The 288,358-nt window shown below is 40.4% G+C and overlaps 5 protein-coding genes across 12 annotated transcripts; 2 read left to right on the top strand and 3 right to left on the bottom strand.

Annotated features, from left to right (window-relative positions):
- Positions 1-31,642: 31,642 nt before the first annotated feature.
- On the bottom strand, positions 31,643-82,560 carry ATP6V1H (ATPase H+ transporting V1 subunit H). Of its 3 annotated transcripts, none has more exons than XM_052787414.1 (14): positions 82,412-82,560; positions 80,854-80,980; positions 72,901-73,003; positions 71,334-71,423; positions 66,319-66,432; positions 63,145-63,249; positions 62,028-62,081; positions 59,075-59,172; positions 57,395-57,587; positions 53,937-54,115; positions 52,978-53,103; positions 50,115-50,216; positions 45,294-45,407; positions 31,643-32,625 (listed from the first exon to the last, which is right to left on the bottom strand). In XM_052787414.1, exons 2-14 carry the CDS (start codon positions 80,955-80,957, stop codon positions 32,565-32,567), a joined length of 1,443 nt encoding a protein of 480 aa, XP_052643374.1. In that variant the 5' UTR covers positions 80,958-80,980; positions 82,412-82,560; the 3' UTR covers positions 31,643-32,564. The 3 variants fall into 3 exon arrangements, with proteins under 3 accessions (XP_052643374.1, XP_052643375.1, XP_052643376.1); XM_052787415.1 differs by lacking the exon at positions 82,412-82,560 and adding an exon at positions 81,909-82,030; XM_052787416.1 differs by lacking the exon at positions 82,412-82,560 and adding an exon at positions 81,616-81,788.
- Positions 82,561-91,335: 8,775 nt separating this feature from the next.
- Positions 91,336-139,307, top strand: RGS20 (regulator of G protein signaling 20). Of its 3 annotated transcripts, XM_052786978.1 has the most exons (6): positions 91,349-91,458; positions 116,844-117,200; positions 131,643-131,791; positions 135,865-135,951; positions 136,768-137,002; positions 138,269-139,307. In XM_052786978.1, the coding sequence occupies exons 3-6, from the start codon at positions 131,646-131,648 to the stop codon at positions 138,455-138,457; spliced, it is 657 nt and encodes a 218-aa protein (XP_052642938.1). In that variant the 5' UTR covers positions 91,349-91,458; positions 116,844-117,200; positions 131,643-131,645; the 3' UTR covers positions 138,458-139,307. The 3 variants fall into 3 exon arrangements, with proteins under 3 accessions (XP_052642936.1, XP_052642938.1, XP_052642937.1); XM_052786976.1 differs by lacking the exon at positions 116,844-117,200 and having other exon boundaries at positions 91,336-91,458; XM_052786977.1 differs by lacking the exons at positions 91,349-91,458; positions 116,844-117,200 and adding an exon at positions 118,428-118,575.
- A 4,631-nt stretch (positions 139,308-143,938) lies between these two features.
- Positions 143,939-175,070, bottom strand: TCEA1 (transcription elongation factor A1). Of its 3 annotated transcripts, none has more exons than XM_052786975.1 (10): positions 174,835-175,068; positions 167,741-167,803; positions 161,804-161,909; positions 153,544-153,631; positions 152,322-152,467; positions 150,535-150,591; positions 149,393-149,547; positions 147,343-147,489; positions 146,208-146,279; positions 143,939-145,145 (listed from the first exon to the last, which is right to left on the bottom strand). In XM_052786975.1, exons 1-10 carry the CDS (start codon positions 174,901-174,903, stop codon positions 145,137-145,139), a joined length of 912 nt encoding a protein of 303 aa, XP_052642935.1. In that variant the 5' UTR covers positions 174,904-175,068; the 3' UTR covers positions 143,939-145,136. The 3 variants fall into 3 exon arrangements, with proteins under 3 accessions (XP_052642935.1, XP_052642934.1, XP_052642933.1); XM_052786974.1 differs by having other exon boundaries at positions 152,322-152,470; positions 174,835-175,065; XM_052786973.1 differs by lacking the exon at positions 143,939-145,145 and having other exon boundaries at positions 145,162-146,279; positions 152,322-152,470; positions 174,835-175,070.
- Positions 175,071-181,108: 6,038 nt separating this feature from the next.
- On the bottom strand, positions 181,109-194,775 carry LYPLA1 (lysophospholipase 1). 2 transcript variants are annotated; one of them, XM_052787419.1, is made up of 10 exons: positions 194,600-194,775; positions 193,989-194,020; positions 190,827-190,892; positions 189,259-189,306; positions 188,377-188,447; positions 187,698-187,771; positions 186,857-186,958; positions 186,071-186,247; positions 184,517-184,618; positions 181,109-181,870 (listed from the first exon to the last, which is right to left on the bottom strand). In XM_052787419.1, exons 1-9 carry the CDS (start codon positions 194,666-194,668, stop codon positions 184,565-184,567), a joined length of 693 nt encoding a protein of 230 aa, XP_052643379.1. In that variant the 5' UTR covers positions 194,669-194,775; the 3' UTR covers positions 181,109-181,870; positions 184,517-184,564. The 2 variants fall into 2 exon arrangements, with proteins under 2 accessions (XP_052643379.1, XP_052643378.1); XM_052787418.1 differs by having other exon boundaries at positions 181,109-184,618; positions 194,600-194,774.
- A 2,881-nt stretch (positions 194,776-197,656) lies between these two features.
- MRPL15 (mitochondrial ribosomal protein L15) lies at positions 197,657-208,811 on the top strand. Its single transcript, XM_052787732.1, has 6 exons — positions 197,657-197,812; positions 201,237-201,394; positions 204,065-204,230; positions 204,738-204,861; positions 206,075-206,455; positions 208,675-208,811. The coding sequence occupies exons 1-5, from the start codon at positions 197,714-197,716 to the stop codon at positions 206,410-206,412; spliced, it is 885 nt and encodes a 294-aa protein (XP_052643692.1). The 5' UTR covers positions 197,657-197,713; the 3' UTR covers positions 206,413-206,455; positions 208,675-208,811.
- The last annotated feature ends 79,547 nt before the right edge of the window (positions 208,812-288,358 follow it).

The following is a 288,358-nucleotide window of genomic DNA, read 5'->3' on the forward strand; positions in this document are numbered from 1 at the left end:
CTGGGCTTTAAACCACAACACTCACTAAAAACACACATGACATGTTTCTCTGTGGAATGGTTTCAGAAATTATCTCAGAAAAAAAACCCAAACCTTTATTTGACTAAAGCAAAGTACCATCTACATACAAAAATCCCATTTGATTTATGAGTTGATACAACTACATAGTGCAACTGACAATAAGTTAATTTTTGGTAGTTACCAGACCTATATCCAGTCAAAAGTCTGTTAAAAAGCATTTATTAAAAAGCATCCAATTTAATTACAGGGTAAAAAAAAAAAAAAAAAGAAGAAGAAAAAGAGGGAGGAGTGGGATTTTTCCATTACTTCTAAATTGCCCTGGAGAGAGGGCAAGTTCATTTTTCATGAAATTTTATTAGTTAAAATAAATAAATAAAGGCTAATTCCGGCTGCCTTTGAATGGGAAGGATAACACTGTTTTTGAAAAGCAGCATCTTGAAATAATTATTTTCATATGTAATTCCCCTGACTAACACCTAGAAATATCAGACTCCAAGCAGGGATTTTTTCCTGTGACCATCCTCACCAAATCCTTGTGCAGGCTATGGCTCCTGGTGGGCATCATCCACCAGCCTTAAGACCAGGCTGCCTATCAGCCAGTTGGAGCCCACAGAGCCCTACCATGAAGAGTCAGAGCCAGGGAGACCCACAAAGACACATTTAAGATCTTGACCTCCACTAAGCCTTTGCCAGCAGGGCACATCATTGTTGGGCACGATAGATCCTGAGTCCTGTGCATCAGAACAAGGCACAGACCCTTTGGGTAATAAGATGTGCAGTTAGCCTGATATACAAGCCAAAAGCCCATGAACTTCATTATGGAGCCTGACCTCACAATCTTGGAGTGACCACTTACAAGCGAACTTCCGCAAGTTTTTAAGTTAAATGAATCTAATGTTTTGAACAGCAAGGGTAGGATGTTGCAGGTACTACTGGCAGAGTCCTGAGTGAGCAGAAGCCTCTGAAGCTCATCTGATGACCTTATATATTTGGCCTGTTAGACTTGACTCAGTCATAGACTTTGTACACACCACCTTTTCAAAATCACAGTAGTTGAAAAGTTAAGTGGTTGCAGACAAGTAAACAACTTCTGCTAGAAAAACATCATCATGGTCTTCCCATAAAGGCTGAGGCTGCAGAAGATGGAAGTCATGCATTGACTAGGAGATATGAACTGAGCCATCAACTACCACCAGACTAAATCATTTGCCAGGATGAAGAGTTGCAAAACCTTGCAAAAGCACATGAGGTTTCATTCCACAGAAGCCCAGCTGAGAAAGGATAATGTGAGAAAAAAAACTTTACCTTTTGCAGGTTTGTCTAGGGGACTCGGCTCCAGCCCTGTAACAGTTTGACTTGAGAACCTGCTTGGATGGCTGTATTGTAGAAACCTCCTTGAATTCAAAGCAGCATGAGAATTAGAGGTGTTGTCTTTCATCATTTCATTGTTCTGCAGCTGTCATTGAATGAAGGAGCAGATTTCTTAAACTTTACACCCTACTCTTACCTTAAAGTTTGTCTGGAGTTGAGAATAGCTTGGGGTTGACAAATAGCTCTCAGGCATCCCACCCTCGGACGAGTCCCCAAAGCGCTAAATGCAAGGTCAGGAGTTGCTGAGGTACACCCAGAGCCCTTCACCACGTCCTAACAACATACTTACAATGGAGGGGACTCACACTAGTAAGTGCGAATCAAAGCTTCTTTGCCAAGCAGCAGGTTGCAGGGGAGAGGATCTGGTAATTATGCAATTCCCCTTGGAAATATGACTAAGACATTTTAAACATACATTTTGGAAATGATATTTAATTTTCTTTTTCTCTATTTTTAGGAAAGGTTATGCAATTTGTGTAATGGAGGCTATATGTGATAATAAAAACATCTTCTGTGAAATACATCACACTGTCTAACAGCCTGGAACAGAGTGAACAGAGAGCAAGAAGGGAAGGAATTTATCTTGTGCTCATCGATTAGTAGAGAAAGATTATTATAATTAATTATTATAACACAGCTATTTAACAAGGTACACTGTCATTTATTCATGTCCCAGAGCGCAGCTGAAAATTTCCCATCAGAAATCTTTTTGACTGAAGAAACCGAAAGGCGAAACAGGAACCGCTTGACTTGATGTCAGAAATCTACTAGCGCAGGAATGTATATTTGAATGAGCCACATTTATTTTAAGAATCCACACTTGTTGCTCATTCACCTCAGAATAAATATTACCAAAAGTGATCCAACTCATGCCAAAGATTGTCCTGGTGATAACAGCTGAAACACAGGTTTGCTCAGCAACATAGGGCTTAGCCGCCTGCATTGGGACCTTTGGGCTATAGTAGTTGCTCCAGAGCATCGGTTCTACCACAGCATGTAGGCAAATGGTGGTGACAGTTTTAGGGTGCAAGTTTTAGGATGCAAGTTTTAGGATGCAAGTCCAAGACTGATAGTAAAATTTAGTTAAGAACTACACTTTAAAACTGAAACATGTTCTCAGAAAAAACTGTACATACCAGGGAAACAAAAAAGGGAGACCTGAACAGATTTACTGCTAATGCATGAAACAGTGATTTGTGGAACACACCAAGCATCTGGCTGCTCTCATGCCTGCCCAGCAGTACAGCAAATACATGGCAGAAGCATCTTGCTATACCCTCACAGCAATCTCCCACTTTTCTTTGGGACCTCAGTAAATGTAGCAGATCTCTGGAAAAATCCTCATGATTTATCCATTATGTGGAAAATGTAAGTTTTAAACTGCCACAGACATTGAATATATAATTGCTTTATTCTTCAGTGTGTTAGCGATGCTTCTTTTCTCAGCAGTTACAAATGCTGACAGCAACTTACTCTGTATGTATAGCCAAATTGTTCCTGCCTTTTGGCTTTCCAAGCTTAAAATGGATCCTGTTGATCTACATTACCATATAAAAGAAACACAGCTGCATACTTCTTTAAAAAGTGCTTGGTTCAGGTTCATCATGTCACGGTCCAGTCCTTTCTTCATCTTTACTGAAAATCAGGTCTGAATAGGTGTCATCAATCTCTTTGGTAAAAAAACTGATGTGAAGAAACCATCTCACATGACTGATGGACCTTACTTTGTGGTGGTACCGTGTTCCAGCAGGCTTTTTGCAGGCCAGTCACTACAAAATGTACATCTGGTTATTTTTGCTCATCTCCAGCCTCACGCTCTTCAATTTTTTCCCCTTTGCTCTCCTTTTTGAATTCCAACATGGCACTATTAACACACCTTGATTTCAGTGGGTTGCTCTCACCATTTTTTGCAAGATACTTGCTGAGATCACATAACCTCCTCCCACTTGAGCAGGCTATTTAATCACAGTATTAAACATATTTGTTTCCCCTTCCTTTTTCTTCATTTTGGTCAGGGACTGACATAATGTGATACAGTAATCTCAAGCTCAAGCTTACATTTTCCTCAAGGACTCTTCTCTAACAGCATAGTTCAGAATCTGTATGTTTATTTTATTGTGTTCCCTCCCATAAAGTTGATCTGCATTTTTAAAATTATCATCTAACGGTTAGTTATACTGCAGTTTATAATCTGCAGTAAGTGCTTCAAAAGCTTCTGTACCTGTAACTAGCGGAGATTCTACTTCCTGACTTCTACCACAATAAAAGCACACACATGATTTATGACAAGGTCTTTTCTGTTGCACTTACCTTCCTTTATATCACAAATAGCATAAAAATTACTCATGAATACATAAGATATATCCCAGTTGTTGTACAGTAAAGCAGGACTCGATCACTCCAGTGTTCCCAGTTGCCAATCACTTTTAAAGCCATCCCTTACCCACTCTTCCCCCACACTTTAACGTCTATCCAGCAGTTTACACCCATTTTAAACTCTGTGCCAACAATTTTTTGAGAAACCTTCCTAAGACTGGCTGACATGCTGTCGAAAGAAAATGCTTGCAAGCCAGCGTTCTAGATAGGCAGCCAAAATGACAGCCAGACATCAAGCAGAACTGTCTGTTAATAAAGGGGAGAAACAAGCCCTAACGAGAATGGCTGGCTGGCTTCAGAGAGCTGGGTAGCTCTCTGATCATTTAATTCTGATTAACTAACCCTGTAGCAGAACAGAAAAATTAATTGTATTTCTAATTCCTCTCAGAATGCTAACACAAAACATGATAAAAGCCTACCAAAATATTAACTAATGTCAAATTTCCTCACAAAATATTCATGCAGATGTAAGAGATGGTCACAAGTGTAACTCCCCATGGTCATTGGACTTGCTGAACCCTGGATGTTTCATTTGGTGTGGAAAAGATTTAGAAACTTCTGCTCAATTTCAAAATAAAGATCTGGAAAGCCATTGAGTTTGGCTTCCTTTAACTTAGAACCCCACAATGTTATTCAGAATTGCATTTTAAATTATATTTCTTCATCTATAAAAGTATTATCTTTGCAATATTTCATGAAAGTTGATAATAATCCAGAACATACAGAGCTATTACTAGAATATTCAGACATGATATTGTTGTAATATTCATTATTCTCATTTCAATTTTAAACTGTTTAAAGGCAGACATATTTTGTATGAAATAGCACCTTGTCTTTTCTAAATTACAACATCTCTTTCCATATTGCCATGAAACATCTCTGGGATGAAAATGATCCTCTCAAAAGCCTGAAGCACTCACCTTGGAAGTGGCAGATTTATATTCACATACTTGTTACAGTGAGTAGGACAGTTGCAGAAGAAGAGACTGAGAGAGGCTCATTGCAGAGTATTCAGGAATTTTGTAGGTGACAAGTTTCCCTAGGATGCAGATCTGAAATCAGTTCCTTGCTCAAAATCAAGCAGAATGGAAAAACATTTCCCTCCAGCCCAAGAAGCACCTTATCCACTGGTTTGGGAGATCTAACGGACATGTGCATAGTTTTGCAGTCCCAGAAACTATGTTCTAGGATCACTTTTTGTAAGTGGAAAGGAATATTCACTTTTACATCAGATTGGGCTCTACAAGCAAGGTAGACCTGGTTTAACAATCATACTAGCTGCCACTTAGCTGTGGTCTGCTCAACAGGCATAACACAAATGCAACAGCAGTGTCTAAACGTTGGCCTTTGGCCCCTGCTACTATAGTTACATCTGTAAGACCCCTCTTGGACTCTGGCAATACTCACTAGAGGTGAAAGTATGGTGGGGGTGGGTGGGAAACGCATCAGTGCTGTAAAAGCAAGTACAAAACTTCTCAGTTCTGTGCAGAGAAGCTCTGTATGGCTCCCCAATAAATTTCTGCAGATAACAAAATAACATAACAAGTAGGGTCCAAGCCTGGCAAACCAGTGGTCTGAGCTGGTTAGCTGGGAGCTGCCACATAAATTGTGCTCCCATTGCCTTTTGACTGTTTCTCTATTCCCTGGAAAGACCCTCTGAGAAAAGGAGTCTCCCCTGCGCAATGTGTTTGAACACATTAGAAGTGATGTAGGGCTTGTAGACAACGCTGTGGTAACAGCAACTACTACAAACACTGGCTGGAGATACTTCAGTGCATTGCTTGAAAACTTCTATTCCAAAACTTTTCCTAGAAATACGTCAAGTTAAGTAACATTTGTCATTGAAAAAGAGTTTGCAGTTTCCCACTGGAATATCCAGCTGCAGAACAGGGGCCTCCTCGTCTCCTCCACACCAGAATAAACAAGATCCTGAGAAGGTCCCCATGGTTAGAGCATTAACCAGGGCTGTGAGAAACAGTTTTACATACCTGATCTAAAAGAAGGCCTTAACAGAAATCCTCACATCCCAAACAAACTCTGAATTACCAGCTTCATCCTGTTCCTAGGAAGGGGAAGGGCTCATTCCTGTGAAGAATAAGAACATATTTCATATCTAAAAAGTAAAGAAGCTTTTCACACAACATTAAAAGCAGTTAGTGAAGTGAAATGGTGTGTATGGGTGTGTGTGGTGGGGAGTAGTTCTGACAGTACATAGTTAGAACATATCAAGTATTTTTTATTAAGGACACTGGAAACAACATAAAATGGGTACTAAAAATGCATATTTATGTATATTAAGATAATCATGGGTGTAATGATAAATATCTATCTTACTAGATGTAGGGACACTTCAGAATAATTTTAAAATTAGCCTGAAGTCCCATTTAATTCAGAATTAATAGTTTATCCATAAATCACTTACCTTCCAAATCACTGAATATAATTTTAAAAACATATAAGTAGCTTTAGAGCCTAAGTACCACTGTTTTCCAAAGAAACTCACATTTCTAATACCTAAGCCGTTACAAAAGTAAATCTAGATCCATAAATCACTTAGGTTTTTTTGAGAACATAACCTATTTATTATAACTAACACATATGTGAGTAAATTATGCTCTTTTCTTATCCCAAAGTTGCTGCAATACACAGGGAAAATATAGTCATGTTTCTATACAATACATAGGCATCTGCTTGTTCTGTTGACAAAATAATGTTTATTTTGCCAGAAGCTGCTGGGAAACTTGTGAATACCCTAATCTTACTGCCTACCCATTCCTCTGCTAAAGATTTCAATAAGTCTGACAACACACGCAGCTCCAAAAGCACCGAGAAGTTCTTAAAGATCTGCAAAATCCTTTCCCCTCTGTTTATCCTCCTATATATTTATTCATCCTCCTCCATGAGAGGAGGTTTGAGGGGTGTGTTCCGTGTACCTGTGGGGTTTGGGTCCATGTCAGGTGAAGACTTCTCCATGTCACACCTGTGACTTTGGGGAGGGGTTCTTAAGGAGATGGACAGCAAGCTCTCCCACGAAGGGCTGACCTCTGCTTCTCTCCGCCTGTGCTCCGGGGTCTCTGGGCAGGAGGCAGTGACCAGGCTGAGGTCCCCAACCCGTGCCGACACCTCGACAGCCTGCTGGGGTGCAGAAACACGTGGAGCAGCACGCGTGAGCGGGCCCAGCACACCCAGACCCCGCTGTGCTGATGGGCATAGTGCGTGCCGTGCTCAAACAGTGGTGGGTCGAGAGGGACTAGGGTACGTCTTCAACCCCCTCCCAGTGTCTCAGCCCACCCAGGTGAGAGCCTCTGTTCCTTTTGAAGGCACGATGCCAAGGAGGCAAAATATCATCAAGGCTAATCAAGGTTGTGGCACATGTGTACATATCTTGTGAGAAGGCGGGGGGGACCACAGCCTTCATAAAGGTCTCTAAATTGCCAGCTAACGATTCTGCAATCACATTATTCCCCATTTCCCCGCCAGCACCACCCAATTTACTCTCCACTCCTTTCCAAGCTAGCTCTTAATCATGAATAAAACACTATGAGAAGCCCTCAGTTTTCTAAAACATCCTGTGCTTCCTGCCTAAATGAGCTGCTTTGGCTTCAGCCACAGCAGCTGTAGTTTGCACTATTCAGCCTTTCCGGATGGTTCGGCTCAGCAAAATCCACTCTGAAAAAAAAGGGCGAGAGATGTCTTCCTCATTTGACAAATACGTGTCATGGTAAAAGGAGAGCTGCCCCCCTGCCTCAGAGAAAAGTCATGTGCTCTCAGTAACTCTCTAATAATATACACAAATCTTAATCCACGGCTAACTGGAATTGAAATATTTTGCCTTCTGCATTACAACTCACCCAATACGTTTTTACAGTGAAGGTGTTTAAAATGTCTATTCGTTACCCTGGGATTTTGCTATATGGCCACCAGGCATATAAAGAGTCAAGGCCCTGTACTGCACAGCACCTGTGGTTCCAGTTCCTTTACAATACCCAGAGGAAAGCTGCTAATCCACAGTCACGCACCACAGAGTCTGGTCTTCTGTTGACCTCCCCTTTCACTGCCAGCAGACAGAAGCAGCACAAATTGTGCAGAACCCAGGGGAGGGAGGAAAGACATTTCACATGACTCATTTTGTTGCCCCATCAAGCACAAGAGGTGTCAGCAACAAGAGCCTCTGCATCTCCACTCAAATTTTGGTGTAGAATTGCAGCAGTTCGGGCACTCATTTTGATTTTATGTAACTTTAAATTACTGCATAATCACATTTGGGGGAGGGGGGGAGCTACAGTGGACATTCATAGGAGCTGGAGGGTCTCATCCAGCAGAAGAAATGAATAAAAATGCAGAGAAACAGGCAAAACACAGAGGCTCAGTTGCTCTTCAGTGCTTACATCATAGAAGTGCTAATGACAATAATTTGATGTTGCCCAGATTGTAGCACTCCATCAAGTTAAAGAATTTTAGCATGGTGACAAATTATTTTTGTTTCTAAGTAGGCTGTACAGTATTCTCCTTTCAGTGAAATGATTTTAAATCATTAAAATTTCAATTAAATTTCAGGAAAGAAATTTGCACGTGAAGCATATGAGTATTTTGAGAAAGCTTTTCCCATGTTTCAGCTGTCTATTTAAAAACACATGTAGTTAATTCCTGTTAGCCAGTCCTGCTGTTCACAATCACGCCTAAAACATGCAAATCACATCATTCTTTATACCATTATACATCATCCATAGCACCAGATTGTGCAAAACACTCTTTTAAGAGTCAAGGAGGTACTCAGATTTGAATACATCATTTCTGTGTTTTCAGAGAACGAAAACATGCTGATGAATGAACAACCTCACAGCTGCAGAAACAAATGGTGTTTTTCTTCTTGACTGCCTCCACCAGCATCCTCACAGATGACTTACACACCATTTTTTCTGAATTACTGAAACACCCTGCATGTACAGCTGTATGCATATCAGTGTTCTCCTGTTATCAGATGCTTACGCTGCAGAACTTCTAATTACAGAATTGGACACTGCCTAGATGATAGTCTGTCAAATTAATAAATTATAACTCAGCCATTTATGGCACCACAAAGCCCTGTTGTGGCATTGGGGTGGGGTTTTTTTATTATTTTGATTCAGAGCATAAGGACGTTAATGACTTCCTCATAGACACAAAAAGTAATACTACTTCAGAAAAAGACTTACGGGCAGATAGTTATAACGCATTCAGGGGCTAATACAAAGAACGCAGCTTCTTTTAGGCATAGGTCAAGCATTTGCTCTTTCATATTGAGTCTGCTTTAAGTAGAAATAACCGAAATAAAAGAATAGGAGGCAAATGACTAAATGACTTGGGGGACACAGACCCAAGTCCGTAATTACAAGCAGTTTGATCGAGGTCCATAAGGTGCTGAGCACTTCTTGCAATGGTAGTGAAGGAGAGCTGGAAGACACCCAGCACTTTGCAGGACTCAATTCTGCTGGATAGTTTCTGCTAAACTCACAGCAGCAACAGGAGTAACCTCTGCTGACAGTGAATGATTGTATACCACGGCAGGCTGAGTTTGTCCTTGTGAGACATAAAATGAACGCTTTTCACATCCTAACCTACAAGAAATACTGCAATTTTTGCCTTTTTTTTTTTAATGTAAACTTATGCAAATTATAAGAATACTCCCCCTCCTGAGTGCAGGAAAGATTAGATTTTTAATTTCATCAGCTACAGTGGAAAAGCCTAAGTACTTTTTATTAAAGTAAGCTTTAAATTAATCACCTTGGAGGAAATAATTGCACCATCACCTCTGTTTTATATTAGCAAATAAGGGAAAGGAAGAATTAAAAAAAAAAAATCTATGTGGTATAATGCACACAGGATGGATGGATGGATGGGTCTTAAAATTAATGAGATAGGAGCTAACAATCATTAAATAGAAGAACAAATAATAGCCCCCTGTTTCTTATGTGACAATGATGGACCTATGAACCAAAACTCTAAGGACAATTGAACTCCAGTAGGGAGATACAATGCCAGCCCTGCAGCCATCAGTGCCCCCATGCTGAAAGGCTAAACGCCTGTCTACGTGGCTAAGACCCGACCCTGAGCAAAAGTTTTTAAATTCTCTGATGCTCTCTCAGGCTTTGTATCTGTCACTTGAAGTAGCAATACTTAGGACAATTGCATCTCTGATGTTATTCCTGAATCAGTTTTCCCATTTGGATATGCAATTCTTTATCTTCAATGGACAGTAGGAACACAGTATACCCGGAAGCACCAGTGTCAAATTCCATGCAATTCTACTCGTTTACTGTTTTATAAATAGATGTGTACTTAGGACTACAGTAAATATTATAAACACTTATATCTACATATAGTTGGGAGCCCTAAGAGACAAATTAAAGTGGGATTTAACATATCAGAGGTAGCCAGATGACCAGATATAACTAAAACCAGAAGCATCCCAATATAGTAGTGTATATTTGCAAAGCATGCTTGCTTATCTAACATGCTATGTTTAATATGCTTTATTACTGTAGCAGCCAGAGCATTTCTTTAGGGCCTTGCAGAGCTGCAATCCCAGACCACCTTTCATTTAGGCCACTGATGCACTTGCCCCAGACACGCTCCTGGAGCCTCACAGTGATGGAGAAAACAATGCAAAGGTGAATAACTAACAGTCCTGGGCTTTTTCTAAAAAAAGACCATTAACATTTTTCTGATAGTTTTCTTCTTAATCACCTGTGAAAGGCAAATGAAAGATGCAAACATCATCACACTTTTTAATTCCTGTAAGACAAAATTAGATTTCACTCTACATATTTTAATTGCAGCATTGTCTATCTACTGCAGGGTTCCATGTTTAAAAAAAAAAAGAAATACGGTTCAAAAAGGTGTATGCAATGTGTGTTTTGCTTCAGTGACTATGACCTTTAAAAATATTCAAGCTGCTGTTTGATTTAACATTTCAACAGCAAATACATTTTAATGCACAGAGGACCATTCTCAAAGTTCACAAAACTGTTTGCATAGGTGAAAAAAGGACTAAAAGACTGTAACGGGGGGGCGGAGCTGTAGGTTCCTTCCAAGTGTAGAATAACCTGAAACCAGCAAGTTTGCTCATGGTGCTCACACACTTCTGATCACTCCCAGCCCCAGACCAGCATTTTATAAGCAGCTTGGTTCAAAGTTTACATAAATCACCAGGAAACCTTCCACTACTTCAATGGACTATTTAATTGGATTAAATCCTTCTCACTTGCATTAGGTATTTTCCTGCAGCTGTGTCACAGAGCAGAATCAGAGATTTTGTAGAAAGGACAGACCTGTCATGAGGAGAGTATGTGAAGGCACCAGAATACAGGAGAGGTTACACTATCACCATCTCCTGGCCCCTGCCCTGATTGGGGATCACGTTCCAGTTCGCTTGCTTTACTGACATGTTTAGACATAGCATGACCCCAAAGGCAGATCACTCTCACTTCAGCAGAAGCATCTGCTGTTCTTCTGCATGTGTCTTGCAGGTATTTTGGCTTTATTTACTTGCTTAGCAAGCATCTTTACTTTACTTGCTTGCTTAGCAAGCATCTCCCATGCACTGATCTATGGCTTGATTCAGTCACCAGAACATCAGCACCTGGTGCCACCCGAGATGCCTCAGGGAATCCTACCTGCCCACACTGACTAGTATGACTGATAAATTGCACTAGACACCCTCATTCAGGTAACTAAATTATGTCCATTTTGTTAGAGGCCTTACCACTCACCTCCCCAGTGCATTTGTGACTATATACCTTGACCTTGCGTTGTCTCCACAGCATCCGAGCCTCAGCCTTCACTCTCATGCCAGGGGACTGGCAGGGCTCTCAAGGAAAGCAGGGCCATGGAGAGAACGCTGTGAACAAGGGCAGCTCTTGGAGGCTCAATCTTCTCTCTGCTTATGTTGAGGATGGGAAGCCCACCCCCTTGCCCAGGAGCTCAGCACGGACCGTTGCCCCAGCAGAGCAGCCGCAGTGCTGAGCTCCTGCTGACAGTGCATGGTTCATGCACTGAGAAGCAGGAGGGGGATGTGCCAGGTCAGGCATTTCTGCCTCCCTGCAGGATACTGTGAATTTACACACTTGTTCTCTTTATGATGGTTCATGGCTCCTAGCAAGAGCTAGACAGAGGGGGTTTCCTTCCTTGCAGGCAGCAGTATTTTCAAGCCCATTACATCTAACTGTCATATACATATGCATTGTATGTGGACTCTACTGGGTATTTTTTACCTGTTTGTATTTAATTCCCAGCTATTATCCTTCTGTAGGGCCCATGGATGACTATTGTAATAGAGAGCACTTTAGAAAAGCACTCAGCAGATGAAATGCTTGTTTCCTCCTCCCTTCACCAACATCCCTCACCAGTCTGAGGGACTTTTACTGATACAAGCAATCATTTATGTCCACTGGTGCTGTACAGGAGGCAAAGCTCCCAGCTAAAGCCATCAACTTCATCTTTAGACCAAAAAAAAAAAAAAGACCCCCCCCCCCAAAAACCACAAACAAACTGTGCTTGAGGGATTATTTTTCTTAAGGTAGAATTTGCTTTTGCTTTTTTTTTTTTTCTGTCAAGTCTGTGAACACTCAGTCCTTTTACCCCATGTCTCCTGGTCAGTTCAAGCTCAGATAGGGCTTGAACTAAGCAGCATGAGGTATGCCAGCACCGGCCAAGTATTGATGGCTGCTTCTGCATCTTTGGTGCTGCCAGTGTTCTCACTAGCTTAGGCAGCTCAAGGTTTCTGATGGACCCAGAAGGCACAAATTCCTTTGGGATTTTGGTCTATCATTAGCAATACCTGAAATGAGGTGTCTTCAGTCAGAATAAAACAGCATGGAGTATGCCAAGACTGGACGCATCAGTGCCTTGGATGGCTGCTTCTGTATCTTTGGTGCTGCCAGTGTTGAGATGAGTTCAGACAGCTCAAGGTCTCAGGCAGACCCAGAGAAATAATTTCCTTTTCAACTTTTGGTCTGTCACGAACAGTATCTGAACTGAGGCCTCCTCAATTAGAAAAGCAGCACTATGAACAGAACAGTCTCTACAAAATATTATCAGGTTTGGGCTTTGTTTTTTTCCCTTTGCCTAAAATCATGCATATACATTATTGAAAGACCATGAGGCCCCTCCTGTTTATCTCAGCTTTTGAGATAAAAAGCTAGGTGGGTTGTTTCTTTTTCCTAGGTCTAGTGGCATAATGCTGCTTTAATCTCTCCAGCTGGGCAACTGCTGGTTTTATGGATGCTGTTTATCTTTTTCTGCAGTTGCATTATTTAAACATTGTCACAGACAGCGGCACTCAGGCTAAATATTTTTTTTAAAAAATCAATAAAACAAAACCCCATCAAAATATTGGGGGGGAAGTTTTATCATGACTGTACTGGATTTCACTTTTATAGTGGCCAACCTTACTGATGCTCTGTTTATGCTTGTAGATATTTACAGCTAAAAGTGAGCTTCAGAAAAAAATACTAATGAAATATTGGCAAGTATCCTGGAAATTATTCATCAAATTATTCAGCTCAATTCTGTTTTGAAAATATATTTTGGAAAATTCAGGAGCAACAACACAGCATATGAGGAAAATGAGACCAAGAATCCAACTTGTCCTTGGACTGGTGCTCCTTTATCCTGCTTTCTAAGAGGACAGACAGTTCAAGACCAGGTTTCACTGAAGGGTCTGAGAAAGCTTTCCTCGACTTCAATATATGAAACTCTGCCTTTATTGAGGATGGATTTGAATTACTGCTATCTCTCAAGACCTAAAAAGGAATGAACATATTTGTTTTTGAAGAACACGTTCATGGTTCTTCACAAGGATTGACTCAAAGACCAATGCAGCTACCAATGGTTTTACTTATTCCAGGAAGAAGCTTTCACAACTAGAAAGAAAGAAAACAAAAAAATCTTTGAGTTTCCACTTTTATTCTCACAAAAGGGCAGCAAGAGCAAGTGTCCAATTGCTTTCCAACTAAATGCTAACAGGTCAAAGGTAAAAGAGCAAAAATACTTCTTTGGAAAACTGTTTTGAATGCCTACAGTGTTTCTTGCTCTCAGGAATAATTTTGTCACCATGACATGCTTTAGTGGGTTGTGTGGAGGCTGCCTGCCAGTGTGTCTCCCAGATGCAGTAATACCAACATAGAGATGGCTCCAGGTGGTCTGAACATACAGAGCACTAACAATTCGGGGGTCAAGGTGGGAAACAGACAGTTTCTTCACCCGAGAGGTGGTTATACTGCAGGACTCTTTCATAGGATGTTGTAACTACAAAGAGTAGGCGCTAGACAAATTCATGCAAAACAAATTAAACCTGAAGATTATTAAAGATAGATTTTGGTGCAAACAGAAATAAACCCCCTCCAGAAGTCCCTGAAATTTGCTGGATGCTGGTAAAGCACTTCAGGACATGATGAAGGTTACCCTGCCCTTCCCCTGTTCCCTGGCTTTCTGGGGCTGCCTGCTCTTCCTGTGCTAAACAGACTCTAGGCCTCAGTGAGCGCAGCCTTCCTCACGGTCCCGTGCTCTTCCTCCCTGCGCTGCTCCTCCAGCCAGCTGGTATTGTGCTAGGAAGGCTGCTCTGATACAGTGACAGCACGATGGGAATAAAAAGAGTCACTAAGGGAGCCATAAAATCACATTTTAGTGATTACACCATAACTTCTCCAAGCAGGCCAGTCCTACAACAGATCAAACTTCACTGACAAAAAGCTTTGTTTCCCAGAAAACCCCAAAAGACAATTCTCACAACATATTTTTCCAAGTCCTACTGCCAGGAGCCACTAGATAAATAGTGTCGCAAGTCATTTGTGGCAGAGTCATCTTCCCACAGTTATTTGTCCAAAGAACGGGCTTGAAATATCCACAGAACTATTCAGCGCTTTGGCTGCAAGTTACGAATATTTATTGATTTAGCTTTCCAACAGACTCAAGTGTTCAGCCTGTTATCTAGCATGAAGGTACATATCCCCTTCTTAAGTCCTACCAGGAAAGTAAAGGATTTCTGCCAAACTAGTTTATTGCTATTCTCTTCCCCCCATGCCTATTAATACCACAGAGACCTGTATGTCAGCCCTCTGCACAGGGATTGATTTTACCCTCCAGTCTGCTATAAACGTGGTGAGATTGGCTGGCGCCTTCCTGATGGACCCGCTTTTCCCCCAGGGTAGCACTAAGAGCAGAATACCCTCTTCGCCCTAATCCTAAAACTAAGTATTTATAACCAATATTCTTCCTGCAAACTGCATACATACATATTTCTACGTGACAGAAGCAACCATTACAGGGAGAGTTACAATCCAGCAATGCCACCAGATGATTTCCCATACAATTTACCTTATTAACTCCAGCTGAGCACCTGCTTTGTTTGGTGCCAGGCATCCCAATAACAGGAGGCCATGAGAACTAACTTCATAAGCACCCACTGTACTTGATAAAAACCAGACTTAAAGAAGAGATCTCAATGGCAATATTTCTTTCTCTATTTAAAAACAGGCCCAAGATGAACAGATAGCCGGAAAACTTCCTTTGAAATGATGACATATTCACAGATTTAGTTTCACAAGCTCACTGTTCATTGCACCCTGGCAGACACTCTCTGCACAGTGCATGCTTATAAAGCTACTACTTAAATCTGATGATTTACAGGTTTTGTCCATGTACATTTAACATAATGCTTATCAGCTGTACATGCCATAGGAATAGGATTTTTAAATGGTTCCAAACAGCCCATAACTAAATTGACCAAATAAATTGCTATCATTTTAGCTTCAATTAATCACACACATGATTTTGGTGCTGTTACCCACAAAAAGGCCCTGAAGATGCTTTGTTTGCTGTCTACTTGTTAAGCAAAAGAATCGTGATCCAATTGTTACTGTATTTATTTCACCTTACATAGGATTACCAACCATTGATGCACTATTGAACAGAGAAAGCTGAAATCTCTTTAAATCTCAATTTCCCTGCTTTTTTTAAATTTCAGTTTTATTACTATGCCTTCTTTTCGTCTTTGAAATAATTGGTGGTCGCTCAATCATAAGCATACCTTTCATCGTTTAAAAAGCCCACAAGTCTCGTTATGCTAACTCTCTCCTACCACTTCTATGAAGAGCAGCCCAGCAGGCATTCATTGAGCCTCTCCTTTGAAGTACTATTGTTCTGATGTCATGGACGGTTCTTCTAACCTGACCTTATGAGAGAGGTGATACTCTTTTTCACTCTCTCATTTCCACATAATTTAGAATCCACATAAAGTAAGGAAATGAGAAACTATGTCTCTGTAAATCTCTGAAAAAACATGGGTTTAGATTGTCGTCCCACCTGTGACACCAGTTCCCTGCTGCTTCTGCATGCTCATAGAGCTCTGGGGACCCTGGAGCTTAGCCTCCACACAGAGAAAAGCCAATGTCTGCACACACTCTGAGGGAACCTTATTTTATCCACACAGAGACACTGACCCAGAGCAACAGGCAGACACAGACAGCACACAACTAACTCTGCTGCTGCTGCCTGGCCCCAGGAATCTGCTTTAATTAAGAGAAAACACTTCTCTACTCCCCTCCACCACTCCTTTGCCACAGCCTCCCTCTAAACAAACAGGTAACAAGCACATCTTCCAGGACTCACAGGGTTAGGTGCAGAAGCAAAGTGACATGAATAGTTGATGTGGCATGAAATGGTACATTGCAAACTCACGCACATTATGCATCTAATGTCAGACCTGTACACACACAACTGTGTCAGGTGCATCTCCTGGAGAGGTACCACATCTTCCTATTCCACTTTGAAGAGCTGTTGCTCAAGCAGGTGGGGATTCACTCTGCAAACATTTTTGGCACCTTCAGTCATCAGTTCAGTTGAGTCCATATCCACACGTTCCCAGCAGGCTCACCCTTGGCCACAACTCAAGGTCTAAAGCACTGCCACACCATCAGCCACTGCTTTCTATGCTTGCACAGAAAGAGCTCGTACTGTATAAAGAGCATCTCCTAGGCATTTCTGCCACAGCAACGTAGGATGGTTACAGCTTCCTAGAGTATCTCATCTCTCCTCTTTCAGAGTTCTTCTGTATTCCTGGATTTTTGCTACGGCTTCATATCGATGTCTCTTTTCATTGGTTTTACACCAACAAAATAATTTTGTTGACTTCAATCCAGTTCAGTGCAGTCTTAAATTGCGGCTGACTCTGCATATCAAGAACACATGAGCCTTTCATACACAGCAGTGATAGCTAGAAACTGAAGAATATCTCTCTCAGGTATTTGGGGTGGATAAACTATATTAAGGGAACATTAGAGAGCTATGTGTTGAGGAACTGCATTCTGAATGCGAGTTTGAGGACAGAATGAAAACATAGCAAAGGAGTGATAACCCTTGCTCTTGTGTTAAATAAGCTTTAAATCACATTGGCAAAGTACTGCACAAAACAGAGAGCAAATAAAGTTTTTTTGCCAAATAATGTTTACAGAGATAACATGATCCTTCTATGCAGTTTGAAGTCCATGGTGATCTTCACATACTAGCCTAATTCATTCTGAGATTCAGATTGTAAATTATCTCTCAAAATTTACATGGTGGATATATATTTAAATTTTCCATTAAACAGGTCTTTGTTTTCTTCTCTCTTCTGTTTCCACCTTTTAACAGGAAAAAAAAAAAAAAGTAACTTGTTTGGATAAACCTATTCTTCCAAATTCTCAGATAGTTTACTCATCATTGTTCCTGTATCTCCAGCAGGATTAAATTAAGAAAAAAAAAAATTACATTTTATTCGTATTCTCTCATTCCACTAAACAGAATACTTGGGAGCTGACCAGGTAAAAATCATGTGCCAGCACCCTTTTTCTGTCTGTATTTTAAAATGAGTAACAAAGTGGTAGTGTTTCAGCAAACCTCTGCCGCGCAGCATTTCCAGAGTATCCTTGAGATCTAAACACTTTATGCTGATTATCAATTACTAATTTTTACTTTAACTAATTCCATAGGAAAAAAGGCTTAAGAGGAACATAAAGTTTAATGCAAGAAAATTATAGTCTGTTACATTAGAATGGATTGCTGTTCTTACAAATAATTTATCTACTTTCTTCTCTTACTTCAGTCAGCCTTCAGAGAACAAAAGTTTAAGCTTTAGAATACTCATTTGTAATAAACAGTGATCTAAAAAAGTGCATAAATACACTTGTTCTAAAAGCACTGGAAACCCACCAAATAACAAATAGCTTGAAATAAATATTGCTCTGTAACACTGGGCTCCCCATAATATACAGCATAAGGAAAAACAATTCTGTGAAGAGCTACAGTGAATTTTGGTTTTTTTTATGATAAGCACCTAGGTTTTAATGGGCAAATGAGTAAACTGAAGAACCAGAACTTTCCTTTCCAGAACAGAAAACCAGGGATGGGTTTTGGAGACTAAATAAAAATTATGTTGCTCAGACACCATGGAGAGTCATTCATTTCACCTTTGTTATTAGTGATTTTCTATATCACTGAAGAGACATTTAGAGAGAATATGGCTTCAACCTTAAAAAAACCAAAACACACGATCACCCAGTAACAAGCAGATTATACAGCTCATTGTACAGATGCAAATGAAGCCACCACTAAAGATACGGGCAGAGGAGATTCAATTCTCCTTTTGACCTTAGCTCTTACATGCCAGTTGCCTGCCTCGTTTCAAATAGTTGTTCCTCAGGCAGTGAAAAACACCTGCTGTTTCCATAGATGTTAATCTTTCTGCAGCCAAACAGGAGCTCTGCTCCAACAGCTCTTTCAGAGAACATAAGGATTTAGGATGCTGCAGACACCCATTTTCTTGGGCAGCCAGAACTTACTCCCTTTCCAAAGCCAAGTGCAGATATACCCCCAGAAGGATGGGATAAACCAGGCACAGCAAAGCCTGCAGAACACTGGCAAACCCCTTATTCCCCTGTCTGTACAATTTGGGTCATAAAATATCATAGGAATTCTGGAATCAAAAATGCAAAAGGCTCCAGGGAGACCTTATTGTCAATGGACATTTTGTGGACATTTGTGGACATTTTAAAGGGGTGTTCCGTAGACTTAAGGGAATGATAGCTGTGTAGTATATCAAAGGATGGGAAGGGGAGTGGTGGTTAATGAGAATGTATTGGATAGTGTGGCACCTGAGCATGACGTTTCCCAGAGAGGTTGTGGATGCCCCATCCCTGGAAGGGTTCCAGGCCAGGTTGGATGGGGCTTTGAGCAGCCTGATCTAGTGGAAGGTGTCCCTGCCGATGGCAGGGGCTTGGAACAGATGATCTTCAGAGGTCCCTTCCAACCCAAACCATTCTACAATACCCTCTGTTGGCTTTGCTGAGCTCATGAAGATTCACAGCAAAAGTCAGGAGCTGAGCATCCAAGTCCATCTGTTAGGACTCGAATCACATTCAGTCAGAGACCACAGAATAAGGGAGAAGCTTCTGTTTCATAACCTAAAAGGTGAAACAGCTTGCAGATTTGCAAGAAAGCATATTAAGGATTTCTACTTACGGATTATTGTAATCTTGTAACCACAACGGCTGCAGAGCTGACAACACTTCCCACAAAGAGCCAGACAGCTACTCACGGGGAAAAGTGTGCAATAACCAAAAATTATCAGAACAGGTAACTTTCCCTCCTGATACTGAGATCTGACCCTCTACCTAACTAATTCAACAAATTCACATTTGTCACTGTCCATAACTTCTGGTAATTCATCCTATGCTGTATTTTATATACCTAAAGATGGAGGCTGAGTAGTAAATGACTGTCTTGAATGTGATCACATTTCTTTTATGCCTGCTTCCCAGAACAAGAAAACAACCCACTGCACATACTCAGGTTATAAGTAATAGTGCTCAACATTTAAACCACCAAGGCTCTGCAGCTAATACAGCACATATGGGATGATGGGCCCTATTTCAGGCAAACAAGCAAGATGCTGTTAGTGTGCACAATGCCTAGCAAAAAGGGCAACAGCCCCCACTGGGTCAGGGAGAAACTACTGTAATATAAGCGATTTGCAAAAGAAGATTTCATTTCACCTCTGAACTCAGAACACATATAAAAATAGGCTATTGTGTCTGGGATTGACATTTTAGATACCACTTAGGTCAAGAAAAGTTTCCTGATCCTCTTCATTTACTGTTGCTCCCCAAGAGTCAAATCCTTCTCCCCATCCCGTGGCCTCCACTTTTTCTCCTAATTACAAAGCTGTTTTCCTCCAGTCAAGACATAAGTGGTAGATTGTGACTTATGTAATTACAGCAGCTCGTCTAGCTCAAACTGATGGCATCAGTTAATCACATAACTGCTGCCAACAATAATAGAGAGGAACAAAACCCAGTTCTAAACAGAAAAGTAAGTCAAATAAATTAAAGAACAAATAACCCTGATGGAATCACAACCTGCTCATCGGCATTTTATGAGCAAACTTCATCTCAATAAATGCAATAAATTCTGTAGTTATCCACTCATTACTGCTTCTATCCAAGTGTGTGAAATCTTATGGTGAATTTTAGAGAGAAACAATAAACTATTACATTAAAAATCAAGACAATATTATATCAGCTCTTCTGTGTCCATGAGAGCCATCTCCTATCCAGGTGTTAAGTGGATTAACTTATATTGCCATATAAGATGAAATCAAGTTTGCCTGGCTGGATTTAATTTCCATTCTATCTATGGAGATTTCCCATTAACTCTGAAAAGCATTTAAGCTATTTAGGAACTTAAGCCTAAATAGAAAAATCTGCAAGCCTCAAAATAATGTTTGACTACTCATTCTGGTTGCGAATACTCATGTTCAAATACCTCATCTGCCTAATTTGAAATATCAATTTGAAACCAGGTATCTCTCTCCAGATGGGTGTTGTGACCACCAGCCTAGCATTCTTGGGAAGTTTCTCCATCTCCTTTGCTGGAGCAGCTCCATTTCCTACAGTTGATTCACTGAGATAGATAGAACCTCTGTCTTCTGTGTCTGTAACAAGTGCTCAGGCTACTTTGTCCCATTCTCTGCCCTAATATTTAACTTTTTATGTAAGGTAGAGAGTAATGCATCAAACGATGATGTTTCCAGCATCAGATCCACTGTCCACTTGGAGCTGTATGCAAACTAGAACCATCCAAAGACACTGACTACAACTTCAGAGTGGGAACCCTCCAGCTCCTAGTTCATTCTCTTGGAGAGCCTCACATTTGCATCATTAGTTCAACAGCTATTAATTACCTCCTTTTAAGGTAAGCGTACAGGAGAGTTGGTGTCATGCTCAGGGTAGTTACCAATACCATAATACCTAAGCAATTTAGTTAAGGTACACAAATCACTAACGGGTCATCACCTAAACAAGTTTTGTAAAAATACCAAAAAAACAAAAATCATGTTGCATTAACAACCAGCCCGCTAAACTTTGGAAATATTTCAGAGCAATTCAGTTCAGGAAGATGACTGCAAATCCTCTTAATTAGAGCTTGTTATGTAGCTGCACACAGCTATGCAAAAACAGTCCCGCATTTCAAGAAAACATGTTAGAAGAAATTTTAAGTCTTGCAAGCAGAAGCAGGAGTTAACCTCTTCTTAGCTCCAGAACTAGAGAAAGCAGAAAAGCTTTATCCTCTCTGCTAATAAAATTAGGAACACAAAAATTCTACCCTTACATTCAATAATCTTCCAAAGCTTTACAGGCTTTTATAGGATTATACTAGTTATCCACATCATGAACACAGATGGTGCCCATTGGCTGCAGTCAAGAACTAGGTTACATTGGCCCGTGTTTTGAGACACCAACCAGTGAAGGCCAAAGAGAACGAACGACTGAAATGGGGGAGGACGGGTAGAACAGAAATACTGTTGCACAGCTTTCATGCTGATGTGAAATGGGTCAGCATAGGAAAGGCAGTGACACTGCCATCAAGGACCATCTGATTAATAAGCAAGGTAGCACAGAAGTATCTCTGATTGAATACCTACTGACGTTACATGTCTTCCCCTCATATCTTCATCTTGCTCCACACCAAATAAATTATGAGGCCACTGCAAAGGCACTGATGAAACAAGAATATTTGTGTGATTTTAACAGAACATCATAGCACTTATATCAGAAACTATTCAAAGAAGGAAAACGGTTTGGGGGAAAAAGATTTTGAGACAACAGAAGTGACTTTCACTATTATCTTCAAGAGAACATTACCATGGGAATGGAGTAATGCAATAGTAAATAATACCTGATTGACTTTGGATGGTTATGAGGGAAGTGAAGATTGACATATTTGACCACATAGTTCTTTGGATGCAAGAGAAAAAACAAATTCAGGTAACAACACACAAGAAGCGTATTGCCATAGCGCAGGGCGGTTCATTCTGTGTGAAAAACAAGTCAAACCAGCAGACTCAGTCACAAGATAATTATGAAGTACCATGTTTACAAAAGCTGTTTTGCTCCCCTACAAAAGCAAACAAAAAATGGTTGTGTGCGTAAACAGCTTAATTAAGGCATTAAGGCCTTCCCCAGAAAGCCACAAGTCTGATCCGGCAAAGACAATAGAAACACAGCATATCAGTTTGGTAATCAAGGCTCCAATTATACTGCAGCTCATTAGTCCTGCCTGTGGTCCTCATGCTTAAGATTCTTCCTTGTGTGAGGAGGTATCAGCTCCATTACAGATAACACATATACAGTCTGTGTCTCATAAACTGGTTCCCTCTAACACAGATATGAGGTTCGTGTCAGGACTTTCTAACACCTCTAATACATCAAGCCTGTAGTGCTCTTCATTTTTGCATTCCGACTCCAGGAAGAAAGCAGACTTTGCAATACTATTAGGACCCACTAGAGACAGAGGTAACAGTATTTCTAAGTGATTTCTCTCTAAATGACTTTGGGAGGTGTCTGGGGGAGAGTTACTGCCACCAAAGGTTAAGTAGTTATGGGAAAATATCAGCACAAGAATAAGTTATCATATCCTTGCCATAGCTTCGGTGAATCTGGAAGCAAGAAGGTTTAAAGCCATCAGAGGAGTGGGTTTCTGGTCCAATCTCCCAACAGGAAGAGTAGGAGCAAGAAACACAACTGACGCTAAGACATAGGCAATTAATATTGCAGCCTCTGAGAGTGGGGACCCAGAACCAAGAATCCAAGCCTTTGCGGATCTTTCCTGAACCTGTCCTATAATCACGAGACAATGCTCCGCCTCCACAAATTCAAGGATTCACAGCCCTTTGGGGATACCGGTTAAGCCCCAGGAAAAATTTGTGGGGAAACGGGGGAGTGGCTTTGCTTCAGAGCCCTCCCCTCTCCCAGCCCAAACCGTCTCCATTCCCTGCTGTAGCATCACCTTGTGCACAGACACTTACGCTGGCCTGAATCTCCTCGGGAGATGTCTCTGCAAAGATCTGCCCAGGGAAACCAGATCACGAAATTAGCCTTTAGAAGGGATGAAATCAAGAATAACTTTTATGCTAGGGCAATCCACCAGGGCAGCTAAACACAGCAGGTCCCTCACTGATGCCCTGCTCAAGCTGCCGTAGTGGTCTGGGGAGCATGGGGTTACCAAGCAATGCCCTGCACTGTTCACGGCATCTGCTTCTAGAAGAGCTGGGCTCTTCTCATGAAAACCTTCTTGTTTAATACAAAACAGTTATCTCTTGATGCCATACCTCAGAAGGGAGGCTACATGGCAAGTTAGCTGTGGAGCCTGCTCTGTCCGCATGAAGTATAACCAATTATTTTCAAAACAAATTGCATCAGAACACAAATTGCTTTTGTTTAGCCTCTTTGGCTTATTACAAATCCTGGGCTGCAACAGTGGTGATTAAATAGCATTCCAAAGCACTGGTTTAATTAAGCAGTGTCACTAAGTTATTTATGCTAGACAGGAGCTCCTGATAATATTACAACCTTTATTTTTAATTCCTTTATTGCAAAGTTGTACTGAGAAAAAGCACCATCTGTCCTGCACTTTGGTCACCCCTTAGTATTTACCAGACACTTATTTTCAAAAATGCTAGGAGAAGGGCATGCATTTTTGCCAAAGTAATGTTTACTATAGGCAAATTCCCAAACATTTAGAGAAGATTTATGCAGACCCTATTGTAAAGGCCTTTCATGGCAATTACTGTATTCAAAATACAATAGCTAAAAGGTACTTTAAATGGACAGATGAGTTGCTACCTGGTCTGGCAGCAATGTTTCTAAAAGCTCAGAAAAGTCAATGAAAACATTAAGGGTTTAGCCTCCTCATCAGTGAGGAGCCCCTCTGACAGTAAACCAGAAATGACAATACATACATTTTCCCCTGTATTCAGCACCGGTGAGGCCACACCTCCAGTACTGTGTTCAGTTTTGGGCCCCTCACTGCAGGAAAGACATTGAGGTGCTGGAGCGTGTCCAGAGAAGGACAACCAAGTTGGTGAGGGGCCTTGAGCAGAAGACTTATGAGGAGCGGCTGAGGGATCTGGGGTTGTTTAGTCTGGAGAAAAGGAGGCTGAGGGGAGACCTTATCGCTCTCTACAACCACCTGAAAGGAGGTTGTAGCCAGGTCAGTGCTGGTCTCTTCTGTCAGGTGGCTGGAGATAGGACAAGAGAAAATGGCCTCAAGTTGCACCAGGGGAAGTTTAGGTTGGATATTAGGAAAAATTTCTTTACTGAGAGGGTTGTCAGACATTGGAACAGGCTGCCCAGGGAAGTGGTTGAGTCACCATCCCCGGAGGCATTCAAAAAGCACATAGATAAGGTACTCCAGAACATGGTTTAGTGGGCATGGATGATGGTTGGACTCGATGATCTTGAAGGTCTTTTCCAACCTAAATGATTCTATGATCCTATACTGCTTCAGGTATATAAAGCATATCAGTTTAACTCATCAAAGACCAATGCCAGGAATTCAACCAGGATGTTGGGGCTTAGCAAAGGTGAACTTACCAAAACAGGAATCCAAGTAGAAGCTAGAGGCAGCTGCAGGATTCCCCCCAGTACCACCTCCCAGTGCTCAAACCTCAGCCTCACAAGGATCTGTGTTATTCCCTAGACCCCTTCAGCCATGTGTCTCCCTGCTGCAACTCCCCGGCCAGGCTATGGAAACACCTCAGCACCCTTTAGTTGCACAGATTCTTTTCTGCCAGGTATTTTTACCTGCACAACCCAACCAGTTCCTCCTGCCCCCACGTAGGTGAATGATGTCCTCTCAGGCACAGCGCACACATCAGCCTAACGGCAGAAAGCCGCAAGACTATAATCAGCCCCATGAGTAAGTCTCAGAAGCATCATTTAATCAGATCTGGCTCTATTTCACTCGCTCCCCAGGCACTTCAGGTAGAAAATAGCTTGCCTTCCACTTCATAAAATGACAAGCTTTATCCGCAATTTCTAACAGCTTCACATAATAGAAAAAAATATAATCAAGATTTTAAAAAGTAGCTTTAAAGGAAGTAAAAATAAGCCTCACCCCTGGAAAAGCTGCACGGAGCTCTTTAGCCATAACTACACCAGGAGGAAATACTTCCTCTCCTGGCTTGCCTGGTGTTTGTGCCTCGGGGGGAGCAGGTCTTCCTGACATTTTGGTGAAAGAGAGAAAAACAAAGCTGTAGGTCTGCTTACAGAAAGAAACAAGCTGACAGCAAGGAAATATATTCAGCCCAAGCCATGCAACCCCCTCTGCTGCTTTGCCGGCCTCCCAGAAAGCCAACAGGTGGTGGGAACAGCAAGCAGTTTTTCACTGCCCTAGGAGTCAGCATTTGTATCAAGACACAGCACAGAAGTAGGGTTAGCTGCATTCAGGAGAATAGCAAATCTGCTACACATGCACTATGCTGAAGCCTCAGCACATATTCTCAAGGGGTTTGGCTTGTTGGGTTTTTCTAAGGTAAGCAAGGTGGTTGCCGTCTGTCTGTAGAGAGGGAAAAAAGCTATCAATATAAATTATTTTACGACTCTTGCAAGGCCATACAAGCTGTTGACAGCTGAAATGTGGCTTGAGAAATCCTCCTCCATTTGCTGATCTCTTTTGGAATCCATTTACCTGATGAACGTCCCCGATTCAATTACTTTTGTGGGATCCAGATTGGGCACAAAGGAGAAGCAAATGGCTAGAGATGTTGCACCACAGGCATTTAAAATTAAATACCACTTGAGACACTGAGCAAAGGGAGGAGTAGATGGCACAGAGCAGCCTATTTTGACAAAGACTAAGATTTAAGTTGCTTTTGCAGAAGTTATTAGCATCACCTAAACAAGCTGCAGTAGAGTTCATGTCAGAGTGTTTCTCTGGAAGTGGCTTATACTTCACTGTTACTGATTTATGGTAAAAGGGAACTGACGAGAAAGGTAACCTTTGTGGGGTTTTTTTATTATTACTTTATTTCAGAATTTTATTTTAAATTGAGAATACATTACCTAATTCTATCAGGCTATGGAGTCCAAGGCACACAGATTAAATTTCAAGTATCATGCTGCTGATACTGCAGAGCCCGGATCTTGTGAGATATGACCAGAGTGAATACAAAATAATGCTATTACAAGCACTGCATGAAAAAGGTCTTCAAGACTATGCTTTTCAGAATCACCATTTTCCAACATCTGTTTCTCAAGTTATCTTGGGGCAGGAGGTGGAGAGGAACATTTTAAAAATATTCATTTCAAGTATTGTACTTATTGTGTTCAGTGATCGAGGATTACTCCATAGTATGAATTGGCTTTTTTAACCCAAATTGTGATTTGCTGTATCTGCCTACAACAAAAATTTAAACTATGCTAACGTGAAGCTGTAGTTTCACAGCTTGTAGGAGAGGTGTTTGCATCCCCGTTGCTGTAGAAAAAACATCTCCATGTCTTCAAAATACAAACTTAGAACCCCAAATTTACATAAGCAACATAAAAATCCTCAAGTGACTTTACAAAACAAGGAATGAATGGTCCTTACTCCTCAAAAATAAAAAAAAAAAAAAAAGGAAAAGAATGGATAGTGATGCCAACTGTGGCAGCACTGAAAAAGACACAATAAAGATGACACTATAGAGAGAAGTTCCGCTTAATAGTTTCAAACAGGCATGCAAAAGATTTTTTTTTTCCCTGCATAAAGCATTGAGTAGCTGGAGACTAAAGTTGGATCTGGAAATGCAGTTCATATGCAATTTTAAGGAAATGGAGAACAGTTAACTTAGTATCTACAGGTTAAATAAAAACACCTGGAAAAATGGTCTTTAATTATGTGACCAAAGAGGCATCATGTGAAGGAGAAAAGAACAGCCTTGGAAGAACTTCAGAATAAGGAAGAAAGAGGCAGAAAGAAAAGAAGGGATTGGGGCGGGGGGGGAAGCACCAAACAAAGATTATGTAAAAGGAAAGGAAAGCCAGAGAAGACCAGAGGTTCATTCCAGTGCAAGAGATGCAACTGTACATGACAGAGGACTTCTTTCTCATGCCATGAACCAGCTAAGAAGAAATTGAGACTGTGCATTGAGAGCAGGGACACAGGATGGAGAACAGGAATGAAAGAGATCTTGGTGGTTTGATGGAATAATCCACACCTATCCTCCACATGGAGTTGCAACATCACAATATTCTCATCGAAGTTATCAATTACTATATTGGATTAGGAAATAAAGACAAAAAAAGGAAGATTCCAGCAATCTTCAACAGAATGTCTTTCATCTCCAGAAAGGGCACAGAGGCATGACAGGATAAACAGGCTGCTACAAAGAACTTATAGTGCCTCGTCCCTGCAGGGCAGTCAACTATGGAAAAAAAACTTAGAAAAAAAAAAAAATCAGCACTATGCATATTAAGTCAGGGATGATAAAATTTAATGTCTGTAAGTGGAAAAAAAAAAAAAAAAAAAGGAAGTGATCTGGACTTATACAGACTTAGTAGATTAAGAACAATAGGATAAAAATCTTGACTCTTCCTTTAGAAATAATATTTGACAGAATTTGAACTGGAATGTATAAGGAAAACAGGTAAAATACAACAAGAGAGAAGAGGCATAAATAGCCTTTTCTTACCAGAGGAAGATAACTAATTTTTTCTAAAGCATTTCCTTTATTCTAGGTCTCGTCCATCATCTGCTTGACATAGTACCACAATGTATTTAAATTGGGAAATACTACCAGTTCTAAGAGAAGTTAGAATATAATATAGAAAGAACTAGATGGCACTAAGAACTGAAATACCAAGAGAGGAGTGACATTCAGAAATACAACAGAAGGTACAATTTGTGCACTTTGCACTAAGAATTTCTCCTGTAAAAGGACTTTACCAATTGAAGACATTGCAGATGGATTTCAGTATCTCACCAGTGGTCTCATGCCCATACATTTGGATAGGAAAGGACCAGCTCAGTTCAAGTGCGCTAGCTGGGGAAGCCAGATATGAAGTGATTATTTGTAAATGCCTTGAGATTAAAATATCCTGTGATCTCCTAGAAAAAAAAAAAAAAAAAAGGTTGCAACACTGAAAAATGAAAGGAAAAAAAAAGAACATTTCTAAAGGTTATTTATTTCATCTTTTTCATTGATGACCAAAGTATCTGGTTTTTGCAGATGTGTTTGCATGCATCCACAACCAAACTATTAGCTGTGATCCCCACACTGGCAGACTCATAAGCTGAAGCTGTATTTTAGCCACCCGAAACTGACAGAATAGGCTTGTTTTGCACACTTCCTTTTCATGGAAGTTATCTAGAGAATGATGACCTTTAAGTCTGCAATTTATCATGTTTTCTTTCTACAAAATAATCTGATACTGTAGCAGTTCTGTGATTTCCAAATCAATAGGTTTTAACTGTCATCGCCACAATCAGCTACCCAATTTCTTTGCCCATTTTTTGTCAGAGCTGGATGTGTGCCTTTTTAAAATAGTTTATGATGACAATGAAAGAGTTATTTAAATTTTCAGCTTGACAGTTTTGTCTCTACAGAGAATCCAGACAAGGCAAACTAACTGAAGAGCCTTGAAAAAATTATATCATGAATATGCACATAACAGCACCAAAGATGACGCATAAAAAACTTAATTGTTCCCTTCTGCAGATTTAGTTTTCACACAGAGGGACAAATTGTGCACTTCTGGGAAAATCCGAGATTATCAGGTTAAAGAAAAAAGAAATATTGTCCCACTGCCCACTTTCATATGAAGACGGATTTTTTTTTTTTTTTCCTTTTTAAGTTTCCCCCGAGAAAAATTACATTCCCATAGCACAGAAATGATCTTGGATACAACCAAGTAACAGAAGCAAGACACTCTGCATAACTATCAGCCATTATTCCATTTCTGGTTTTTATTAGGCTCCTTACTGTACAGTAACTTAGCTTACAAGCAGCAGTAAGGCCAAGGGGCAGGTCATGAAAAATATTCTTAAACAAAGGATATTGAGAGTTTTTAGCACATCATTTGTGTTCAGCAGTCTGACGCATCTCAGAACCAGCTGTACCAATGAAATATGCATACCCCAAGGTAAGAAGAGTTCCCAGGTAATTCTCTAAACACTGCAGCTAACATTTGCAAGCAAGGTTGCTGCTTTCTGTGGTATTTGAATGATTATACCCTTAGGCCTTTGAAAATTTCAACAGCAGTTCAGATTTTTTGAATAATCATTTTGGAGTCTAAGAGGAAGTAGATATAATTAGGTTAATAACATACGTGATCATCGTGAGAGCACTAGCTCTGTTCTCAACTCTGACACAGCATGTGGTTCTAAAAAGACAACTCGCAACTACTCTGCCGAAGCTGCCAAAGAGAAAAGCAAAAGCTTTTGGATAGAGATGAGTCAACAGGATTCCATCTGACCCCTTGCCACTTACTGGCCTAAAACTAGCACGTCATAGCCATGAAAGAAGAGGGGGAAAAAAAAAAAAATATATATATATATTGACCCAGCAGGTCCGAGTATTAGAAATTGTTGACAATCTTCACTTGTTCATGCAGGTGCACAAAGACATTTTTGCAGTTCTGATGAGCTACTGAAGAGAGGTTTGAGGCAGTGTGGTACATCCAGGGCCCAGGCAGCCCATCTCCTGCTCAGCCCTGTTTTGCTTCTAGCAGAGTAGCGCATGCTGGCCAAGACGAAGATCTGGCCGCCTCTTCATCTGGCTGCAGGCCTAAAGATCTCAAATGGCTTGTGGGGCTAATAAAACATGCACTAAGCATATGATTAAAGCATTTTCCTGCCTTAGTTCCAGATGTCAGTACTGTTCTTCATCATGCTTCCCCTCCATCTCTCCTGCATTGAATTGTGACAGGTTTAAATTCTTTTCACAGTTGCTGCATCTTGCAAACTTACTCAAGTTTATATTCCATTTAGCTTTCAGACCGAGACCAAAGTTTAAAGAAAATCATTTAAGCAGCTGTATCATGAAAAGCAAAAGAAACCTCAAATGCAAAACTTTCAAGTCAGCTTATACAGATTTCAAAGACTCAGTTACTTTTATTATAAGGAAATTAAACTCCATTTATTCTTGGATGCAACATAAGAGTCAAAACAAAAATAAGGAAAATGGAGAAAAATTTCATAAAGAGAACATTGATTACCCCAATTTGGAGAGAGGTAACTGTATCTCCTTGCTTTAGAAGCGAGTTAGTCATCTGGTCCATGGCAGCTAATCTCAAGTCATCTCTAAATCTTTATGTCACCAGAGGGAAGGAAGAAAGCTGCTGGCACATGCTTCTCTTCCTAACACCGAGCTCTACCCACAGTGTCATCACAGGTCCCAGAAGCATTCAATCTGCCACCATGGCATATGCCTACTTGCCCCATGCCAGATTTTGGGAGAACGAGGCTGAGCAAGTTAAGTGAGCTAACGCAAACAGGTGAATAGTAAAAACAGCGCACAGTAGCAAAAGCTAAAGCTAATCGTAACTTGTCAGACAAAAACCAGATGCAGTAGAAAGTTTTATGAATTAGTTGAAATTCAACAAAAGCTTTTGGTTGAGTTTCCTGATTTCCAAGGTTAAAAGCTCCAGGACACCTCTGCCGTTTTCTCTCTTGGGACCATGGATCCAATGCCTTCCAGCCTTGTGTGACACAAGAATCTGAGTTGCAGAGCAAGACATTTGGCGCTAAGAATCCAGTTTTCACTCTGCATGCATTTCAAAGGCCATACCTCAAACAGAATCTTACCTGGTCCGGTGTACTGAACACTTGCCAAGTAGCCAAGACACACAGGATGCATGTCCTGCAGTTTAGCTTTATCAGAGAAGAACCCCATTCATGCACGGACACCATCATGTGATGCAAATTGAAGTGTGAAAAGTAGGGAAGACTCAGAGATTTATTTCAAGAGCATTCAACTAACCCAAGATAAACATGGCAGTGTAGGTGCACCCTTGTTCTCCCAACAGCTTTCCACACCACCAGTATCCCTCATCACTGTGGCAACATGCAACACTGAGATAGGATCCATTCAGATAACCCCCACTCCAACTAAGATCAGTTTAATTCTTTTCAGGCTTCAGCACCTGTCCTCATGATACTAACTTCAATGTCAAAGCCTATGCCTCCTATATGCAGAAGTAAGCAGTAGTCATTAATCTACACAATCCAATTTTAATTAAGCAGGCCAAGAAATCACCACAAACTGTCATCCCCTAAAAGTCTTCTCTCTCCATTGCAACAGTGGTCAAATTTTAGTTACAAATGATGAAAACCCAGACTGCATAAGAAAAATTTTCCCAATTTGGTTTTTCACTTGATGGCAAAGTACCCTAAGCTTCCTCAGAGACTTGCACCACACAAGACTACCGCTGAGATTAAGTCAAGTTCTCTCATCTTTTTTTTCAGTTCTAGAAATGAACCACAAGAATATTAACTGCTTAATGTTGCAAGTGCCTGGAGCCAAGCTCCTATCTATACAAGACTGTTTTCACATGCCAATCCAACATCATCTTTGATTTATTGATGCTTACATCTTTTTTACTATCAGGAGCTCCAAAACACAGAAAAGATTGATAGCCAAATTATTTTGCTAGTATAAAGGAAATACAATAGATTTTAGAATGACACCAGAACTCTAACATTTACAAGTGTTTTCAATAACAAAAACACTCCATGAAATTCCAAGTTCATCAGTTACTGCACGTTATTAAAAAAACCCAACTTGTTCTCTGATCTACAGCCTTAACACTGATGTTATACAGCTTGACTAATAATCTTAAGTGCATCAATTTCCATTATCAGGAGTGTTTGTTTTCTTTTCCTCTTCTCATGTCCAGATTTTTTAGTGTAGTCTCTAACAACAGAAGTACTCCCCCCCCGCAAAAAAAACCACCATGCATTTGCTTTATATAGAATTTTAACACTATTTTGAGACTTGGTATATATTTTAGTACGGATAATCAACATTTCTCAAGTTATTGCATTTCCTACAGAACACCAAGTCAAAGCTTTATTAATTTGTCTGGAGACATATAGGGACTACTTGCTCTTCCTGGGAAGTGACAACACTCATAACCCGCTAAAAGAAGCTAACAATTTTCCTAGGCTAATTATAACATGGAATGAATGTCCTTTAATAACATTCTTTATTATGAGAATAAATACATAAAACAAATGCAATATATTAGCCACATTTCCTCATATACATTCAGAATATAACAGGAAGCTAATAGGCATAATCATCAGAACTAGTTGAACAAACAATTTTTACTAAGCCAACAACACTGGAGGAAAGCTGGAAAGTTTACGCACTAGTAGCAGGCAAAGAACATGTGATTTCAGTGTTTCCTTGACATTAATTTAAAGACAAACATACTGTAGTTATAAGCATGAACTGACAGAAATGTTTAGCTCCGTGCGGTGGCCGTTTGAGGTTGTTCTGACTGCAACTGCTTTCCAAGGTATTCCCTGAAATACAAAAAAAAATTAGATTGAGAAACATTCTGGAGAGCGGGGAGTAGGATAGTGGTGGGGAGTATGAAGTAGAGAAAGAGGAAAAAGCCTTAAGTTTAGAATTATTCATTCAAATAATGCCTACTGTTGCTAGTCAACAGGAGCTACTATAAGAGTACCTAAGCTGTAGGTATCCATCATCTATCCCTCTGAAAATAAGGTACAAACCATTCATCAACAAAGTTGTCTGGAAAAAGAAAAAGCCCAGTGATAATATTTAGAAGTCCTGGGAACTGTTAAAGAACACCCACAAAGCCCACAGAATTTGCTTGCTGAATATACATATGAGAAGTTGTGGCAAAGTATGTAAAAGGATGTCTTCCCATAACCCAGCTGCATGAACACAAGTAATACCGACAGACATACTGGCAACTTAACCCATAGGCTAGCAAAATAGACACTGACTGAAGAAGTGTATGTTCAAGTTGGAAGAAAGAAAAGATATCCAAGCCAGGCCCACTGTATACCAACACTTCCTTTAAAGTGTTTTCCTCACTGTGTTTTGAAGTGCACTAAGTCACTTATAAGCATCCTCAACACTAGAACAAACACCCCCCAAATTCTTAGCATTTGCCTTAAGCAACAATATCTAAATTCTATGGAAAAATACTGCACATTTCTTCTGAATGTTCCCATCTTTCACTGTCTCCTGTGGAAACAGTTCAACACTTCAAAGAACCACAAAGCTGAAAGAGGTCTTTAGTAATATCTGGGTTGTTCCTTGTTAAAGAAAATAAGCTTCAATAATTGTACCACTGTATCAGCTGAAAGAGAGGTTTCAGGATCTGTGAAACATAGGTGTTCTTTTTCCATTGCTGATCATACACTTAGCACCACGGTTTTTCTCACTACACAGGTGTTTCAACCTACACAAGTTAAACATTAGTAGCAGTTCAAAGATGTTCAGAATGAACCAACCTAACTCAAGAGGATGCACTTTTGCTCTATTAAAAAAAAAAAAAAGAAAGATCAGTTCTTATTGCACATTCCAAAGACTAGTTTTCAGTTTAGTGTCCTGTTGAACAGCTATTCCCTATACATTACAACTCCTATCGCACAATGAAGTTTAGCATCACAACTGTAACACCCAATAGTACTTTTCTCAGTTTTAAAGTTAAGTATCTAGAAAAGCAAAATTCCTATAAAGTATGTTAACCTCAAATTCCACTAGCAAAGAAAATAACACATAATTTGTATGCTGAGCTGTACGTTATGATTTAGCACCTTCCTTCACAGCTTTCTCAGGTGTGACTGCAGGATCACAGTATTTTAAAGCTTGGGCTGCACCCAATAGGTATGACTCTTGATCATAATAGGTAAGTTACCACCCTCAAAGTAGAGACTCCCGATGGCAAAGGAGGAAATGAACTGCTCTTGCGGTTTTGCAGGACCCAAAATTGTACCATCAAAATAAACAAAATTTGACAGCCATCCAAAAAGATACATCTAGCAACTATGGAAGGGCTTCCAAACTCACCAAACCTCCTTCTGCTCCCTCAGTGGTTTTTTTTCTTTGTTTCATGCCTATATGCATGTGCTGATTCTAGTATTTCTTGTCTTGACATCCAGCCTTGAAAGCAACTGACACTTGCTGCATACATGGCTCTGCTCACAGCATCACAACCCTGCAAAGTTATTTATTCTTAAAGCACACATGAACCATTTTGAATGTGAAATTCCTATGCAATTACTTAGAAGTAGGAAAAATCAATCAAGCTAACAATCTGTAAGAGTACAACTATTGCATATTTTACACTGGTTCAGATGCATGCTCAAGGCTTACTAAAATCCAACCATAGTGCAGTGTATTCAGCAAAAATCTCTGAGAAGGCAGAGCAGTAGCATATCTTGTAGGTACTTAGTGCTTTAACAGACATATATAACTTCTAAGGACATATGGTAGATAGAACAGCACCTTCCCTACAAAACCTTTTATTTTGGTCATTCATTTGCAACATTTGTGAGGTTTAAGCCCAGGGACAAGGAAAAGCTCTTATCCCCTTTCCCCATACAGAATGAGTACCTGCAGTTACTGCTTTACACTGCCATGCTGCAAACCCAGGTGAAAATCCCATACTGTCCCTACCACATCACTTCTTTAGCCACCACCAAGGGCCACCGAAATGGCAAAAGCCTTGTCTCACCGGCTGTTACAAGTACCAGTTAATTTTCTATTTGGTTATCTTTTCCAATTGAGTTCATTGGTTAACCTAGGACAAGTTCTTGCATCGTCTATGCCAGATGATGATAGGGATTGGTAATAGACCAATAGGAGGAATTTAAACAGCTTCTCAACATGAAGCTTTCATGTGCAGCCTTAGGAGAGCAGACTGATGAAGTTATTCTGCCAGGCCTTTGGTCACTTCTCCCTCCCACCTTCCACTAAAATTCAAGCTACTGAGAGTAGCTTCAGTAAGCCCCTGTTCTCTGTCTGTTAAAATACATACTAAAAGGACAAGAAGATTCAAGATGGGTTTTGTTTTTGTTTTTTTTACATACCGGCATTTCATCACAACAGGAGGTTAAGTAGCACTGTAAGCTTCAATCTTCACACATAAGTTGGACATAGGTGTCCATCACCATGCTATTACAAATTAAGTGTCTAAGATTTTTTTATTTATCCTGCACTGTTATTTAGTTAAATCTTAAAATAAACTGGGATTTTTCAATTACTGTTTACACCACAAAATTAAAATTACCTTTAAGAATGCAAGCATTCAACACATTGCACTATAACAGCATGTACAGTGAAAGAAGGATAGATCTTGTTACCAAGATAACAAATGACTTCACAAAATATTCAAAACAGCATCTGACAGATTAGAGATGCACACTACAATGGAAAGTAATGAGGTATTAGACTTGATTTTTAAAATTACAAGCTATGAACCCATGAATTGGACCACTCCAGCCTATTTTAATCTGATTTTGTTAGTCCTTCCTTCATAACTTCAGAAAAAGACCACCTTTACCATAACAAAAGTCTTTTGCAAGCACATCAAGTTTCTAGATGGTTAAACTCAGAAGCAAAAGTATATGACATATGAGTGTGGCCACTACTGGCAGACATTTACATGTGCCTAATTAGCTCACACTATACACCAAGACAAAACATATCCTGCTAACATTTGACATACGTGAGCTTTGGGGCCTACATACCCATTGTCTTTCAATACACAATCTTACCTGTAATACCATCTTTCCCTTTTAACCAGGCCAAGCAGACCTGCAGAGTGTTGCTCAATATGCATTCTACAAGATGTACAAAATTCAAGTACAAAGTTGTGGAAAAGAGCAAAATACTGTCCTGGCCACCAACAAATTCAGTCACCAATTCATTCCACTGGAAAGCTGCCTTTTACCTTGAGTAGGCATTGTGTTATTGTATACAATACTTCAAAAGCCAGTCAGAAGTAATAAACATTTTCTCAATACAAATATACCAGCTGTCCAGCCATTACATAAGTCTCATTTTTCTTTTAAATCATTTAAGAGGATGAAGAGAAATGAAATTCTATGTATCAGTAGTCCAATAATATTGAGTATGTTTACATATAATGCTTTACTCCTTAACAAGAAGGCAATTTGGTCTCCAGCATTAATCATCAAGATGTAAAGTTCATTGAGCAAAGGCCCAAGTGCCTTGGAAGTTCACATTTGCAAGTTTAGCTCTTCGGAACAAAAAGTTCCACTTTGACCGTTTTCCTCACACTGGGACAGAAAGGCCTTCAAAACCATCCTTATTACAAAGCAGATGAAGCTGATTCAGACAAGCTTGCATTTACAGTTAACTGCATTCAAACATGAAACAATTGATTCAGTATAAATTTACAAGAGCACAAAATTATTACCTCTGTACTGCAGAACAGCATCAAAACATGCAAGTGTAGTACATCACTTTTGAGAGTAACTACAAAATCCTCCATTTCTCAACTAAAGCTCAGATCAACAAAACTTGAAACACCACATTATCTCACTTCCTTGGTCATTCAAAAGTCTGACAGTGAGGCATAAGTAATTTCCATTTGCAAATTAATCTTCATTCATATTAGAATAACCAAGTGAGATCCCTTCCACATTGGCAATTTCCCCTTCTTCAGGCCTATCTTCAAACACGTTTTCTGCAGTACCCAAAGTGCTTTTTCCAAAAAGAAAAGGAAACTTATGCAACTTAAACATGAATTTGTTGCATCTCAAATCCTTATTCCAATTTGTTGCTTCATTCCATTTAATTTAATTGGTTTTGTTGGCATATGAGAGACACTGACACCCTCAACCTGAGATATACTGAAGTGTCATGGTAATTGCAACAAATGCTTAAAGGTCATTTAGGAAGAGGCACAAGGAACTGATCCAACCCGTAAGCCACCAAATTCAGTGAGTAAGGAATAAGGAGATAATTGCAAAATGGCACAAGACTCTAACCTGAAAATTTTATACTGATATTCAGATTGAGCAAAGGACCATTGTCAACAACAATCAACCTATGATAAATGGGGAAGTTTCAATGTACATACAACAGATTTCCAGAGGCCATATGCTAAAAGGAACAAGCCTTGCAATTTAAGTAGTACTACCTTTAGTGTTATAGTCCAAATTCCAGTGCAGTTAGATTTACCTGTCCTTTAAAGAAAACTGAAAATTCTTTTTAGCAGTCAAGGGAAGAAAGGTAGATAAAGCACAGAAGAAAGGAAGGGTGAAATTTTCACATTCTCTCTTTTCTAACAACATTTAAAGTCTTGCTTCCAATTTGTTAAAGAACCAGGTTATCCAAAAAATATTTGACGATCTTGAACATCTGTAATGTCTAGCTTGTTTTAGCAGACTGAGGTTCCTAAGAGGCAGAATGCTTTCCTTTGACAAAGAACAATATAAAAATATTGATTTTATTTTTCTCTATCTAAACATAAACCTAAAGTCCCATGCTTTTGAAAGTGAAATTGAAAAGCTAGTTCTAAAGAAATTCTTCCCCTTATGAAAGAGTACAGATGTGTAATAAAGCTACAATAAATAAAGTCTGCCACATGACTCAAGCCACTCAAAAGACATTGCCAACATACACTGTTACAGACAAATCATAAAAATATGACAAATAGTTAAACAAGTTCACACGACAGGCAGGAGATGGATTAGTTTGAACAGACAGAACAGTTTTGCCATTTTTATGTTGCATTTCCACTATGGTTCTAATAACCTGGATTTGTTGAAAGAGACAGACCAGTTCTAGTAATTTACTGTGGCTTCACAAATAAGTATTCAAGTTACACAACCAATGTATTCCCAGCTCTAAGCAGGCTAAACTGTCCCTTGAAAGCATTGGTCTTGTTACACTACAAAAACAACTCCACAGATGTGACAATCCCTGGAACCTGCTGAGCAGTAGACATGAAGTGGCAATACCAGGACAAGGCTGTAACCACCTCTCAAGTCCCCATCTAATCCAGTGGGGGACAAAGCTGGCACAGCCACCCTTGAACCCATTCCAGCCATGTATGCCTGCCTTGCTCACAGGGAACACATCCAGGCATTCTGGTAAGATGGTATTTTTTGTTCATTTAACTCAAGTGAATTGTTTTCTGCTAATAAGGTCCCTTGAACCTGGTTATTGCAGTGTCACATTAACACCAGTGGTGGCCAGGAGAAAGGCAGGTGGAGCTGGAGAGGGGCCACCACAGATGCATTTGCCTTGCCACAGAGCCACAGCCATGGAAGTCAGCAAAGAAAATAAAGAAACCAGGCTCAAATCAAACCTGGAGCTATGTTAATATTTGGTTCCTGAAATACAATATTAACATGTCATACTGCTGGATCAGAAATTATGCCACTGCATATTTTTATATATTATTTTATATGTAAAATCTATACTAGATATATTTTTAAATATACAATATATACTTTATACATTACATGCACTGCTCTTCACAGAAGTAAATAGAAATAGTACATCTATGAAAGTAGTAAACTAAAAAACAAAGAGACATCTCCCTAAAGAGCTTCGTTGGGAAGACTGCCCAAGCTGGAGTGCCACCACACAGGAAAATTGCAGTTCTCTTCTGTCACTTGTTTGCTGAATAAAATTTTCTTCCTTGACTCAGTGGATTAATGCAATACAAAATATTTTGAGAAAAAAAAAAAGTGTTAAAGATGATAAAACATTTGTCTATTATACCAATGCAGACTATAAGTAGTGCTGAAAGTAAGCCAGCACAAACAAGCAACAAAAACAAAGAAGAAACAAATGTACGCAACAGAATCAAAGCTACTTTGACCAGTTTGGGCCCCATCATCAAATTGAAGTTTTTATAAATTATCTTATTTCCAGTGGAACCATGGTGATTTTCACTATGTATAGGTCAAGGACATACATGTGGCCTTGGATATTGAGAGAGAGGAGATATTGCAAAAATCTCTGCAGTGCTTAATACTTCGTATAACAAATTCCACTTAATGCAAACAAGTAGAACAAAAGCAAACTGTTAAGACGAACAGCACCTAAGACATTTTTTCACCTTAGTTATTCACAATAAAGAGATGTTCAACATGCTGATGTGCACACTAAAACTAAACAGCCTGAATGGTTGAACAGAGGGATTATAAACATTACGTGAAAGTTCTTTTTTTTCAAATGGAGCCTGTCTTTGGCTGAATGCAATAATTATCTGTAGACTGTCTCTTAATATCTCCTGATAACTGAAAACATTATTCATAGCATGGTTTATAGCCCTCCCTACAATGTGAAATGCAAAATTAATGTATGTCTTCAGACCGAGACACTGCAAGACCCTCCTTTTCACTCAGCAGCTTCCCTTCAGAAAGGTTTTGTCCATTTTTTGGAAGAGTAATTCTAGACTTTCAGTTCATAACTTTACATACAAGCTATAAAAAACCAGCAGATCAATGAGCTCCTATTACAAGGCTATTACTCAAACATTTTATTAGATTTTAAAAGAAAAAAAACTATGAAATTCAATTCAATATATGCCTTTCTATTTTCAGGTATAAGCCATTTTTTACTTATAAGATGTGCTAAGAGCTAACACATAGAGCCATTCTGTGAATTAAGAAGGACCAACTTGACTAAACCACACAACTTTATGTGGCAGTGGTTTTATATTTAATCAGAGTATTTCGTTGCCACAATGAACCATAAGCAAAATGCCTTCAACAGTTAGGAGCTTTAAGTTGGCACAGAATATTTCAAAATGACTGACACTGATCATGTTTAACTGAATTTTCCTATCAGAAAATCAAATCCTCAAAGTAACACTAATCAGAAGTGAACTATCAAAAAGTTACTTCTTTGGTGACATGTTTGTCACCATAGCACATGAAAATGAACAATTTCTTTGAAAAAAGAAAATGCAAACTGAGCAGGATGTTGGATATTTGCAAAATATTTGCTCCACATTAACAGAAGCTCTAGAAATATTAAAGTGTGTTTTACAAAGAGTGCAGATCTCATAAGGGAAAACATGATCACAGTGTGAAATCCTGGAAAGCATATGCACAATACAAACCACAGTCCCTACCTGTATGGAATGAACCTTTACAAGAATACGTATTTATGTTCAAATAAAAAGATGGAGCACTCATACTAGATATCAAGTGTGCCTATAACTAATTGGATTTTCACCTAACTTGTCTCATTCTAGCTAGGAATGGTCCTCTTAAAAAAAAAAAAAAACTAATTTTTATCAGGGACACAATCTCTCTCCTCAAACTTTTCAGCTAACTTCTGTTAACTACTAAAAAGGAATTGTATTGATGAGGAAGGCTAAGAAACAGGATAAATACAGTGGTTGCATTATCATGTAGGCATTGTTTCCTAGATTTAAGCCTACTCTATTAAGCATTACATGTCTGAGTGTTGGGATGGGAAACAAAAAAGCGGGGCGGGGGCTACAACAAACTTCATGGCTGCCAGTTAACTATCATTACACCTTGCACTTCTTGCTACCAAAAGCGAGCATGGTACAGAAGGTATCTTAGGAGATACATGGACTTTACAGAACAAAGTTTATACCAAATAATAGTGTCAAATGCTGAATATTCAGTGCTAACTCTATAGAACAACAGCTTCTAAATATAGCATACTGCAAATCCTAGGCAGTTTCAGATTTTAACGTCTCTCTGCATAACTAGTCATTTTAAAAGATGGTAAACAAGTAATTTTGTCTGGGATGTGCACTCTGAAAATCATATATGAATCTGTTGTATATTCAAAGCTTATCTGAACTTGTTGCTTCATTGAGTATGCCATTTATTAATTTTACTTCCAATACCATACTTGAACGTGCATCAACGATGCATCCTAACTCCCACCGTTTAGCATCCACCAACATACTCATACTCTCCATGTCAGTATCAATTCATTGACTAGCAGTTTATTCTAAAAGTCTGGCTGTTTAAAGGAAGTTTATAGCTCAGAGCCTGCACAGGTGAAAGGACCCTGGGGAGATGAGGCATGACACCTGAGCCCAGAGGTAAGAGATGCAATCCCTCCCTAACAGCAGCTCACTAATACAGCATAAGCAGAAAGGTGGGGCAACACAGTCCAGTAGTTTAGTCAATGGGAGCAACTGCCAAAAGATGCTATGAGTTCTGCCATTACCCTGATTCAGCCAAAGGAAAATAAACAAGCTTGCAATCAGATCCACTATGGTTTCAGTAGCACTTGGATGAATGCTGAAGAACATTTGAGCTACAGAAGTTAAGCCACTGCATTTTACTTTATGTTTGCATGAACAAAGAGCACACATGATCCATCTCTGCACATGTCTGCTAAACTGGATATTGTAACAATTCTCTTTTATCTCTGACCTCTGGCCCCCAACTCCCAACAGCGCTGCTACTGACGGAGCAAGAAAAAAAGTAATGTGCTGCACTTACTACATGAGTCATGAGCAAACTTTCCTGGGCCTAACCTGGCTAGAAGAAAAGCAAGTGGTAGAAACTAATGCACTATGTTCTAGATGACCAGTAAGATCATAAATAAATTACACATTAAATGGAGAACATCTAGAAATCACCTAGCTCTTCATCTAGCTCTTGCTTTAGTAAAGTAATAGAAGGCTGGAATTAACACCTTTAGAATGAAGCCAGGAGACTATACGTTCACAAATCTTCAAGATAGAAGATTACTCCCACTGCTCAACTTCAGGCACTGAAGCTGCTCTGCACTGCCCTGAAAAACAGCCTGCTTCTCTCTGTTGTTCACAGAAGGAACTTGGGCTTCTAACTGTGGGTGCTTTGAGTCACAACATTCCATCCCAGAAGTTCAGTAAAATGCTGTGCTGTGAAGCACATGAAAGGCACGTACTTCATCTGTACAGATTAGCATATTGGGTTTCTTTAAAGTGATATATGTAAGTGCTGTCCGTTTAGAACTTAATGATTTGATTCTTTTAAAGTCTGCATCATTAAAAACTTTGCTCCAACCAGCACTCGGTTCCCAAAATCAGTTTCTAATACTAAAATGGTCAAGTTGGGCATTGCCTCTGAACACCAGCAAAGCCAAGGAATAAGGAGATGATGTTTCTTGTACATAGTTAAAGCACAAATTGAACAGGACATACAAAAAATCTGCATCATCATTGCCATGCCGAACTCCCCCATCTGCCAATAATAGGTTTTGACCATCAGCATGGGGTGCCACAACTAACACAGTTAGTTCACATGAGATTAAAACACCGGATTAATCACCATTTAAAGACATTAACTGATGCTAAAAAGGTACCTTTGCTCCCTGCTTCATCAAGTGCATAACTTAACATGCAAATGTAACTGGAATATTTCACCTGAACTTACCTCATCTGAAAAGCTGACAGCAGTTACTGCTTTTGCCAATGTAGCTTCACCATTTAACAGAATGCCTGACAGTCTGATTTCCCCCCATTTATCCCTGACTTAAGAAAACCCCTAAGGAAAAGCCAGTTGAGCAGCCTGTAATGAACTATTCAAATTACTTCGGAGTTAATTGTCTCCAAGTCGAGTTATTAGCAGTCTAATGATACAGTTGCAGAATGCCACTTCAGCTGCCCCATGACACTCCCTTGATTCAGGTATCAGAAGTTTTCCTTATTCTGCTGCTCCGGGCATAGCACTTGCACCAAGCCTCAGCCTGGCAGAGCAAGCCTTTATTTTCTAATCCTTCTCTCAGTTAGCCTCCAGATCTAGGAAGAGCCTGACTACCTCTGTCTTGATGTGTCACAGATAGTAATGCAGAGTTGTTCCATGCCAATTAAATTCAAGGAAAAAAACAATTGCTTTGAGTGAAATAACTGGAATTCCAAAACACATGAAAGCAAGGGGAAAAAATGCTTATTTCTTCCCCAACTCTGAAGAGCAAGGTAAGCAAAACCTTGAAGTTGCTGAGTAATCCATCTTATAACAAAGCAAAGCTAAGTAAGCACTTGAACTGCACCGTGCAGCAGTCAGGGGACTCTGCTCTCTTCTCCCCACACAAGCTATGAAACAGAAGAGCTCCTGACACACATCAAAAGCCAGATCTATACAAAGACAGATCTAGCTTCCCACACACAAATGATGTGTCATCTCCTTAGCTTAAGCTATCTGATGTCCATTCCAGGGGGAACACTGCTTTGGCAAATACGAGCCAAGGACAATGTGTCCCCGAGGGTTGTTCCAAGAGATGACAATATGAATCTGAAAATGGCACTAACTTAAACAGACCCTTTTCATTCACACCTCTGAAGATCTGAAACTAGATATAATTGCAATCTCAGTCTCAAGTCTAAAGGTTCACAAACTGTGAAAAACAGGTACAGAAATGTTAATGACATTAAAAAATAAAACAAAGCTGGAACACCAGAGGTGATGTTTTTGAAATTAGTATCCTTAGCTTGAAAATGAGAAAAAGCCAGATTAGGCATCCAGGAAAGCTTTTACCAGCAGTGAGGTTTGTGCTGGAGAAAGACCAGAGTTTTATATTTTTATTACCAGATTTTCAAGACATCAGAACACACATGAAATAAGAGCTGTCCCCCCTGCAGAAGGTAAATTGAGTAACTAAGCCTTCCACATGGTAATCTCTATTTAGCTATAGCCAGATGCTTCAAATATATCAGAACAGCATAGTGAGAAAAGAAGGCTATCACCAAGCTGAGAAGCAGGGTGGAGTGTAATATACAATAATGACCCAAAATTAGGTTGCACATGACCACACATTTGGTCTCCATCTCCACACACTCAGAAATTCAATGTTATTTACCAAAGTCCTCCTTACAGGTGGAAAATATTAACTCTGGATTTGTCATAGTAGGTTTTTAAATGTGTGTTTCTCTGCTATAGAAGGTTCCCACAGTATGAGAGAGGGAGGAAGCAGGATAAAATTAATATAACATGCACGAGAGTTAAAACCCACATTCTTCAGAAGAAAAGGGGGAAAACTAGCTTTGTTTTACAGAAGATACACTGCAGAGAAGGGACAGGAGCTTTTTGTCAGCCTTGCTAGCCTGTCTTCTACAGCAAGTAGGTGACTTAACCTGTCAGAATGTGCTTGATAAACCTTGTTCCTCTACCACTTTCACATCATCACTACTCAGCCTTCTAAAAAGATCACATTGTGTTAGAAGCAAGAAAACTAACAGAAGTTATAGGTACTTCCAAGCACCAAGCTTTTGAGAAATAAAAGGTTGTTTAAGTTCAAAATTAAATTAGTTGTTTGTATCTCAACATCTATGTTTTAATGTACTCAGATGTACTGTTGCATTGTATCTTTCTCTAAGGCAATGCTAAATTGCAAATACGAGCTTTGGTGAAATCTTAATTAATAATCAGATTAAGAATTCCTAATTAGTATTTTTAACTCCCCATGCTTTATGCTTAGCATACCTAATTAGTTTGGCAAGTTATACAAAGTTGTTATATGAACACTGAAGTTTTTCAAAACTTCAGCCCTTCAATGCTTCACTGTAAAGGTCCTATGCTCTGTTGGAAAGGCAGCATCAGCCACCAGCAAGTTCTGTGGCAGAACATGCCAAGACTTCAGGGTTTTTGGAGCTTTGTTGGAGAACTAGTCACCAAACAATGAAAGAAAAATCTCATTTCAAATGCTGTTCTCAGCAATTAATGAAAGAGATACCAGCGAGTGATTTTCAACTTCATCTAACCAACCAGCCCATAAGCTTCTGCTACTCCAGGAGCTCAAGAAAAGTTGTACTTGCCATTTTAAGGGGCGCAACAGAATAATAACAGTGTAGAGTAGGGGAAAGGACTACAGCAAAGAACAGCAATGCAAAAGAATGGTCAGGCATGCATTCTGCAAAGCAACTGCCAATTAAGTACATGAACGAGTGCAAGCCTAAATTACAGCTCATATTGAATATTAAGCAGTTCAAATAAGTTAAAATAGTGTTCAAGTGAATTACTCATGTGACATTCAGTCATGTAAGGTGAAGCTACTGAATTCAACTGCAACCAAAATACACAGAAAAACTAGCTAAGATCATACACATTAGCATCATATTGCTCTATCATTTAACAACTGCAGTCTTACCACATAAAAATGTTATTCCCCCCTTAAAGAAATCTACTGTCTTGAGTCCTCTCTCCACACACAATATTTCTTACTGTTAGTAGTATGTTAAATAATCTTCACATACCAGTTGTGAACCATCAGCTTCTGCACAGCCAGTAGTGCATTATAACGAACTTGTTGGTCTTCATGATGCATGTGGTTCATTACCAGCTGTTTACCACCAAGTTGTTCAATCACTCTGAAAGAGAGGAAGAGAGTAGGTTTTTTGACATTACTTCAGCTTCTGGGTATCTATCCTATCCAACTACTTCATGTTCAAGGCATTAAGAGGTTAAGTTTAAGTCACATAGTATTTATTTTATTAAAAGTATTTATTTCTTAACATATACATCTTATTTGACATGTTACAAATGCAGATCTCATACTATCTCCTTTTTTTTTCCCCAAAGAATTCACAATATCAGGAAGTATTCATACTGGACTCCTGTTTGCTACCTACTACCCTCTTCCATAAATTTTGAAATAAACAACAACCAAGGAAGGTGCCCTCTTCAGAGGGGGTTATTTACTTTACCCAGCTTGCTAAAGAAAGAACTCAATATTGGCTTGAGCGGGTTGGCAGTGTGCAGCACTATCAACTATTATTTAGGAAGAGGTAGCGCTCTCCCCTGCATAAATTGATGATAACCAGGTCACTCCATATTTTTTTTTTTCTTTCTCCAAGATTAAAGCCTCAATCCAGTCCAGCACCGCCTAATCCAGAAAAAATGCTTGTAATCACACCAATACCTATTAAACCACCCACCTGGTACTCTTCATAGTGCTTTTTGCCATTCAAACTGTACTACAGCCACAGCTATTCTTGCACAAGATGCAGAACTGGCTGCTCAGTTACCATTTCCAGAAAATCAATGTGCTTGAGCTGCATCTTTCACTACAAACTTCACCACAGTAGTCAGCCATAGCTTTTTAATAGCTATACCAAATCCCACATGAAATACTGACGAAACCTTGCATCATGTCATGAATATATCATTTCTTTAAAAAAAAAAAAAAAAAAAAAAGGCGGCAACAGCAACACACTTAAAACCTGAAAAAGTATCACCATCCAGATGACACTCTACATGCAGCATTTTGGTCTGTCATAACAAAGAAAGTTTGGAAAGAATTTGCAAGGAATAGGAATATATAAACTGATTACTCACCAACTTGCATATGTGGGGGGTTTTTTTGTTTTTTTTTTTTTTTTTGTTTTGTTTTGTTTTTTTTTTTTACATCGGTTCACTCACAGGTCACTGAGTAGTTAAACAATACGCTGTGAAGAGACTATCATTTGTATTACTCAACCTGATGCTATCCTGCCATTCTAAGCTTGCATTAGCTATCTGCTTTTATTACTGTTCTTTTCATGGCCAAATTAATACATTACTGCTGCACAACACAACATGTTTTTGTAAACTGCAGAACAGGTATAAAGACATAGCGTGGAGATGAAAAAGAATTTCCCATTTAATTTTACAACTCAGTCAAAACCATCCGGGAGACCACAGGGAATATCATTTCCCAACAATATTAAAACATATAAGGATGTTTCACACAACAGGAATGCAATCACAAGAGTGCAATTGTTTTAAGCGGGAAAATCCTCGCCAAGAATTTAAGAAGTTATTAGTAATGTAACAGATTAAAAAAAAACTTTATACCTGCCGTAGGCTGCCTCACACTTTTAATCATGAGTTAAATATAAAACCACTGCGCACAGAGACAAGACTATGAAACACAAACAAGAATTTTCTCCTTATTACAGGACTGACTTAAAACACTGAAATTTCAGGAATTGAAAGGAGGTAGAAAAGGCATTAAACTCAAAAGCTTCCTTACGCTAGGAACGCACAAGAATCAAAATGGAAAGTTAAAATCCTATAATCACAAATGGTAAGAATATTTCAGATGACAGTACATCACTGAAATTATGGCTGTGAATATGAAGAGTCAAAGAACAGCATTACCATTCTTGCATAACGCTGCCTACTGGTACAAATCACTTCCCAGACAAGTGTTTTAGACCAAAAGGTAAGCAACTGTGAGGAACATTCACAGTGAATCTTGTTCCTTCAAGTTCCAAACCTGCTCAAAACACTACTTTTAGTTCTGTTTTCCCTCTCCTCAACTTCTGCTTACTTTACAGCAGTAATAGAGCCCAGTGGGCCAGTTATGGTATGTGCACATCTTCTGCAGGGATTGTTCCCCATAATAACAGTGCACTAAGCCAAAACAATGGCAATTCAAGCAAGTTTCTAGATGCTCAAAAGCCAGACTTTACCATGACACATTTAAAGAGAGAAAGAGGAAACAGAAGATGAATATAAATGAGAACAGTTTAGACTGTTATAGCAGAAAATATTAATATAAAATCCACGCTACATATCTAAAAGCAGACCAAGGTGAAAAAGGGAATGCATTTAAGCTGCTCCTGAATCATGAGCTAAAGAAGGGAATGGCTCTAGGTGTCAATCTCTTGCACATGCAAAACATAAAACCCATGTTCACGGCATTCAAGTGATTGAAAGTGTTGATCTTACATAGCAGTAACCCTTGGGGCCACATGGAAGTTGTACTGGAGGCTGACATTTAGCCTGCTTTTATTTTCAGTGACAGGAAACACCAATGCCATACTTTATTTCTGCTGTTACATTGTCAGAAAATGCATGTTGCTGAGCCTCATTAGAAGCCCGCGGTGCTATTGCCTTGAGAACTTGGTCCACAATGTGCAATTTTAAAAGGCAAGTTAAAATTATTTAAGCTGACAGCATTAGAGAACAGCCAAGCAAAGATGTACTATTCAGTTTAACAAACTTTTTTTTTTGTCAGACAAAGGGAAAGGTTAGCCAGAACTGTAACCCTAGGTCTCCGTTGTGTGCAGCAGGTAAACTCAAGAAGTTTTAGGTTCTAATTTGCCTGTGCAGCCTTCAAAGGCTGAAGAACGATCCAGTTAAGAGTTGAGGATAAACACTTAAACAAAAGTATTTAAGACATTTGAATTCTCTTATTCTTCTAAACCAATGAATAGCATCCACTCTCAAAGTGAGTCATGCAATGAGAGTGTGAAATGCCAACCAAGCGTGGGAGCAGTAAACGACTATATACCAAAAAACATCATGGTAAGAAATAGACTATTACGTGGCAACCAACACACAGTCCTTAGGTATTTTAAGCTTTTAGTCCTAAAATTGCTGAAGTCATACTTCGTAACAATACACTGGATTGCAAACTAAATTCTTTAAAAGAAAGATTGAGGCATTTTAGTTTGTCCATCAGAACAGAAAGCTAAATAAACCAAGTCTGTAACCAGAAAGCAGCTAAAGTATTAGAATTTGATATAAGAAATGTGGGTTAGAATAGTATCTAGGACACTTCTTATTTGCTGATGACCACTGCTTTTGAAGGTTGATGCACTTCTGAATAGGTTTAACAGCCTGGGAGCTGTGCAGAGCTGTGGTCCTGCCAGCAGTACATTTTCCCAACTACACAGAGAAATACAGGTCCTGTTTATCCACTCATCCGACTTCATAGCTTTGGTCCAGCAACTGCATGGCCATACTAGCCCAAGCATTATGCTACATTTGGGCAGATGTGTGCAAGCTGTTTAAAAATCATGGCAAACACCTAATAAAATGGTTTCAGACAAAGGGCAGGTCAAAGCAGGAGCAACCAGTATTAGTCCTTCAGCTTTGCCATTTGTAGGCAGCAGTATGAGTTTCCACCTTATTGGAGGATATCTTGCCTCCCTCCAAATACCAGTTGTCTGAAATCTCTTCTGGAAGACACCAGCTAATTAGCAAATACACAGCACTGCTTAGTACAAATGGTACACACTTGAACACCTCTGACCTTTCTTAATGGACCTAGAAAACTGTTAATTTGTTCCAATAATCTAAAAATATCTTCAGTTCAAGTTGCTTACAAGACTACAAGGGCTGTCCTTCTAGAGCGAACAAATGTTTCTAGCATATATACGGCATGAAGTTTCAGTCTGTTGTTCATGATTCTACTACTGTCAAGACAGCAGTCTGCACAAGAAGTGTTCATGAAATTCCCAACAAGCCTAAAAGACCATTTTCGTCTTACCCATTAAACCCTATGCAGAAACCAGAAACAGACCACTTCTTTGCTACAAAAATTAAGTCACATGTCCCTTTAGGTGACTGATGAGCATGATTCCTGCAAAAACCAAAGGCCCTTTTCTGCTTCAGTGGTGGTCTTACCTTAGAGATACAATTATTCAGCAAATATCTTTGCTCACAGGTTTTTAAAACAAAACAAAGCAAGAAAATATAGCAATATCTGTCTGTATATTTTGACAGGAATTCAGGTTTACAATAAAAATTAACACTTTCATCAAAATGTGTAGTTGTGTAGCTAAAAGAAAACACGCTAAAATAGAAGAATGATAACTGAATCTGTGCTAACATCACTGAAATTACAATAGCAATTGTGACAAAAATCTTGTCTCAGCAGTCTTAAGTCACAGAATAGACTTAATCATTGTTGAAATAGTCCATCCCTACTGTAAGTCCAATTATAGTCCAATAGTCATAATAGAGGGTAAAAATGGTAAGTTGATTAAATTCTTGATAGCTCTTCCAACTTCTTCTGGTGCGTATCTTCTGCTTTAGTCTAAACAACTTATTCAGGACTTCTTTTGACATAGGTTCCCTTCACTGTTAAGAGACACTGAAATATATTAAGTCAAAGATCTAGTGTGTTTTTTCTCATCTGATCTAGTTAGTGTTTTCTCACCTTCCCAGTGAATTAAACTTAAGCATAACCTGCAATCCCTATGTAGCATATTTTAATATAAATAAGCAGAAAATCCACAGGCAAAGTATATACTCTAGTATATTAGCTAGTCTCTTGAGTAACAACATACTGGCATTTTCCTTACCGTTTCCCACGGGGATAGTGTCGTACATATTCTCCCACATCATGAGCAGCTACAGCCAGCACTTGTGGGTCATCAGAAACCTCCAGAAGTTTTGTCAGGATTCTAGGAAAGGATTTGAGACAATCAAGTCCTAGATTTTGGTTTGGGGTTCTTTGGTTGTTTTGGGTTTTCTTCATCGTTGTTTAAATCACTGATAACTTAAAATAACAAAGCCTGTAACCATAGAAATGCTTTACAAGTCACCCAAACAGCAAAGCTAAAATAGAACTTTTTTCGAATGCACAGTTGCACTTAAACCAATGGAGATCCCACCTTAATTAACAGAATTATTAAAAGCATTCACTAGAGTGAGTTTAGTGAACCACATCTACAAATACCTATAAACAAGATTTACAAAATATCTCCTTTTTTTACACATTGGCTTCAACATCAACAAGTTTTGAGTTCAAGATAACTGTACTAACCAAACGTATAAATATTTATAGATTGGGACAGGGGTGGGACACAAACACAAAGCCTACACAAGGCCAACAGATGCTGCTGCTTCTGTTACACAATAGACCCCAGTCATGCTTGCACGCTGTTCCCAGCTCCTGCACTCAGGATCCTGCACTATGGATTCAGAAAGCGGTAAGGCCACATTGCTCGTGACAAAGCAAGGGGGATACGACAAGCCTGCTATCTATCAGCCTTTCCCCAACTCCATTCCTCCCCTCACCTTACAACGGTAGCCTGGCTCAATGCAGGACAGAAGGACAAAAAGGGCAGAATTTTATGCAGAACACTGTTATACAGAGTCATTTAAAAATTAAAAGGCATCCTAGCAGTTGAGAACAAAGCAGCACACTGAGTTCTTTGGTCTGTGCAACTGTGAACTTCTCTTGGTTCAAGACCATCAACTTTATCTCAAAAACATCACTTGTTCAGTCAGCTGCTGTGGTCTAAAAAGCAGTTCTGTCCTAACTCAAAGACTGAGATGATGAAAGCTATACCTTGTAATTGACTCCAATCTTATATATTAGTTATTTTATTAGCATGAACAGACATACAGAGCTGTAAGAATTAGAAAACAGTTCCTCAACTCTTAATATTGTCTGCATTTTTTAATGAAGTAGTTTAATCAGTTTTAGTGGAAAACAGCTACCAGTAACACTTTTCTAGCCAGTAATGAGAAGGGGGGGGGAAATTACACAGATATGAAGGTTAGGCACTAATAGTAAGTTTAAAAGGTCAAACATACAGATCACTGGAAAATTAGATTCATCTACATTTAGTGAGATGACAAACGTGTTCTAATAACAGAAAGTTAGTAACAAGTTGAAATAGGTAGGTAGGTTAAAAATTCAACTGGAATTAAAAAAAGAACATTCTGTAAAATTAAATTATCACAGCCACTACCTCTCTAGAGGCCAGAAGGTGATAGATGAAGCACTTTTCATTTTAAAAGAACTCCTAATTTGAACAAGAAGTAGGAGCAGAAACTTGAACCATAACACTAATCAGAATTCACTAAATATCCGTACAATATTGTTGAACAAAATACAAGTCCAGCATCACTTGCTTAAGAAGTCGATAATGGCGGAAGGCAGGAAAAAAAAGTAAGCTTAACAGTAAGCTTAGGTATATTAGAGCTAGAAAACAAGTAAGCTGGCAGATAAGGGGAAATAAAATGATATGGCTTGAAGCAAAGAAAGGATTGTCTGTCACACGTCTTACAACGCAGAAGAGAAGTTCTGAGGTACAAGAATCTCCCCACCACACTGTGGGAGAGGTGGTTGGTTTTGGGGATGGTGGGGGTATTTGTTTTGGGGTTGTTTTTTTTTAAAGGAACTATTGTAGATCACTGTCTTTGTGGCAGCACAAGCACAATAAATTTACCTAACAGTCCCAGAACCAAGAGAGATGAGTACAGTAAAACAGTGCAATTGCTACAGGAAGTACTAAGCTTCAACATCAACTTCATGTTGCAGTTGGCAGCATCTCAAATTTTTAAGTCTATAATCCTACGTATTTAGGAATATGCCCTCAGGGAGGAATTTATCAGACTTGTTTGGTGAGGTTTCAGGGCAGACTGAAATGCACATAGAGCTCAGGATCAGCTTGCTCTTGCCACGCCTTCTAACATCTCACATGCTCCACTCGACCTCCTCATTTCTGTTAGGTCTGGCACTTATTAGCCAATACTGAACAGGAAGGACACCATGTATTATCAGTTAATGACAATGCAGTTAAACAACTAAGAGCTCCTACAAGCTATTTAAGACCTAGACATCTTTTGAGTACATACTTTCATAAGCCAGCAAATAAGTCCTTGACTCCAAAAGGAAAGATAAGCTTCAGCTTCACTTCATCTAACAATTTACATGCACCAAACACAGTCCCAAGACAAAATAGACAGACTGCAACATAATGCTGCAAGTCAGATTTTCCATGGAACAGTGCCACAACTTTCAACTCCCAAGGATTCAAGACAGGAGTTCATTACTCAGATCAACAACAACACACAACACAAAACTAAGACTAAGGTATAGTAAAAACATTTTAATTACCTCAGTATAGCTGTTTTTCAAGTGAAAGCATGAAAGGAGTCAATGGCACAAATTTGCATGCAAGTTAAGCTACAGGTATTCCCTCTATCATCATCAATATATTTTGACGAGTAAAAGCAAATAAACAATTCTGCTTTTGAACAAAATGAACCATAGATGAGTAAGGCCATACATTCTAAAAATAGCAAGATGTTCTGACTTGCTTTCATTCTAGACATTACTTCATGTTGAAATGTAAAACCTGTATTAGATATGGGTTCAGTTAAACACAGAAAGTATTAAAGAATTGTGTGACTAAAGACTTGAAAACTTACTTGAGTAGTTCATAATTCTTCTCATTTAGTCGTACAGCATTCTCCCGCCAAAATTTCTCAGACTTGTGTACAGGACTCCACTCCAGTCTTCCTGACTTGAGCTCAGAACTGTACTCATCAAAGGAGCTGCAACACAAAAGACCTAAATGAAATATTGGCTAAGCTTCTATGAACAGAGTTTGAATCGCATGCCCAAGCCTGTCCCTAGCCACACAAAGCTGGAGCACAACTTGCTGTGACACATTTGGAAGTCAGCTCTCTGCAGAGCATAAGAACTGTTCCCTGTCTTGGAGTTCAACACTTTAAAAATAAGGCATGAAAGGCAAGAGAAAAATTTGTTTTCAAACATACCCCTCCATCCACCCCAAAACTCAATTCCTGAAGGGAAAAAAACCAAACAAAAAAACCAACCAAAAAACCCCAACCAAAACCCAAACAAAACACAGAGAAAAAACCCAAGCCACACCACCACAGCATTTGGGAATTTAACTGGCTGTTTTGCCTGTTTTCTAGGTTTTAACTTCGCCAACCAAGGAACCCAGTACTTGCCTCTCATCCAATTCAAACTTTGACATGAGCTACAACGTGCAGTTCAATTTATGCACACGAGCAAGAACTAGGTAAACACTAGAAAAAACTTGAGTTAATCTGGACAGCAAAATGTATTCTAATTCGGTAGTCTTCAGCATAGACTGGAACTCCTATGAGAGCCATCTGAAATCCTTTAACAATTTATCAGTTACAAAGATCACACACCCAAAAAGTGAAGGTTTTCTATTCAGCCTGTAAACACTTAGAATAGGAAACTTATATATACAACCAGCATCTCTGTACGCTCCACATTATCAACTAGCATTTACGTATCATAATCCTGTACATTATTTAGACTTAAAAAAGAAAAGAAAATTTTCAATGCTCATATAATTGCATTTTTTTAAAGTTCACACTGCAAAGCATACCTAAGGTCCTGCACACTCTCACCAAGCTTGTCCAATAGAAATTTGATATCTTCACTTATGTCTTCATCATCATATTTCTGCTGATCCAAATTCTCTAGCTGCTTTAAAACTTTACACTGAATCATGGCAAGAGCATATTCTTGGCGAGTTTCTCTCTCAGTAGATTTCTCTAACAAATTCTAGGAAAGTAAAAATTTATTTATTGTTTGTTTGAAGAACAGACTACTTCTGGTATTTTTAAGAAATTCTTATTGGCACTTTTTAATTTAGTAAGTGACAGAATTGACCACTTCCCAAAACAATCTCTTCAAAGAAGCAAAGCATGAGTCTACCACACAGTGGCTGCTTTACCCTACATTTAGTAGCATAAATTGCATAGAACTAACATTACTACACAGGAGGAGTATTAATATCTGCCACTACAGCAGATAAAGAGGAACTTTAAAAAAAAAAAAAAAAAGGCTCTGTCTTGCAAGGTAGAAGTAATGCAACCATAGGTGCTGAAAAGGACAACCACCACTGCATTCAAGTTTAGGTCACTTAGACCTTTTTCCTCCTAGATTGTATGCTACCTTCAATACCAGAAAGCATTAATTCACCTGCTTTGATAATTTTCCATATCAAATTGGACTGACTACAAAGACTATTCAAAGAAAAAGGGCAGGCTTATATCCCAAATTCCAGAGTCTCTGCCATAAACAACTGTTTTTATCTGGGATTATCATTTTGACTTTCTGTGCAGCAATAGTATAAAGCAGAAAAGCCTTAAAAAAAAAGAAAAAGGTCTGGATTAGATCAGTTTCTCTTGAATTTGGGAATATTCCATCTAGACATTTTTTATTCAAACAGAAGCTTGTTGGTAAGACTGGAATTACAAGCACAGAATGTAATAGTCAAGTTCCAATGTCATTTATTCATTACATTTCTACTCAATTTAATCAGCTTCAAATTACGTTGTTCAATCAGAGCTAGCCACCTGCACTTTTTGATAAAGCTGAAAACACGAATTCCATATAAAAGACAAAGTCCTTAACAAACAGAACATGTGTTCATATAAATAAGCCCTAACATCTACCAGAAATAAGCAGTGAAACCATATAGAAGGAATTTGACTGCATCACTCATTTCACAGAACCATTACACTTAAGGTTTCTAAGATATAAGACATCATATTAGTTATTAAGGCAGAACACTGCAAATGAACCTTAAAACTTGCATACTGAAAGTAAGTCATATTACTGCTTTTAATGGCTACGTACAATCAACTTTAATGAGGAAAAGAAAGTTTCTATTTCAGTAAAAGAACTGAGAAGTAGAAGGCAATTTACAGAAAGTAATGCTAAATCACTTAGAAGCACTAATGAGAGCGAAAGAACAAATAATGAATTTTAAAAGACAAAATTCAACCAGTTCAAGGAGTAGGTATATAAACAGGTAGATAAAGTTTCCAAAGAAATCCCAGTGAAGAGAATTATAGGCAGATATGGAAGCTACTCCAAATTATTACCTATCTCATACCATAGTAGAGATATTCAAGCTTTTTATAGTGAAATCGAAAGGATATGTTAAGAAAGTACAAACAGGAACACATGACTAAATAGAATGGATCAGTAAACTACTCTGTGATTAAAAAAAAAAATTAACATACAAAATGAGTTACAGGTAGGAAACAGACAAAAAAGACAATAAAAATATGAAAAATGAGGAAAAAACATTTTAATAGGTAAAGAGAGAAAGTAATTGATTCAAAGTAGACAGAAGTACCCAATACCTGTTGCTTTATAGACAAAAATTACATTACAATTACATACTTCAGGCCATTAACTTGCCAAAGAGGTGAAACAGGTCAAATTTGGAGAAATCGAGTAGTAGAAAAGACATATGCAACCTGTCAAGACTTATGGCATACCTTCAGTAATGCACAGGCAGTAGGGATGATCGGAGAAATCATTAAGCCCTGTCCTTTATGCAATTCACCTTTTTTTTTTTTTTCCATAAACTGATACTGTGGCCTCTCACACAGGAAGAGGGTTATTTTGCCTCTGCTACCTATTTTAATTTTGCTTCAGAACTCACAGCTCTGATGTCTAATTTCTAATGTATTATTTCCTGCCTGCCAGTTTATAACCTCATTTTCATGGCATGCTGGAGAAAGAAAACAGCTAAATTAATTTCCCCGAAGCCTGTAACAGAACCATCTTATTCTTTCTTAGCCTTTATTTATTAAAAGAACTTGGCTTCGTTTTTGTCTCCTCTTGCAAAACACACTAAATCTAAGAACTAACAATTATTTCTCCTACTTTTATGATCTCAGAATTGGAAGAAGTTGGATATGAACTGCTGAGCCCCTCGACTTTTTTTTTTTTTTCCAAGCTGTCTTGCTATATGTCCCTGCTTAATCCTAACATTAAGATCCTAAAGAACACTAGAACATCTAGAGGTCTACATAGTAAGAATACCCCCTACTGAATACCTCACACCACTGACCTCCTTCGACACGATAAATAGCATATTCTTATGATCTACCTTATTCAGAAATTTTTCAAAGTGGCAGATGCTTTTGGCTAGAGAGACCATTTAAGTCACAGAGTAAGCACCTTCACACAGCTCATTATTGCTGATCAGCGAGTCAGTAAGCAACAATTCCCCTCTCCCACCCTAATTTGCTTGCAACATCTACTACTGGAACACAATCAACACCCAGGAAAATAGTTTCCAAGATCTACATCTCCTACTCAGGATCCAAGTCCTGTTTTTAAAAACAGGATTACAAGTGTTTACAGCATTCCTGTATTACATACAAGACACTTGACAAGCACGCGTAAAACTACGTGCACATGCGCAATCAGCATCCATGAACACAAATTGGTACTCTCACAATGAAAGCATCAAGCCTCGGTGCTCAGTTATTCCAAATTATCTTAAATAGGACCAGTGATTTTTCAGGTAACATGGACACAGTAAGTCAACTAATCACTCTTACATGGATATTCTCATTCATCTTGACAGTGCCACCAAGAAAAGATTTTTGGACTAGTAGATAAAAATAATTTCTAAGTCAGTCAGTTGGACAAACATATGCATATTTCTAACTAAAGCTTTGCAAGGCAAAATTTATCAGGTATTAGTAACTACAGTGTTTTACACTAGTACCAGTAGAAAAAAGAATCTTGAACTAAAGAACAGAAATCACTAGTGCCTGTGTTAACATAGGTTTTTTTAGTCAACCTTATTTTAAGAAGACATTGAATAGCAGACATCTATTACTTGTAATAGCATGTCTATTACCTGTAACAAAACTCAGTTCACAAAAAAAAAAAAGAAAAAAAAAAAGGAGAATTAAGCTTTCAATACAGTTTACTGAAACAGTCTAGCAGAAACAGCTGTGCATCAGCAACATTGGAGACCTACGCATTTGAGAGAGAAGCACAGTGTGATTGCAGTCAACAGACACTTACCCGAAATGCTGCAAGGATGATTCTAGTTACTTTCTCTTTGACAGATTCCTGAAGAATATCTGACAGCACTGGAACAATATTATACCGACGGAGATATTCACACATTTGAGGACTAAATGCCAGCAGCCACACACAAAAGATCATCTGATACTGGAGCTGGAAACCACATTTGTTGCTCAAGACCCCCATGATACTGAAAAATAGTATACATTTAATTTTTAAATAATGACTGCATGGATTGCATTGCTCCACCCAAAACATTAAAAGAAATGGTTAACAGGAACTTATTGGAAAGAGCTGCTGAGAATGAGTATACAACACACGCTTCACAGTATCCTGCGCCAGTATTTATCATTGTACAAGCAGCTTGTTCAGAAAGCCATCTTTTAAAGACATAGTTATTTCCTCCTTAGCATTACAGCCATAAAGCAGCTTTTCCCATGTGAACTGATGTGGTACTGTATCCATCTTCAGGTTCACCAAGACTCTTTTTCTACTGGCATGTTTAGAGCATTATTTGTCATTCTAGGAGAAACAGAAACGCATAGTTACTCCTTCAGAGTTATGAAAGAGAAGGAGTAAACAGACAGGACAAATCTACACAAACTGAACTTGTTTCATTAATTGTATCTCTCCACAGGAGTGTCTGAAATGAGCTGAAGTAGTCATTATTTAACAAATGAGTTCTCAGAAAACAGCTTATAGATATAACACATCACAGATACACAAAGCACTGCTAGAGAAGAAATAATATCACACTATCTCCAAGAAGAAATCATGCAGAAGCTTTGTTCAGCTGAAGTTTTGAAAATTTAATATGCAATTTACAGGTCCATTCCAAAAAAAGCTAACCCAGTTTAAAAAAAAAAAAAAAAAAAAAACAACTTACTTTCAAGATCATTGCTATCAAAATTAAGACAAATTCAAACCTGTTGAAATGCTGGCTTATTGTTATGCTTTAACAGTTTATTAAAAAGCTTCCTTGGTGAAAAAGTTTGTTTCAACAGTGTCATCTTGACACACATGAACATCTTTTGAACTTTCACTTCACTGGCAAGTTTGACTTTTCTCCATTTCAGGGTACAGGGATATTTTTTCTTAAAGTGCAAGTCATATAGCCACCATCCCCAATAGAGGCACACATGGCAGAAAAATTATTTATAGACAAGCAATTCTTTAAATCAGATGAGTGACAACATCCTAGCCTCATACAGAGCTATTTATGAAGAGAATCTGGATAAAAGAATAGTTGAAGCCATAGGTGGAAAACAAAAAATTTGAGCTTAGCTCTAGAACGTGTTTCTCTTTTCACTAATATTTTCAGACTGAACAACTCCAAACTGAAAGACAAAGAAGATTAGCAGAAACTCATTTTGTTAGTCCTTGTTCTATTAAATAAAAACCAGAGCATCTTCAGCTGAAGACAAATGGCTGTATTCCCCTTCAGATATTTATTTAAGCAGTTCTTCCTGAAGAGTAAAGTAGCATTAAAGCCTCAACGTTGGTACCTGTATCTGCAAGTTTCATTTGTCTATTTGACTATATTAGCATTTGAAAAAAAATAGGTTTTGTACTCAGAGCAGCTGTCTTTTGCAAGAGAGTTCTACTCCAAAAGAGATCGCTGGGGAACATGCTATTGTAAGTGCAAGTATATCCATATAAATTGAAATAAATGCTCACCAATTTACTCCATCTGCTTCTACCCATGCAAAGCGATATTCATTGACCCGGAGCATCAGCTGCAGACATCCAGCAACACACTGTACATACTGGGAACTCTGGGTGAAAAGAAGAACACATCACTTCTTACAGGAAGAGTTAGGTAGTAAGTGCTGAAGTTCAGTTTTTCCAAACTAGGCTTTACTGGCACACTTCACCACACACCTCTTCAGTGACACTTCCCAAGTTAAAACAGGCTCACTCTTACAATGCCTTACATTTCCCTATTTAAAAAAAAAAAAAAAAAAATCTTACAAGAAAAGGTGGGAAGCAAAATATAAATGGAGAAGAATTTTGAATACGAAAGAATTGTTATACAAGTGATGCCATTTTACATTACCATAACAGATTTTTATAGCCCATTTGAACACGCCTTCTTTCAGTATCTATGAATGAAGGCTGTCTCCTGTTTGATTATACTGCCAGAGCCCTTTCATTCACAGAATCAATTGTTATTCCATTGAGCAAACTTTGGGAAATAAATCAGCAAACTGGTTACCAAGCTTGAAGAAGTTTGCTAGAGGTCATTGTAGAAAAAGGAATCTTGAAGTCAGGTTCTACCCACTCCCATTCTCCAACTCAAAACAGCAGTGTTGTCATTACAATTATATATTTTCCTATGCATGTGCCACACAGTAAGTACCATGCTTATCATAATGAGATGTATATTTATACAAAAAAATACCATTAGAAAAATGAGTATGCAAAATCATCCTCAAAGTTTAGCTTTGCATTTTAATTTTTTCTTCTTTTCATTAAAAGCTTAGCACAGTATACTCTGCTAAGAAACGAATAATAAGACTAAAACTTTCCTATCAGGAAGACACTGAGAGATGCACCACTGAATCCTATTTTCATTCAGACTACTATATGAACAGTCACAAAGACAGAATCATTAAACAGCTTTTCATCTCTAAAAGCATGTGTTTTCTGTGCAGTAACACATAAGATGCACTGCAGTTCAAAAATAGGTTTTGGCCAAAACATTGTCCCTCCCACTACCACGACAGAAAGATCTCATGATACAACAGAAGGGGCATTTTCTTCTCTCTTCTTGCTCAACTTCTGGCATTATTATCTTCACTAATACTGAGATATGCTGCTGATAAAATGTTGGAGTTTTTTTATTTTCTATAAGCCTTTTTCTTTACTAAGTGTCTTGAAAGTCTTATGGTAGATCACTCACATAATATAAGGTCAAACCTTTCAAACATTTAATGGAGTAAAGAAGTTAAGCAATCCCACATGAAAAGAAAAGACAATAAACAGAATTTAAAATAAAGATGAATTAATTCTGTCCTTCTCATCAGAGATTAAGACCTTTATGTAAAAACTGAGTCTGAACATCTAGGCCCAAATCATCATACAGAACATTCATTTCCCTGAGTAGGTATTCACTCTCGCACACCATGCGAATAAAACAGGTATAAACACACCGACAGCCCTCCAGCCCCAAATAATGTATTAATTTATCTGCATCACCAACCTGTGTACTACTGAACTTGGAGTTTTCTTTTTAAAGGGTCTGTCATAAAAGCATTCTCTTCCAACACTATTATAATTGAAATATGATAATAGATCCCAGCCCTCATTTCCTGTGTAAAATACTACAAATGCATCTCTAATTTACTGTGAAATAAATTAGTCAGGACCTGCTTGGAAATCCTGCACAAGCTAGATCTGAAATCAGAACACTAACAAAGTCAAGACAGTACCTGCCCAACTTCATTATCCTAGAACATATTTGCACTATCAGTTCTGCTGCTTTGGGACCCTGCAGTGGTATGATAAATCCCTGCAGTGCTACAGTACAATGAACACAGATTTCTAAGCAAGTTAGAAGAGCTCACAGCTCCATAATGAGTGGTGATGCATGCTGTAGAACTATTTACTCTTTTAAGGCTATATGACCAAGGGCTGTCAGCCTAACAAAACCTACCGGTATGGCACACGGAACTGCACACAAAATACTGAAATACTTCAACTTCTATGCTCAGGCCATAATTTTACCCCCTCTCTATGGTCATGCCGAACAGTCTTTCATCTTTTCTACTTTAAACCCCAGTCAGGTGGTAATTTAAGAGGCTTTCCTCTACAGGAAGCTAACACTAAAGCGATGACTAGATTTAGAAGAAAAACAAATTCCAGCTTCATATTTAAGTCTTCTGAAAAACTGTGAACACTTTCAGGTTGCAAAAGGAACAAAAGACCAAACTGAATTCTACTCCACATTCAGAAGCTATGATAAATGGCCTTGTTATGCCACAACAAAACAGAAAATCCAGTTATGATGATCACTTGCATTTGCTATACTGCCGCAGTTCATCTCCAAGCTCAACAGCCATTATAGCTACATGAAATTTGGTATAAATAAATACTGATGCGAAAAGGACAATCCATTTTCCCCTGAATTCAAGCTATTCAAATATGAAAAGTTTACAGCTTTGAAAGCACTCTTGTAATTTCATGCTACAGAGGTTGAGGGGCAATGTTAGCTTTAATATCTGATGTGCCCTTTCTAAGTTCTGCACATCGCAAGAGCCAAAAGCTTCTTAGTCTCAGGTTTCTTCTACAACTCTGACAGTTCAGTGCTAAACAGACAGTATTTTTCAAATACTAAATTAATTGCATATAATTTTTTCAAGTTTTAACAAAGAGAATGCTAGGTACATCTACAGTTTTAACAACCCAAACCAACTTGCAAAATACATACTTCCACTGCCAGCATTTTCTGTGAAATCAGTTTTAAAAATACTTTTGTTTCTTGGCGCCATCACCTGGCACTCTGTTGTCGTACAGTTCTGATTCCAAGTTCTTTCTATTACTGATACCAGAACAGCTCGGCACATTAATCCAAGGAGTGGGTATCACCTGCCCCAAATAGCAAATTGACAGATTTCAAAGATATACTCACATCACTTGTGGAGACTGCTCCTGGTTCCACAGAACCCCCTGTACCACGTAGTTTCTAGCAAAAAAATATAAGTTTAAAATCAGAGCTGTCCTTCACCCTTACAGAACAGTTGTTAGTTACCAAGTTTCTTACAATTCTTTGATCCCTCTAGTCATAAAAAGATTAAGAATCTATAGACACTTTTCCTGCTCAATATATTATGATAATATATTGTATTTATTTCCCACACACACCATCATGTCTGCAAGAATATGCTTGGAGCTGAACCTGGTATATCAGGATTTAATTTTTTTTTATTTAAGTGTGGATTTACTCAAGACTTTTATCCATCATCATCTTAGAATTTGAAAACTGTTCTCTTGAATCTTTCTGAAGGAAATCCCAACTTTAAGATTCTTCTTCCAGAGAAAAAAACCAAAACTCCTTTTTAATAAACCCAGTTTGGAAAACTATGAAAAATGTACCATTACTAAACCTACTGAATGTTTCTCTGCTCTCCAGAATCTACTTCTGCTACAACACTACCTTAAAGAATCACATATCACTGGGTTTTGATAAGGATTGAAGGGAAAATCTCCAAAAATTAATACAAAGGAGAATGATTCATCTCTGAAGGACAAGCCAGCAGTAAGCAGTTCATACTGAGCTAATGCCATAAAAATACTGTCCAAATAAGTCAAGATTTATTTAGTTTCAAGAGACAGGACTAAAACCAAAAGCTTTGTACTACAGTAAACTGGAAGAAAGTTTTGATATTCACTTCCTGCTGCCACGTGATTTTCTTACCAGTAAAAAGCTCTGAGAAACAAAACAATACAGGGAGACAAAAAACCTTCATCCCATGTTTTCTCAGTGTCCAGAAGAAAAATCAATGTTAACCAACAGAAAAGGCAAAATGCCTTATATTTTATTTTTAATTTATTTCAAGCACTAGAGTAGATAATATAAAATATTAAGTTAAAAACTATGTGTTTGAATAAAGGATATTTAGCTTTAAAAGTGACAGAGTAAAATTTCATTTTAAAAAATATACCTTTTGTTTCCGCATCTATATATTCATATTCTTGAAAAAAGTTTCCAAAGTCACTGTAACATTTAAACAGAAGTAGCTTTTTACCTGTGAACTGAGCTGAGTTTTAATCCAGTTGAAATAGTAATTCAAGTCACTGCCTTCCATAAGTTCCCTCCCCCAAGCAGCCAGTTTGGCAATAATTCTTGCTGCCTGAAAAAGAATGCAATAAACAGATTTTTCAAATGCAGCACTTTCAGGATTCAGTGAGAAGTCCTATAAGCTCTGGAAACCAAGTTTAGGTAAAAGATGGCCACTTACAGAAATCTACAGGGTTTCTATATAGGGGACTCTTCATGCCTAGTAATTTTGTTTCTTCAGCTTTCTGCTGCTTCTACTTCCTAATAACCGGTATATTTTCACAATGTTACCAGATACCTGCAGCTGATGAAGTTCACAAGGCACCAACTAAGAACTCGGAAAGGGGTGGAGGGGAGCTATCAATGGGCTACTGCTGTAGGACACTATTACAGTCAGAAATTCATCAACAGTAAGACACTTAATGGCCTAACACATAGATGAGCAGACTTACTTTGAGCAACCATGGCATATGCCAACACAAATGATTGCAAAGTATTAAAGTTTTTTGTACTTAAACTGAAGCAAGTCATCTTCAAGAAGGGAGAAGTTTCAATCCCAGAAAAAGAAGAGCAGAAAACCAAAGGAAAGGCAGAATTTAAGAATGAAGTTGAGGAGTAAAAATGTAGTCAGGTTAAGAATTTTCATGATGCTTATGGCACAAGAATACATATAACAAGAGCATATTTCTATGCCAGCCTTTCCAAATTATGCTTGAAGTAACTCTACATTGCAGCCTGCAGCTTATTTGCAGAAACATTTGAGCCAGCTTATATATAAAGAGGCAGTCTAACTGAGAAACTACTGAAGTAAGGGTTTGTTTGCCTGCATACAGCTCCATGATGCACTGAGGAGACTATTCCAGGCACCTTTCCACTATACTGCATTCAGATGTGCAGCACCACCACCACTGATTTCTAGTGGGATTATGAATGAGAGTCTGGAACAATTATTTTTATACTGAAATATGTCAAATCCACTTCTGAATGTAGCCAAGTAACCCTCTAAAATCCCTTCAGCTTTAAAATATGAGATATTAGATCTCCAGCTTACCGTGATCCTGAGTTAAAGCTGCTACCTGGCCCCTAAATGAGAGACCATTCATGCCTAGCAGAATTTGAGCCTGGACACAGAGGACAAGTATTTTTATCTGTCTATGCAGATGCAATGATGTGGCATCAAAAGTATTCTAGTGTGCATAGTAAGGAGGGGAAAAATAAAAACAAAAACAACACAAAACTAAAACTGTTTTAAAAAAAAAAATGCACAAACAGTACTGAAAGGCATAATAATAAGGGAGCAAACTTAGTGTCTTAAAGCGGATTCACATCACATGAGGTTCTCTGTGGCTTGTAAAGTTATTTGTATATTTTTGCAGTACCTAAAGAAAACAGTATCTGAATAACACATCTGTGAGCAGAGAAATACTGGACATAGAAATTTCTGTACTACACATTTGAAAGCCACCATTCCAGGGAGACTAATTATTTTGCACTGCAGAGGTCTAAAAATTACACTTTAGCTGCATACTTGAGAAGTTAATATTGTCTGAGCTTGCTCCGACTGCAGTTTTGCAAAATGGGTCTTCAGCAGCAATACTGCCAAAAAAGCCAAAAACCAAAAAACACCACCAACCAAAAAAACCCCAACAGCCTTCTCCTTCAGCAGCACCAAGTAACCTGATTCCACAGCATGCAGTGAATCAGTCAGATTTAAAAAAAAAAAAAAAAAAAAAAAAATCAAGCCTGACATTTTTCTTGAAAACATGCCAGCTCACTGTTCAAGTCGCAGCACAGCCCCAAACACAGTTGCACTGGCCACACCTAAGGGCAAACAGCATGACTTGCCTGGAATTCCTTGCGCCAGTACTGCCACCACAGCATAATGCAGGCCAGGTATGTGGTTTTGTAGTTTGAGCCACTGATTTGATTCTACCATACCATGCCAGCACAAACATATGCAGTGAAGAACAATTCATAGCCATGCAGTTTTCTCCCTCTTCAAGCCATAATACAAATTTTATTGGTGGAAACTATGGTGTCCATTAGGAATTTACAGTAATGCAACCATATTTTTCCCCAAAAAGGAAAAAACCCTGCTGAGATGAAATGGGCAGTTCTTACCACAGACGACAGAAGAATATTAAGAATTCCAGAAAAGTTACTCCATATACACCAGCAGCACCCAGTTGCTCAAAGCACAGCAGATACCATACAACGCACGTGGTTGTACTGGCTTTGGCTGGGAAGGACTTAATTTTCTGCACAGCAGCTCATATGATACTGTGGTTTAGACTGGTGACCAAAACAGTGCTGATAACATACCAATGTTTTAGCTGCTGCTGAGCAGTGCTTGCACAACATCAGGGACTTCTCTGTTTCTTACTCTACACTTCCAGTGAGTAGGCTGGGTGGGAGGTCAAGAGGCTGGGAGGGGACACAGCCAGGACAGCTGACCAGAGATACACTAGCTGGGCATCAGTTTGCTGGTGTTGTGCAATTGCTTTTGCATCACCTCTTTTTGTTGGATTTGTTTAGGGTTCCACCCCCCACACACCTTTTTTTCCCCTTCACTTACTAAACCGTCTTTATCCTGACCCATGAGTTCTCTCACTTCTGCCCTCCCAATTCTCTCCCCAGCCCCGCTGTGGGGGACTGTGCAAGCAACTGGGTTGGAGCTTTCCTGTCAGCCAGGGTCAACCCACCACAACAGCAGACATTATTTCTTCCCCAGTATGCTTACAAACCGTTTTAAGCAGATTTCAAGCGGCACTGTACTAATTTGAGCATATGAGAGAATAAGTTCATCGAGGTAAAGATATTTTCCCTTTCACAGGATGAGAACTTAAATTCTAATATTTGTACAGCATGAGCAGCATTGACTGGCAGTTGTGACAAAAGTTATTTTTCTAGTCATGTAACCTGCTCTAATCTCCCAGAAAAAACAGTGTCAATAAACAATGTAACTTTTCTTTCTAAAATGTGGTCAAGTGAAGCTTAGCTAAAGAATGACTCATCTAGACTACAAGAGGAAACCTTTCCAGTCCAGGCAGTAGTTTACCTTCAAACTCCAAAAACTCCTGAAGAAAAATAAAACCAGCATTTTTCTCTACCATCTTTAGAGACAGGTTCATTTAAAACTTACCATATGCACAGTGAAAAGATCTTGTCGATTCAACATTGGCAGAAAATAGGACCATGCAGTGTTTTTACCACGTTTTGCATAATCAAAGAAGATACAAACACGCTGATGATTTTCCTGTAAAAATTGGGAGAGAGGAAAAGATGACAGACTTGTAAAAGCATTCAACATAAGGCAGTTATTCGCTCCTCATTATGTTGGCATACATTATCAGAGTCTATCCTGGCTTGTAACAGCCCATGGAAACTTTTCAGTTCAACAGTTACTTGTGGATACAGTTCATTTCAGCAGTCCAACATTAAGGTTAGAGATTTGGGGTGGGGGGAAACAAACTTTGAAACCCTAGTCATATCTCAGTACTCCAACACCTGCTTGAGTAAAAATGGATATATCCTTTTGATCAAGCAAGCAGAATGAGAGAAATGAGAGACAAGCTAAATACTGTCTTTTCCCAGAAGAACACTACGCAATCAATTACACTTGAATAAAGTCCATACAAAGTCTTCCACATATTGCTACTTCCACACAAAAGCCTGTTGTTCAGCTTGGCTGCGTGTGCTACAAGTGGAACTTCAGAGACGTAAGCTAGCCCTGCCTCTCCATTCCTCTCAACGGGAATCATAGAATCATAGCATGGTTTGGGTTGGAAGGGACCTTAAAGACCATCTAGTTCCAACCCCCCTGCCATGGGCAGGAACACCTTCCACTAGACCACGTTGCTCAAAGCCCCATCCAACCTGGCCTGGAACACTTCCAGGGATGGGGCATCCACAGCCTCTCTGGGCAACCTGTTCCAGTGCCTCACCACGCTCACAGTGAAGAACTTCTTCCTTACATCTAATCTAAATCTACCCTCTTTCAGTTTAAAGCCATTGCTCCTTGTCCTGTCAGAGCTCTTCTCTCCCACATGAGGCTGCAACTGATTCAGCTGTTATCTCAGGCAACCTGCATACCTAGGAGAGGACATAGCCACCAGAAGTCTGTTCTCCAGGGCTTCTAGGCTGAACCATAGGAGACCACAAGTACCTGAACCTGGGCCCTGTGCAGTTTCTTCAAGCATTTCACCTAATAACCACTGTGAAAAGCAGCTATTATGGTTCTCCTTAAAGCAGACCAGAGAAGAGGCCATGCAAACCTGAAGGAGAAAGAGGAGCTCTGCTATCTCCTAGTAGCCTAGAACATAGACAGTCATCCAGAAAATCAAATACCTGGATTCTTGCTTTTCCTCAGCATTTCCATATACTTTCTAGCCTGGTGGATAGTAAGTTTCATTCTAAAGAGACGTCTCCCCATTGAAGTCACACTACTATAACCAAGTATACAACTCCTATGAAGGAAGGCAAAACTGTTTGAAATACTGTAACTGGGAAACTGGCATGAGAACAGTACCTCAGTCTCCACTATCCAATGAATTTAATTTTCAAACTTCCCTAGCTGAAGGGCTTTCTTCCATCAATTCAGCACCCTATTATTAACTCTATGGACCAAGAATCAGCTAGGCAAGCCTGCTTGTTGGAATACAATTCATTAAGCACAAGAGGACCTGAATGTATCCATGATCCAAACACTGGCTTCTTACTAAGCATCAGAGTTGCAACCAACTCTTCATTGAAAGTATCAAAGTTACTGTACCACATGGGCTGCAAATTGCTGTCCTGATCACTGACTGGGGAAGGTGAGGTGTCACTAGTTATCTGGCAGTCATAACCCTTACAGTGATTAATGCTCTATATGGCATGTGTCAAAAAGCACTCAAAAACCCTCTCAAAATTTATTGTTCAAACTATGAAATAAAAAAAAAGTAAGATCTCAGGAACACAGTGCCTTGGTGGAGAGCCTCCGCTCTGTGAGCACTAGTTTGATGAAAAACGGCAGTTCGATGAAATAAATTGCTGTTAGCATCTACACCTGGGCTACACAGAGTCTAGCTAAAAAGATCAAAAATACTAGATCAATGAGTTCAGTTTACAACATAACTAAGGAGATGACAGACATGCCTGGAAGCAGGAAAGCTGAAATAATTTCAACATGCTATCAATCAGAAGACTAGTCTGGTTTGCTGTTAAGGTGCGGGGTAAAGATGGGAGAGAAGGAGTGGAGAACTGCCTACGGCCCTGAAATATGTGATGCTGCACCTTCCCAGGCAGCTACTGACTATACCGATAAAAAGGAAATCCTGAAGCTCTCACATCAACAGTTGAATAATTTAGCATCTGTCATTTTTGAAGAAGCATAATGAAGCTCACTTGGGTGGTACTGCTACCTTCAGCAACTATGGTGCAGGTTCTTAAAGATTTTATAAGTAACAGACTGTGCAGTGTGATGAGGTCACTAATCCAGAAAAATTGTTCCAAGTATTTATCATATGAATAGAATAATAAATGTTTCCTCAGAGACTCCAGTATGCTAACAGTCTCCACCTTCAGAAATAAACAGAATGGTGGTATTCTTATAAGGCAATCACCACATTAATCTGCCAGCCTCCAAAAGAAATCTTTCTTAGAACGATGATCAAATCCGTAAGTAGAACTGCAGGAACAATCCTAGACACCCAGGTAGGCTTTTGGTGTGCTCAAAACACAGTTAATACGATTTTTACAACCTTACAAGAAAAGCACAGAAAGATAATAGAACCACAGACAGTCATTACCAACACAGACAAAAGCTGGATACTGCTATGTATGATAGTTTCTAGAAGTTTCAGCTATCAAAAGTAGCTTTCAAATATTATTTGTTCGTTTCATGAAACTGCAGTGAACATCTTTGCTCAAAACAATTTTAGTGAAAGAGCCAGTGGCACCATGACAGGCCATATCCTTGAACAATTTCTCGCTTAAAATCTTTGCATGTACTGAATTTAGACTACTTGGGCAAAGACAGGAGACTTCATATCCACTACTGTGTATCCTTCTGTCCATGCAGTCTGCAGAGACCCTGCACTAAACTCAGTCACAGAGTCAATGGCCAATATGCTGCTTTCTGACAAGAAACTTACACCTTGAAAGTGTGCAACTGAGGGTCCATAAGGCATCACTGACAGCATGTTCTACCACCTGAACATGACCAAAAGAAAAGAGAAGTCCTGTTTCAGCCTTGCCTAGTGGAGACATGGAGGGTTAGGAAGCCCTGGGATGATGCCATGCAGATGCCCGCACACAAGCCCTCTATGCCAGCAGCAAGATATCCCTGAAGAACGAAATCACACAGAGCATTGCAAAAGCCAATGCAGCCTTTCAGACACTGAAACAGAATTTCTAAAGTGAAGGTGGCATCCAATTTCAAACAAAAGCAAATATATACTGTGCACCAACATCTGTATTCTCCTGTATCACTATAAGGCCTGGACAATTTAAAGTCATTATGTTTAACATTAAGAATTCCACACATGCCACTTCTGTGGCAGGGTAAGGCCCCAAATACAGAAATGTCAGTGCATCACCATAAAGTCAAGAAAACTCATTCATCTAGACAGAACCAATATGGCAAATATGAGATTACTCAAAACTACCTTCTGTGACCACCTAGAACTAATGCAATTGTTCAAGAGTGGACCAGTGAAAGCCTTTACCTGTGGGGTATTAATTCCACAGCACTGGAAATTATATCAGTTATGGCATACTGTAGCTATAGGCTATGTGCTAAAGTCAAAGCACATAAGCAAAACAAGACCTACTAATGCTCACAAAAAGGTCCAAAGAAGGGCAAGTGAAACAATTACTTCTGTGGCCACCGATATGTCTCACACAGAAAACGAGACCCATTCGTCACAAAAGTAGCCATAATAAACAGAATTCTCACACACTAAGACAATCTTTATCATCAAACATGTAAACCAAACAAGGTACTCCCAACTCAGCATCCTAATCAAGGAATAACACTGAGGCTCCCTTTTGTCTTCTCTGCTTCTTCAGGTTTGTGTCACACTTGAGAAAAAGTAAACCTAAAGAGGAGAGGAAGAGGGTTAAGTAACAAAGCTGCAGATGGGCGTGAATAAACTGCCACCACCACCACTAGCTATTATTCTAGCAGTCAGGGCATTCACTCAGGGCTCTAATGTGCAGACAGGCACCTGGAAGAACACCATTATCCCCATGTTATACGTACCATGGAGAGGTTCACACTTTTCAACTTGCCTATTGACAATACTTAACACTCAGAGCTGGAATTAGAACTCGCATGGTTCACCTCCTAGGGCAACGCCCTAAACTATTATCACTAGACACATTTCATTGTAACCTTGTATTAAATATAACATAAAACAGCAGAAGATAAACTGTCAAACAGCCAAATATTCTACATGAATACCAGGAGAAAACCTCGCTCAACTGAACCCATCTTGTTACATCATCACTCCAACCACTTTCTCTTAGTCTACTAGAGAGCGAAGAAATGCAAAAGCAGGATTATCTGATTAAGTAAAGTCTCCTCCTGACTTGTCCCAGTCAGCACAGCATTTGTGACACTAAATTTAATAGCCTACTCTTAAAAGCCACTGTATCACATAGCTACAAAGAGATATATATTTCATTGAATCAAGAGTTCCTGGTTTATATTTAAACCATGCAGGATTTCAGAACATGTTGTCCTAAACAGTCTAACTTATGTTGGAAACCTGAAGCTGCAGAAACTACACCTTCTTGCTGAGGGTGGCCAAATTAACACTTTCATAGGAAAAGCTTCAAGAACTTTAAGTTAGAAGTCATATCCTATCTACATAACAGGAAAGGTCTGAGGTCACAAATCATCCCTTAACATCCAAGTTTTGCATCAAACATGGTTGAGAGCTGACAGACAAGCATACAGGTATGTTTTATTTTGAGAATATGAACATACATATACAAGACTAAGTTACCCATACAACTTTAGGTCTAACATTTAATTTCTGAAGACAAGATCTGAAAATTTAAAACAGTATTTTTAATATAGTATGAGAAACACCTGAAGAGACCTGAATTAGGCTAAGGAAACATTCAAGCATGCATTTAAAGACTTAAAATTAAGACAGGTTATTGACCTACTTGTAGCATATCATCAACCATAGTCAGAATGTACTGAACCGTCTGTTCCTTGGAGATATGAGTCATCAAGTTTATAAATGTTTTAGCACACTAGAAAAATAAGAGACATTAAAATTAATACTAGCAATTGTCTTCATTCCTTTTGATAATATAAAATAGGACCTCATTAATTCACAGTTAAGTCTTACATAATCATTGAGCATCCCAACATCTTCTTCAATCGCAATAAGAGATGAATACATTTGACATTATATTACAGAGAAAATTTTCTGGCACACTGATCGTTACCCTTTACAAATTGTTATTTCATTTGAAAGCCATAAAACAAGTACTCACTAGTGAAAGTCAGCAAGGTGCTTTTTTGAAAGACTGATTAGAAAAATCTCCATCAGCGTCCTTTTTTATGGCAGTGAGGAGATGAACCAAGTAAATTGACAAAACGGCTACAACTTGGACATGGTATAAGAAAGTTTCAGCAACTTGAATGGGACGGAGGGAACACAGGTCACTCTTACCTGTTCACCTCCTATACCTTGTAGGCAAATCTTTGTTCCTATTTGAGCTGTTTTCTGCCCCTGAACAACTCTACTCTACAATTTCAGCAACAGATATAATAAGCTGCAACAGTCACAACACTACTTTTTACACTTCCTCCTTCCCCTTCACCACATTCAACTAAAACTGAAAGAAAAATGGAACTCTGAACTGCTACACCATAATTATATAGTGGCATATAATGTTCACCATATATGCTTTTGTCACTATGCAAATTATGGTCCATTACATAGCAGTCACACAATACAATTTGGGAGGGAAAAAAACCAAACCAAAACAAAACACAGAACAGCCTAAAATTAAAGTAGAAAAAAAGGGCTGGAAAGTTGTGTGTCTTGAGTGTATGTCCTACTCTTCACCTTCCCTGCTGCCTCCCCCAATCCTCTTGATGTCTGACATGGTCTGCTAGAACCTCAGGCTTCAAGGCTGAGATTCTACTGTTTCAAATGTCATTAAAGTGTCTTTGGGCATCCTTCCTGGACTCCATAAGCCAAAGAGCATGGGTCACCTATCAATCTTATATCGGCTCCGTCCAATGCAGATGTCTCGTATCTTACTGTGCATAAAATGACACTAGACACCTGCGTCTAACTGAATTCACCTTAGCAGTCAGTGGACTCTGTTGCTGGAACTACCTTGTAATTGTTCAAGTAGCTAAGCAGAAATCTTACTGGTAGTAGCTTTCATCAATAAACTAAGGAAAATAGCTCAAAAAAAAAAAAAAAGTGACTCAAGTACCAGTGTGCATGATTAAGTAAACTGAGATGAGGAAAGACGTGAGTTAGCTTGTCCCACAACAGAGTCAAAGTCAGATGACATTTAATAAATATTAAATAGCTTTTAAAAGAATGTCCAACCTGTATCTAGGAAAAAAAAAAATCATAATAGCAAGTTTTATACTTCTTCCATAACATCTTAATTGCATACAGCCAACAATAAAATAGAGTTGGTATGAAAATTTCTTTCCATCCTCCTCCCCAAAAGACAGATTATTAAAAGAAAGGAAAGTTACTTGATTGCCTTCTGTTTGCAACAACTCCTGTTTTTCTTCTGGATTCCTTTTCTGTTCAAATCTTTGAATAAATTCACAGTCTTCACCTGAAATCATCTGCCCTCTGAAAAGCAAAATATAAAAACATAAGTAACATGAACAATAAGTTATTTCAAACTGTATTGGGTTTATGTGGCAAGGTTTTGGTAGCAGAGGGGCTGCAGGGGCAGCTTGTATGAGAAGACACCAGAAGCAGTCAGACAGAGCCAATGCCAGCCAGCTTCAGGATTGACCCGCTGCTGGCCAAAGCAGACCCACTTGGTGATGATGGTAGCACCTCTGTGATAACATATTTAAGAAGGGGGGAAAAAAAGCTGCGCAATTGCAGCCGATGAAAGGAGTGAGAATATGTGAGAGAAACAATCCTGCAGACACTGAGGTCAGTGAAGAAGGAGGGGGAGGAGGTGCTCCAGGTGCCGGAGCAGAGATTCCCCTGCAGCCTGTGGGGAAGACCATGGTGAGGCAGGCTGTCCCCCTGCAGCCCATGGAGGTCCACGGTGGAGCAGATATCCACCTGCAGCCCGGGGAGGAGCCCACACCCGAGCAGGCAGATATGCCCTAAATGAAGCTGCAGCCCATGGAAAGCCCACACTAGAGCAGGCTCCCGGCCAGAGCTGTGGCCCTGCAGAGAGAAGCCCATGCTGGAGCAGGTTTTCTTGCAGGAACTGTGACCCCATGGGGGACCTATGCTGGAGCAGTTCATGAAGGACCATATCCCATGGGTGAGACCTCAGGCTGGAGCAGGAGAAGAGTGTGAGAAGGAAGGAGCAGCAGAGACGGAGCATTATGAACTGACCACAACCCCCATTCACCATCCCCCTATACCCCTTGGGGCAAGGAGGTAGAGAAGTCAGGAGTGAAGTTGAACCGGGGAAGAAGGGAGGGGTAGGAAGAAGGTGTTTTTTAGATTTGTTCCTATTTCTTATTATCCTACTCTGTTTAATCAGCAACAAATTAATTTAATTTCTCCAAGTAGAGTCTGTTTTGCCTGTGCTGGTAATCGGTGAGTGATCTCCCTGTACTTATCTCAACCCACAAGCTTTTTGTCATGTTTTTTCCCCTGTCCTTTTGATGGAGGGAGAATAACACAGTGGCCTGGTGGGCACCTCATGGGCAGCCAAGGTCAACCCACCAAACAAACCTTATTTTCTTTGACTTGAGGTATCAACAGTATCACTTTACCAATCCTGTATCTGACAGTAGAACGTAAAGAGCTCCTTCAGGAAAAGGTCTCATGTAGAAAGAATTTAACACTAATGACAGAATAATCTCTCTAAAGCCTTCCCTATGCATCACGCCTGCTCAATAATATTCTCCAAATGGTCAGTGGAAATAGTTGTAAGAACTGAAATACACACAGCTAGCATATTACGCCAAAATTATAATATGTAACATGAATAATAGTCTAATCCAACCTGAAGTGTTGAAAAATAAAATTAATTGTTATTTCAAGCTTGCAATAAGCACTGAAGAGAATTTTAAGGAGTACAGAGAACTTGGTTCCTAATGTATTTTCAGCTTTCACCAATTACGACATTTCAGCTTTTCCTGGTAGTTTAAAAACTGGTACGCATGCAAGCTCATCCAAACACATAGCAAGGGGCTTGATATAGTAAACTGCTGTAGATACCTATAAGCTAACAGATCTCTACTTGATCTTCAACTTAATATGCACTTATTACTGCCATTATCAGTGCCATTTCAGAAAGTTGTTGACTCAGCTGAAGACCTGGCAGAATATTGTTGGGGATTTTTATAATACAAAACTTACAATCACAACAAATAACGAACTTGTCAAAATAGTACAGTCAGGTACTCTTCAGGTAAGAAAACTAATTTTAAATCAAGTAGTCCTGAAAATATCCAAGACTTTAATAGGTGACTAGCTTTACCAGTGATACCAGGAGTGCTTCAGGAAATAAGAAAATTGTACACATCATCATCAATACAAAAAATCACAGAGGGTGAAAATATTACACATTGCTCTGTTTCAGTTATTTCCAAGACTCATCTTATCTTACATTTTTGTTCAGTGAAACGCGTTTTCCACTTTGCAAAGCTATGCAGCACGGACTCTTTTAATCAATCTTTTCCATGTTCCGGGTCAGTTTCCAGATGTTCCGTGATTACAGGTTCCATTAAAATCCTTGTAAACTTACAGCAAATGTTCACTTTTTTTTTTTTTTTTTTAACTGGCTTATCTGGATTCTTGAAACACAGAAACAGAAATAAGACCTACAATGTGTTCTTATCCTTCCTCTTACTTAAATGGTTATGTCTTGAGGATGGCCTCATCACAGGGCCATCTTTTACCTATTTACTTTTCAAGCAAAGAACATAAGTAGTCCAGTACCACGTGCACTATTCCTGTATTCTAGCTGCTTTGTAAGAAATATCCTCATATGCACTGAGGAAAGGCAATTATGACTTACTAGATGGAAGATTCATAAAGCCAGTGGTAGTTCTTGACTAGTTTCTACTAAAACTTAACTAATTATAGATGAAAAAGTAATTAGCCAATGATGACCACGCTGCTACCACATGCCTTTTAGATTGACTTGTGTTCTTTCTTGCCTTTTAAGGATGAATTTGAGCAGTTGTTGAAAGATGAGGACAATTCATATGCCACAAATACTAGACTTAACAACCCATAACTAGAAGCCTCTCATGTTTCAATCAATGCTGGCCAAGCTAGGGACTCCTGGATGATATTGATATAATAGTAACCAGATGAGCTGCTTGTTTATAAGAATATTGCCATTTAGGAAGCACTTCAAAGATGACATAAGGTGAAACCTTAATTTTCAGCTTTAATGCTTGAAAAAGCCTCAGCCCAGGAAGAGAGATGCTTCTTTATAGCCAGGCTATTAGAAGAGGTCTGCCAACTGCCAAGGAAAAAAGCTTTCAAACTTTAGTTTTCATCCTACATTAGACCACAGGGAAAAAAAAAAAAAAGAAAAAAGACAGACAAAAAAACAGTGTGAGGATTGATGTTGTCTTGAGAGGAAAAGACATTAGGGTTTACTCTTTATTGCTTTGTAAGTGCCATTCAGAAAGACACTTTCCAGCCCATACAAAACAGTACAAGAGATTTGACAGCTTTGTAAACAAGTTGTTAATATTTTATCAGGGATCTCATACATCTGATTAATAGTTTTAGTAATATCAAATGCATCCATTTCCATTCATTTCATTTTAAAACTGAAATAACTGATTAGGTAATAAACCTTAGCAACCAGTGAAGAAAAAAAAAAAACAACAGCAAACCCACACCATGAAAAGATGCAGAGCAGCTTCAGACAGCTGGTACCAGCTACCATGATGCTATTACCACATTTTCCTCATCCCCTCTTCAAAGAGACAGGAATTTCCCAGCACCTTCAAGCAAACAATGCAAGCAACCAAAGTTTCCCTCCATCCCTGTTCCTAACAGCCATTTCATTTCTTATTTTCCAGGATCTGTCTACATAGTCTTTTGTCAACAGATTAAAGTCACTTTGACTGAGCTTCAGCTGTCTGGGTATAACAAGTTTAGACCAGGAGTCCTGTAACCACATTTTAAAGCTCTGTGCTTGAGACACTAAGGCCTGCCTTTGAGAGCACTAGTTACAGGAGAGTAAACAGAAGCTGTGTAAGATTTAGAAAACAGGAATTTGTAAGACCACCATTTTTAAAACCTCTTGGTCTCTCAAGATGATTCAGAAACTTGTGATTTTTTTTTTTTTTATTATGCATTTCCTCCAGCAGCTCTTGTTCCTTTTTTTGTTTGAATGATTTAACAAAAACCATTCTGGAGGTTAGGGGGTTTTTGTTTGGTTTTTAATTTGGGGCTTTTTTTGTTAGGGTTTTTTTTTATATTAAAAAAAATTGACTACATCTGCAGCAAACATGAAGCTCATATGAAGCCATCATGTCAAAGCATAATTTCTTTTATCCAGGTATCTACAGTACTTTGCACGTACCTGAAGGACATTTATTTTATCCAATTGCTCAACAGTTTTAACATTACAAAATTAAAAAATTAAAACAGGCTGAATGTACTCTACAAGACTGGACCAAATTTAAAAAAAACACAGACCCAAAAGAGTCCCCAACACCAAAACACAACCACACACACTACAAGTTAGGAAACTTCTATCTTTCTTCTAAGACAAGATTGGCTTTTGAAGTCCAAGATATTTAACCCGCTTTAGAAGGTTCCCCCACCCCCAGGAAAATAAAATAGATATTTTAACATCAGAATTCACAAACATGTATGTAAAGTACTTGAAGACACGGAGGAAGCTAAGTACAAATTAGCCGTCAGGTATCTCACCTGATTAAATATGAAGTATTGTCAAATGCTGTATACCTAGAAAACCTACAGTGTATTAAGATGTAAGTTAAACTCTGAAACAAGTTCATTTCTCCGCAAAACCTTGGAAAGCAAAACCAAACTTGCTTCAAGTAAGCTAACACACCCTCCAAAGGCATTCTGACACTCTGTGGCAAATGCTGAAAGCAACCACACAGTATAGAACAGCGACCCACCATATTTTCAACTAGCAGAGGGCATCAACACCTCTAAACTGCTATAAGTCTCAAGATCCTAAGGCAGGAAAGTCTGTAGAGAACTAATGGCCTCAACTACATTTAGTTTCCAGAAGGTAGGTAGACCTACACATCACCTTCCACTGTTCCAAGTTTTGCCACTTTCTTTTCCCTCAGACACAGACCCTAGCTGGAATTCAACACAAAGAAAGTGTAAATTTTAGCATTTAAAAAAAAACCCCAAACACCTTTTTCCACAGCCTAATCTTGAAGTGAGCAGTGAACACCATGGCAAACCGGTAATATGTACAGTTGTCACACCTAAATATTTCACTTTTGTGCCGACAGTATACACAGGAAACATCAAAAGTCAGCAGTTGTGTGTTAGCATAGTCTGACATTTAGTTTACAGTTATAACCTTCAGAGATGGAATAAACAATATGCCAGTTAATCTTTAGCTTGAACTGACTCTGCAAGGGAAGTCAGGCTACTAGAGTCTGACCAAATATTAGTAAGCCATTTTACTTTTGCACTGAAGAACAAAGAGAGCAGAAAAGAACTTCAGAATGCCTTCCTGTGTGACCCAGACTCCAATGCTGTTGCAACTGATGCAATCTTTAAAGCATCTTTATACACATACAACTGTCACAGACAGATTTAAAGAAAAAAAAAAAACTTCATCAGAATTTCTTGTGAAGTTCTTTGACTCCAACTACATAAATACTATCTATAGTTTAAGGAACACAAATTATGTCATGCCTGAGTTGATGCATTGTTAGGGAAAACAAACATAAAAATCTTTCCTCTAATGCAAAAACATCTGAAGACTTGAAGTATGCCTCCATATACCTATATGCAAGCTTATCACACCAAATGCACAGACTGCCAGAACAGGAGCTCAAAAGAAAGCAAGAGAAGTGTTCTTCAGAATCACCAGCACCCCATCTTCCTTCTACTCTATAGACTAGAACAAACTGCTCTGATCTGCCTCTAACAGGTGCATCAAAAGCAAGCAGTTTCCACTCATTTACTAATGTGCTTCATTCCAGAAATGAGTCAATATAACTGCACTGACTTTTCAACAAATCCCTTAAAGCACCAGCCTCAAAGACACCATTACATCCAAACCTGCCCATTGTAAAAAGGACATGTCCAAAATAGGTATAATTTTATTTCTTCCTTAGAAGTACCAAAAGTGCTGCTGATGTTTTCCAGTAATTAATGATAAGGAAACTCCTCAGCCAAGGAACTACTTATCTTCACAATGCTCCACAATCCCTCTGGCACCATTTAAGTTCATCCTTGAAGCTACCTTAGCCAGACAACCAGGCTGTTATCAGTAAATACAAGACACAAAGATTACATTTATTTCAGAGCAATAATAAACAGGATACACTGTCATTGACATAGAGAGGGCACCAAGCATTGAACAGTCTTACCATAGGATCACAAACACTAGCGAGATGCACTACAGTAGTCTCCAAAACCTGGCTAACCCATCAAAGAGAGGAAATAACTAGTACATTCTTCTTTCATAGATTCCAGAACAAAAAGTCAAATTCTACATCTAGAATCTGAAAAACAACCATCAACCCTGCCTCCTGGTCAAAGGAAGTTACACAGAAGTTTGCTGACAGACAAACAAAACTCTCCCATTCCTATTCAGCACCAGAGAGAACCCCAAGAATAAAGGAAAATTAGAAGTGGTAGACCACATAAAGCACAGTCAAGTAATTAATACTACATATGTATTCAAAACACAACTCCTTGCCAAACAGAACCATCCCCTATACTAACAAAAGCAACAGATGAATCTCACCAGCCCTAGAGTCTGAACCACTAGAGAATCAGTGAAAAAGACTACCTGATATGCACTTACATTGACAGTGAACAACTGTATTCCCACTTTCATCCTGAATAACTAGCTGTTCACTTGCCACTAGGAACAGCTGCTCAGGCTTCCTCAGGACAGTTCCTATCAGATGGATAACAGGGCTCACAGTAACAGCAAAAGCCACTCAGACTGTTTGAAAAGTGCTCGGCAGCTGCCACTGTCAAGTTGCCACACCAGCCTTCCTCTTCCGCCTGCAAAGCCACTGTAATGTCACACTATAAACTGAATGAGGAACTGATCCATCTGAAAAATAGCCTAGAAAAAAGGATGTTTCCTCAGCAGATCAGTTCCTTTATCCAGATTTATCATGCATATAATCCCAAAGAGAAAAAAATAACACAACTGAATGAGCGGAGTAAGCAAGACTGAGCTACATAGCATATGGCAAAGCAGGTAGTCATTAATAAGCTTCTACTGGGTTAGCATTTCTCAGCTTGCATGTGTACAGTTTTGCAACAGTATTTTAATAGATAGCATATATTTATGTATGCATCACAGCAATCTGAAAAAAACTACTTTTTGTGGTGTAATGCTGATGATCACAAAGCATCATCAGTATGGTCTGTACCTCTAGAATCATCAAAATTTCTGCCACTTCAGTTACAAAGCATCAAACACTTAAGTAATTTGTTATTATACATGGACCCTCAAGAGATAATAGTAATTTACACTTTACCAATATTCTTCATAGGTACGCGTCATGAGGAATGCAGGTCTACAAGAATCTTGCATTTCACTTCAGAGTAGAGAGGACTAGTAAAAGCCTGTTTCTTCTCCCTGTTCCCTACCTCACACACAAATCTATTTTTCTCAGCATGTCCCTATATCCTCTTTGGACAGTATTTCTCTCATTACTCCCAGTGCCATTATATATGTTCCAAAGTAAACTCTGAGCTTATCTAAAACAGCAGCACAGCTCTCCCCAGACTGAAGTATTTGTTTCAGCCTACTCCCCGATTTACTTGCTTCAATTGCTCTCCAGCACTATTCTTCCATTAGTTAAGGTACAGCTTATTTCCGGGACTACCAGTCCAGTTTTTCTAGTACAATTTCTATTCACACAAAAGCACTTCAGCAATAGAGATAACATACCTACATATAAGACAACTCTTACTATAAACTCTTCTTACTTCAGTACCGATCCAATAAGGCTAAAATTGAGAATGGTGTTTGAATGACGAGGGGAAAAAAAATAGACAGTTTTATCACACATTTGTGCAAAATTACATTATTTGCTATTACAGCGTTCAGTTCACAAAAGTAGCGTTCCCTTTCTGGTAGTAAGTCATAAGAAAATTTTTCCTAACTACTTCCATTTAATATCAATTTTTTCCAACTACTACCATGGGACCAAGATAGAGTGTTCCTCACTGTAACCTAATGTTCCAATGTAACCCAAAATCTCAAAAAATCTAATACTTACCAGGGAAGGGGGGGGGGGGGGGGGGGGCGGAGAAAAAGAAAAAAATTGTGGAAAGTTTTTACTTACTGGAGATACGACTGCCAGTTTACTTTGTTTGCCCGAACTTCAGCAGCTTTGGCAGCAATGATGTTTGTTGGGACAGCAGCATCTACAGCACCTCGGATATCCATCTTGATTGATAATTAGAATGTATCTAGAAACGCAAGTCAGATTTGAGACCTCTTATTAAAGTATTAAAGAGCAGAGTATCTGCCAAATATTTTAAAGAAATAAAAAGGAAAATCTGTTTTCAGGTGTCCCATTCCCTAAAACTGTACTCGGTACTTTCTGAGAAATCAAAGTTTTATAAAGCATCTAAAATATGACTTCCCCAAAACAAACAAAAATAAGTCATACCTACACACTAAACTGTAGCCAATCACAAGTTTGCTAAAATAAAAGATATATACCATTACTAAATAACTTCCAGTCTTGTAAATTGTTAAACAATCAAATTAAGTTATTTGAATAAAGACTACTCTTCTGCAGTGCCCAAGTAGCCCTACGAATAACAGAAGCTGTTTTCCTTCCAAATCAGGGTTAAAATTCAGTGCATATCCTCCCCACCCACACACATTAGGACTGATTTAGTTCAGGTATTTGTCTAAGAGTATTTAGACATTAGAGACACATGAACTGCAACTTCAGGAAAAAAAAAACCCCCACAAGTTATATAAATTAAAACCCACATTACATAGACTAACAAGAAAATTCGTATCATCACCGTACAGAAAGCAAACTGAAAAATAAACACAAAGAGAAGCTCTTCATCAGGACATATTACATTACCATAGACAGTGACCTTCACCACTTCTTTCTCCTTCCTTTACAGTTTAACCTCCACCTGACTTTGTTGCCAAAACAAGAAGTGTGTTTGCAGAGGCTTGAGACCCAGCTGGAGCAGGAATTCCTTACAACGTAAACAGCATCAAGCCTCTCCACGCAGCCTGTTTCTGGACTTTTCTGGCTCCCTTTACGGAAGCAAGAGCAAACTGGCACATCCTGCTCCATCCCTAACAAGCGTACCTCGTTTGTATGACTGAACGAAAATATGATTCTAACAAAAGCAAAAAAGGAACTACCCTGAACAAATGGAGCAGCAGAACCGTCCTCCCTTTGAAACGACTTCCGTGAGCAGACGCCCACAGAGACGGCACCATTTACTCTGTCCTTCAACGACCACTGAACCTTTCCTAGCTCTTACACGACCCAACCAGAGCCATTCGAACACCCCTCGAGCCGCAGGGGAGGGCAGGGTGGGTGACAGCGGTTTCAGCACTACTCAGGCTCGGCAGGTACGTGAAAGAAGCCGAGAGGCGCCTGGAGCAGAGGGGGTGGGGGGGTGGAAGACACTTGGCCCCGTCCTGCCACTCCCTGCACAGGCTCACAGACACGGCCGCCTCCTGAGGGGCCCCGGGGAGCCCAAACCCTCGGGGAAGCCGCGGCGCCAAGGCGGAGCCCTTCGCGCCGCCCCCGGGCCCGCCGGAGCCCCCGGGAGAGGCCGTAAGGGGGCAAGCCCCCGCCCCGGGACGCCCCCACCCGCCCGTCCCTGTGGCGGGCAGGGCCCGGGGCAGCACTCACTCACCCCACGGGCACGCCGGCGGGTGAGGGCCGTGGGAGGAAGAAGGCTGCGGCCGCCCCTCGGCAGGCCCGGGCAGCCCCGCGCACCCAAAGGCCGCCGCCGCACTCCGCCGCCCTCCGCAGCAGCCCCACGGCGACCGCCGTCACGTGACGCCGCTCACCTGACCGCGACGGCGGCCTCCGAAGGACAACTCACCCCGAGAGCGCGCCGCCGCCGGCGCCTCCGAGCGCCGCGCGGTGGGCGGGGCTCGCGCACGGCCCCACCCGGCGGCAGTTATGGCGGGAGCGCACGCAGCCCCGTAGGGCTGTGGTACGCGCTATTAGTCGCCTGTACGCGTGGCCGTACATATACAATTGTGTATACGTATTTAGAGTACATATTTATACGTACGCGCATGTGTACGTATATGTTTTTCTATGCGGCTCTGACCCCGTGCCGAGAAGACGGATGGCGGCAGGGTACCGTGTGCTATTTGCTGACAAGAAAGGGCTCGGCGCTTCCACGGAGAGAACACGAGGCTGGCTGGGAAGGGCTGAGAGGCTCCCCTCGGTGCTGCCCCTCGGGGCGAGCTCCTCCCGGCCCCCTGGGGAGGGCCCCGGCCGCCAAGCTGGGGAGGGAGCCCCGGGGAGGGGAAAGGGCTGGGGAGATGGCGGGCAATGACCCTGGCGCTGAAACGCCTCTTTGGGTTCTGTGGTTTTTTCCCAGTACCCAGCGTTTTCTTGCCTTCCACCTCTCCTGCTGCAGTGGGGCAAGTTTGCTTGTCCCTACGGCTGAAGAGCGGGCAGGTGTTGCTGGGCCCCCCGCTTCTGGTAGAGGGGTCTGACTGCCTGCGCCATGTTGCGTCGGGCCGGGCCTCACAGCCCACTGCATCTCGCCTCTCCTTCACCTCGTGAGATGCACCGGGGGCACACGGTTTTGTTCTTCTCAAGTCGTATCTCAGTGGGAGGTACATCCTGCACATCTTCTTCCTTTTTTAAAAAATGGCCTGTGTACATTGGGCTTTGTCTCTATGAGCGAAAGGAGCAGGAAACTTTTCAGACTAAAAGCCCAAGTGTTTCAGAAACCACAAGCTTAAACTTCCATGTTTCCGAGAAAACACTTCTGTCTTCAGTTGCTGAGTGAAGTTTTCCAGTCATACCGTGATGAAGTGCATAGACGTACCACCCCTAGTCAGAAATGATCCTGAAGGGTAATTCTGCTAACATGCAAGTAGGAAAGGCAAAGAGAAACAGGTCAGAGAGTTTCGTGTGTGAGCAGATCAAGACAGCCAATGTAGAGCTGGCCCAGAGATGTCTACAGTTAACTTTTCACTTTGCTAGAGTCTCTGTATTTTCCATTTAGAGGATACACTGTTCTCTAAATTACACCTGGCCAGTACCTCTATTAGTGTTTTTTTAACTCAAGGAGGGTTTTCATTACTGTGCCACTGATTAATTATAATTCCTCCAAAAGAATTTTTCCTTTAAAATGGATCTTTCTTCATACCACAATAAAACTGTTGATTTCTTAATAACATGACCACTGAGGTTAAATCCCAGGAACAGTCCAAGTAACCGCATTTGCATTTCTTTATGCTTTAGCAGAAGAAAGCTCTCTAAGCCATGTGCATGCTCTGTGTCATCTAGTCTGTAACAAACACATCCATTAGCGTGATTCTGTGGATTACCCAGCACATGGGGCTTTGAGCTTTAATCAAACACATTTGTGTTCTTGCAGGTCGCTTACATACAGTGATAAGAAACTCTTGCACAACTCCTGATCTGTAGCATAGAAATCTCCACACAGTCTTGAATAAAAATCTGTTACTTTGAAAGTTTATTTGAATCTGGTTTGTATTTTTTCAAGGCTGAGAGACAGAATTTGGCCCTATTTTAACCGGTTTCTCTTTTATGAGTGTTTGTAACTTCTGTCCCATGGCATTCTGCATTTCCTGCTTCTGCTCTGCCTTTTTCCGGCATGTCTCAGTCACTGCTCTTGTTTTGAGTCCAGCATCAGGCACCTGGAATAAACATATTCACCTTTTCCACAGTCATTTCAAACCACATTACCAATGACGATACGTATGACCCTACCCATTTTATAAACAAACCAAAGCACAAAGGGCTCACAAGATAGTCTGAACAAGGGTTGAAGCTTTTTAAATGGGATTTGCAGAATGAAGGCATCAAAGGCCTGTACAGTGATCCTACAAGCTACCATTCAGCCCTTGTCTAAGCTGGAGGCATGTCAGGCTTTCCGTGCATGAAACTTCCTCAGTTGTCCACAATGATATTTCTGCCCAAACCCCAAACTGTCCCAGCACTGAAAACACTGGCAACTTAGTGCCCTCTCTTACATAAGCCAGGTATGGTATTCTTCCACCTTCACCCTTCCAAGCTCAGTCCAATAGTTGTTCTCAGAGTTTAAGTACACCCATGGAAACTGGATCAGCACCTCTGAACGTGCAGTTCCAGCTGCAAATTTTAAGACACAAGTAGCGTTGCTCCCCATCATGTGCCCCTGTGTCTGGCAGGGTTATGTCCTGAATACTTGCTTAGGTGTGCAAAGCCATTTCTTCTGCTGGGGATCATCTATTTCAAGGAAATCATCCAAAACACTGGACTGTAGTCTACCTTGCACAGCGTGTTTCTCCAACCCCTTTAGCACACTTCTGGCTTAACCTGAGTACCAGTAGCCAAGTACTCTGGCTTGGCTTGAACCCGAGTACAAGAATGCACAGGATCGTGGTTCTCTCACTTCCAGTCCCTGCTTCCAGTATTGTTTCAGTACTTTATAGTAAGCAGAGAAAAGTAAAGTCATGGTTTCAATTTGGTGCCCAATGTGATCTCTTAATCTGGAGCACACATTAGGTCATCAGTGGTCCTTTTTTTTTCATAGCAGACTATTTTTTTGCCTAATTGCACCACCTGCAAGAGTCTAGCACCATCCATTCAGTCTGGCTAAAGGAAGAGAGATTGCTATTTGCAGTTGAAATTTTGATACTATGGCAACATGGTCATTTTTCTGTAGAAAAGAACTTTGAAAAGGTGTGATTTAGCATGTTGACTTCATCATAAATGGCAGACTCTGGCTTTACTATTCATTTCACGGGCAGTTGAGAGGCTACAGTAAAAAATATTTTCCTGTAACTTTTCTGTAACCTTGGAGTGAGGCATAATGGCTGAATGTATGCATTTGCTGAATTAGCAGAAAAGAGAAAGGCAAAGAGAGGAGAAATAATTGTAATAGAAATTACATTATTTTTTTAACAGGAGTTCCGGGGGGACTGCCAAACAGTAACCATGACATCTATGCCAGGCAAGTTAATAGGGTCTCTAGCAGAGGAATCAAATGAGTGAACACAATGTACCATATTAGAGAATGCAAACAATATATTGATCTTGAATATGCCTGTATAATAATACACTTAATTTACATATTATTCTATGCCATGTAGGGGAATAAATGCAAAACATTAACAAAAAGTCACTACAGATCTGTAAGGGACAGTCATGTCTCACACCTCTGCAGGAGTTCTTCGTGTGTGTGGACAAGGTTGATACAGGTGGACTCCATCCGCTTGGATTTATTTCCAAGAGGCATTCAGTGCGATGCATCTGCAGGTGCTCTTAAAAAAAAAAAAACTCCTCTCTTGGGTTAAAAGGAAAGGTCTGTGCATTGATTCATAACTCTTGAACGATATGTATACAACAGAGGGTAGGAAGAAATGATAAGCTTTCACAGTGCAGAAGGGTCTTCAACAGAGTGCAAAATGCATCTGGCTGGAGTCTGTGCTGTTCAGCACACTCAGAAATGTTTGAGAAAGGAGGTAAATAGTGTGGTGAAAACTTTGCCGATGGTAGTGCTACTCCTTTGACAAGTGCACAGTTAAACTGTGAACCCCCTTGCCAGAGGATGGTGGGTATGCTATTTACATGTGCTCTTATCCCCCGTCTGTCAAACACTTGGGCACTTCTGAAAATTCTCACTCGCTGTGAGTCCCATGAGGCGCACTCTCTGTTGAGGAACTTCATTGCATTGCAAGGGTAGGCTTTGAGAAAGTAAAACACTATATAATCATTGCAGGGACCTGTCTCATGTGCCTGTCATCACTATGGCAGCAAGAGGCGATCCTCAGCAACCAGGACAAACCCATCCTGTGTCATCAGCTTCAGAGAGCACCTCATGGTGCCTTATTCATGCTGGTTGATTCTCTGAACTCCATCTTGCTAAAGGTTATGATTGGAAAAGTGCTATGCTCCTATTTTTTGGTAAGCATCTATCCTTTAGCATTCGGGTGCTTGCAGAACAATTCTTATTTAGCTAATTTTGGTCACATCAGTGCTTGTCCATTAACTCCTGGCAGCACGGCTTCACTTGAAGTTGCTATATTTAGATGACTGTGAAACAGAGAGAAAAATGAAAAGCATATCAGCATGCAGGAATAAAAGTCATCAATTGCCTGATCACAAAGAATAAAAATGTTCAATAGTTTAACACTAGAAAAATGAATGCAGATGAGTCATCCTCACAGTAAGACTACAGACAGCTGGATCATGAGAGTATTTTTCTGTTCTCCTTTACTTCTTGTAATAAGAACAATGTATCATTGTCTCTCATATATTCTGCAAATTACAGAATTGCTTTGCACACCGGCCATTTAACCTTTCAGCATTCTGTACATCACCTGGCTGTCTCCTGCATATCTGTACAAGTTTTTGACATGTATAGAAGAAATGGTTTGGAAAGTTCATCCAATCAAAACACACTTAGAAGGTCAGGAAAAGTGAACACACTTCTCTAATTCACAAAATATTATTGACATATAAAAAATCAAAAATGGCAAAATTTGTAAGGGGGGACATTTTCAAAGTGGTACCTGTACACTAGAAAAGCACAGACACTAGCCTTGCCTTTAAGAGCTACCATTCCTAAAACAAGTACTTTGTTTTACACTCAGGTTATTCATTCAAGGATTCAGATCAGACCTTCTGAGTGCTCAAGCTTTTACTTTTTCAGGGCTTAAAACCCATCCTCCCAGGGCAACGTGGAAAGGAGCAGCACATACATTACATGACAAGGGATGGATGCGAGCCGTAGGCATGGGCTTCTTAGCATGGCTTCTGTCAGCATGAAGCCCCCATGGGTGCACTACAAGAGTAGGACATGTTTCTTCTATCACAGAACTAAGTGCCAGGTGCACTTGGTCAACAGACCCTAAATTAAACCTGTTATTTTTTGGCAAAGGGGATTCTATAGCAGGAGAGAGGCAACAGCAGAGAAGAAATAACTACGATTCAGGTCTGCTTGTGGGTTGCAAGAGGGAAACATTAGAGGGAATCTATCTGGTTTTGTAATGTATGAAACTTGAAGCCTTTTTGAGCATCAGTGGCTAAGTCCATACAACACTAATGTAAAGTAGGAGGGTCTTTGTTTTCTAGATAAATCAAGGCAGAGAAGTACGAAAAAACTAGCTCAAAGTCACACGAATGGGAAAAATGAAAGAACATGTTGTAAATCTAAAACACTCCTTTCCCCAAACCAATGCTCCACAGTATGGAAGAAGACAATAGTGCAAAAAAGAAATGAACCTACAATAATCTGTCTCTAATGCAAGGTGAGAAGAAATATATCAGAATATATCATCTTTGCGTCTTCCAGCACCTTATCTCATACACTATGCCTTAAGGCCTGTAGAGGAAGACTGCTAGTTGTCTCCCAGAAGATATGATCTGCTGTTCTTTTCCACTGGTGGAAATTGTATGTTATCTCTAAATTTCAGAATAAAATAAATAGAGCTAATTATTCAAATACCTTGATGTTTTTTATTTTATGTGGGTTTTTATTTATTTATAATTTTAAATATATTTTTCAACTACAGATAAGAAGAAGACAGTCACTGACTTTCTTAGTCCTTTTGATGCATTTTTGCTAAAAAGCTCCACATCTGAGGTGCTCCTTTGGGCTTTTTAGTGGTATGGAACAAATGAGCACAATGGCTTTTGAAAAATCTCATTGGACATCTGGATATGTCTTTAGGTGCCCAAATTATCTGAAAAAAATCTAGCATGATTTGATATTGCAAGGAAGTGTAAAAATTACTCACATACTGGAGCAAATCCCAGTGATTTCTGATGACCCACTGATGATACACAACTAACTTCTTATCCTGGAGAGAAAATGCTGTGACATTTATAACTTTTGAATGGACTTGACTTATTTTACCATTCTGGTTTCTCCTTATTTTCATCTCATGGGTTTCCCATTTAATCCATCTCTCCCAGATTTCATGTTTGCCTTACAGGCATCAGAGAGGACCTGTGGGACAGAGGAATGGGGGACTCGAGATTCTATTCTCTCCTGTCTAGGAGTGGAGAGTTGTCACAGAAGAGGCTTCCTCTCATAGAAACAGAAGTGGCTTTTCAATGTGAGGAGATGTGGTGTGCTTCACTGGACATTTTTGCTGATTAATTATGGCAAGATTGGACCACTGTGAACAAGATTTTTACTGCTTCCTCTGTCTTTGTTTTCTCCTCTTATTGTATTTTAGTGTCTGTGTCATGATGGGAGAACGTTATTCTGTGAGTATTTTTTTAAACTAGTAAATCCTGCTTCCTGCAACCAATATAGACTTATCTGACTTCTAGGTCATAGAACTTGGATCATTTTTCTTTTAAATCAATCAGATCCTGGCCTAAAGGATCTGGTAAAGCTAATACACCACAATTTTGCAAATGTTGTACCAGGTAATCTTGTGATTGCTCCACCACCTCTTTGAAATTAAGTTTTGCATGCTCAGTTAAAGAACCACACATACCTTATCCTCAATAGAAGCAGTGTTTTTGAAAGAAAAATAAACATTTTATTGTAATAAATACATCATCTTTTTTTTTCTCCTGGTAGAATGGAATAATGATATATTGTCAGAAAATTGGAAGTGAATTACTGTGCAGAAACAGGAAGAGAAAGGCCAGCGCAAAACTAACTACTTATAGCCTTGAGAAATAAATGCAGCTGGAGTCAAAATAGTAGAGTACATTATTTTAGGGAGTAGCGACAAGTGTCTCTGTCTCGTGACCATTCACTTCTGTATTGAAAGCTGGAGGGTCTCAGAGTCTCCAGCCCCTCTTTGCAGCCTACAGCATCTCTCCTCCTCTCACCGTCAGTCTATGCTGCTTTGTGCCAACAGCTCTTCTCTGGACAAAGGGGTCCACACCTGAATGTGTAGAAGGAGCACTCTTCTCTGGGAAATTGCTGCAGTACCAGGTAAAATAAAGCCCACCTCTGGGTTAAAATTAAAAAAAAAAAAAAGGCAATAGATCCTCTAACTTCATCCTCTCTTACAAGAAAAGGCAAGGTCAGAGCAGTAGCTTCTTAGACGAAAAAGGAAATGCTGAGCTACCCAGTGCTGCTGACAGTAAGCCTGGCTAAAGGGCAGAAAAGAAGGTGGTTACCTAAACCTCAGCAGTAACTCTGCCAAAGACAGACTTATTACTAGAGCTTATGCAACAGCGTTCTTACTATATGATGATTTCTGGTGCAATTCAGCTTGTCAAGCCAAATGCTGAAAAAGTCTTCTCTTCATTTTTCTCCTCAGCACTTACTGGATTTCTCTGAAAAAAGACAGAGATGTGACCAAGGCACTTCTTCTCACAAGAGATGCTATGGGGGCAGATGGCATTGTATCTACCTTATATCTACAATGCTGAATTGTCAAAACTTTTGACTCTTGGCAAAAAAAAATGTTCGTTTAGACATATTTTTCAACTTGGAAAAAGATGTTGTAAACTTTCAAAATAGATAGAATATCCCATCAGACACTTTAAAAATGGAAGCTGGTTTGGCTCCCCATTTATAGTAACTTCTCATTTGGAAGTTTCAGCTAACTAACAAAAACAGTAACTTAAAATATAAAATTATTAAAACTGGAAGTATTTTGAAATTATGAATAAATTAACAGATTGATTCTTTTCACTGCACACTAACATGTGTATGTCTCTGACTTTCTGCTGTCTCCAGGATAAGATGTTTTAAAAGGCTCCCAAATGCTTTCCCACACAAGGAACACTATTATTTGCTTAGCTCTCATTACAACAGCGTTGCTAATGACCAGAACTATAAACTATGTTTACATAATTATTTGAATGAAAATGTCACAATAATTTAATATTTCTCCTAATTTTTCTGTGTTTCCCCCATCTGTATTTCAAAAAGCACAAAAAATAAATAGTGAGAGAATGTTGACAAACAGAAGGCAAAAGCCTGGAAGCCCATCTATAAAGCTAAGAGAAATAATCTATTAATAATCTACCTGGAGTCTTTGTCTTTATGTTTAGTTTGTCTCTATCTGCAGACATGGCTGCTGCTTGTATGGTGTTTTCATTGGAGCTGGAAGGATTACCAGTAGACCATCTGTTCAGTCGGTGAGAAAAAACGTGATTGACAGGTGCCACTGACCTAAGACAGACATCTCCATTCGGTGCTTCCTGCAGAGTATAACTACGCCCTGAGTTGCTTTTTCCTTCAAGTTGTAAATGAAATACATTCACTCTGAGGTGATAAAATATGTTTCATGATTGTTACAGCCTGTTTCTCTGACATGCATCCAACCACTATGTACCTGTCTTCCTCCTTTTCAACTTACTAAAACCTATGAAGTCATAAATCTAATCTCTAAGCTGGCATGATGCTGAGGGGATGAGGGACTACAGATATCTGAGGGCAGATAATCCTGTTTGTCTCCAGAACTGTGGAGGCTGCAGGAAGAACTGGCAGGCTGCAAGAGGCCCTGACATTTGCCTGTCAGTGTAAGGACAAGCCATCTCTATGTTGTTGTCATTTAGCCCTATGTCTGGGATTTGGTTTTGTTTCATCGTTAAATAAAAGTGGTGCTTTTCCAAGAAAGGTCACTGTAAAATTGGATTCAGGAACAGCCTTTTTATTTCTCGATGTGGAGGCAAGTTTTGCTCTACTTCAGGACTCACAGCTACCATGCAGACAACTGTCAAGCAAAGGAGACCCTCCAAAATGAGGATGAAGAGGATATTAAAGCAGCACAGTGGATTTTCAAGGTAAGACAAAATCCAGGGTTATCCAAATGTCCTGGAGGAGGGGGAAAATGGTGTATCTGGAAGGAAGGCAGAAAGAAAGTGTTAATGTCATGTCTAACAGCCCTAGACTATTTGTCACCAAGACATCAGTACTCATGTAGTTTTCCTTTATTCCTGAGCCTCATCCTCTGCCCTCTATTCCTCGGTGTGTTGCAACCACAGTGGCAAAGGAGGTGGTGATCCGCCTTCCTGTTAAGTGTCTGCTTTCAAACAACATATTAAGCACATCCATCTAACTCATAAAAATGATTCATACTTTGTGAAGCTAATCTGTGGTTAAAAGGGTGAGGAAAAACATGTTGCTTCATGGTATTTAGACACTGAGGCGGTCTGCATTTTTTACTGATGCTACTACCTCAGATGATTTTTATTGGTAGCTAACAAAAGAAGGTATCACAAAGAAATCAAACACAGCATAATACTAAAATCTCTTAGGGTGTTACAGTAAATCCCTTTTAGTGAGCCTGCAGAGCTGAACCATTTTCCTTAATTAAAAACAACAGTCGTGTATCCTCTAGATTTTGTCAAAAGCCTGAAAGCTGCCTGAGGGGTGAACCAATGTTATTTATGGTGAGCAGCACACTCCTGTGCAGCTCAACAGAGCAAGAGAGACAGGTGCAAGAAACCATATCTTATTAAAACTTTGGTGCAGAAGTGGTGCACCCTGGTGCATGGTAGCGAAGAGAACGTGATAGCAAAGTCACACACTCTTGGAACAACAAAGTTTGGGGTTTTTTTCAGACTAATGTAGCGCCAGAGTAGAGAGGGACTAAGGCAGCCAGTCAAGGTTGTTGGCAGGGCTGGTAAAAGGCAAGACGGAGGAAGAAGCCAGTCCCCATTCCTGCCGTACAGCCATTCACGTTAAAGCAAGAATTGGCTTCTCCATCCCACCTCCTTCGCCAATGCATTTCTGTTTCCAGGAGGCCATTTCATTTGAATTACAGGAATACACTCATCAGAAATCCTAAGTGACTTTCACTGCTTTTGCTGAGAGGAAATACTCAGCCTGCTTTGCTGCTATCAGGAAACTGTTTCTGATAATGAACCAAGTACACTCCTTTCAGAATTTCATGTCATTCTATCTCATTATCTGTCCATTTAGCACATGAGCCTGGAGACTTCTTGGCCCTCTTGAAGGCAGAGGGGGTTTTGTCACAGGCACAATGACTCCTGAATTTAACTCTTGGTAGTCATAGCTTCTGAAACCCATATACTGAGTTCTTTACAGCTCATGTCCCCAGTCATTTCTCATTTAGCCATCCTTTTATTCATCCCAGGTGAATAGTTCCTTTCAACTTGGTGATCACTTTTATGGCTCTCACCTGAAATTGTAGTTTGTTGCCAAGCCTCTGAGAACATGGTGCACAGGACTGAGTCAGGGACCTTACAGAGGACAACTTATTATTTCTCTGCTCTGCAAAGGGATTTATCTACAGAGGGACCTAAATGACACTGCAAGGCTCAGGCCCACTTACCGTCCACAGTTCCTTAAACACCAGCGCTGCCAGCTTCCCTTCTCCCACTGGCTATCTGTCCCATTTACTTTGTTCTGTGCTTATGTTTCTAAATGCTGCAGCTCTGCTGGTGTAGCTCTCATCTCTCATAGCAGGGACAGCCTGCAGGGACAGCCCAGGAGATGCTCTGTAACCACTTCATGAGCTCAGGCTGAGGTGAAATTGCTGTCATGTGGAAGCTCTTGTATGAGGCTACATGCTCTGGGGGCACGTCTCCAGAACTTCATAAAGCATATCAGCAAATGATCCTTCCACATATGTAATGTAAGCAATGTTACTAGTAGTTAATGAGTCCACAAGGACTGTGTTAGTGATAGGAAGTTAGAAAACTTACCCGTCTAGAAATATGTACAGCCCTAAGGCTGGGGAACTAAAATAAATTGCAAGCTTTATTTCACATAGGAAAGAAATACTTTTCTTTTTTACTGATAGGGAGCCAAGGCACAGAGGGTTTACATTATTTCGTAGTACTTAGGAAATCAGCTTGAAGTTTGTCACTTATACTCCCGGAATAGACAAGGTCACATTAATTTTTTTTTTTTTTTTTTTTTTTCCTGGTGGCATTGAAGCCTGCAGAAAGTTCAGATTCTTTCTGGTAAAATGTTTCTGTATGTGACACTGGTTGCTATAGACAAACTACGTTCTTAGACCCATAATCTGTGTGACTGACCGGGTCTTTGATCAGACTGATTCCCCAGCCCTCATTAATTCCTGTGTTCCCTGCCACCTTAAGTGAGGTTTTGAATTTGATGCTTCTGAATGTGAGCGGTGGCTGCTTATGAGAGCAAGTTGCCACATCTAATTCAACATGCCAAATAGTAAAAAAGTTGAAATAGTAAATAAATTGGGATTTAAAAAAAAAACAAACCCACATCTTTTAACAGAAGACTTGAATTAGGTTTATTTAGTCTTGAACATGCTTTCAAAGAGAAACTGAATCACAAGAGAAATGTTTTTGAGAAGTGGTAGGTAGAGTTTAAAGGCCTTTTAAATTCTCTTCATGACATTTAAATTAACTCAGTGAGTTATTTCTAATCTCCATTTGCATTGCTTAAAAAGCCTTTCCCTCTGACATGTTTGCATCTTGATTTATGAAAGTGTTAAAAAGCAGAAGTGAATAAACTGCTTTTTACCAGTCTCAACACAAAGATGCAAGGACTTAACCCAGAGCTAACAGAGACACATTCTTGTGTGCTCCCAATGAGCTTTTTGCAAGTTAACAAAATAAACAGCCCAGAAACATTACACTGCACAGGAAGATAGTGAGAGGCTGCAAATATATCACGGTTTTTTCCAAATGACAGAATTTGGCCAAAGTCCTGCTACACAGAGCTCATTGCCATTACTTCCTCAGAAGAGGATGAGAGAGTTCTTCACAGAGATACCACATTGTAATTCATATCCAGGTTACATCTGGGTAGGACCTGTTTCACTTCTAGAACATAATTATGATTTCTAAGCATACAGGCTCCAGATTTGGTTGGGTTTACAGACAATAGGTGACTGGGCAAGTGCAGGTAGGACAGCAGTGTCAGGGCTCTGAGGGCACTAATAAGTGTTAATGGCCCTGAGCAGCCTCACCTGGGACCTCCACGCTCACCGGTGGACCCAGCAGCCCTATTTAAGCTCAGCCCTGAGGGCCTGTTCCTCACCTGCTTGAGCTGTGCTGAGGGAGTGCTGGTCTCCAGCTGAGTGACAGCCATGCCCCACTTGGTGATGGAGCCACCTGGTTGAGACCTTAACCCCCACCCTGGGTGGACTTCCTGGCTGTCCCTTGTCAGCATGGGCTTGCCTGCTGGTTGGGGGACCTGATCTGAGGGGTTGACTTCCCCCTTGCTGTGATACTGCCTTATGATCTGGACCTTGCTTGGACCATCTCTATGTCTGTCCTGTTTGCCTTGCTCGAATGCTGCGGGATGGGCTGTGGGATCCCCTTGGTTTCCAGCTCACCTTCCCTGAGGGAGAAGCCATGTTGTTGCTGCTCTCTGGCAAGAAGAATCCTTTCCAGCTCCTGTTGAGATTTGCCTTACCTGTAAGGGTGTCCTTTCCTCTTTTTCCCAAGGCGTGGAGCAGAGAGGTGAAGAAAAACATAGTGTTAAGTGAGAAGGCGTGTGCCAAGGAAAGGCAGAGAGCAAGTATTATTGCCTCCTTAAATGTCAGTCTGTAGGCTGAGGCCTAAAGATACCCTGCTTATACCAGCATTGCCTTTCTGCTTGCCAAGTCCTACCTGTCTGTGTCCTGTGTGGGAGACCAGGCAGAAACTGAAATGGCCACAAGCATGCTGTCTGGAGGAGCAGCCCAGGGGAAGTATGGCATCCTTTTTCCTTTATCTAGCTAATCTCAGCTCTGCAGAAATCCTTTGGGTTTGGAGATGTCAAACATTATTCCATGAACTGCATGTAACGTGGAAGTTGCTCGTGACCATGCATAGCTCATCTAAATTATTCAGCAACTGCTATGAATCATGATTTGTTTGATAAAATAGGGATCCATTCACAAACAATTCCAGAAAGGTCAAAAATCAAAGCTGTTATTTGCAAAGGGCAACATGCAAGTTGAATGATTGCACTGCTTTGCCAAGTACTCTAGTGTCTTCAGGTGATGAGTGCTGTCAGTCATTAATTACTATTACTGTCAACAGTCCCTCTGAAGTCTCATATCGTCTTTATCCTTTGTAAGAGTAGGAAAAGTCCTCATATTAGTAAATATACTTACCCTCTTCAGTCAGTATAATCTCTCCCAAGTACATTTTCATGTCAGGAGTGTTTATTTGGGGAAGTCTGTTTTTCATACTTACGGTAGCATTTGTATGTCTTAAAGCTTGTGATTGTTTCATAGGGTGTTAGGAACAAACCAAGCAGTAACTTATACCAAGAACACATTCCTTCTGTTCTTTTGAACAGGTGTTAGTTAAATAGGCTGAAATATAGTTTAATAGTCACGTTATCTAATTCTTGCATTTGAAATGGGCAGCTAACATTCTTCATCTTTGCCAAAATAGTTATCCTTACACAGTAGATGTAAAATTTGAGACATGTTTGATGCTCTGTTTTATTCAGGAGCAAGGTTTCAAAGGAAGACAGAATTCTGGGAGAGAAACAGGAGTATTACAGGGTATTTAGGACCACCAAATTAGGAGCATCTATTCTTTTTGACAACTTCTTTGATAATACAGTATACTTTTAGGTAGAGAAAAGAGTGGGTATTTTGCTGAATAGTTATAGATTAAGATAATGAGGTAAAAGCATATGCAGGTTTTAAAGGTAAGCACATTTCTAGGACAAGCTGGAGAACATTATCTCTCTGTGGTCTTCTGTGCTGTTTTCTTGATATGTATCCTTTAAAACAAGGGTTTATCTTGTCCCTGAAGTGTTTTTAATAGTTAAGAAAGGGCTACTCCTGCATATTTTTACAGACTGTACCAATCCTTTTGAGACCTGCAGTGTCCAGCAAAATATTGGTGCATGTCTCGTCAGCAGACCTATTAGGAGGGTTAAGGCCTGTCAGCCCCCAACCCTGCAAGAGGGGTCAGGCAGAAACTTGAAAGCGGTTTCTCTTGTTTGCCAGATAATTCCTCCAAGGAAAAACTTGTTTCATTAATTGCTGCTTTCAGAAGTCACAAAGTACTCCTGGGGCACGGGAGGCAGTATTTCAGGGTTACTCCATACCCAGGTCTTCAGCACTTCTCAGGGTCAGGTCATCCATGCTGTGAAAAAGACTGTACTAGTCATTTGGGGGGGTTAGAGTCCTCCCTTTCAGCTGGTCATCTGAAGTGGGAGATCTGTTAGCTTAACTATAATACTTATAACTATGGTAAAGACATTTCATATTCAAACGATTTACGTTTGTTAGGGTACGAATCTGCTGGTCAGGTAAAGCTCCTACAGTTTTCTGTATTGGGTGAGGGAAGCAAAACAAACCAATAAGATGAAAGTAAGAAGTATAGGACCGGAATCAAAAAGAAACATTAATAGCTATTACATAATTAGTCTCATAGCTAAAACAGCCTGATCCACAACAGGCCATGGTCACCCCAGTGACCAGCATCATCACTGCATGCTGCATTTAAGTGTGCTGGTGTCCCCTAGAACCCACGTATCTGCATATGTATGAGCATAATTGAGTACATAAGGGTAGGATTCAGCAAGCCACCGTTCTGGAAAGGTGGCCACCAGCAGAAACACCAAATGACATTAGAGGTAGGCCTGTCATTTCATTTGTGGATCACAGACCCAGACGCACTCATGAAATTAGGCCTCCCTGTCCTGACACAGGACAGAGGAGTGCTTTCTCATTTGACAGCCCAGCACTTACTGCTGTTGCCCAAATTATGGGAAGTCCAGGTTCAAAACCTTCCCTTGAGGTGACTTGAAACCACACGCACCAGAAGAATAACCTAACTACTTACTGCAATGTGTCTGTGAGAAGGATAGCAGGGGTCCCTTCCTTCCCTTGTGTTGAAATCATTCTTTGTGGTATAATGATTTAATATTCCTTGTAGAGAGGGGGTGGTGATGCTTTACTGTGTTTAAGGCACTTACCATACAAGGGTCTGAGATTCAATAAGAAATACTTCCATTTTCCTTTTTAACAGGTATTCAGTGAGGCCCAGACCAAAATCCACAGGGAGGCCCCTTGCAGCTAGGCGGGAAAGTCGTCCTCCTTCCCCTCGATCTGGTTAGCCAGGTCCAAGCCAGGGATGGCACTTCTGAAAGCTGAGGCTGACAGACCGCCTCCAGTGGCTAGGCCACCAGTCTGGGACATCAACCCATGCAAATCCAGAGTGGAAGAAGGATCTGAGCCTGTATCTCCAGCAAACATGCCAATAGCAACTTTCGGACATGTAGGTCTGGGGGTGGGAGCTGGGTGGTACCTGGGGCTGTGGCTCCCAGATGAAGGGTGATGCACATACAGTGCCAAATCAGTCCCATAACTTCCTTTGAAAGATGCAGTATAAATGCTCTTTCCTGCGATTGGGAGTTTCCTCTGTCCCCATGAAGCAGCTTCCCATGCAGTATGTCAGCAGTTTTCAGATGGCATGTTTACATACCAGCTCTGTCCATGCAGGATGAGGGAGCAGGCACTGGGTGCCCAATTCAGCCCTGTGGGTCCTGCTGGGAGCTGTGGAGGAGCACAGTGTGCTGTGAATGGGGCACCCTTTAGCACGCCTAGCCCTGAAAGACATGCAGCAAGCCACTGGCTTAGCTAGTATCAGTGGATAGGACTCATTTTCACCACTTGCTTGCTACAACTGGGCAGCCTTGCAGAGACCTTTCTTGTTTGGTTTGGGGTTTTCTTCTCCTCATGTCTCCTCTGAATGTCCGTAGTATACTAGACTGCTCCAGGCAGCTCAAACCATTAAATATAGCTCCTTTAAAAAATAGTATGTTTTAATCTTTAGCATCATACATGAATGTAAGAACAGATGAATGTGGCTTATGCAGGAATTATTCCATCAGGCAGAAAAAGTTGCTTGTTTTTTCACTGTGCGGGTGGTTGAAGAGTGGGATAGGTTGCCCAGAGAGGTTGTGAAGTCTCCTTCCTCGAACATATTCAAACCCTGCTCAGCACAGTCCTAGGAAGCCTGAGAGCAGGAGGTTGGACTAGATGATCTGCAGAGGCCCTTTCCAACCCGTTCTGTGAAACAAAGAGCTCTTCACAGTGTCTTTCTTTTTAAGCTGTTCTGTAATTACATGGCATAATATTTTTTTAATTCATAAAAGATTTTTCTTTTGCATCCAGAAACACTCTTCTGAGAATAGCTAGCTGTATTGCTCAGCGTTGTCTATGAGCCAATAATAGCTGCACAGACAGCAATCAGAGGGCATTCTTTCGTAAAAGTTGTCAAAATAATAATGTACTACACATTAATGGGTGGATTACTTGCATATTAATGGTGTGCAAATGTTCTAGTCCTCAAAGATAATTTGTACTAATTTGCAATAATGTTTTTGCAATTTAGTGATTTACATATTTTACCTTTGAAATAGCCCTAAAACTTCCTTTTTAGCTGTGCACCTTTGAAATGGAAAAATGCAAAATCCTGGGCTGATTAGGATATTACTGTCAGACAGAATTTAATGAATACAAAAACCAGAAGATAAACTGTTTTTACACTACTTCTGAAAATTTTTCAGTAAAACGATCCTAGACTGACCTGAGTTACAGAGACCGTTGTTGTTAGTATAAGATGACCATCTTTAAGTGGAACAAAATGCTATGCTGGTTAATAAGTAACCCACTCAGCCTAAATCTAAATCAACTAATTTGAGATATGGGTAACTTCAGATTTACAAATATATTAATTTACGATATCCTTCCACCAGCAAGAATCAACAGTTTAGATAAAGGATACTGGGGAAAAGCAACATTTCTTTGGAAAACCATGGAGGCCTTCTTAAAAAGGCATCTAGTTTGTGTGTCTGTGAGTCAGGAGGAATTGACCTTTACTCCATGATATGTCACTCACACCCAGACTGATGAAAGTAAATGATTTCCAGTAAAATACAAAACTAAAAGGAAGTACCTTTGTGCATCGCCAGCCCCAGAGTGACAAGACATAATGCAGTTGGTGTTGCTCTGATTTATGGTTTCTCCTAGAGGCCATCAAGTGGTAAAGATCACCTGAGCACAGTGTTCCCACCACACCCTGCTTTATTTCCAATACACCTCATGTCCAATTGAAAGAGGAATTGTGGTGTGGGGTTTTTTTCAGCTCAGATTTCTCAGGGTTTTCTGAATGCCAGAGGAATCCCTAAGTGCCAGAATTAAGTGGTGCCCGGGTTGCACATATTGGCCAGTCCACACTAATTAGCAAATCCTTCCAGTGATGTGAGGTGCAGTATCATTGAAGGCGGTTCTGGGTAGAAGCTTGAAAGTGTCATCTGACCTTGGCTGCTAGGATCAACCATCCTCAAGCCCTTCCTGGCATGGGTTTACCTTGCCTGCTCTTTAAAAGCTCACTAACACAGACTCCACAGTCTAGGCACCCTGCTCCAGTGCTTCACCATCCTACCACTAAAAACCCGTATTTAACATAAATACACCTGCCGGCTGTTTAAATCCATTACTCCTTGCTGTATATGTAGCGAGCAGGAAGAGTAATTTACTACTTCCCCTTGCCTGTTTCTATACAATGCATGCTACCTGATATGCGTTTCTTGTGAGTGGTGCAAAGACACAAAAGTCATGAATCACACGCATGCTTTTTCACAGCAATTTCTTTCCACAAAAAAATTCAAAGACTCTTGGGGAAAATAAATGTTTCTTTCAAGCCATTTAGAGGTTACTCAGTCCTACATTTTGCTAGCCCCTTCCGTGCAATAATAGGACAGCTTTTTACTCCCATTTATTTGCATCTCTTTATAAATCAGCTTCATCCAGTCAAAAGAAAGATGCAAAAAGAGATCAGAATATCCTACCACAGACATCTTGATTTCAAAGCCCAGCTCCAGGTTGCTAGGTGACAGCTAGGCACATCTTCCTGAGAGCAGGTCAAAGCCAAAGCCCCACCAAGCCAGGAAATGCAGGGAGAGACCAGCACTCTTCTCCCAGAGGCCACACAGGGGACGAAAGCACCTTGTTTATGTACAATGTAAGCAATTGTATGTTTCATCACAAGCATTAAAACTGTCCTGGTTTCAGCTGGGATAGAGTTAACTGTCTTCCTAGTAGCTGGTACAGTGCTATGTTTTGAGTTCAGAGCGAAGAATGTTGATAACACTGATGTTTTCAGTTGTTGCTCAGTAGTGTTTAGACTAATGTCAAGGATTTTTCAGCTTCTCATGCCCAGCCAGTGAGAAAGCTGGAGGGGCACAAGAAGTTGGCACAGGACACAGCCAGGGCACCTGACCCAAACTGGCCAACGGTGTATTCCATACCATGTGACGTCCCATCCAGTACAGAAACGGGGAAGTGGGGGGCAGGGATTCGCCGCTCGGGGGACTGGCTGGGTGTCGGTCGGCGGGTGGTGAGCAATTGCACTGCGTATCATTTGTACATTCCAATCCTTTCATTATTGCTGTTGTCATTTTATTAGTGTTATCATTATCATTATTAGTTTCTTCTTTTCTGTTCTATTAAACCGTTCTTATCTCAACCCACGGGTTTTGCTTCTTCTCCCGATTTTCTCCCCCATCCCACTGGGTGGGGGGGAGTGAGTGAGCGGCTGCGTGGTGTTTAGTTGCTGGCTGGGGTTAAACCACGACAGTCCTTTTTGGCGCCCAACGTGGGGCACGAAGGGTTGAGATAACGACAAACCTGACCAGAGCTTGTTAAAACAAATTTGTTATAAGCATTCATTATATCGGTCTAATAGTCGCTGGTCATTATGTTGATTTATGTGTTCTTAGAGTTGTTGCTCTGGTTTTTAAAGTTCTGTTATGTATCACCTCGCTTGCTGTATGTAGTCCCTCTTCTGCTGCTTATCATCCGTGGGAGGTGGATTAAGGTTTTCGCTTTGATGTATTGTATAACACTGGTTTATGGTATGATAAAGTCGTCGGCTGTGGGATTAATCCGGTACTTGCACCCAGCATTGTCACCTTTATACTGTGGAAGCCATCTGTGGGAAACTATTAATAATTATACCATTTACCTTTCCTCCTTGGAAAACCAGTCTATGGGTGGGATACCTTTCTTCCCCTCTCCTTTCTCCTTCAGTCCAGTTACAATGGTGTTTGAGAATTTTGAAAAATTTGAATACTCTTGGGATGTTGGGACCAGCACGGTCCTAGCCCTACTGCTAGGAATTAGCATGCTTCTGAATGTGGTTCAGCTCTCATTTAAGGTTAAACAACTATTTAAGAAAATCACCCAGAGATCTGCCCCAAGGCTGGATAATTATGAGTGGCAGGGTGTGTGGGGTAGTATGGGCAAGTACCTAGAAAAGTGGGCACCTCCAGTGTTTTGGAAATTCACCCCTGAACAAGTGCAGAATCCAGAAGAACTAGTAAAATATTTGGAAAAGGTATGCTGTCACCCCGGCAGCTCCAGAGAGATACAAATTACTGCAACGTGCTGGGGCCTGGCCCATGCCTATCGAGCCCTGTTCGACACCACTCAGTACCCTCAAGGGGAAGAGAAGGTCTCTGGACCTAACAACAAAACGATGAGCACTGTGGCTATCCAAACCTCAGCGACAGGCACTGCAGCCCCTCCAGCCTCGGCAATGAGCACGGCAGCTACCCAAACCTCGGCAACGGGCACTGAGGTCCCTCCAGCCCCAGCAACGAGCACAGCAGCTACCCAAACCTTGGCAACAGACACTGTGGTTATCCAAGACCCGGCGAGCGGTACTGCAACTGAACCAGTGGACCAACCTGCACCAGTATCAGTTGCCCCCGTACAGAAAAAGAAATATACAAAAAAATCAGTTCGCTTAGCGAAGGATGAAGGCGAACCAGGGTCATCACGGGAACAGGAGGAAGAGGCAGAACCAGAGGTAATAACCCGGTCCCTATCCTTGAGTGAGCTGCGGGATATGCGAAAAGATTTTGGCCGCCGTATAGGTGAGCATATTATCACCTGGCTCCTCCGATGCTGGGACAATGGGGCTAATAGCTTGGAATTAGAAGGTAGGGAAGCCAAGCAGCTGGGATCGCTTGCCAGGGAAGGTGGCATTGACAAGGCAATTGGAAAAGGGACACAAGCCATCAGCCTCTGGAGGCGACTCCTGTCAAGTGTGAAGGAAAGGTACCCCTTTAAGGAAGATGTTATATGTCAATCAAGCAAGTGGACAACCATGGAAAAAGGTATCCAATATCTGAGGGAATTAGCTGTGCTAGAGACAATTCATCATGATCCGGACAACCCACAATTACCCAAAGATCCAGACGAAGTCCAATGCACACGACCCATGTGGCGGAAGTTTGTACGGAGCGCACCATCGTCCTATGCCAACTCACTGGCAATAATGACCTGGAAAGACGAAGAGGCACCGACAGTGGATGAAGTGGCTCGCCAACTCCGTCAATACGAAGAGAATCTCTCCTCCTCCCTACAAGCCTGCATTTCGGCTGTGGAGAAGCTGTCCGAGGATTTCCAGCAATTCAAAGAGGAGATGTCCTGTTGCCCACCTGTAAGGACCAATGTCTCAGCTATTAGGAGTGAGCGCTCCTCTGCCCAAGAGAAAGAATATAGAAGGTACACACCGCGAGGTGCCCTGTGGTTTTACTTATGTGATCATGGAGAGGACATGAGGAAATGGGATGGAAAACCTACCTCGGTCCTAAATGCACGGGTACGTGAGCTGCGAGGAAAAAACACCACAAAAGAGGATTCTACCAGGAAAAATGCCGCTCCGGTTTCCAAACAGAGTAGAAGGGCTGATCTTATTTCTGATCCTCTTGAAGGGACTTCTGAGCCAATTTTACGAGAAGTGAATACTGGATACTCTGACCAGAATTAGAGGGGCCCTGCCTCCAGCCAGGTGGAGGAAAGGGATAACCGGGTCTATTGGACTGTGTGGATTCGATGGCCTGGCACGTTAGACCCACAGGAGTATAAGGCTCTAGTAGACACCGGCGCACAGTGTACTTTAATGCCATCAAGTTATGAAGGGGCAGAACCCATTTCTATTTCTGGTGTGACAGGGGGATCCCAAGAGTTAACTGTATTGGAAGCTGAAGTAAGCCTAACTGGGAATGAATGGCAGAAACACCCCATTGTGACTGGTCCAGAGGCTCCGTGCATCCTTGGCATAGACTATCTCAGGAGAGGGTATTTTAAGGACCCAAAGGGGTATCGATGGGCTTTTGGTATAGCTGCCTTGGAGACGGAGGGCACGGAACAGCTGTCTACCCTGCCTGGTCTCTCTCAAGACCCTTCGATTGTGGGGTTGCTGAGGGTTGAAGAACAACAAGTACCAATTGCTACCACGACGGTGCACCGGCGGCAATATCGCACCAACCGAGACTCTCTGATTCCCATCCACAAGTTGATTCGCCAACTGGAGAGCCAAGGAGTGATCAGCAAAACTCGCTCACCTTTTAATAGTCCCATATGGCCCGTGCGAAAGTCTAATGGGGAGTGGAGACTAACAGTTGACTATCGCGGCCTGAATGAAGTTACGCCACCGCTGAGTGCTGCCGTTCCAGATATGCTAGAACTTCAATACGAACTAGAGTCAAAGGCAGCCAAGTGGTATGCTACAATTGACATTGCTAATGCGTTTTTCTCAATCCCTCTGGCAGCAGAGTGTCGTCCACAATTTGCCTTTACTTGGAGGGGTGTCCAGTACACTTGGAATCGACTGCCCCAGGGGTGGAAACACAGCCCCACCATTTGCCATGGACTAATCCAGACTGCACTGGAAAAAGGTGAAGCTCCGGAACACCTGCAATACATTGATGACATCATCGTATGGGGCAACACGGCAGAAGAAGTCTTTGAGAAAGGGAAGAAAATAATCCAAATCCTTCTGAAAGCCGGTTTTTCCATAAAAGAAGGTAAGGTCAAGGGACCTGCACGGGAGATCCAGTTTTTAGGAATAAAATGGCAAGATGGGCGTCGTCAGATCCCAATGGATGTGATTAACAAAATAGCAGCTATGTCTCCACCAACTAATAAAAAGGAAACACAGGCCTTCTTAGGTGTCGTGGGGTTTTGGAGAATGCATATTCCAAATTACAGTCTGATTGTAAGCCCTCTCTATCAAGTGACCCGAAAGAAGAATGATTTTCAATGGGGCCCTGAGCAACAACAAGCCTTTGAACAAATTAAACGGGAGATTGTTCACGCAGTAGCCCTTGGACCAGTCCGGACAGGACAAGATGTTAAAAATGTGCTCTATACTGCAGCTGGGGAGAATGGCCCTACCTGGAGCCTCTGGCAGAAAGCACCTGGGGAGACCCGAGGCCGACCCCTGGGCTTTTGGAGTCGGGGATACAGAGGATCCGAGGCTCGCTATACTCCAACTGAAAAGGAGATATTGGCAGCATATGAAGGAGTTCAAGCTGCCTCAGAAGTTGTTGGTACTGAAACACAGCTCCTCTTAGCACCCCGACTGCCAGTGCTGGGCTGGATGTTCAAAGGGAGGGTCTCCTCTACACATCACGCGACTGATGCCACGTGGAGTAAGTGGATTGCACTGATCACACAACGGGCTCGCATAGGAAACCCCAGTCGCCCAGGAATTTTGGAAGTGATCACGGACTGGCCAGAAGGCAAAGATTTTGGAATGTCGCCAGAGGAGGAGGTGGCACGTGCTGAAGAGGCCCCGCTGTATAATAAACTGCCAGAAAATGAGAGGCAATATGCCCTGTTCACTGACGGATCCTGTCGCATCGTGGGAAAGCATCGGAGGTGGAAAGCTGCCGTATGGAGTCCTACACGACAAGTTGCAGAAACTGCTGAAGGAGAAGGTGAATCGAGTCAGTTTGCAGAGGTGAAAGCCATCCAGCTAGCATTAGATATTGCTGAAAGAGAAAAGTGGCCAGTGCTCTATCTCTATACTGACTCATGGATGGTGGCAAATGCCCTGTGGGGCTGGCTACAGCAATGGAAGCAGAGCAACTGGCAGCGCAGAGGTAAACCCATCTGGGCTGCCGCACTGTGGCAAGATATTGCATCCCGGCTAGAGAATCTGGTTGTAAAAGTACGTCACGTAGATGCTCACATACCCAAGAGTCGGGCCACTGAAGAACATCAAAACAACCAACAGGTGGATCAGGCTGCCAAGATTGAAGTGGCTCAGGTGGACCTGGACTGGCAACATAAGGGTGAGCTATTTATGGCTCGGTGGGCCCATGATGCTTCAGGCCATCAGGGAAGAGATGCAACATATAGATGGGCTCGTGACCGAGGGGTGGACTTGACCATGGACACTATTGCACAGGTTATCCATGAATGTGAAACATGTGCTGCAATTAAGCAAGCCAAGCGGTTAAAGCCCCTGTGGTATGGAGGGCGATGGCTGAAATATAAATATGGAGAAGCCTGGCAGATTGACTATATCACACTCCCACAAACTCGCCAAGGCAAGCGCTATGTGCTCACGATGGTGGAAGCAACCACTGGATGGCTGGAAACATATTCTGTGCCCCATGCCACCGCCCGGAACACTATCCTGGGCCTAGAAAAGCAAGTCTTGTGGCGACATGGCACCCCAGAACGAATTGAGTCAGACAACGGGACTCATTTCCGAAACAACCTCATAGACACCTGGGCCAAAGAGCATGGCATTGAGTGGGTGTATCATATCCCCTATCATGCACCAGCCTCTGGGAAAATTGAGCGATACAATGGACTGTTAAAGACTACATTGAGAGCAATGGGGGGTGGAACTTTCAAACATTGGGATACACATTTAGCAAAAGCCACCTGGTTAGTCAACACCAGAGGATCTGCCAATCGGGGTGGCCCTGCCCAGTCGGAATTTTTACATACTGTAGAAGGGGATAAAGTCCCTGTAGTGCACATAAAAAATATGTTAGGGAAGACAGTCTGGGTTACTCCTGCCTCAGGCAAAGGTAAACCCATTCGTGGGATTGCTTTTGCTCAAGGGCCTGGGTGCACTTGGTGGGTGATGCGAAAAGATGGGGAAGTCCGATGTGTGCCTCAAGGGGATTTAATTTTAGGTGAGAACAGCCAGAATTAAACTGTATATTAGTTGCTATATAACCCTGCTACTGTATATTATCCTTACTATAATTATGTGCTATATCCATAGTACTATAGTAAGAATCACTTAGATCAAGCAAGAAAAGAACTGTGATAAAACTGAGCAAAGCGCAGTAGTGATGGAACCAGAACTGACTCCAGCATGCAACAATCCAACGGTGCACACCATCCTCCTGCTGCGCCAAATGTCACCTGCTTGTCACACTGCACTGAAGCCCAATTCTGCTCTACCGACTGAGAGGACTTTGCACCATCCCTCCTGCCCAGAAAGACTGGTATGACAGATGGAGCCCAGAGTCGGAAACTAAATGAACTCAATGAACATTTTATGAACATGACCCATGAACTAAAGGAATGATATCTCTGTGTGTGTATACATATATATATATATCATTGCTCATATGTCTTAAAGGGATGGAAAAGTGATGATTGATCAGGATGTAACTAAAGGTATGGGAACTGTGCATGACGTCAATGGTATAGAATAAGGGGTGGATACTGTCCTGGTTTCAGCTGGGATAGAGTTAACTGTCTTCCTAGTAGCTGGTACAGTGCTATGTTTTGAGTTCAGAGCGAAGAATGTTGATAACACTGATGTTTTCAGTTGTTGCTCAGTAGTGTTTAGACTAATGTCAAGGATTTTTCAGCTTCTCATGCCCAGCCAGTGAGAAAGCTGGAGGGGCACAAGAAGTTGGCACAGGACACAGCCAGGGCACCTGACCCAAACTGGCCAACGGTGTATTCCATACCATGTGACGTCCCATCCAGTACAGAAACGGGGAAGTGGGGGGCAGGGATTCGCCGCTCGGGGGACTGGCTGGGTGTCGGTCGGCGGGTGGTGAGCAATTGCACTGCGTATCATTTGTACATTCCAATCCTTTCATTATTGCTGTTGTCATTTTATTAGTGTTATCATTATCATTATTAGTTTCTTCTTTTCTGTTCTATTAAACCGTTCTTATCTCAACCCACGGGTTTTGCTTCTTCTCCCGATTTTCTCCCCCATCCCACTGGGTGGGGGGGAGTGAGTGAGCGGCTGCGTGGTGTTTAGTTGCTGGCTGGGGTTAAACCACGACAAAAACTTAACACTGAGGCAGGCAGAATGTTATTTTTTCCATCAGCCTCATCCAAAAGGTGTGCTGAAAGGTAACGCTTGGGAAATGGCAAGGATCTGTGAGCAGGTGAACTGGTGAAGCCTGGCTCGCAGTGGGTCTGTGCCTACTCACTGACCGATTTTGATGTCTGAGAAGGATTTCCCACAGCCCGTCCCTGTGCTGGGCGCTGATTCCAATGAAGCTTTCAGGACTTAGATGTTGAGATCTTTAACTTAACAGATCTTCAGTCTACCACTAGATGTGGTTGGAAACAGCTCAGGAGGCTAATTGTCCTCAATATTATACTTGTAGTGTTATTCTCAAAATAAAGCTAATCTAAAATACCATATCAACTGTAAAAAAACGTAAGAACAGACTGCAACAAACCAGGAGCTGCCCAGTGATGCCATCCAAGCAGCAGCTGATGATCTTACAAAATGTCACATCTCTTTTCCTGGTTCACTGTTGCAAGCGCTTAATTACGCTCACAAGAAGGATGAAAATTATTCTCAAGAGTCTAGAGATTTCAGGTGTAGGCTGAGGAATTCATACAGAAGAAGGGGAAGGGCTCAACTTTGTTCCATTATTCATTTGTTTCCATTTGTGAACACAGCCTAATTTCAGGAAGTAGCTATGATTTTTTCCTGTGACATCTGGTGTGATTTACTTCAGGACTCGATAAAGAAGAGAACAGTTCTTACAGTTCTGTCGACTTCACTGTTTCCTTTGAGGGTAATCAAGTTAAGAGCAAAACCAGTGGATCAGACTTAGACCAAGAGAGGATAAAGTATTTGTTCTTGAACTGCATAACGACTGGCATTTATTATGAGAGGTAGGAGGATTACAATATTTTAAAGCATTCATTTTCTTGCATTGCAGCGCTGGATTTTCTAAAATCCGTGGTTTTCTCTTTTTATTACCAAACTGATTTGTTTAAACACAAGCATTCTTCTGGGAGAGATGTCTTTGGGGAAGAGAATCTCCTTTTAGGGATTCCTTGCCAATACTGGAGTTTAGTATCCCAAATAAGCTTTGGCACTCACGCCCTTTGTGCCTTTTAGTACTTGGAATTTGTGCTCAGATTTGCGCAGGTGCTCAGACTGTGCCAGGGAAGTGGCTGAGTTGCTCCTCTCTGGCCCTTTGTCCTGTTTTTTAATTTGCAAATTCTTGCTCCATTTACTCATCCCCATTACCCAGAATTCTGCATGTCAATAAATGGGACATCTATAACATCTCTATATAATATGGGCTTTAAATAAGAGGATTAAAGGGTGTTTTTGGTTTACATCCAGATTTCTGGACTATTTGGCATGGAGTAGCTGGATAGTTCTCCAGTCAGAAGACTGATGAAGCGAGTCACAGCCTTAAATGCCAGCAATATTTCTTCAAACTAGCATTTCTTTATGTTCACTGAAATTTTTTGTTCTGAATGATAGTTCCTATTTTTATGACAGACTAGCCTTCCTCACTGCACTGTGTTTATTCTGTTCATACAGACTCTGTGCAGATAAATGCATGCGCTTCATTTAAGTACAAGAATAGCATCTGCTTGAATGGTTTACCTGGCCAACAGTGGCATGCTCAGACTATAAAATTGTTTCAGACTCATAAAAAAGCTGTGCTCTCTCAAGTATCATACTGGGTTGTAAGCAGACACACTTTAAACAGAAAGAAAAGCCAAACTCTACTTGTTTCTTACCAGCCTTTCCAAATCATCAAGAGAAGTAAGTTAAAGGTGTTAAATCAGATCAAAGAAAGTATAGGCTATTGCAGGCAGGACACTTTCAGTCCCACTTTGTCTTTTCTGTGTTCGGTCAGGAGGTAGGTTTGAAATGAACTGCAGAAAGGAGATTGGGAGGAATGTTTCATCTGCCCAGGAGGAGGAGATGTTCTTTCAAAACAGTAGTGTAACGGAGGGAAACCCCCACAAGTGTGGTCTGTTAATGAGTTGGTTTGAACAACGATGCTGTCCTGGTTTCAGCTGGGATAGAGTTAACTGTCTTCCTAGTAGCTGGTATGGTGCTATGTTTTGAGTTCAGAGCGAAGAATGTTGATAACACTGATGTTTTCAGTTGTTGCTCAGTAGTGTTTAGACTAAAGTCAAGGATTTTTCAGCTTCTCATGCCCAGCCAGTGAGAAAGCTGGAGGGGCACAAGAAGTTGGCACAGGACACAGCCAGGGCACCTGACCCAAACTGGCCAACGGTGTATTCCATACCATGTGACGTCCCATCCAGTACAGAAACGGGGAAGTGGGGGGGGCAGGGTTTTCGCCGCTCGGGGGACTGGCTGGGTGTCGGTCGGCGGGTGGTGAGCAATTGCACTGCGTATCATTTGTACATTCCAATCCTTTCATTATTACTGTTGTCATTTTATTAGTGTTATCATTATCATTATTAGTTTCTTTTTTCCTGTTCTATTAAACCGTTCTTATCTCAACCCACGGGTTTTGCTTCTTTTCCCGATTTTCTCCCCCATCCCACTGGGTGGGGGGGAGTGAGTGAGCGGCTGCGTGGTGTTTAGTTGCTGGCTGGGGTTAAACCACGACAGATGCATAAAGGTGGGATATAAAAACAGGTTTGTCCAAATTTCTACCCATCTGGACTGATGTTCTCCCTCTCCCAGGACACTTCTAGAACTGCAGCAAAGTGCAGTTCCTTTCCAGTTGCAGAGAAACATGCCAGACAGCTCTGGAGTGGCCAGAGGAAAAGGTCCAGCCTGCAGAAAGGAGTGTCAGGCTCTGTAAGCACCAGACAGGAGAAATGTGGTTTCACAGGAACACATCCAGTGCCTTCCCCAAAAGCTCAGTAGCTCTGAGCATTTTTTTTTCTTTTTCTTGAGGTCCTCTGTATCTATAACCTGTAACTTGGTATCTGTGGTGTCAAGGGAGACCTGGGAACTGATACCATTTGTAAGTCTGCTCCTAAGACTAAAGCAAGCATGACATTTAGCCAGTAATTTGTGCTGTCTGCAATCACAGTCCCTCTAATCCAGGCATGCACTCCTATATGGGTAAGATCACATAAGGCATCTCTGAAAGAAAGATTAGTAAGAGATTCTGCAAGGAAGCCCCAGGCCTTTCTGCTCACTTCCATGGGATCATCTACATAACAGGGATAACCTGACCTCTCTAAATCAGTATTTGTACAGTTCCATTGATAACTTAGTACGCTGGGGTAGATATCACCTGAAGTTTTCCCGTTTCCCAAATACGTTCACACCTTCTCCTCACTGTCTTTCTTATGAGATCAGCTCTTCTTCCTTCCATCATTATTCAAAGATCTTTTAAACATGCTGGAGAAATACTGCTGGTCATCACCTCAAACTAGTCTGCAATGAGACAAATACAGAATTTGCTCTTCATGCCAGCATCTATCAGTCTAAAACATTCTCGTTTCTGATACTATTCTTTTTAACCTTATACTCTTCAGCTGTCTTTCCTTGCCTGCTCTTTATTCTTTTATTCTTATTTTTCAAAGGAATTATAGTGCATTTTAGCTCTGATGTCTTTTCATGTTCTCTGCCACAGCCTGTGAGTGAGTTATATTTTCTCCCATCAGCCTTTTAACATGGCTGCATAATTCCCCCAATTCCTCCACATTTTTTAAGGTCCAAAAGAATCTGATCAAAAGTCAATCACAGAAGTCACAGTGGCTTCCTCGGGAGTCTTGTCAAGATGGAATATTACTGTGCAGCCACATTGTGCAACCAGGTTTTCAGATACACTTTGAATGACACTGAAACCTTGAGCTGTTTGGGAACATTGGTTCCAAATTGCCCCATTAAGCTTCCTTTCTGTATCAGCTCAGGAATATAACTACAGACTACTTTCTATACCTGAAAATTGCGGTCTTGTCAGTTTTGGATTCTTCTTTAGTTTATCTATATTTTTTAGTTTCCAAGCACCTGTGTGGTAAGGATCCTGTGTAATAATTAGGTTATGTGTGACCCAGAATATCAAGAATATTCCTGCAGGTCATGGTTGGATAGGTACCTCTTGAGTGACATTGATACTATGAAGATATTTCTCCTTTGCTAATAATGAAAAGAGGAAAGTATTTGTGCCTCCAGTTTTAGTTCATTTAATTTCCATTGTGGGCAGAGAATCCCTAATAGCACAAGGAGGAATATCGCTTTGGCACTAATCCTCAACTCTTGCGGTTCCCCATTCAAACTGTAGGTGCACAGTGACACCTTCTGGAAGGTTGTAATGAGAGTTACTGAGTAGCTTCCTTCCATCATCTTGAAACTCACGATTTTTATGCGTAGAAGCTAGTCTTTTTCTGGTCAACAGTTTGCCCAGATCTTTGGTACATGTTCTCTGATGTCGTTGGGACATACACTAACAAAACATTGTTGTGATGGGAGAATTTTTTTTTTTTTAAATCAACCCAAACCTGTAGGTTTTTTTAATGATTCCAAATAATTCAAAGGTTTATGGGGAAAAAAAAAAAAGGTTAGAGGATAGAATTAGAGATGTATGTTAACCTCATGATTTAAAAAAAATGTAGATGGCATTACATTTTTAACTATTTATTGACATACAGAAGGTGAGAGGGTCAGACAGAATATAGTGAGTCTTCAATTTGCCAAACTTAGCAAATGAAAGACACAGTTTCTTAATGCAGTCGCACTTCAGCAGAGGGTTCATTTTTTAAATGTGTCATATTGCAATTTCTAATTAGACCTTCTTTGCCCAAGCTGCCGGCTTCCTGGGTAGTCTGTCAATCTGCCAGAAACTCTGAGTCACCAAGGATTTTAAGCACACGAGTTGTGGCACAGAACTCCATCCGAGGGCTCACGAACCCCATGGTGCCTGCATGCATCAGCTGGACTGGGGCCAGAATGGGGAGCAGAGCCCTCGCTGAGATGACGCTGGTGCTCTAAAACCCAGCATTCAGTCCTGTTACTGGAAAACATCTCCTTATTTCTAATACTTAATTCCATCTCAAAGATTATTTCTCTTTAAGCTTCCTCTTCCTTGGAAGTAACAAAGGTGTGATATGTAGGAGTGGAAAAGAAACAGAGTTGCGAGTGGAGACAGCAGAGGCTAATTTCCAGACTTCCTGAGACTTTGGAGTAGAGGCTGACTGACATAAATACTGAGGCTGAGAGTTTTGGCAGAACATACATCTGAGATTGGCCAACGCTCAGAAAGTACATCACCCTAGAAAATAACCTTACGGTGCTGAAATAATTAGCAAAGTACTAAGCAGAGCCATCAATAGCAAACAATTCTGGCTACACTGAGATCTAAGCCAAGTCTAACCATTATGATAACATTTCAAGCATTAGTCCTAACATAATGCAATCACAGGTTTTAGCATGGGACTTTGAGGAAACTTTATCCTCCAGCAAAAGACTAAGAGAAACCCTATGCTCTACCTATATGCTACTGAACAGTTACATTTTGGCAGTACAAATGACATGGCATTGGGAGGAAATTCTCACTGTGACTTTCACGCTTGGGCTTACACAAAATAAATTCTACTGGCAAATTAATGCATTGCTATTAACGTTGATGAAAAATCAAATACTAACAGGCATACCTGCATGTGGGATAAGTTTGTTAGTGCTCTGTGGACCCATGCAGATCTATGGTTAGTTTTATATGTTTGAAGATTCCGGTTTATTCTGCCTCCCATCAACACTGAACCTACATCTTCTATTTGAAATTAATTGCTAACAGATCCATTAAGTTAAGTTACTTACACCTGTAAGGAACTGATGTTGAAAGAATATACATATTTAAAAGTTCAACAAAGCTGTTTCCCATAATATCACTGGCATTATGTTCACTTCAAAATATGGTTACTTAAAATGCATCTTTTTAAAGTGTATATATATATATTTTACATTTTAAATTTTTATTAAGGAATAAGATAAAGCAAATACTAGAATACTGCTGATATATAAAGAAAATCTAAGTTCAACTAAAGACCCTGGAGACTCATTTTACTTCAGAAAATATCTCCTCTCCCAGAAAAGCCTATCAGTCTTCAAAGTGATTTGTAACAAGTGCACTTTCCTGCCAATGAAAATAGTTGAAAATGGATTCTTACTTTCTGTTTGAATTGCTCCCTAATTCACTATGAATCAGCTCCATTCAATGGTCTAGAAACTCTCTATTTAACAACTGAAGTGAGCAGGAAACACTAAAATAGACTAGTACCCATAAGCCACCATACAAATGTGTATGACCTCTCCTTGGGCAAGGAGCAGGAGTTCAGATGTGAGGCCCAGCAATCTGTCCTAACACCTTAAAGCAAAACAGGCCCCAAAAGAACTAGTATGAGCATTATGTCACCCATTGAAGTGTGACTGCAAGAATGTTGGAATACAGTGTTATTAAAATACAGATACATGTTCTATATTGCCTTTCTTATAACCTGTTCTTAACATTTTAAATGAGAACAAATTAAAAAAAAAGCTGCCATACAAGTTCTCAGTAGTAATAAAATAATAATAGTAGTAGTAATAACAACAACAATAACAGGTTTCTTCATTTCCACAAAGGCAAAATTAGGAAAATATATTAACTGGCACAAGTCTGCGGAAAGAGAGAGGCTGGACTCGAAACATACAAAGGGACAATATTAAATAGCAAGGGCACCCTCAGATAAAGCCATTCCTTTCTGATGTAGAATAAAAGAAAACTACTGCATGCTGGATAGACTTCCCTCCTAAAAGTTTATCAATAACTTATGTAGACTTAATGTGAAATGTTCAGGAAAGTCTAGTAAAGAGATCTTTTTTTATTTTCTAATGCCTTACATTCTAGCAGCTAATATCAATATTGAAATTGAATCCTGATTTAATATTTACCTTGTATGTTACAAACAAAGGTGCCACTACATGGGATAATTTTATTAAATACACAGTTCATGTGTAAACACTCCATTTTCCATAAGGTATTTTTTTGGAATAGAACCAAGGCCCAGGCCCAATACTCCCATGCCTAACTAGATTGTGAAGTTGTTCACATGTTGGTTTCTCTCTGTCCTAGTGAACTTGAATGAACCTGTACAAAGTAGGGCAGCAGTGGGGACTAAGAGTACAGTCACAGACATGCATGTGCAGAGCAAGCTACTCTGATGACTGAGGGAATTTTCCTTCACACATGAGAAATGCATGCTCAAATTCCTTTTAGGCAGAGGAAGGGGTTCAGTCTGTGTCTCTCAGCTCTTAAAGTCCCTCAGCTTTAAACCCCGTTTCAACAAAGTCCAAGCATTCGTTTATGCAGTTCTGCATATTATTCAGACATCAGCCTGCATCCATTATTCAGTGAGGAAGGAGAAGAAGATGCCTATTTTACCAATTTTGAGAGGACTTTAAGTCTCCAAGCCACTCAGTGGTTTCAGGATTTAGGTGGCTGTGCACCTATGCAATGATGCAGATGTACCTGTCTACAGAGCTAGGTAGAGTTGTCTACAAACACCAAGCACTGGAAGAGGCTCAGCTCGGGTGGCTTTTTTTGTCTAACACCATTCATGCTAGGGAGCATGACTACCATCTTTTTATACAATACTACGCACTATAATTATGCACCATTAATGTAGCCTAGAGAGGGCTTAGGGGAGTCACATCCACTCACCGCTCTGAGAAATGACTGCCCTTCCTGGCAGAGTGACTAGGAGCTGGATTCAAAGGCCAGTGGTGTTACCAGGTGTTTTGCTCTTGGTCTCAGGACACGTGAAGAACCACCTTGGTACACTTACTGAGACTTTCTTCCTTTTTCCCTGCTGAGGAGTGTGGCAGTATCATTTAATCCTAATTGTCAAGCCTATAATACCTCCACAGGTCCTGTCTGGGCCTTGACAATTGTAATTCAGCACCGAAGTGTATTTAACATCCCAGTCGTGTGCTTTGTGCCATGACCAAAAGGGCAGAGATTTGCAGAAGGACTCCTTGCCACCAGGCAGGAGAAATACTAAGTGGGGGTGTGGGGCAGGAATCAACCTTTCTATTTTTTCCACTCTCCTGGGAACATTGTCCAGCTTCCACCCTAGTTCACCTCTCCGAACAGACCTAGGGGAACTCTCTGCTGCTAAGCAACAGCAAGCTCTCCTTATGTGCAGGAATGGCAGCTTTCCCTGCAGGTCTCAGCTCTAACGAGCACCTTCCCCTGGCACCATCGGCACCACAGCCCTGTTCTCCCCTTGCAGCAGCAGCGGTGGCTTTGGCCTTCCAAGGGCAGCGCCATCACTGTGGGAAGGGCTTTCTTCACACTGTGCAGACTTCAGTTCCTCTCTGTCTCTTTAACGTCAAGAGAATGGTCGTAGGCCAGAAATGGGGAAGATGCTTCGGGAAGGGCTGGGCCTTGTTGAAAAAACGGAGCCCTGAACAGGAACGGGCAGAAATCATTGCTGGAGACAAGGGAGGCAGAGCCCGAATGGCAGTGATTTCTGTCCGTTCCTGTTCCGGCCTCATGCTGTTACCTGGCAGCTTCCTCTCTCCAGGGCACTGACACTCACAGGGAAGGGGAAGATCGTGCTGCCCAGCCGCTTGCAGACCGGAGCGGGCTCGCCGAGCTGCCCGGCCCCTCCCGAGCCACGGGAGGGGCGGGAGGCGGGGGGGGCAGATTCAGGACCCTGGACAGGGCCGGGCGGCGGCGGCGCGGGGGGGGCAGCTGCGTCCCGCTCCGCTCCGCTCCGCTCCGAGGTGCCGGCCCGCCGCCGCAGCTCCTCCCGCCGACTGTGGTTGGCTTTTTGGGTGGGGGGGTTTGGGGGGGTGCTCTTGGCGCGTAGGTTGTTAAGTGGCCAACCTCGTCCTCGTGCTGCTCTGGCACTGTGGCCAGCCCCGAACCCCAAGGGGCGCTCGCTCGGCAGGAGAAGTCTCCTCCAGTCCCCACCTAAAGGGCCGGCTTAGGAAAGTTAAAAACACAGAGCGTGCCTGCGAGGTGGTGAGGGGCAGCCCCGAGCACCCGGGGACCGACCGGTGGGCATTCAAGTCTGCCACCCTTCGGATTAGCACCGCGGTGGAGGGGCTCCGCTCGGGGCTGGGCTGTGCAGGGCGCCCGCCTGCCCCCCCCGGTAATGCTTATTTTGTGTTTCTCTCTCTCTCTCTCCCCCCCCCCCCGCCCCGTTCCCCCGCTCCCACACCTCCCCCGCACGCCGCAGCCTCCGAGGCCTGCCGGGCCCCTCGCCCCGCTGTCAGCTCTGCTCTCCAGCCCCTTCCTGCGGCCGCAGCTCCCCGCCCGCCGGCCCTGCCCGCGCTTCGTCTCGGCGCCCCGTCGAGACGCCCCGGGGCCTCCCCGCTTCGGCCCTGCGGGCTTGGCGGCGCTGCTGGCCGGGAGTGGGGCGGCCGCCCGCTGCCCGCTCGCCGCCCTGCTGCGGGGCCGCTGGGCTGAGCCGCCGCCGGCCCCCGCCCCGGCCCCGCCGCCGCCCAGCCGCCTCCCGCCGGAGCGCCAGAGATGCCCGGCGTGCCACGGAGCCGCGCCGCCGCAGCCCCGCGCTGCCCCCGAGCCGCCCGGCGCTGTGAGTACCGCTCCTGGGGCCGCGTCCGCCCCTTCCTCCTCCTCCTCCTCCTCCTCCCCGCGCCGGGGAAGCCGCTGTCCGCCCACGTGCCCCCAGCCGGCACCGGCGTGGGAGTCTCGGGGGCGCTGGGTGAGCCCCCCCCGGCTGAGAGCCCCGGGCTCCGCAGGCAAAGCCCACCGCTCCCCGTCTGCCGTCCCCGTCGCTCCCCGGGTCCGCTGGCTCCAGCAAGGCGGGTCCTGCGGCCGCTGTGCTCCGCACCCGGTGCGCGGGCGGGAAGGGAGCAGCCCCGACGGCAGGGCTGCCCGCCGGGTCTCCCGGTAACCGGAGGCAGGGACGCGTTCATGCACCGCATCGGCCTCGTTTTCACGGGGAGACCGTGTCGCCCTGCCCGGGGTCCCGTTAACCCTCGTCCCGCCGACGGCCGCGTTGCGCCCTCCCGGCAGGCGGCGTTGGGGACTGCCCGGGGTGCTGCGGTGGCGGGACGTTATCGGGGAGACAGACCCCAAAACGTGGCGGTGGTGGCAAGGGCGCTGCCGAGAGAGCCGCCCCGGAGAAGCGGGCGGAGCGCCAAGCCCGGCGGCCCCTGCCCGCCGTCCCGCGCGGGGCCGGGCACACACGCCTTCCCGGCGCCGCGCTGCGCGGCTGCCGCAGCCGGGCAACGCCGTGCCCCGCTAAAGCGGGAGGACTAGACCGAGGGAGCCCGGCGGCGGCGAGCTGCGCGCCTCCGGAGGACAGGAGGCGGCTGGGGGGGGGGGGGGGAGGGGAGAGGTATCCCTGCGGTTACTTAAAATGCGAGCGTGCTCCAGTCCCGGGTTTATAAGCGCGGCTCTCATCTAAGGCATCCATGATCCTTAAGGCACCGGGACCGAGCCCCACGGCGGCTCCGCCGCCTCTTCAAGCCCTTCCCACTCCCTCCCCTGGGCGCACACACACTCGCTCGCACACGCACACCCTCAAGCCGGCGTCTCCGGCGCTTCTCCCCCCGGCGCCGACCCCATGGCTCCCCCCGCGCCCTCCCCAGCCCCCCGCCACCGTGCGGCCGCTGCTCCCGCTGCAAACCGCCCCTGAGCCGCAGCGGGCCCCGGTGCTCGCCTCGCCGCGGGCGGCCCGGCGGCGGCCCGCCCCGTCTTGCCGGGGCCGGGGCGAGGAGCGCGGGCTGCCGGCCTCGGTGTCCGTCCCGCCTCCCCCCCCCCCGGCCCCGGCTCCGGCCACGGCGAGCGAAGCCCACCCGCAACTGCGGCCGGCAGCGTGAGAGGAGCCCGCGAGGGCCGGGCGCATGCGCGGGGCTGGCGAGCCGCCGTCCCCGGGCGCGCAGCCCGCCGCTACCGGAGGGGAAGCGGGCGAGGTCTCCCGGCGGGGCGCCGCCGCCGACACCGTAAGTACCGCTCGGTCCCGCCCGACGGCCGCCGGGCACCGCGCGCGGCCCGGGCAGGCGCGGGCTCCTCGCCGGCAGCCGCGACCCCCCGCGCCGCAGCCGGCTGCAGCGGGACGGGACGGGACGGGACGGGCGGCGCTGCCGGCGGCGGCCCCCGCGGCCGGGGCGGGCGAGCGGCCGCGGCCGCCCTCCGCGGGAGGAACCCGGCGCCAAAGGCCCTTCCCCCGGTCTCCCGGAGGGTCGGGAGCCGCCAGCCGGGACGCTGAGGCTCGCACCGCCCCGACCCTCCCCGCCGGCTCCCCAGCGCAGGGCCCCGGTAGCACCCGGCTGCCGCCGGCCCCGGGAGCGAGGGCACGACCCCGCCCCACGGGCTCGGCCCCGCCGCCGCTCCCCGGGGCGGGATCGCGCCCCGCTCCATGCCGCCTCCCTCGCCCCAGCGCGGGTAACGCCTCGGCCGGGCTCCCGCCCTGCGCCCGGGGACCCTTCCTCCTCTTTTCGGGAGTGCGGATGAAACTAGGGCAGCGTCCGTCACCCCCCCGGCCCTTGGTGAAGGGAGTCCTGCGGCACCGCCGGGCTCGGGGCCCTCGGCTCCCCTGCGAACTCGGAGACGAGTAGCAACAGGCAAGTGTTTCCATAGGGACTCTTCCAGTCTCAGCCCGCCGCTTAGTGCATCCGCGGGCGAGAGAAAGAGCCCTTCCTGAGCTCTGTTGTTAGTTAGCGGCAGTCGGTCAGAAAAAGCAGGTAATGAAAATTGGACGCAACTGCAGAAGGTGAAATAAGATTATCCTTGTACGTGCCAGTAAGAGTTAAAGTGATTTGATACCGATGTAATTTACTTGATGCAACCGTTGCATTATTTCATTTTTGCTGTTGAAAATGTAAGATCAAAACTTTTCGTACAGTGCCGTTGGTATGACATAACGGTGCGGAGTCTCTCCTTGTACCTCTGCGCCCACTGCACAAACAGAGCATCGGCATCAGATCCAGCGCGGAGCTGTGTATTGTGGTGCCGGTAACGCCGTTGCTGTACTACAGGACCAAAAACCAGCCACCACTAGTTCAACTAAAAGGAGCACCGAAATCACTATCAGCTAGGCAAGGCAGAGCTGTGGTCAGGTTAAAATTAGGAGTGTCTTTGTAAACTAAGAGCAGGTTCAAGCCAACTGAATGTAAATCCAGCACTATGTTTTATAAAATGCTCTAAGATGGGAGAACAGTTACTTTATTTCCCCTTTAATTTCTTATCTAGCCCCCCCCATCAATATTTATTTTGATATCTTTACCCTGGGTCCCAAATAGTTAATGATGGAAGCAACGCCTCAGCTGTCACACACCTCTGCTCCTTGGAAAGAACAGTGCACGTTTTTCAAAGTGAGTAGGGATGTTTGAGGGCTCAGCTTGAAGTACCAGGAAGGAGTTTTCAGAGTACAAGGCTTCTGTGTCTCTTGGAGCCCAGGTCGCACAAGCTGATGAACCCGAAGCGTAGGCAACTACCAGCACTCAGTCACTTATAAAAATTCATCCCATCTTTTTGTCACTAAGAAAAGTCATCCCAAGGAGGCAGCAGGTCTTGCAAATACTGCAGAGAGCTCCTAGCATTCAGAAGCTAGAATATTCTTAGCTTGAGGTTCATGACTCTTAACTTTCTGTTTATAGGCATGTTTCAAAATTTGTCATAGCCAGGTGAAGCAAAGATGTCCAGAAAGTGTCATGACCAAAATGACGGTGCGCTAAGTCAAATTCTGACCTTACTTCAGCTCTAAATTGACTTTGGTAACACTCCTCCTGGCTGACACTGCTCTGTCTGGCATTAGAGCTGAGCAACCACGGTGCCCACCCTGCCAGAGCAAGCAGATGCCAGCGTAGTACAATCCGAAGTGAATCGCGACAATCGGAATCAAAAGGAAACGGTACGTGAATCACTATTTAATGCACTCCAGGGTGAGTCATCCCGATTCAAACCAGCTTTCAGACCAGTACAATGTCAGTCAGCTTCTCGCACAGTTCGATATGAGTCAGATCTCAGCACGGAGTACAATATGAAATGAGTCACCGACTAATACAGCGCCATGTGACTCCAGTACCCAGCGCGAGTTGTCAGAGCTTCTGTGTGATATGAGTCACTTCATAGTACAGTAAAATGGGCTTTTTGGAGACCATTCATAATTAAGCACAATGCAACCAAGCGCTCAGTAGGAGATGATGGGAGTGAGCAGAGCAATCTGTTACGTGCACCGGTTTCGCTGTTTGCATGGTAAAGAGGTTTGTAAAATATTAGGCTGAATGAATTTTTTTTAATTTTTTTTTTTTTTAAAGCGAGCTGCATAAAAATAACTAAAAGCAAATACTTCCGCTGACATTAAAGCCAGCCAAAGCAGGGCTGAAGCAGCAGTAAAACTCGCAACATTGGGGAAGCCTGGGGTTTTTTCATGTTTCTTTTTGCTTCTGAGAGCTGATGAGCCAGTGAAGGCTGACTCCGGCTGCCACAGAAGACAAAGCAAGGGATGCTGACAGTCTGTGCTGTGCAGAGAAGGACCTGACACCGATTTAACTTAATTGCAGTTGCAGTGACCTGGTTTGTGAAGGGACTCAGCCTGGGACAAAGTTATATCCATACTCGCATTCTTACTGCTCCACTGTCATAGCACCCACATAAACGGCTGGACCGGAGCCACAGGTTGCTTTTGTTGCTTTTTCTATGCAACTGGTAAAAAATTCTCTCATGTCTTTCCCATATTACAGGAGAAATAACGACAGAGTGACCCTCCTAATTGCATGTTAGAGTAACATTTTCAGTGAAGTCCCTTGTGATAAAATCCAAAGTAAAGAAATACTTTACAACACTACTAGAGGAGATACAAGGTGTCCTCTAAAAAAAAAAAAAACCACCACACAAAAATCCCACTGAATCCCCAAGTAACTACGTTTCTTAACAAGGAAGTCAGAAAATACTTTAGTGCAGGAAGTTTTTTGCAGACAGTGGGCTGATCTGGTGGCCAAATGTGCAGCACTGAATACCAAAGAAAAAGGAGCAGAAGACATCTAAGCCCTTGGTAGAAAGAGACCTCGGTTACAGGTGACATGATCAAGGCACCATTACCTGTTATTATGTGGGTGTGATACACTTTCAGACATTCCTTTTGAAATGTAAAGCAATGCTTTAATCTGGATAGATGAACCCAGCTCCTCTGAGCTGCTGCTCCTCTGGAAAAATAAAATGGGTAAAGGCACTCAATTTCTGGACATTTTACATAAAAGCATCTCAGAATTGTTATTTAAACTCATAGAAGGATACTACTTTCTCTTGCAATTTTATCCACTTAAGCCTTTGACAGACTTGGCCTCAGCAGTGACGTAAGAAGCTGGTTTATTCTGTGTGGCTGCCAGTCTCGTCTCTGCTAACCTCTGTCTTGCATTTGTAAACTCTCAACCTTTCAGTCACCCCACTACAAGATGCCAAATCTCCAGTAATAAAAAAAAAAAAAAATTTCAAAGAGCTCTTCCTCTTAACTCACTAAGTGGGCAGTCTGATAACTATGCCTACAGCATGTGCATATGTGTGGGTGAGTTCATTAACATATATTGTAATTCTTCTCTACCTAAAATAGTACGCTGCTTGGTGCGGAAAGCCTGCGTGCCACATTTGTCAATGAAGAGAAAGAAGCATAAGCACCAAGCTTCCTGTTCATATTTCAGTTGACAAACTGCCACACACTTCAGTGGGAGTATGTTGCAGCCCCAAATATTTCTAAATTAATAAAATATAGATTCAGAGATTTACTTGGAGCTTGACCCCAGTTGCAAGCCTCTTGTGACATTAGTAGATAAGGACAGAATCTCTTTCTTCCAACTCACTGGTTATCGTTACTGGGGGGATCTGAAGAGAGAACAGCAATTGCAAGAGTTACATAACCTTACGTAAAGCTTACTGAAACCAATAGGTGGTTTTCATTGCTCTAATGGTGTTTGGATGAGGCCCGAAGTATTTACTGAAAAATAACTGGACTATGATGATCCACATCTGTGCACTCACTCCAACTGGCTGTCAGCTAGCATTACAGCGCAGGGTTTCACAGGCTGTGTAGTTACTGTGAAAGCTTCATGCTGTGGCCATGCAACTCAGCCCGGAGGACAAGTTAAGGCTTGCACACCTGCCTGATTGTAATGTGTGCAAGGAGGAAGCATTATGTCTAAGTAATTACATTTAAGTAATAGAATCTTTGCACTTTGAGCTGAGAAAATGTCATTGTGCTTTAGCATAAAATGAGGATAAAAGTATAAAATCATTGTCTACAATCTTCTTTTCTGTGTATTCTTGTGTTTGGTTTTTTTTCTTTTTTTAATTTGGTTGGGGTTTTGCTTTGTTTTTAAATTTGACATTCGTGGCTTAGATTTTAAATATTCCTCCTATGGGAAGGCTATTTTCTTGGTAGCCCACCTTTCTACTGAGAGATCAGCAAATACTGTAAATGTTACAACTAAGCCAAATATCATCTGAGGTGCTTTTAACCAGAGAAATAATGTTCATTCCTGACCTTCACACTCCTTTGCATTTATAAGGTTACATACAGAAATGCCTCATAATCTGAATGTCAGATAGGCATGCCTTGGAGTGGAAAAGGTATGATAGACGTACTTATTCCAGTACCTCAACATTACTCTTAAGGCATACAGTAGCTTTTCCACTATTGTGAAAAGTAGCTTTCCAGATGCTTGCTTAAATCCCTGGACTTTTTTTTTTTTAAAAATTACTTATTAGCATTCAGTAATATGAGCATGTACTTTTATATGAATCATAGATACTATCTAGCTGGATAAGAAGCAAGAACATGTGCCATTATTTTTCCTCTGGTTTTGATTCATTGCTTTTTAGGGACATTTTTATAATGGACTAAATTTGTTTTTATCAATATATAGAGAAGGACCTCTCTCTCCCCAGGAGATCCAGAAACTCCACACCTAGGCATCTGCATAGATGCTACATTAGACTGACTTGAAACAGTGAACCAACAAAAGACAAACTGTTCAACTCAACTCCTACTCCCCTTTCTCAATTAAGTATTTGACTAATCGATGCTCTCCAGGCGGGATTTGGACAGTTCTGTGGATTCCTCCAGGCAGGATGTGCTGTGCCTAGACAAGTTTATGTTTCAATGTGCTCATTAACATACAGAGTGAAGAATATGGCCCTTCCAGAGACTCCAAGGCTGCAAAATTGATCCAACTCTACATAGATTGCAGGTGGTCAGAGGAGACCTGTAAGTAGCCAGTCACTTGTAAGCAGTCAGAAGAAACTTCCTGCAGATGCAGAAACGATCATGTAGGACAGTCTTTTGTACTCAATTTAGGTAGTTAGGAGATGGTTTGTATGTAGCTCAAGATAATCACTAGGGATGGATCATGTGTGTGCTGGAGTGGTCCCAAGGAGCAAGGATGCAAGAACTATGCAGTAAAGCACAATTCAGAGAGTCTCATCTGGTCTAGCCAACACCACCACTGTGAGAACCTTTGCAACGGAAACTCCTGTTGCCATCTGGACACTGACCGACTGTCCTGTTCAAGGATTTGATTCCCCACAGTAACTTGATATTAGCAAAATCAGATCCCATTGACTACCCAAGAACAGCAGAATAGCACCTTTCAGTCCTTATGAACCTTATCCATATGAACCAGAAAGTCATATTTTTTGTATTAAATTATGGCTACCCAAGCTCTTACCAAGCAGCCATAGGTGTCTTTGATAGTGCTGTGATTACTTTGGGCAGTCAAACTGATATAATTGAACACAGAGATACATTTCATGATATATCCAACAGTTGGCTAAAACAGTACCCAGGCTAGGGTTAAACAACGCTGGAGATGGTAGAGGTTAAAGTCCTTCGGTTAAAGGTATCTCACCTCATTCCATCAGTAGACTAAAATTACTTTTGGATTCCTTAGAAAACATGTACAAGATAACAGTCCATCTCCAGTTTTAAATCCCCCGTGTTTTCTTCCCCAACCCATTCTCAAACAAGGCACACAGCTGCTCCAGATGGTGGGGACAGAGAAGGCAGACCCCAATTCTCAAAGGGCAGAGAGCATCCAGCACAGAGGATTCTCTCACAATTCGTTCGTTCTCATAGCACCTTCTGAGAGGTCTGGAAATCTGAGAACACAAAGGAGGCGCTGGGAGTTTAGAGCAGTGAGATTTCCATTTTGGTGTGAGGGAGATAACCTAGAGAAAGAAAAGCAATTTTTGATTGGCTTATTCTTCCTCAGCAATGCAAATTTTAGGGTATGGACCTCTCTTCTAGTACAGCAGCCTAGTAAGGGAGTTTAAGGTAATAGGGAATTAAACAAGAACAAGAGACCAGGGAGCATCCAAAGTTTTTGAAATCAAGGTGTATTAAGGGATAAACCTGTCACAAACTAGGTTGATGAATCCCTCCATTGGGGCTCAGAGGTAAGTTCTCCTCCTGCACCTTCCTCTCTTACCTTGAAGCAGCAATATAACCTTGCCTTAATCTTAAAGAGGGAAAGCACTAGAGCTCAGTGTGACTACCCAAGTAAGTTAAAAAAAAAAAAAAAACAACCAAAAAAACCCAAACCACACCCCAACACCCCCCCCCCCAAAAACACAGCAGTAATTTGAGCTTGAACCTGTGAGATGTTGGTCTTCCTGAACTTGCAAGGACCTCAGTGAGAATTGGAGGAGAACAGCATCTCATAGGTCTGAGTCTTTAACTATTTAAAGAAATATAACTAAAAATCTAAACATATGTAAACTACCTTGGAAAAAATAAAAATATCCATCTCTCAATTTACTTTATAGTCAAAACAGTAAGAGTTCTCTCAAAGAATAAATACAAAACTATTCAATCAGAGCAGAAATAGAGAACAATGGTTTATGTGCACTGATACGCACCCTCTGCATTCTCTTAGTAAAATGGAAAAAGTCCCTTTCAGTAATAAGATAAAACTCTCAGTTTGTAACCATCTGTGTAAATGCATTCAAAAAGCAGAAGGAGAAATTTTTTTTTTTTACACAAAACATTTATACAAATTTTCAAGAAAGGCATTTCAGACAATTCATAACACCTCTGCTTAGCACCACCTATTAAGTCCAACCCAAGACATGAAGTCACTTTTCTCTGCAGCATAAATACAAGTACCAGATCAGACCCTTGGCTGGTATAAATCCCCTTGTCTTCAGTGGCCATAGTGAAGTGATGTAGTTTTTCAGCAGTTGAAAATTTGACACACACTACATGTAATCAGCATTAATACTTCAAAACTGAAGGTATAAAAACCAGGATGGAATTTTCTCTCATCACAATGAGACCTTGATGTTCCAAAGAAAACATCCTCTTTGTTGACGGACATACTTGTATTTGATTGTCCAGGGAAATGAAACAGAAAATACTTGACACTGGCCAGTAGAAAATCCATTTAAAACCAGATACTAATTGCTTGCCATGCAAACGGAACACTTAGAAAGAACACTTCCATCTTGTTTTTATTTCAGAGTGTCAGCTGACCAAATAAGCAACTGTCCTGGGAGGCTGGTGTGACAACAAGCTGTATTTACAGATTGCCATTTTCAAAGTGCACACCTGGTAATAAGGAACAGAATATTTTGGCTGATGGAAGAATGTTTGCACTGATATTTACAGAAAATGCACCTAGTTTATTCCTTTTTTCTAACTGCATTATAAGATTTCTCTACGAGGAGAAACCTGTCCAGTTCAATCGCAGGTTCTTTCCCACTTCAATGCCATATTGACTAAAAAACAGTCTCCGTCACATTTGAGTGATCTACCTGACAGCACCAGGTGTAGGAGGATGGCTGTACACCTTGTTTTCCTCAGGAATGCACCCTTTTGTTCTATAGCCAAATAATAGCTCTGAACTATCCCTCGCCCTTGAAAGCACTTTTATACACTCTACAGCTCTTAGGGCTCCTCAAGCTCCAAAGTCTTCCAACTGATTGCTACAACTAATGTTTTCCCTGCCCAGCTGTGTACATGCATTTCTCTGCAACAGCATACTACTGGTTTAAGAAAACAGAGATCATTATTTAAGCATCACAGGTTGTGGGGACAAGTTTAGGCCATCTCTTACTCTTCTCAGGAAATGCAGCAGCTGGCAGGGGAGCAATACCCATGTGCCTCTTATCCCAATTCCCCACTCCACCACTTGTGGGTCTGTTGAATGTATCTCAACTAGGATAGAGAAAGAAAAATATTTAGCTAAACGTAAGTATCAACATATGTCATTCCCTTTAACAACTTTAAGGTAAGCTATTAGATCAAAATGCTGTTGATGATCCAGAGTTTTCATTATTAAAACAACCTCAATATCACCCACAATATCAGTCTAGAAAATAAGGAAAGCCCTCTTGGCAAAATTAGCAGTCACACTTCCACTGGTTTTGATTACAGTTGGTTGGGGCTCTTTGGCCTAATACTGTGGGATAATAAAATTCCAAGAGGTTACTAATCACTGGTACTATGTACTAGAGCACCAGGAGCCACAAGTGAGTAATTCTTCAACTTACACATACTGTTAGTTTCATCACTGATGCAAAGAACACAGGCAATAAACTTTCTAATTGGTTTACACCTACTACATGACCCAGTCAGACCATCTGATGTCCCAAATTAACAACCATAACATTGTATGAACAGAAGACCTTTTTACTGGGGGTCTAAAAAAACCCTCTCCTTTTTGCCCTGACCACCTGAAGTCTACTGAAGGCAAAAAACTAGCTGCCTCCATTCCCACAGATGCACAAGTCAGTCAAGTAGCTGTTTAAATTGTTGCTAACGTGGGTTGTACTATAAAGAAGCAAGGAATTTTGTAAATTCCTACAAATAATATTCATTGGAGTTGTTGATAAATCTACTGTCTATTCCTGCATACAGCACAAATCAAAACAGTAATTTGAGCAGTTGTCTGGAAAGGCTTGTTACACAGCTATAGTGGCTGCAGCAAAAAGCAGCAAAGTGTGATGGAGAACTTTGATGACCCATAGTGAAATTCTGGATACAATAAAGGTAGCAGAAAAACAACTACATACATCAAATGAGGCTTTTCTGTTTGTGTCCCATTAGTGGCTCTGTCATTAGCTCACTGCATGATCTCAGACAACTTGCTTATCTCTATGACTTTTTTTTCCATCCACCTTCCAAGATTATTATACTTACCTGTGTGCAGTCATACTGGGATAGCCTTAATACTTTTTAAGGTACTTTTCTTTGAAAACGAATCCTTAGATGACTAGCACAAACTCGGTGCCTGTGCCTTTGCCTCTGTTCCAGCCAAGGAGCAGTTTACAGGAGAGCAAAAGCACCAAACTATCACTATGCACAGCTGCAAGATTGCAGGGTTTGTTTTCCTGGTTTACTTTTTTTTTTAATTACGTCTTTTTTAAAAAAACAAATAAATCTAGAAAGCCAGTGTATATCCATGAATATACATATGAAATTATGACATAGCCTTTAGGCAGAGCCTATGTCTTATGGTGCATTCAGGCCTCATGTCTGGCATTGCATGATCTCAGTACAATCACGACCAGGATATACATTTGCAAAAAATTGTGCTGCAAACATGAACATTTTAACTTTATTTTGCAATTCTGGTTAGAGGATGAACCACAAAAACCTAGACTTTTAATGCAAGACATCCATTTCTCCTGCAGATTAATCATTCTTATGTGGCCACCAGGTAGAAAGGTATATAGAACAATGTTTGGTTTAGAGCCAGAGCTGCATTAAAAAAAAAAAAAAAAAAAAAGGGCAGGGAAAAGTGAAAGTAGAAAAACAATGCTGGGATGGATCACTTACTCATTGCCTGTTCTGTGAACCTGGACCAGCCTGATATGTTTTTGTCTTATGGGTCTTGATACTATGCGTGCCAAAGGAGTTTCTACAACTTGGTGATAACCTGCACCACTGCTCAGCTCTCTACCTTGCTATCCTATAAAATCGAGCCTAGATTTTATTTAGCCCAACCTAACACATTATTTATCTCTGAAAGAAACAGAGAACAATAGAACATCATAACCTTTTACTGATCAGATCAATATGCTTCTCTGTTCCCCTTTCTAGATTAACAACCCAAATGCCTACAATTTTTCTGCATAAGTCATGCTTTCTAAACATCTTGTTAGATGTTTAGATAAATGCTCTATCTTTCTTGGAATGCGATACCCATAGTACTTGCACAGAGTAAATTACTTTCTATGTCTTACCACAGCATTCCTGCTAATATACCACAGAAAGTCACATCCTAATTAGTATGTGATCCATTCCAAACCTCTATTGAATGTACAATATGACTGTCAACTGCCACAGGAAATACATGTGTGATAATCACTAAACAGCTCTGTAATTCAAAAGCTTGGGCTGTCTTTAAGCCAACAGATATATTCCAGTCCTTTTATCTCCCATTACTCTAATACAGCCCTGCTATCAGGAAAGCATGCTTTATCTGCTAAAAATATCTTTCAAAAAAATCTTCATCACATAAATGACCAAAACCTACTTGTTTATTCAATGAGAAAGTTGGTATACATCTGCCAAATAAAAATGAAAATGCATAATTTAATCTGAAAAAATGTCTTGAATTTTTGTGTTGCTCAATCCTTCATTTTCCATAAACTGTGTGACAAATCATGCAATGATGAACATTCATAAAAACCTATAGTACCAGAAAACTTCTAAGTAAGGTATATGATTCCAAAGTGAAACAAAGACAAAATGCTGCTGGGCAGTTTTTGCCATACAACTATTTACATACTCTTCCCTTTCATTAAAGATGTCAAAGAACAGTTCTGAAGAACCTGACATGGTAACAATGGCTGCAGGAAGATCTCTTGAATTAAGCCACAGTGGGATGAGGTGGGAAGGAAGAGTGTATTCTTCCTACTTCTGCCATCCTTTACCTTCCTCCTTGGAAAAACGCAAACAACAGGAACCAGCTTTTCTACTCAGACCACCATCAGTTCAGTTGTAATATGGATTAGAGAGATAAGTATGTGAACTATCCACATAGAACATCTCAAAAGGGTGGATGGATTAGGCTCTATAAACCACACATATCTGAACCCAGGTTACACTCTTCTAATCAGTAATAGTTGTTTACTGTCCAAAGCAGCGTGAAATAGTTAGATATATTATTCCGATTATGTTTTACATGCTATCACTTTCTAATGGAAATATGAAGATGCTCTATTTTAAAAAAGTATAGGTATCTGGAAGGAAATTAATACTTAGGGCTTCGTTCTATTCCTGTGAATCTCAACTCTGAAGGAAAGAAATCAATCAACGAATGTATTCTACATTTCACATTTATTCTTCCACATTTTGAAACAAGAAACGTTAAGGGGTTTTTGGAAGCTATGTTCTTTTTGTGATTTTTCTATTTCTGTGCATTTAGGCATTACTTGTCAGATTAGGTCTACAGAGTTGCAGAATGGGTTATCATTTCTATCTGTATTGTTCTTATATTTTATTCTTCCTGCAAAACAGGTGCATCTTCTGCTCAGCATGTCATGCATTTTTTTCTTGGGAGAGTGGGTGGTTCTCACAAAAACAAAAACTAGTAAGCTCTAGAAGAGAGAAACAAATTCAGCATAAAAAAAATAATCCAGCAAAAAGTAATGCTGCACTCTGCTAAAACAATCTTTCTTCCCCTGACACTTCTGTCGAGTCCATGACAATCTCTGTGCATTCTCCCTCAAGTTACGACAAATTATTTCCTAAACCTGGCTGAACATTTTAGAAAAGAAGGCAATTTTTAACCCTCCAGTATTCAGCTCATCAGATTATGTTTCAAGTCTGGTATTCAATTATCAATTAAAAAACCAACAAACCTCAAAATTGGTAGCTGCTAATTTTAATTCCCCTAGAATTGTCATGGCTTCAAAAGAAGGTTTAGCAACCTGAAAAAACCTACACACAAAGGGAGTAGGACTACACACAAGGAGGATGACTAGTTATGTATCCAAAATTCAAATACAATGAAAATGAAGTAAGACATACTCATCTTTGTACAAGCTGGTATTTCATCTATAAAAGACATCTGTCACTTAGATATGGCACAACCCTCAGCATAATAAGGAGAGCATTATTAAGTGCTGTAGAGCAAGTTTGAAGCTTACAGAGAGAGAGGTCAGAAAGGGACAACGACTTCAAGGGGACTCGTCATTTCATTAACACCAATTCTCTGCACAATCTGCAGAATTCAGGCTCCAAAAAGGTTTCCTAGAACAGTGCAAAAGCCACAAACAGTGCTTCCACCAAAAATTGTTTCATGCTGTCTTCAGTTGGGACAGGTGACCAAAAAGCTGCATGTTTAATATTAATGTGTCCAGTTATGTGTTTTTTACATTAGTAATTCCTCATCTTCACAGAAGCTTTATTCCTTCTTGGAAGAAAAACATTTTTAAAAACTGTGGCAGTAAGACCTAAAATGGACAGATAAGCATTGGCCCTTCCCCTTTGCTACAGGGCAGCCAGCAGGTCTGAGACATTCTCAGTACTCACCGAAGGCCAGATTTTCAGGAGAGCTCAGGTGTCTCGGTCAAGCATCACTAAGCCTCTGCATTGGCTAATCAAGAGGCAGAGAGAAAGAAAAGAAAAAAGGAGAAAAAAAAAAAAGAGGCTCTAACTATCTCTATTCTGTACCGTTTTCTTTAGGACTGGCCTTGAAGTCAAAACCTCAGGAAACCCTTTTCAACTCCTGGGCTTATACACCCTGTGCTGAGAGCTGCAGCTCTCCAAGACCCCTCACTTCCACCTTTTGCTCCCTGCATCACCGCTCTCTTCTCTTTGTATTCCCACCCATAAGCAAAATTCGTTAGCCCTTTGCCTTCCATCACAGCACTTAAATAAATGAGTAAATCTTCCAAAGGATTCAACACCCAAGACCTTCCGTGGGGAAGAAAAAAAATCAAGCGTTTAGCTTTCCAGTTCCTTCAGAGCTGTGGCCTTCAGCACTTCTTGGTAAGACTTTTAAAGCAATCAAAAGGGAAAAAAAGAGAGAGGTGTTTCTTACTTCCCCCTTCTCTTGCTGTCTTGCAGCCCATGGGATCAGAGCGGACGGAGATGCGCAAACGGCAGATGTCCACAACCCAGGAGACCCCAGGCGCTGCACCAGCTCAGCACAGCACAGGAAATCGAGGGTCCAACGCCTGCTGCTTTTGCTGGTGCTGTTGCTGCAGCTGCTCATGGTAACCCCTCTCATTCAAGCCTCTGGGGAACAGAACAGCAGGGGAGGGAGGCAATAGCCAGTGTATAGGACAACGTAAGCCAAACAACCCACCTGGGTAATTCTGCAAATCCGGGACTGAGAGAGATGACTGTGCTCTAGTACTGGACACAACCTTCTACTCCAGTTTACTTTTTTTTTTTCCTGCCACTGAAATAAGAGATTTTGTACAAAAATCTCTGTACAGCATCTCTGTGCTAAGTTTGTTGTCAATACGGTGTAATGGAAGGTCTGTTCCGTGCAGGACTGGTTCTCCTCAGCATTGAGCTTCACCAGGGCTTCCACTAAAAACTGAAAGCAATACCAGAATAAGTCACAGCTTTAGATTTAGGACTGGGACTTAACAAGCAGCATAGACTGTGTTAAATGGAGTTCGGAGAAGGTGGAAGAATTTGTAGGTCAGAAAATTAATAACTAGGTGCCCAGCACTGTTCTTTTGTTTCAAAGGCAACTGGATCTGTTGTCATTAATTAGTGTTGCCAACTCATGGCACCTGCAACTCATAGGAAGTTAATCCTTAGGATCAGAGACTTTAGACATTGCGGGTATTTGCTGAAGATGAGGAGTTAAGGAAGAACGTAATTCAGAAGAACTCCCATTACAAGGTGTTAAGGAGGAAAATTTATCAGGGAAGCAAAGCAAAAGAGGAAAAGGAGTCACTTGATTCCTTAAATTAATGATGTGTTCACCTTCTCTCTCTTACCGGCTCCTCCAGATCCAAGTGATTTCATTCAAAACTGAAGTAAAGCTTCCCATACTCAAAAGTCCTGTATCTGTTTGGGGCCCAAGTGTTAATTAATGGGTGAGACCAACTTGCATTGAAATAAAGAAAAAAGTCTTTAATAGCCATAGGAGTTCAACCAAAACACTGACAGCAAGCCGAGTGCTTCTTGTAAATGCACTATCCACCACATAAGCACTTCAGAGCAAGCAAACTTGGCACTAAGGTGAAGGGAAGAAGTCATAAATAACTTTATGGCCCGGGCTAGGAATCTATTCCACCATTATTTTTTTCCAACAGCAGCTGGTAGCAAATGCTTTGGGGAACACGACTAGAAGGCAAGGGAAGAGCAGGCTGATCGTTCCTTTGCTATTGGTACTCACCTCATCAGAAGCCGAGATACCCCATTGCACCCCACTGTGCAAACAGTGAATATTTTGTAAGGACAAAAGGCTGCTTGGAGTTTTTTTGCAAGATGCCAAATACTCTGGCTCTGATCCTACCAAGCTTTTCAGCAGGTGCTTAGAGGTCGACTAAGGCAGAGTTTCAAGAGATATTAAGTACTGTGCCTGTACAGGATCGGAGTTTGCTACCTTGCAGAATGGCGTCTATATTAAAGCATCCCGTACAAATTCCAGTGTCATTTGAACAGCTGTCCAGTGCAATCACAAGTGGCTCAGTCTAGAGCTGTATTACACACAGTCTTTCCATACAAGGAAAAAATAAGGTACATTTATCTACCAAGTCAGAGTACATAAAATTTGCATTTTATCTTTTAAATTGTTGATAAAGTGCTTTTTTGCCATTTTACTTGATATTTTCCAGGATGCTCATTTTCTGTGCACCTCACTATTCAAACAATTCAAAGAAAGCAATTTACTCAATAGGGTGTGTGAAAGTACCCAAATTTCATGATGCTTAAAATTCCTATTTGCATTTCAGAATCATCTGGGAAACCAGCATGGGCTCCAAAACAGAGCAGCTTGTTTTAGCTTTAAAATAATTTCTGATTTTTTTGAGAATAATTGTTTTCTAGTAGCAAGACATGCAAAACAAACTCTAATTAACCTATTTATGTTCCCTATTCATAGAGCCTTTCCTCAAAATAGCTCAAGTACTTTGAACAGAAAAATTATGAATAGGAATAAAAATAAGTCTACATGAGTCATGCTGCTGAACTGCTGAACATCCAATACTCAGCATACTCTTAATAGTAGATTTAGAATGAAGAAGTGGTGAAATGAGTCTCTCAGCTGGATGCTTAGAGCCTGTGTTCATTCCTACAGCCAAACCTCAAGCCTCCAGCCTGCTACTCTTCCAGATCCTGAGAAGATGCAATATTGCACTAGCCTTTTGTTGTTGTTGTTTACCTGTACATTTCTAGAGAAAAAGCCTGCCTGCAAGTCATTTTCTGAGGCATGGCATGTTCTCTTAAGGAAGCTTTTGTTATTTCTTTTGTCTTCTTCCACTTTCGTGCATTATCATATGAAGACTGTAATCCTTTCTGTTGGATCTGTTAGTTCCCCACAATCCAAAAATAACTCTGACAAGCATATCGCTTCTTGTCTGTGTGTGAAGAATACATAATATATCACTTTTCATAATTAAAAAAAGGCCAGAATCACTGGTAAAAAGGGTAGTGAAGGATTGAGAACTATACACCCTGAAAGAATAGAGAACTAACATTAACTACTTACTTTTTTCTGAAAATGTGAACTGAAATAGTTCATTGGTTTGAATGTATGGTTCAGATGTTACAGGAAAAAACCCCACATGTGTTTGCAGTATCTGCTCTCCATCTTAGCAATAGGAAAGTTTCCCTACCTCTTCAGTGCATCGACTGCCTTGGCAAAGAGAAAAAGCAGGTCTTTGCAGATTATGGACTAACACTAGAGGAAGCAAGAGAAGGAGATAACCAGTAAATAGTAAGGCTGCAAATAAGACAAAGGCATGAGTTTAGAAGGCAGAAAGGACAGCAAAATCAACTGGTTTAACAAAAAGCCTTACTAGAGATAAATGAGATTCTTAAGGATTAAGGCAACAAAACTGTTACAACATTACCATTAAAGAAAGCTAAGATACAAATGAAGAAATTAAGTTTGATATTTTCCTAGAAGTTATAACAACTATATTGCTTCTTGACAAATTTTAAGCAGCTTTACAGATTATATGAATGTATGTGTGTGTATACACATGCACTTCTCACTAAACCATGATAGCCTATGAATTGGAATGTAGTCCCCCTTCCCTAAAAAGAAATATGTATATTCTCAAATCCAGTCTCAAATGAAAAAGAATCATCTGCAACTACAAAAGGAATTCTTAAAAACTAGAGTTATTTAAACTAACATTTGATGAAAGCAGCAGGAGTTGACAGCTACCCTTCCGTGGGACATGAAAAACTCTGTGATCACTAGTGATTGCAAACAACTTTTTTTTTTTTTTCTGTAATGCTACAAACAAGCTAATACTCCTTTCCAGTCAGACATACTCATAATGATATTCAGCAATGATATGCTCTTTGTGCTCCAGGCCTCACATTTTGAAGGATATGCTGGCACTTTCTTAAAGTTGCAACCAATTACCACACAATCTGGCTACATCTACATCTGAACTCTGAAAGATGCTTACATTTCCAACATCACGTATAGAAGTGTCTAGCTTGCTTAAAACTCATGCTCCAGCTTCTGAACTCTGACTGTCTTGTAATATGGTATCACCATTCTAGACCAGAGTCTTGGCCCTCATCATGCCCTATGGATATAAAAAATAGCCAAGGACAAAAAAAAAAAACCCAAAAAACAAACAAACCAAAAAACCCCCAAAACAACCAACCTTGAAATCCAACTCGCATCAAACCAGTGCATCAAGTCTAACAAGTAAAAACATTGCATTGAGCATAATCAGTATTAAGTGTCAATGGAGAATAGATTTGGTATGTGATAAAGGGTACTCACGTATACATCTATGTATACACATAATATCTCATATATATATATACATATATATAGGGAATTGGACTCGATGATCCTTATGGGTCCCTTCCAATTCAAGATATGCTATGAATCTATGATCCCTGTATAGAAAGTCTGTGATACAGTATCAAACAGCGTTCAGCTATGTTAAAGTTTGCCAGGTTTATACAACTGTAAATTTAATGTCAGAGTATAACTATGGGTAATGTGGCTACTGTTAGCTTCTGTCCTTTTAGCTGATTTTTTTTTTTTTTTCTAAATATCGGAGGAAAAGCATCTGGTGTATGTTCAGCCTTTTCCTTTATAACGCTGACTAAAATTTTGTTTGCCACCTTGAAGTCTTACTGTTAGAAATCAAGACGAAGAGAGAGCAAGGAGAACATCTCATGAACTCCAAGCAGAGGGTATTCCAAACTGCGAGGAAAGGTATGGTCTTTACTAAGTGTTCTGTCAAGCTAAAATGAAACAAACCCAGCAAACTATACTAAATTAAAGTGAATTACCTGAAATATGCAAATAACTATTATTACCTATTTGTCATTTATGCTGAATTTGCAGTCATCTGTCTCTTAACCTCCTAAGGAACCAAAGGTCTGATTTATAATCTTTTACCTTATTTATATGCAGCATGTAACCACATCCCCACTTTCGTAACATAGCAAATCAAAACCAGCATTGTAAACACAGTCTCCCTTTTTTCTGAAATAATTTTTAAATACATCCTGTTCCCACCCAGCAACTATGCGATGAAGGTAACTGGCAGTGCTCAGCCTTACCAAAATAATAAATGTAAAGAGGAGCTCAGAACTGGTCAAACAAGTAGGAGCTCCTGTAAAACTAACAGACAGGAGGGTACCTTTTATGGGGTTTGAATCATTGCTTCTTTCAATATATTTTCATTCAATTTTTAACAATGATTCAACAAGAACTATTAGGTATAGAAAAAACGCTTAGCTGTTGCACAGGGACTTCTTTGTTGCAATTACTTTGAGCAGTAAACTGCAATTTCTGCATCAAAGCGCTTGCAATCATCTGCATCTGAGCTTTTGATAAGCACACTTTCAAAAAGCATCTTATAAATGTTTACTAGAGTTTGCACTTGGCTAGTTCCGGTGAGGAATTAGAGCCTCATGAACCTTGTGATTTTGTGCCATCGTGATGGCAGATGCCTCCTGCCAGATGCAAACAGCTTGAGTAACAATCATTCATTTCTCTCTTCTTGCCCTCTCCTTCCTCCTCAAGCCCTGCTCCTACTCTTGAAGAAGTAAATGCCTGGGCTCAATCATTTGACAAGTTGATGCTTACTCCAGCTGGCAGAAATGCTTTTCGTGAATTTCTACGAACAGAATTCAGTGAGGAAAACATGCTTTTCTGGATGGCCTGTGAGGAATTAAAACAAGAATCCAACAAAAGTGTCATTGAAGAAAAAGCAAGACTAATTTATGAAGATTATATTTCTATCCTTTCTCCAAAAGAGGTATATTACTTTCCTCAATACATTCTTCGATGCTGCTTTGCACAGTTAGTTCTAACGTGTTTAAAGCTACCAACAGTACTCAGGGAGAACTCCCCCCCCCCCGCCCCATTCCATTGCCATCAAGTAGAGATTTAGGGGAAAAAGGCAGACCCATCGTTGAGGTAAGATGGTTAAAACTACTTTCACTGGCTGTCAGAAAGCTCTTCCTGTGCTACCCTAGCATGCCGATATGAAATCTTTAGTTTGAGGCACAAATATACAGACAATCACTTTATCCTTGCTCAACTTAAATTTTATTTGTTGGACAAATCAGTTTCTTTTTTTCTTTGCACTAGGAAAGGGGTGTATGCATCTCTCCAAAAGCACAGTAACCACAAATAAAGTGTTATTTGCAAATCACAAATTGCTCAAAGAACAGCTGACAAAATATGGCATAGAACAAACACACTGACTTCCTCAAAATTTTCAATACTTGTCAACTTTGCTGTTAGCAAGTATGTCAAATTCCAAAGACACCTCAGTTCAGTTTGAATATAATCCTGCCAAGTAGGCTGGAATTTTAAACCTTCTAATATCCTTGCAAAACTCAAACTTAATTGTTTGCTGTGCAAGCTATACTTACATACTTACAGAAATACTGTTTAAATCTAGGTAGCCTATTCCAGTAATACTAGTATCTTTCTACAGAGACTAGACCCTTGGAGAAAAAAAATGACACTACTTGTATGGAATCATTATATAGCCACACCTGTGGTTCACATCAATTCACCCTGCTTTTTAACACAGGAATTTGATTAAGCAACAGCGTCCCAGGTTACAGTTTCTGTCTGCGTCATACTGCTTACTCCAAATTCAGACTCTTTACAACAGCACTGACTCCCAAGGAAACGAACTGTCAAAAAATTACAAATCCTCGCTCCTACAGAGCAGGAAGTTGGTCTGGAAATAGTCCACCAGTCTCTCAGGTTTCAGTAGTAACAGGATTGCAGGCACCCTTGTTCAAAGTAAGGCTGCCTCAGCGACAACGCTATCCATAGAGTTCCATTCTCTATCCATACTCAAGGTATTACTACTTCCAAATTACTAATTCCAAATTTCAACATAGTAATTTTTTGCCCAATATATTTAGCAGTTTTTACACTCTTGAAGGACACCAGCTGAAATGGTTAAAAAAGACTGCTTTTTCAAGCCAATACAACAAACCTAAAAACCCCACGTGTCCTATTCACCACTATTAATTATGTGACTTTTTATTTTAATATGCAGGTCAGTCTGGACTCCAGAGTAAGAGAAGTTATTAACCGAAATATGCTGGAACCCTCACAACACACCTTCGATGACGCACAGCTGCAAATTTATACCTTAATGCACAGAGACTCCTACCCCCGGTTTATGAACTCTGCTATTTATAAGGACTTGCTTCGGTCCTTATCTGAAAAATCCATTGAAGCATAGCATTTTTTCTTAAATGTATTTATTTTAAAACAAATGGAACTCTGGGCTACACCAATCCACAGGGAATTTAGAATTAATCAGATATTTACCTGAAAATAACTCAGGCAAGTTTTACTACAGACTGAAAGATTTAAACCCACACAAGGTTCCGACACAATCAGCTAACTACAGTTTCTGATCAAATTCAGTGTTCCTTTGCAGAAGAGAATGAAGAGAAAATGCTGTTGTTCAAAAAATGCAGTATTTTTTCAAATGCAGCATGCAACTCAGATGCAAATCTGTTACAATGTATGTCTGAGGTACAAATGCCAACTGAGCATGAAAACCAAATTTTAAGTGGAGTCTTAGAATTTTCTTGAAAACCAAACCAGTTGCCCATCCACACTGTGATCAAAGTAAAAACACTACTGTCAATATCTGGGTTACACTAGACAAAGTTTCACATATTGTACCAATTGTACCTGGCACAGGTACACTCCACTTGTCTTGGTATATTTAATGCGTATACGGTGCACTAATGGAAATCAGTATGGCAATCTCAAGTTTATGAAAGCTAATGATTGAAATAATGCTGCCTATAAAAATCTTTTGCTGAAGAATTGTTATTTTACTACTAGAGTCTGCTGAATGCATTTTTAAGTTCATATTGTTGATGTTTATAAAGTTAAATTATTTACTTAAGAGGAAGAAGAATCTGGGCATTTAAATTCCAAAATAAAGCACAAGAATTCTCACATATTGTTCTCTTCCCTCCATAGGTAGATGTAAAAACCCTTCATTATTCACTCCTGAGAGGATGGCAGTATCAGCTGTCTTGGTTTTGTACATATTAAATTCTCCCATTACCTGGCAGATCTTGTAAGGTTTCTATTACAGATACGCAAACATTTAATTGACAAAAGGAGGAAGCTGGAACTATTCTGGTCTGATACAGCACTATTTCAGACTGTCCAAAAGAAAAGCAACAGCTCTATCCGCTAATAAACCACATTCATTTACAGTATTCCCAAAGCATTACACTTGATTTCTGGTCACATCTCAAAATCAGTAATCACAGGAAGCACTAGGAAGAAAGTAAGTTGAATACACATAATCTATCTGTAGATCTGTTCTTCTAGTAACTTCTTTATTTTAAATTACAAGATTCACTACAATTCCACTATATTAAACTTTGAAGTTTATAGTGGACTTCCATTGAATTGTATTTTTTCCTGCACATGTATTTAAATGAACAAAATGACACATATAGGTAGGAAAAGGACATATGGTGGAACAGAAAGAAAAAAAATACCCCTAGAAGGGAAGAACCAGACAGGCATAGTTCAGTGACATTTACTGTAGCCTTTCTAAAACCTACTCTTTGCATAATTCCAGCACTATGAAAAGCACAAAATGGGGACTTTCTCTGAAAAAAGGAAATGGGAATAACAAGGCAGAATTTAGGAGATCAATTTAATTGTTTCCTCAATGCACTTGGCAGGAGACAAGTTCTCCCCTTACTGCATTGGCATTATTGAACAAATAACAATGAGATTTTTTGTTACACAGCACCACAGGAGAAGAGCCAATACACGGTAAGTTAACAATAACTGTGGACCAGTTTTGATCGCCTTCCAAAACCAAAATACTATTCAACGTGTCAGCACAAAAAAGTAAACCAAAAAACTTGAGAGAGACAGCAAAACAAAGTGCTTTTGCCCTCTGTAGCAGAACACTGGATGACTAAGTTCAGAGGAAGCCCTTCTATATACCACTACTTAATACACGGTCCAGTTAGCGGTCGCCACTACTTAACGTACCAACGTTGGTTATCTCAGCTGAATTTCTAGTAAACATACCCAAAGCACTATCAATACAATTTCAGTTTACGTGAAGTATTACTTGATAGGTAGTAACTTCAACAAAACAAACTAGATATATTGGTAAGGCAGCATTCATAGGGAGCTTGCAGTCAAACTAACAATGCTGTACTTGTTTTAATCAGGGCGGGTAAGAGGGCTCTAAAACTTTCAATTGACAAAGTAAGTTTAACTAGGTCAAATTCAGGTTGCTGGAAAGATCAGACACACACATCAAAAAAAATTTCAAAGTGTGTCATTTCATGAAATGGAGGATTTCATTTCTTTTAAGTTATCTCTTTTCCTTACAAAGATACCTCATTAAGAGCTGGAAGACAGACCAAACACTCGTACTTTACATCAAACAATATATTATTCCATTATTCTGCAAGAAAGAAAAAGATGCAATGAAATTAGAGGGGAGAGAAAACTATATTGGTTTGGGCAGTTCTACAGTTAACATCAGATTTTTAGAAGAAGAAAATAATAATTTCTAAGCTTATTTTCCATGTGCCACAACTTCTAAGCAATTAAAATTCTGTAGGCAATTTTCATTTTACTTCTGCATCACAATATGCTGCCATTTGCAATGCACATCTTCCCTGAAAAAAATTTTAATGCTGTGGTTTAGGTTTAAGCTTACACTTAACACCAGCGGCAGAATGCTGGCCCCTAGATCCCCTGAGAGTGTCTCTTAAAAAACCCAAACAATCCACTCCCCTAAATATCTTGTTATTCTAAGGCTGTTTAATGCTGGATTTAATTAAAGGGGGGGGGGAAGAAAACAAAAGCCCACCCGCACAGAAGACAGGTTTTTAACTACACTTCATTACTATATACTTGGTCATTATACACAAACTTTTCTCAGGGCAAAAGTGAGTTGCACTGAAAAGGAAAAGTTACTATAGACAAGGTGTTGCATGAATAGCAGGAGAAAATAATCATATTGACACAAGGTATTATTTATAATTCATCAAGTAAAATTACCACAAAATCAATTCATTCTAGCTTGGAAATAGGCACAGTTGGCTTGTCTTGGCATTTATCTAACTGCAGGACATCATTAAGCTCTAACAACTTTTCAGTCCACTAGTATTCTTTCTTCAATGTCTGCACTGCACAAACCAGTAACTCCCACAGTACATGCATACTGTTAAAGACTGCTCTTTTACTGGCTTGCTAAGCAGCATTAAAATTGCATGGGCTCCTTCAGCCAACATATTGTGCTTTACACTGCCCTTTAAATTCCAAAGTCATTAGCACAATACAAACGAAGCAAAAGAAAATTATATATATATATATATCTTGAAGGGCTCTACTATATAAAGATAGATTAAAATTTATCACACAAACATCATGTACTTATGCACCTTTTGATTACAAAGGATATCTGAAAAAGAGAAAGTGATAAGACAACGCGAAGTAATTTTTAAACAAGTTTGCTCTAAACAGTACTTAAGAATACGTCTTCTGCCATGAAAGGTATCAGTATCATTTCAATGACATTAATGAAACATTTTCTACATTAATGCTGCAACTAATTAATCCCAAACCTTTTAAAATGGTAAACCAATTCAAGATTAGTGATGATCTAGTGAAACAAAAGCTAATATACAGCTGTATGAAACTGTACTTAAAGAGGTAAAAGTCCTCAGGTTTATTCATATGAATGACTACTAATGATCTATTTCAAAAGGCATGCGTTTGAAAGGTAATACAACCACTTTTTGCAGAATGACGACTTTGTGTTGATGAATTTAAGTTCTACCTAAGCTAGTATGGGTTGTAAGTTTCAATTTTAAATTCACATATGTGACCACAAGTGTAATCCTTAACTCTGGATAAAAACCAGGCACCCTTTCACAATGCTTAGAAAGTGCAATAGGGCTTCTAAAGTCAGATTCACAAAAGCCAAGATCATTGAGCAGATATTTACCTTCTGCTTAGTGCTATTAAAAAAATCTTTCAGTACAAGATATTTTAAAAACACTTTCTCCTGAGCAGGATTACTTATGAGGAAATGCGCTCTAACGAAGAATCCAGAACAGCAGAAACCTCTAGCCTTCCTTACAGAAGAAAGATGGCATCCTTAAAGATCTACACTCACACTTTAAAAGGAACATGGCCCCCTCTTTTTCTCTACTAGATTAGTGTAAAAACTAGCTTAAGTTGTAGGGCAACTATGTTCCAGTCTCTCATCTGAGAGGATTCAAACGTCCATAAAGATAATAAACAAACCTGCTAGTCTTGAATGGGACAGATTCATCACCGGTTCTGCCAGCACATTTAACTGCATAAAATACCCAAATGTATTGGGTCAGTCATAGCACAACTGCAGCTCAGTAGATAAGACAGCCAGCTGGGGAAATGAGATACGGTCCCAGTCCCAGCCCCACCTCTATGTCCTTCTCCTATAAATCCTTCAGACTTTGCATCCTCTCCAATAGAGGATGGCAATTTCAGACAACTGGGAAAACTGAAGCACCTGTTGAACAGAGGTGCATCCAAAGCTCACTGCTGGGCAGTTTTATTTTTGGATTTGGGTAACCAAAATGAAATACAAGTAGAGTTTAGGCACCTATGATCTTTTCTGGATCTCGTTCTTGGACTTCATCTTTCACTGCAAGAAAGAAACTGTTCTTTTTTCCTCGGGGACAGAAGACCAAAAGAGTGAAGGCTGTTGCCCAACCATAAGGTAACATCAGGGGAAACGACGTCTTATTCAAACTCCTACTTGGATACACCAACATCACAAAAACCACTATCACAGTTCTACTTCTTTTAATAAAGTCCAGATATAATTCGGTAAGTACAGAAAGACAATTACTGTATTCTCTCAAAAGGTAATTCTCCTAAGTGTCACAATCAGGCATAGAGGACATGTAGCATGAGTAAGATTACACAAACCAACCTGTGCCTGCCCTGTATATACGCTGTGAACAGCAGTGGAAATTTAGGTCTACTTGGCATCTAATTTGCAATCATTTTTAACACAATTTTTCAGACTTGTTCCTTTAGAAGGGACAAAGCACTGTCATTGATATTAAATGTCTGTAATTAGTTTGTTGCTGTCTTAAACAACTTAAAGTCAATTATGCATCTTTAAGTAACTCTTAAGAGGCAATCTGTGCCAAAGGACCTACACACAGGCTAAAAATAAACCCTATCTGTTCGCAGAAAAAAAGAACGTTTCCTGAATTAGGGCATTAGTATCAAATAAATTGAGTTAAAAACATTTTTTATATAAAGTTATGCAAAAAACTTTAAATGCTGAACAATTTTCTGCCTAAAAAATGTTTGTAACTAAACTTCTACTCTAATCATTTTTCCTTTCAGCAGAAAAGCCACTTCTCCTTCCTTGCACAAGTTAACTGGAAAAGCTTGCTCTACAAAGTATTTACCAAACACTTCTTGTCTTGCAAAGCTCAAGTGTCATCATACTATTTCCAACTCATTTGTTACAATTGCCAACATCATGCAAAAAATATTCAACATAGAAAATGTTGTTTTTCCTTTACATTCAAGGAATTTATTCTCCAGGAACTGCACATACTCTGCCCAGCCCCCCATGAATCCTTTATACATTGCCAGGTTAGACCTCCTCAGCTCCAGGCTTCGGTAAATAAAATAATATAAACTTAGATATAATGAAAGAATTTAATCTCTTCTAAAAACGTTGACATGTTCTTCCTTGAAAGCACAGTTGAAAATACTTCTAAACATGTGTGCTGTTAGAAAGCAGGCTGTAACAAAGCAGTGTTTATATCATTCCACATATGGAAAAGACTGTAACTTTAATAATTTATTCTCACCTGCAGGTCTATGATTGACACCAGATACTCTACATCTCAAAATTCAGTTCATGAACAAAATAAATGTCACTTATATGAAGCGAACTCAATATTACCTCCCCAGCCAGTTTATATTGTGATGAATTGGTTAGCTGGTGTTATTAGGACAGCCTACAACACAATGCCTTTGCTTATTTACAAAGTCTAAACCAAATTTGGTTGTCAAGGACATTAAGCAAAACTGAACACTCAAATCAGATTTAACCAACTATTTTAAGACATTCCTAGAAATAATACCTACTGATAGAATGTAAAATACATGCTTTGGGCAATAAAATATACTGCATTGATCAAAGCTGGTTACATAAACAAGCTTAACCAACCACTGCAAAAGAGGTCATCATAGCCACTAATAAATTTCCAAACTCCATGACCACAAATCTAGTCCTAATTCAGAAACTGTACATACAAACTAGAGAGTTAACTAAATTGTGACTTAGTTAACAACTGAGTTTAATGTAATTAGATGAAGTTAGATACCTTTTCTCTTTGCAAAAACTAGTGAACACAGCAGCAATAAACAAATTCCATTCTTACAACTGAACAAACGTGGAGAGGCAAAATACATATGGGAGGAGTGTGTATGTTTCAGATCGCAAAAAATACAGTACATTATTCACATAGTTAGAAAAAACCAAGCCAATTACCAAAATGTTTAATTGGTAAAAGTTTAATGTCAACTTACTTATAAAAATGAAAAAATATTTTAACATTCACCATACAATTCACCTGGCCCTACTGACTATCAGCTATAGGAAGGCATTTAAGGAAATGATGGTTGTGTCAAAACAAAGGCTAACTTCAAGCATGTATGCTGCTTTAAAAAAAAACAAAAAAAAACAAAAAAAAAAACCAAAAACCAAACCAAAACAGAAAACCAAAACTCAAAAAACCTCTCATTTGCAGGAAGCTAGATGTTTAGCCTAGTTTTTAAAGCTAATTACAAAATCCTCTTTCATACTGGTCCAGATGTCTTGACAATTTCTTCTTCTAACAGAACTGTCAAAAGAAAAGAATTTTTATGAGATCTTCATACAGCTTATTTCTAAGTCTTTGCAAGAAGAAACAGAAATATGACACCATACTTAGGCTATGGAAATTACTAGTTAAAGCATTTGCTTATATCAGAACTATTCCTTCACTCAAGCATCTTTATATGGACACTTTTGTAACCATCACCTTACAGAAGGTTTTAAGTACAAATGAACTTTTCCAGGTACTGCATCAAAGAATTTCTAAGCTTTATAAATTATTTGGGTATCTTGGAGTACAGATTTGAACAATATTCGGTAATAAGATATGCAAAACAAGATGCATAAAATAGGTTTTTTTAATGCAGTAATCTTAATGTATGCTATGCAACATGCTTCTACAGAGCTGCAGCATTCTTAACACAGAAAAATAACAGAATGACGGTACCATGCTTCATCTTGCATGCTATCACGTCTTAAGTTGTAAATTTTACAGGCCTTCATTTCAGCATTTGTCCACTTTATTGGCCTACCAGTGATCCTCAGAAGCTTTTTTAATTTCCATTTCCTGAACTTAAAAAAAAAAAAATTTAAATCAAGTTATCACTGCCCTACACTTATCCTGACACAGGAATGTGGCAGCAGTCATCTCTTTTTTTATCCCCTCTTCTTTTCAGAGTAGCAAAAAAAACCTCAGAAAAAACAACAAAAGGTCTAAAAAGGCCTATTCCACTCATCAAAGCAGAGATTTAAAATTGTTAGACTATCTCTGATGAGGAAAGAGAAAACACAGTGACTAACTTGCCACTATTTTGTATGGCAAAGCAGTACTGTAACTAAATGTCACAAGGAGTAAGGCAATGTCCTGACTTCTCCTTTGCTACCACCCTACTTGTGTGATCTCACACCTTCAGCCAAAACTACTTTTCTGACCTAAAGCTATTTTGCAATACCAACATGTAATATCATTAATGGCCTGAGAAATACCCGAAAGTCAACAGAAACTCATTTGTCATTTACTGTAAACCAAAATTAAGCACACAGCCTGGCTCTCTGCTATCAAATATGCAGAGCAGTCTAACAGTCTTACCTTCCATCTGTTTCCACATTCATTACAGACAACAAATGTTGTCATGGGTTCATCAGCACTGCGAGTTTGAACCTTTGGCAAAGGCAAGGGCCAGAGCGGAAAAGGAAAATTAGTGTCTTCAACTTTTGTTAGTATGCGTTCAATGTAAATGTTTAAAATCAAAGTTTAACATTAAGGAAACACATTTAGATAAAAATACAAGTTAACTTTCCACAGCAATTGAAGCTGGTTTTTTGTCTAGACTATAAAACAATCATAAACTTATGTTTTGACATATTTAATAGCACTAAAATATCAACTTCAGCATAGAAACTGTGTACATACTTCTAGGAAAAGATTCTGCAGTAAAACTACATGTTCATCATTTAGGTTGGAAAAGACCTTTAAGTTCATAAAGTCCAACCATTAAGCTAGCACTGCCAAGTCCACCATTAAACCATGTCCCTGTTCAGTATAGCTTTACATGCATTTACTGATGCAACAGCTTAAAAGTCTCATGATCGAAAAACAGCTTTCTACTTAAAGCACCTGATATAAAATATTAAATTATAAATGCACCTGTCCTATGATCAAAATTACATGCTTTGAAGCACTGCTAAACAAATTAAAGCCCTTTTTGCACATAGTTCCTAATTAAAATAGAAAAAGGTTGTAGGAATGATTGTAAATCAGGGTCTACTGTTAGTCAAATTGTAGATTATATATACATAAAAAAATATATATGGCTATATATGTATATATACTTTATAAGTATGTATCATTATTTTCTGCTCTTTATTCCCTCTGTAAAGAAAAGTTTACACACATTAAAAACAGTAAACTAGCTCTCCTCCACATAAAACCATACTAATAAGATGTAATAAGAATTAGCAAAAACTCAGCATTGAAAAGAAACTTGGCGTTTCAGGCTATATAGGTACTCAGCTTGGACTTACATAATATCTTTGGTAAATTATTACAACAAACATTCTTTATGTAAGCACACCTAAGTAGATCCAACTGTCTTCACATACTTTGTAATTTGTTAGCATTGTGTTAGAAGTTCATTTTGTAATTAAAACTTTTTTCTCTGACAATCTTTATATAGGACTTAAGCTTTGAAAAAGGAAAACGAAGAGTCTGAATAACCATGTACCTGTGTGTATGTACAGTTCTTCTTTTTGCACTTGCCACATGTAAACAGATCAGTTTGGGTACCTCCTGTTTTCGCCATCTGATGCTCTCTGATAGCTTCTTTGGTCAGATTTTTGCGCATTTCTTTCAGCTCATCACTTGCCATTTCCTGTTATGGACAAAGAACAGAGAATTTACTACAAAGTTTTAGTTTTAAACAAGTCGTTACCACTGTGCGAGCCCATCTTTTATTTAAAATCCATGAACAAGAACTCTATTGGAGGGCAAAGTAATTCTACACATTTTTAATTTTACAAGACTTAAGTTGGGATATTTCACAGCACAGAAGCTACAAAGTTAAAAATGTTTTGTTTTGTTTTTTTAAACACAGCTGAAAAAAAATAACAGTAAAAGTTACAATATCAAACACCTAGAAACTTTGATGCAAATGCATTGCTGAAGTTCAGAAATGTAATACAGAGACAAGGTAGAAGAGGACTTAAAAGTTCTCCAGAGAGGAGGAAAAAGATCTTCTCCCTAGGTTAGATCCTTGCATAATTATCTCATTGACCTACAGAAGATTACTATAGGAAAAATTTATACTATTTTGACTGTTTCCATGTTTGTACTGAGAAATACAAATACTGAGTATAGCAATAATTTACCATATGTTACCAGAAGTCATATACACTTAGTTTCAAAACACTAACTGAAGAGCTCAGGTTGACCAATTTTCTTTTTCCTTTAAAACAGTTCAGTGTGCAGGATCTCCACAATGTATAGTAATCAAGTGTGCACAGCAAAAATAAGTTGTTCCATTTGTCTTCAATAAAGTTTTACTTCAGATCCCATATAGATGTGGAATGCTAATCTTGTATTACTGCTGTTTCACTTTAGAAGTAATCTTGACACTAAGAGGTTTTTTAGCCATTAAAATTTTAATCCAAGGCATTAACTGCAACAAAGAACGGGCACTGGACTACAAAACACATATGTTTGTGCATACACACGTGTAGAACAAAAAAACCCCCACTCTCAAAGGATGTACTGAAGATACAATCTATTTTTCTTTACACATTCCTTTATCGGCCTGTTTGCCCTAACCTCTACATAAACCTATAGAAAGAAAAAACACAAAACCCAAAAAACTTTCTTTTAGAATAAAGCTAATCATGATTTTCATTAATTGATCATAAATTTAATTTCTTTCAGTCTCCAAGATACTCCTTTATACCTGATTTGGGGGGCAGAATCCAACACATACAAGCAGAACTACAAAACTGAAACCAGATGTTAAGCATGCTTTTGTTTTTCTCTCCCATAAAATCTTATTTTTCATTTGACTTCCCAGATTTATTTTGATTTGTAAAGACAATGGGCATCTGAACGGTAATTTCTATTCAAGTGTCCAAAATGTTCTTTCAGTAACATAAATTTAATTTGATTTAAAGGGCAATTCTCCTAGCTTCTTTCCCCTATCATTTATGGCTCTTTCTGTCTATTGTTAAGAGTTTCTTTCAAAATCACTTTAAGTATTCAAGAGAGAGATTCAAGAGATAAGCTTTAAATAAACACTGAAAATGCCAACAGGAGAGGGACTGATCTTTAAAACCACAGTGCTATACCTTGCATAGAAGTATAACAGCAGAGGTTAGCATTTGGAAAACAAATGGGAAGACAGGCTAACTTACATATCCAGAAAGGTGAATGGGTAAGCAGCTTGGAGTCACTACACAGTCATATTTACATCTTCCTAAACTTAAAAAACTATCACTGATATATCATGTGGCCTTTTAAAAACAGCACAACATACAGTATTTCAGGAAATTTACATGCAACAGCTTACCTGCCTTCTGACTTACAGACAAAATCAGATATTTAGGAACCATTAACAGGCACCACTTTGATTCCCTCTGCCCCAACACAGCCTTGTAATTCAGACTGCAAGCCACAAACATGCCACAGTCTTTCAAAAGTGCGGGCAGCTTACATAAATTATTTTTACGGCTAATAAATACAGGCCAGGATGTAAGTCCAACAGGGAAATAGTTCAAGACCTATGCTTTACTTACCTCTGCTGTCATTTTGGCAAACTTGTCAGGAGGAATGTTCCCACATAACACATTTTTCCTTAGGTTAGGATTCTTTGCATCCTTGAGATTCGCTATTCTACTTCGTACCCTATTTTTGTATTTCATATCAGTGTTTTTTAATTCTTGAAAGATAGGTGCATTGGATTTAAGGAACAAAACATTAACAAGTAAAACAGAAAGGATTCATTTTGGGGGGCAAGTTTTCTAAAGCAATGTACTTCTCCATTGTTGATCAAGTCCTTCCCCCCACCACAACCAACAGTTACTTTCCTGTTCAACACAGCAGACTTCATGTCTTCTGAAGTCTAATCATAGTCTAGCACATGGTCAGTGAAACATGAATTTTTGGGTAGTAGGATCTCAATTGAAATTGTGAAAAGTCACCCATAAATTTCTGTCCAGTTCCTTGACCTCATCCTGAGTATTAATTGATTTCTAAACCAAATATTCAAACACTGGCAGCTCACTAACAGAATCTTAAAACAGGGTTTACAACAGAAACAGGAAATTCCTTAACAGGAACGGTGGCTGACTGTAATTACCGAAGGACATTGGCAAGTTAGAATCATGAAGCTTAGACTATTTCTATGCTTAAGAATATCGCCGCCCCCCCCCCCCGCAAACAAAACCCCTAAAATAAAAAGCAGCTCAGACCTCTGCTCTGTAACTATTCAAACACTGCTACCAGAAAAACCCTGTTGAAAATTCCAAATTCATTTAGAAATAGAAACTTGTAGAAAATGAAATAAAGACATTAGAAAAAGATTAAAACTGTTAACAAGAAAAGACTTAAAAATAACATAGAAGAGCCCAGCATTTTATGTCAGAATGCTTCAGTAAGATATAATGTTGTTGCTGCAAGGAAAACATACTGAACTGAAAAAAAACCCCCACACACTCACCTACACCCATTCGTACATGTTTTAAAGCAAATCATTTAGGTTGTGCTGTTTTTTTTAAACACTACATTTCTGCACTGATGTGTTGAACTGTTTGCTATTTTGTTTGAAATGAAATTTAAAAATATTCAATATATAAATCAAGGTAATTCATTTTAACATTATCAATGCTTTTAAAAAATACTCTTGTTCTAGAGCACATAGATGTACAACAAAGGATATCTTCTTCAATCTGAGAACCCAGCTCTTCCTCATCAGCACCAATAGCAATGTAATCATCTGAGGAAAACAAATATTAAAGTATTAGCAACCTGACAATCTCATCAGTGTTCTATATCCAAGAGCCCATTCAAAACTCCGAAACTCAGCAAGTTATGAAACGACTGCAGTGAATTTTCCTTTTGTATAGGAAAGTTTAATTTACTGTATACTTATCCTTTCAAAACTTTTAAATATTCTAATAGGCTTGGCAAATACCCATCTCCACAGCATATTTGTGTGTAGAATAGACTATTATAAAAAGAAAACATATTGTATTGTGTTTCATCAATTCTTCCAGTCCTCGCAATACAGGCATAAGCAATTAATGTTTTGCATGCATGCAAGAGAAAGATTTCATTAGAAACATAGTAATTAAATAACAGAAAACGTATTATTAGATATTTAAAAAAAACCTCAAAGCAGAGATGTGTCATAAGACATGTAAATTAGAAGAAATAAACCATAGCAATCTTGAAGACAATGCAACACTTGACCTAAAATGTCTCAAGATAATTGTTTACTGTTTCTGACCAAAACCCTTACTCAAAGACAGCTACCTTTCCAAGATAGCTTACGACAAATTAGATAGAGTATGTGTTTTCCTCCTTCTCATTTTAACATGGGTGTACTTCAACGAGTAATCCAAACACCATTTCTCCTTCGATCTCATGCAGAAAGCCATAAAACCAGAAAATAACCTTAATTTTTGAGTTTGGCATTCAACCCATGAACGATCAGTTTATATGTGCTGTAGAAAGTAACATAGCAAAAAGAGTTCTTGGAAAACTAGCTAAAATTAAGAATGCATAGAATTATGAATACTAAGATGCTATATGCAACTTTCTGGTCACAAATTATTTTAGAAGTCTATGAACTACATATCCAGAGGACCACAAATTCATGGTCTTTAGTCAGCTTTGATTACTGTCTGTATCTGAATTTATGTGAATTAAAAGAAAGAATAAAAGAGTGAAGGGGGTAAAAACAGATGATTCAGAAATCTGCTTACACTGAGTCAGGTTACACTAAGCTAAGAACAGAGGAACAGGAGCTGGGTCATAAGTTCAGATAGAAGAGAAGGAGCCACAAGAAAAATTCAGGTCATTCTGAGGAGTCCAACTTTTAGTTTGCTCCTTATCTATCATATCATTCAATTTGTCAGTTTAAAGACACCCAAGTGTACATGAAGGGGAAAGAGAAAAAAAAAAACAAACCAGTCAAGGAATTTACAGATGCCCAAAAGGCATGAAGATAGAGCAATGCAAGACTCTCTTACTGTGAGTATCTCAATGAAACTTCAAGATTAAATCAAAACAGAAAGGCAGCCTTCGAAAACCAAAATCTGAAGGCCCACAGGATCTCTGTGTAAAAAAGGCAGGTATGTATATAATGGCACTCTCAGTCAGAGATAAGACAAAAATAGCAGCTTCCACAAAAAGATTTAAACGAGGCATTAAGGAGGTAATAACCTCCTGAAAAGCAGTTCCACTGTAGGCAAGATATCAGATGAACAGAAGCCACAAAACATCCCACATCATCAGCAACAAAAATGTATTTCAGTACATTCCCATGCTGTCAAGGTTACTCATTACTTGCAACTCGGGTGAACTGGCCTATGGGTATATACGCACAAATGGACATAAACAAGGTTTATTCCACCCTACAGGGCAGGAGAAAAATAGAGGGGAAGGACTGAAATACAGAAGAAGGAAATAGTTAAACTTCAAAATATAGTCTACAAAGCTCACCTCCTGTTCTGAGAGCTGCAGAGAGCATTTCTCTACATTTCACTCGTACAGAATCCGAAGTGCTTGGAGCCCGGGGAAAAGAAGGGATGAAAGAATTTGAGGGAGCACTACCCTCCTCCTTCCTGCTGCTGGAATTGCTACTTGAACTGCTAAAAAAAGGCAAAAAGAAAACTAATATTAATGTTTTTCCCCCTCTTCAAATAACTTTGTTCCAGGGCAAAACACAGGTCTTTTGCTATATCTATTTGATGGTATTCCAAAAAAAGAACACAGGCCACCTTTGTAAAGCTACTTATAGCTCTAGAGTCAATACAATTTTAAAAGTGTCTTTAGAATATTCACCAGGGTATTCCACACAACAGAGACACAGCAAGTATTTCATTCCATTATGTGGCATATAAGTTTTAATTCTCAGTTCTCTACATTAACATAAAATTTTTTTTTTTTCTCCCATGGAACTTTACTTTAAAAAACAGTGAAGATGCATCACACTAACATTCAGTCTGCAGTGAATGCATTGCTTTCAGTCTGCTTACTGTACTGGCATGGTACCATGATCACAAACAAACAATTAACATAGCTTTGCAAACCGTAAACCAAGAAGTTTTCAGCCTGCATCAGGACAAATGGTTAGAGGTTAAATTTCAATTTGAAAATGGCCGCTGGAAACAGATTCACTAGAACCAGAAATGTATAGAAGAAACGGGCTTGCAGATACCATTTTGCAAATGTTCTTCAGCTCCTATAGCGTCATTAACATGGGCTCATTTTTCTGATAACATATATTTTGTGTTTACCAAAAAAAGTGCAGAATGAGATAGCTTATTAAACATGAAAGCTAACAGACAAAAGAAGTATTCTAAACCTCTAACATATACAATAACCATAAAGCTGTGACTGAAAGTTGTTTTACAGTTCTCAAAGCTCAGTGCTAGTATTGAGAGAAGAAGAAATATTTGACAGATGAGACAGACAAAATAAACAGTAACTAGTCTGGCCATATCGTGACCTGTGGCTTTCATCTTTTTTTAATGTCAGCAGCAGCACGACTTACTTCCCTAACAACACACCATTTCTTGTACAACTCCGTGTATTTCAGAAGAGAATGTGGAAGCTGTCTCAAATATGACAAATTTGGACCAAATAGTTTAATGTTAATTTACCTAATTTACCTAATTTACACTGAGTGAGATTATTTGTATACTTATGAAGAATTAAGCACCTTTCTTCTCTTGCTTCAGGGCTGTTTTGTGAGGAAGATGCAGACTCCTTTTTCTTTTCTTCAGAATCTTTATCAGTTGAAGGTCCATCTGGAAATACAAAACACGAGAAACTCTTTTACCCAGAAATAGCAACCAATTCAAAGCAGCGGTAAAATATCTTTGATGATTTCTCCTGAACCAGTTGGAAATGCTATCAGCTCCCACTCTCTGCTTTGACCTTCTCTTGCAGTACAGCCTTCCACTCCCCAACACCCTCCCCAACCCAGCAAATGGAAAATATGACAACACTTCAGATCCTTCGAGTCAAGTCCAGCATCTGTTTAAACTGGCAGTGAAGACATGATGAAAATGTAGACTTCTATGATTTATTTTTGCCAACTCTGCTGCATGAGGGAGACAATAACTTCTTAAACTACTGCATCAAGTCTCTAGAGTTTGTCTTCCATGTTTTAAATACAAGTTCCTACTAAATGCATGTCATTCTTTTTTATTATATTAATAGAATTTCTACCAAAGGACTGAACCAAACGAAACTGTGGTATGAAAGCTACCATGGTTGCCAAAAAATATAAAGAACATTTTCATATGCTTTTGAAGTTTTCCAGACGTGCACATAGTATTTTCTGTGATGGCTCATAAATTATTTGCCTTAGCGTTTAAAAATATTTGAATTTGCCTTCCTCATACAGGCTACATTTAATGATGATTTTGTAAAGAATAAAGATGAAAGCCTTTATTAAAAGGGGCAATCACAACATTTAGTTTTAGCCTAGCGAGAACACATACACCTTTCTATTGTAAAGAGGAATTCAGAATGGCTAAATGGAACTTCTGCTTTGATTTGCTCTCTAGAAAGGCTGACTCTCTCCACTGCCTACAGAGAAAGCCTAGAGAGACTGGTATCACTCACTGACAGATTTTGTGAATTCCTCTCTCTAAGCCCTCATAAAGCTGCCATTACACTTCTAAATCCATAGACTATATTATTGGGATAAGCATCTATTACAAACTTTAAAAAGAACTAAAAACAGACCAAGAAAGGGAGGGAAATCTGATAAGGCTCAGTCTTTCCCATGAAGATGTCCTGAACTAGGTATCCAAATCCTTGTTTAAGTATGTAAAAGTATCCTTATTTCTACAAGACCCCCATCCCCACATTTCCCAGGGGAACTTGGTGGTATGAAACACACAAATTCAGGTCTCATTCTAGCACTGAGCTTTTTTTTTTTTCCCTAGAGAGTAGAAAACTACTGTACTGGCTTATTTTTAATAGGAACAATTTCATTTAAAGCTACACAGAAAAGATATTAAACTGGGCAGGATTTTGATCCTTTCCTTAATTTTTGAGTTAAGGAATTTATCAAATCGAATATCACTTCATTAAAAAATCATCATCATTATAAGAGGAGACCAGAGACAGCCATACTGGATCAGATGAAGCACCCATCTACTATTCTGCCTGCAGCTGTACCTAAAAATAGATGCCTACAAAACAGTATAGGAACCAGGCAAGTACACAAAGATACTACTCCAGAATATCTTCCCAGCCTTCAAGAGCTTAAAACTTTAGTGATTTCCTCAGCCATTGTTTTTAACTTTGTATTCAATCCTTGATAAATTTCTCCATTAAAAAAAAAAAAAAAGGATAATTAAACACAGTAGATGATACGCTTGGAGTGATTGTCTTTAATAAGCTAAAGGTGTAATTCAAAAAAATCCTAATAAAGGTATCAACACATCAACTATTATTTATAAAAAAGTAATATCACTAAGAAAGCAAACAAGGCTGGATCACAGAAGTTCTTTGCTATGACACCTAAAGTACACAATACTAAGAGAAGGAAAACAAATCCCATTTTTAACATGCATATTCACATGACTACTCTCTATGGCAACAAATGCTTACATGATATATAATTTTTTAAAATATTCTAAATATGCACGTAATCTCATTTACCTCATCATTTTTTAACTACATAATCATTTTTGTCAGAGAGTTTAAGACAAACTGATGGATCAAACAGGTATCTTGGGGTACAGCTCAGGTTCTGCAAAGCAGCACAGCTGCCTTAGAGCTGAGCTCTGCTTCAGCCCATTTACATCCGTATTTTTTTCTGGAACACAAGTTGTCAAATTCAGAGCTGACCTAGGTAACTCCCACTTATTTTGCATCAAATACACTGTCATGTGTATTTGGCACCTAGTTTTAGTTTATCAAACACTTCCATTTAGAGCAGCACCACTTCATCAGAGATGGCAGGCACCTGAGAACATCTGCCAATACCCCGACTGCTTCTTTCACTTATGGAGGGCAGGGGATAGGTGAGGCACAGGGACAAAGCAAGAGATAAAAGCACAGTTCTTCCTACACCTGCAGACCAGTCTGTGCAAGCATGTGTCAAACCAAGGTCAAACTTCAGCAGCTGAGACAACTGGACCATCTTCAGCAAATATGTCTTCAAAACTACAACTTCTTTCATCACTTAAGAGTTTATAGACACTTTTGTTTAATCCAGTTTCAGAAATCTGAAAATAAAGTTAACAATATTCTCTGTTTGCTTTAAATACTCTCCTAAGTGTTTAAGGTCATTCACTCTTATGGATCATAAATTGTTAAGCATCGAGGAGAAGAGATCCAGTGTCAAGCAGTATTTATTCTTAAACTCACACATTAATAGGTATTTATTTTATTAAAATACCATATTGACAAAAGAACAATGCAATTAACAGCCTGCTAGACAGCGTTTCAACTATCCTCTGGGGAAAGGAAAAAAAGTTATCCTTGAGAAACTAGAAATCTCTACTAATTAACTTAATTTACATGCAATGGCCAGACTCTAGTGCAAAGGAAGAATGACAGCTAATGGGAACTACAACCAACCGCAGAAATTCTAATAAATTCAGATGGAAGAAATGGCCCTCCTGTGAAAGATAATTAAAAATTCCATTGAGCAAGTGATTCACATCAGGAAGTCTACATAACATCGTAATATTTATATAATATAAATTACAAGTTGCTTTAAAGAGGCACAATTACTTTTTCAACTTCATACAGCTATTAAAACTTACCAAAACTTTTTTTCAGAAACAAATTGAAATTGTCTCAATTTTAGGATTGAAAACTGTAACTTCACAGTTTTAGCTATTGCAGCTTCAGAAGGCCATAAACAAAAAACCTTTAAGCTTTTTTTTTTAAATAACATAAGCTAATCAATATTAATGCTTCTTTAAAATACAAAGAACAAGCTAGTAACATGAATTGACTATTAGCCATTGGAAAAAGACTATCAAATTCTGACTGCTGCACTGCAGTTTCTATCTAGGACTTGCAATTAATTTGAAAGATACTTGTACCCTTTCCAGCAAAATAATCTCTCCAGGGTAAAACATGACATGACAGTGTTCTTTGTTACCGGAACAAAATTTTAATGTAATAATATATGGCCAGAGATAACATAATTAATCTGAATGTTAGAAGCCATTAACAGCTTCATCATAGATTCTTCTAATTATATTACAAGTTAACACGACACTTGCTAGCAACAAGAAAAAAAATGAAATAAAAAGATATAATGTTATTAATTTATAAATTTAACTTTAAATGATGAGATTTTTTAAAGTAAGAATTTTTCAGAAATGTTAAAGAAAGGTGGCTAGTTATTCTCTGGAAGCACATGAGAATTTAATTTAGTGCGTTGTTGCATGTTACTGATTCAGATATCACCACCAAATTTGGAAAGTTTTCCGAGTATTCAGTTTAAATAAGTTAAAGGAAAGAGATATGAGAATAGGTAACAGATGGCATAGTCTTTAATTTAACAATGACTCTCATATTTAATAAGTCTTTAGGCCCTATTTTCTAGGACCCTGACCAAAATAATCTTGAGTTGCACAAGCAGCTACACTTGTCAGCAATTCCTCTGCAAGATGCAGTAAGACATGAAGGTAAAATCAGAAAAGCTTCTTCCTAGTAGTAGCATAGGGAGGAATAATATCTAAAATCTATAAACAACAAAATAATTAACTGTTTTCCCTTTTTAAGGATTTTTTTTTATCATAAGTGACAAAGAAGCATGACACATTAAATTTTTCGCTATATATGTTTTATTCTCCTATACAGTATGATGTAATTTGCATCATGTGTTATTATCCCTCCATTGATAATCCTAACAAATTATAGATGTACTAATAGTACATGGAACAGTTCCAAAACCACATTTGACAGGAGGTGATTTCCACAGCTCATACTTGATACAGAAATGAACCTACTGAAATTATTTCTGCACTTGATTCTACTTGATATCTTATAAGAGACATGTACTCTTCTTATCAATAGTAAACAATACTCTTAAATACTATTAGACTGTAATTTAGGAACTTGTTTTGTCAACAATTTTTTTGAGCAAAGCCAGTAGGTTACTAGATGTCCTTGAATAACTTTACCCAATGACAGCATTAACATACCTGTAAGATAGTCCCAGACTGTACCAGCTTGCTCCAGTAGAATCAAACCCAGGTTTGAAATAACAAAGGATTGTATGAACAAAGTAATCTGAGTAAAACACTTCTGTGAAGTTTGGCTGGTGCTACCTTCTCTTGACAACATTGAGCACTTATTCTTTTAAAATAAAATTACTCAGGCATGCACTTTTTTGAAACAGGCATTTCAAAATGTTTGTGGCCCCTTTTTTGGTACTGGCAATAGATAATCACACTTGCACTTAATGTTATGATTATTGTCCAATCATTCTGCATTTCCAGTTCAGCACATAAACTTACTGGAGTTAAGTTTACTTAGAGGTCTGGACATTCTTTTTCACTGTATACTCTTAGAGTTCAGTAAGTAATTATTTGTGATGGAGAATGTTAAATTCCTTAAAGGACTTTTTTGTTGTTTTTTAATATAAGGGAACACTCCTCATAACCTAAATGGGTATGCATAGATTCATTATCTGCATAGCATACTCTTATATACTCAGCTACTTGGCAAAACAATCGTTATTTGCAAATCCCATGTTATAACTGAGCTGTATTTTATTCTGAGAGCAGAATTTGCTTCCTTATGCAAATTGTGACCAACTCGGCTGTGTGGTTTAACGTTCTGACAGCAACATCTGAAAACGATCTTCCACTGTGGCTCACTGAGTCACTTCAGACAAGGCTTGCAAGCCAAGCCCTCTGCTGGGCAGCTTCCGACCCCCCTGAAAAATCCCTTGGTAACCTGGCATAGCTCTAGTCAAGCTATAAACATCTAGCGATTCACAACCTTACTTTGATTTCTTCTCACATTTCCCATGCATTCTTAAAACTAAGTTCTGATAGCATTGAACTTAAACAGTACGTGCAGCCTGAACAGTCACAATTCTTGCCTAAATTCAAAATGTCATTTATAAAAATAACTCACAAAGACTTCAGATCTCTGAGTACAATGCTTGGTACGATTAACAGCTGTCCGCTTCTGTTGCCATCTTTGATCCATACCATTTTACATGCACTATAAACAGCATAATCGAAACTGATTTCTCAAGCAGCACAACATACGGTATTTCGTATTCTTCTGAGAAAGTCAAAACTAATGATAAAACAGAATAAGAGTACTTTGTAAGATTCCCACCCATATTTCATGCAGCCCATATTTCACGCAGCCCAGATACCCTATCTTGCACAGTTATGAGATTTTAAGTTCTAATGAATTACTGAGCAGTGAAACATTTGCCCTACTATGCTTTATTATAGGGTCTACATTATAATCAAGGAGAATTTAACTGCATTAAGTTTTGAATACAAGTAGTGCTGTATTTTCAGGAATAATTTGATTTTATACAGTAAGTGCACAACCACAACCACACTAGACCTGGCACAATAATGTACACGCAATAATATCTGCCCTGTAACAAAAATTAGAGCATGAGCAAAGGTCACATACCCACTGCCTCAAGAAGAAAGCATTCAGTTCTGATTAATGTCAAATATTTGCTATTTACTTTCCAGTTCCTCACATGTTTGACTTCACCTGATGCAAGCAGCTTTAGGTAGAGTCTCCCAACTGTCCTAAAACAATCTGAATGTAGCAAGCCATCAAAAGGGAAGGATCCACCTTGGCCCAACTGTATGTTACTGCCGCAATCCCTGTGCAGGAAACAGTAACTGCAAACAGGCTGGACCAAAAAACTGATACAGTTGAAATTTAAGCCAGAAGAAATGAACAAAACAATTAGTTTCCAACTGGTCAGTTCCCAGCTCTGGTCTCCTGGATAGCCACTTGAGAACTAGTTGTAGCAGCACAGGAGGGAGCAAGGAGGCACCAGTGCAGAAGGGAAGCCAGGACCACCCCTTTCAGCAGCAGCCTACACCCAGATTGACCTGCTGTGACCATCAGGCACCATGGACTTATCCCAGACTTCTACAGCATGAACACCCTCTGGTCCTCAGGTAGGAATAATACTCCCGTGTTTCACAATGTTTGAACACTTAAAGATCAGTCAGCTATAAGTAACAATATATTAAGACAAGTATGACTGACTTAAGATATTGTGTTTAAAAAAAAAAAAAGAGACAGAAGACTATTTTACTGTCTTAATAAATAAATAGCAATTCCTTTGCTCAAAGGACAGCAATATCCAGAAGGGTTAGCCCCCCCCCCCCCCCCAAAAGCAGTATCCGAGGGCACTCCCAAAAGTTGAGAATTCCATGGGGGGGGGGGGGGGGGGGAGCGTATCTCCTCTACTTTGTTGCCTAAACTAAGTTGCAGTATCAAAAATTTGAACTTTGGAGAAAAAAAAAAAAAACACCACCACAAAACTTTGACAGAGCTTTTTTTTTTTTTAAACTTCAATTAGTAACTTGAGAGCTAGGTCACTCAATCCAGCTGCTGCTTTTAGAAGTCTTTAGAGTAACTGAAGTTAATATGCAAGTCCATTTCTCCACTTATATATCTTACCACTTTTATGCATTGGATATAATACAGTTGGACTTCAAGTTCTAAGTGGAAATTTAAACATAAAAAGTATATAATTTTCACTATTTACCAGTGAACTCTGATCAGATCCTTTATAAAGTATGCATTTAATTTATAATAAAAGTCATTACCATGATTTAGAAAGTATTTTATCAGCATATCTAGTATTATCTAAATTTAATTACTAAAACTTACCTAATTAGTATTATCTAACTTTTTAAAGGTAGGTTAAAAAAAAAGTCTGCTGTAGAGGTTGTTGCTTCTTACTAGAACATGGAAGTTGAAAGCTGTGACAAATTGTCCATTTCTACATACATGTACTATCAGATAGATACAAAGTAATTTCTACACCATTTACAACAGAGTAAAGTATCTGATAAAATACTTCATAATTGATAAAAATGAGGCTGACTTCAAATGGCAGAGGACTTGTAACACCTCCTGGTAGTTATTTAACATATTTTTCTAGACAGAATGGCAAATACTTAAATCAGTAGAAAATAATGTAAACTGTTTTCTATTTTAAAATTTTAAGCTTCCTAAATCTTAGTTTACCTAAAATTAGATACAAAGAAACAAAATAGAGTACAGCACAGTGTATGAATAAAAATACCTGGACACAGTTTGAGATTTGAGTGTTTTCAAATACATCAGGTACTACAAAATACCCTTGAATAAAACCCTGCTAATGGAAAGGTTTCATTAACTGCATTCATTGCTTTAAGGGAATTTAAACAAAAAGTATTAACTCACTAATTAGTAAGTTGTTTAAAACTATGAAGGTTTTAGAAAGTGCAGATCTATTTCTCACTACCTTTAAGTTCTAACAGATTTTTAATGTCAATTTTTTTACTGTTTTTTTTTCTTCTTCACAAATCACTTTATAACCAAACTTCAAAGCCTCCACACTCTCATATGAGATTTTGCACAAGTTCTCCAGAGTACCTGTTGTATTTGACAAAGGAAATAGTCAAGAACAGGTTCGTTAGTGCTTAGTACTGCACAGTCACTCTAGCTCAACAGCAGGCAACAAGACTTCAGAAATGAGTCATGTCACAGAAGCTGGCTTTCTACTGCTTGCCAGCCCCAATAAAAATATATTTTCTCTGAACACACTTTCACAGTAATGCACTGGTGGTAATCTACGAGTAAAAAAACCAACTACATCCGTTCAGAAAGTTTCAATACTTACACAGCAGCACAAATATATCTAAAGCAAAGCAGTGTCAAGCATTTGCATGAAGACTGCATACAGTTAAAACATGCAAGAGCAGGGGAAAAAAAAGTTTGTGTTGCCATACCTAACAGTTTCTTCCAAGACTTGATAAGAGATTTTGCTAAAGATGTAACTTCTTCATCAGTGCTTTGTTTGCGTATCGCATTCACTGACATTCCAATTCTGGTAGACTGCAACAGAAATAAAAATATATACTATAAAAGGTGACATGAAGACAGTTTAACAAGTAAACATATATAAAGTTATACTTTGACATTGTTTTTTAAAAGTATCTTTCTTTTTTAAAGTATCTTTTTTTCTTTGTTTTGGGGGGGGGAGTTGTTTGGTTTGTTTGGTTTTTTTGTTTTTTTTTTTTTTTTAAGAAAATCAGGATGGAATGCTTACAAAACTTATTTTAACGACAAGGACATTTTAAAAAGAAATACAACAGTACCACAATTTGTCTCCATGCCAGAGGGGTTGGGGGGCGTTAAGGAGCATCAATCAGAAGATTTTTGTTTCCAAACTGTTTCAAAAAGCACTGCAGAACTACTTACCTAAACCAAGTACAACATCCAAAACATCTAACATGAAAATCATATATACATTTTAACATTCTATAAAATTTTTAGAAAAGGGTCTAGCCTCAAAACCTCATTATTCTGTGAAGCAATGACTGTATTTCTATTTTGGCATGATCAGAAGCTTGCCAACTGCTTCAGTGACTTCATACTCTTAGAATTCTCATTTAGTGGCTGTGGAAGAAGCTGTAATATCAGTTGGGAGTGACCACGTTTTAGGTTCCTAAGAATTTTGGCAATACTGAGATTCTTTAAAATCTTAAGCACAGAGGGTTCTGCTTTTAGATAGAAACAGTAAGACTAACCTAGCTCTGAAAAGGCCAAGAGAGTGATAGGCTTTAAACCTTTGGCACTACTGCCACCTATAGAGTGAAAAGGAGATTAATTTACAATCCACTCCTTTTAAGACTCGGATGAGGACATAAATTTAGCAACAGCAACGAAAGTTTCATTTTAGAAGACTTCTGACTAACATGTTAATCTAACAAGTAGAACATTTCCACACTTTTAGTTTCATGAGACGAGAAAAGCGTTTAACAATACAAATAAGTAGTCTATTATCATTTCATATTTTGATTGATGACTAATTTTTTAAATTGTTCTTAAGAAGCTCGGGTTTGTTGCATTTACCATGTACAGGACTCACTAAATATAAATTATTCTTCTTACTTTTGCAGTAGTTCATCATAAATTTCCTTCTCCTTTAAAGGAAAAGTTAAATCTTTGTGGCTCGCTAAAAATGGAAATGATTTGTTCCTGTAAATTACTCTTTACAACCCACACAACACTTTTTGGGGCACCATGGATGTGCTAAATGACTGGAAATGTACTGAAAAAAACTCAGTAGCTATTTCAGCAAAGGAAACACATCAGATAACCTCAGGTCTGAGCATCAGCTTTAAACAAGTATTTTGGATTAAAGAAAACAGATGGTTACCTGTAACTAAAGTGTTTCAAGATGGACTCTGCTCACTCAGACTAACAGTACTGGCCAACTCTCTTGACATTTTAAACACATACTCTCAACATAATGTTCAGACAATAAAGAATAACATGTGCTCGGAACTCCGTAAAATACTCACCATACCTGAATGAGAAAAATGTATCTACAAAAAAAACCCCAACCTTCCATTGATAACTGGGCACAACCACAGCCTACTCTCATCAGCAAAAAGACAAGACACCAACTTAGGTTAGGTTACTTACTTAGGTAAGTAAAACTCAAAACCTCAAGAAAAACTCAAAATTAATTGGATAAATTAATTTCTTCTTCTGATCACACAGGAGAAACAGATTATGGTAACTGTCTAAACTGCCAGCTTTCTTAAGGCAGTACATAAACATAGTTCATTTGTTTGCTCTTATAAAGCATTTGATCTGGCCTTGCCTAAAGAGAGGGGAAGGAATGACCTACCAATTTATTTGCCTGCAAACTGACACAGGTAATCGCAAAAGATCAGTGTTATATTCTCAAAATGACTGTGCTTTAATTACAAACCAGCTGTCAGCATTTGACATTTCCTAGGTCTTCCAGCCTACAGAGCTGTTCTTGTGAGAGCCATTTTAAGTGGAAAACTCCAGTATTTCTGCCTAGCCCAGTGTAGCCTGTGGAATTGTTTTATCTCTGTGCCAGTTTGTAAGTGTGCAGGTATATGAAAACTTTCCTCACCCTGTCCAAAATGCATTTTTAATGGATCATTCTTCCTGTCCTGGTTTTGGCTGGGATAGAGTTAATTTTCTTCCTAGGAGCTGGTATAGTGCTATGTTTTGGATTTAGTGTGAGAAGAATGTTGATAACACACTGATGTTTCCAGTTGTTACTAAGTAGTGTTTAGACTAAGTCAAGGACTTTTCAGCTTCTCATGCCCAGCCAGCAAGAAGGCTGGAGGGGCACAAGAAGTTGGCACAGGACACAGCCAGGGAAGCTGACCCAAACTGGCCAAAGGGGTATTCCATACCATATGGTGTCATGTCCAGTAGGTAAACTGGGGGGAGCTGGCTGGGAGGGGTGGACTGCTGCTCAGGGACTGGCTGAGCATCAGTCAGCAGGTGGTGAGCAATTGCATTGTGCACCACTTGTCTTTCCTGGGCTATATTTCACTCTCTTTTTGCTACCTTCCTTTTCATTACTACTACTACTACTATTATTATATTTTACTTTTTATTTCAATTATTGAACTGTTCTTATCTCAACCCACAAGTTTTACTTGTTTTTGATTCTCCTCCCGATCCCACTAGGGTGAGGGGAAGGAGTGAGAGTGGCTCCATGGAGCTTAGTTGCTGGCTGGGGTTAAACCATAACACTTCCCCACTTCAAATTCTAGAGCACTTTTCATTTGCTTTCTGAGAGTAAAGAGGCTCAGAGACACCATAAGACAGCTGTTTTCGCCCCTGGAGCACTCAAGCTGTAGGCCAAGCAGCCTTCAGTTGGTATGAGCAACAGTTAGTGTAAGTAACTTATGACTGAACCCAAAACAAAGCACATGGTGGCAGCTACTCTTCTCTACACCAGACCAAATATGAAAATGCAAGGAACTTAGTTGGGGAAGAAAAGCAACCACTGAAGCAAGCAGAGGTGTTACCAACTTTAAACTGTAAGAGAGTATGAGGACAGAGAATCGGTGAGCACCTGGATCAAAGCAGAGCCAAATCAACCCCTGAAGAACAACCATCCCCAGGTTCCCAGGTCTCCCCAGCTTGCCAATGAACTGGCAAGAAGTCATTAACAAGGACTGTACATCACAGCCTATTTCTGCATATGTGTGTGTAATTTCCAGTAAAACCTGTTTGTTAAAATAAAGACTGCCTGTCTCTCTCGCTGTTTAGCTGCGCACTACCCACAATTAGCAGCAGGGACACAATGCCTTTAAATACTGTGCGGCTGCTAAACAGATCTGCAATTCTCACCACCAGATAAATCACCTGTGAGGAAGACTACTGGCTCCCTGCCTAGCTGAGCAAGGATCAGCTTGATTACATAAAACTCGTTAGATATGACACAGTCATATTATTGTCTGTAATTATTTATCACTTTCTGTGACAAAAATCAGGCGAGAAAGACACAAGCACAAGTCCAGACTACTGATGTGCACCTTCCTATTCCACATACCCGTAAATTGTTCAGAGGACCTTGCCAGCTCAGACTGAAGCAACAGTCATGTTACAGGAAAAATCATCACTTTTCTTATTACACAGGAATAACGAAACTATCATATCAGCTAGCAGTGCTTTTCTTCAACGTAGCCAGCTCTCAAAACTGCTTAAAAATGGGTGTGGAAGTATGCTTTTCACTTGCGTCCTGCATTTCATCAGTTCAAACACATCAATAGGTATCTCAGTCTACAGAGAGAAAGTTAGTGCTCCCACTTTCTCATGATCATCACCCTTCCTGACATTAGCACACTAATGATCCACTACCAGAGCGATGCATACAATTGCTTTGCATTTCAACTGTTGCTCTGAGTCCTCCGTTGCTTAAGCAAATTGGGGAGACTAACATAGAAAATTTACAGCAGACTTTACATGTTTATAAAACTCTCAACAAAAATAATGTAAATTTGAGTCTAAACATGTTGCTAAATGCAATCTTATGCAGTGGAACTGTTTTGAATACAGCAGTGGATACTTAAGAAAAACTTAACCAAGCTACAGTCAATCTACTATGCAACAGTATGCTAAAAAATACCTGACCCCTTTAGACCTACTGTAACACAGAGAAATCTTCTTTACAAACTCACATGGTGCCCACCCCAATACAGATTAAAAAAAAAAAATCTTTTACTGCAATTATTATTTCACTCTAAAAACAGGTACCTGTCATATGGATGGGAATAAATAAGCTTCTTTCAAGTAGGACAGAAAACTGGACAGAATTAATATGCAACCCTATATAAATTAAGTCAGGGTCACACAAGTGCCCTAAAAGGCAGACAGTTGAGTTTGTACTTAGCAAGATTAAGAGTCCTCCTCTGTTGACAACATTACTAAGGTTTTCATTGCAACTAAAAAAAGGATAAGCTATCTACTTGTACATTCTTCAGATCCTCATGGTTCAAGGGTAAAATTGTTCTGCTGTTCAGTGTAAAGCTTCTCCTTCTAGTCTCATTCTTCACACTAAGCAGAACAGGTTTGCATAGCAGCATTTACAGAATTTCCAGAGCACTTGCAGAGATATTTTTCATTCCAAAGGCAAAAAACATAATTACACAAATACTTTGTATTAAGACCTGCACAAAGAAACTCAAAAGGATCAGGTTAACAGAGGGTTTTCCTGGGTTTTGTTGTTGTTTTCTGTGGGGCTTGAGGGTTTTTTTCGGCAAGGTTTTGGTTTAAGTTTTTTTTAAGGAAGAAGGTTGGACACAGGGAAGAAGGCTGCAGCATCATCATCAGCCATGCTTGTTCATGCATGAAGGTGACACTTTCGAATTCCTGTTTCTGTCACAAACAGCATTAGTAGTAACATACTAAGTACATTCTGCAAATATATAGGATGCACATGTAAAAAATGACATTGCTACTGACACTTAAGATTTGAACTTCATAGTTAATTCTGTATCTGTGACCATTAATCATCACTTAGAAAAAAGTTAGCTTTCAGTCTCTTCCAATTTAAGTGGCTACCACAGTAAATCAGGTCTTACATTTACCTCTGCCATTTGAAAATTTTCAGAGATAGGAAATATCTAGTTACTTTGGAACAAAAGTTGTTCATAGATGAATTACATGACAAACTCTGAAGCTTGACATGCAACTAAAATTCACTGAGTTACTTTTTGGAAGAATTTAAAAATAATATATAAAATACTACAGTAGAGATGTAGATATAAGCAAAATTAGAGTATGTATGCAAGTGAGAGAGATTGTACCACACCATCACTCCTGCCCAGGGGAGAAAAAGGGGAGGAGTAGCAGTAATACAATTTACCTTAAGAAATACAGTACTCAGACTAAGAGGGGGGAGTGGGGGCGTGAGGAAGGAAATGGTCAAATACAACTTGCCTGAAGGTATGAACTGTGCTTCTCCTCACTTACAATCCAAAACCAGAACTAACTACATAAGAAAAGAAGGTATCACCTGTAACCGGGTGCATTCTCCTTCAGAGGTAAGTAAATATATCACATTTGTGTTAGTAAGAACCTAAGATTATATGTAAGGTAAGTTTATAAGCAGGTCTTCCCCTTTGTCCACAACAAAATTCACTATTTTTAACTTAAACACAAAGATAAGCTTTAAGAGCTTGCTACTGGAAGAAAACACGTAAGATAAGTGCCCTAAATCAGGGTGAAATAAGACTAGTTACCTTATAATAACACTGAGTCTTTCAAGGAGTTTCTACATAGGAATCTACTTTAATAGTGCAACCTTCTTCCACATTTGCTGGCTTCACCTTCATCATTATGAAGTTAACATTTGCAACATAACAACAACAAGAAAATCATACCTGTAACAACTCAAGGGTCATGGGAATATTCTTAAGCTCCTTCAATAAATCAAGAGCTCCAGCCTGCAAAACAGAAAGAAAAAAAGAAAAAAAAGTAAATTTAGTAGCAATCAGGTACATAAAACAGAATATCAACAACATACTCTTATCTGCCTTCAAGGTCCCAGACTAGATTCAAACCATCCATTTCCCATTTACCCACAGAACAACTCTAGGACAAGGAACGTTCTGCTTCACAAACTCTAAGCATTAACAGGCCTTAACTCAGAAATCAAAGTATTCCCTCAAAGACTAGAGAGTTTTTATCCCACATAATTCAAATGCCAGTTAAAGCATTCTGTCAACTACTACTTAACCAACACACATCCTCAAGAAAACAGCCTCAAGGGTACTTGACTTAACAGCATCAGAAACAAGCCAGACAACAGCAGCAATTTCCAGTTCAGAACAACCTCAGCTGTTTTAGCACAAGAACTTGGAGCTGAGAAGCTTTGTGTAGTCCATCAGTAATGCACATACATATATATGCACATATAACTATATATATATGAAACATACATAGCCAACATTCTTAGCTGTATTTGTGGTGGTATGGTAAAACCAGAAAAGTTTACTGGTTTAAAAACTGTGATCAGATTACACTATTTTACTAAACACAGCTATAGTTTCCCCAATAGAAAAAAAGATAACTTTGTGTATACCAACAAATGGCCAAATAAAAAAACAGCTGAGCAAGACTTGCTTTCAAGTCTTATTTTTGACTATTAAGTTAAAATATTAATTCAATAAAATACATAGATTAGGCTGCATACATTAGTGCGGACAACACTCTTCAGCCTATACCAGACTGGCCAAGCATCAACATATTCCAAATTAGAAGCCAGAGCCCATCCTAGTGTGCTATAACATCTGAGCTAATGCACTTGTTTATTATTCAGCTGTCACGGGTTTTTCTTTTTTCCTTTTCTCCTGCTAAAACCATAAGGAAAGTTACAAACTAATACTATGTAAGCAGCAACTTTGTAGATAGACAAATTAATTTCAGAGATCATACTGTTAGGCATTAATAAACTCTATACACAGCTACTCTGACTAACAATCCATTCCTTTGCGATGTTGGCCTTACTTAAGAAGTTTTCAAAAATGTGAGCTCCATAATTTACTTTAACCTCTACATCCTTGATGATTTACCATTTCTACTTAAGCAAAGCTCTGTACCATCCACTTCTTACTGTGCACACCGGTTGTCAGACTGTAGCAACCACTTAAAGGTTGAGATGATTTTGCTGTTATTCAAGGGCATATGGTTCTGAACCTGTGAGCTATAAACAGGTATGAAGGCAACTGCCTTTGCATATAAGGGGTCACTCTACCCTAGCCAAGCCCATTACCTTCCTGGGTTGTTTGGGGTTTTTGGGGATTGGTTTTTTTTTGGGGGGTGGTAGGGTGGTGTCGGGTGGTGTTTTGTTTTGTTTTTTAAATTCATGAGGTTTGGAAATAAACCCTACAAAATTTCCATCTTGCAGGTCTTTGGAATTTGATTCCTTACCTCTCTCAACTCATCCTATTTTGTTGACTTTAATAAGCATTTTGCCTTTGTTTTTAAATTCTCCCTAATCAACTTCTAATATGACACCTGTTGCAAGGAAACTCTTGTAATCTCCTGCTGCATCTGCAGGTCTTTCAATTTAACCACTAAAGATAGCACATAAAATAACCACCAAAAGGCTGAGAAAGATGAAAGTGGAACTTCTGTGTCACATCCAAACAGGCACAGCTTTGGATGCTTTCAAATGTCTGCTACAACCTCTGTTTTTTAAACACATCTGACAGCAAAGCCTCTAAAAAACAAACGTTTTGCTATGTCCCACCCTTATACAAACCTAATTCACTCATAAAACTGAAGTTTTACTATTTTGCCATCATGGCAAAAAGTCTTATTTAACTTTTATTCATGATATGCAAAACTTCTCCATTTTTAACCATAGAATTTTAGTAGCAATGATGCAAGACTGGGAAATGTCATGCTGTTTTCAGGTGCTAAATTGAGTTAGCATACTAAGCCATTTCTTTCTCTAAACAGCCATAAGCATGGTTTCTTCTGTGCAAACATAGATACAAGTAAAGCAAGTTAATTATCTTCACTGCTACCAAAAAAAAAAAAAAAAATCAAATTCAAGAAAATTGTCTTAGCCAAAAAAAAAAAAAAAGACAAAAGTCAATGTGTCATTTTCAAAAATATAATCCAGTAACACTTACCTCCAAACCAATTAAGTTATTAGCAAACTGTACACAGTATGCGATTTCAAAATAAACACAGGTTATTGTAGCCTGCAATTTCAGCATAACAATGATACTGTAATGCAAAGTAGAACTCTCTTCACCTCACCTTAGAAACACAGTCTAGCCAAAACTTCTTTGCCTCTGTAAAATCCCTTTCCAATTGTACGTATCAAAATAACTTTATTATTCACAGTCTAAACGTTTTCCAAAACTAGTAACTTGATACATAGGAGGTTAACAAACCATCCAACAACTAAAAAACCCAGGTACTCTCTACACAGACGTTAATGATGTTACCTACATTTCATGCTGTTTTCTGTACCAAATTACCAAAATTTCTAATGCACTTATACTTTCTAAGCCTTCACTCTTCTCTAATAAATTATATTAAGTGTACCAAGAATTAGATGCTTTAAAATTAAATTTAAATTGAGTTTTAACTCACAGCAACTAAACAGTTTTTCATAACCACTTTTATTAGCATAAAGTCAAATGCCCTCTTTTTCTCAAAACCAGAGTGGAAGTTGCACAGTAAGATATATAATTCCTATTTTTCTAATGTAAGACTTCTCTGTTTAAAAAAACCCAACCATTAAGAACATTATTATAAATCTTCTTTTAAAGGCATTTCTACAATTTTATAGAAAATGAAAGGCAATGCCCCAGTCCGCTAGGCTGGTTGGCTTCCAGTTTACCTTGTTATTTGAATTAACAGAAGTCAGCTTCATACAGATTTAGTAGATTACTCCTCTCAGCTTCTCTCAGTTGATCAGATCATAACACCAGAACAATGTTCTACATTCATATTTTAAAGCTATGCTTCAGGCGATAGAAAATGGAGTACGTTTCTGAAGACAGGAGAGCTATCTAGTTATAATTCTGTTCTACTTAAGGGAGCAAACATTTAATAAGGTGGACAATTTTACATTTTCTTCTCAAAACTTATTCAACTGTTCTTGATTTTTTTTTTTTTTAATCCATGGGTGCAACCTTATTTTTCATACCTATTCACTACAGCAGCTTAATGAAAGAAAAGCGTACTTGCATACAACAAAAGCTATAAGGAAGGCACTACATGTGTTTTAATCCAGTCACAGTTATTCTGAAGGAGGAGTAATACATGCAACCAATATTTGAAGTAACAGCAGAAATATGTATCTCACAGTGTACTAAATACAACATTGCATATTATTTTGTCCTTCAAAACAAAAGAACTGCATATATCACTTCACTAAAAAAAGTTATGAAATCAGCACAGCTACAATTAAATCCTTAGTCAAGGCAAATCACCAAGAGTCTGACTCAGGAAGGGTGTCTGCACGGCCTGCCTTTTCAACTCATCAAAAGAAATGCCAAACAGCACTTTGCCACAAGCCACAGAGTCACCTTTGGTATGAGAGACGAAGCATCTCTTGCCATCTGAGTCTTGACAACTTCAGAGTGAAAAGGTATCAAAGCTCTTTTTTTTTTTTTTTTTTTGTTTTATTGATGGGTTGCATCATCCTTATTCAAAGACATACACCAAATACCTGTTCTTGTTCAGTAAAAATGGAGAAAGGAATACAAGAGGTTGTCAGGAACATCATTATCCAGCAGGTACTTATGTAAGAATGCATTTCTCAATTCAGCTTCATCTTTGTGAGACAATGAAGTACCTCTTCATAGAGATGATCTTAATAACTTCGCTGAAGTTAGCATTATAACTGCAGGGCAGGATTAGGTAGGAAATCACATTGTGCAATTAAAAAAGAAATACCTTATAAATGACAAAGTCTAGAAAAACACAAAGACATCTCCTGGGTTTAATACTGATGTACTTCCTCTCCTATCATACAGCTAAGGGTTTTTAACACAGTGTACACACGCGCTTTGGATAAACTGTCAGATCTCCACTATCGGCCCCAGGGGCAGCTCAAGCCCTCAGCCTTAGAAGGTTTTTGAGACAGCATCAAACTAACAACAGAGCCGCTTGTGTGTGGTAATGAGCTGGAACTAACGTACTTTGTTGGAACAGAGGTCAAAAGCAAAACTGCTTCTGGTGCTGCCGGCACTCCTGCTCCTGGGACAGGGGTGAGGAGAAGACCCAGCCACTGGCTCCAGCAAGGCACAGCCTGGCCCAGCTGTGCGCACTGCGTTCGGCCACATCAGGCTGATGCTGAGCCCAGTGAAGACACTGCACCACTCCCTAGAGCTCTGAAAGCTAATTAGGTTACACACACTATAGCATGTATACATGTCCCCTGCTGCTGCTAGGAATGACATCCAAACTCCTAAGCCTCCCAGATCACAGAGAAATACACTGTGGTCACCAGGAGCATCTCTGGTATCGCTGCAGTGCTGCTCCCCAGCATCAATGGTTGTTCCCATACTACCTGGGAGTTGCCATTTTCTTTCTGTTGTCAGAAGTCTTCCAAATAAAATTGAATTGACTGCACTTTATCATTCTCATTACCACAATATTTAAACATTCCACAGTCGGTACGTTTTCACCCTTTCAACACCTCATAGGAAAGAGCCACTACTTCAATTTTAGTCAGAAAAGTGAGACAGTGAATTGTTTTGTGCTGAAAAGCATGGGGAATAGAAATAAAAAGAAAGAGGGAGGCGACAAAAAGGAAAAAAATAATCAAATTAATAAACACTGGTTGTAAAAAATTCCTTCCACTAGACAAGGCTCCTGTCGCCACACTGTATCACTAGAGGGTTCAAATGCATCAGAGCTAACCCATACAATATTACAGAACATCAAGGATTTTGAAACACAGCAAAGTATGGCCTGTGTATACTTGCAATGAATTTGTTTGGATGCTGAACAAAACAAATTTCATTGGTTCAATGCAATCAATATTTCTATAAATATGCAAATCTTATTTTAAAAGTGTTATTTATGGTTTCCATTATCTTAAACAGCAAAAAAAATACTTCTATAAACTGAAATTCTACACAGCTCAGTTATGAACTATCACCAATATTGAGCATTTAATGCACTATCATAACATAAAGAAAAAAACCTTAACTTTGTGTATTAAAACAGTAGCTTGCAGGAAAAGCAGCAGTCACAAATACACAAATTACAAGAGAATAACATTGTGCCTGCCTGATAAAGTAGTAAACAGACTTTACAATTTACTTGTATGCTATTTTATGTGTAACCATAATGAGGTATTTGGCTGTTGCTGCACACTCTGATTTTACTTATCTTGATGTTTTTGTAGGTATAATAGTACAGAGGTTATAAGTTACCTAGGTAAGTTCTGTATCAAGAGCATAGAGGAGAATAACACTTTGTCGTAGTTTAACCCTAGGCAGCAACTAGGCACCACGTAGCCGCTTGCTCACTTCCCCTCCCACCCAGCAGGATGGGGAGAAGAATCAGAAAAAAAAAGTAAAACTCATGGGTTGAGATAAGAACGATTTAATAACTAAAGTAAAAAAAAAAAACAAAACCAACTGACAATAATAAAATATGATAATAGTAATTGTAATGAAAAGAACAACAACAAAAAAAACCAAACGAGAAACCAAAACCCAAGAACAGACAAGTGACGCACAATGCAATTGCTTACCACTCACCAACTGATGCCCAGTTAGTTCCCGAGCAGCAATCCGCCCCGGGCCAACTCCCCCCAGTTTATATACTGGACATAAAGTTCTATGGTATGGAATACCCCTTTAGCTTGTTCGGGTCAGCTGTCCTGGCTGTGTTCCCTCACGGCTTCATGTGCACCTGCTTGCTGACAGAGCATGGGAAACTGAAAAATCCTCAACTTGGGATAAGCGCTACTTAGCAACAACTAAAACATCAGTGTGTTATCGACTTTGTTCCCACACTAAATCCAAAACACACTGTACCAGCTCCCAAGAAGAAAATTAACTCTATCCCAGCTGAAACCAGGACACACTTGAACCAAGCTAACTGAATTCTACCCAACTATATTCTACCTCCATTCAGAGGCAGAAGTTATGCCCTGAATTAACAAACACAGTTAAAGCGCTATTCGTACTTTTTTTTTTGTAATCTGGAACAAAGTGGCTCACATCCCCCATCTGCTTCAGAAGTTTGCACGCACAACTCCGGCCTCCCTGCCGAAGCAGGATTAGGGTTCCTCGTCCATATTTTGGTCTGCACACCCCACCAACGACCTCAGCGTTCACGCCTGAAAGCGAGAACGACCCACCCGAAGGGGACCACCTCTGCAGGCGCTCTCCTCCAGCTGACTGCCCTTCCCACACCGTTCTTATCTCACGTCCCGCTCTCCACCGAGGCCAACATTGCCATTTTCACGAATGAGAAGTGGAGGGAAACGCCGTTTAGGGCCAGGGCCGGTGCCCGGGCAGGAACCTCCTCCCCAGCCGAAGGCGCCGGGCTCGACGCCGCGCTGGAGCGGGGGGAGGCACCGCTCCGACCCGCCGCCGCCGCCGAGGAGGAGGAGGAGGAGGAGGAGGAGGAGGAGGAGGGCGGCCGGGAGCAACCGCCGGCGAGGGCCAGCTGACAGGGCGAAGGGCCCCCGCAGCGAGCGGGCCACGCCGGCCGGCGGCTCCACGTCCCCCCGCGGCGCGGCGGGGCAGGGGGAGCCGAGTGCCCCCGCCGGCCGCACGGGGCGGCGGGGAAGCCGCCGAGGCCGCCAGGCAGCGGCGGGGAGAAGCGGAGGCGGGTGAAGGGGCCCCGGCCGGGCCCCGGGCGCCGCGCGGCGGGAGCGGGAAAAGCCCCGGGCCCGCTGGAAGGAGGGAGCGAGGGGCCGGCCCGGGGCCCGCGGCGGCTCCGCGCCGCCGGGCCGCCTCCCGCCCCGTCCCGTCCCGCCCCCGCTCACCGCGTTCTTCTTCTGCACCATCTTGTCCATCTTCTTGGCGATGCGGATGATCTCGTCCTCCGTGGTCATGGCTGCTGCGGCGGCCCGAGCGGGGCCCGGCGCGGCACCCGAGAACTGAAGCCCGCGGAGCGGAACCCCCTCACCCCCCCCTCGGAGCGCGGGAAGCGGCCGGGGCCGCCGCCGAGCTCTGCGGGCAGGAGCGGAGGCAGGCCGCGGCGCAGCTCCCCGACCCAGCAGCCAGAGCGGCGGCGACGGCAGGCAGCGCGCGTCGAGCGCCGGCCGCAGGAGCCAGGCAGCGCTGCGGCAGGCCGAGACCATTGGCGCGCCGGCCGGCGGGGGCGGGGCCGCGGGGGCGGGGCGGCGCCGGTGGCGGGAGCCGCGGGGAGCCGGCGGCGCCCCGCGGGGGGAGTGTGGGCTTCGTGGGTGAGTCTCGCTCCCCACCCCGCCCCCCCAAAAGCCCGACTGCGGCACAGTTAAACGCTCTGACCTCCGACGATGTCCCACGCTCTGCAGCTCACAGCGTGGCCGCTAACGCCGGGCTGCAGGCAGCACGGACCGCCACCTGGCCTCGGTGTGCGGTCCCGTTCATCCAACGCAAAAAACACCGCCAAACACGGCACCGGTAACTCGCTTCCTGCGTTCAAGCTTTTCTGCAGCTGCCAGAAGGCTCAGAATTACGGCAGACACTTGATTTTGTTAGCTTCAAACGGATGGAAAATCCCCTCTTCCCTCTAACGGCAAAGGTTTTTCTTAGGGACAGACTTTAAGGAGTTACTTCTGGATAAAATGGAATGAGGATTTCAAACTGCAATTTTAGAGTAAGTTCGGGATTTGCAAGTTTAGAGTCAGTACAACAGAGTTGGAGATAAACTTCTGCGTTGGCCAAGTATCACGCTGTAATGTGCTACCGTGGTTCGAAGTCTCAAAGCTGGTGTGAACCTTGTGTATGTTCCAGTGGGACATGCCACGTTTACAATGTTCAACAAATTTATATTATGTACCGTCAATGAAATTCTGTTCATCAGTTATGTGCCTTGCTACTGTGATTTGTTGTCGAAAAGAACAGCATCGTTAAACCATTTTCGCTGTAAAATAGAAGTGTTTACTTTGTAAGCGTATCTGAAGGTTACAGAAAGATTATCCCCTACTAAGAGCCGGGAGGGTGCTTACACATCCTGCTCAAATCTATTATTAGGAAGCAGTTGACTGCTCTGGATGCCTGAGTTGTAAACTGAGGACTGTAAAAAATACACATTTTGGAGAAGAGGTGAGATAGGCCTTTTCCTTGAAAACGACACTCAAGGAAGCGATTACAGCAAGAACTGCCACAGCACTGATGCATCACGTACTTTGCAGCAAGACTGTCTTGTGTTTTGAAGCCGTATAGAGACAGGTGGTTTTCAGGCACTTCTACATCGTGCTCAATGCACACAATGGTCACAGCATCTGCCAGCTGAAAGACCTGCACATACAGAGACATATTAGAAGCAATTAAAATTATTTGGGACCTAGATAGGATCTCCTCACAGTTTAGGTCTGGGCCATGAACTGGACAAGCATACAAGAAACTTTGCAGCTTTTTTGTTTGTTCTGTCCAAACAGGGCGGGGGGGAACCCAATCAAAAAAACCCAAAGGAATGATTCTTTAAGGAAAAGAACACCTTTTCTTTCAGGGACAGATTTGGGAGAGAAAAAAAATAAAATAGCATAAAAAATAAAATCCCCCCCCACATTTAAGGGATCGTGCCAGTTCAGCTTTAATTCCATTTCATCTAGATGCAGTAACCTAGTACCTGTAATAATCAACTCAGGTTAACTAAGATGCCAACCTCAAATGAAGTTTGTGATCATTTCTCCCACAACCACATCAATGATAAAAGCAGTACTCAGTGTGTTAGCAGCTGAGCGCTATTGCTACACTATAGGGTAAACAAGCTTGTACGTGTTCTATGGTAGGTGCAGTAACACTATCAGAAAACTAAAAACCTCAAATCAGTCAGTATGGTTAGTTTGAACACATTTAAGTTCTGGAATGAAGTCTTCCAATATTATTTAAAAAAAAAATACAATTCAACACCTTTGTTGGAAATGCATGGAAAGAATTAAAACATCCAAAATGTATCAGGTAAGGAAATGATAACTGTAAATTAAATGCTATATAGCACTTATATAAGCCCTGCTGCAAGATTGTAAGGGGAAAGCATGTCCCACTTGTTTAACATCTAAACTAATAAAAGTAGCATCAGAGAAATATTTCAGTTGGGAAATCAAAGACTAATCAGATGGTAATGCGTATCCTTTTTTGCAAATGGATGCATTAAAAGAAAACAAAATACAGCTCACATTATTTGTACTGTATGCTACAATATCAGAATGATACTCAACTAACTGAACCAGTACTAACCAGATTCTTCATATTAGCTGCTCTATCATCCTCAGGACAGCAATTCTTTACTGCAAAGAAATACACAGCACTCTCCATGGTTCTTTTTTAGCTGGTTCTAAACCAAGCAGCTTTGTAAAGCATCAATCTCTTCTATAACATGCCACTGTAAGTCCAAATAACTGTAGGAGAGGGAAAAGACACCAAACAAAAGTCAAACTATGCAACCTTTTCCTTTGTTTAGCTTCTTTCTCCTAAATAAGCCCATGAGAAGAAATAACACACTGTCTGTTGCACCGCATTTACCTGTTACAGCATATTCTCACCATTCTTTTGCAACATTTTCTAAAAGGTATCATATACCTGCTGCTGCAAAGAGCCTGCGTCTAACTCACTCACTAGAGCCTGTCATTTGCTGGACCACAGGACCTTGCACAATACTAAGACTTAATAGGCAGAGATGGCTCTCCTAAGAGGGTGCACATACGAAATGTGATAGATTTCTACTAACTAGTCTCGTTTGACATGAGACAGCATCCTGAGAAATTTGGGGCAGAGGCGCAAACAGTAGCGCGCACAAGATTTGTAGTGAAGGATCTCTGAACTCCTAGCATGGCACTTAAAATCCTCCATTTTCAGGACTAACATTCTGTACGGAAAAAGCTCCTCTCATCAAGTGTTAATGCAACTATGCAAAATGTAACATTCACAGCATTCCAAAAGGTTTTACGTAACCGTGTGTTATACCCCTTATGCCTCTCCTCTTTATTCGAGCCCTCAGCGTAACAATGACTTAGGTCTACCAAAACATAATTTCAGTTGGTCTGAACCAGCTGACTGACCCCCAACCTTTGCAGGGAAAAGGGGAGTCCAACCACAGATACACGAGGGGAGCTGTAGCAAATGGCAGTTCCGATTCCTCAGAACGGCAAGATTTTCCTCAAAAATTTCTGAAACAGTAACATGCATCTTGATTAGTTGTTTCTATGGTTATTCAGCAGATGGGTTGGGTTTTTTTTTATTTCCTCACACTAGCTCTATATTATAATGGTATGGCCTAAAGTTAGACCAAGTATCATTTTCAACTTCTGGTGTTTGCAGTATGTTATTAAGTTAATTTTCAAGATGTTTTCACGTTTTTTCAACTTAGAAACAGTAACTGGAAGCATTTAAATACAAAAAATATTTAAGAAAATGTTGGGGTTTTTTAAGGTCACATTATTAGACTTCTTTATTCTAGGGCAACCTCTACTTATTTTTTGTACATAGACTGAAAACATTTAAGCCTTTTAAAGATCCCCGAATAATTTTACATAGTACAACATAGCTAGCAAATGATTTCAAGCAGAAGCTACTTTAAGAGTTTGCTCGTATTCATAACCAGGGAACATTCAGACTCCAACTTTTAGACCCCATCTCCTCCATCTGTTAATGCAGACAAGTAGCCTTTTAAAAGAACCTTGAACAACCCCTGAGGGAAGTCTACCTTCTCCACCTGGAGAAGCTAAACCTCCCACTTAGATGCCTGAAGCCAGTTTGCTGAAGTGTAGTGAACCTTGCTAGAAGTTTTAAGTTTTACAAGTTTTGCAGAGAAAAAGGAGGCTACGGGTTGCTCTTTTCTAGTAATTGGAACTAAGAGAAAACCATTATCTACCGATTCACTTTGTGGATGTCCATTAAATTATACAAGCACTTTGTTGAAATCAGCTTTAATCAGCTACATCAAAGGCACTTGTTTCACTCAAACAGAATTAATAAAACCTGTTATCCCAAAGGCAAACAGTGGTAACATGAGTGGCAAGCAATGAAAAGAAAAAAAGAGGGAAAAAAAAAAATCTGTTGTACAGCTATTATTCTTCAAAGAATCCCATTTCCAAGTTAACCAACAGACATTCTGAAAACTTCTTGAGAGTCACCTTCTTCACTTACACCAGTGGTCTCATACTATATTTGATAAAGTTTAATACAATAGTACATCGTGATTTTTTTACTATGCTAATTCTAGGCAATGTTTCTCCTCACAATTATCTCCTCAGGGATGCCAGGGCTGAAAGTAAATAGAAACTGAACATTACTCAAAAAGTTTTTCATGAAATATAAACAAATTACTCTGTATAGTTAGTATTGCATCTTTATTGTTACTAACTATTCTTATATCCTTAAATTGCCAGAATATATTCACATACAGCACTGCAGCCAACATGCATTTCCACACATTCATGTGTGCTGGTTTTGGCTGGGGTAGAGTTAATTTTCTTCACAGTAGCTAGTATGGGGCTATGTTTTGGATTTGTGCTGAAAACAGTGTTGATAGTTCAGGGATGTTACTGCTGAGCAGTGCTTACACAGCACCAAGGCCTTTTCTGCTTCTCACCCCACCCCACCAGTGAGGAGGCTGGGGGGGGGGGCACAAGGAGTTGGGAGGGGACACAGCTGGGACAGCTGACCCCAACTGACCCAAGGGATATTCCAGACCATATGACGTCATGCTCAGCATATATAGCTGGGAAGAAGAAGGAATGGGTGGGACATTCAGAGTGATGGCGTTTGTCTTCCCAAGTAATCATTACACATGATGGAGCCCTGCTTTCCTGGAGATGGCTGAACACCTGCCTGTGGATGGGAAGTGGTAAATGAATTCCTTGTTTTGCTTTGCTTGCATGCGTGGCTTTTGCTTTACCTATTAAACTGTCTTTATCTCAGCCCATGAGTTTTCTCGCTTTTACCCTTCCAATTCTCTCCCCCATCCCACTGTGAGGGGAGTGAGTGAGCGAGCGGCTGTGTGGGGCTTAGTTGCCGGCTGGGGATAAACCATGGCATCATCAACCTCCTAACTGTACTTCACCCTGACTTTTAGACATCACAGTCTATGGAGCCAAATGGCCTTTTAGTTGCTTTAAACTGCTTGAGGGGGAAAGCCTGCCTTTACTACATGTACACCCCAATCCCTCTCAAGTTTCTTCAGCATCCCTTCCCAGATAATCTCAAGTTTTCTCCAGAGGGCCCCACACTAAGTATACCACTGGTCAGCCTCAAATATTACAGTCAACCTAAAAAGCACGTGTTACCCCTGACCTGAAAACTGTTTCTTTAACAAATATGTTAAGTGGTATGTATGCCAAACCTAATATAACTTCAAAGGCTCCCCAACACCACAGAACCCCCAGAGAAAGGTGTAGCAATACACAGTGAGAAAACTTTGGCTCTTTACTGGCCTAGAATAACATTACTAGAAATTATTTTAATTTCCTCCACCTTTCAAAATTACTGCAAATTCCAAGAAAACAAGGTAAAATAAAATTAACCCAGAATATGAAAAAAATCAAATCATACTTAGCATTCTCTCACTGAGGTAGAAAAATGTAACCTGGCAAGTGATTTTTTTCCCTTTTCTTTTCAGTAACTACAAATCATTGTTCTTTTGTATTATACCGTCATGCATACCTTACCATGCAATATATTTGCAAGAAGCCTCTGAAGTGCCTGTTTCACAGCACATGAAAGCTCAACTTCTTTAAGTATGGAAAAAGTCTTTAGTGCTTGCCCAAGCACTGATTGAAATTTATTTCACAATGATAAAAATGAAAACATTTTACATCTTCCCTACTACAGAAATAATTTCCAAAGTTAAGATTTCTTATCATAAATAAAATGAGTAAACTAAGTAAATTACATCTTAGATGTTTATATTAAATATAAATGGCTTATACTTCATAACATGAAAGAGTAACCATTCAGTATTTCTTTATAAAATTTAAGATACACAGGCCTTGTACATATGGCTTCATTAACATCTTACACAGCTTGTTCTCAGTCATGTCCATCAACGCAAATAGCACCTCTACATAAAAGATGCATCCTAACGATTTCAATGAAGTGCAGTATACTCCATTAGAGAGAACATGTTTTAATTGGTTCTAATACCAGTTACAGTGTACAGTACTTTTACCAATCTACTGTGTTGTAATTATACAAGATAGGAGGAAGAGACCAAATCATACAGCCCTCACCTCAGTACAGACCCCAGTACAGGTTTACCTCAAGAATAGCTGGAAGATTTGGCTTATAATACATAAGTCAACATGTTTTTTAAAAAGTGGGCAACATATTCCAACAAGAAGTCAGACTGCACAAAACTGCAGTCAAATTGAAGTACCATTTTGAAATTAAAAACACATTAGGGAGTTAGATACCCACTGAAACAAACTGATCTGCAAGCACAGTATTTTCATATCAATGCTTTCGCAGGTTTGACAGACATCATCTCCTTTTGGGGAAAGTCTAACATTACAAAAAATAAACTTTATTATTGGACAGTTTCAAATTGTAGTTTATGAAGCTAGGACATTCACATTTAGAACACTGATAGTCCAACTTCTCCATTGTAATAGAGTATTATGAAAATCCCCACACCAGACTGAGCTATCATTCAGCCTAAAAATACAAGCATTTATAACAACAATCCCAGCACAAAATCACTTCAGGTAGTGAAGAAGTTCAGCTACGAGATCATACACACAGCTTTCCAACCAGCTGGGAAGTTACAGAAGACAGGAGCTCAAGATACACGCTGTAATATGGGAAGAAACAGGACACAACCTTGAAGTTTGCTCTAGCTTCTGGGCTCTTTAACTACAACATACACATACACTCCTGCAAAAAAAAAAAACCACCACTTGAGGGGAATTCTTCCTAGAATACAGAAATTCAGAGTAAGTCACAACATTCACTTACGTTTACTTTGGTAACACAGCTCTTTGTAGATAAAGCAAGCAGCAAAACAACAGTATGAAAAGAAATTTGATATGACAGCTGAAAATTTCAACAAATTTAGCATATAAAGCATTTCTAGAAAAACATCTGAAAGCATCATGGAGATGGCAGTTGAATCTGGCCTGGATTAAAATGCTTAAGTACTGGAAACTGACCACAAGCTGTGAACCCAGTTCACCAAACTGAAGAAACTGTTATGAAGCTAACACAGAATAAAGCTAGGACTGATCTCATCTTAACATCTTAGAAATATTTTTTTAAACTCATTCTAACAGAAGAAAGAATATGTGAAATGAGGACACAGTCAATTAGAAGTTGAACAAGACAGCTGAACAGCATTATCAAACAATTTACAAACAGAACAAGAAAATAACAAAGGAAAAATTAGAAGCTTGTGCAAGAACTTTGGAAGCATGCCAATAATCAGGGAATTATTTAGACAACAAGGGAATGAGGATAAGTCAAAAAACTAGCAGAAATAACATATAGTTTGCTTACCAAGTTTGCAATTCAGCAGGACTGCAAAATTAGCTAATGCAATTTGGGAATGACTCCAAGCTAGGACATGCTGTTTTCTCAAAAGAACTTTGGCACAACTACAATAAGAATATTATGGTTCCTTCTGTGAACTAAATTAACTGAAAGACAAATTGTCAGATCTATAGAACAGAGTGACTGAGGGAAAAGACTAATTAAACTTCAAAGTTAATAGACATGCCCTCTCAACCACACAGACGGAATATCTAGAAGTGTTTCAATACCATTTAGAAAAAAACTCCTTTTCAATTTTACATATTAAGAGATGTTTAATAATCCAGAGAAACTGGATTAGAAAAGAAAAACAGCTTCCTAAAAATGAATTGGGATACATATGAAAAAAAGTACTGTAAACTGAGAAGTCGCACTAGGTGAACAAGTCAGATTTCTGGCAGCAGCTGTGTTAAAGAAAGGATATAAAGGCATAATTCCCCATTTATGCATTTGTATTGGTAGATGCCTTGGACATAAATCCATATATACTGTAAGAGAACCACTTGATTAAGCTGGGAGAGGAGAAAGTACCTTAAATGCAGGTATGAAGCACAGTGCTGACACGACAGATGCATCCAAAATAGGAATATTCTTTGCTTGCAAACATATAGAATAGAGCATTGTTATGCAGCATATTACGCAGTAAAAACTGTAGTGCATTTTTTTAAACATTCCTAGTGTGGTGACAGCCTCTGAACTCTACAGAAGAACAGCTGTTTCCAGAAGTAAAGTATGGCTCTTATGGCTCTTAACTGCAAAAAGCTCTTGAGCGTGCATCAGTTTCTGTAACCCAGTGAGTTCTAAAATTTTAAGCTTCTGAAAGAAGAGATATTCTGTATCTTGTTGATTTTTTTCCCATAGTAGGTCTTCATATTCCTAGGCTATACTGATCTATGGAAATGCAGAATGATATATTTGAAAATAAAATTCTTTGTTCTTTTTCAGAAAAAAATCAAGTCTCAACATGCAATAAAAGAACGTATTAGATGGTATCAATTTGAAGTTTAAGTAAGTTATATCCCAATTGCACTTATATTTCTATTAAAAAAGAATTCAAATTAAGTCAATGTCTGTGTTACAGATGAGACTTCAACAATACACGAAACTACACAGATGCTTTGTTTAAAGTTACTCCAAAGCAGACAGAAAAATCAAAACTATATGCTGGAATTGCTCACATGAAATACATCAACATCTCTGCACAAATGAAAGCTACAAAGACTAAAGCACAAGACAGATATTCAGTATGAAACAGGTATTTTTAAATGAAACTCAGATTAATCCTATGCACTTCAGAATTCTTTTCCAAGTCAGCATTTGATGTGAGTTTATAGTAAAAAAAAAAAAAAAAAAAAAAAAAAAGACAATAAGCAACAAATGACTAACAAGGCATGAGTCCCTTTAGAATTTCCACAATATCTGCCTGTATGAAAACAGTTAAAAATTGAGGTGGTTTAAATATAAGAAATACCTTTGCTGACTTCTAGGCATCATAGGAGAACAACCCTCCTTATCTGGAGTAACAATTAACATTTAATATTTAAAGCTTTGTCCTTGGCAGCATTTATTCTACCATCATATGCCCACTATGTTACATGCTGTGTACTTTATGCATCCATTACACAAAGGAAATTTTTTGTACGTTTTCTGTAAGTATTAAGAACAAATCATGTCTCAAGTATAACTAAACTGGTCACATTTATGTTGCTTGCTTAGATTTAGTTTTTAATTACTTGTACAAATAGTTTTAAATTCTGCAATCAAAGAAAATCAGACATCTTAAAACAGTATGCTTTGGTTACATTCTGTCATTGTTACCTAGCTGCCTCATTCATATAGTCCCACCAGTGGATGATTAATACTAAAAAAAATTATAGTTTCTTGTACATGTGTATTACTTAATCCTCATCCCAAGTATAAATTTGCAACACAGTAGTAACACTGCAGGTATAGAAGTAATGCTTCCTATCAGGCATATGAAAAGATTAACTCTACCACAGTTGATGCTGGTGTATTTATGTAGAAGGCTTCTCACATATCATTTCAGTCTACGGGAGGTAGATGTTTGTCTATGAAGTGTTTTACATCCATCATCTCCTGTTTAAAGATAAAAGTATGTATTAGTTGAAGTTCCCTACTAATATAGATTCAACTACACTTCAATTCAATACACTTCAACATTCAATCATGTTTCAACATTTTAGTTATAATGACCAGCTGGGCTACAAATACTGAGTAATTAGTTACTTGATAAAATCATACCACTTTGCACTCAAGTCAAGGCTGCTAACTCTTCAAGGCACTATGCACTCAGAAGAGGCTAAAATACAAGAAAAAAAAAATCAAAGACTACTTTTTCTCTCTCTCTCTCTGAAGTTGAGCAGGCAAACTACATATTAATCAAGTGATCTGAATAGCACCAGGCTCAGCATGGATAGGATTTCATTGCAGCTAAGGCCATAGCTTTGTGTATACTTTAAACGTTTGCAAGTTAGCAGCAGTGTGAAAAGCCAGCAGCTTGTCCTCCTAACCATTCAGTTTCACCTTCATGATGCTTCCTTCCTTAAGGAAAAGCAATACAGCAAACTAGAGTGGGAAACCAATCCATGTTAAAAATAATTTAATTTTAATTTTTTTTCATTAAGTCAATGTTGTAAGAAAGAGCACATTATTAATATACTTGTGTGACAACTCAGTGCTATTACTGCCTAAACACAAGACAACTTGGTAAATGTCCCAGAGAGGTTGTCCAAAGGTACAGTTTCCACAAGATGCAGCAATCAAAATTAAAAAAGTTATTGCTGCTGACAAATGGTAGATTTGTTCCTTGCCTCCTCTTCTGTCTCCTGTTCCTACCATTTACTTTCTGTAAGTTGATGCTTCAACTCACTACAGCTGCAAGAACTGAAGCCAGCAGCTTTTGCCATTTTAGCAAGTTCAAATGGTTCAAAGAAGTTTCTGATCAGCTCCAGAGCTGGTGCAAGAAGGAAGACAGGGCCACAAGGTCATGAGCAGAGGGAACTAGTCCACCTCTTTCTGGCAGCAGCAAGCCATTACATCAGCTCAGCTGCCTACTGAGCCAGAACCATAAATATAGGTTCAGAGGCTGCCTCTTCCATAGCATTAACCCTCCCTCCCTATTCCTTCGATGTCTCCATCCATAGAACTAACAGGATTCTTCTCTCCAAAATACCAAGTTAGATTTATGCTGTGAGAATCTGCCTTCCAATTCAGTGGGGTTTTTTTTTTTAGCAAGCAAATAATAAAAATTAGGATAAAAAAAGAGTATTTTATAGACCAACTAGCTTAGTCCCAAAAGTACAATCTTATGAGGAAGTTCCCACTAGTCACATAAACTTTTGCCTTGGATGCTTTTTCAGCCAGGCATTCAGTTACTCACTAAAATAAATCAGTTGCATCAAGCACCTGTTATTAAAAAAAAAACAACAAAAAAATCCAACCCCCCAAAAACCCCACCCAATAAATATTTGTTTTGAGGGAAAAAAATTAACCATACCCAGCTAAAAGATTGTATATTAAGAAAATTACCTCAATACATGAGCTATGCATCATGCCAGAGTAAGTCCTGAAGGTTATGTTGGCTGGATTTATCATACTCTTTAGCTTCTCAACAGTGAGAGAACCAAACATTAAAGGAACCAATGGGTCACAGTCTCCATGGCACTGAAGAACAGCAATCTCCTTGTTGACGCCACTGATAGGGCCCTGTTAGGGGTGGAATTAGAGGGGAGAAGAGAAGAAAAAGACAGTAAGTGGAGGTAAGGCTAACATCTTCAAGATAAAATAACCCCATGGCACTACGCCCTGTGGCATGACAAATAACTTGAATTCTGAAGGAAAAAAACACAATATATAGTCTGCAAATTCGTTATGAACTAAGCTCTGTGCCTGACAACACATTAAGTTCAAAAAGCTGCAGATAAAATTTTGGCACTAATTTCAGAACAGAACATCGTAATTTCTGGCCAAGTAAACAACCTGATACTTTGTTTAAATACCTAGTCTCTAGTAAGATAGTGCCTTGCAGATGGAAGAAATGGCAAATAGAAAATTCATCTTCAAGGAAAATTTGCCATATCCCTTAAGTTTCCTAGGAACGTCATTCCAAGCAGAAGAGATAGCTACTGAGTATTTCCTCATTTTCTCTACTTGCCAACCACTAAAACTCCAGGGCCCTATTTTAAAACCTTCTGAGTTATGAAACAACTGTCAATATTCGGTAATAACAATGGCCACTAATTCATGCACAAGATACAATCTTCAAATATATTCATTCCCTGAGTGCAAATTAGCTTAGGAAAGAAACAAAAATACCTGAGGAAAAGAAGCCCGTAGAGGAAGCCAACAGCTGAGGGCTACAACACCTGCTAATTTTTGTTGTGTTGTAAGAGCTGTATACAATGATAAAGCACCTCCCTAAGATAAAGAGATATAAGTATTAGAATGGTGATGGTAATGTTCCTTTTAATGCTTGTTTCAAGATCTCTGGTTTCTCCTTTAAAGGCCTTTTTCTATTCCAATCTATTCTTCCTTAGAACCAATACTAAAACCAGTATTCCTGTACAACAATTATTTTGCTTTTTCCCCCCCTCCAAGTTCATGTGATCAATTCAGAAGTAAACCAGCAAATTTACTGTAACTAACAGCTGGGAAAAAAAACCCAAACAAACATGAAATAAAGCACTATCACTCATGACAGTATTAACACTACTTTAATTTACTTGCATGCAGACTGGGGAGTTGGTGTATGGACCAATTAAACTAACCTACCTACCACAGTATGGTATGTTACAAGTATGAAGGGAAGAATTTCCCAAATAAATGCAGACCCATCAAATATCTACCAAATTAAAGTCAAATTAAAAATACTAGCAAGATTTTCAAGCAAAGCTACATACGTTACATGCATAAAAACTTTAAAGAGACTATTAATTTTAGTACCTTTTTTCCACATGCATGTTCATTTACCAGTGAATAGTAATTACTTGCAGAAAACTAAAAAACTTGATTTGTTAAGGCAAAGGAAAATTGACACCTTAAAATTTTAAAACACCTAACATCAGCTCTTTTCAATTCAAGTGTCTGGATTTCCCACGTTAGGAAAGCTAAATTACTTCCCTAGAAAAAGATACGGTTCTTTCCAACCATTCCTTACCTGAGAAAAGCCTCCCAAAATAATTCGATTAGAAGGAATTCCATTTTTTACTTCTTGATCTATCAGTGCTTTAACTGCAACATAAATAAAGGCCAGTAGTTAAAAACCACTCCATTCTGTTGAAAGTCTAGAAGAGGAAAGAGACCTTCTCCCTGATGTCAACAGAAAGCTAATGAAAGGAAAATCTAGTCTGCTATACATTAAAAAGTATCAAAAGATCTAGAGCATGATTAGAAATTCCAGTGCCAGTGTACCATTTCCAAAGAGAAAAACATGCAAGTAAGTCTCCCAAAAGCCCTACTGCCAGGAAGATGGTATCCTCTTCTAACTATCCAGCATCACAAATGGATGCTCATACAGCTCTAACTTGCTGTGCTACCCAGAAGCTCTTAAAAAAAAAAAAAAAAAAAAAAAAGAGTACACTGGTTCCAATGTACATTTCATATTTGAGAGCATGAAGTGTTTATACTGGTGAATTACTCTACTTACTCATGAAGTTTAAAAAAAAACCAAAACAACAAACAATGCACTTAGCTAAACTTTGATCAGCAATAATACAATATATACATATAACTTCCCCTAATAATTTTGTCTTTGGAAAATCTGTTTCAGACTGATAATTCATTTTTAAGAATACACAGAAGTACTTTTAAGACATAAAAATTATTCCTAAGCATACCATTCTCCGCTGCCTGCTTGATCCCAACTTCATCTTCTTGTGAATCTGGAGAAAGTCCAATGATATCAAACCTTACAAAAATATCAACAAGAGCATTACACATTAGAGCATCCATTCCACTTCCTTAAAACACAAATAATAAAATTGGGATATTTTCCAGATAAAAATGTTAGCTGACATACTATTTAGTACCAACCACCCATAGATTACAAGAACTAGCGGGCAATCTGTGAATGTGGCTAAAAGGCTAGATCTAGTCAACAAAGCTTTTCTGAGTTTTGATATCTTCTGTAATTTACTGCAGATTAAGCAGCTCAGTTTTGATATTTGCTCCAAAAATATCAGCAGGAATTACAATTTATCAGAAGAAGCATAGGAAAAATAAACACAAGTTACTTGAGAAAAACAAAACAAAACAAAACCTGAAGAAGACTGGTTTAAGACCATTGGAATCTACCATATTTTTCTTGTTCTCTATTCAGAATGGATGTTTTAAAGAACAGCTACTAGATATCCTACTGACCCACCAAATATTACTCACTAGTAGCAATAACATTTCCACTCCACGTCTCTACTACTACTGACTATGAATTCATACACAACACAGACTATAGACTACACTTGTAAATTAAATTGGGTTTTGTATATTAAGACATACAGCTTAGTCCTAAGGAATAACCATTACCACAGATACACACGGAGAATTACAGTGTACTCATGAGAGCCCTTTTATAAGAACAGAACTAAAGCAAAAAGCTTTTTATACTTACATGCGATTAAAACCAGCCATTCAGGTTGCTCATGATTTTTAATTAAGAACAATGAGTTCAAACCTCTAGATATCTTTTGATCAGAATCGTCTGCAACTGAGCAAATACTTACCATGATGGCATAGCCATGTTCATGTTCAAAGAAACTGGCATAACTGGCCTAGAAACGAGAATGAACACCACTGACATACGATACATACTGAAATTTAATAACGCAGATGCAGTTATGTAATGAAATTACATATCTCTAATTCTGTCTTACTTTTAAACCTTAATTAACATTAGCTACTTTGTAGCATCTCTTCAAGAAATCTCTCTTGAAACCTGCCAACCCAAATACATTTAATATTCAGGGTTGAATTACCACTCTCTATGGAGAGCAAGCAAAACATTAATGGGCTGCTTTATATATATATGTGTGTGTGAGTGCATATATATCACATACATATTTTTTATATATGTATATAATTTAGTTATTTCTAAGTAACAGTTATTTATCACAGTTCCATCCATGTGCTCAGTGGGTGAAGGCACCTTACACAGCAGCATCAGCAAACCTAAGGAAGCAGCAAAATGCAGCATAGTGGTGGATACGAGTCTGGCCACACATGCTTCTCTCAGCAGCAGAATCTGCTTAAGCAGTGCCTGCCTTCACTGCAGGACTCATTCCCACCCTTATGCTGCTGTATGGCATCTTTTCAGTCATACCAAGACAACTTCAATGGACCATGCCATGGATCAAGTCTGGCTATAGTTTTAATCTACTGAAACTGAGGAACATAACATAAGTTCTGCAGGGAAAGACTGAAAGAAGACAAAGGGCAAGCAAAGAGAACAGCAGATATTGCCAAGCTCTTTTTGAACAGCTCAGCAAAGCGTGGCCATGTGGTAAAATAAATAAATAAATCACAGCCCGGTAATCAGTAATACAGCAAAACATTGCTTACTTATCTCCCTATCGTCCCTGCTCCATATCTCCCAAGACTGCCGGAGCAAAAGACAATCTGAATTTTGTGTTAAAATAAATTAAGATTATACTTAATTAGTTTTTCTATCATTAAGTAAATACTAGATAGATCTTAATGCTTTATTTACTGACTCCTGACCCTGCTCAGAAGTATTTCACCTCTCCAATTGCACAAAGACAGCTCAGATTGCATTATTTGCTGAAAATACAAATATCCTGTGAATCTTTGAAACTTTCTGCAGGTAACAGGGAAATTTCATCTACTATACATGCATCTGAGTTTAAGAAGTACATGTACTTAACACAAAGTATATTTAATGGTCAGAAAAATACAAAAAATTACTCCTTGTTAAGACTGGCTTTTAACAAGTGACTGTTGGGGAAAGAAAGGCAACAAACAATTCAATCCATTGAAAACATAGTCAAAAAAAAAAAATCTAAATTTGCACATAAAACTTTCCAAACATGTTTTCAGTCTGAATTAGTAACAAAAACAAAATATGAATAAAAATGCAGTTTTGCCATAAAGTAAATCACACAGCAGTTCCTAAAAATAACAAAATCTTTAATAGCATCAACATTATTTTAGTGTTTTTTTTACATAAAAACAAAATGCAGAGACATCCAAATCCCATTTGACTTCATCATCTGTGCAAGTGTCTTAGGAAGTAACTCCACAGAAAAGTGTAAAGCAAGAAAAGTTACAAACTTACGCATGTGGGCAAATGTATTTTACATGAGGGCTTTTGATACCTGCAAGCGCTTCCGACCATCCATGCCTGTTAACAAAAAATATATTAAATGGCATTTATGTTTCAGCTTAGCTCTTACTTCTATGCTGTTGCAACAGCACAGAGCAAGTATGAAATATGCTGAATTAGATCAATATAAACACATTTCTAGAAAATGTTTACATCAACTGCAGTATGCAATGAATATAGTACTAAACTTAAAAGGGTTGTTCTGCCTCTGAGTATTTGTTGCATATATACAGCCGGGGACACTTTAATTTGACTATCATAGTTGTGGCGCAGCTGCAGAAATACCACTTTGGCTCTAGGCAAAGCCTGCTCTGTATCTGGGTGGGTTTATTAACTTGGGTGCTACAACATATGAACACGGGTATCCTGCATCCAGGCAGCTCTAGCCCAGAGGCTGCTTTGCTGCTCCTGTAGAGTTAAGGCACCTTCTTTCACAGCCAGGTTGTTTTTTCTGAACCAAATTTCCTGATATGGGAGAGTAGTGAACTGACATTTAAGCTAATTCCACATGGAGCCAACCTAATCAATCAGACCTACTAACTTTGGCTGAGCTCGAATGCTCTCAGATTCAGGCAGTGCTGAACAACACTCCAGACTGCAGGTGGGTTTTTTTAATCTCAAGCACGTGCTGTATGAATGCACAGAACAATGCAAGATCTGCACAGCAGATGAGTTATCATGCTTCCTACAAACCAGAAAACTGGAAAGCATAATTTAAATAAACAGCTCCGAAAGACTCACTCCAGGGCTCATCGAGACATGAACTGAGCTGGACCCAAATCTGAACCTGTGCAGAACCACTGCCTGTGCCTGCATTTGGCTTTCCAGTACACTCAATAGAACTTGTATGTCCTGATTTTTCTCATTATTCAGTATTCCTAGCTCACCCACTAAACTAGATACTGGAAAGTTGATTCTAAGCATTAAACACCTTTAACAAATTCATCAGTGACACAGCTGAACTAATCAGACCAACAGCAGACAAGCCATAAACACGTTTGGTTTAGTTTTCATTTTAATATCATCCTGAAAAGTTAATGTATGCTACCTAAAGTTAAAGACATTTCAAACACACAAACAGCACAGACATTTGAAACACTGGCTGTAGATCTCAGCCTACTTCCTACCAATACTTTTATATATACTATTAACAAATTGTGGGTGATACTACTTGCAGAATATTTGCAGTATGACAGAAGGCCAAATAAGAATCTAAAGGAGAAATACGACTGAGAAAAACTAGTTAGGTAAGAATTTGGGGACTTTTTTTAACTAACTATGAAGATTAATTTGACAAATTTGGAAAGCAACATTGTATGCACATTTATGCAGACTCCTTAGAACAATCCTCTACGCTGTACCTTTTGTTCAGATTTTGACAAGTACGAACCAATTTTTAAGTGCCATTTATATAGGAGCTAAGAGAGAAAAAGAACATAACCTCTGTTAGACACTTCTCAGAGTAAGAAAAATACAGTTGGTAAACTGAAGTGAGCAATTTAAAAATTCATGTGAAGTAGAACAGGTCAGTTTAAACTCTGAGAAATGATAAGATTATTGATTAGTTCTCTTTAGACAATTCTTTTTTGGGTCACTGCTATGGCTTTCTTTGAAAAAAAAAGACAGTATGTCAAAAGCAGTTTTAGCTAATCTGATCTGCAGTGGACTAGAGAAACAAATACAGCTAAATCACCATATTTCCACAGAGGTGTTATGACTTGTTAAGGCATACATTCCAGTACGCTCAGTGCATTTGCAAGTTTGAGACTCTGCATTAGTTTTGTCACCAAAATGGACATACCACATTTGTATAAGGAATACAATTTATGTTAAAGAGCAAATCTCTTGTGTTTTTTTCCCCTTGCCAAAACCAACATCAACCCGATTTGCAAGGACTCAAATTCCAAAGACTCAAAAGATTCTGCAATCACTTGCTGTACATTTGGTGCCAAGATGCAGGCAGTACTGCTGCCTCAGCTGCGTCCTACCAGCAGAAAGGAAGAGCGATAATGCAAACAAGGTGGTGGTGTGTCAGTACAGCAAATGAAAGCAAACATCTCCACTTGTAGAACACTGCCAAGTGCATGGACTTGACTCTTTTTAACTTATTAATTGTCCAGGTTACACAAGTTTCAATTTTGACAGCTGACTTTTTTTTTTCAGTTCAGAAAAAAATTTATGTCTTAAACATTGCAAGTTTCAATTTAGAGGCAACATTCAAGTTCCAGGTAACAAAAACAGAAGTCTTATAAAAATATTATGTAATTTTGCCCATAAGGGAGCACAATAGACAAAGCATTCATGCTACTTATTTTCAGTATCTAAGTGCCAATTCCTTTAAAGTCTTCCACCAAAAAAGGTTTCAACACACTCCTAACTTGTTAATTCAATGGCTTTAATGAATGTATGCTTACATCTCGGCACACACAAGCTTCAAATGGAAACATTACACCACACCTAGAATGCCTCCCAGAAATTTCCTACTCTTTCCATTTCTACTCAAACGTGGAAATAACAGGAACGGGGTATTTCACAGCTTATTTGGGGGTTTGGGGTTTTTTTGGAGTCTGAAGACCATATTTCAGAGAGAGAGAAATCTGCAGACATTAGGTGACCACTTAGGACTTTGCATAGATAAATCAAGTAAGTCTCGATTTTAATGTACGTACGACATACTGAGGAAGAAACCATGAACTAACTGCACCTACTAGCAAACCAGCAATCCACAAGCCTGGAAAAAAAACAGACCTCTAAATTTAGACAAGCACAGGAACAACCAGGAACCCACTCTCAGGAAATCAAAAGATCAGAAACCCACAGCCTTCTTTTTCCACCAAGTTTGACTCAAGGACAAAAGAGGTATCACATTCAGACCAAATTAGGTAAGTGATTGAAGAGAGAGAAGAAAAAGCTTCTGAGGACTTGTGCTGGGAAATTTTACATAAATAGTTATCGCCAGCATACGTGAAATTTCATCTGTTGTTAGCCACTGGATTCAATTAAGGGCAAAATAAGAAGCTTAAGCAACTTTTAACTGCTCACATCTTTAAAACACGCAGCCTTATGTTTCAAACTATAGTAACTATTAGGTATGTTATAGATCAGAATACACACCCGGTATCTCCCAATCCATGAAGAAAAATGACCTAAAAACAAAAAAACCAAACACGTAGCGGTGTAAGATCACTAAACAACAAAGGCGCCTAAAGCACGCAGAGCAGAAGCCCACAGGAGATCACACACGCTAGCTCGGAGCACGACGCGACTTTCTCAAAAGGAAACTCCGCGTCCTTCACTTCCCACCCCACTCCTCCCCGCCCCGCCGCCATCAGCGGGCGCACCCCGCCCTCGCCCGGCACACCGCGGGGCCCCCGCCGGGCGCGGAGGGCGGCGGCGCCCCCGCTGTCACCGATGACCTTCCCCTCCCTGCCCGGTGCTGGCTCCAGCCGCCACGGGAGCGGGAGCAGGACACCGGTCCCGAGCCCAGCCCGGCTCTTGGCAGGAAAGTAACGGCAGAGACCTGTCAACCTGGCCGGGCCGGGCCGGGCCGCCCCGCCATACCCCCCCCCCACCACGGGCGCCTGCCCTCAGCCGGGCCGGGCCTGACCGCGGCCTCGCCCCCAGGCCGCCGGGCCGCTGCGGCCGCCCCCCGCCCGGGGCTGAGGCCGCAGCGGCGAACAAAGCGGGGCGGGGGCCGCCGCCGCTCGCCCCCCGCCCGCACTCACGGCAGCGGTCGCCTTCCTGGCGGCCGGGACGATGGCGGGGAGCGGCGCCGACATGTTGTTGCCGCACATACACCGGGCTGCGAGGCGGCCAGCGGGACACCGGCCAGGAGCGGGGAGGCGGGACGGGCGCCGGGCCAGGAGGGCGGGGGAAGGCGGGCGGGCGGGCGGCGGGGTGGGAGGGGCGCGGGCGGGCGGCCGGGGGCTGTGGGCGCCAGGCCCGCTCCCCCGCCCCGCCCGCGCACGGCGCCACGCCGCCGCCCCGCTGCCGGCCAGCCGCCCCCCCGCCCCCGCCGAGGCCATCCCCGCACCCGATTGGCTGCCGCCGGGGCGGCGGGACGGGCGGCCCCGGGGCGCGAGGTGGGGGCGGGCCCGGAGGCGGCCGCGCGGCTGACGGGAGGCTGCCCGTGAGCGGGCGCCTCTGAGGTGAGGGAGGAGCGTGGCCTCCCTCCGCGGAGCCGGCGCAGCCACCCGCGATTCCCGCTTCGGCCTCGTACCTGCCGTCCCGTCCCGTCCCGTCCCGGTCCGGCCAGCCTGAACTGCGGCCGGGGCGGCGCTGGAGACCTGCGGGGCGTACCGGCGGCAGCTAACGCCTGCCGGGGAAACCCCTCCGGGAAAGTCCGGCTGAAGCCTGGTGCATTGAGAAGCGGCAAGTCTGCGTGCGCTGGTGAAAAGGCAGGGTCTGCAACGCTGCTTCTGTCTTCGGGTTTCCAGTGGTTTCAAAGAGTTTAAACTGTCATTCACCTGTAAAACTGCCTTTCAAATAACCAGATAGATGTGCCAGATTATACTGGCTTTTATAGTATAATTTGTACATGTCTGTGGTTTGAGTGTTTCCTGTAAAAGTCATTTTTATGCTGTATTTATGAGGCTGGGGGAAAAAAGGAAATTACAGTATTCTTAAATAGGTAAGGATAAAATAGTAAGTCATGGGAAACAGGGAAACCGGCACAAACACAGCAAACAGCATTGTTAGACAGAACTCATTTGTCCTCATCAGATCAGATGCCTTCATCACCAAATTAAGTCTCTTGGCTTACAGCCGAAGAGTCAATGATTCTTATTCATCTTGAAATGTATTAGGCTATTCAGGCACTCTGTATTGAAATTACTGGATCATTCCAGTCCATTCCAAATACGTAGACCGACTCTGAGTAAGTATGGCAAACACATTTCTATCAAAATGAAATACTTCGTTCTTTGTCTTCTATTCCATACATCTTTGTCAGATATTTCCTCCCAGAAAGTCAATCTACTCATTGTATTTGCTGGGTGGTATCTGGCTAACGTGGATGCTTTTTTGGCAGCTCAAACAGCAGCTGAATGCACACTATACTTCTTTCACATCTTCCCACTGGCGTGTTCCATATCAGGCAGGGACGTTTTTTCACAAAGCTTTTGCTCCTTTTGCTCACCAACGTTAAGATTTTTAACAGCATGGCTGATACTGGAGAAGCCTTTGCGCCAGCTTCGTAACATTAAACATGCAGCCTCTTTCGCCCTGATTGTTAGGCTGCTTTGATACATAGTATTTATGCCAGGGGATCTCTGTTACTGCTCGAATTGAGTTATTTCCGCGGGTAGCTTCTTGTGTTTTGATTTATCTCTACTTTAGTGTGCGTTCTTGCCTCACGTACTGTACCCGATTCAAATCTGTTAAGAAAATACAGTCTATGCATAAAAGATTCCTAAAAGATGAGGAGCTTCACATTATGTCAGGTGCTTATCAAGTATGCTGAACCCGACTCTTGCTATAGAGCATCCATTTGGGACATGAACAAAGTTTTGTCTTCCATCTCCACTGTGCTATTTACCACGTAAATGTCACTTCCATGAGGCGGCCTGCCGATGAACCTCCAGCCAAGGAGATCAGTTGTCTCCTCATAATTAGACCAAGCTTTTAATCTTTTGGTCAGTACAGCTGGAATGATCTTAACCTGAATTCCCGGTTGCTGCTAGCATTGCTGAGGGTCACCGACGAAACGCGAGCTCTGCGTGGATTAGGCAGAGGCGAGTCAGGCAGCAGTGGGATGGCCTGTGCGGGCATGGGGCAGCCTGCTGGTTATAGACAAACGTTCAAGGGACTGAGCTGCTGAAATCCTGAAGGGATTGCCGAAAACGTCTGAATTACGAATGTTTTGAAGACTTGTAAGTTGGCTGTCTCTTTACAGTGAGATATGAGTGATAGTTTTCTACCTAATTTCAAGGTTCTGCTTAAAGTAGTGAGAGCTTTACCAGGCAAAGCGTGCTCTAAACTATGTATTTTTCCCTATCATAGTGGCTGAAATGGACTTTCATAAGATGGTCGTCCATACCACCTGCATTGTTACATTGTAATTTTTATTGATTTTTTTTTTGAGGGGGGTAAGAAGCAATACAGTTTTCATACTGAAACTCACAGATTCCTGCAACATGGTTTCCATTTCACCCCTATTTACTCTCAGAACTGGCGAGCTCTTGCGTGGCCTTTTCTCCGGGACGTAATCTGAAGCAGACAATCAACATGGAAGGAGGTTTTGGTCAAACAGGATTTTGGGGACCAAAAGCAGGGTATTACGCTGAGGAGTACCGGCTGACTGTCACAGCGGGAACCGGCCTTCCCGCCCTGCAACTTCTCAGTGGCAGCTTCCCCCGCTCCATCCTTCGCTCTGGTAAGCCTGCGCCAGAGGGTAACTAACTAACTAACTAACTACCTACCTTACCACGGCTGTCTGGTTTTCCAGTAGGTCCACTTTTTAAGGTTAAAGCAGTAAAGGTGATCAAGCACTGCAGCTGTGCAAGGAAAGCCTCGAACAGTAAGGCACTTTCCCAGCCAGTTTCCGCCTTCCAACTTTTTGGATGGGCACAGGGCGCTGCACTCTCGTTAGATCGGTGTTCTGCGCGCCGTCATTCAGTCGTTTTTAGATGCAGCCTGATGGCTTGAAAGGCTTGGCTTTAAAACACTTCGGCTGAGATCTGTGTGAATAGTGGAAAACGAAACGTCGTTTGGGACCGACCCCCGCTGGCGGCGGCTGCGCGACACTGTTGGGAAGACGCGGGAGGTGCGGTTTACGGTTCTGCCGTAAAGCAGCTCGCCCGGGCTGGGCGGTCGCTGCCGCCCTTGGGAGGTGAGCGGACATGAGCGGGAATGGCCGGAGCAAGGCTCTGGAGCTGCTGCGGTCGCTGCCCAGGGTCAGTCTGGCCAACCTAAGGCCCAGCCCAGGCTCCAAAAAGCCGGTGAGTGCCTGCAGTTTGTCGGGTGCGTCGCGGGCATGCTTTCTCTCTGGCGACAGGACTCTGCCTCGGCAGCGGGCACGCCCGGCCCTGGTGGCGGTTGCCTCGAGGGCTGTCAGAAGCCCTTTGGGGAGGCTGCGGCAGGCCCAGGAGAGCGGCCTGGCCAAAATAGGCATGGGAAGGCTGAGGAGTGGGTGGCAGTGTTGTGCGTGTTGGCTCTGTTCTTGTCCTTTGTATGTCTCGTAGCCGGTGTGAGTAGCCCTCCCCACAGAGAATGGGCTGATGAGTGGCCCTAGCTAACCCTCACAATGCCATCATTGGGGGGCAGAGGGAAACAGTAAAAAAGTATGGAATACCAACTGTTTCTGGGATAGAGTAATACATTTGAAAAGGGAAGGTTAAAAGTCTTAAAAGGAAAAGGAATGTGATGCCAGCCCGCAATTCCTGTTATTACTGCTTTCTCGAGAACAAAACTAAACGTTCTCTTCCCTGTCTCCTTGTAGAGTGATAGAGGAGTAAAGAAAAGAAACAGGATGAAACCCACCTGGTTTAGGGGAAATATCAGTGAACAGGGGGATGAGGTTCAAGGGCTAAAGTCTTAAGAATAGAGAATCGGCAGCACCAAGCAGCACTTCCCTGTCAGTGCTTAAGGCTCCTCAGAGATGCCTACAGAGCTGGTGAGTGCTGCGTAGTTGTAATCCCATAAACCTGTGACAAGACAAGAGAATGGAAATTCTTCCCCCCTGCAGCTCTTGGGGTTCCCCTGTAAAGTTACTTCACTTGGAGCTGTGTCCACCCAGCTTGGCCAGGGTCAAGCAGAACTGGAAGAAGCAATCCTGTACAGGACTGGAGTGATGATCCTTAAGCTTTTTCAAGCTAATCCAGCTATTTTCAGGCTTGGCATCCAGAAGTTGTGAGATAGTCTGAACTTGAGGTTTACTATTTTCCTCATAGTGTTTGGTCTCAGCATTTTTTGTTTTTCAAGGTAGCTGTTGGGTTTAGGAAAACACTTTTTTTTTTTTTTTAAATCTTGAAAGTAGAGGGGTTTTGTACGCTCACTGGGTCTTTAGCAAGTAACTTGCAACTCCATCTAGGAAATGAGCATTCTTTTCCCCATGTTACTGCTAACTGTTTGCCTTCAAGTAGAGTTTGTACAAGTGACCTCGGCTCTGTTTCTCTGGTATTTTTCTTTTGGTGTCTGACAGCCTTATTCTGTGATTAATGAAGTTCTCAGATACGCAAATTTGAGAGCATTTGTCTTCACAAACAGAAGTTGCAGCAAAAAAAAAAAGTTTTGATTGGCTCTTCTGACAGTCTAAAATCTGGTCAGTGTACTGATTAGATTCCATTTGTGACCAGATACTGTCAGTGTACTTGTGTTAACCAAAGTCACCGTGTAATCTAGTGTGTGTACAGGCAACTGCCAGAAAGGGTGGGTGGGTCAGCTGTGCCCTCCGTCTACCTCCAGGTGCTCACACCCGCTTTGTATTTTCTACTGCTGCAAGAGGTTGTGCGGTGAGCCAGAACAGGGAACTAAACCAGTTGAAAACTAGTGACAAAAATTAGTTTTCATCTAGTTTAATTCCCTGACCTGTCCAATCCAGAGCCACACAACTGCTTGTGTCAGCACAAGAGGTGCTGTGAGTAAAGAAGCGTAGCGTGTGGGCTGGGGACAAGTCAGCTTCCTCTGGTGGCAGGGATGTCTAGTCCAGCACAAAACTGCACTTGAACTCTATGCTATTTAGTATTAATACAGGTAAGCTATGCATCTTAGGTCAGATGATATTTCAAATTAATTAATGCATTTTTTTCTCATGCATGTCCATACTGACTTTTCCTAGTTTATGTCTTTGTGGTTTTAGGCTAATAATCAAGTACCATGATGTAATGAGCAGTTTTCAGACCTGAGTTTTACTCAATACTCCTTGCTGCAGTCTTAACTGCTTAGAGTGGTTTGTAGGATTAGGGGTGCTTGAAGTTTGGCTCTCTGACTGTTGAATACAAAAAATGAGAAATTGAAGGGGCTTATTGTAGTCTCTTTAATAATGAATTATTTACATTATTATTGATCCAACAGTGACTATGCTGTGATTTAACCAAAGTTAGCTTATAGTACAAATACTGTTTAGAATGTGTTGCTTTACGCGTCTCCCAGCCTGACTGATTCATGCTGAGGAACACAATGGAGAACAGCAAATGTGTGAATTGTGTTGTGCAGATATGAGACTAGTTAGCAACGTGACATTGCTCTTTCCACATGCGTTTACACTCCAGCGAATGTTAGCTTCAATGGGAAAAACTTTGTAAGATCAAATGGATCCATCAAAGTGATGCACAGATGTGATCGTGCCTCTTGGAGCTGAACAGTGAACTCTACCACGTGCAGCACGGCGGCAAGGATTCTGAAGCTCCTGGCTCTATCTTATCCCTGACAAAGCGTGAAGAAATCAAAATGAGCCTTAGTGCTGCACATTTTTTAGTACATGAATTAAATGAAGTCACCTTACACGGAAAACTTGATTAGTTAGGTCAGAGTGAGCTGGCACCGCTTCATTTAATAGTGGTCGCTCCCAGCTGCTCATTTGCTCCCTTGGTTACTGCCTGTTTTGTAATCCTATAGATATTTGCATACCCATGAATAGTACTGAATGGTGCAACTGACCTGGATTTTAAATTTTAAAAAAAAAAAAAAGGTTTTACCTTTGCTTATCTCTTTGATCCCATTCACCATTTGGCTGTGCAAGTGCTTCTGCTGGCACAAATAGGAGGTGAGTGCAAGAAGATTGCTGAACTGCTACTTATGGCTGCAGTGCTACTTCAAAGTGCTCAGGAAACTAATAGCTTACTATCACAGTCTTAATTTAAAAAATAATAAAGGTTTAAAATGCAATTTTCTCTTTTTTGATTTGTAGTCACTAGAAATGGCAACAGTTGCAGACTCTTTGGAAAGTCTGAGTCCGTGAAAAGAATTACATTTGTGCATAGCATATACAGTCTGTTTCCCTGCCCCTTGAAGTAGAATTGATTTTTTTTTTTTTAATTTCTTTTTTCATTGTCAGTGTTCGGAAACTTCTGAGCACTGAGCAACTTGCTCGTGAAATAGGAGAAAATATCAGTAAATTCAGGAAAATTCTCTAACTTGGAGAGTGCAGGTTATAAGAGGTAGGATTAAATACTAGTATTAATTTTATCGCAATATGTGTTCATGTAAACTTTCAGACTCTTTGTGGTGCCTGCCTAGAGCTGTGCTCTGCAACAATCACATTAACTGCTTTTCTGACTATTTTTCCCTGTAGAAAAGAGCTATCTCTTAATTTTTCCTTGAGAATCAGCGTTTTGCTCAGTTGTTTATATCTCTGAGATCTTACGTTTTATAGATATTTATTTCCACAGTAGTTGACTAAATGTATCATTGATTGTTTTCAAGGAGAGAAGACGTGGCCGTGGAAGATATGGAGGTAGGAAGTGTGGTCGAGGTCACAAAGGAGAAAGACAAAGAGGAAATCGCCCCCGATTAGGCTTTGAGGGTGGTCAAACTCCATTTTACTTGGCCATACCAAAATATGGGTTTAATGAGGGACATAGGTAAGTTTCTTCACATTTACTCAGAAATTAATCATTGTCTGCTTTTCTTGGATCTTCCTCCTGAAGCCAAAATCTAATATGCCAAAACAGGCCTAACTGAAAATGAGATATTCCTCTCAGACTATTAGCTTCCTTACCAGCAGAATGTTCAATTTTTTGTGAGATTTTTTTTTTTAATTAATTCACTTATTTTCTGTTGTTTTACAGCTTTGCTTATTTACCCTTTTCTTTGCATAATCCCTCATATGTAGCAGGCTACCCTTCCTCCTACAGCTGAGTGCCTTTTACCTCTGAAACCACTCCTTCATATATGCTTGTTTCTTTCTGCCTGTCTGCACAGCAGATAACTTAGTGAACTGACTGGGAACAGTCCCATTGACTTGAGTGAGGATGTTGGGCATGGAAATGTAATCCAAAGCCTTGCTTTGTTATTTCTCTTCGCTTTATTCACCTTAAGCTCTGATCTGCCGCTAGCCAAACAATTCTGCTTTTCTTCATTACTCTACTTTTTTAGCCCTGCAACACTGGGGTCTTTGTCTGTCTGTACTCCATCTGTTCCATCTAGGATCTTAACAGGCTCTTTGATAGCAAATCTGCTGGATGAGGCCATTAAGTCGTCTTTCACCATTGTTCTCCTCACGCATTCTGCCTTGTTTGACACTTCCGTCCTCTTTTCACATTGTGCTTGTTTGTGCCATGTCCATCTTCCAGCTTTTTAATGTTTAAAATTATTCTTCTAACATGTCTTTTCTCCAGTCACTGTTCTTAGCTGGAGAGCTGTATGCCAGTGTTTTATTAATTTCCTTCACTTACACTGTCAATTACAAAATTTTGATGTTTAAAAATTTTTTGTTGTTTAAAGCTGGTTTTGTTTCCTAAGATAGCATGTATGTTACTTGGGTCACTAACCATTTTGTTGCTTTTAGGTATGGCTATGAAAACTTCTGTACCCATGCAATACTCTTATAGGCAGTAGTAATAAAAACATGCCACCCCTAGCAGGCTGTTCAAGAACGAAAAGACTAATGTGTATTTGTTTGTGAATTGTTAAACTTGCAGTTTGATTTCATGTTTCATTTGCTGATATAACTTCATCAAATAGCTGTACTTTTCTATATTTCCATTCTTTATGCATGCAGTATAACTTACAGACCTGTCCTGGTTATTAAAGGTTTTCTCCGTGAGTCTTACTAGTTTTGAAGTGTGATTCAAACTCTATTTCCAAGTACTGTCATTTTCTCCTGTTTGCTTAAGTTATTAAAAGAGTAAATGAGAAGCACTTTTGATAGCTGAAGACAGAGTGTAGATCTGCAGTCCTACAAAGGAAATGCTGCAGAATGCAGACACTGAGCTTCTTACGCTAACAATGGTCACAAGTTCATGAATAACCAACAGCAAAAATCCAAGCTTCTGCAGTGACAAGAAATTAATAGGGTCTTGCTTTTTTTTAACCACATCTGACAGCGTGTGGAAACAAAGAAAGTGCTCTGTAATTTCTTTTCAATGTTGCTTGCAAAATTTCAATGTCAGGCTATTGTAAATGTTTTTCTAGTGAATATTGTAAGTGCACTTGAAAGATGCTATTGTGGCAGGATGGCAGCATGCTGGACAACGTCTCTGCCTGTTTATCTTCACCTCAGTCTTCTTTCTGCAGTCATGTTCCTCCACTTCTAGCACTTTTCCTCTGTTAGGAACTGTCTGACAGTACAAATTCTGTTGCTTGTCTGTCTTAGTTAGCTTGCCAGTAACAGAGATAAGCTTCTTCTCAGTTTTTCTGCTACTGCTCACAAATTTCCTCTAGCAGTGGTCACACTGATTGTATGAGACAGTTTTGAGCATCAGCATAAATGGTATGCAGTAGGCATAGACACTGGGATTGGGAAAACTGTTCGAAGGATTGGTTTGTGTAGTAAAGTTAGAACTTCATAAAACACAAAAGTAGATTCTGCGGAAGCTGATGGCTATTGACAAAATATTCCAACTTCCTTTGGGGATATGGTTTAATGCGTATTTTCTCAATATTTCTCTTCCTTGGTGATCTTTTGAGGAAGATTCCATTCAGTACTTGTGAGATGTCAGGTACAGTGATAATGGACTAAAAAATCTTGTTGGATAGAAGCAAGCTATGCAGGAGCACATACGGCGTTTGGCTGATAGCCTTTGACTAAATTTGTGGGGGAGAGCGTATATTTGGGTTTGACTCTGTGGGTTTTTTTGTCGAATTTTCTGAATGTATCAGTGAAGCTACCAAACTGGATTCCCTTTGAAGATGGTAGCTATTTAGAATCCTGTTGACTTACCGAGAAATGCTGACACTTTAATTTCTTCATCTTTCTTGCTTCCTTAAACCAGTCAGCAGGTAGAGAGGTATTCTGGAGTAAATTGAGCTCAGCAACAGCAAAATGATTAATGTCATATCGGAGGTGGGGGTGTGTGAGCAAAGCTGAAGGCACAGTGGAATCTTGGGCTGTAACTAGGGCTTGTATTTGCATTAAATTAAAGTTTTTGTTTATGGATAGGTGTGTTTTAAATGTTTACTTGGTAGTTCTAGGAGTAGGTAGAAAATAGAATACAGTGTGGTGAATCTCAGTTGACCAGTTCCTATTAAAGCTTCAATTTTGTAAATATCTCATTGTTTTATTTGGGGTTTTTTTGTTTTCCTCTCCCCAGCCGCAGGCGTCAGTATCAACCCCTCAGTCTTCAGAGGCTCCAGTACTTGATTGATTTGGGCAGAGTTGATCCCACGCAACCGATTGACTTAACACAGCTCACTAATGCCAGAGGTGTAACAGTGCAACCTCTCAAAAGGGATTATGGTGTCCAGCTGGTGGAGGAGGTATGCATACAGGATACTTTTGACTTCAGGCAGGATAAAGCCTTGGGTTTTCAGTTTTTCCATACCGGGCTGTCAGATTGTCCTTCCCATGTTTTGGAAGCATCTTTGCTTCTCTAAATTAGTTTGCTGTGGAATTTTTGTGATAATAAATCCACTAGAGGGCACTGTGTGTTCGCAAAAAAAAAAAATCCAGGATGATGTTTTAAGACCTGAGAGACTACAAAAATGATAGTTAAGGAGCACATAACAAGAGGTCGAACTAGTATTTTAAAACAGAAGACTCTAATGTACTGAAAGAAATGTATGAATATTTTGGAAAGGCAGAGGGTTTTTTTCATTCAACCCAGGTGACTGAGTTAGAGCAATTTGCTTACCTGTCTTAGTGCAGGGAACAGACAAATAATGTTTTGCAGGATTTAATGTTTCTCACAACTTTGCAGAGAAGAATGAATGTTTGTCCAAAAATACTCATTTTAATGTTACCCTAATATGTGTTGAAATTTACAGGGTGCTGATATTTTTTCAGCAAAAGTAAATATTGAAGTGCAGTGGGCATCTGAATTAGCAATTGCAGCCATAGAAAAAAATGGAGGTGTTGTAACAACATCGTTCTACGATCCAAGGAGTTTGGGTAAGAACTTCTTTTCATTTCTGCCTTTTTTTTCTTTTTTTTTTTAATGTGTGAAGATTAAACAATCCAGATCATAGTTTCAAACATAGTTCTTACTGGAAAATAATCCACTTCTATTCTAAAAGCTTCAACAACACATTGTTATACAATTGTTGAACTGTAATGCATCCTCAGTTTTGCTTTTTTTAACCATTCACCTGTTTAGCCCTACCAGTGTTAGTAGTCATTTACCAATCAGCTAGTTAAAGAAATCCAAGTAGCTTTGTAAACAGAGGAACTAATAAAAGATTGTTTCTTTGAATTTTTGTCTTCTAACTTTCTCACGTGTTTAATAACACTAAGAAAATTCAGGAAAAAAATTAGATTTAAAAAACACTGTGGATGTTTATATTTTTAATTTAAAATACTTTTGCAGTTAAAGTGAGGAAATAACTAAGTTACAAGCTCAGAATCATTCCAGTCAAAATGACTATTGTTTTCGGAACACTTTCACTGAAGAACGAGGCTTTGCTTTGCTTGAGGCTGCATCCTGCCTAATATTCATTCATGCAGTTTTTATTGACAATAATGGAGCTTTCATGTATGAATGAGGCTGAGAACAAGAGGAATAGACATTTTTAGTGTGCAAAAGATGTTACCCTGGAGTGATACAATTTCTTTTTTTCCAGTCCAGAAAATAATCAAAATACTAAGGTTAAAAGGATCTGGAATGTAATTTGCCAAATTCAGTAAAACTTGAGGAGGAGAGGATAGTCTCACAATGATTAAATAGGTGTATGTGCCATTGATTCTTTATTTAAAATACTTACAGAAGCACTAAATTTGACATTTGTTGGTACACTGTGTAAATAGCCGTGCAAATGCATTGCTTCTAACCTGGAAGTCAGTCCTTTAAATAAATGGTGGCATTTAGCTTAGTTATTGTGTCTTTCCAAAGTGGACATTCTAAATATATTAGAAGTAATGATTCATCCAGATTGTCACTATAAATATCAGTTAAAACAGAGTTGTTTGTTTGGTTAAGTGAAACTTGTAAACCACTATCTCATTCTCAACAAGATTATTCTTAAGGTTTGGGTTTTTGCTTGATGCTTTTTAATAAGACTATAATAATCTATTTAGCACAAAATACTAAATAAGAAGGTGTCATTTAATGTCTTTAAATATGTATTATAAAGCATAGTATCTAATTTTCTTTCATGTTCACCCACAGAAATTTTATGTAAGCCAGTGGTATTTTTTCTGCGTGGCCAGCCTATTCCAAAGCGAATGCTTCCACCAGAAGATCTAGTCCGTTACTACACAGATGCCAGGAATCGTGGTTACCTGGCAGATCCATCTAAGGTTGCAGAAGCCAGGCTTGAACTTGCCAAGAAATACGGCTATGTCTTACCAGACATAACGAAGGATGAGCTCTTCAAAATGTTAAGTGCACGCAAGGATCCTAGACAGATATTTTTTGGTCTTGCTCCAGGATGGATCGTAAACATGGCAGACAAGAAAATTCTAAAACCAACTGATGAGAGGCTGTTAAAATACTATAGCTCATGAATTCAGGACTGGAGACAACTGCAGGTGTACAGGAAACATCTGGGTATGAAATAATGGATACGAAGTGGTGTTTGTTTTTTTTGAGACTCCTGTGACACTAGACAAAACATAAATTTTTGTTTATGTAATCTTCTGGTGTAGCTCTCAACTTCTTTATTGTCATAATACAGTGTATGAAAAATCTTAACATTTGGAAACAGTGTAGAGTCTGACATAAAGTGTGTGTTCGGGCACTTTCTCTTGCAGTGATTTGCCAGTTATTTTTTCAGACAAAATGTTTCAGTGTTGCATTTATTTCAGAGGATGATTCCAAAGAATAACTTGACCTAATAATTAGTTTATATTACCCTCTCCCCCCAAATTTAAAATCAGAAACATGGCAGTACAAAACTAGTATTAGTTTTACAATCATATTACATAACATTATAACTTACGCTTTAGAAAATGGTATCTTGAATACCTCTAAGAGATAGACCATCTATTTTTAGATGGGGAAAATTAAGAACGACCAGAAACAACAAAGTACAGAGGAATTTATTAACCTCTTCAATTCCATAGCAATGTTTTGGATTTTGCCACTGCCATCAATAGCACTAGAGCTTGAGAGGTCTTGATTTTTGACTTATTCCTTCAGATGGATTTGAGAAAGACAGGGTGTGCAGTTTAAAAGAACTTTCTAAATTTAGGAGAAAAAAAAAAAGATAGCTATCTTAATCATAGAATTGTTTAGGTTGGAAAAGACCTCTAAGATCATCGAGTCCAACTGCCAACCCAACACCACCACGCCCACTAAACCATGTCCTGAAGTGCCATGTCTACATGTTTTTTGAACACCTCCAGGGACGGTGACTCCACCACTTCCCTGGGCAGCCTATTCCAATGCCTGACAAATCAATGGCTTTTATTATTCAAACAGAATTTAAAACTTGTCCAGACACAAATGTGATGTCATTAATAAAAACGCATAGCAGAATCAAGAGTCAAAGAATATTAGACAGTGACAGTAGATTGTGAAGGATGGGGATGTGATGGACAAAGTACGCAATTGGATTCAGTTTTCAGCTTGATCACAGATTGCATATATGACAGTGGACAAATGAATTTAGATGTTGTGAAAAGTTATGAAGAAATTATTTTCATGGGAAACAGTGTTTTAATCACACCAACTTGATACAGTCTTGAAAAATATTTTCCAACAAATGTTTGTTTCGTCAATCTCTCCAGAATACTATACTATTACTATGCAAGAATATTCTAGGTTTCATTCTAGGAAGCTTAGGATTGGGCATTTGGGATGATGAACTGTCGTGGTTAAGCCCAGCCAGCAGCTAGGCACCATACAGCTGCTCGCTTACTCCGCTCCCTCCCACTAGGATGGGGAGGAGAACTGGAAAAAAAGTGAAACTTGTGGGTTGAGATAAGAATGATTTAATAACTAAGTAAAAAAAAAAATGTTACTAACAATAATAAAATAGAATTGTAATGAAAAAGAATAAAATAAAATAAAGAAAAAAACAAGTCACGTACAATGCAGTTGCTCGCCACCTACTGACTGATGCCTGAGCAGTGATCTGCCCCCCCGGCCAACTCCCCTGTTTATATACTGGGCATGAAGTTCTATGGCATGGAATACCCCTTTGGCTAGTTCGGGTCAGCTGTCCTGGCTATGCTCCCTCCTGGCTTCTTGTACACCTGCCTGCTGGCAGAGCATGGGAAACTGAAAAATCCTCAACTTAATTGTTGCTAAGTAGTGCTTATCCTGAAACATCAGTGTGTTATCAACATTTTTCTTGCACTAAATTCAAAATACACTGTACCAGCTACTAAAAAGAAAATTAACTCTGTCCCAGCTGAAACCAGGACGTGAACCAAGCAGTAAATTAGAAGATGAGCGAGGAGACTAAGTTAATCTATCAGAACTTGCTCTGACTCCTCAGAAGTTAATGGGATGCTTCCTAATTACATGAACTTTAATGGAAGCTGAATTTGGCTTTAAAATAAGGATAATTTTGTTATTAGGATGCAGGAAATGGTGCGGAAGACCAGAACACAAGAAGAAGTCTTGCTTTCCAATTTTCATTTGCCTTGGGAAATGCTACTTAAGGTTTTCTGTAGCTGCCAAACCATCCCATCTCCCAGGGAAAGCCCTCTGAGTGCCAGAATCTCCTGTTTGTCCTGTATAACACCTGTATTTCACTGGTGTGCCTCAGGGTTGGAGGGGGTGAGAAAAAAAAAATTTAAAAGATCTTCTTTTTCTTTCAGAAAATACCAAGAAGTAGATGAATTTTGTTGGTGTTTGTCAACCAGCCCAGATTTTTGCTTCACTCAACAAACTGCCTTGTCAATTAATATGAGCATCTGTAATCACAAAACAAAATAAAACAAGTTTTCTATTCTCATGCTGTTTAAAGAATCTGAAATACAGAGCTTAACAATGCAAAGTCACTAATTTTTGACAACTTATGCTTCAGCTTCTATTATTCGTTGTTAATATGTGTTAGATGCTATCAGTAATGGTTGTTCTCCTGACTTGTGGTTTAAGTATAGGTGAAACAGCAAAACAACACCAATATAAAATTGGATTGTGAATAGCAGGAATTTGGTCTTAGTGGCGTTAACATTCATATTTTATAAGGTGCACAACACTTTTTTGGCACATTGAGAATAATACTGTGTGCCAAAAAAAGTATAGCTAGTGTTAACTTGAATGTGTAGTAAATAACTTTCTCACTTTAGATGTATCCTGTTCTGCATCCTGATGATTGTTGGTTTGGAACCTTAAATGACAAGTAATACTTTTTTTTTTTTTTACTTTTTTTTTTCTTTTTGTTATTACAATACTACTGCCTCCATTTGTGAAGGAGTTGGGGGGGGAAGAGTATTTATTGCCTTCCCTTATTTGTGCCATAATGTTTCTGTTTTTATGAATCAATTCACAATTGTATTTTGTGGAGGTGGTGGTACTCAACAGGAAAGCTACTTAACTGGAAGCAAAGAAGGAAGTTAGTCATATTAGTGAAGACCAGAAGACAAAAGTGTTTATGTATCATTGTGTATTTTTGGGAGGAGAAGGGGGTGGGGGCAACTTTGTTTCCACTCCTGCTCTTTGTATTAAAATGAACAAATTGCTCTTGGCAATTTTTTTTTTCTAAATCAACTTCTTTGATATACACACGCGTGCACACGCTCGTTTCTGTAGGTTTCTAAATGGTTTTCAGGTGAAAGGGTAACTTGGATAAAATGATAACAGTGAAAGAAAGAATGAAAACAGGAAACAGATGTCTGGTGACGTTGAGGGATTGGATAGCACTTATTCAGTGAACGACGTCTTAGTCACAAGGCAGCTGTATCCTGGCTCTGATACTATAACGCTACAAATACCTTGGAGCCAAAACAGCCACGTTCCACAAAATCCGGTCATTCTGCTTTATAAAGGTGATCTTTTATCATCTTATAATTGGAGAGGGCAAAAAGGGCTGTATGTTGCTTTATTTAAAATATGCAACGCTTGTCTTTTTTTCTTCTGTTTACAGTAGCTCGTATTTTATAATGGTTGTTCTGATTTTTATTTACTAGTGAAAAAAGTGACAAGGCCATAGAGGATTTCCTGTTCATTTTATCTCATCAGGAACACAAGTCTCCTGGCAACTGAATACAGAATTATCAAAAGCACAAATAAGTTATTGACAAGGTTTCTAATAAATCCATAATAAACAGCCTTCCAATGGACTGTTGTTTATATGAGGGTCAGGTTCACTGATGCAAGGCTCTAAGCCAGCACTGGCATCTAAGGCCACTCTTTTTACTTAGGAATATGTACCATGTTTTCATGTTCATAAGATAAATGATTGCCTTGGATATCCTGTTTTGATAGGGGTTTTTCATATGCAACAATGTATTACACAGCAAGAAGCACCCAATCTGCTGTAACCGGAAAAGCATTATCAGGTAGCTGAGGAAAAGAAGTGTTATTTTTGCCATAAAATACTGAAAGCCATGTCAATTTTTGTCAACGACATCATACTTTTGAATGGTTCCTTGATAAAACTGATTACATATGCGAGACTGAAATCAAAATAAAGGCCTTTGAACGAGTACATACCTTGTATCATACCTTGATAATTAGAAATCACCTGTTTCTTAAGAGAGACTCTACTAACAGCAGCCAGTCAATACTATACTTACAGGTGGCTGACTGCAGACCCGAAATGAAGGAGGTTAAAATATATGCATTTTCCCTTTTAGTTACATGTACAACAACATCATGCTGGCTTTTAATTCATTATACTTCGTATTATAGTACTTGTGTTTAACAACCAAAAGTTCACTGTGCCATTCACCGACTTCCAAAAAGGAATAAATGAATAAATCAGTGGCCCTGATCTGAATCTTCACTGGCAGTGTGCCAACATTGTTTTGACATACAAGCATAATTGATGTTAGTGCTCCAGGAAGTCATATAAAAGTGATCAATTATGAAGATAGCTTCCCATTGCTATTTTATTATTTTCTGTTTTATTGCTAAAATTTAAAATGCTGATACAAAGGTAATTTTGCACAGTTGAACACTCACATGTTCTGTAAAAATTTGTCTCTTAATTTGAAATCGTTGCACAAGTTCCGTATTTTAAATATTTAAGTGTTATATTTACACATCGCTAAAATAAGAAAGATGCTGTGTCTGTCCAAAATGGCCAGTTTAATATTCCACATGCAGATTTATTTCTTAAAATTTCCTCATAGGTGATCAGATGGGAATAGTTTTGCATAACTCACAGTCTGTACTTCAGTTTATTGTTATGGTTTAGTTTAGGAAAAGATGTAGTTAGAAGTCCAGGTGTGACAGAATTCTTACCCATTAGAGGAAAATTACAAACTTTTTAAGCTGCTTCACCTCCTAGCTCAGGTGGCCTGTATTGGTCTTTTGTAGCAAAAATATATGGCATTGCCTGAACAATTACTGGGTTCTCAGTGGAAGCAAACTATCCTCAGATCTATTCTGTCTCCTTTGGTTAATATTCCCTCTGTCACATCTGCATCTTCCCGAGGTCTCTTCTCACTTCTCCCGTTGTAGTGGTGGGAACTACAGGGCTCAATCATTCTCACAGTGTCATCCTGTCTGGCCCACTCTGGGTTTGAAAATCTGGTTGTTTTATGTGCCTCTGGAGCAGGAAAAGTGTTGATCATTCCTGCATCTGTTTATACGAGGGGGTTTTTCGTGGCTTGAGTTTCCTGGACTGGTGTTGCTTTTGTTGTTAAAAATGTCAACAGCAATGTTGTTTACTTGTTAACCTTGCAGATTCCAGGACACACGCCGACCGGGTTGGAGGGCCCTTTGAGCAATGGATTCGGAGTTTACTCAGAGTTAAGGAGCACTCCCTAGAAGGGTGTCTGTGCACTTAACTCAGAATTACACACACTAGATACAAGTCTGAATGGATAGGCAATTTTGCATTCAATACATCAATGCCCCAATCAGTCTTCTTGCACTTTTGGAAACCCAGCCTCTGTAAGATTCATTCTGTCTCCTGATAGGATTGTCCTGTCTGGTCTCTAATCTTTAAATATGGGCAGGTTAGCCTGAAAGTCTGCCGTTTCTTGATGTTAATATTTTTATTGTTACTCTTTGGGCAGGTGATGACAGCTAGAGGTTTGTGTACATAGAGCAGCCTGTGAAAAATAAGTTGATGTGTAAATTTACAGTACCCTTGTTCTCTATGGATTTTTTTTGTGATGCTGGTGTAGTTTGCCTTGCTCCCAGTGTGGAGTACCTTAAATTAAGAAAAGAAATTCACTCTTAATATCTGACAAGGGAGATACTTTCTTTACTTTGTTGAATGTAGCTGTGGTTCAGAGCTTCAAAAGTTGGAATCCAACTTCCCTATAAATTTAGTATAGTGACGTATTGTCTTAATTTCAGAATTAATGCAAGTCTGAATTTACATTGCTCACATGTAGACAGTTGTTGAAGCTCATTTCATAGTCACCAGTAATCTGATTAATATAGTCAGTGGAGCCTGGAGAATTACTGTGTTTAGCCTGAAGCAGACATCTGAGCAACTAAATTGCACTGTGGGCTCCACTAACTGTGACCATAGTTTTAACATATAGCACACTTGTATACACCCAAAACTTAAGTATCTGGAGCTGAATCCCACTCTGTGTTTTCAGTGACCCAAGATGCTTGAAGCTGATGGTTGGAAGTTCTCCTTAGGGATCCACATATCACCAGTGTGGATTGCCTAGCTCACCATTGGGAAATTCTGAAGCTTGATGTACTAGGTTGTATTTGTCTTTGAAAATAAGCATGCTGATTTAATAAAAAACAAGTCAGAGGATATCTTGGAACCACAAGAGGTGAAAGGCTGGCAATCAGACAATCAGCATTATTTTACAACTATTGGAGACTGCAGCTTTTCCAGGATACAGAAATCAGTGGTACCCCCACCTGGAAGCCTTTGACTCTTTCAAGGTGGATGATTCCCAGTTCCCAGCCCTGCACTGGTATTGCCATTCAAAATTTGCCTGCCTACCTTCTTTGGCCCTCATGTAATATGTTGCTGATGTTTGTGCTAACTCTAACGTATGTGTTTCCTCTGTAAGCGAAGCATGGAAATTAAAGTCACCTGAATTTTCAAAAGAAAAAATGCGTGAGGAGAATAGTACCACTCTGAGGTGTCTGCTTCAGCAAGTGATGCTTGTAATAGAGAAGGTGACTGAGATACCTAAACACAAATGTTGTCTCGCTGCTCTCTGAGAACATGCAGTCCAGTGCATCTCTTAGGGTCCCCCTCTACAACTACTGTGATGAATTGTGTTGTTTGTGTAAAAGACAGATTTGGGACTGATCCTTCTGCAGATTTGGACTTGCCATTTCTCCTGTTTTCAGTGATTTCTGGGTCCCTGAGACCAGAAACATAGATGTGTTTTTTAGTGCACAGGCAATAATTTATCCCTTCTTTTTCTTTTTTTTTTTTTTTTTTTTTTGGCAAGGCAATTGCACTAATCACCACAGCAGGCAGTCTGGTTATAGGCCATGTACTAGGCTTGAGACTGTTCCAGTCAAAATATTATTCTACTGGTTTTATGTTGGACTTGGCTGTGGTGACATTGCTGCCGCCCTGACTTCTAGGACTTGTGAAATGTCTGGGCTAATTGTGACTTTGTTGTTGGGTTTTGTTGTTATTGTTGTTACTGGAAGGCTCCAGCCCTTCCACGTTCACCATTAAAGACAGGTGTTTACTGTGGAATGATCGTGAGATGAATTACCATAGCAAGGATGTGAATGTGTTGCAAAATTCTACCTGGATCAATTTTTCCACACTCATTTGTATTTATCTGAGGGAACTGAAGCACTGGGATGCTATGATTTTGTCTGTCTTTGTTGTGGAGAAACTTATCTGTCTATTAAGAGAACCGAAAAAGAAAATGGAGGGTAAAACCCTGTCAAGTAATTTTTGCTGCATCTTGTGAAAAGTGCATGGTTTCCTAGTACGAACTGTTGCTCTCAGCTGAGCTGAATGACTTTGCTTGCAGCTTATTAGGACACTGCAATGGCAGCAGACCACTATGGGCACTGACATGCAGCTATGGTACTGTAGTTGGCCCTAGCAAAAGAAGAGATCATTTGCACAGACTTGGGAACATGAGAATCAAGGTATGAAAGTCTCCATCTGAAGAGATTCCAAAATCAGGAACATACGAGTATTCTGCAAACACTACTGAAACTCCACTGCATATTTAATTACTCTTTGTTTTTGCTGACTGTACTGTTATGGACTGTAAGTATTCAAGAAATTATTTAAAGAATACATTTTAGGTTTTCTTTGTTGTCCTTAGCATTTTCAGCCCTGCAGGGACCTCGTTTCCAAGCATTGTTCCTGTATCCAGCAAGGCTAGAAGCAAATTTAAGAAGTGGGAGCCAGCATTTTCATGTGATGGCATTATTCCAGGAACTGGTGCTTTAGGATAAACAGTAAATATTGTGAAGCTTGCAAAACAGTTACTGATTCATTGCTTATACCCTGCTGATTTATTCATTGTTTGAGAGCATAACTCCTCTGCTGTCTCTGCACCTGACCTCCAGTCACATATCCTTGGCATGAAAGAAACATGCTGTTGTTTCCAGCATCCAAACCTGAGGGTAACAAATACTATATTACCAGGTACATAAGCATCCCACACAAACAACATCCTCTTTTGCTCCTTTCCCCAAATTACAAGACTGCTATGACGATTTGTAGTGCTGAGAGTTGCATCTGCTCACGGGGATAGGGAGAAGGTCCAGTGTCCTTCTGGTGCAGGCAAGGCTGACACCTAGTGACCAGACGCATTTGTTCCTATGGGATTTCAGTGAATTCTGGTTCAGTCACTATTCTCTCTTTCTGGAAGGTTTAAACTTCAAAGTGAATAGTTAATTTATTTCATCATCACTTTGGGCCTTTGTTTTCAGTGTTTCTAGAGTACTCTTCTAAAGATGAAGTTAAGGTAGCTTGAAAGCTTGTTCAAGCTTGATATTGGAGCCGTGAAGGTTTTGCATGTAGTCTCCTGGGAGCTGTGCATTGCAGCTGCTGTGAGCAAACTGTGAGATGGCTGAACTGGTAAGTTCAGAATATGGTCCTTTTGTGGTTTTTTCCTTAATAAAATCATGGCTAACCTTGGTGTTTGGATTCTCTTTGCTCATCCTGTTTTAAAGAATCCAAAATCAAACATAATGGGCTATTCTCTGAGTTGCAGAATTTTCTGTCTACTGATAACTGCTGAGCAGGGGTAGCATCTTGCAATGACACTGCCACCTGGAAAGCGCTACCTGTTCCATCATCACTGCCGATCCTTCTGGAAATGCTTTGAGTTCTGTGCCTTAGCAAACTGCATATTAAAGAGGAAGAGTAAAACCTAGCTGAAAGACCCTTCCAGAATGCTTCTGATTTTTCTTTGGTTATCTAGATTAATATACTTCTGAGAATCGTGTGTGACCTTTACCAAAAGGAGTAGCCATATAAATTTGGGGAAACAGCCCCCACAATGTGAACCAAAGCAGTCTTCTCCTTATAAGAATAATCACTGACTCCAAAAGTAGACTGCAGAGGTTCTTAGTGGTTCCCCATGTTAATGCGTTTCACTTGAAACCCCATACTGAAGCCCTGAAGAAGCCTTCTTGGAGCAGTCCTTGGGACTGGAGGAATTTTTTGTCTTTTAAATGTCTTTTGTCATTTAAATGTTTCTTGAAATATTGGAAATAAACATTTTGGTTGATTCAGCATGACTGTTTGCTACTAGCACTGTGTTTGGCTACACAAAGAGTCAGAGCTCAATGTTTTTCTGTGGCTGAAAGGAAACTTTGATTCTTCCTGAATGAAATAACTAGGAACTTGCACAAGCCCTGTGTTGTTAAATGGAAAAGGCAGGCTTTTTTTCCTTCAGATAATCTTTTATATCTGACTCAGAACTTTGCATATGGCTCTGGTTCTGTATCTGTGGCATGTTTCTAATTAGCCCATGAAAAAACAAAGGTTCTGTGCATTCTAAAATCCACTGATTTTTCACCTGCTAACTATCTCTGACGGGGTATGCCTCTGGAGAGAGGACTAACAAATTCCCAAGGCAAATATCTCTGTCAAAGGCAGCAGATTCCAGTCTCTGAGCAATACAAGCCTCCATCGTAGCCATCGTCTTTCTGTAAGTGTGGGATTCAGGTGCTCTGATGTTGTGTACAAGAAACTAATTTTTTTATGCAGAGCAGTCCACATCATCGTGGCCTATTTTTTTTTTTCCATCATCACAGCTTTCACAGTTTTGTTCCAGGGCTGCAAGGGGACCAGTAAGCCTGGTCATCCCTGCCTGACCCACCAGCCAGTGACCGGTTCCCATCCCCAGGGAGATGCCTGATGCCCCGGGGCTCGGGCTGTCCCGGTGCCCCCGGCTGCCCGGCTCCCGGCTGGGGCAGTGGGACAGGACAGGCTGCCAGCCCCTGTCCTGCTGGCCCCTCATGGAGCCATGACACTAGGAATGAGAATAGCAAAACCATCCAAACACAAGCATACAACGCAGTTCTTTTTCCCCATCTGAAAAACTGACAGTGCAATTCAGTGGGTGTCTCAAAACTGTCGCCCAGTAACATTTGCCTGAAGGGAAAACTGTGTTTTCCTACTCGTGTTTGCAGCCATCCTTGGTGTTTCTCCAGAAGGACCTCACAAATGAAGTTAAAGGGTAGTTCATTTCCATAGTCAGTTTGAATAATTATTTTAAAAATTCACGAAACCTGACTTCTAAACTTAATTTCATTTACACTGAAAAGCTAATGATCAGTTATGAACAAGAGTCACAGAACAGGTAAATATGACTTTGATCAGGTATAAGTAATAAAGAGAGTTCAAATTCTTCATTTTGAAAGCTAAATATTGGGGACCCTGAAGGCCTTGAATGAGATCTTTGAGTTTATAAGGAATGCAGTATATAATGATTCCCCTTCTTTTGCTTTTCTTTTTTTTTTTTTTTTTGAGGTAACAGGAGTTTTGTTAATTGGTCAGACTAAGCCAATTGTTTTCATTATTTCAGACCACAAGTGCAGGATTCCTGCCTTTGTTCAAAGCAGCGTCGTGGGGAAAAAGAAAGCTCTCCAGTATCAAAGTAACTTCTTGTGCCTACGGGGAATAAAGCAGGGCATCTGTTACGGCTCTGGCTCCGTGGACAGGTAGATGTCACTTCTGGAAAACCTACTCAGAGCCTCAGGCAACTTGTATAGTCTTTGTTGGTCCTGCGCTGCTCTAGTTACACTGGTAGGAGTAGTACCCAAGTAGCAGGTGCCCTAAGGTTGAGCTAGGTCCATACGTCTGCTCCAAAATAATGGGTGGTATGGAGCATGGCAGTGCAGACATGGGAACATGTGCAGGCATAGCCAGGGGAAACCACTCAGAGCAAACCCCTGTGTTCAAAACTCCCCCTGAAACCTCCCTCGCATGGTGGCTACAGTCCTCCAGCGATGTCCCAGCCTGGAGATGATGGCACACAGCGAGCCCCATCACCCAGGCAGGTGCTGCCGTGTCCTCCTCTCCCGTGCCGTGACCTGGATGGGGAGCAGTTTGTGTGCCCTCCCCTGCCGCCCAGATCCCTGGGTTGAACTGCTTTGCAGCTGGGTTGGGAGCCAAAGGGGTGACCCGCCTCCTGGTCTAGCAAGGTGTTTTGGAGGAGTTTTTTCTCCTCTGACAGAGCTCACCCGCAAGGCCCTGCTATCAGCTGCACGTGGTAATGCGGCAAGAATTATATTTCCTTTCTTTGAATAATGGCAAACCCAGGCAGGACAGTCACTGGCCTAGCTCTGCCTGCTCATACGACCAACTACCATCATACTAAAGAAGAGAGTGATCTTTCAGACTCACGTGCCTTTGTCAGAACTTTGCATGTGGTAATGTAGGAACCAACAAGTAAGGCACGCAGCTCTGTGGCTTTTCTTCTGATTGTATTGTACCCAAAATTGCAAGAGCTTTAGTGATACTTCTGACTATCCAAGGAGTCGGGCCACTTATAAATATACTTCCTTTTTATATTACAAGCTTTTCTACCAATTCACTTGAATTTTAACTGTATTTTATTCATAATGCGACTGGATCCACCATACACTTGCAAATACGAAGTACAAAGGCACTTCCTAATTTCAGTCACAGCCAAAATTAAAGTTAAATGAAAGTTAAAGCTAAATGTACCTGTTCGATCTTAGTTCTTCTTCTCATGACTCAGGATGTCTCCCCACTGCACATTCACTTGAATTTTACAGAGCTGTGTTCTAAAAATACCAATTGATGAATCCTTAGGTAGAAGACTTTACACTGCTGAGATTGTATGTTTGTTGGGTGTTTTTTTACAGAAAACCACCATGAAACGTGTGATTCTACACTGAAACACTATTTTTGTATCTCTACCCACTAATATTCTTTACCAGAAGTCAACTGTTTGTGATAATTTCTGCCTATAGGTTTATTGACTCCTTTTTGAAACAGGAAGTTTTGAAAATTCCTAATTCCACTTTCCTATAAAATCTTATCAACTAGCCAAGTAAAGACATCAAGGTGAAGTATAGGCTTATGCATTAAGCTATACACTACAGTGTTATTCAAATAATGATGGAACTTTTGTGCTCGCTGAGGAATGACTGAATTTCTTTTTGTATGTTTGAGCAATTTGTTCAAATGATTGACGTGAACAGAAAACACTAAAAGAAAGAGGTTAAAGGGAGAATATAAAAAAGTCTCATATGAATGAAAAAGTTATGGAAGAAATTTTAAAGGCTATTTAGTTTTCCTGGGAATCAGATGTTTTGTCTCTTCTCTTTGCCCATTTCAACCCCTTCTGTGCCATCCTTCCTAAGATGCTAAAGCCTCTGACCACTTGAAAGACATATCTGAGGGTCCCACAGGACACAGATCATCCTGACTCATGGCACATTTCTGTTCTGATTAACCCCTCTGTACTAATTTGTTTGGATCAATTAGATTACATATCTTCTTTGGTTTTCTTCATATCCAATGTGAGAACAAATCTACACCAATGTCCCTTATTTACTACGAAAATATTGTAGTTTGGTACCCTTTGATAATCAAAATCCAATCAGCAAGCTACTCCTGGCTATTAATTAGTTTTGGTAAAATATGTGGTGCACATAAATTGCTGATTTTGTCAAACTGCAGCCTGGCAGCTGAAAATATACCATCCCTGTATATATTCTTTACAGAGTTTTCAAGTAAAACTTTGACCTGGATGCATGATAGTCTATAGTATTTCTGGAAGGCTGGTAGTAGCAGTCCATCGGTCACAAAGTTTGGGAAGCACAGATAGAGCAAGGGCTGGCAATGCTGGCATAGCCACTTCTTCAACAGGTAGCAGAGCTCTCAGCTGCAGGCCCACCCAGAAAGGAGACGAAAGGAAATATGCTTCGGTAGCTAACACTAATGACAGCTGACATTCCTAGAATATGATGGCGCTTATCATGACCTCATACAGTCAGAAGGTGATTTCCTTAATCAGGTTCAGAGAATGCTAGTCAAGTTTTCCTGTGTTTTAGTCTGATACCCTAAGGAAAGAACTGTTTTGCAACAGCATACGCTTGCCCATCCGCATATCCATTTGGATCCCTCACCATTTCTTTTGAAACTTTTTGAACTGTTTCAGTTCTGCTTGACGGAGGATTGGACGTGTCAAAGAGAGAAAGGTCCCACAAGCCCCTTGAAGACAAGCAGCCAGACTGGGAGAAGAGGCTTATGTGTACCAAACGATACATGGGCTTAAATGTGACTTCTCATTAGACACCAGCAAACGTAGCTCCCAGACTTCAGCTAGAGAAGCCAGGCTTCAGCAGGGGTGCTGCTCATAAGCCATGGGTGAGGGCACGTGTCTCCCACCCCTGGTGCTGTTGGAAAGATGCACATAAAAGTACTGACTGGAGAGGGAAACGATGAAATCAAATCCACAAAATATCCTGTCAAAAGTAAAACAGAAACATTTTTCCCCAAAATATTTGGCAGTCACAGCTGTCTTAATGCTGCTTGTAACTGTAGTAAGAACAATCCCTTCAGCTGTGGTGTAATTTATACAAAGTTGACAGCCTTTTAAGGTTAGAAAAATTATAACTATAACCTTCTGCTTTCACATCAACAGGTCTAAAACTTCCAAAACTATTCCAAGTGTATTTAATAAAAATTCAGCTCAGCAAGTTGAATTTTTACATGCTGCTTTGTTCCAGTTTTGTCTTCACTTACTCTGCATTTTTTTTCACTTGCCACTCCTAAACAAGGGAGACAGATTTTATTGATAGGTGTCAGAAACAGATACATGTGAAGCACAAACAATACAGAGAATAAAAAGTATTGGAAGCTGCTGTCAACCTAGGAGAAGATTTTCATTGACAAGATAATTTCCAAACTTTTTGTGAGATGATCATTCGCCCTTTTTCCTAATTTATGCTACGCATGACTTGGCTGTGACTTTTATTGATTACTCAGACAAACATAAAGGATAATATCTTGCGTAAACTTGTTTTGCAGATGTGGACCATTTCCAAATTGCCTTAAAAAAATATGTCTTTCTTCCTTTGCTACTAGTTTTCTTTGGGAGAGAAACCAGCTCCTTTTCTGCCCTGCCTGGAGCTGAGAGAATGCACCTGCCTGTGTGACTCAGTGGGAAACGAGGAGGTAACTCAGCTACGCATGAGGGCTCAAGAGGCTGGCTGGTACTTCCCAGCATCTCCCAAGGGGATTTAGCCACCAAAATACGCTTATTGCTAAAACACTGGCACAGGCTGCCCTGTGAGGGCTGGGAGCTAAGCTGGCTGCCTCCCGCCGCCACGAAGGCCGGGGTAAGGAGGGGAGCAGCAGCAGTGTCCCGCTTGTGGTCGTGTTTTTCAGCCATGTGGGTTTTGTGCCATCAGTGAATAAGGAGGCCGGTGTGTGTTTCTTTCTGACACTGAATGACAAAATCCATCTCTCTTGTTTAGGAGTGGCAAGTGAAAACAAATGCAGAGTGTAAGCAGAGTCAGGTACAAAGCTGGAACAAAGCAGTGTGCAAAAATTCAACTTACAGGACTGAATTTGCAGTTAATCCACTTGGAACAGTTTTGTCAGTCGCAGCGGTGATCTGCAGAGCTTTCTGAGTACGGTGGCATTCGCCGCTGTCGGGAGGAAGAGGCATCCAGAGTTACACAGCGAGAGGTACACTCATCACGTCCACCACCTTACAAGAAATTAGAATTAGGGCTGAAGCGGGGTGAGGTGGGGTTTTTACCCCCAAATTAAGCTACAAAAACTTGGACGAAGGACGACAGCGTAGTGGCCGCTGGGGGGAGATCTTACCCCGGCCCGGGGGCGCGTACGGCTCCCGAGCGCCGGGGCGAGCTGCTTGGCTCCATTTCTGGGTCAGGTATTGAGATTAAAAGTCTCTAATTTGGGAGGAGAAGTCTCGGGGGTGTTCCGAAGCAGGAATACTTCAAAATGTGCTTTGCGCCACAACAGAGCGAGCTGTTTAAAACGATGGGAAATGTCCCCAGCTGTCTTTTTGTAATTAATTGCTCGTGAAAGCTTTTAACGCTTTCAGTCACGCGTGGAGATTAATGAGGCAACGACTTTGGGGGGAAGGAAAGGAGAGTTTTGAAAGGTAATGGTCAGTAAATGCGAAAGCCACTACTCTATTACCTTTACATTTCCTGGTGTTAAAAACTGCAGTCTTTGAGGATATCTGTAAGTCAGAAATGGTAAGATGAATACTCTCATTACACTGAAATAATGAAGTGGTGGTGAACTCTTTAAGATTGTCAGGAAAAGAAGTACTGACAATACAATAAGCAAATGTCTCTTGTAAGGACACTTTTTCTTTCTCTTAATAGATTTAAATGGTGATGGAAAGTATTCATTAAGCATGATATGTTCGGGCCAGTTTTCAAGAGGGTTAGAATTACATGATGCTATATCACTCTACAAACAGCCCCACTGAGCTGCTTATGAAGTTACTGTTTAGTGGGAGTAAACGTCTTCCTCTAGCGCTCTGCTTACAAATTAAAGAACTGAAGGTATGCTGAGATTTAGTCTTCTAGGTGGGAAAGCTGCACCAAGCAGCCAAATACTGGAACAAGTAGCCTTGGGAAATCAGATACAATACAAAACCACAACATTTTCATGCTCATTTCTATAACCAAAGTGTTATGGGAAACTAATTTTGTGATGTGCAGTCCATGTGTGTAACATGGCACTGCAAGAGTCCTACTGAAAGGGAAATAGACATCTATTCTCCTTTTCACCCTAAAATCAAGTATAGTACCGTTCTGTGGACCCAAGCTCAAAATGGCCAATTCGAGGATCACAAAGAGTGAGAGCAGTGTATTTCTGCCATACAGCTGTGTCACCTCCTGGTTGGCAATAGGCAGCATTAAGCTAGGACAGAAAGCAAACTATCTTGCTTTTACCATCAGTGAGTCATCTAATTCCTTTTCACCTCCCATTCAGGAAAGATGTGAACGTATAGTGAAGTAGGATCTTCAGATTTCCTCAAGCTTGGGAAATTTTTAGCATAGTAGTGCAACGTAAGTGTATTAGAGAAAGACTGTATTGTTTTTAGCTCTGCTGAGGACAAGATTTTGTGGTTTGGGTTTTGGCAACCTAATTGTTCCATAATCTCTGCTGCTTTCCTGAAGTCCACTACTGGCAGATACCTTGTTAGATGGGAAATACACTGCTGGCTCTGGGAGGTTTTCCGTTTTCTTCCAGAAAGCACAGCAAGGGTTTCAAAACTGGTTGTCCTCAACTCCTCTGGTTACAGCCCTGCAGAAATAAGACAAATGTGAAGGAGAAAAGCAACCTATGTAAGCTCAGACAACAATCACCGTTGTCTTCCCTCCATGCCCCAACAGAATGTAACATCTCCTGTGACATGTTAGAGACCTCTCAAAAACCACAACAAAACCAGATTAAGTTTACTAACTTCAAAAATGTTCAAAAGCAAGAGCTGGTTTTTTTGGCTTCCTACACCCACTGAGTGTAGTAGGTGCAGGGGCCAAAGGACCATATAATTTATTATGCTTCTTTTTGATGGAAGTAGTCATTTGCCAGAGTCAATGGATTTATTTTCTCCCATGAAGTACCCATGGAGTGATGTGCCCAACTCCAAGCCAAGACCTTTTTACGACACATTCACTTGGTGAAATCTTTTTCCCTAAGGTTAGCTTAGATTTTCAGTGAAAGTTTTGTGACTGAAGTTTGCTAATACCAGCAGGGAATGAGTAACTATGTGTTATCTCTCCTGCATGGCACGAAGAACAGAATCCTTAAAGTTTCTGTCATGTACAAAGACAAAAATCACTGCAAAGTTTGTTGACTGCATGTGCCCTATGAATTGCAGTGAGCTTCAGGAGACAAAAAGCCACCTTGAAGCCTTCTGGAATAGGGTGAACTAAATTGCTCAAGAAGCCCCTTTGACGTTTGTGCCTCTTAATTGTGAAACTCAAGAAACTAAGGTTGGTGACTTTATTTCTCATGGATGATTGCCCTAATTTACACAACACAGTCATGAGCAATATCAGCTAGAAAATGAATATCAGATAGAAAATGATAAGTTGTTCAGCACACTTAGAAGATCAGATTCTGCCCAGCTTAAATCCGGCCTTGCATGCTAAAGTCAAAGAGCAAGCATAGTGTTCACCTTGCAGAGCCTTTTCCATTTGTATTTATCTTAAACATCTGTGCAACAGAAGAAGAGAAAGGTTTTCTGGCATGTGGAAATGTATAAGTCTCCTCTCCAGCACAGTAGAACTGGATAACCATAAGAAATATAATGTACTGTGTTTTTCTGTGATGAGTGACATATGCGATTTTTGTAGTAGAGTTCAATAAATGCAATTTATTGTTTCAGAAGGCAGAAGCAGTTATTGTGGTTTCTGTCATCATCTCTTTGAAAAGAATCAGAATAAAATGCTGAGCAGACTAGTAAAGGACTTCTCAAGCTCTCCTGCTACCTGATGAGTTTTTTATGGTTTTGAGGTAAAACTATGGACCAGCCCATGAGACATGGCCCAGGTTAGAAGAGGAGTTCCTAGATATCAGTGAACCTAATCTGAGATCTTACTGTTCAATTGCTCTGTTCAAGTGTGGACAAGAAAATAAAGTCCTGTTTATTTCAGAGCTGTCCTCAGCGTTTCCACAGGTTTTGCGATACTGCACAATGGATGGAGACTTAGAACAAAAGCACAAGGGCAGGTTCAGCTACTTCTGAATTTAAACGTTCCTCTATGCAGAGTCTCTTGTAATATAAAGAAAATCCCTGCTGAGGCAATCTTCTACTTATTTATTTCAGGATCACATGAACTGGCAGAGAATGTCCTAAGCTTTGTTCCTAGCTCTCAGTTTGACAAGCTGTCCAGAGTCAGAATAACCCTGGCCTCATACTTCTTCCTAGAGTCTCCTGCTGAGTGTAAAATATGGCTGTCTTGCAGTTTGAATAAGGCTTTTAATGTGCCATGGGATGTCACGGTCCACAGAAATGGAATACAGTGTTCTGCTTGCTGAGAAACAGAAAAAAGGTAACCAAACTGGTTTCTTCCTCCTGAGTACATAGTGACTGACTCAAAATTCAGTCACTGAGACTAAAAATATCAGCCTTCATCACAGGAAAAAAAAAAAAAAAAAAAAAAAAAAAGAAGTATTTGACAGATGGATTTAGTCTTCCCTCAGCAGGAACATCTATTTGCCACCAAAAGTTTGGCGAGTACACTGAGGCCAAATAACATGGTCCTGTCTCCCAGTGCATCATTAACAGACTGTGGGGTAAGGCAGATGTTATTTCTTTGAATTAAACCCTCCGAGAGGGCTCTTGTAGAAATCATGCTGTTTTAAAGGTTGTAAGTGGCTGGGGGAAAAATAAAAGTTTATCTGAGAATATAAAGAGAAACAACTCTTCAAAGCAGGGCTTTGTTCCTCCCCGCTGTTATGCTTAAAAGAGCTGAAGTGCTGACCCTCTGGTCCTCACAGGGACCTATGGGTACAGGCACGGACTGCTCTGACCAGGCTAGTCAGTGATTTCTGTGCAAACATCAATGACTACAGGAGCGCTTCAGGAACAACAAACAAGGAGTGCAGCATCAAACATCTCCAGTGCTGCTGAGTATTCCTACAGGTTTCTTACTGCCTTTTCCTCCTTCCTTCTTCCTGATGCGGTGCTATTAGTTGCAGAGCAAGGTAAGATGTGAGACAAATCTGTTCTGTCCAGCCCTGATGAAGACTCACCTGTGGAAATGGCCGCTAGCTGATGATGAGGTTTCAGAAGCAAAATAAATCAGCACTGCTTTGGGGTGAATTTTGTCCAGTGGACAGGAAACCTGCTCAGAAAGCACTCGGTGAGGGCCAAGGCTGCGGGCTTTGTGCATAAGTGCTAGAGTATGTGGAGGACTTGGTGACACAGCTTAAAGATACCTTCTGGAAATCTTTGCTCTCTCTCACTGCCTCTACCAAGAAGGACCCTGGCACAGCCCTGATTCTGAGGCTGATACTACTTTTCAGCACTTTTCTACTTCCAAGCCAGCACTGAGCTGTATTTTCCTCCAAGCTTTACAGAACGCTTTTTTACCGTGTTGGACTCAACAGTCCAAGGCTAGTCTCCATTTTAATAGATGTATTTTCCACAGGAAATTAATGTATTGTTTCCCCAAAGCTATTTCAGTCTGTAAACTTCACTGCAGTCTGCCCAGTTGCACGTTATTTCAGCCAGCCAAACGAATCTAGTGCCCCCGACAGTCCTCTTTCTTAGTAGTTTTAGCCATGGGAATTGTGTCAGGCTCAGATATACTACTTGGATCTTCCAAAAGACAGTCCCCTGCAAGAGATCTGGCGGCTGAATATTCCTGTGTTTTTTTCCCAAGGAAACCTGCTGACAGAGAGAGTACCGTGTTTTCCTAATTATTGTGTTAGTTCTCTGTCTGTGTGTGTATCAAGGTACCTATAGATACCAGGATATAGGGTGCATATGGACTGTATGTGTACTGTGATACCTATAGATACCAGGATACATGGTATATAGGGACTGTATGCGTATCATGGTACTTATAGATACAGTGCATTCTGTCTTTGTGGATTTGTATATTTTTAGAAGTCTTTTCAGTCAATATTGTTGGGATTTTTTAAATTAGCATGGGTAGTTTGAATTCTTCCTTTTCTCAGGAGGCATTAATAAAATGGCAGCGGGGGCGCAGCTTCACTTTTAAGGTGACAAACGCTTGCAAGCCACGACGATCCCTTCCCTGAGCCATTCTCTGTCGAGATGACAAGTAGCTGGCGGCTGTCAGGTCTGAGTAGGAAATCTCCACAGCGGCGCTGAGAATGTTTATTGTAGGGAGAGAACTTTTGCCCTGTGAAGTCACCTCCTACTAGTCACCAGTAGGTTTCTGATATTCTATCACAGGAAATTCCTGGTGGACCACAAAAGCAATCCCCTGAGTCCAGCTGCTGGGGGGGAGAAGTGGTGCACCGCACCGCCGGGTTGAGCCTCAGCCTCCAGTGTGGGGCAGAGCACCTGTGCCCTGCAAAATGCAAACTCTGTGCTCCTCGAACAATGTTAAAATGAACTATACGGGGGGGCAAAGGTCAAGTGAACCATTATTGTGCTGCATTTTATGCAAACAAAAAAAATGTATTAGAGGATGTGCTTTGTATTGTAACAAGGTACTGTAAGATTATATTTAGGCTTCATGTCTTTGAAGCCCTTGGTAACACAACTGTATAATCACAGCTCTTGATGTTAATGAGGAAGTTATATTATAAGGTACTCCATCTAACTGGGAAGAGTGTAGGAAGAATTAACAACCTTTAGGAGAGCGTATAAAATCAGCTATCAAGACCTCAAATGCTAGCTGGATCAGGGGAATATATACACATTTCTGCAAAGGAGAAAGAAGAAAAATAGCAATTGGTAATTCCTTTACTCACCTTTGAATGCAAAGGCCTTGCTTGTCAGACGCCGGTTCTTTTTCTTGTACACCTTGGAAGGCACAGCCCTCATTAACACTTCATTTTCCTCTGCCCTTCTGCCGGGATTTCAAGTATCCGATCACAGTAGCTACCTTAGTAAGTGAGCAAGACTGGATGAACCTTTATCTGCATGAGTTAGTACACTGCACAAAAGGGAAGCAGCCTTGGAAAGGATAAGCACCATGTATGTGGTTGGATGCTATAGGGGTGTGGGTCCTTTAACTAAAAGGCATCATACTCCTCCTTTCTTTTAAACATAGGGATGCTGTGGAAGCAAAATACTGACCCCTGCTAAAAATAGATGACATGCTTCCAGAGAGCTGCTATTAGCTTCTAACCAATGTCTGATTTCATCTGTCTGCAACCTCAGGATGTGTAAGCCTTCTGAAAAGGGCACTCTCTGGCACTTGTAGGATTTTGATGCCACACTCCTTGTTTGCTGCTCCTGGGTTCATTGACTTTTGCATCACCATGCCATCGGTGACGAGCCTCATCGGAGCAAACTGTGCCAGTGTGTGTGTAGGTGCAAGCAGCAAGGAGCCAGCACTTTAGGCATCAGCTCCTTTAACCAGAGCAATACAGAGGAACAGAATTATGCTTTAAGAGGTTGTGTGTTTTGGGGGTTTGGTGGTTGTGGGGTTTTTTGAGTTAATGAGTGTGGCTATCTCCTCCTTTTTTTGCAAATAATATTTTGGGGAGGGGAAAACTAGTTGTGGCTGATCATGAGCACTGCGGTAGCCTGCAGCAGCTGCAGCAGGTTCTGGCAATCCCAGAGCACGTAGTCTCTAGACCTAGGAAGAAGGTGGTAAAAAGTACTCCGAAGACACCCATGTGACTTAGAAGCATATGCACCATTTTTAAAAAGTGACTTACTGAGAAGTGATGGGCTGGGTAGGGCCTGTAGAGAAGTCAGATGGGCATTTTTGAAAACTGTACCCCTTATTTTAAAAGAAAGGAAAACGTGAGGCAATCGCAGCTGATTCAGCATCCGGCAGTCTCAGCCAAGTCATATTTTACCTCTTCCCTTCCCTCCCCACACAAAACTTCCAGGAAAACCTGCAAAGAAAAGGCATATGTGGGTAGGAGGAGACCTGCCTTTAATTTCTGTACCTCCTATTCAACACAATGCCACACAATGCACAGGATGCGAATATCCCAAGGCACCTTATACAATACAAGTAACAAAAGCACACACACATGCACAAGAAAGGGGGGGGGGAGCAGCAAGCATGACAGGGTTATAAAACAAAATGCAGGTAAAGCTGTCTGTAAAATGCTTATGTAAAGGAGACTTATGAAAAAAAATCATCTTTACAAAGGAGAAATGTGGGGGCTGAAGAAATGTTCAGGTGATCACGAGAATTTGATTTCCATTTCAGAGCAGGATTTATCTGGTTTCCTCTGTCATGTTGAAGGCAGTGGCCAGATCTTCATTATCAACAGAGGAGGAGTCTGGCGCAATACGTCCTCGGTGCAACGTCTACTGATGCTTCTATGATACTATCTATAGAGCAACCTGGAGCCAGCACTGAGTCATATAACGGCTGTAATGATAGCAAGCAGCAATTGCTGTGGTTAGAAGCATATTGTGGCTATTTGTTTCCCCTTCTTTTGGCTGTGGAGAGGAGAGTGTGTGTAGGAGCTGCTCACTCCCACAGACCCACCACCTCATCTGGTTAAAAGGGATCATTCAGGGGACAGGACCAAAAGCACTATTCTGATGAAGTGACGCAAAGTATTTGGAGAAACACCCAGCATTAAGGCTACTGTCAGCACTAAATGAGTGCATCAGAGCCTGATCAAAGAAATCTAAATTTTCTTCAACCCTCTTGCTGATACATTGCTCTGCATTTCCATTAGAAAGACAGTGTTGTGGGTGAAGCACCTGGAACCTTGCCTGACCTGCTCCTGCTTGCAGGCTCATGCACAAGTTACTGGTGAATGAGCTCACAAAAATCTTCAAAAAAACCCCGTGTAGCCTCCAGAGGTTTGCAGCAAGAATGTATTATGTGTTTTTGAACAGGAATAAAAGCAACACACTTTAAATAAAAAGTGAGAGACAAGATCTTTACATACTTTCTTTATTAAAAGGACCAATTTTTTAATGTAGAGGGCTTCATACATAGACAGGAAACACTAGATGATTTTTAGTCACAACAGTGTTAGCTGGAGCATCAAAATCAAACATGAATATACAGAGGCAGAAAGGACAAACTGCAGGAAATTTAAGTGGGATATAGCCATGAATCAATTCTCCCTATGGAAAGTGGTCACTGGAGTAACTTATTACACATTACTTCTGTGTTTAAGAAAAAATGAAGTTGGCACTTTTTTATTACATTTGCATGTTGATGGACAGTTGCTATCAGTATAGTGTAATTACAGTGGGAAAATAGGATTGTTTGCAACATCTTTGCTGCCTAATTCTGTATCCAAAACAATGCACAATACAAAATTTTCCCTTAGTAGGGGTTTGGTTACCACATCAAATTAGCTTGGTATAATGTTACTGGTAAATTCACTAAGAAGGAGGAAGAACAACAGAAATACCAGAGGAGTCTTTTTTTCATTATACAGTGAGACAAGGCAGAGATTTTGTGTAATGGCTCTTGAAATCATGACTGGTAGAACCACATGGCCCAGACCCATCAGCAGTCATGGCATGGCATCTGCACCTTGGGTGGGTTGTAGAGCTGCAGTTGCTGTGCTACTTAAAGCTACATGAAAGTTTTGCGTAAAGGACATGTGCTTACCATATAATATTGTATAGCACTACTCCTTACATTGCAATCTGGCTTTTGATTTTGGTTTTTTTTAAAAAAAAAGGAACAAAGAAAAGGTTATCTTAGCTGTGTGTATTATCTTTTACAGTAAGAAGATACGTAGGGTTTTTGGAAGGTACACATAAAATTGATTTTGTACTAGGTAAGTAAATGTTACTTAAAAAAATTTTTAAAATTAAAAAAATTTTTGTGTGTGTTCATGCATTGTAATCAAAGTTTTGTGTTTTAATGAGAGATTGGATAAATAAATAGCCCCTCCTACAGCAGGGTCCAGCCCAACTCCCCAGTGAGCTCCTCACCTACTGCCTGTGTCTCGTTCCCACGCAGCGCTGCAGAACCTGGCCTTGTCTGGCACCTTGTAATCCTGACTAGCTCAGGAAAAGGAGTCATTTGTTGCCTAGACATTGGACCAAGTGGTGAAAGTGACCAAAAGTGAATCAGTAGGTTAGTTCCAGTAAGTGATTTCATTTTTCTTGTGTTTAAAAAATTTTACTTGGCTAAAAGCCAGTGATTTGCCTAGAAAGATGCTAAACACAGATGATGCCTGCTCTGTGAAAATCAGCCTGTACCATGCACCACTGTCCTTTTAGCATGTTCTAGTATCTATCAGCATGTACTTAGAAATCTATCTTTTTCTAGTGAAATAGTTCCCAAAGCTTATCCCATGGATACTCTGAATACAGGTTTCTTGCAGAAGATAGAGCTCTTATCTGCGTGTGAAAATGTGTTGATATATTTCCAGTCATCCAGAATCCAAATTCCTGTGTGGACAAGTGGTTAGATGCAGAGTCAATTTTTGGAGGGTCTTGGGTCTCTGATGGGGATTGGATAGACTGAACAAAAAATTATGTTTGCTTACCACTAAACTTTTCTGCAGTCTAAAATGATTCCTGTTCTGCACTGATGAAACCAAGACCTTGTGGAGGGACTGGAGTTGTTGGGTTTTGTGTATGTAAAATCAGAAAGACTGAACCACCACAAAGTAGCCCTGAGACATGAGGCCAGGAATTTAAGGAACATTCCACGAGTCTGGCCTGATCAACAGAGTTTTGGCTGCTCTGTAGAGCAGCTGTACCTCTCCCACTCATGGGCTACAATACCAGTAAACTACTTTAAGCAAAAATTTACTTTGTTGAGCAGTTAACCCTCTTATTTTCCATAGATCTACTTTTGAATGGGAAGGTAGCCTTACTCTGCACAGATTACAAGTTAAATTGGATCTGCTATCCTGTAATTCCAAAGAAAAAGATATAAAAAGCTGAATAAATTATCTAAAACCCACATAATGAAAAGCTGACACATTTAATTAATCTTGAGAGAAGAAAGGGTTTTCTACTGGGGAGATCTGCATAGAAAGGAGGAAACTTCGTGTGAGCAACGGTACAAGGAGAAGCTTGCTGAGATCTTTGGAGTGTAATAAAGCATAACCCAACCACAGGTGACTACTTCACACTGTGAAACAGGTCTGACACCCCAGCGTTTCTCTGGCGCACACAGAGATCTGATGCTCTCCTTGATTAGATACAGTCTCATAACCCAGATGGACAATAACCACCAATATCGACAAATTCAGCCTGGTAAGGCAGCGCAAAATTAGTCCAAACCCCAAACCCTAATTCTGTAGCTAAGACTTCTCTTTCATTTCAGTTTGCTCCAGAACCACAAATGCAAACATCTCAATTTTTTGTGGGTTGTTAATACACAGAACCTGAACTGAAGATCAGAGCCATCCCCTTCCCCTCCTCTTCTTGTCTGCACTGGGTTCTGCCAGAATCTCACCCAGCAGTGACAACAGTGGTAACAGTGATATTTGCTTTCAACTATCTCTAATAATGTCTTCAAAGTAGAAATAACCACTTTGGCAGCTTGTGACACATATTCAGTTTTGACTCATGCTTGTATTTCCAACTAGTCACCTAAAAAAAAAACCCAAACAACCCCCAAACATCCCCCAAACCCTTCTATTTCTACCCCACCACTGCAGCACAAACATGTCAGAAAAGACAACATGTTCTTCTAAAGCTGCTGGTAAAGCATCAGGCGGGCTTATGCTTAGGAGCAATACACAACACAACAGACTTTTGTGCTTGTGCTGGTTGCTACTAGGAGGAATGAGCAGGTGACCATATTACTGACGGCTGCATCTTCCAGGAGTAAAATTTATTTTAATAGCTATGCTGTGAATTTGAATCCCCTTCCTGGGTCTTGAATAATTAATCTTGAGAAGGTGGGATAAGAACATGGAAGTACGTCTCTTAACTGCAGGTGGTGAGCATGGGCTACTCTGTTTTTAATACAGGTTTTGGCCAGGAAGCTTCATATCCAATGGACATTTTCATATTTATATCATTAGAAAAAAATCACAGCATCTACGAATGTTTGAACGAGACTTGTATGTTATTGTCTCGGTTATAAAGTGACTCAGTGCAGCAGGAATGCCAGCTATGAGGAGAGGAATTCTTTACATCCCACCCAAGGGAGTAAGAGGGAATCTCTGGCACATCCCTGTGCAGAGTCCCAACAGCAAGACAGCTTCCAGCTGTTGGACACGGCAGGACTTAAAAGTGAACTACAAAGTGGGGGGGAGCATGGGTGTGTTTTGCTTTGACTGTGCTGTAGTGCACAAAGGACAGCTAGTTTTCCTCCTGATTTTTTTTTTTCCTCTCTGCTTGTGTTTCTTTTGTTTGTTTGTTTTTTAATGTCAGGAATTTGGGGTTTGCTTGTCCCTGGAAGACTCTGTGACTAGGCTGAAATAATAATAATACAGGAGTGAAAGCTGAGAAATCAAATGGAAAGGATTTAGTAGTGGACATGGTAGTGTTAGGTTAATGGTTGGACTCAATGATCTTAAGGGTCTTTTCCAACCTAAATGATTCTATGATTTCTGCAACTGGGGCATCATCAGCATTCCTCACAAGGTGCAGCACATAACCCAGCCATCTCTGCCATCACTAACATCGCACTGACAGTCGAATACTAAATTTCTTGGCCATGTACCTGTAGGGTGCTGGGGTGGCCAGTTCTGGGTACTGACAGCATTAGATACCCTATGCTGGGTCTATAAGGCATTTTTTTATTCATGCATCCTGGTGCTGGACAAGAGAGATGAGCTCTTTGGGTAGCTTTCTACTTCCACCTTCAAAATTCTTATACACGGATGTACTTGATTTTTCCCTCTCTGCTGCTTGCCCTGCACTAGAAATGCTGCATTATATTTAGGGAAGCCAGAGAGACCACTACCCACAGAGAAGCCCTTCTGCACTGACCCTGCCACGGCAATGCTTTACTTTTCTGTGAGGCACATCACAGCTTTGTGGGGATTAGACACCATCTCCCATTTGCAATGTATTTATCCAGCCCCAGAAAAAGGACGGCCCCAAGCATGATGTCCAGCTGCAGGTCCTCACTAGAGAAATAGAAGCAGGGAGTGTTGGCATTCGTAGTGCCCCTGCTAACCCCTGGTGTGCTGAGCACAGGGCCACGTGAGCGGGCCCATCACGAGGGCTGTGGGCGCAGCTGGCTGAAAGGGGCAGTGCACTCCCATCCCAAAACAGCTGCCCCCCAGCCCAGATGGACCACGGCTGGAGTGTGCAGCTGTAGGCATCCAGCCACATGCTCTTCTTGTTGGCTCTTTGTGGAGTTGCCAATGGGTACGTCTGTTCCCTGGGACCCAGGTTGTCTCCATGAGAAGAAGGTGTGGATATGGGTAGTCTGGGGAGCAGCAGCCAGCACCTCCAGATTGCCAGGGGGAAGAAAGCCTGGCCAGGTGACGTTGGAGAGGGAACTCTCCCAGCGTTTTCCTTCCTGCAGCTGTGGGTTGGCGAGTGCCATCAGGTGAGTGGTCATGGGCATCTCCTGCAGGTCAGTGCGCTGCGGCTGCTGGGAGAGATTTAGAAGGTTAGCTGCATAAAAGTGTGTGTGCCAGAGCAGCAGGAGCGAGCAGTCCTGTTGTGGGTGCTGGACACCTTCACACAAAGAACAAATTCCTTGGTCAGACCCTGGGGCAGCTGATACTGGTGGTTTACAGCCTGGTGTAGGCACCAGAGTCAGTAGCACCAAGTAGGGTAGCTGAGCATCGGTGCTGAGGTAGTGACATGGATTCGGCTCATATGTGGGTTTTGGAGCCAGGCTCGGTGCATGTGCCAGTGGGGATGTCTACTGACAGCTCTCTGTTCCTCTTTTAGGGCCAGTGCTATTGCTCCACCCCTTGAATTATACACTAAGTGCTCAGGGCAAGGATGAAGCCTTTGGTCTTTGCAGTATTGCCTGGCAAGGTGATGGAAGGTAAGAACAGCAATATGCAAACATAGACTTGGAAGGGACTTCTTCAGCCTTCATTTCAGGCCCCTGACCTCCCAGGTATTTGTGTTGTAAAACCCCTTTCCAGCTGATGTCCATTTCTCTGGGGGAACATTTAAGCCATAATGAAAACAGAGGCATTTTGGTGATCCACTTTCTACACTGAAAGAGGATGGACAAAAAGATGATGCAAACTCACTTTAAAGAAAAAAACATGAAAAGGGCTAATTGATCTCGGTAGCCTTAGAAGTGATTATTAGACATAATAATTTATTTTCTGTTTCTGTGTCATTAGTTGTAGGTCACAGCAGTACCCTTAAGGATAAATCTGGCCACAAAGCCCTGAAAAGCAGCTCGCAGCAGGAATGGCAGATTTAGGAATCCATGGGTGAGTAGTGGCTGAGCTGGCTCAGCAGTTTAATGCGCTAAGATTGATTAATACTTCTTTCTAATGCTACCTGTATGAAGAAATAGGCCTTTGCCATTTAATTTGGTGTCCATTCACTTGCCATTAGTTTAATAGCAAATTTAAGCTTTCCCACTTCACAAGTACTGCCTTTATTTTCTGTTATTTATCTGTCTGTGGGTTTTGCTGTTTTATGTACCTCCAGGTATAATGTATCCATCATATATGAATTATTTTCTTAAACAGTGCTTTGGGGAAACTTACAGGTGACCTGGAGGGTGAGGTCTATCATAGAAACCTCCAACTTTCAGAATCCTTGTATTTAACCACTGTTTGAGCCTTCTATGAGATTTTTCAGAGTTTTAGCCATGAGATTTTTCAGAGTTTTAGCCCTGCTTTTTCTGAAGCCACTTGTTAGTCTTATCCTATTAGATAAGACAATATCTTATCCTCCTTATTACCTGGAGTGAACTGATCTGGGATCTTGATTGCTCTGTGCATCTTTCTTATCCTGATTTTTCTCTCTCTAATTTTCTCTGGGGCCCCCAACATAAGAAAGTCATGGACCTGCTTGAGTGGGTCCAGAGGAGGGCCACGAAGATGATCAGGGGGCTGGAGCACCTTCCTTATGAGCACAGGCTGAGAGAGTTGGGTTTATTCAGCCCAGAGGAGAGAAGGCTCCGGGGAGACCTTATAGCAGCCCTCCAGTACCTAAAGGGGCCTACAGGAAAGCTGGAGAGGGACTTTTTACAAGGGCATGTAGTGATAGGACAAAGGGTAATGGCTTTAAACTGAAAGAGGGTAGATTTAGATTAGACATAAGGAAGAAATTCTTCGTTGTGAGCGTGGTGAGGCACTGGAACAGGTTGCCCAGAGAGGTTGTGGATGCCCCATCCCTGGAAGTGTTCCAGGCCAGGTTGGATGGGTCTAGTGGAAGGTGTCCCTGTCCATGGCAGCGGGGTTAGAACTAGATGATCTTTAAGGTCCCTTCCAACCCAAACCATTCTATGATTCTATGATTCTACGCTTCTAATTTAATGTCTCGTGTAACGTAAAGCTCTGAATACCAATGGGATCTCATTAATAGATTTTTTTTCCTATACCTTGTTTTGAGCTTAGAACTGGTAACTACCTCTAATGAATTAATTGGCAGTGCAGAGTATTGGTCGCCAGATTCAGCTGACAATGTATCTGTATTTTTTTTAGACGTAAATCAGTTGTATGGTCACTAATGACATTTGTGACTAAAAAAGTTAGGGCTGGAGTGATGAGGTAAAGGACACACTTCCTAGTGTCATGCTGTTTTTCAGTGCTCAAACTTATCATTAGGGGTACCAGCCCATTATTTCTTTCAGGTACAGCATTATGCAGTTGAATAATTGTGTTAAGGGAGTACTAATTTAATAAAAATTATTTATTAGCAACATCCCAAAAGAAGTTATTGAATAGATGGGTGTCTGCTCTGCATGGTGGGGAAAGAATCCTGTCCCCAAATGAGAATGACCTTAATTTATTGAGATCCAAAATATCTCACTCTGCCATATCCCTTTGAATTCAATTCAGTGGTTTCTGTCTTTGTTTAGTTTGCAGCCATATTACCTCATCCCAAACTGGCAAGGTTGGGCCACCTGGGAACTCATGGGCGCTCCAGGAAGCGTTGGTGATTCAGTGTGGTAGGTGGCACGCTGCCCTCTGAGTCACCGTGGAGAAGTCCTTCACCACCGCACGATGGGCAACGTCCACTGAAGGAGACATCTGTTAGATGGGGTATAAAACCGATCCTTGGAAACTCCAGGGTGTTTTCTCACTGGAGACAAAACGATGTTCTACCTAAGGAATATTTTTATGACTATTTCAGCATTTCTCTTGAACTGCTGAAATACACACCAGCATGCTCTTCAGTAGCTTCCCTGTTCTTGTGAAGGCTGAAGAGATTCACAAATGCATAACACTCCTGTGGATGCATTTACTTGCAAAGCATTTGAGGGTTCAGCACTGTTCCAGTAAGTATCATTTAAGTTGTGAGGATATACAGGGTAAAAAGGTTTGTCTTCATCTATAAGGAAAAGTAACTGAGCTAGGTTTAACTAATATATTAATAAAATCCAGCCTAAATTCCTCTCTTTTAATCAAGACAATACTCAAGGGCTTAGATTTTAAAATGTGGCTCCTAACTGGGCTGCTGTGAACAAATGTCATTAATAGGTAACAGGGCTCCTTTTTGTGTGTATTCAGAGCGTGTCCCGAAAATATGAATGTCCACAGCATATCTCAAAGTGACTTTCACAGCTTACTCCCCAGTTAGCTTTTGCAAATGCTGTGATTTTGGGGAAGCATTTTTTGCTGGCTTTGTTTGCAAAGGTTTTGGTTTCTTGACACGCTCCGCCAAGGGGAGAAAGGCATCTCTGGTCTGGCCCCGGCCCCACCAGCCTCCTGCTGCACTGCTCTGTCCTCCGTCCCCCATGGGCTGGCTGGCACAGAGCACGCTGGTGGCAGGGAAGAAGCAGGCAGGGGGTCACAGGCAGCCCAGAGGAGAGGCAGCCCCTACAGCCACCTAAATCCTTCCCTTCTCCAGGGAGTGCTGCTGGCAGGAGCTGGCGAGAGGAGAAGTACGAGGGAGGGCAGCTGGGGGAATGGCTGAAGTTGTTTGGCCTCCCTGGCTCGGCTCCCATCTCCATCGCCAACTCTGTACGTGAGCTTGGAAAAGCTTCTGCGCGGTGGTAGGCACAGCAACACGGAGAGGCCGGCTACAGGGGCAGCCTCTGTAGGAGGGAGCAGTACTTTTTGCATGAGTCAACAGAGAAAAGGAGGAAGGTCCTATCCCCTATGTAATGTGTGCGTTTTTCAGGATGTTTCTGAAGTGCACGCATCCAAAATGTGGCATATTAGAGCTCAAAAGCTAGAATAAAGACAAAAAATTAGACATGTGAAATAAAATCAAACTTAATGCATGGCAAAGGGGTTTGTGGGTTTTATTTAAGTTTTTGAAGGGCCATCAGTTCTGCTGTGCAAATACAATGAGCCGAGAGATACAAAATACCTAAAACGGCAGAATCTGTGCGATCATATATTTGAGACAACTTCTTCTCTCTTTTATCTGAACTTTGTTTACATGAGCCTGATAACCCCAGTGGAAATAGTCCTCTGGACATCAGTCCGAAGTGAAAGAGAGTCGGTCCTGATGCCTCCGTGCCACTGATAGATACGAGCACGGCTTCTGAGCTATAGTCTGGCAGTCATATTGTAGATAATACACCTTTAACCCTACCTCCACAGAAGGGTTTGCATTATTAATTATTACTTGTCTCTATCCAGTTCAAGTTCATGGTGATAAATCTAGCTTATAAGGCACTTACAAAGATGGGTGTGGTGTGCTGATAGCATTCATGATTAAGTGCTTTCCTGTGTCAAATATAGCCCGTAATATACTACAAACAGGCAGTCGATTTTTATACAAACTGATCTGGCTGCTATCAGACTCTGACATTTTATACTAATACTTAAAATAAATCTAGAAACAGGAAAGAAAGTACAGAATTATTGTTTTAAGCTAACTGTGAGGGCTTATCTTCAAAGTGGCAGAGTTTCTATTGTATTTAAAGAAACTGTTCAGTATACTGGCGTAAAGGTTAGAAGTACGCATGAAGCTGGAGTTAAGTTCCAGCCTCAGTTTTCACTTTTGATATAGAGCCTCCAAGATGCTTTTTGTTCTAACATGAAGACTTAGAAATACTTTTGCTTTATTTTATTTTTTTCCAAGCTTGCCAACTTTGTGTTAGAACCTACTCCTGTTGAAATAGCTGGGAGTTTTGCCATGCGTTGCAAAAGGACTGGGATGTGGCAGCATGCACTAAAATCTGTGTGATTTGCTGAACACTGGAGTCTACTTAAGCAAGAGCTAGAGACATGTGAGCTAACATTAGCAGTCTTTTCTTTCCATGTCTTATCATGTGTAATGTTTGCATGTCTTTTTGAGTTCCCAGTTTTAAAGGCCAAGAAAATGCTAAGAATTGGGTCCCCCTGAAAATGAAGAAGTCAATTTTCTGTCTAAAAGTGCTCACCTTAACATATTGCAGAGAGCAGGCACTTGACTATAAGAAAATAGGGTAAGGACTAGTGAGGAACTGAACCCCAAATCAAGCTGAAAACAAAACTGGTTGAGCAGAAAAGATTTCAGTGAAGTTCATAAAGTGGTCATCTGCCAAACAGAGGACACATTTCATAGTCATGTTTGAGATTTTGACCAGCTTGAGGCTAATTCCACTGCCAGGCAAGGCTGTTTCCATGAGCCTACCTGAGACTCAGCTTGTCAGCCATCTGTGCGATGCATGCCCACATTCACACTGGGTGTAGGCTTGGATTCAGCTGGGGTGTGCTGAGGGGAAAGGCTGATTGCACTTGCACAGTGATGTGATCTGAGCTTCCTTTCCCACAGCCTGGACAGATCAGGTGTGATATTACAGCCCCCGGAAGATATCTTGAGTCTGGCTTATCATAAGCACAATATGGGTGTTCGGAGTTCGAGCTCCACCTGGGCAAAAAGGCAATGGTACAGACTGAATGAGGACCAGAATGATGGATTTTCCCATCTCAAGCCTGTTCTCAGGCCTGCTGATAATTTTGTAGTGTAGATGTTTCTCTTGTTTTTTTTCCTACAAGTAAAACTGACTAACTGTGGCATGCCAATGTCAAATTCTGAATATATGGAAATGTGAGACTTTAACACAAAATGACGTTTCTATGGTGGAGAAAGAAAAATGAAGAACTTCTTTGAAAGGTGAAAATTTGGGGACTTGAAACAATGGAGTGACAGACTGTTTATGAAACATGCACGATCCTAAAAAGTCTATTGAACTTATTAGTCATAGCCTTTTCTTTTTACAGTTGCCATAGGTTGTTACTCTTCTCATAGGCCCCAAACCTATGAAACACGAGCAGGAGCAACTCAAACCCAAGTGAAGCCACATTACTAGAACTACTTGCATGTGCAAGGCTGCTCATTGGTTTACGTGTCCTTACTTACAGCAAAAAAATCCAAACACCAATACTTTTTGCTAAGAAAAGACAGCTTCATTAGTCTGTTGGGCTGGTATTATTAGGAGAAAAAGTTTTTTGCCTCCAACTGACTAGTCTGAAAATTAAACTAAATTCTTTTTTTTTTTTTTAGTTAGTGTAAAATGTTTGGAATCGATACAGGTAAGGGGGGGTTGTGTGTGTTGGGTGAGTGGCTGATGGTGCAGTAAAGCTTTTCTAAGGAATGTATCAGAACTTTTTTTTATTAGTAATTAGAGTATACATTCCACCAGTTTAATTAACCAACATGAAAAATGTTGTCACTCGAGCCTTTTACTTTCTGAAGTCATCTGAATAATTAAATGTATGGCTCTATTTATCTTAAGTAGAATAATTTTTAACTAAAAGAAAGAGAGGAAAATATTTCTGGTGCAAGTCCATTTGTTTCTTCTTGCTAACTGGTGTTTTAATTGAGGTTAGAAACAGGAATTTGTATGTAATTGGTACAATTTACTTGAGCAACACTTCTGTCATCAAAGGTACAAATTATTTCACAAGAAATGAAAATTGTATTTAAAAAAATTAAAATTATTGCAAAAAATCACACTCCTGTTCTTGGAGCGTGGAAGTTTGGTGAGTCCTTTCAACAGGCTGGGTTTAATGCACTGTGATGGCAAAGGGTGAGGCAAAATTGAAGGAAAAATGCCCGACTGACAGCACTCCACCCAGATAAGGCCACTGCTTAGAGAAACTTGGGAATGGCTCAATGCAAGTGCTGTGCCAGGAACACATGCTCTGCTGCATCCAGGAGTGATTTTCAATCATCCAGCCCTTAAGAGGTCAGCGGTAGCAACAGCCTGCAGGCTTGTTCTCTCCTCTCAACACAGGAAGGACTCATGCCACTCCTGGATCTGATTTAGGTCCTTTTCCTTGTAACCTCTACCTTATTTATAGAATCACAGAGTAATTTAGATTGGAAAGGACCCCTGGAGGTCATCTAGTCCAACTCTTAGGCAGGGCTAACTTAAAAGTCAGATGAGGTTATTCATGGCCTTGTCTAGTCAAGTTTTGAAAGTATATGAGGGTGGAGATTCCCCAACCTCTCTGGCTGGGTTTAACCACTCTTACCTGATTTTTTTTTTTCTTCTTATACTTGCTGACAATTTCCCTGGATGCAGCGTGTGGCCATTGCCTCTTGTCCTTCAGCTGCACACGTCTGAGAGAAGTCTGACTCCATCTTGCCTGTAGGACCCCTTTAAGCAGTTGGAAGATCACAATCAGATCCCCCTCCACCCTCAGCCTTTTCTTCTCCAGGCTGGGCAAACCCGGTTTCCTCAGCCCTCTTTGAATGCCCCACAGTCCTGGTGGCCCTCCACTGGACTTGATCTAACATGTTAGTGCCTTTTACTGGGAAACCCAAAATTGGACATGGCAGAGTACTCCAAATGTTGCCTCGCAAGCGCGAATTGGAAGGGAACAGCCACCTCCCAAAAGCTGCTGGCTGCTCTCTTGCTAATGCAGCCTGGCATGTGCTTAGCTTTCGTTGCCTCAAGGGCGCACTGCTGACCCATGTTCAACAACTTCTCTACCTCAGGTCCTGCTCTGCAGAGCTGCTCCTTCCCCAGTTGGTCTCCAGCTTGCTTTGTTGCAGGGGCTTCTTCTGTCCCATGTGAAGGACCTTACATTTGTTCTGCTGAACTTTATGAAGTTTCTGTCCGCCAGAAAGGATGTACAATGTATGCAGCATCAGCAAATCCATCATCCCTTCCTCCAGAGGAAGGTCTTTTCTATGTGTCTGTCTTTTAGTTTTAGCTTTCTGACTTTTGCCAGAAGCCCATGGATGAGAAACTAGCCTGTATCCCACAGCTTTGGCTTTCTAACAGCTCTGCACTACAGAACCTCTGCGTTTTATAATCAACCTGCATATAAGTGGTTAGTCTCAGATAGGATATACCTGGTGCTTCACAGATGAGGCTAGGTAGATCTAACTCCTTTAGAAGAGCATACTACCCTGTGTTAGGCCAAAAAGCAGCAGAGAGGATTGCAAATGGTTGTTCCACTGGCCAACATGAAGAAAATACCAATGAACAGAAAGGCCACAACACTAATTAAATTATTTTCAGGCCTCTGGACAAAGTATTCAATAATTAGGGAAAATTTACAGAAGAAATACCAGAAAAAATACAAGGAATGTTATACAAGAAATTGGCATAAGAGAAATTGTCACCATAAGGGTTCAGTTAGTTCATCCTGACCTTTCTGGTATTATCCCATGGAAATCTGTCATAAACAGGACCCTATTTCAGCTCTTGAAAGTGAGAAAGGGTGTAATAACAGCTCTTTCTCCTGCTATTGGAAAACAAGAGAAATTTCTGGACATATGTGCATGAGAAATTAGGAAAGATTCATTATGTGGAAGTATTTTCTTTTTGTCACCGGTGGCAGAAAAAAACCCCAGAGGACTGAATTTTGTACTGAATGCCATGTCTCCTTTTCTGTTGATAGTATTCAGAAGAATGCTAATGGAGTCTATTGAGAAGGCAGGACTTTGAGGAAAACCAGGACATTTACACACCTGATGGAAGTTCTTCCAGGCTTCTCCCCAGAGAGCACATAGTGGCTGGCCACAGGTTGTGTATCAAACAAACAGCTGAATATACAGACCATAGTCTCTGAAAAACTTAGTTTAGGTCCTAAACTTTTAAGCAAATCTTGTATAATTTGTGGAAAACTCTTAGCTTTTCACTTGAAATGCTGAAATGTCCCTTGCTGTCTGTTCAGATGTGACTTATGTATATTTGCTATGCAGTACTCTCAAAAATGTGTGGAAAAGTATGAGATTTCTTTAAAAGACTTTTTGAAAGGCTAGATCATCAGCTGTTGTGTCAGCTATACATGATTACTATCCCAATTAGAAAAGGACTGATATTCATATTAAAATCTATGAGAGTTTTGCTGTTGAATTCAGCTGGGACAGATTCAGTGTCTAAATCACAACTAAACTTCTGCAAGGTCAAGTAAGAAAGGTGAGCAGAGATGAAATGGTTCCCTCCATCATAATTATATCAGTGATTGTGTGCTCGTCCTGCAGAATGGCAATACCTTAGAGCAGGAGGTGAACATGGGAAGTGTGCCAAATCCTGATGTCTTTTGTTCATGGCACTGTGAGGAGGAAATTAGGGAAACCCTCAGTGTCTGACTCATGTCAGACCACCAGTGGCATCGAGTTTGTAGTGAAGCAAAAAATGTAGCTGCTGATGGCAGTAAAGAGAAATCACGGCCAAAGGCACTGATGGAGCTTGCTTCAAGGATCAGACTTGGAGGTGACAGACTGATCTAATTTCTGTGATTTGACAAAAACAACACATCTGGATTAAGAAAAAAAAAAGAAACATGTGCGGGGGGCAGGGGGGGAAGATAGCTCAAGGTGTCTGAAGGGCCTTTGCCAGACATCCTCAGCAGTGCAGTTCTCACTGTTCTGGATCACTTCTTTACTGTTTATCTTGAGTACAGCCCTTTGTAATTAAGTTAATACTGATTTAATCATGACAATCATAGCTGGTAGATATCCAAGGCAATGATAACAAAAATTAAGCAGTGTGCAGATTGCATCTATGACAAGAGATTGAAGAATAAAAGAATACTGTAGGGGCAGGTCATACTGCATTTCTTCTATTGTAACTGCTGTTAAAACCAAAACCAAACAAACCAGAAAGCTAGGGCTGCTGCTTCTGCAAGTATTTAATCATGATTTGTGAAATAAACTTGGACTAATTTGTTAACACAATCCCATGTAGTGGTGAGGATTTGACAGCCACATTATTACATTGCAACTTGGCTTAAAGGTGGTGGGAGACACACTCATTGTGGTTTAGGTCATTTGTGTTCATTAGCAAGCACGAAGTCATCAAAGCCATGTTTGCCTTCTGCTAAGCGAAGCTGTAGCTCTCACCTGGCCTCAGCATCATTCAGATATGCAGCAAGGTCGTCCCATCTGATGCCTCACCTCCTAGAGAGAATGAGTTTGGATCATCAGGCATTAGGCACAGCTCCACTATTTCTTCAAGTTTTTTAATTACCTGGCGAGCTGTCTGCCCAACAGTAGCAGTGGATTGGAGGAGTCCTGGGGGCAGGTGGTGGAGCCACTACCTGCAGTGCCAGTACAATACTTCATCAGGCTTAGGTCTCCATCCTTAGACTAGAGCTTGCTTAGATAAAGTAGCCAACACTAGCAGAGGAAAACCCTTTAGCATGATTCATGTGTTACCTGAAACAATGTCACAGCACCATTTCAGATTAGAAAATGTAATTACCCTGATCAGTTGTTTACAAAGAAATTGTTTGAAGCTTTCCAAAGACATTGTTTGCAGTCAGGGCAGTATCACTTCCATTGTGTGTTTTGTGTACTGGCCTGATAGATAATGATGGGAGCTCCCAGAAAATGACCCTCCCTCAGAGCATCAAAGTTTTAAAAGTGTTTGTTACCCAGCTGTAGAATCTCATGCAAGATGTGAAATGTAACAGCCTTTAAATCCATGACTACTAAGTTCATTATGTTTTAACTTGAAAATTGGACACTCAGCTTTTCAAGGATTTATGGCCTTATCCTGCACACACTGAAGTCAATGGGACTTTTGTCCTTGGCTTCATTTGGAACAGGATTAAATTCTTGTGATGTAATGTTTGATCTCCAAGCAATGAATTCAAGAAATAACTAGATCTGAGTAGTTATCAAGATTATTTAGAGCTAATCAGATAAAACCCCTACAATTTTGAAGGAAAGAAGGAGAGTGCCAGAAATTCAGGGCCACTGAATGCCATGGGAAGACATAGCAGAGAGCATTTCTGTGTTGACAAAACTTAAATCACAGTCAGAACCATTCTAAGCTAGCCCAAGCAGGAAAAACCCTGGCTGACTTGCAGAGCTGAGCAGCTGTGAAGGACTGCCATTTCATTTTAAATTGCAGTTCCAAACTGATGCCCAGCTTAAGTGTTACATCAGCCTGGGGTCAATTTAAGAGTCAGATCTCTCACCGGTTATAATCTGGAAGTAAAACCTGGTTGGAGACTTTTGAGTACTGGAGATTGCTATGTTTGAACACAGACAGATCCAGACTTTTTTCTTTTTTTCCTTCTTCCCACTAATGTAAGGCTGCTGGGAGTGGAGAAAGGGGGAACTAGCAGTAGCTCTACTATATTGATTTTCTGGAATGGGAAATTTTCCTAGAAGGGAGGAGCTTTGTAAATTAATTAGCTTAACATGGTGACAAGATCATTAGAATACGCAGGTGAAGAAAACATCCTTAACCTTAATTGTGCTTTAACACAGCTGATTTCACAGCTGATGTGACCACATTCTACACTGACTTCTAGTGCTTTACAGACATGCCTTTTGAACTTTATTGTATCCTTATGTAGACAAACCCTGGCTCCCGTTAGTCCTAAAGATGCTTGAAAATGGCAAGTCTAGCACATGCAGGAATTTGTGATACTTAATTCACTAGTTTTCAGCTGTTATAGAGGAGCTTCAGGCATGTGTAAAATGTACAGATTTTGATTAAAGGGATGCCTTTATTACAGAGGATATGCTGAATGCAGTGTACACTGCTCAGAAACCCAACTGAGCTCAGTTAGGTCAAACTGCCAGCAAGCTGATTTGCTATCCAGTGACAAAACTGGATTGTAACATTTCCTCTTGTTATGGTGCTAGTGGCTAATTGCATGCCCTGCTTTGGTGTGATGCTGGCACAAAGCTGGAGTAGAGATTCACATTTGCAAAATCTGGGATACAAATCTGAAAATAACTAGCCTGGGAGACAAGCCCAGAGAAATTTTTCTGTCAAACTTGCTGTTTGGCATTTATTAACTATTACTTTTCAATGGCGGGGGGAGGGACATTTATAGTAATCTTTCACCTTTCTTTGCCAGGAAAAGGAGCAGTGGTTTTAGTTTTCTCTGAAACCCACCAGATTCCCTGTACCTGTGCAGAGGTTTAGAGAGCTGCCAGACCCATGAAAGCATTCCCCTGACATCTCGAAGCAGTGGTTTCAAAGATGTCCTCCCCCTTCACCGCCCCCCCCTTCACCCTCCCTTCACTCTGCCTTCCTCCTCCTCCAGCCTGCCCCCAAGGGGTCCACTGCTGGAGGCTGTGCCAGAAGGAAAATGCAGATCCTTATTTTAATTAACTTTAATGGCTGGGAAAGCTGTTGACACCCCCCCACTACCACCTGTGTCAGAGATCTGCCCCATGAGCGTATCTCATGTTGGAATTGTTGCAAATTAAACGTTTGCTGCAATTCATTGCACCGTTTTCACAAATCCAGAGCTAGGTCTCACCTTCTCCGCAGTAGAGGTGTGGAGATCTCTCAGCTGGCACTTCTGCACCACGATGCCGCTCTGATGTTGATTCTGTCATCAGTTCTCCACTCATTTTTGGTAATCAGATTACAGCATTTTCACATACTTTAGTTGTCAGTAAGGAAGCGGTACTTGTCTCCCTGTGCTCGTGACAGCATTGCATAAAGCCACTTCCTACATACAGTATAATGAACCGGAATCTCTCCTCCTACAGAAGGCCATATCCTCCCTCCAGTTGCATGCACAGAGCCTGAACATGTAAATGCATGTTAATCCATGGCCTTACACAGTGCTATTTCTCCTGGTCTCCGTCTGAAGTAGCCATCCAAGTGAAATAATTAGTGAAATCCAGATTTCTTTTTTCACATGTGCAGTAGCTTCCAATATCCCAAAAAGGAGATTTCTTTGGAATGGGACAGAACAAAATTCTTGAAGAATTGAACCCATTGATTTGAGCTATTTCTCCTATTCACAGCATAGCATAGATACAGCCAATAGATGCACATATAGGTGTGAGTTTAGCAAGAATATCCAAGTGTTTGCAGCACTGGAAGACACTGAAAATGTGAAGGGGTCTGAAAAACTGGTATTTAATGCACTGATCTTTGGAGCCTTCACAATGAGGCATTGTTAGATATAGGATCTGCTAAACAATGAGTCCTTGATAGGACATAATACCTATTCAGAAGCTCAGCTTTGCACACTTGCTCTTAAAACATCCTTAGCTCAACTTAAATTTACCTTTGTTGCACACAATGCACATGTGACAGACGGCTGCATTCATTCATCTACTTTATTTAGATCTCTGACAGGCTTACCTACTGTCTGCCGTAAAGCTGAGATTGTTACGGGCTCTTGAATCAATGCTATTGATAGCTAGTACCTTTTGAAATTGTCACTGTCAGATGCTTCAAGTGACACTGAAATAACGTTGAGGTAAAGTTGAAACCTGGGCCTCTGTGAGCATAATCTGGTTTTGCCTAGTTGCCTTTTGTGCATACCTTATATGCCCTGCTTGGACAGTTTCTCCTTTTGAATAAGAAATGCAATTTACAGCACATGCTGTACTTTGTCTACCAGCCATTAAAGATCCGAAAGTACTGTTTGTTGTTAGCAATCAGTTGAGCATCTCCTATTACTGCAGGCTGACAGCCAAGCTGGCAGGTCTGGAAACGGTATGAGAATCCAGGACGCAGTATCCTGAATGTACATAATGTACTCTGCCAGTCAAGCAGAGGTTTTCCGCAGCAAGTGCCCGTGGTTGGCATTCTTCTAGCACGACAGCAAATGACAGCGACAAAAAATGGCAAAGGTTTTCACCAGAAACATTTTGTTCCACTTTGGTTCCTTAACCTGGAATTGCCTTGTAAACAAAGTTGCTTTTATAAGCTTGCCCACTCAAATTTTGCCAGTGCCTCATACAAACACCTGAACAAAAGTGACCATTTGAAAATATGTAACTTTCTGAAATCTCATACACTGAAAAATGGAAACTTCAGGGCTCCAAAACCTATAGAAATGTGTTTGTACTTTTGTTCAGCTGATTTTACAAGATTTGTTAACTATTTCCAAATCTAAAGAAAATTTGAAAATAATGGTGGTTTTTATATAAAATGTGTGCTTAAATTATAGCTGTTTATGGTAGTTTCCGCAGACTCTCAGCTGGAAAAATATTTCCTAGCTGGAAGAAGTCTTGAGATGCTGCAGTTCCAAAGAGCAAATCCATAGTGTGGCCAGACAGTCCCTTGTAGTATTTAAGGGTTTAATTAGAGGTAAACACTACTTAGCTCATCTGATACAAATTCTTCCCAGGAGCAAAGCGGTTCATGATTCAGATTTCTGTCTGCCGCAGTGAAGTGCAATGCTAATGAGGGAAAGAGTGAGAAGAAAGGAAGGACTGCTAAGCGAAAAAGTTCATGCTTGTCCTTTGGACAAGCCTGTTCTTGCTACCCTAAGAAGACAGTTTGCGCAGTACTTGAAGCAGGAATGCCAGGCTAACCTTTCAAGGAGAAGAACTTATGCAGTAGGAGAAGTAATTGCTGGTGTGATTGACCAAGTGACCATCAGAATGATCTAAAAAGCCCTTCAGTGTGACCTCAATTTTGATCAAGCGCAAGGGTGAGGAGGAAGTAATGCATTTGCCTATGATGTGCCTCATTTAAGAGTTAACAGAATAGATGGAAATGAAAAGTAGAAGATCTAGAATCTCCTGGAAGCAAATTTGTTACCTTTAAGCCATAAGGAAACGAAAATGAGAATCTTAGCTCAAAATCTGAGCAGAAGAGATTTCACTCACGGCTCTTGGGAGCCTGTTCATTGCTCATATTCACTGCTAATTTAGGTGCTGTGGTCGAGAGACAGACTGCCCCAAGTTTTACAGCTATTTCTAGTCCTTTGATAACTCCCACTTATCCCTCCCCTCCTACAGTGCTTTAAAATGATACTGCGTATTTACGTTTTTGATAGTGAAAAATATAGGCCTGCCTTTTAAATGGCCATCCCTTTCTGTTACCAGGCAGCCTGATTATCTGTGATTGAAGAGGGTGAAAGTCGTTGGCATGTAAATACGGTGCTCGGGAAGGTGGCAGACGCAGCGGCTGTGGATTGGCATGCACAGCCACCAAGGTGGGGAGCCAGCACCAGACACTGTGACTCATCGGCTTTGCTTGGAAGGCTCAAAGTCCCACTAAAAAGGGCTTGTTTCTGTTTGGTCTCTGGCCACCTCTTTTTCCAAGTCCAGGATATTATTCTTGAAAATTAGGATAGCTTTCCTGTTAAATAGTCATGTATCTTAAAGGTCATTCTTACCAATTTATAGGAAGAATATAATTTCATCTAGCTAAGGATGAGACTAAATGCTGATGTCTGTTTATTTTTAGAGAAGAAGCTAGCTGCATTAGAATTTGCCTTTTGATTGCTTTGTTTACACAGTGTTTTCAGACCTGGTTGCCTAAAGGTTGAGGGGCAGAGTCACTGAGCCTTTGAGCATAAATCTCAGCCACCCTCTGTGCTGGGCTTTACCAGCTCTGTGGCACCTTCTAACAGGGATGCCTTTATTGTCACCACACCCATCTTTGCCTTCCAGTCTCCTGGTACAAACTGGAAAAGAGGGGCCCAGAACTCACTATGCCCAGGTTTTACAATGCTTTCACCCTGCACTGGATATTAAAGGCCAGTGTTTGATCCCCAGCTCCCCTGGGTCACTGGGCCCCTTGCTTATGCCAAAAATCTTACAAGGAGTCACCCTTCCCACAGCAGCATGACCTGTGAGGATGTGGATTGACATCCTGACTGTGTTATCCTGCCTGGCCAGCCTGAGCATGCCCTGGGTGAATTGCTGGCCCTATGGAGCTGGGGCAGGTGCTGCCCTGCGATTTCCTGACCCCCAGAAAGGAGAGGTGAGGAAAGGGAAGAGAGAGGTGAAGGGGGGAGCAAGCCAGCTGCTGCCAAACCCATGTAATGAGCATCCTCTGGCCTAACTCACCTGGTGCTCCACCATGCACACTGCATCAACATTGTGTGATAGGAATGCTGCAGAGCTGGTGGAGTGGAGAGCACTGGTGGGCCAGAGGGGAGGGGAAGAGAAACAGGAAAATAAAAGTGAAAATCAGGGGAGCAGCAAAATCAAGGTGGAAAAGTTCAGTTTTTCTTTTGCAGTCCATTATCTGATTCAGCCCTCCTCATAAGAAACCATATCCCACTTTGAGAACTGCTTCTGCATTGGGCAATGGCTTAAAGAGCAAGACTGGCACCATGAGGATAAGGGCCAGAGTAGGCAGAGGTAACTGGCTTATTGTTAGTGCTGTCAGTCACTGTCATATGGGGAAGGCCAGCATTTTGTCTGGGGAAAGTGTTTTCTTTCAGGGTAGGGGGCAAAAAAGACCTGGCTTTATTTCTGGATCTTGCAAAGCCTGCAGAGCTAGGGATAGGGTTAGAAAGCAGTGTGAATTACTCCACAGCTAGTTCCGTGACTGCTAGAAATCTCTATAGTGCAGTTAAAACTAAAGTATTGGAGTGCAGAGTAGGGCCCAGGATGCTACAGCTAAGGTAATAAGCCTAGTGCTAGTTTTTTTGCTAGATCCTATAAAAGCTGCAAGGTTTCTAATGACAAGTTCAGACAGTAGCTTTTGGAAATGTATGTGGGTCACTAGGCAAAACTGCTGCCTCCAGCCCTAACAGTAAATATATTCTGGGTAGTTTTATAATTGTATATAACTACTTTGTCATAGTCATAAACCAGAAACTTAATCCAGCTTTAGCTTTAGTTACTGCTTTGAGGTGATCATAGCCCTCAATCTTTCTCTGTAGGATTCTGCAACCTCCTTAGCTTTTTAGTTCCTACTGTCCTAAATTCAGAGTCCATCTCCAATGTTAAGCTTAACTTAGGCTTGTGACATGATGGACAGACTCCCCGTTAAGAAACTTTAAGCCCTTTGCTACTGCCTCCAGCCTTTGCTGGGTTTCACACGCCGCCTTCTGCTCCAGCCAGTTCTAGCCCCACTTTATAGCCCATTAAGCCCAATCCTGTCACTGCTGGTAGTTTCAACACCAGTCTGCATCTTATGCACTTCAGGCATCTGTCTTGGTGCCTGGTCTCATCATAGACCTCCAGATATTGTAAAATTCAGTGGTAAAGCAATCTTTTCATCTCTCATTTTGCCCAACTGGAACATAAGCCCAACTCTAACTGGAGGCTAAGGTACAGCACAGCAAACTCATATTTGTGCCAGAACTCAGCAGAAGTCATTCATCCTCTTTGGCTTCGTCTTCATCCTACTACTGTATCTTTGCACATCCAGTAATGAAATCAGGTCTGTCCTGGACACAAACTCTTAACCCCAAGATGAGACTGTAGCCTGGTTATGGTTATAAGGATGATGGCAGGACTTAGCAGAGCTAGATACTTTGAAGTATGCTTTTTGTATCATTGTTTATGCTGCAAGCTACACAGGGTCACTCAGCTATGATTAAGCCTTAGCCCTGAGTATCACAAAGGCAAAAAACATTCACTGCTGGATCCTACAAGCCCTGCAGGGCTAGGATGAAAGTTCAGTCTGACAGGTGAGAATATTTTAAGGCAAAATTTTAAAATATCTTGGGTTCAAGCTAGGGCTGGGTAAGGTTTCTCACAACTAAGTATGGAAGATGTGTGTTTGTGCTGGGTCCTGCTAGAGTCGCAGCTCCTCTGGGTACTGACAGAGGAAGATTTCTTGTTGTGGATGGTAGTCCTTGGGCTACCATTCAATTATGGTTAAAGTGACTCTAAAAGAAGAATGAAGAATTGGGGTTGTTACTGGATGCTGTATCATTGGTCTTGTTGGGAGAACTGGGGTGAACAATGAATTGAAGAATTTTGTGATAGCCAAGAGTTACGTGGGCTTTGGGTTGGGTTTGGGCTTAGGTTTAGGATAACTCCAACAGATGTGGCTTTATAGTTAGATAGATAAAGCTCTTAGAGATAAAGTGAAGACCAGAACCATTAATATATTTAAAGAACAAATATGTGCTATTTTTATTTCTGCTGTAGGAAGGACTTCTGGGCTGCAGTGAGGCTATTCTGGGGATTAGGGTAAAGGATTCTGGGCAGCCAGAGCTAGATGTATTTCTGAATCATTCAAATCATTGCAAGGATGTGGGCCTTTGCTAGTCACAAGAAAAGTCTTCTGATTAGTGCTGGGGCAGGTACAAGTCACTGGGATAAGGTTCAAGGTTAGTGCATGCCTAAACACAGCTTTATTCTCCCTCCATTTGCCTGTGGACAGCAGCACATGCGCTTCCTGTTTGTGACTTTTCTAAAAATGAGTCCGAACGGGAACAGTTCTGGTCCGAAGGGTCTTCAGGTTTTGAGAAAACTGGGGTCTCCGTTTGAACTATGTGGTTCTGCTCCTGTTCATCTGGAATTTGGAAATGTTAAATGTCGAGTGGGAAAATATCTAGAATGCAGTGCCCTGCTTAAATGCTTGTTTTTCATTTTTCAAGAGTAAGCATTGCAGCAGAGCTGTAGCTGTCTTTCCTGGTGTCTGTTTAAGCCATGCTTATTTTGTTAGAAAACAGCTTAATTGCCCAGGGTGAAGAGTTAAAGTTTATTTTTATGCCACTCTGTTTTTAGCTGCAGATTGACATAACTGACTAGTAGTGGAAACCCCTTTGTATGAAACATCCCTTATCGTATTTGTCCCTCGAGCATATTGTGTGCCAAATTATCATTCCTAATAGGCTGGTTGACTTTCTGGACAGAGGAAACATCTTGATAAGTTTGCTAAATATGTTATGTCAGAGAAAGTGTATCACGGATCTTTTATCATCCACATAAGGACGCACTCGGTTCAGCTCTGAAGTGCCAAATTCCCTAAGCTCACCTGTTGAGCAGCATGTTATTCACAGCATCTGATTATCCAACTGTGTACACTTGGCTGCCATTTTTTTCAGAGACACTTACGCAGTGGCGTTTTGCAATGACGTCAATTCTTTTCCTGTCTGACCTAGAAGACTACAGTGACTCAATGTTGGCTAGGCAGCCTTAAAGATTAAATCGAGGACACTAGCTTAATTACTTTAACAGTCCCTTTAAAGGATTTCCCAAGAATGAGAATCATGACAAATTGTAGCTTAGGGGATTTTAGTAATTCCTGAAACTGAAGCTAATGATGCAACCCAAGATATGCTCTGCGTTCCTGTTGATACACTGCGGATTTCTTAAAAGAATAATTAGCATTGTGAAGACTTTTGTGCTACTAGTCCTAAACGCATTTGGAGCCTAATTCCAATGCATGAATTTGTGAGATGAGTCCTATTAGCCCAACTGGAATACCTTACCCAAGTAAGAGTTGTAGAATTTGGCCATAGTGGAGTATTTGCAAAATATATGAAAAACTTTCTTGTATTTAGTTATAGTAACTTGTGAAAAATTAAAAATAATTATCACTGATAAATGTTCAAACCTTTCATCTAAAACTATCTTCAGATTTTATTTTCATATGCAGAACTTTGCCATACAATTTGAGAAGCTTGTATTTGCAGTTGTTACTAAAGTGAGTGCCCTTGCTTATCCCTTTGCTAATAAGCATAACAAACTAGATTCTGATTTTTGCTACTCCTGCATAAATGTGAAGTAAAGCCAGTGACTTTCACCCTATTGCTCAAGCAGTATTGTAGTGGTTTTTTTAAATACATTTAACTTTGCATTTACTATATCTGAGCAGAAATACTGTCGTTTTTTTAATTTTTCACACTAACATTCTATACTGGTGTTATATGATCAAGAAATAGGATCAAACCTTTTCCTCAGTTACAGTGATGTATTTCCAAAATAACTTTAGTACAGTTAGTGAATTTACTCTACACTTACACTGGAGCAAATAAGAGAGATTACCGGCAACCTATTTATCATTATGATTGGAAAAGAGAATCCATCACAAACTTGGTATTTGCTAATTCTGCATGGGTTCTCACTATTTACAGCTCACTCCAGCTTACAACATCAGATCTGCAGGAGGAAGAGAATCTACTCTTGGAGAGCTGGAGAGAAAGGAGGCTGAGTAAGTCTGAGGAAACATTTGGGACTTCTATGCAATGCTTAAGACTTGCTCATCACCTCAGAAAAGCCTTCTCCCTCTGTTGTGTAGCTCTCCTAACCACAGCTGAATTTTCCTTCCTGTAGACTGTAGAACTGTTGGGAGAAGAAAGCTAAGGTAATTTCCCTAAAAATACTTTACTGAAGGTAAAGTAGGATTGAGAGTAATTAATGGTGATTAAAACATAGTATTACTTGTAAGAATACTGCAGGTAGTAAATCCTCAAATCCAGGCAACTCAGGGTAAGGTGCACTGAAAGGAGATCCCATATGTTTGAAGCTGAGGTACCAAGATTCAGATCCACAAGGGGGGGAAAAAAATCTTTGAAATTTTTTTAGATTTCTGTGGTTAGTTTTAAACTAAAATTTTGAAGGTGCTTGGCTTTTTATTTAATGGTAGGTATTATCTGTGCTATTTAAAGCACAGCTTCCTAAGACACATAGCAACAAACTGAAAGCAGGACACTGGGTGGGAATGCCTGGCCGTCAGCTGCATTGCATGGCCATAAAAAGGCAAAGGAAAACCAGTAGTTCAGTATCATCAGTTATATGTGCCTTTTTTTTCCTCTCTTTTGTTAAATTTACTAATTTGAAAGGATGCAATATTGAATTTATGATAACCAATCAGATACTGAAATGATTTACAATGGTTATAAAACCTAGATATGCATGTCTCAGCTTGGTATCAACCTACTTCTCAAAACTATCTGAACAAGAGATGCCTTTAACAATGTGTCAGCTTACAAAGTAGCCCCCCAAACCTGTAAAGAGAACAGCCTCTCTTCCCTGGGCTGGGGTTCTCTGGCTTAACCAGGTCTTTTAAGAATATGCTCAAAAAAACATAGAGCACTATGAAATACCCAGCCTATTTGCCTTTGATAAGAGCAACAAGAAATGCAAAGAGAATTGTTTGCTCTAGGGGAGAGGCAGACCTGGATGATCTGAAGAGTTTTATAGCCAGCTGTGTGTACGGCGCATCCTGAATTCCACAGTAGCCCCATTTAGCAATGCTGGGGATTGCTTCTTTCTCAGTGCTGAAAGCTTATTCCTGCTGCCTGCAGCTTCTTTCATCCAGAGCAACCACATTCAGCCCCCTCAGCAACGTTTTTAGAATGTATACTATCAAAACAATATGGTGATCCCGTTAATCCCATTATATCCAGGCATCTTGGATTTCTCATTGTTTTTTTAGTTAAATGACTTATTTTGAAAGAAATAAGTATGCAATGGTATAAAATAAGTGCTAAGCTCAGGTTTAACCTGCTTGTGTTCAAAGCAGTAGGGGGAAAAATTTTTCAAAGATCCTGTCCTGAGACTCAAAGGAGTTGCCTTGGACTTCTGTGGGAACAGATGTAGGGGAAAAGAGCACTTTTGAATAGTTTAGTATCTCGGGAGCACACTAAAGTATAAAAACTAGCTTTGAGGAAATTGCTGTCTTGAAACACAGTTATTATTTCTAAGTAACATGAAAGAGTCACAAGGAGATGGCTGAGCGCTAAGTCAAGAAGGTAGCATGCACATGTCATCTTGGGGGAAAACAGATTCTGTCTGAAAAGATCTTTGCCTTTCTTTCTGACTTGTCATACAGATGTGAGGTATTAACAAAGAGTAATCAAAAGGGACTTAAATCAGGAATAAACTGATATATGACTCGTCACAAAATATTCCTATCTTCACAGCTATTGTGTTCTTTATCTAATTTTCCTAGCTATCTGATCAGAGCTGTTTATTTCACTGTTGAATTATTGCTGAAGTCTGAGAGGGCGCTGCTTTAAACAATGGAGCTGGTCAGCAGTGTTAGCAATTCATTTCCATGATATGTAGCCCTGTGTGGGTTTGCAAAGTCTGGATTTGCCCTTGGAGCTTTCTCTCATACCAGATAGCTTCTGTAGATATGACCAGAGCAGCGCCTGAGTTTCATGATGGCAAGACACATACTGTGGTGGGCTTTTTTGTGATGAGTACACTTGGTATTGCTTTGGGATATGTATTTGCTACTCGTGATTGGTGACTGTTAAATTTGAACAGTCTGCTTGGGTCCCAAGGAATAAATGAGAAATTTCCAACACCAGATTGCCTCATGTGATTTTCTAGGCATTTTATTGAATAGTCATCTCCTGGTTTAAGCAGCAGGGAGTTGACAGTAGGAAGTTCTTGTCTGAAGAATCCTTTGTTACCGAGTTGGCTTCCCTAACTCCATCTCCAAAACCTGTATTTACTAGATGCGCTAAAGCTGTTACTACCATGGTGACCATGGAAGGGAGGGACAGACAGAGCTCCCCCTTCTTGACTTTGTATAGATATGACTAAGCAATGTCGCCCTCACCTTGTTTAAATCTTGGACTGTCTGAGGCTTAGGAAATTATTGGGAACATAGCCATATTTCCACTTGCAACTTGTTATACCCTGTTATACCTGAATTAGGAAACAGCCATTTTATAACTGGGCCTCCTAATTCATGATAAGGAATACGCTGTAATTACATGCACGATGGCAAGACTACTCAAGCTGCGAGAGACAGCAGAAGGAAACTGTGCCACACAGTGAAGCAGTGACGCAGCCTTCGCTGTGAGCCGTCCACCCTGAACCTGCACCCAGCCTGTGCTGAAACCCAGGCCACCGGGGAGGGACTGCCCTTGGCCTGACAGCTCAGCATGTGCTAGTGCAACGTGCTCACCTCTGACGGTGAGGTACCTGCATGCAAAGGACACAGAGAGCTATGACAGGGCTGGAGCTGCATCTGCTTTTTTTGCCTGACTGCAGTATTATACGGCATGATGCTGAGGCCATTTTTTTAAAACCTGGCAGGTCTGGACAATATTTCTAGTAATAACTGGTTGGTGCCCCATTGTTGCCGTTCTGAAAAAATACAGGCACTACCAGTATGTGATCTGAGGCTTTAACCTGCTGCAGATGGGGCACCTAGCAGATAATACCAGGGATATTCCAGGTTGTTCTCAGCGGTGATCAGCCAAGCCAGGAGGTGTTTATTGTCTGTGGGCAGTTTTCCAGTTTTTGGTGAGTTTGAAACCAGTTGTAACAGAGTAGCAGACCCTCCCAAAGTGCATGTATGTGTGTAGGGGTACATGGTACTGCTATTTTTATACCTTATTTTACCAAAGGCAAGCCCACCGAGGTTTTCATAAGAACTTCAAAACACAGATGGACCAAGGCAGTTGCTGAATACACAGTTGCTGCATACATTGAAGCAAGAGTCAGCTGTAACTGACCTCTGGAAACACATTACAGGAAAGCTGTTGGCCCTAGGTTGCATTCCTGGGCCATAGAGCAAGGTCTTAAACTGCTGTCCGCGGTGAAGGGACGTATGATACCAGCAGAAAGGTTGGCTTTTGGGAGCAGCAAACGAGCTCCCGGAGGGAGGCGAGCCCTGCCCGCAAGCTCAGCTGCCTGCGTGCGGTGCCTGGGGAGACCCACCAGGACCTCATCTGTTTATTGTTTTATCTCTGTTGATCTGACACCAAAGCTGGGCCAGGAGGTACCGTTTCTTGGCTATTCTTAATGATTTTGACACCTGCTATAATTATCCGAGCGGTCATTTGCGGGGGGCCCAAATGCTGCGTCTTTGCACATTATTCTGGCAGGCAGTTTCGGTTTTCCCTGGACAGGTCCAGACCTAGCGAAAATAGAGGGGAATTTCCATGAATGCCAATGAGGCTGCATCTTAGTTAAGCTGGGACTGGTTTTGACATTCATTCTTTCTTGAGGAAACTGTCAGTGATAATCAGTGCCGATCTGTAATCAACCCCACCCCCTACCCTGTGCTGTGCCCGCACCTTCTCTGGTTTTGGACAAAAATAAGGCTTTAAATACTATCAGTAAAGGAGGTTTAACTGGATTTACTTTGCAGATGCAGAGCTCTAAGTGGGTTTATAACAGCTTGATTTGAAAGTCTGATTCCTCAAAGAAGCTGAAATTCCTGAAGTTTTCCATCAAGGAGATTTCAAAGGTGCTCAAACTAAAACAAAACAGGTAGCTTCTTGCTCCCATTCGCATGCATGCAGAGCTATTTCTATACACTGTAAGCTCAGGGAGATGGCCACACTACCTATAAAATGACATCTTTGGGAATTACCAAGTAATATCACTTGTTTTTCATCCTGAACATTATACAGTACAAATAGGAAATAATATATTATTATTGGCAGTGAGAGACGACAAACCTTGGTTTTTTGCTTGTACACAAATTGTTTCCATGTTTCATTAGCTTCTGGAGGTATTCTGCTTCTTTCCTCTCCTTGGGGACAAAAAGAGGAACTCGAGCACAGAGTGTAACCCCTTCCATACCATCCTCTCACTGACTGCAGGAATCCTTTCAGAAATTTGAGGAACTATCATGACTGGCCTGACTGTTGCTTTACTTTACTTTCATGCAGCATTTAGGAAAACAGCAGGCAGGATGGAGATAATTGCAAGTGAGTAATTACAAAGAATAGAAAGGGATAGATGGGTAATTACAGAGCTTCTCTTAGGGACAATATTACTTGTCATTAAATTTGATGGACCGATTTTCTTTAGGATAAACAGGCAAATCTGCCTTCCTAAACACTTAAAGTCACTTCCTAAGAAACATACATTTTGTTTAGGCATAATTAACCCTTCCTGAAAGGAATAAAATGTGGGTAGGAGTAAAATCCTTGACTGAATTGCTGAGAGTTACATGTGGATTACAGAAAGTCAACCACATACATTTTCAATCTCTCTGTTCAAGAAATAAGACAAAAATGAACTGATTTATCATTTTAATTTCATAGGAGTGTGTCAATTTCCTTGTATCTCAGTAATATTACTTGTTTTGTGATGATTCCTAAGAGGGGCCAATCCCAGGCTTTTGCATCTAAGCAGTCACAAACGTTTAAGGAATCTGAACCTAGATGTAGATCAGTATTTTAAACCTGGCTCCTTTTGGACTGAAACCAAACCTGAACATTTCCCTGAGCTTTAAAGAAATTTACTTTCAAGATGGGATGCGAACCCAAATACTGCAGTTCCAGCAGCGGTGGGCACAACATAATAGCAAGGGGAATATAAAACTTCCAAGGTGCTTATACTTGTGATTCAGTCAATTCTCTGTTCTCTGCCCCTGAAACTGATAAAAATCCTGTACTAGGCAATTAGGGGAGTACCTGCCCCCAGGGGAAGCTTTGCTCAGATTGCTAACAAGGATGGCTTGGCCTGTGCTTTAAAGCCAGGCTCATGACTGCTGGGCTTTCCCATACAGTCACACTGGGGTGCAGGATGTTGGGTGCAGACCCCACTCAGCTGGGCTGGCGGGCCCTGCTGCTGCTACCTGAGGGGCTGGGGACGGGCTTGGAGTAGCGTGGGACACCCCACATTTGAGGCCTTAGCAAGGCCCACATAAAACAGACTCACTGTGTATCAGGACCATGAGTAGGCTCTGTGAATAGTGATGCCCTAAAGCATGGAGACTTTCATGTTTTCTTGATGCTAGAATTATTATGGTGGATATCCTCATCCACATAAATGTCCAGTCCTTGTAAATCCTGGTAATAGGAAAAGACAGCATCCCAGAACAGTCATTTACAACAATAACCAAAGCAAGCGGTTAAAAAAAGAAAAAAACCAAAACAAGATAAAAATATACCATAGGGCAAATCTGTTGCTGTGCTGCCATTAGGTGATGGAGTTTCCATCGATGTTCCCTTGGCAGTGCTGACTTGTGAATAACGTACACATGCCCAATGCCTGGCAACACCGCTGCAAGGGTATGTGTATGTGCGTGCACCACCCCACACCACTGCAGTCTGTGCGCAAAGATAATTTTTTCCCCCTTCAGGGTCGCAAAGAGCAACTGTACAAAAGACTTTTTTTAATAGAATATGTTCTTATCTTTCATAAAACATGGACCCACCCGACACTTGGACTGGTCTGTGGGCCCCACCCTTGCCCTTTTGTTTGGAGCCTGGGATCATACGATGAACTGGGTTAGTACGTTGCTGTTTATGTTCTTCAAACTTCATCTATTCTATTTTACAAGAATACATCACACTGCTGTGGACTTACTTGTGCCATGGTAGGGAGTACTACTGGGTAGCAGGGAGCGGGGTCCAGAAAGGGGAAGGAGGATGTGACACATCTGTCTGATGTCATGATCTGTTGATGTTTCCAGGATTGGGGTTGGTGACAGCACAATGGTGGCTTTTTAAAAATTAAAGGGCTGGAGCCTGAGCACACAGTTCTAAAAATCAGGAGCAATTGCACTGAAATCAGTGTCTTCTTGGAAGCACAAAAATCATGTACCTGAAATCACAGTCATGCCTTTGAAATCCTAGGTTTTCAGAGTCTTAATGTGTTACAATCAGATAGATTATGACATTTTGTCAGGCACCTGGGGCATGCAAATTGGACGTCCTTGGCCTGTTCCTGATGCTTCCCGGTTTGATCTATTCACTTCACCAGACTGATGCCCGCTTTGCAGTGGTGCTACCAAGGTGTTTCTGGTGCCCGAGGCCCGGCATTGATGCTCTAACACAGACTCTGGAAGTTGTGTGTTATTGATCGTGTCCTGGTATTTGCCACTAAGCACTTTTCCCACAGGACAATGGACTACTAAATCAATACGGTCAGACTCAGTGTCAGACACATGAAGGCTGATGGCAGGGGCTCCATGGAGCCAGTTGTCACAGAGGAAGACCCGGGAGGAACCTTGTCTCCAGCGATATAACCCTGTCTGTCACAGAGGACAAATGAGCCAACCCTACCACCCTGAAGGATAAGGGCTTTGTCCTCTGGCACAGACGACAGAGGAAGGTAATGAGGTAAGTAATGGCCTTTCTTGCCCTCTGGCCTCTTCTGGGTGGCTTGCAGAGAAGGGGAGCTAGGAAGGAAGGGCTTTTGCCCAGCTCTGAGAGCAGGGTGCACCATTACGCCTGACATTTCTGTGTGAGGGTGCAAAAGTTACAGCAATTCCCCAGGCGTGCGAAGGAGTCTAGGTGAGGGCCAGATTGCATGGAGAAGTAAGCTTCTGAGTTAGTACTGACGTTCACTTTGGGCTGGCTTTGTCTGCTGGTTTGTGAGTCATCGTCTTTGCTGTGGTTTCCATCCAAATCACGTTTCACACAACATCACAGCAGGGTGTGTTGATGGGGCCGACAGCTTGGCATGAAAAGCCTCCTTACCTTCTGCCATCCCTCTCCTGCCACTCAGACATGACACTGACGGTCACATCAGCCTTCCTGAGGATGTACAGGAGGGGTGGCTTTTAGTAAGGTGGGGCACCCAGAAACTATTGGCCTGACTGTAGTTCCAGGAGGCAAATAGTTGTTGATGGGGGAACCTGAAATCTCAGCCTCTTCACTCTGTGGTACAGGACCAGAAAGCCTTGGAACAGTGGTTTTGGAGCCAGGATTTTTGGAGGTGCCTCTGGCACAAATGAGCTGGAGTTGCTGTACCTGAACCTTAGACCTTGGAAGCACAGAGTCCTCCACTGCAGGATGTTGGAGCTAGAGCCAAGGACCCAAGAGAGCACTAGTGTTCCTGGCTCTAAATTAGTGCATAGAAGAGCCTGGAGAGTTCCACTGGGTGCCTGCCTTGGGTTTGGTGAAAGCTGTTTGAAGTAGAAACAATACACATGAAGCGTTTCATACTCTACAAAATCCTCAGCCAGTTCTAGCGCTGATACACAAAGAAAACCACTTTATATTGTTTCACCAGATACTGGGCAGAGTAGGTGATACTAGACAGTCCTACAAAATCCTAAATCTTAAACTTGATAAATTCCTATGTTTTGTCAAAATTATCAGGTTAATTTAGAAAATAGCAAGATAAAGTACATTGAAAACAGACATCACTAAGACTTGCTTGCAACATGTCTGGTCCTACCATAGAAGGATTTATAGAGTAAAATGAAATTATTTACCAGAAAGGTATAAAACTGTAAACTAAGTATTGCTGTGTCACTCTTGTGGTTACCTGTTTAAGAGGGCATCTTTTCATCTTTTCAACATTTGTTCCAGTCGAGGCCACACTTGATTTCAGTCTGGCAGGATAGCCAGTGGTAACATGTGTGCTTCCAGGTATTCATCTGGGTGGGGTGAAGAGCTGGACACCTTCCAAAATTCTGCTCCATGGTTTATTAACACCCTGAAACCCGACTTGCAAGCGCTACAAAATGGGGGAAAATAAGGATTGGAAAGGGGGGAGAGAGAGAGAGAGAAAAGCTGCAGTATTTTAATCTTTACCATAATAAAAGTCCAAGTGAGGTTTCTATATCTTGTGTAAACCCAGCCTGCATATAATCTTATGACTTAAAGTTTGCTGCAGTGCAAGTGAATATAGCTCATGGAAGAGGAAGGGATGCTTGCAGAGTAATGGCTTTGGGGGACTTCTGACATGAGTAAAATAGAAGATGACGGAGGAAACCTAACTTTGAGAATAGAGAGCCTGCCATACACGTTTCTCAGTTTATTTATTTATTTATCCCCTTTTGATTCTTTTATGTTACTGTATAGAAATCTTCTACATGCGATGATTATATTGGAGATATGGTCCTTGCATCCTGGCACCTCTACACTCAATGGGTCTGTGCAGAAAGCACGCTGTGGCTGGAGTAGAGAGACTGGGATTTAATTTACTAAGGGCAAATTCCTGTTCATGTCTCCTTATTCACCTTTTCTTTCTTGCAAGAAATAGCAGTGAGAAACAAGAAGCATGCCAAAAATGAAACCATCCATATAGAAAAGCACCAGCTATTTGCAAAGTTGAAGTATCAAAAAGCAAACTCTTATTTAGCATCATGTGGGCTAGTGGAACTGTTCCTAAACCGTGTTGGGAGAGCAGTGTCAAAAAACCCCCACCCTAGATACTGTCCACTTACCAGAACAGATGTACTTAAGAGGGATGATAGCTACTGCTATCCTGGTTGACACATTAGGGATTACACTGGATATTTCAAGTATGAGCTCTAGAGCTTGAACTAAAGATGAAAGACTTATATATCATATACCGCAACAAGTGCATACCCTTGGTGCTGCACACATCAGCGTATCTACAATACTTGTTTCTTGCAAAGCGCCCAGCTTCTTTCCCAGTGAGCGGAACTGGGCTTGTTGGACTACCTGGCAAGAAGCACTCCTGGCGCATTGGATCACAGAGCAGAAGAGAGAGCAATGTAAATAGGTAAAATTCAGAGGGTTTTGTAAGTAGCTGTGGGGCAGATTTTGCGTGGTCTGTTCTTAGTATGTTATAAATACACTCTCTGATTTAGGATCTGTCCAAATATTCTGAAGAGTAATTTCATTTTTTAATAACTTTACCGCAATGATTGCTTTCTTTCATAGGCAGATTTATGTGTGTCAAGGCACTCAGAAATGAGAGTGGGAGGAAGAAGGTCCAAACTTGCTCATGGGCAACACAGACATGTCTTACATAAAGGTTTGCTTCTGCAGTTTCTTTTCTTAAATTTCTGTTCATGTTTTCATAATGTTGTATGAATTTACAACTGGAATATATTTTTAAAAGAAAAAAAAAAAGAAGGCAGAGTATTTTCATGGATACATTTGGTTCTCTTCTAATTTTGAAGACAGTGCAATGCTTGTCTCTCAGAGCTGCCTTTTTTGGCCATATTAACCCTGTTCTGCTACAAGGCCATGTACAGATTATGTCTATCACTAATCACATGCTGAGTTCTGGTTTATGTTTTGTCACTAAGCAATCTGTGGGTGAACTATAGTGGTTCAGAAAGTGCTTCGGAGGCAGCTTAGCTGTTTGGGCAGTGACAATTACCCCGGTAGATGGGTAGAAGTCCCATCCACCAGGAGCATCAGCCAGGGACTTGAACCAGGAGAAAGATGGCAGGTAAGATTTTGGGGTAGCAGAGCTAGGTAAATACCAGTGCTCCACAGATAACGCCTTCTGGTGAGCTGCTCACAGATATGGGTACGTGATTGAAAGTGAATGAGTTAATGCATTTAAAGGAGTCACCATCTCTTAGCAGGAAGTTATTATCCTTCAGCTGAGGAACAGTAGCTGTGTGTGTTCTGCTCTATTGTGGTGTTAAGGACAATGGGTTAGTTTAAATCATCTTAAAGCATGCTATTTTGATAACTTGCTTCTGTAGGAGCAAGCCCAGATTTTGCATCAGTTTTTCAAGGAAATATAAACTGTTATAAAGTTTTACCAGGCCTTTTTTGAGAGGAGATGTCCCACTGATTCTCATACACACTTTGGCTGGTTGGTCTCGTTTGGAGGACTAAGCCCCAAATTCGAGGCTTTCAAATGCAGGATGTTTTGTATTAACCTCATAGGCCTAGCTAGACAGAATTTTTTCTTTGAATGGGACTTTTTATTCTTGCATGACTCTAACATAGTGGAAGTGATTTCATAAGAACTTAGCAAAAATGCCAATGAAGAAGTTCACTTTTGAACAGAATGAAAAGCATAACGGTAATGCTTTCTAGTGAGAAGCATATGAAAACAGCAATTTAGAATAGAAAGTTTTGCAGAATTATCATTAATTGTAGCAATCAGTGTAACTGTAGTATGAATGAACAATTTATTTTTTCACATTCTGAGTTCTCGTAGTTTTAAAATGAGGGTTTTTTTCTTTATCTCTCATTAATTAATTAATTTGCCTGTGGCAAATGATATCCCAACTCCTTTGCTCATCCATTGACCTAACAATGACTTACTGTTCAGATTTTCTATCTCCTAATCACGAATCGAATGACGTTCTAATATGCATATATCCCAGGAAGCCTAAATATACAACCAAAACTGTCTTTTCGAGGACTGCCATACCGAATCTATCATCTGTAGGTATGAAGGGAAGAGAAACAAGGTCCTTATAGTGCAAAAAAAGACCATGAGACCTCCAAATGAATCATATCTATTCATCCATCTAATGGGTATACTTCTGTTTGTGTTGTCCACAGAGAGAGATTGCAAACATCTCACAGACTGCAGCAGATGAAGGTTAGAAATCTGTTCTCTGTGGCTCCTACTGAGAATTACATAATAAAAGTTTTATGTGAAAATGAAGAAAAGGCACTTTTCTGGGTAGAAATGAGATCTTGTTGCACACGTAGATTTCTCTTCAGGTAGTGGGATCTCTGGTCCTGATTTTGTGAGATGGACTAGGACAGCATATTGCATAAGCCAGCAGATAACATTTGCAAGATAGAGCTGTACAAACCATTAAGAGCAGTTCTGTAATGTGGGGAGGAATTTTAGAATTTGATCTTCCCAACTTACAGTGAAGAGCTTGATAGTTGAGAAAGACTTGTAGAAATCATCATTTGGGGGGACCCACTTGCGTGACACGTCAGACATGAGCTTATTAGTCTTTAAAAGATGGCAGCATGAGTCATATAGCTCAGTTTAAAAGGAGAGGAGAGACTGAATGATACCGTTCCTTTACTTTCCAGTAAATCAAATAATACAAGCTGTGCTGTGTCTGTCTCAGTTACTGCTCTGTCCAGTGACTTCTATATTGCTGCCTTCTCCCTGTTCTTGGTATGGCATTGAGCTTTGACTAAAAGAGATGTGCTGACCTTTCAGAAGTGGCCTTCTCCCATCCTGCCTTCAATCTTTCCCTTCCTTGCTGAGACGACGGAGGGCAAGGGTGGTAGTAGTTCTCTCCAGTCTGCAGCTGGAGGAGCAGCACGTTTCCAGTATCAGTCCCATACAAGTATTGTTATTTTTCCTGTCATGTTTGTTGGGGTACAGCTTTTCGTTTATTTTTCTTGCAGAAAGGCAGGAAAGCCAATCTGGAAAAAATACTGCTCATATGTCATCAGTAATTACTTGGCCGTTGTGCCAGGCATTGGCTTGCTGACAGTTTCAAGGCGGCGAGTGGGTGAGACCCAACTGCAGCCAACAAGAAGAAAGAGGGAAAGAGATCTTAATCTGACTTGGGCTTCACTTGCCCTCCCTTCTTTTCCCCTCCATCTTTCTCCTCCTTGGGGAGCCACAGCTATTACTTCACACAATTAGCTCTCCCCATTCTTCACAGGACTGCCGGTCTCTGGCCTGTGCAGCTTTCTGTCCACTTTCTTCCACTCATTAAGTGTAACTTCTAAGGAAACAACTGACCCTTAGAAGGGAAATGCCTTCTGGGCATAGAGGCCTTGCCCCACCTCCAGGAAAAAGGATAAGTAGTTTAATCTATAGAGTGTGTGACAGTAACAACAAGGCTTACAATTCTGCAGATGGTTTTCAACATCTATTTTAAACCTGGGAAGTTTCTGAAATGAAATCTGTAATTTACTTGATATTTTAAAAATCATTTAGCTCGTCTCCTGGAAGGGATGAACAGTGTTCATACAACAGCTCAATATGCCAACCTCAAATAAGATACTATTGGAGACAGAAACTAAGAATGCCTAATATTGCTCAGGTGGGAGATAGGGGGGTGGGGGTGGGAAATGTGATGTATGGAGAGTTGACAGACAGGATTTTTCTCTCCCTGACAGCATTGAAGAAATGCCTCAACCACAGTTTGCGAAGTGATTACAGGTTGTGTGAAAAGAGGTTCAGTGCTGGTACAGGACAGGCCTGCAAACTGACCCTGTGCTACTGGCTCAGGTAACTGGTGGCCCTTAACATAGCCAGGCTGTGAGACTTTCAAGATTTTCAATAATTTTTTTTTATGGTCACCCTCATTTAGAGTTAAACCAGAAACCTAGTGTCTTTAGCTGTAGTGTTGGTTGACTGCTGCATTCTTCTTTGCTATGGCTCTTAAGTTGTTACACTGTGGTGCTGAATGCTGCTTACAGAAGGTGAAAATGTAGGTGTTGGGGTAATCCCACATGTGGCAGAAATTAATGGCATACCCACAGTCTCAAAAATCTAACAAAGGCAGTAAACCCAACACAGCACATATAAGCAGTGAGTGCAGTCTGTAAGGCTGCAAATTCATACTCTTCCCTTTCTCCTCAACTGATCATCCAGCAAACCTATTCCAGAAAGCTGTACAGTACACTAAGAGAAGCAGTTTCCCCCCAGAAGCCCTTTATGAATGCAGGCTAAGACCTGGGAGAAATTTTTATTCATCTTTCCCCTCCTTGCCTTGGCTGGCACAGCTGTGAAAAGATACACTGATGTATTGCTGAACAGCTGTTCCTGTCCTCTTCCTCCTCTTCACTCAAATCTTTCGCTCCCACAGACTTCTGCACAGAAGAAATCTTCTCTCACTACCCGAAATTGATGACAACATCCCTACTGGCTATTACAGAGCATGTTCTTAGAGAAAAAGGTACCAAAAAGAGTTTGCGAAGAGCCTGATTTTAACACACAGATTACATCTTCATTTCCTCAGTCAGCTGGATGACGTCTTGCTGATTGGACTCCTCCTGCGAATTAAGAGGCTATGTTCAGTTCTCTGAAATCTGCTCCTGCATTGACATTTTTATTTTCATCATACACAGAGATTTGCCTGAAATTCATGGTTTATTGATGGGAGGTTTGTTGATGTTGTTATTGTTTTCAATTTAAAAAATAATAATTTCTGTTTTGAGGAAAAAATCTAAATAATTCAGAGGAATTTACAAGGAGATCTGAGAACACCTGACAGCATCAGTTCATTGGTGCGTTTTTATGTGACAGAAATGAAAGCATGTTTCTTTGTGGTATGTGCTGAAAACCCAGCTCAGACTGCGAAACCTTTTTCTCCCTGGCTACACCACCACCAAACTATCTAGCACTTGCCAACATGGATTTAGATTGGATTAATCAGCTTAAGGAACAAGAGTGTGAGAGCAAGATACTCTCCACTTTGTGCAAGTTATGTTTAGCTTCAGCAAAGAGGAGATCTGGGGAGCCCGCGTGGTTAACCTATGAATTGTCTGTGTAGACATAATCAATAAAGCTAAGAGTTAGGTACTTCACTATTGATCAGCAGTGCTTTGATTTAAGAATCCCGTATTAACCAGTGATAAAACATGCTGCACTGTTTGTCTGGGGGTTTAAAATGTACTTTTTTTAAAAAACTGATCAGCTACTTTTTTGTGGGTGGCCAGATCTTCATGTGTTCTGTGCAGTGTTACACTTCAGCCATGTAGGAAAAATCACAAGGCTGAGTGAATATTAACATGGGAAAAACCTTTTAGGCTTACAGAAAGGGAGGTGTAAATTTGCAACTGGTACTTAGCAGCAAGGGGGACCCAGCAAATCTCTGTTAGCTTTTAGGCAATTGATATAGCTGATAATGTAGATCTGTTGCTATCAAACTGCTATCAGTATCATGTCAGTACCTATCTGTCTCAGTATTTATAACCCGCTAACAACAGGGAAGTGATGTGGTCTAATGACCTGAGGGCAGGACTGGGAGCCAAGAGGAAGTGGGGAAAGGAAGCTGCACAGAAGAACAACTTCTCTGAACAGGATGTCTGGTCCTGCTGCAGCCCAAATTTTGTCGTATTTTCCTTTGGATTTCAGTACATCTTGGAGAGTCATTCTGCTGATTCATTAGGCATGTTTACAAACTACAAAATTACATGGCTAACCATGATATTAATTGGTCAAAACTGCACTTCAGCTGGTCACTTCATTGTGGTCACTTGGCGTAAGGCTAAGTGTAGTTGCCTCCCTTGGCAGAGCACTCACTCAGGTCACAAAGTCGTTTTCATTGCAACTCTTCAAAATCCTGTTTTAGCAAGACAGCTTTCCAATGTGATTATGGAAACCTTCTGGTCCACCTCAGGTTACCCTGAGAGATTCACTAGGATCTCTGAAAGTGAAAACTTGGATGTTTTCCTCTTGTCTATCATTTTCCTGAAAGTTTCTGAGAAGTATGGGTTCCAGGGAGAGGAGACATAGCTGTATCCAAATTAGTAAAACCAATTTCCGTCAAAAGACCCTGTTTCTCTACAGGTTTTGTTCAAATAAGTGGAAAGTCAAAGCCATCTCCTTCAAATACTTGGAAAAAGCTGTATAGCTAGAGCAAGCTCTAGATAAAGCCAAGGCAGGCAACTGCTAAGGCAAAAGAGTGACCATATATGCAATGTTTTCTTTGCTTGTACTGGACCTGTAGAAGACCAAACTGGAAGCAGTTGCTGCTCCTCTACCCAAGAGAAGGTTTCATGTCCACAAGGCAGTGGCAGCAAAGAGGCCCATTGCAGAAGCAGAATGGCTAGCCAAAATCTTCAGGGCTCCTCTTGCCTGTTCTAGATGTGACCCTTCCCCCTTTCCTGCTTCCTACAACAGGAACGGTCATGGCTTTGCCTCCTACATCAGAACAGCAAAATTTAATGCTTCTGAGAAATACTGAGTTGGCTCTGTAGACCTATATCTAATGTAAGAGATGCCACTTTTTACTGCTGTTTGCTGATGACAGCACTTACAAACATGCTACATGAGTCACGGGATGTGTGGAAGATGATCCCAGCCCCACTGAATGCATGCATCGCTCATAAATGATGAACTTGATAGGCAAAGCTAGAGAAAATCAACAAGTCCCTGCAGAGGATTATTATATTATATCCACTCACAGCAGTGCGGGTCTGTGGGCATTAATTAAGTTATTGCCAGTGTACAATGGTACAAATGGCAGAAGAAACAGCCACAGGAGAAAGAGAGTCAAGCAGTGGGGATGAGGCTGTGGTATGGAAATAGGATTAGGTTTGGCCATCTTAATGTTTGAGTTGTTTGATGAGTTTCTGTCCTCAGTATACACAGAACTTTAATGAAGCAATGTTGTAAAAGGGTTCCTTTGGCCAGGGTTTGTGTCAGGTAAGGGTGAAACTGGGCAAATAGATTATGGAAGGTCATTCCTATCTGCTAGAAAGAGCAGCATGGAAGAAGGTGCGGATATGTTTGTGAGATAAGAATGAGAAAGGAGTATTATGTGAAGGACGATTGATGTCACAATGAAAACATTTGCAGTGATGTTGTTAACAGATGTAGGAAAATGTGAATAATTTTTTTTATTGTTCTTTAATTTAAATTCCTGTTGTTTTCTTTACAGTGCCAATAATTTCTTAGCCTTCCTTGTCCTTGTACTACGTGGGATTCTCACAGAAGAGATGCTTTGTGCTACATCTCACTTTTATGCTGCAGTACCTATGTTTGTTACACTCTGGAATGTGTTTCTGGCAAGTTGCCAGGCATGGGTGGAAGGAGGCAAAGAAACCCCTTTTGGAGGTCTGAGGGTTAGGACAAGGAATGGGGCTGGTAAGCATGGGCATGGAACATTCTTTGCTACGATTTTTTGAGAGTTTGTAAACAAAATGGAGTTCCTAATTAAAGTAACCACCAAACCGTTTAACTTGCATAACTAGAACTGACTCAATAGATTAGCCCAGGTCTCACTGACCCTGGCAGAGTGACAGGGCTTGTATTTTGTGTGGATGAAATGTTCAATAATTTCTCCAGAGCATTATGTGCAAATAGGCTTTTCTTTAGCAGCAGGCATGCATGTCTTTTCCTTCCACTTTCCTGCTTATTTTATCAGTCAGCAGATCTTAGCTAGACAATGTGAGAAATCATTACTTTCTCTTCATCTTTTTGTTCCTACATGTCAAAGAAAGAATCAGACATTTATACAAAAAATATGATCATGTTTTTCTACAAGGGATCCAAACCTTGCCATATACTACCTCTAATTTAGAGGTCTAGGTGGAAACTCTCTGGTGTATACACTGTGAGCAATTAGAGTTTTTCATTATCATTTAAAGCATTGGGTGCTCACTGCCTTTCAGAGGTAGGATTCTGGGTGGATCCATGCCCACATCCTATGTGGCATGTCTGAGAGACATGTCAGCCTCTAATAGTCTGAATTAAGTATCGGTAACCTTAAAACCTAGAAAGGGCAAGCAAAAAGTGACAGCGAATCACCACCATGTTGCTGTTGAGCTTCGCAATCCATCTTTATCCTCTGTGTGTTCTGGACTTCAGTAATAGTATGTGGAGTTTACATAGCATTTCCATGCAAGCACCTCAAAAGCACATTGCAAGCATCGCAATGAGCACCTTTAGAACAGTAAGATTTCTATGATGTGCTTTCTTCATTGATGGAGATCCAGAGACCCTATGAAAGTTCTCCAAAGCACTACATGTTCCAGTTAGACCCTATGGAAGTTCTCCAAAGCACTACATGTTCCAGTTAAGGCCTTAATTCCCTTAGTCCTGTAACTATGCTGGTATGAGCAGGGACAGGATGAACGAAAAGGTCAGAAAGAAAAGGAGAGAGGACAGAGACATAAGGGCAAGCTTTTACTTACTTCGCTAACAAGTTAAGATAAAAGATGGAAGAAAAGGAGACATCAATTAAGAGAAGTGATGGACTACTTGTAATAGGAAGCAATTAATGATATTTTGGGTTGTTCATTCATTGTGGTTTTATCTGTTATCTTTCTAATGTGAATTCTTAGGTTCTCTCTGTTTCACAGAAAAATTGAATGTCAGGTACTTCAGGTACACATGGGCTAAACTTCAAGCCTGTGAGACTGGTCTTGCTGAAATCAACAGAATTCCTTGTGGTGTTTAAGATTAAGCATGAGTGCATCTTCTTTTGAGGGTAGCGTAGAAGGGAAAGCTGGCTGATGGATATCAAACTTTTCCTATATGTCTAAGACTTGTGGTTTAAACTGAGAGGAAGGAAGATTCACTGACTGAAGAATCTCCTCATCTATTCAGTCCTCATGACATAGCATGAGAAATGCCCTACAGGGTCAGAGCATGGTCTGTGTCCACAGTCTGACTCCAACGGGACAACAGGAGATGCTGTTTGGAGAAAGGCCTGCAAGCAGAGCCACATTCTGTGGTGCTTTCCCCTTACACTTCCCAACAACCATGGCTTTTGCATGAAGGATATCTGGGGGTATGTCTCCTCCTGTTCCCTTCAGAACCTGTTTATGGAGCTGTTTCCTATGAATTTGTCTCACCCCTTTTCAAACTTGCTGCCACTGCCTGCCTCCACTGCCTGCTATGGCAGCAAATTCCCAAAGTTTACTACCTGCAGTGCAAAGAAATATTTTACCTCTTTAAACACATTTTCTAATAGTTTCAATAAGTTTCCTTTCATTCTGCTACCGCAGAACTGGTGATTAACAATTTCACCTTTGTCACATGCACCTTATCCACTGTCTTCATGATAATCTCGATCACATTCCCCTCAGCCTTCTCCTCTTCAGCCTGAAGAGACGCGATCTTTTTTCAGTCTCTCCTTGTAGGACAATCCAGTTTGTGGTCTAATCTACTTACACTACAGCAGAAGCTATTAGGCCTAGTCTCAAGGTGAATTTCATAACAGTATAGCTAGTAGATATTAACAGTTATTATGTCAATGAAGACACTGCTTAAGTGTCTGTGACCCAAGCCTGCAGTCTTTCTTCCTCTGAAGGGAATACCTGGAGGTAGGAGGACTGTCTGGGCCAGTCGGTTTCTGTTAGGGTTCACAGCAGCTACCAGTTCCTAAAGAGGAATTATTCTCATGGTTGTTCTCTACGGATTTCTGCAGGTAGAGCATAGTCAGTGCAAAGACACTTTTTTTTTGTGCTTCAAGCGTGGCTTCACATTAAAAAAAAAAAAAATTACCTTGAAATTCTAGTTAAGGAAGTAGATAGTTCAAAAGGAGAAGGTGATAAAGATTTCATGCCAGACCCATAGCTGATATCACTGAGCACAGCTCTTGTCCTAGTTTCTCCAGTTTACAATAGTTGAAGGCCTTCAATATATTTGTCAGGTAGCACTGTGTTTATATGGAGTTACAAGGCAATCATTACATAGCTTATGCTCTCAGCTAGCCTAAACTACAGATCAGACAGGTCATGCATTAAAATTCTATTAGCATTATCAGGCTGCAACTTAAGAAATAGAGACTTCTCTACCCTCTCTCTCTCTTCAATTGCAGGCCCCTCAAATGGTCCTGTTTTCTGCAAACAAGACAAAACAAGGAAATGAGCTACCATCCCTGCCTTTCAATGCAGCACGTCCGCTGTCCTCTTGACAGGTAAATGTTGTGAATGTGTTCACCAGGGCTCTGATGTTATTCTTTCAAATTCCTCTTGTAACAGCATGTGATCACAAGTGAATCTGAGATACTTTGGAGCAGTACAATAAAGACCCTGTTTGTTTGCTGCTGTACTGTCAGAGAGAATATTTTAGCACCTGATAGCACTGCATAGATTAGGCTTGAGAGGATGTCCATTCCTAACTAGAACAACAGTAATCTGCATCTTTTCTATTGATGGCTTCTCCTTGCACTCTGTACTTGATTCCCGTCTAATCAAGAAGGCATTGTATTGGTGGTGCATGTATAACCAGGAAGGTGAGTGGATTGTGGATTAGCTTTGCTTTCATCTCCTAAACTTTTTAGAGGACTAGCAAGATAAATTAGGGTGAGGATGCACTTCTAAAGGCTTTGAAGTACTTGTTAGTAAACAGAATGGATCAGTCCCTCACTAGAAAATGTTATGCCTTTCATTAATGTATCTCCTGAACTAAATCTTCTGCTTTTTATTAACTAGGTATTTCTTGAGATATGGCAAAGGTAATTTATTTCAAAGAATGAGGAATTATCAATGTTATATGCATGCAGAGACAAACGAGTTCTCTGAAATGTCACCTGGAAAATGTTTTTCAACTGTGAAATGTATCTAGTGCTTTTTTTTTTTTTAATTAAACTATAATTCATTTCTATGGTTTATTTCTTAAAAACATGAATACGTCCATAACAGCATCTGTTCTAGGTCAGACCAAGGTCTGCTCAGCACAGTATCCCACTTCTGGCAGTGGCCAAGAGCAGATGCCTATAAGAACAGGGCAAGCACATATCTTATTTTCCTGAGTGCTCTCCCAGCCTTCAAACATTTGAAGTTCTGGGATTTCCTGAGCCAGAAATGGCTTCTATATAGGTAGTAACCCTTTATGAATTTCTCTTTCTCTGGCTTTCTCAGGTTCCCCTTGAACTTCTGTAAGTGGCTTCCATCCAGATAAGCTTTGCAATTTCAACATATTTAAAGAGTTTATTGGCTCAAAAATTTGTCTGCTTTTTCCCCAGTTATATCACATGGCTTAATAATATAAGGTTATTAAATCTCTGTGCAAATCTTGTCTGTCTCATAGCCTTACTGCTGTGATGGTTGGACTCGATGATCTTGAAGGTCTTTTCCAACCGAAACGATTCTATGATTCTATGATTCTATGACAGCATTGCCACTACAAATTAGACTGTCTTTCCTAATGGTATTTGAAGCTGTTCATACTATCTAATAGCAGGAAGAACATTCACACTACCCAGTTTTAGGCATCTAATTAAGGTTTCTTACTTGCTACCTAATGTCTTTAGACTTGCTTTATATTCAGGGAGAGAGGTTCTGGTACAGAATTAAGTAAATTAAAAATGTAATGCAGTGCTCTGAATTGTCCTCTGGAGCAGCCGCTCTACTTCTGCAAAGGGAATTTATAGGGAGTAGCTGAAGGACTTCAGGCTGCTTGGTGTGAATACTTCCACACATGACAACAAGATACAATAGCTTGACTAAAAATGAACTTTGTATTTTCCAACCATAAATGGAGAGATAATTTTAGCTAAGCAGAAAAATGCTGAAGTGTCTAAACAGGAGTACAGCAAGATAAATAGTATTGTGCTTATAAAACATAAAATGAAATTTCTGGAGACCTCAAAAGATCAAAAGCTTGTCTTGATAACTGTTATATTTAGAGCTATTACATAAAATAACACAGGGAAAACTAAAAAAAAACCCCACCCACATGTATAAAGAATCATATATTTTCACTGTCTTCTCTACAGCATTCACAGATTAAGGAGGTAAGAGGAATACTTTATAGAGGGAACATTTTTTATTAGGACAGCTAAAGAAGTTGAAAAAGCAGGCAATCATTCAGACACACAAAACTTCCAAGGCAAATCCCATATATGCCTGGTATTTTGTTTGTTTTCTGGCTATATTGATTGGTCTGTTTATTAGCCTAGTTTTAGTACGGACACTATTTTTCCCTACAGAGTTTTATGATACTGTTTGCCCTTCTCCAGCCCTTTTCCCTCTCACCTGCCTGTTTTCTAGTTACCATGCTCTGGTTAGTTAAGCTCATTCTTTCCAGTACAGTGAACCAAAACATGTCCCTAATGCCCAGCCTTTGTCATGGGCTGGACACTGAAAAAGGCCCTAAGACTGTGTTGTAAAGGAAAAAGGAAACCTACTTCATCAGAAACTTCTGAAGCTTAATAGTCCTTTTACAGCCAGAGATAATTTGTGTCTCAGGTTGAGGCTAATGTAGGTGTCTAAATTGGGGGAGTGAATCTCCCTCTGCTACAAGGACCCTTGGAGTAGATAACTATCCCTAGATGACTAAATTTTGATGAGATGAATCCCACCCTTTAAGAGCAGGCACCTGCCCTCAGTGACCCTAGGGGTCTGTAGTAGACCTATGTTTCTTTTCTCCTCAGTAAAAAATTATGAAGCTAAATACCTGTTTAGCCCAAGCAGAATTACATATCCAAGCCTGAACATTGAAGTGTTATGGTAAGTGTTGAAAATTCATCCAGTAAGAAAAAAGGAATTTTTCTTTAGATAAAATTAGTTATTTGAGAAATAGAAGCTAGGAGTACTTGACACAACTATCTAGTCCTTTTAGAGCACATTTGAATACAGTTTTACGATCAGTGATTGTATAAAAATGACAAACAAATTCAGTGCTGTTAAAACGATGTCCTTTAGGGGCAGTCATATACCAACATTCTGTTTTAACAGAAATAATAAGAAACATCTGCACGTAGTGGCAAGGCTTTTTGAGAAAACAGCTGCGTGAAATAGATGCCAATGAATCTTGCTCAAAACAGCATGGTGATTTCTAATTGTTATTTTGATTCTCTTCTTAATTCATCTCTGATTAAGTAATGAAATTAAACATCTACACAGTGGGGACCAGCCTTTATTCTTAATTTATAAAGGCCATAATTTTGAAATTAAAAACCTGAAAGTCTGGCAATTAGATAATATTTTAGAAGTTGGCATCTGCTCTTCAGAGGTAATATTCATACATCTTTTTAAACAGAAGTGGTGTCTGTATAGGTATTTTAAACAGAATTTGAAACTCCAGGGTTTGGAAAAGCAACCAAAGTCATGGATATATCACTAAAAATGATATTCCATTTTTAATTCATCTTTGGGGAGTTTTTGGTGACACTTCTTCCTTCGTTGCTCATGCTTTTTCTCTAAAGGCACTAATGATTTGAGTTCAGGGATGCTGAAGGATAATACTTTTGTAGGACAGACCTGTTGATCTGGGACTCGTATTATTAAAACCAAATTTCAAAAGGTAGGAACAGCTGGTGGTGACAAATAAACAGTGAATTTAATACCAAATGTCCAGTCATACTTGCATTCTAACTAATGTGTTGCTCTCAGCTTGGACAATGCAACATTTTTGCTCAAAAGCCTTAAATTTCATTAATAACTTCTGATATATTCTGATAGCCACATTCATTTTTACTAACAGGAAGCTGTATACTGATCGCTGTTGCTATCACTACTAACACAGGAAGAAGGCCTTGGAAGGTTAAAGATATAATTTTGTATAAAGACAGTGAACTTGATTGGGCACCTTCTGAGCCTTTTGGTTTTAAAACTGAAGTGCAGAACTCCACACTTCAGGTCAGACTTCTTGCTGAAGCATGAATGTCACAAGCTTTATACTCTTTTGGAAGCATAAGTTCATTTTCCTGTTATTCTATGGCTGAATTGCCACCTGAGTCAGGAAAGAAATTATTTCTAGGATGGAAATACAGCTGAAGTTGTTGATAATCAAGATGTTCAGCTGTTTTACTGTGGCTGGCAGCCAAGGACTAAAAAACATCTGCAGAAAAAAGACTTAGCAAACTTACACAGCTAGAGATAAGAAAGAAGGAGGTTTCCAAAGACCTACAATATGCTAAGATTTGAATATTTCTACAGAATATACTGTCCAGAATTTCCTTCCATAGACTGTAAGGCTTTTTGTAGGGTGGAGGCCAGAACTGGTTTCTTTAGGAGATATTCACATAATCCACTTTCAAGCACTCACTCTGAATGGCTCTCAGAAGGAATCTATTATATAGGGAACCTAGGGAGGCTGTCATCAACCTAATTCAAGACCCAAAGTAGGTTACATATACATGTATAGGCCCCTATAAATTGGGGCTGGCCTGAAGGCCTTACTATAAAACATACAATAGCAAGAAACATATCTGGCCTGGAGCAAAAATTCTGATTTTGTGCAAGAGAAGAAATTTGGACATTTCTTATTACATTTTGAAAAGCCAAACAAGTATTAGTCAAGTCCTTATTTATATTTTTATTGTATGGTATTGTTAAAATAAAATATAAAACTACTTGATGAAGTATCTGAATAGAAAGGTATAAAAGTTCTCATGAGATCAAAAAGTACTTCACTTTTGAAAAATACAGTATTGCCATTCTCGTGAAATGCTTTAGTATCCGTAAACCTGATTATTCTGTCACAACTGACAGAAAAACTCTAAACAGCTGTTGACAAAAGTTACTGGCACATATAATTTTTACTGAATCACAGAACACAGTATAATTCATTAAAAAGTGTCTGTCATTCTTTATAGATAAATTAAATAACACCGATAGTGTGATAATTGAATGAACAGTAAATCCCAGTGGCTTGCAAGATATCTGAACTCTGCTGCCTCCGAACAGAAGGCAAGTTTATGCTGAAAGCAATTAGGAAGGGACTTTCCCTTGGGTATGTTATTCTATAAATGGATCTTTCAGGGTTTCTTAACCTCTCTGCTCAAACCATAATATCTGCCTTTTATGAGTACTACCACACTGGGTTAGGTAGACTATTGATTTACTTCATTTTCTCCCTACTGCAAATTAAAAAATGCATTATGCGATGCATTACCCAACTTGCTTTTATAATACTCTGCATATTAGGAAAATATGGAGGAGCTAATTGTTTCACTTTCATTAATGAATACTCTTATACCAGACATTCGAGCTACTGAAATACACCCTGCTCATCTTAGCAACTGTTCATGTAATATTTTGAAATGTTATCATCAGTCTTACATCTTCATATTTTTAGTGAGGTGACCTTCCTTTATATAGCAAGACCCCATATATATGAGTTTTAAGACACTGTAAAATAAGATTCTTCAGGATACAGAAATAAAATCCTTGTCAATCTTATCTGAGAGGCATCTAAAATAAGTTGTAGGAGGCCAGGTATTTGTTGTCTTCATGACTTGCAATCAAAGATACTGAAGCAATTTTATCATATTCTCATGATTTTAATGTTTGATCCTGGTTTTTTAAGCAAAGTTTCTAGTGTGGTCCTTAGTTTTGCCTGATAGAGAATAGTGCAACTGGACTCTTTCATTGCACTACTCTTAACAATTTAACAATTTCTGTGTTGAAACAATTTCACACACAAAAGCTAAGAACCAAAACTTGGCCGACTAAGACTCTGACATAGATATTCCATCTGTGAAGAATTCATGGCCCCACGTTACCCATTCTGACTTTTTGCAGCAGATTACTGCTTCCCCCATGTTAAATGGGATATATACATGTATCAGACCTGCTTCAGTACAAAATCAGCCAATTTTGTTTAAAACAGTATTTGCCAGCAGTTTAAGCTGGATCTTCTGTTGAAATATCTGAGGCATCCACGTATATTCTGTTTCACTGATCCTATAGCACCACTCTGGCACAAAGGCAGAGTGGAACAGCAATAATATCTCATATCAACAGTAACTTTTATTAAGTGCCAATAGATTAGTGCTATGACAGCAGCAGAACTGGTTGCTGGTGTTTGAAATGCAGCCTTCAGGTATCAAGTAATAGCATCCATCTGACTACAATTGCTCCTACAACAAAGTTTGTCTAATGAAAGTCATACAGTTTAGTCACCCTGGTTGCAGTTTCTGGACTGAGCCTTTTCTGTTGTTCTAACAGCTGGGTTTACACTGATGATATCCAGAAAAAAAGTAGGTGAAGAAATCCTGTCTGGGAGCACTGTTAGGAGAGAGGAAATAAGACAGACCTATGATATTTGTGTATTTTAGTGGTATATTCACAAAACGCCTGATTTTGGACAGTTTGACTCGTAAGTAGGGCCTTAAAAATTATATACATTTTAGCAGAGAAAAAATGGAGGAAGTCCCAGCAAAGTTTTCCCAGAAGAGCCATGGGGGCTGGAGCCCTCACCCTCATTAGCACTGCTTACTGCAGCACGTGTCGCTGGTTGTGTGAGTTGCAAGTGTCTGCAGGACTGTGCAACCCCATCACCAGTGCAGCCTCTGCCATCCCTGAAGAACCTCACAGCTGCCTAAATATAGCTTATCTGCTCTCAATGATGTGAAAGCATTAGCTTTCAGTTATCTTTTTTTTTTAATAGAGCATCTAGTGCTCTATTAAAATGTGCTTTTTAATGAGCTTTTTAAGAAGGAAATGTTTTTCTCCATCTATTTTAGCTCAAACTTCTATATAATGTTTCTATTCAGTGCTTTCAAATAAATAAAAATGTGTTAGTAGAAGAAACCTTTATGCTTAATGGCAGGGGGTAAGAAAAGGAGAGGGTGGAAATCAATCTTTCCTCAAAACATAATGCAGCAATAAACGATACCCACTCTTGAGCTCTGTTGGCTGCTTTATGATTTTTTTCTCAGTTCAAACAAAGCTGTATTCAAAACAAGGATAAACATATCAATGCTAATTTTATATAAGACTCTTCCTTGTATAGTAATTTCACCTATTCTATTCATATAGCAAAGAGCAGGATTTCTTTGATCTCTTCCTGCCATCTATGTTTTGCCATTTAGGCTTCTACTTAATGTCTTTTGTTCTGGTATATATTTGCTAAAAGTGATAGATCATTCTGTTTATAATCTACATAACTGTCTATATTTCTGCCAGATGTCAGCTACTGTTCTTTCCTGTTAAAGTTCTCAGGAATATATCACAGTAAATAACTCAGTACTAAACAACAAAAAAAGGGATGATGTCTTGGGTTCCCATGTGAAAATCTCGGTATGAATGGGGAATATTTAAGCTTCACTCGTAATTATGTACTAAGAAAATAACAAAATGAAGGTGACTTCCATGGAGTGGGATTTCTCCCAAGACGGTCACACTGGTATTAGGTAGATCAGTTGTTTTTTTATACTCAAGACTGTGAGATGTGGTCCACATGCCTGTTATTGCTGGTTGGAATGAGGGTTGATACTTCCATGACCGGCTTGGTTACTCGCTTACTTACCTACTTGCTTAGACATCCCAGGAGAGTGTGACTGAGAGTTGCTTTTCTGCCAAGAGATTTCAGCTGCAACATTCATGAGTCTTCTATACTCAGTGCTACCTTATGGTACCCAAATCTCTATTTTTGCCGTATGAAGCATAGGAAAGGCCTGTTGGGGTAAAACTAGGGCACGACTGACAAAAAAATATCTGTGACTTCATCAAAAGGATCAGAGGAAATTTTCCGCATTAAACTGTCCTCTGCTTATTTGATGTTGGTTACTGTTTATCACAACATCATTCAGTTCCTTTCAGATTTTATAAAAAAGAAACCTAGGAAAAACAATCCCTTTTTCTATTACCTGTTCACCCAAATGGTGGCCCGTTTCAGGTGGACAGTGATTCTGTGTATCATACCCACTGATGGACATGGGATGATCAAATATGATGCATGTTCAACATTTGGCTAAAATTAATTCTGCTTAGAACATGAATCTCACGCAGAATGTTGTGGCCTGTTTTGCCAAGTGTTTGTGGCTATCTGTGATCTGCACTAGCTGTTTACTGACTTCTAACTGAAATTTTAAGGTGTTAAGTTGAATGGCCCCACATGACCTACCTGCCTAAAAGTCCTCCAGTGTTATATTACCACAGGTCAGTTCAGTGGGGCGGCCTGTACTATCAGAAAGGGAGTGGTTACCATGGCCTTTTCGGTAAGAACCTCTCAGCTCAGTGTGTCCTTTTCTTACCTTTCATAGTTTGCAATATTCAAATATGATGGTCCTTGGTATGTTGTGAAAACAGTGTTTTTGAAGAGGTGTCAAAAGTAAGTTCAGGGTGCAGACAGGAGGAGTAGCCCATGGGGCGTGTAAAAGGCTGGGAACATTTGGTGACTGCAGGTGTGCAGTTTCTTCTCCTCTTTTCAAAAAGAAAAGTAGTCCAAGCATCCTTGCAGAAGGAGTGATTTTTCATTGGACACCTCACACTCCACGGTGCAATCTTGGTCTTCGTTTGAATGGAGAGTGTGGGTAACATAGCTGATGCTGGAATTATATGTAACAACTTCATTTTCACTTCCTCCTGGAAAGTTTGCCAATGCTGTCGTTTATTTTGTTACCAGAGTTAGTTTCCAGTATATCAACATCCTTGCACTTTTCTCAAGCACTGAATTTCACTTTGCTTAAAAACACAAAGCAATCTGGTGACAAAAGCATTTAAAAACAGATTAAGAAGCCCTTTTGCTTAGAAGTAGCCAGCAGGCACAGAAGATGGTGTTACTGCCTCAGGTAGTGAATAGTGGGATGAAGAAATGCCTGGAGGAATTTTGTGGCTTCAGATCATTATCAACTAAGTCTCCTGAAAGCTCCTTAAAATTCCAAACCAAATTCTAATGGCAAACAACAGGCCCACTAAATCTTTCACCATACAGTTTTATACCCCTCATTCAGCCAACTCCAGTCTTCAAGCAGAAGGAGAGGGGGTTTAAACTTCTACAGTAAATTAGAGGAGAGTAGAAGCCAGTCTGGGAGTGGAAGATCATTCAATATTTCATATTTTCTGGAAAGGCTCTGATTTATGGGCTGTGGTAGATTTAGCTTTGGTGGATTTACACCTACAGAGATTAGCACCTGCGGCAGGGTAGCAGAAGGGATGTGTGCCTGCACCTCAGCCTTTCTTGTTCACAGTACAATACAGTGGTGTGCATCAGCCTTCTCAGCTGTTTCAGATAAGATGCTATAAACTGGAATTGCTTAAGAGTGAGTACATGCTCTGGGGATAGTAATCTCTGGCAGGCAGACAGGAGAGGCAAACTGTTGTTACAACTTAAATTGCCGCCACTGTAACCACTACAGCACCTCTGACAGAGTCTTTAACAGGGGAATGAGAGCGCTTAATCCAGCTGTTCAGATTTTTAAAAATGACATTTTTAGTTGAGATTTCTTCTGGTTCTGTAAGTGAAGTAATGCATATTTTTCAAACCATTTCTGTAACAGCACACAAGAGGGAGCAGGTAAATAGTTGTATCGGGTCTTAAAATGTTTTTTACAAAAGAAATCCAATAGCTATGATTCAAAACTTGAAAATCAGCTTTTGTTTGACTTTTAGGAAGACAACAGACAAGAATGAGAACATCAGGGAAGAGCCCATAGTACTTAGTTGTTGTACTAAACAATTTATGCAATGAAACCTATTTCCATTTACATAAACTTCTTTATTAAGATATTTCTAAAGTATCCTCCAAACAGCATAGTATCATTCCTTTTTTACACAAAGGTCAGCTCATTTGTCCTCCAGCTTGGTCACCTGAATTTCATTTCACTGTACCATTTTTAATCAGGTACTACAACGCATGTTCTAGAGTACCTGTTCCTGGCTGTAATCTTATGAAAAATGTCTTTCAGCTGTCTACTTGGAAAGAAAAAAGGATGTGTTTGTGGACCGCAATACTGAGAAGAACTGTCTGCTTGGCAAATTGGACATAGACCAGATTTGTACAGAATATGTCTCTGCCTCTAGTCTAGGACTCTGCTGTCTGTACATGGAGAAAAGTACCTGTAGAGGGCAGGTAAAGCAGTCAGATTTAACATAAGGAAAGAAAAATTAGACTAAACTTGCTGCTTTTGAACATATCACTTTTACTGTAAACAAAATGTTGTTCTTTTCATGATATATTAGCATAAATTTAATAGCTGCTACATGCATGGAGGGAGTTGTATGCATCACAAATGATAGCCGGCAAAGCTTTTTAAAAGCCTTGTTAGCTCTGACTTGCAGGATTTGTGGATACACTTTCAGTTCATTTATTTTGGCCTGATCTTAAACTGTACTTTGATGTTAAGTTCAAGTAAGTGTAAAAATTCATTTTGAGCTTTAGGTAGACCAACCCAATTTTGCATCCGTTCTGATTTAATAAAAATCTTTAGATCGTGCCAGAAATTGTCCTAGTTTTGCTCAAAACCTGATGTAAAATCGGGCCAGATTTTGTCAGGCTCCACTAACTCTCCCATTATGGAAGTGTCACACAATAATGTTGCACAAGTTTGTTGTTAATGGCAGCGATAAAGAATTACTTTTAGACAAGTGTCGTGCCATGAACCAAATTCTTCTCTCTGTTACTTCTGTACAAACATGGTTAAGGTAATGGAATCACATGATTATAAGACATGTAGAATTTAGCTGTATAAATTCACCCCCCTAGTATGTTTAGCAACCTAAAAAGTAGTTCATAAGTTAAAACTACCTCCCAGTCTGGTTCTTTTGCCCCAGTGGTACTTATTCAACCCAGGAGAGGTCTCACTGACCTTGGCAGCTCAGGTATGTAATATATTTTTACAAAAGTGAACTTTTTTTCACCTTTCTCCGGCAGGAGTAATCTTTGACTCTTAAGAGGGATGAAATTATACAGTGTTTGAGGTGCATTTTCAGTCTTCTTGAGTACTGTATTTTTTCTTTATATTCCTATTGAACTGGCCAACACTTTTACTGACTAAACACATTTTTGCTTTCTAACTGGACAGATAAAGTATTCAAAGGCAAAGTGTTTCAGCCTGAGAAAGGACTCAGAAAGGAATTTATCTTCCAGGCATGGACAGGCACATGGACAAACACATTTATGCACACTAAGAAATGCCCAGGCCTCTTCCCCTACAAGTTTTAGTTTTATCATAAGTTCAGTTTTTGCACAGACCAAAGCCATTATTTAGGGTGCTATCACAGTATTCATAGTTCTTGCTGAATGGAGGTCTATTCACTTCACATTTCTTTTTCAGATATCAGTTTTCCTGTTTGTGGTACCTCCTTCATAATATTATTTGGAGGAAAATCTCTTTATCCAAACCCTCTTGAAATTTGAGGTTTCTGATCTGGGTTCACCTTCTGGAAGTTAGGTGTTGCTTCCAAAAAAGCAATTATTGGTGGTCTGGGGTATTCAGAACACACAAGTCCAGGACCTACTACCTCCCAGGTCAAGAAAATGGATTTGAATTAATGAAACTTCAGAAAAATAAATTGTTGAGTTTCTTTTATTTTGGCTCTGAGCTCTTCAAATTCATATTTTTGTTCTAGTCAGCAACTATGAGTCTTGAAAACTTTTAAAAAATAATGATGTCTGAGATTTAGGAGCTGGGGCTTTAAGAATGCATCAAATGAATGTTGGTTACACTCCTGAAATAAAAAAAAAAACATTTTAATTGCCTCTAATCTCTTTCCAATAACTCAAACAATGATAGCTAAAATTGTTCTCCTTGTCCACCTCTTGGATCTTTTTGCTGTTCCAGTTTAATATTTCAATGACAGATATGAATTATAAAAGCAGTCTTCATGTACCTCTTTTTTTTTAATATTTGCTTATTTATATTGATGAGTGGCTCTAAGGTACTAAGACCTACATAAACACAATAAAAGAAAGCCTCTGTGTTAAAGAACGCAGAGTGTCAAGATATGGGAGTCAAGGCAAATAAGCAATTATGTTTTATATGGCCAGCCATAGTTTTGGTACATCACCAATAGTCATTGTTGGATGGCCACGCTTCACAGGCATCACAGCAGGGATGATACCTCCTTTACCTCCACTGGTGTATTCCAGCTTCACATTTCCAACCTATTACTTGTCTCAATGATACCTTCTTTCTGCCATTTTACTCCAATCTTCAGAAACATCTTTATTTTCAAATTAAAGTTCTTTTTAAAATCCAAATACTTCTCCAAATCATTTCTCAAATTTAATGCTATCAATGAAATCTTAGTGAAAATAACAATAAGCAGCTGGTGTCACAAAAACGACCAAAACCTACCAAACCCAAGCATATGCAACAAAATCTTCCTCTCCTTCTACACACTGTTTGACTTGTGTTCTCTGCTTTGCTTAGTTGTAACCTCCTCAGAAAAAGTTGTTTCCCTTCCCCTGCATTGTACTGCTTTGAAAACTAGATTTACAGTGAACAAACAATCCAGCAGGCTATGATAGTACTGCTGGATTTAATGGAAGAAGCAAATTGCCTGAAGTATGCAGCCTCCTCAAAACGGTTGGGACCCTGCACGATCTTATTGAAAAGTCCCAATGTTTCCCTATTTCCTCTTAATGAATCTCTTACTCATGGAAATGCTTCATTTGAGTTGCTCCAAAAGAGGCCCCAGGAAACTAATAATAGTCTATGCTTGGGAAAAAAAATAAAATAAAAAAAAATATGAAGGAGTCAGGTTGGATTTATGTTCTTTGCTTTTCTCTTTGCTGCTGACACTGCTTTTCCTATAGAAAAAGAATTGTAACAACCAATCTACAGCTCTCACTTTTGCTGTAGATTGGATAAACTTCTTGGCTGTTATTCTGTAACTTAAGGGAGAGCAGTTGATCAACCCCACCAGTTAACTGGGAATGAGTTCCTCTCCACCTAGTTGGGCCAAGATCCCAAAGCACATGCACAAGTTTACTATTGTGAGTAATTGTATTTTTAGACAGTTTTTTGGAGCTGGTACTATTTTTGACATCCTGCTTTCATTAAAGGCAGTGGGCACTGGCTTACACCCTTTATGTTTTAGATGACCCAGTACAATAGTAAATTGTTTGGCTTCCATTTAACTATATAAGCATAGAACAGTAGCAACAAAATTGAAGTCTCTCTATGCCTGAAAGTCATAGTACTGCTGGGATGTGGCCATACGTTTTTACATTAACTGACTTTAAGGATGCATAGTTAAATATAGAGCTAGTGAGGATTACTTGGACAGAACACCTTTTTTTTTTTTTTTTTAAATGCTTATTTTTAAAATCAGAGGAACATGCAAAATCCTATAAAATTCACAGTGGGACCAAGAAAGACACTAGCCCACTTGGTACCCCCTGAACAAGCCAGTAAGAAGAGTAAATGAGATCTAGGACAAATCTCAGCACTGTCTAGATCATCATCATGATTACTGGCTCTGGTCTGGATCTGCCCTCTGCTTCAAGGCTGTCCTACCAGGTATCAGCTATTCTAAGGTGGTCTCTTTCAGCATCAGTTGTTTTTTTAGAGATAACATCTGAAAACTACCAAAAGTCAGATTGCCAGGTTTCCTCCAACCCCCTCCCCTCCCCAATATAGGTGAACAGCAGAGCAAGAACTGGAACTGCAACCTCAGTAGGTAAAATAGCAAGTAAATGAACACCCTAGCAGACAAGTGGCTCTCCTGCTGTTTGTCTCTCATTTTCAAAGGAAAAATGTAATATGTCTTTATTTCATCACAGGGTGGAACAGGAAGAAAATATAAATCCCCTCATTTCATGGGATGGACAAACCACTTGTCAGCCCAGTTCAGATGGACTCCCTAACCTACTTTGAAAACCTTTGGTGCTGTAATACAGAGCAACAACCCTGGACTTTTCACTGTATGTGGCTCTTTTACAGTCAAACATTGTAAGAGCTTTCCCTTTCTCCTTAACTTGCTCTCTGACCTTTTTCCCATTGGGCAGTATATCGGGAAGCAGGTGATGTTGGTGATGTTTGGAAACACACCACTGCAAACTAAACCACTCGGATTCAGCTCTGGCACGATGGCTCAAAACCAGTATTAAAGCCATTTCCTTTGGTGTGCCCAGGGTCAAACTGAATTGCTGTAAACAAACCGGTCTGCATCCCAGAAGAAATGTTTATGCGAAATAGTACTTTCCCTGTTGCCTTCCCCTCCTTCCTTCTTCCCCTTACAAAGCTGCTAGAAGCAAAAAACAAACACAGCAAACACGGATTTTTTTTTTCCCCCAGTAAATTTAAAGGGACAGTAGCTGGGATTTTGCACTTTTAGCTGTTTATCTTTGGAAAATAGTGCAGTTGTTACATAGCCTAAATACAAGAGGCTCTGCTGCTCCCTTTGCTGTTCAGTCCTCTCGCAGGCCTGATAGTGCTTCCTTCCTGACCTCTCATGGCTTCCTGCCTCTAGCCTTATCGCAGCAAAAAACTTGACACTGTACTGGCTGTGCCACTTGGAATGCATTTAAATTTGGTAAATGGAAATATCCTTACCTTTACATTTACAAAAAACTATCATCTGCAGATCACTCAGTAATTTCCTACTGATAGTTATTTTTTTTCTTTTAGATATGTTATTTGAAATAGATAAAAGAAGGGAGAAAAAAAGGAAAAGGGGAAAGGAAAACTCTCCTGTTTCTTTTAGGTTCACTTTTCTGCAATCTGAGAATCCATCTCTCAGGATGCTGAAATCAACATTGCAATAACTTTAACAGTCCTGTGTCAGTTTAGATCAGTTGAGGTATGTATTGCCTTGATCTAAACACTTTAAAAGGAGAATATTGCAGAAGTTCAGTAGGTAAAAGAAATTAAGGTGGTGCATAAAAATCCAGTGTAACTGCACCCCCAGTGCAGCAACAGAATTCTCCATTTACAATACTGGTTTTCCCTGATGCTTTCATGGGAACTAAAAAGTGCAATACCACAAACTTTTATACCTCATATGACTGTAGGGATGTCAAAAGAATGATTCTACTGACGTTAGTTGACAAGAACCAGCTGTGCAGACTTGAATAGTTTTTTTAAACTAAAACACTGGGTTTGCAAAAGAGAAGAGTGCAGTCCCCCTCATACTCTGACCAATTAGCCTCAAAGCCATGTGGAACAAGTTAGCAACATCTAAGTGTAAGAATAATATATTGTTCACATAGTCTTAGGGAGAAAAATGTTTTTTACAGAACTTCTTAGGCATATAGAGACCATTTTATTATCACAGTTTAGGGTCAGAGGAGACTATTAATGAGCACTAATCCAAATTCTGGCACTCACGAACATTAAACATCATCAGCTTTCAGTTTGATCACAATCATAAAGAATTCTGAATATCACCAGGTCACATACTCCAATAGGTAAATTAAGGAAGCATTCCAATTATGTTGAGTTCCATCAGTTTCCAATCATTGGAACATCTTATGGTTTTCCTCTTACACTAAAGCACTGTCTACTATCAAAAGTGTATTTCTTTTGTGCATGTTTGTAATCAAAATACTTCACTGTCTCTTGGAAAAATTCAATAGATTCTTTTTTAGTCCCTTTCTCCAAGGCCTAGTTTCCAATCTCAAATTATTCCTGTACTTTTAAAAATCATGTCAAAATCTTTAATGTATTTTTCTGAAGTCCAGTCATCAGAACTGGACATAATATTTGAGTAACAACTTCCTTAATACCATATACAGAGGTGATATTACCACTTTATTCTTACTTAATATTCCCTGCTTATTTGTGGATTTCTGTGTTGTCTTGGAAGCTTATATTTCAGATAAAGTAGGCTCAATTTTAAGATCCTAAATGGGGAATTAATATTCAATAAAATTTAGACCTGTACTATTTTGTTAATTTAATCTAGGATTTGCAATGTCAAGGGACTAATTTCTATGTTTATCTGTATTAGGAAAAGAAATAGATTGACTCCACTGTGTTAGTCTATAAATGCATTTGTTAGGTATAAATGAAAGAATTTCTTCAATTAAAACTCTGCATCAGCTTCTCTAAGATCATTTAATTAAATGACTGTAAATTTTAGGGGCATCTTAGAATATATCAACGTTATTTTGAATTTAAAAGATAATTAGATTTAATTGGTTTTAGAAAATTGGTTGTTTTGACATCACTCAGGCAAAAGAATCAGAAAATACTTAAAGGATGGTAGTATGGTTAATTAATAACTGTTTTAAAATTGACTGTAATATTAAAATTAATTTTTCATTTAATCAATTTGATTATTGGGAAAATAAGTCTGTACCTCATACCATCCCACATGGAATTCTGATTTTTTTTTAATTATCCTTATACAAATTCTCTATAACCCCTATTCACCTGAATTATATTAGTTAA

The sequence above is a fragment of the Harpia harpyja genome, chromosome 5 (genome assembly GCF_026419915.1).
Source record: "Harpia harpyja isolate bHarHar1 chromosome 5, bHarHar1 primary haplotype, whole genome shotgun sequence".
NCBI classification, from domain to species: domain Eukaryota; kingdom Metazoa; phylum Chordata; class Aves; order Accipitriformes; family Accipitridae; genus Harpia; species Harpia harpyja.

Coding starts and splice junctions, on each gene's coding strand:
- ATP6V1H (XM_052787414.1), bottom strand. CDS start 80,957: ATGGATATCCGAGGTGCTGTAGATGCTGCTGTCCCAACAAACATCATT. Junction 73,004..80,853: donor AACTGGCAGTCGTATCTCCA/GTAAGTAAAAAC, acceptor TTTGCTTTTCAG/AGGGCAGATGATTTCAGGTG. Junction 59,173..62,027: donor GAGCAGTCTCCACAAGTGAT/GTGAGTATATCT, acceptor CTTTTCACCCAG/AGTTCCCAGTATGTACAGTG.
- MRPL15 (XM_052787732.1), top strand. CDS start 197,714: ATGAGCGGGAATGGCCGGAGCAAGGCTCTGGAGCTGCTGCGGTCGCTG. Junction 197,813..201,236: donor GCCCAGGCTCCAAAAAGCCG/GTGAGTGCCTGC, acceptor ATTGTTTTCAAG/GAGAGAAGACGTGGCCGTGG. Junction 204,862..206,074: donor CTACGATCCAAGGAGTTTGG/GTAAGAACTTCT, acceptor GTTCACCCACAG/AAATTTTATGTAAGCCAGTG.
- LYPLA1 (XM_052787419.1), bottom strand. CDS start 194,668: ATGTGCGGCAACAACATGTCGGCGCCGCTCCCCGCCATCGTCCCGGCC. Junction 194,021..194,599: donor CCAGGAAGGCGACCGCTGCC/GTGAGTGCGGGC, acceptor TTTTGTTTTTAG/GTCATTTTTCTTCATGGATT. Junction 186,248..186,856: donor TACGGGCTTCTTTTCCTCAG/GTATTTTTGTTT, acceptor CACCCCTAACAG/GGCCCTATCAGTGGCGTCAA.
- RGS20 (XM_052786976.1), top strand. CDS start 91,336: ATGTGGAGGCAAGTTTTGCTCTACTTCAGGACTCACAGCTACCATGCA. Junction 91,459..131,642: donor CAGCACAGTGGATTTTCAAG/GTAAGACAAAAT, acceptor GCTGTCTTGCAG/CCCATGGGATCAGAGCGGAC. Junction 135,952..136,767: donor ATTCCAAACTGCGAGGAAAG/GTATGGTCTTTA, acceptor TTCCTCCTCAAG/CCCTGCTCCTACTCTTGAAG.
- TCEA1 (XM_052786973.1), bottom strand. CDS start 174,903: ATGACCACGGAGGACGAGATCATCCGCATCGCCAAGAAGATGGACAAG. Junction 161,910..167,740: donor TGACCCTTGAGTTGTTACAG/GTATGATTTTCT, acceptor TTTCTGTTGCAG/TCTACCAGAATTGGAATGTC. Junction 147,490..149,392: donor TTGCCAAAATGACAGCAGAG/GTAAGTAAAGCA, acceptor TGTCCATAACAG/GAAATGGCAAGTGATGAGCT.